This window comes from Somniosus microcephalus, chromosome 2 (assembly GCF_052327205.1).
Source record: "Somniosus microcephalus isolate GS21.2 chromosome 2, FLI_Smic_1.0, whole genome shotgun sequence".
Classification (NCBI taxonomy): domain Eukaryota; kingdom Metazoa; phylum Chordata; class Chondrichthyes; order Squaliformes; family Somniosidae; genus Somniosus; species Somniosus microcephalus.
The window spans coordinates 210,324,078-210,580,165 of NC_140988.1; the positions used below are offsets into that span (position 1 = coordinate 210,324,078).

The 256,088-nt window shown below is 45.5% G+C and overlaps 3 protein-coding genes across 5 annotated transcripts; 1 reads left to right on the top strand and 2 right to left on the bottom strand.

The window, feature by feature from the left end:
- Positions 1-5,454: 5,454 nt before the first annotated feature.
- LOC147123192 (Krueppel-like factor 3) lies at positions 5,455-124,829 on the top strand. Of its 2 annotated transcripts, none has more exons than XM_085968599.1 (8): positions 5,455-5,561; positions 13,798-13,849; positions 62,864-62,961; positions 76,365-76,830; positions 78,278-78,361; positions 79,874-80,012; positions 111,169-111,332; positions 118,877-124,829. In XM_085968599.1, exons 3-8 carry the CDS (start codon positions 62,905-62,907, stop codon positions 119,056-119,058), a joined length of 1,092 nt encoding a protein of 363 aa, XP_085824725.1. In that variant the 5' UTR covers positions 5,455-5,561; positions 13,798-13,849; positions 62,864-62,904; the 3' UTR covers positions 119,059-124,829. The 2 variants fall into 2 exon arrangements, with proteins under 2 accessions (XP_085824725.1, XP_085824736.1); XM_085968610.1 differs by lacking the exon at positions 5,455-5,561 and adding an exon at positions 13,468-13,670.
- Positions 122,502-133,105, bottom strand: LOC147123193 (uncharacterized). The gene is made up of 2 exons (XM_085968587.1): positions 125,521-133,105; positions 122,502-122,591 (listed from the first exon to the last, which is right to left on the bottom strand). The coding sequence occupies exon 1, from the start codon at positions 132,583-132,585 to the stop codon at positions 131,116-131,118; it is 1,470 nt and encodes a 489-aa protein (XP_085824713.1). The 5' UTR covers positions 132,586-133,105; the 3' UTR covers positions 122,502-122,591; positions 125,521-131,115.
- A 14,160-nt stretch (positions 133,106-147,265) lies between these two features.
- tlr1 (toll-like receptor 1) lies at positions 147,266-215,714 on the bottom strand. 2 transcript variants are annotated; one of them, XM_085968635.1, is made up of 3 exons: positions 167,316-167,736; positions 154,733-154,911; positions 147,266-151,757 (listed from the first exon to the last, which is right to left on the bottom strand). In XM_085968635.1, the coding sequence occupies exon 3, from the start codon at positions 151,666-151,668 to the stop codon at positions 149,284-149,286; it is 2,385 nt and encodes a 794-aa protein (XP_085824761.1). In that variant the 5' UTR covers positions 151,669-151,757; positions 154,733-154,911; positions 167,316-167,736; the 3' UTR covers positions 147,266-149,283. The 2 variants fall into 2 exon arrangements, with proteins under 2 accessions (XP_085824761.1, XP_085824751.1); XM_085968625.1 differs by lacking the exon at positions 167,316-167,736 and adding an exon at positions 215,620-215,714 and having other exon boundaries at positions 147,266-154,911.
- Positions 215,715-256,088: the final 40,374 nt, after the last annotated feature.

Consider the following 256,088-nt stretch of genomic DNA (forward strand, 5'->3'; position numbering starts at 1 on the left):
AGAATTCAGGTCATGAACGAGGCTCCTGCAAAAGGTAGGCAGGGGCCTAATTAACACACAAAAGTCGTGGTCTGTTGACCTCGTTGGTGCCACAACTTAAATTTAACAAAAAGTGAGGGGAGTCCCAAGCTGTGGGATTACTGACAGCCGAACTGAGGTGGGAGCTGCCGGCTCCCCAAGGTAAGTGGCTCTTTTAGCACTCCTTGTGGGCCAGGAGGAGCAGGAGTGCTCCCCCTAGGCCTCTCAATGAAACCTTCAACCGTCCCTGCCCTGATCTCCAGCCTCCCACTAAGCTGCGCAGGTGTGCAGCGGTCTGGAGGTTCCGTGTGGGCCGCTCACCGGCTTTCCAATGGAAATAACCTCGCATGCGCGAAGATTTGAATGGGCTGCGCAGCCAGTTAAAGGGGCTGCGACGAAAAAAAAATTAGGGGAACCATTACCTCCCACCCCCAGCCCTCCCGATCTCCCCCCTCTCTTCCCCCAGCCCTCCCCCTCCCACCCTCCTGTCTCCCCCCCACTCCCCCTCCCACCCTCCCGTCTCCCCCACCCTCCTGTCTCCCCCCAACGTCGGTATTGTTAAATTTAATGGGTGCAAAGACGTATGGTATATTACGAAATCTAGTAACCCCAACGAAGCCAATGGAAAAGAGTTTTAAAGACATAGTAACGATAGTAAAGGAACATTTAAACCCCACACTGCTGCTGATAGCAGAAAGATTCAAATTTCACAAACGGAATCAGCATAAGGATGAAAGCAATGCTGATTATTTAAAAGAACTGCGCAAACTATCGAAACACTGCCAGTTTGGAGCGGGACTGGCAGATACCTTAAGGGACAAGTTTGTGTGTGGGCTTCAAAGTGAAGGAACCCAGAAACGGCTTTTATCTGAAAAGGACCTTACGCTGGAAAAGGCTTTCAGCATTGCGGTATCATATGAAGCAGCAGCACGGGGCGCTGCAGAGATACAACAGAGACCGCAAGAATATGGCACAAACGAAATGTCATATGGAACAGAGAAGTGCTATCGCTGCGGCAGAACAACACACGACCAGAATGATTGCTGGTTCAAAGACAAAGTGTGCAGACAGTGTGGAAAAGTAGGACACATAGCACGAGTCTGCAGGTCAGGAAAGAAAACCAGCAATAAGAAACCAACCAAAGGAAAGTACAAGAAGGTACATAAGATAACGGAGAATAGTTCAGACGAACAAAAGAGTGATAACGACTCTGAAAGCAGGGAACTGAGTTGTCTGAAAATACATAATGTGATCACAACGGAGGATCACCGAACCATTTGGGTCACTCTCAAGATAGCAGGAGTTCAGGTAAAGATGGAATTGGACACAGGATCAGCCCTAACAGTCATAAACCGATGGGACTACGAGCGGCTATTCTCACACATGCCCTTGAGAGACACAAAAATTATTTTGAAGACGTACACGGGGCAAAAAGTCTACACCAAAGGAAAAATAAGGGTGACCGTTATATATAACGGTAAGGAAACACCAAAACTAGACCTGTATGTATTGCAAGATGGAGGACCACCATTACTGGGACGTGAATGGATCCGGAAAATACAACTGGATTGGCATTCCATACAGGCACTGACTGTGGCTGACAAAAAGGATGACGACGTCACACCTGGGCGACTGTCAAAGATCCTAACTGACGCGAAAGAACTGTTCCAGCAAGGACTCGGAACACTAAAAGGCATGACAGCGGCGATTAAAATTGAAGAAAACGCAAGCCCAAAATTTTTTACGGCCAGACCGTTACCTTATGCGATCCACCCAGCCGTTGAAGCAGAGCTGGAGAGTCTGGAACGTTCAGGTGTACTGTCCAAGGTAGACTGCAGCGAGTGGGCTACACCCATCATCCCTGTGATGAAAAAGTCGTTGAGCAGCATGCCTGGGGAACCAAGGAAGGTTCGCATCTGTGGCGACTTTAAGGTTATAGTGAACCCGGTCCTTCACACCGTACAATATTCACTTCCGCGGATTGAAGATATTTTTGCCTCACTATCTGGAGGGAAACGCTTCACTAAGATTGATCTGGCCCAGGCATATCTGCAAATGGAGGTAGAAGAAGCATCAAAAAATACCTCACAATCAACACCCATAAAGGTCTCTACGAACACAACCGGCTGGTATTCGGGATAGCATCAGCTCCGGCTATTTGGCAGAGGGCAATGGAACAAGTCCTGCAAGGGATCCCAGGGACCCAGTGTTATTTGGACGACATGCTGGTCACGGGCGAAAATGACAATGATCACCTTGCCAACCTGGAGCAGGTGCTCACTAGATTGCAGGAATATGGGCTCCGAGCTAACTGCCCCAAATGCGAGTTTTTTAGAAAACAGATCTCGTATTGTGGCCACGTTATCGATAAAGAGGGGTTACATAAGTCCCCAGAGAAGATTGAGGCAGTAGTCAAGGCTCCAGCACCGGAAAATGTGTCACAACTGAGGTCGTTCCTCAGGTTGGTAAACTACTACCATAAGTTCTTGCCAAATTTGTCTACAATACAACACCCACTGAACACCCTACTGCAAACTGGGGTGCCATGGAAGTGGAGTGACGAATGTAGATGAGCTTTCCAGAAGAGCAAAACACTAATCACATCGAAAGAGGTATTGGCCCATTACAACCCAGCATTACCAATTCGGTTGGCATGTGATGCGTCACCCTACGGCATTGGAGCGGTGCTGTCGCACAAATTCTCGGACGGCTCAGAGAGGCCAATAGCCTTTGCGTCACGATCACTAACCTCTGCCGAGCATAACTACGCCCAGATTGACAGGGAGGCCCTCAGCCTAGTGTGGGGAGTGAAAAAGTTCAATCACTATATGCACGGGCAGAAATTCACCTTGCTGACGAATCAACAGCTTCTTGTCTCCATTTTTAATCCGAAGAAGGGCGTTCCGGTGATGACTGCGCAGCAACTACAAAGATGGTCACTTTTTCTAGGGGCGCACCACTATGAGATTGAATATAAGGGCACGAAACAGCATGGAAATGCTGATGGGCTATCACGCCTGCCACTGCCTACTGCGGAGGAAGCACCAGCAGTGGATCCTGTCGAAATATTCCATTCGACTACAGTTGAATATCTACCGGTAACTAACGCTTGTATCGAAAAGGAAACCCGAAATGACCCGACACTGTCTCGGGTATATGATTTGACGGTGAAGGGAGGCCAGCACATGGCGACTCACTGTTGCCAGCATTCTCGACAAGGAGAGAACAGCTGTCAGTGTGCCGGGGGACCTTAATGTGTGGATCCCGAGTGGTAATTCCACACAAGTTAAGGGATAGAGTGCTCAATGTGCTTCATGAGGGTCACCTGGGAGGGGTAAAAATGAAAAGCCTAGCCAAGGCTTATGTGTGGTGGCCGGGAATCGATAAACAAATCGAGGACCTGACCAAGAGCTGCTCAGGATGCCAGAAAGTCCAAAATGCACCACCACAGGCCCCTCTACACCCATGGGAGTGGCCCTCATCTCCATGGCAACGGGTGCATATTGATTTTGCTGGTCCATTCATGGACTCAATGTTTTTAATAGCCGTGGATGCGCACTCGAAATGGCCTGAGGTCATCAAAATGTCCTCCACCACCACGGAGAAAACTATTGCAGTCCTACGGACCATTTTTGCCAGGAATGCCTTGCCAGAACAGATTTGCTCCGACAACGGACCACAGTTTGTGTCCAAAGAGTTCCGGAGGTTCTTGAAAAAGAATGGGGTAAGGCATTACGCATCCGCCCCGTATCATCCAGCCACAAATGGATTGGCTGAGAGGTTCGTACAAACCTTTAAGAAGGCAATAAAGGCTATGTACAATGACAACATTCCGCTGCAGCACAAGGTGGACAATTTCCTGTTCGCCTACCGGAATGCGACACATGCAGTCACCAACCAGGCCCCAGCCATGATGTTCTTTAACCGAAGGTTAAGATCTCGCCTGGATTTGCTCAGACCAAACGTACGAAGAGATGTTGAGAGTAAGCAATTCCAGCACATCCATGAGAAGCCAACAAGGAGCTTCAATGTAGGGCAACCAGTCTTGGCCCGCGACTACCGAACAGAAAAATGGCAGCCAGGAACGATATGCACACGGCAGGGCCCACTAATGTACACAGTGGACATTGGGGAGAGCATCGTGAGACGCCATGCTGACCAGATCCTAGAGTCACAGGAACAAGTCAACCCCATGCCTCGTCCATACGTACCTGGTGATGAACCCGACGTACAGGTCGCCTCTACCCCAGAAACAGTAGCATCGGAAGCTGATGAACCAACCGACGACAGGGGGCCAGAATCGCCTCCACACCAAGAGCAAGACACTCGGGAAAGGCGCTATCCAGAAAGGATCAGGAAGCCTCCCCAAAGACTGAATATATAAATAGACTATTTTCAGCTAATGTTGCATGTTAAAAGTGTTAATTGTAATTAGTTTGATTTTTAATTGTTAAATGAGTGTTATGGTACTGTTAATCTAAAAGGGGAGGAATTGTAATGTATATACCTTTAAGGAGGGAACTATCTTTTACAGCTCATGTATACTGCAGTACTGGTAGTGACCATACCTGTATATAGCACTGAGTAATAATCTGTACAGATCAGTTCCCGTGTGAGCCACGTTGAGTAAACACCTGTTGTACCGTTCTCCTGCAGGCTGTGTCTTATTATACACAGACACAACACTATCCAGTTAGTCCCATTCCCTTGCCCTTTCCCCATAGCCCTGCATATTTTTTCCCCTTCAAGTATTTATCCAATTTCTTTTGCAAGTTATTATTGAATCTGCTTCCACCACCCTTTCAGGCAGTGCATTCCAGATCATAACAACTCACTGTGTAAAAATAAGTTCTTGCTTACTGCACGTTCTACTTTCTGGCCTCACCCAATATTCAGTCCTCAGTGTTAATTCTTCTCCGTTTGCTTTGTTGGCAATCTTCTAGTCAGGCTTTGCACAAAAATCTTGGCAGATCTCCATCAACAGCTCCAGCCTTTTAACACAGCATTTCTGCAAAACCTCAATAGCCTCTTACTGAACCTGCTGGCTTAATGCTTCTTTGCATTTTCTGGCTCAAACAGGATTTATAAGCACAAAGCACACTGACCACTTTCATAGCTTTCCACTTCCTTTAGACTCATTTTTGTGGAGACAAACAATCTCTAGTTGTACACATACATTTAAGATATTCTTTGCAGCAGAGCATAGATGCTTTCTCGTTTTATTCTCCGGTACAGTAAATTGGCACTATGAGACACCAAGTTACTGTGTCAAGTTCTTTTTATGAATTGCGCTATGGGTATAAGAGTCTCAGGAGATTCTGAGCAATGGTAGGAGTATAGTCCAGAGCTTTTATAACTCCACCCTTCCCCCTTTGGGCCCGCCCTAAATTCGGGTGGTCATGTGATTGTAGAAGGGTATTGGCAGTGTTCAGGGCAGTAGGATTCACATTACATTCACATTCTCAAAGGGTGAGAGAGAGAGAGAGCAGAGTGTGTGAATTAAAATCAAGGACTACAGTGGGGAATTTACTAAGCTGAGACAAGTAAGATTTTTAAAAAAATCATACTGTAGCTAATGTTATTGTTTTCAGTTATAAATTTATATATATAATAGTATGTGCAGTGTGCTTAAAGTGTTTTGATATCCACAAGCTGTAGTTCAATTATTGTTGGAAGTGAATGGAGGGCTAGACTTAAACATTTTGTAGAAGATATTCCTTATTCGTGCTTTCCTCAGCTGTAACCGTGTTTTCTCCTTGTCTGCCTGCACTTCTGTCTCTGACTTTTTTTGTCTCTCTTTCACACTCGTCTCCCTCTCAAACTTTCACCATTTCACATTCTGATCCATTTAACTTTGTCAGATGCCCTACATTTTGTATCTGTATCTTGTGAGACTGCTATTGCATAATGCATGAAGCCCTGGGCTGTTTACTCATCTGTTGCTGCCCTGGTGTCTTAAGTTGTTTCCTTTTCCTCGGTCACCATATATCCAGGAGAAAAAAAGCCAATTTGACAGACTGCCGGAATTGGCTGAAGGAAAAAAAATCTAATTTTAACTCTTGTAACAAAAAGAAACACACAAGACAATCTACCTATTTACTTCAGCTGCTCAAATGATGTTCACTAAGCCTTTTGCTGTAAACAACAATTATTTTGATCTGTGACATTAGAAATGAGCGACATCCAGGAAGAATTGCAGAATTAAAAATATATCGAGTCACAGATTTTATCTGATCACTTGAACCAAAGAGGAATATAGTCACTCTTCGATCATTCGTACATGTTTAGCCAAAAACAAGGTTTAGTGGTAAAAGTGAGCAGGGTAAGGAATAATAATTTGCACTGTGCTGGCGTGTGAAACAGTACCTGGAGGTCTCTTAATCTGTGTAGTCATTGCGAAGAAGTGCCTTGACCTGCACTCAATGGAAGAGCTTTGGGGACCACTTAAAAAGATGTGGTTCTGATTACTAATGTCAAAACTTTGTGGCTGGTCTAAAAGTAATAATGAAATAGTTACAGCCTTTCTCAGAGCATACATTCCTGATATTTATTTTTTGCTGTTCTATCAACTCCTTCCGACATGGCTGGAGGTAAAAATATTTCAGCTTTTGATCAATTCTGATCTTGTAATGGAAATATTCCTAATGTGATGGGGCCTTACTCAGACATGTGATGATAATTCTATTTAATCCAATACTCTAAACTCAGAAAAAAGTAATCCAGGGTCATGCTGAGCCAGCTCTAGGTGTGAACAGTGCTGTTGTGGTTAGTGTGCATGGTTTGGCACTACAACTGCTCAGTATTGTCTTAAAAGTCATGGAACCATGGCCCTTTGCTTGTTTTGTGTCTCATTTTCTTCTAAAACTACATTTCTATGTTATTGCATTAACCCACTGAATTCTGTGTTGTGAACACATGCACATACATCTCCTGCAAAATACTTTAATACAAATAGTAAATATAAAGGAAAAGTAGTAGTTTGGTAACGTTTCTTGAAGGGGCATGATCTTCATGCAAAATGGTTGATAAAGCTTTTCTTGTCTGGAGGTTAACGTCTTTGTAAACAAGAAAGAGGAATTTGGCAAACACTTTCTATGAAGATTTTCCCCTTTAACGCACACTTTTCTTGAATACTCTTAAGAAAGGTATAATTGAGTTTAACAAAAGGATATTGAAATGCCACTTCAGTTTTCAAAGTGTTAATCTGTTTATTGACTAAAAGATGACTTTTATTTCTTGAAGTTATTTAATCTAATTTTGGTATAGTTATCTCCCACTGAATATTCTGCTTCCAAATCCTCCCCAGGACACCGAGATCACTGCTTGGTAGATTTGAAATACATGAATTTGGCAGATGCATAGTTGAAATAAAAGGGCTGAAATAAATGATTTGTCTTGGAATATGTCATGTCTCGATGTCTACTTTTACACATCACAGTTGCGCTGAGGTTTTAAACAGCTGCAATGAAGGAGCTTCTCCATTGGTTCAATGGGTCAATGCATCGCATGATGTGGCACTGAGCTGTATAGACCAGTTAGGTGCCAGAATTAATACCCGGCTGATTTCAGCCAATGTAGCAGTTGAGATATGCCTATTGGCTTCACGGTGCCTGGCCTAGGGAGGAAACAATAATCAGCCAAAGTTCCCTTCCTGATTGCTGTTTGAAAATCCCTGCTGTAAAGTGCATGGGTGTTGGATGAGGACAGCACTGGCGTCTCTGTGATGTCCTCTGCAGTTGGATAGGCTGCTGACACTCAAGGGTGGGTTTTCATTCTCGGGTGGCCAGCCTGCTGCCCGCGCAATCATAGGAACAGGAATAGGCCATTCAGCCCTTCGAGCCTGTTCTGCCAGTCAATGGGATCATGACTGATCTGTATCTTAGCTCCATCCACCTGCCTTGGCTCGATATCCTTTTATACCCTTGCTGGGGATAGGCACAGTCCATCTTGAGGGTGGGGCCTCATTGCCATACCACCAGTGAGCTACCCGCCCCGAACGGCTCCAGGCCGGATCCAGGCTAGAACAATATCGGATGGCTCAGAGGTAGGGAGGGGGGGAAACTAATTGCGAAGGTGGTAGCATAGTGCAGCAGCAGCCGCCTGTATTATTCTTGTGGAGCCCGAAGGAGCACTCCTGCTCCACCATGTACCATAAAAATCATTTCTCACCTGCTTTGTGGGGCCTCGTCCTCTTCACGTGCGCACGGTGCACACTCTGCTCAGTTGTCCCTCGAAATTGCATCGAAGTCCTATGTACAACATAGGATCCCAATTTGCATTTAGTAATGAGGTTTCCACCTAATTCAGGCAGGTGTCTGGGCCACCCAGAGGAATACCCCAGAATATATGGCAATGCGGCAGGAACATGTAGTAAGTTCACAACAGCGATTTTTAACTCCACTGCTGCCTGTTTCTGGCAAGTGGGCCAAGTTAAAATCAGCCCTTCATTGTCCAGGCTCTCTCAGTAAGAATGGTCTGTTGGACAATTTTCAAAAGAACTACTGGTGCCTGTAGAACTGTATCCCAGAAAGATACAGTGTGTTCAGCAGAGGGGAGAAAAGGGAAGGACATTTTGGGAATAAATAGCAGCAATTCAGTTTAAAAAATGCCTTCTTCTGAGGTGGGTTAAAAAAAGTTAACATATATTCCATCAATGTAAATGATGAGGGTGAATTGAGAATGTATTTCCTTATTTGTCAGTTTTATAGAGACAGGTGAGTTCAGTTTAGAACCTGTTTATACAACCTGGATGGGCATGATTAATAGTGAGGTTAAAGCAAAGCATTGCATAGATAAATAAAACTTCAAACATGTTACAAAAGGAGAAAATACACAATGCAAAAACAGATTGTCTGAAAGTTAGAATAAGCAGCTATAACCTAGTCACGGATACCGACATGCTTTATTTCTTCAGTTCAATTAAGTAAGATTTAATCGTTGATTAATCTGCCCCTTCCCCAACTGCCCCACTTTGTTCCATTTTCTTCTCCTGCCTTCTAGTTTAGTTCTGCACAGTATAAGTCCGGCCAGACACAGCCCCATAGAGGTCGTCAACATAATGTAATGGACAACCCAGTCGATGTGAGCTTGAGTGGTGCAGGAGGGGGTCCCCATCAGGACACATTTCTTTCACTCCCACTGTCAATCACACTGAGATCAGCAACATTTGCTGTGTAGGACTGAGTGCTGATGATCATGTCAGTGAATACTCCTGATGTTCTAGAAGTGTTGTGAAAGTGCTGAAAATGTAAAAGATGGTCATTAGCTCCAGCAAATTATAACTTAATAGTTCTATCCATGAGGTGCATTCTGGAACTTGTCTAAATCCTAGGATTTATCCTTGGAATCTATAGTATATCACTCCATTAATGGGATGTTTCTGCCTGTGTTCAATTGTAGGAAAGAGCATCATAGCCTCATTCGTATCTATGGCATTGATATATTATGGGTGATTCTGTCGTGCCCAGTATCACAGTGCAATATTGTGTCTGAAGAGCATTTCGCTTTTCACTGGTATGAACAGGCATGGATGAGTATGGCTTGTCTTGATGGAGGAATCTCATTAATAATACTGAGCAAACACTAAAACATTTCTGTTGACTGTCAGACTATGTTTTTTATGTAAGTTTGTGTAGTTATGAGGAACTAATGCAATTTAAAAAAAATGTTATTCCATCATTGGATATAGCCTAGCATGACATTTCTGTATCTTCCTTTGTAACTAATAATATTGTAAGTTGTCCTACTATTATGATCTTAACTCATGCTTTCTGATAATTAACGGTCTTTAGATCAATGAGTAAAAGAAACTAGTTTCAAGGGGCTTGGCATTTCCAGTGACAAAATTGTGTGTGTAAATCAGGTACAGATACCACATTCTATGTAACAAATAAAAAGAAGCCCCCTTTGCACTCGATTTTAATCGCTCCACCATTAACGGCCTTCAGCTGCCTAGGTCCTAAGCTTGAATTCCCTCCCTAAACCTCTCTTCCTCTCTACTGCTCTCTCCTCTTTTAAGATGTTCCTTAAAACCTACCACTTTCCTGTCCTAATATCTTCTTTGTGGCTCGGTGTCAAATTGTGTTTGATAACGCTCCTGTGAAGCGCCTTGGGACGTTTTACTATGTTAAAGGCGCTTTATAAATGTAAGTTGTTGTTGCACTGTAGACCCCAGTGAGTTCATCATTTTCATTTTATAAAACTCTAAAAGCCTTGTTCATAAATATCTCTCTAATAATAAGTAATACTGTTCTAGTGCCCACTTGTTTAGTAGGAATCGTGCTTCATGCTTGAAAGTTATGAGATTTTTGAGCCATGAGGTTCCACAGGCTCAAGCTGGGCTCTGGCTGGGATTTATAGGGTTAATAAAGCGAGAGCCAGAAGAACTGGATTATTGGCAAACGTTGTGGAGTGTAGCATGGCACCAGGCAAAAGTGCAATCAGCACAAGGACAGATTAACGCATGCCTGATGTCTTTTCGCTGAGTGACACAGTTTAAATTGTGAGCACAAGGCATTTTCAGATGTGTCTCTGTTCAATAAATTAAAATCGCAGTGGAGAAAAGCGCAAGGCCAGAGCTGGGCTGAAAATCACACAGAAAGTGCAGTGGGAACCACAAGACCAAAACAACACCCACAGGAGCTGGAGCCGGAGGTTGCTCGTAATGTAACATTGCTGCGCATCGTATAAATCGTAGGCTGCAGTTATTATCTCAGTTTATTACTCGGTTTTGTTTTCTGTTGGGCTCCCACTTTATTCTCCTATTAATGCAGCAGACAACAGAGAAAAGTTGGTCTTTGGACTGTTGCCCTGTACGTGTGTAGACAGCGTGCACATACCACTGTCGTGATGTAGCTCTGAAGTGACTCCAGCCATATTTCCAGCTTCATGCTGGTTTGGGGGGTGGGGGTGGAGGGGTGAGTTGATCCAACGATTCCCTACTGCTGTACCAAAGATTGAACTGCAAAAGTTCATTCAGTTCCAGAGTCTAATTATACATGTTCAATCTTTTCTGTAAGAAAATACTAGGGATCATATATAATGTGCAAATATAGTGGTGGGGGGAAGGGAGGTAAGTTTGAACGTTAGCGATGCCTTGATCCTTCACCCCTGTCTGGTTACTTTTCTCTTGGTTTTGTGGTGTGCTGGAGCTTCTGCCCACAAATCTAGCAGTCCCTGTTTCTAGCACCAGCAGTTGACCTCAAGTGAAGCCCAGTGGACTTTGTCATTGCTACCGGCTTACAAGGCAAGTGTTTATTGGCCACGAGGTATCAGTTGCATAATGTTGTTGGGTGGACTGGCTGACTCTTAATGCTGTAACTTGTTCTCTTAAGAAATTACTGTGATAACTGTCAGACCCTCAACATCATTTCCTCACTACAATAGTGAGAAAATTATGTTAAGGGTCTGACAGTTATCACAGTAATTTCTTAAGAGAACAAGTTCCTTCCAAACACGCATGACCACACCCAAAAAATAAAAATATCTTAAGTTACCAGTCTCAACATTCTTAACCTACACTCTAGGATCTTACACCTGATAGATAGAAATGTCTAAGTAAAATATTTCAAACACCAATGTTTCAAAGGCATCTAGAAAAAGTAGGCCACAAAAACCTTCTGTGTGCAAAAAAATTCCAGTGAGACTGCAGAAACAAAACAGTTCAAAAATGCAATGAAAGCAATACATTGAAACAAAGGCATATAAAATAGATGGGAAGTGAGTAAACATTATTTATTACATTCGTAGGAAAAGCCTACGAGACCCACTGACAACTTTGATGAGTTTGAGCTAAGAGCGCAGCTTCACTAGTGGAATAAATAGTGTATGACTCCCATTTCTGTCACTCTCTGTTTATAATCTCTGCAGGGGTCATATGTTTTGAAAGTTACTTGAGTTTTAAGTTGATAGAATCATATTCAACACAAACTGGTTCCCTCTACAGGTCAAATCGATGATAGGCGTGGAGGTAACTAGGGATGAATACAGTAGTAATTTCTTGATTCAGATCAGTCCAAAATAAAACAAGTACATATATTTTAGGAATATATTCCATGTATTTTATATATAGGCTTAATTTGAACAGATTCATATTCAAAAAGATCTATCCGTTTAAAGAAAGAAACACACAGGTTCAGTGTGTTGGCTTGTCTGCTCTGTGCTTTCAGAATATCATTTTGGAACTTGTGCCAAATATTAATTTTACTACCAGCCATAAGGGTGTGACTGGGCAGACTGGCAGCAGGCTGAGGGAGGTGGCTAGACACTCATATAGTTGTATCTGGTGGGGGAAGTGCCTGTATACCCTGGCAGTCTAGGTAAGCTCTTTGTTCTGCTTATGCTTCTGACTTGTTAGTGGACCATATTAAATTCAGGTGGTCCAAATCCATATATTAAGCCTAAAGTTATATAAATCCTACATAAACTTTTTGCAGTTTTCACTGATCAGCTTGCTCGTCTGGCGAGTAGTTACTTTGTACCTGACGTGGATTTCCACAGTAAAACCTGCAGTAGATGAGGGAACCAATCTACGATAATATCTGTGTCTGTGTTAGTGATAATGACAAAGAACCTAATATAGAGGGTGATATAAAGGTTTATATTACTCAATAATACTTATTTAATATTATTGTATTTGTGCTTTGGTGATTTAAGAATTTGATTTACTTATGATCAACAGTGTAAGACCAGGGCTATAAAATATTGGCCAACACTAGGAAAAACTTCTGACTTTATATATCTCTAACCCAAAGGCTTTATCTAACATTTTTGGAGAAATGAGGAGCTGAATACAGGGAATCTCATAAGCCTTGTAAATAATGTTAATAAACACCTGATTGTTTTCTACATCCCCAAATTCACACCAACACTGCTTACTGGCACCAGAAGCGATATCATTTTTACCTTGTGAAAAAAGGGATTTATTCAGTTATAAGAATTGTAGACAAGGCTTACCTGAACTGTATCAAATGAAAGAGGATTTGTTTTCTTAAAAAGATCTGTATTCCCATAAGGTGTCACTTGTTCATTTGTGCAAACATTAGCAAATTCAAAAAACAGGTTAAATTTGGATTGGACATTTAAAAGAATCGTTCTCGTAACTAAAGAACACTCATCGATGTCAGTCAGCGTGCAAATGGCAAGCAGCCAATGACCATTTCCTCAAAACCCCCTGACCCGAACTGGCCCAGCTGCCCATGTAAATAAGGCTGTTTAGAATGTGTAAATGCCTCTCCCTGGTTTCACTCCACCTCAGCCAGCCAGAGCGGTTTCCTGCTCTTTGTTTCAAGGCTGAGGTTTGCGTCATGCATTCCAAGTGCTATTTCAATGTTCTTTCCTGTTTAGGTTGTTTTCTACCAGAGGAGCTGCAGCCCTGTCCCAGCCCTGCCCCAGCCCTCTGCTCCTCCCTTCCCCAGCCCCCAGCTCCTCCCTTCCCCCAGAGCTATTATCTGTTGACACATTCTGTACTGATGGTCACTTCTCCCTGGTTGTCTCCAGTCAGGAAAGATGAAGCTTCTCATGAGATAACAGTTTACAAATTGATTTAAATTAGTCGATCAAGTGTCGCTTTGCAGTTATTTTCTTTTTGACATCAAAGTTAATGTTCAGAGTACTCTGGGAGTTGAGGCAAACGAAGGAAGTATCCAGTTGCTGTAAGTTAGATTTGTTGACGTGTAAAGTATTTGTGGAGAGATTTTCATAACTGCATTTTAAACAGACCTTTCTGCAATATTATTATAATTGAAATTATAACATTTTTCTGATTGTTTATTTTTTCAGAAAGAAACTGTTGACTGAAAAAAGGACGACATCAGTTGAGCGAAGGGACAAGGTAAGTGTTCTGTTGTGATTACCTCCTCCTAGGTTAGTTAACTTATTTTATTATGTGGGAGAGATTGTGTTGCATCTATTGTAAACACATGAATATGCATTGGCCGACCAAGCTACTTTTCATGAAGACCTTTAAAATTATCTTTTATAGCTGCTCGTACATGGGTTTTAGTGGGGTGTTGGTGCCGCCAGTTCTCAGTGTGCGGCTCCTGTGCAGCCAGCACCAATCCCAGTGTAAATTCACTGGATTTGTTTAGGCCGACTGGTATAAAAAAACAGTGGCCGGCCTTAGCGAATCTGCCACCTTCACTCTGGGGTTGCCACTGGCTCCATGGGATGCACCACGAGAGCTGGTGGCACCAACACCCCACTAAATCCAGCATAGAAGCAGCATTAGTTCAGTTATGGTATGCACGGTGCCTTGAGGAGACAACAGATCACAGACACAATGTGAGGAAGCTTTGATCAGCTGAAGAAGTTTAGCTGATTGAAATTTTTAACTGATTAACTGAGCACTAATTCCATTTAATTGCCATTTTGACACTTATAAGTACATAGTCTCCTTATTGCATCAACACTTCTCCATCCATTCAGCTTGTGAAGCTCAGAACAGTAATGCAGATATAAAAGCAAACAACAAGCATGGATAGATTTCCACTTCCACCTGATACGCTTTCAACGTATGAGAGTGCAGGATGACATGTCCATACTGCCAACCAAAAAAGAAAACTCTGCTTAACTTTATAAAGTATCGGGGATGTCCAGATGACCACTTCAGGGACTTGATGGCTTACTCCTGTTCTGCTCCATGGAATGTTAAGGCCAAGTGACAGCGATTGGGACCTGACACTGCAATTATTCTGTCGCTTTTGCATCAAGGCAAAGCAGAAGTCACTTCATAACGATACAAAAGTAATAATATAACAGCACCACTGTTCCTTTTAAGCTGCACGGCCCCGCAGCTCTCTGGACCTCCCGTGCAGCCGGCTCTTCAATGCGAAAAACTGCGCATGCGCGGTATTTTGAATGGGCCGCGCACCCCCAAAAAATAATTAATTAACGGGAACATTGAACAGCACCCTTAATTTAACATGGGATCCAGCTTGCCTTGCTTTATAACTATGTTGTTATACCTAATTGTACTCCAAAATCAAGTTGTGACACTTATCGCGTGCCTGCAGCGTAACTAATATGATAATGACATGATAACGTCACCATATGCTGGAATCTAGGATGCTTGATTTTTTTCTTTTCAATCAGTACCAAATCTATGTATTGGGGCAAATGATATTACTGTTATATGCCACATATATTACTAGGGATCAAAGAGAAAAGACTACAAATGCTGGAAGTATGAAATATAGAAAATGCTACAAGAACACTATCACCACCTGAAAATAGGAAAGACAGATTAACTTTTCAGGTTCAAACTCTTTGTCAGAATTTAGTTCTTGAGTTCTGATGAAGGGTCTCTGCCCGAAACATCACCGTGTTTTTTTTCTCTTTTCAGATGACGAGCCTGCAGAGTATTTCCACTGTTTTCTGTTTAACTACCACTTACACTGTAGACAGCCTGTATTATAATCATTTGTCTGTATTTACAATCTGCGTGCTTCTCACACCTTTTTGCAATTAAATAATAACAGGATATAGGGTCTTATTTGTTCCTCTGTCGGTGATGTTGTGCGCCAGACAACAGAGAATAAATAGGCTTTATACATCCATTTCTCTGTCATTCCAATAGGAAGCATTTTCAAATAGTTAATGATTGGTTAATAACAAGTTGGGTGTTAGTGTTAGTACAAAAGGTCAATGTGGGGCTCGATCTCGTTCTTTTATCAAACAATTGTATAATGTTTTGGTTCTCAATTTTGTTTCGATCAGCTTGTATTCCAACAGAGGTCAGTGTGCTCATTCCTAAACGATCTACTCCATCAGGACTGTCAGTAATTTTTTTTAGCAGATGTATATTCACAACATACATGAGTTATGTAAAATATTTATTGACCAAGTTTTATTTTGCTGGTGCGACTTAATGATCTACAGATGAAAATATTACCATCTGTAACCTGAAGTCGCAGTCATAGTCAAACAGAAACATGCATTTTGCAACCCGATTTATACAGTAGAAATGGTTAGCAAGCTCTCTGGTATGGAGTTGTATTCTTGTCCCAAGTGTGGGTTTGAGACAGGAAACCAGACAGCAGTCTGCCCTGATAAGGGAGGGTATTGTCTGAGGGAGTTGGCTCAAGTGCATTCCCCAGAGATTTTTGGGTGGGAAGGGATGGCTGACAGGATACCACATATTATGCTGCCTAATATTCTTCTCCATAGCTGACTGTTTTTACTTAAGTGACTAATGGAAAAAAGCTGCATAAATTTACAATGTATTTTCATCTTAAATTTAGTTGTATATCTTTGTCACATATGTATTCATTTCAGTGTTTGTTTGAGACAAATTATAATGGAATACATTCATCAACAGCCAAGAGAAATATGATCCAAAGTATGAGCACGAGCATTGTGAACAGGACTTGGGATGTTTGTAGGGTGCATGAAAGTATCTGGAAGAATGATAAAATTTAACAAATCTAACTCTTCCCTTGATCAGTCACAGCTGCCATTCTTAGCGAATCAAATAGAGCATGTGTGCATTTCTATGGCAACAGTACAGGCAGTTGACGGCTTTGTGAATTTGTCTCAGGACTGCATGTCTCACGAAAAGAATCACTTGGCTCATTTTTTTCCTCTTGTATTCCTGCCCTTCCCCTGCCCCCTTCTTCACCTGCACACCACAGCAAACCCTGTCTACTCAGAAGGTGGGACAGTCTAGGCCTTCAAAGTGCTTGGTCAGACCCACTATACAGGCAGTCACCTCGAGCTGTGATTCAAGTCAGCTGATGCCGATCAGATCAATTTTTGCTTCAGCTCATCTACATTACCTTGCTCCAACGTGGCAGCCTGTCTTGCAAAGCTGAGGGAAAACTCACTCGACTGAGAATGTAGCTCAAGCAACAACAACTTGTATTTATATAGTGCCCTTGAAATAGAAAAAAAAATCCCAAGATATTTCATAGAGGTGTAAAAAAAACCCTAAGCCAAAGATTAACAAGGATGACCAAAAGTCCCACTGAGCTGAACAATGGATGGGAGGTGTTGGAGGTGGATGGTGTGGTCGAGGAGAGGTGATGTACCATGATCACAGTCACAGAGGATGTCTTTTGTGACTTCAGTTAGGGCCATTTTGGTGCTGTGGCAGGGACAGAAACCTGATTGGAGAGATTCAAACCGAGAGTTGTGGGAAAGATGGGCACAGATTTTGGAAGCGACAACATGTTCAAGAACTTTGGAGAGAAAAGAGACATTGGAGACAGACCAATAGTTTGCAAGGACAGAGGGGCCAAGGGTGGTTTTTTTTAAAAGAGGGGGGTGATGGCAGTTGCTTTGAGTGGGAGAGAGACAGTACCTGAGGACTGGAAACTGTTTACAGAGTCAGAGGGGGATAGGAGGTAAGTCGGGTAGTCATCTGTTTAGTGGAAGTGGAGTCAATGTAGCAGGAGGTGGGTCTCATGGACGAGATGAGCTTATGAGGGGACATGGGAGAGAAACTAGAGATAGACACAGATTCAGGGCTAGGGCAGGGGAAAGCTTGGGAGGAGGTTTGGCATGGTGGGAAAGGGAAAAGGGGGCAGCAGCAAAGGTAGTTGAACTGATGATCTCAATTTTAGTGACAAAGAAGTCCATGCGCTCCTTGCATTTGAAGGTGAGGGGGGAGGGAGTAGGGGAGAGAGGTTTAAGGCAATGGTTGATAAAAGTGGATAAAAGATGATGGGGGCTATCTTTGCTTTCCAGGATGATCCTGGAGTAGTGAGTGATTTTGGCGAGACTTAGAATTGACTTTTTTTGTGATAGGTTAATTCACCTTAGCATAGACTTCTTTTCAAAATAACTTGTTGAATGGGCTGTTTCTTGTTCGCAAAATATTTTTTTGAATTGTTTTGTCTTCCTGAAAATAACATCCACAGTTATCGAATTTGTTGAAATAACATTGTTAGTTTGCATAAGAGCTTCTAGTACTATAATAGACTTTTATAAATCCATGCGAATCATATGCCAGTTATCTATCTATCTATATATATAAAAAGCTCTTCTGTCCGTCTGTCCTTCTGTCTGTCTGTCTGTCCTCTATACACTCAAAAGTTATAGCGCGTACCTACACATGTGTTGCATCAAAAGAAAGCTTACGATTCCGGAATGGTCATAAGCATATTTACTTTTTGGTCAGACAAAAATTGTGCCGATGGTATACAAAAAACGTTCAAAATTCCGCTCATTATCCACTCATTAGCATTGAGTGACATCAAGGTTGACCAATCGTACAGTCGAGCGATGTGACGGTCGACCAATCGCTGTGTCACGGGGGCGGTTCATTGCGCGTGCGGCAGGCCATCCTAGAGTCGAGTGACGTGACGATTAACCAATCCTACAGTTCAGTGACCTGACGGTAGACCAATCGTGCGTATGTGGGCGGGCCTAATCCTTCTGAGCTGAGGTGAGTGGCTGCCATCTTGATTGCTAACTCTTCATTCTTTTTCCCACTTTTCTGCGTGTTTAATTTCAATTGTTTTAAAAAAAGTAAATTCATTTGTAAATATTTTTTCTAAGCTGATTAATTTTCTACCTTTCACCCTCTTTTTTTCTGTTGACTCGCTACCTCCGCCGGGCGCCGCAACCTTCCAGGGTTAACCAACTGCAGGCCTCGAAGCCTCGGCGTCTCCTGCCCAGCCACGCCGAGCTAGGCACCTCCCGTCCCACTCAACAAGCGGCCCGCGATCGCCGCCATCTTTGTAAAGGCTAGCTGGGACGGTAATGAGCCGAGCGTAGCCACCGCAGCCATCTTTGTAAAGGCTGGTGGGGCGGTACGGAGCTCCGCAGAGCCATCGCCGGCGCTGGGCTCGGGTGGTTTGTGGCCTGCGGCCGAACGGCGGCTGCGGAGCTTGGGCTGCACGGGGTGCTGGGCTCGGCTGGGCCATGCCAGTGCGGGTGCTCGGGGCCCCGGGGCCTAGCCTTTTCCAACCGTCGGCAGCGCAACTCTCAACACTGGCAGAGGGGAGAGGGTCTGCTAGCTCCCGCCACTCCCTTCCCCCCCTTCCCCTCCTTCCCCCACACCCTCCCCCCTTCCTCCCCCTCCCTCCCCCTTCCCCCTCCCCCCTTTCCCCCCCACTCCCCTCCCTCACACCCCCTTTCCCCTCCTCCCTCCCCCCTCCCTCAAACCCCCTTCCCCCCCTCCTCCCCTCCCCTCCTCCTCCCCCCTCACACCCCCTTTCCCCCCACCTCCTCCTCCCTCCTCCCCCTTTCACCCCCTCCCTCTCCCCCTCCCCCCTCCCTTCCCCCCTTCCCTCCCCCCACCCCCTTCTTCCCCCTCCTCCCCCCACTCCCTTCTTCCCAGTCCTCCCCCCATCCCCCTACTCCCCCCCTCCCCCCTTCCCCCCTCCCTTTCCCCCCTCCCTTTCCCCCCTCCCTTTCCCCCTCCCTTTCCCCCCTCCCTTCCCCCTCCCTTCCCCCCCTCCCTTCCCCCTCCCTTTCCCCCCTCCCTTTCCCCCCTCCCTTTCCCCCCTCCCTTTGCCCCCCTCCCTTTGCCTCCCTCCCTTTCCCCCCTCCCTTTCCCCTCCCCTTCCCCACCCCCCTTCCCCTACCCCCTCCTTCCCCTACCCCCTCCTTCCCCTACGCCCTCCTTCCCCTACGCCCTCCTTCCCTACGCCCTCCTTCCCCTACGCCCTCCTTCCCCTAGCCCCTAGCCCCCCTTCCCCTAGCCCCCCTTCCCCTTTCTCTCCTTCCCTCTCTCGCATTCTCTCTCTCTCTCTCTCTCTCTCTCTCTCTCTCTCATTCCCTCTTTCTCTCTCCTTCCCTCTCTCTCTCTCTCCTTCGCTCTCTCTCTCTCTCTCCTTCCCTCTCTCTCTCTCCTTCCCTCTCTCTCTCCTTCCCTCTCTCTCTCTCTCTCTCTCCTTCCCTCTCTCTCTCTCTCCTTCCCTCTCTCTCTCTCTCCTTCCCTCTCTCTCTCTCTCCTTCCCTCTCTCTCTCTCTCCTTCCCTCTCTCTCTCTCTCCTTCCCTCTCTCTCTCTCTCCTTCCCTCTCTCTCTCTCTCTCCTTCCCTCTCTCTCTCTCTCTCTTCCCCCCCGCCTCTCTCTCTTCCCCCAGTCGCTCTCTCTCTTCCCCCCCCAGTCGCTCTCTCTCTTCCTCCTCAGTCGCGCTCTCTCTTCCCCCCAGTCGCGCGCTCTCTTCCCCCCAGTCGCTCGCTCTCTTCCCCCCAGTCGCGCGCTCTCTTCCCCCCAGTCGCGCGCTCTCTTCCCCCCCCCAGTCGCGCGCTCTCTTCCCCCCGGTCGCTCTCTCTCTTCCCCCCCGGTCGCTCTCTCTCTTCCCCCCGGTCGCTCTCTCTCTTCCCCCCCGGTCGCTCTCTCTCTTCCCCCCGGTCGCTCTCTCTCTTCCCCCCGGTCGCTCTCTCTCTTCCCCCGGTCGCTCTCTCTCTTCCCCCCGGTCACTCTCCCTCTACCCCCCGGTCGCTCTCTCTCTTCCCCCAAGTCGCTCTCTCTCTTCCAACAACAACATGCCCTCAAAAATCCCTCGGCACCGCCGGGCACTCCAGCTAGTCTATCTATATAAATAAAAGGATAGTGGTGTCTGTCTGTCCATCTGTCTGTCTGTCTGTCCGCTATACACTCAAAAGTTATAGAGCGTACCTACACATATGTTATACCAAAAGAAAGCAGATGATCAGGGGAGTGTCATAGGCATATTTACTTTTTGGTCAGACAAAAATTGTTCGGACAGTATACAAAAAACTTTCAAAAATCCTCAAAAATCTGCTCGTTAGCGGTTGACCAAGCCTACCGCTCATTAGCATTGAGTGACGTGATGGTTGACCAATCCTACAGTTCAGTGACCTGATGGTTGACCAATCGGTGCATCATGGGCGGGACCTAATCCTGCAGCCTCCCGAAACTTCGCCGCCATTTTTTCCCCTCAAACTGCCGTTAGTCAGGCGAGTGGCGGCCATTACAGATCGGCCGGGCCTGAAGCTCAAAAAATTTCCCTCTTTCTCTCCTCTTCCCTCTCTTCTTCCCTCTCTCTCTCTCTCTCTCCTTCACTCTCTCTCTCTCTCTCCTTCCCCCTCTCTCTCTTGCCGTGAGTGTGGGACCGGCAAAACCGGGGCTTTCCAACCAGCCATCTCTGACCTCAATCAGACACGGGAGTCCGCAGGGAAAGGCGTTCGTCTGCCGCCCGGCTAACCAGGTCCAAAGGCCCGCCGCGTTAACCATCAGGAACCCCGGGCTCGCTTCGGAGCGCTGGGCACCTGGCCTCCCGTTGTCGGACTGACTCCGTTCTGCTACCGAGGTGAGTCCGGCCGGGCCTTAGGCGCTAGCGAGAGAGAGGGGAGGCAGGGAGAGAAATGAAAGGAGGCAGAGACAGGCAGAGGGACAGAGAGAGGGGGAGTGAGGGAGAGAGAGGGGGAGTGAGGGAGAGGGGGAAGGAGGGAGAGGAGAGGGGGAGGGAGGGAGAGGAGAGGGGAGGGGGGAGAGGGAGAGGGAGAGCAGAGGGGGAGGGAGGGAGAGGGAGAGCAGATAGAGAGGGGGAGGGAGAGAGAGAGGGGGGAGGGAGAGAGAGAGAAGGGGAGGAAGGGAGAGGAGAGGGGGAAGTAGAGGAGAGGGGCAGGGAGGGAGAGGAGAGGAGAGGGGGGACTGAGAGGGTAGGGGAGGGAGAGGAGAGGGAGAGGGAGGGGAGAGGAGAGTGACCAGCCCACCAGTCACAGAGCGGGCGAGCGGCAGCGGCCGGCCGTAAACCGCGCGGCCCAAAAAAGCCCTGGCAACGCTGGGCCCCCCCAGCTAGTATGTAATAATTGGACAAACTTTATCTAAAGTTTTCATGTTGCTGTGGGCCAGCTGGGATGAGATATTGTGCCAATTTGGTTCAGTGTGCCCTTTGGGTAAACATTTTGCTGAGTGAAACTTGATCTTGGAGCATTGGAGGTGAAGCATAGTTTGAGCTGAGAACATACTCCTCAGCAAATGTTCTTATTTCTCCTAAGCTTTTCATGAAACAGATAAAGAAATACTAAAAATGAATGTTTGCTTTCATTTTGTGGGTTACTGATTTTGATGTCCCACAGTATTTAGTTTCAGAAGTGTAATGTGTGGACAATTTCACAATTGACCATTCAATTAGAATACACCAAAACCTCTTGCAATCACTCCAAATAAGAGACTTTCTTCAGGAATATGTTTTCCCTTGTGCTAATTGTTGGTAAGCTGACTGCATTATAAAGTTCTTTAATTTTTTATATTTCTGTTAAATTTGATTGAGGCATTTTTATTTGTTGGCGCATAAACTGGATTTTAGAGGTGAGAAGAATGATTATTAGACCAAGCTTTTTTCTCTCTTTGTGTAAGCTGTAGTTATTTACATGACCCAATTGGTTAATGTCCTTGGACAATTCTTACATTTTATTGGCTTTGCCTCCTCATCCACCTTATTTGCATACTGAAGTGGTTGCTTGGTTTCAGTGAGGGAATGGGTGGATTATGTTTCCAAATTTCTGTCTTGTTTGGGCAAGCTAAACAGCCCTGACAAAGAGCCATGGGGCTGGGTGTGGAAAGGCAGGAACGTAAAGTGCCACAGAAACGTTTATTAACAGAAGAAAAGGTAGATTGTTTGCTTACATTAATAGCACTCTGAATAATACTTTTGGATGGTTTTGTTGAGGAAGGAAGAGCAATGGAAAAGTAAGATGATGAGCTTGTGCTGTTTTCTTCAGCATGTTCTGAAATCCATTAGTACAGTTGTTTCCTATGGCAGTCAGCTTGGGTCTTCCTGAGCAGTCTACAGTGATTAACTGTTTATAACACCATTCCTTAGTATGGTAAGATAAAGTTCATAATAAAATCTGGATAGATTTCAAATATTTAAATCCAGGAAATTCTATTGCACAAACCAGGAGTTGAAAGGAGGTGGTGGGGGTGGGAGGGGGACTTTTAAAAGGAATGTTATCATCATTAAAAAATGTTCTTGCTGACACTTTTCTTACATGAGGCAATGTTGTAAATCTTATTAAAATGCACCATCCCACCATTTGCATGTGGCATCATTGTGATGAAAATGCTTTTGTCCTCTGTCTCCTCTCCTTATTTAAACAATAGATCTGCCAAACAATTCTTCATAAAGACGGAGGCCCCATAACGAGCACCAAAGAGCTATCAGACATTCTAAGAAATAGGGTGATGGGGTTGGTGGGGTGGTGGGGGGGGGTCAATTGACTTTTTTCAGAAAAATATTTTTGGTAAAATTAAAAAGATGAAATGGCATCCAGACAATAAGCTGGCTGAAGAAAAATATAACCAGGATGGTATCAACAAAAGTGGAACTATCCTGTGTTAAACTGGAACATCTGGTTAGCTTATTCTAAGCCACTCCGATATACTGTGACTTCTGATATAGCAGACATGGTTTATGTCTCCCTCAGTAAGCGAGAAAATAGAATCCTTATAAGGAAACCACCTTTAAAACACAGCAAGTTGCTAAAGATAGCCTTATAAAAGTGTAATTTAAAGGGTGCATTAATGGAGGCAGAAATGTAAGTCCTCTTCTATACTTTACAATAAAAATCTTTTTGGAATGTTTCAAAAGTGCAAACTTTGTATAAAAAGCTAACTTTTTAATTTGACTGAATCCAGTCCTTTGAAGTTGTCACAGTTCAATGAAGTCCTGTCTCCTCACTGTACCTATGGGATTAAACTGCTTATTGACAAGGCTGTGAATTATCAGACTCTGCTACTTTAATGTCATGTCCGGTATCCGACTTGCACAAGGGCACAGAAAGTGAGTTACTAGTTGTACATTGTTTAATAATGCTCAATTTAAATGTGATTTGGTGGACTGTAGTGAGATTCATCACTTTAGATGGGTATTTCTGTTCTGGTATTTTAGCTGGCAGGCAAAAAAGAGGAAGAGCAAAATAAATCTTAAATTATGTCAGCTTTGGATTTTGCCACCAGGGAAATTTTATTCACTCTTTAAAGTAGGGGGTGACCCTTCATTAAAATCTGCTGCCGATGGTGAAGCAAACGGGAATGTAAATACACTACCTCCAAAGTCAGTAAGGTATAGTCACAAGCACTTGTACAGTAATGATTACAGATCAGAGATTAGATCAAAAGGGGAACAATTACTTTGGAAAGATAACCCTGTCTTATTGCTCTATCTCCACCCTCTACCCTCAAAACCAAGACAGTAATCATAAGATGAAATCAGTCAAATCAGGTTTGCAATGTTAAAAATACTATGGAACATGCCCAAAGGTTATTCACCGATTTCCAGCCACTGCCACTACAGGTATGTGAAGCAATTTGCACTTCTCGCTATCATAAAGTTGCAATATTTTTTATATTCGTTCATGGGATGTGGGTGTCGCTGGCAATGCCAACATTTATTGCTCATCCCTAATTGCCCCTGAGAAGGTGGCAGTGAGCCACTTTCTTGAACCGCTGCAGTCCGCGTGGTGAAGGTACTCCCACGGTGCTGTTAGGGAGGGAGTTCCAGGATTTTGACCCAGTGACGATGAAGGATCGGCGATATATTTCTAAGTCTGGTTGGTGTGTGACTTGGAGGGGAACTTGCAGGTGGTGGTGTTCCTATGTGCCTGCTGCCCTTGTCCTTCTAGGTGGAAGAGGTCGCAGGTTTGGGAGGTGCTGCTGAAGAAGCCTTGGCGAGTTGCTGCTGTGCATCTTGTAGATGGTACACACTGCAGCCACGGTATGCCGGTGGTGGAGGGAGTGAATGTTTAAGGTGGTGGATGGGGTGCCAATCAAGCGGGCTGCTTTGTCCTGGATGGAGTCGAGCTTCTTGAGTGTTGTTGGAGCTGCACTCATCCAGGCAAGTGGAGAGTATTCCATCACACTCCTGACTTGTGCCTTGTAGATGGTGGAAAGGCTTTGGTGAGTCAGGAGGTGAGACACTCGCCGCAGAATACCTAGCCTCTGACCTGCTCTTGTTGCCACAGTATTTATGTGGCTGGTCCATTTAAGTTTCAGGTCAATGGTGACCCCAGGATGTTGATGGTGGGGGATTCGGCGATGGTAATACCGTTGAATGTCAAGGGGAGATGGTTAGACTCTCGCTTGTTGGAGATAGCCATTGCCTGGCATTTCTGTGGCGCGAATGTTATCTGCCACTTATCAGCCCAAGCCTGAACGTCGTCCAGGTCTTGTTGCAGGCGGGCATGGACTGCTTCATTATCTGAGGAGTTGTGAATGGCGCTGAACACTGCAGTCATCAGCGAACATCCCCATTTCTGACCTTTTGTTGGAGGGAAGGTCATTGATGAAGCATTGATAATCCCAGAGACAGGGCCTAACCTGACTCCACAAATGAGTTTGCTTGATTTGTATTCCCAATCCTTCCTCGCATCAGTCCTCAACCAACAGATGGCTCTCTAAATATTTAAATTTTAATTGCTGAGAAAGAAGCTCTGAGCATGTGCGCAGGCCTCAATCCAGGGCTGGAGAATTGCAGTTAAGACCAGGCAGTATAAATGAGACATGTAGCTGCAGTGCTGTTGCACAATAAGAGGATGGAATGTGGAAGTGGGTCAATGTTTGCTGCGTGACGTTTCATACAGCATTATAGATGCAGAGATGGAATAAAGTGCAGAATGGCTCTGTTTTCACCGAAGGGGTACGGTCCACCTGAAACAAAATCGGCCCGATTCAGATTTCAAATCAGTTTGGTCCCCCTCATCCCTTGGATTTTTAAAATAATTTCGGGGCAGCTTCAGTAACCGTTTAGTGAAAGGCCTTGTCCCACTTCCTGTACTTTTTAATCTCACTCATAGTAAACAGTAAACTTTTGTTCCCAAAGCAGACTTTGCCCATAGCTGGGCTCTGCATTAGCACATCGTGTTGCCAGTGTTGGTTAACCGTGGGGACAATTCAGCTCCCGACACTGGTGTGTTCAGCATCTAGTAGCACAAGTGAGCATTGTTTTGTCAGTGTGGGAATCCTGCTTTCAGTACAGTATCCTCACTTGAGTGGTTTGTATTCTAGTGTGAAGTATGTTTGGACACTTTTTTTCTTCAAATTTAAAAAACATTCTACACAGAAGAAGGGACACTGGTGTGTATCTGGTTCCAAAATGTATCTTGCTACTGAATAAATGGTTGGTGTAGGAATAATTTGCACCTGAATGAATCATAATCAAAACCAGGTAAACAAGTGACCTAAATCATTTGGGAGTTAGTGACTCAGCAATGTAGGAAGGTTTCAAACCAATTATATTCGTAATTGAATATTCTGCTAATCTCTAAACAATGAAAATGAATCATTGGCACACAAACAAATCATCATAAAAATGCTATAACTTTCTGGTTGAATGTACTTTAGCCTCTTCCATGGAATGCTGTCCTGGCCGGCCTCCCAACTTCCATCTTCTGTAAACTTGAGCTCATCCAAAACTCTGCTGCCCAGACCCTAACTCGCACCCAGTCCCGTTCACCCATCACCCCCTGTGCTCACTGCCCCGTGTCCTAACTCGCACCCAGTCCCGTTCACCCATCACCCCCTGTGCTCACTGCCCCGTGTCCTAACTCGCACCAAGTCCCATTCACCCATCACCCCCTGTGCTCGCTGCCCCGTGTCCTAACTCGCACCCAGTTCCGTTCACCCATCACCCCCTGTGCTCACTGCCCCGTGTCCTAACTCGCACCCAGTCCCGTTCACCCATCACCCCCTGTGCTCACTGCCCCGTGTCCTAACTCGCACCAAGTCCCGTTCACCCATCACCCCTGTGCTCGCTGCCCAGATCCTAACTCGCACCAAGTCCCATTCACCCATCACCCCTGTGCTCGCTGACTTACACTGGCTGCTGGTCTGGCAACACCTTGATTTAAAAATTCTCATCCTTGTTTTCAAATCCCTCCATGTTCTCGCCCCTCCCTATCTCTGTAACCTCCTCCAGCCCTACAACCCTCCGAGTTTTCTGCACTCCTCCAATTCTAACCTCTTGCACATTCCCGATTTTCATCGATCCACCATTGGCAGCCGTGCCTTTTGCTGACTGGGCCCTAAACTCTGGAATTCCCTCCTTGAACCTCTCCACCTCGCTACCTCTCTCTCCATGTTAAAACCTCCCTCTTTGACCAAGCTTTTGGTAACTTGTGCAAATATCTCTGTGTCTCATTGTCAATTTTATTTGATAACGCTCCTGTGAAGCTCTTTGGAATATTTTTACGATGTTATAGGCGATATATAAATGCAAAATTGTTGTCATGTTGAATAACTCATTAGATTATGCATTTCAGCCACATATAGATATCAACAGGAAACATTTTTCTTTATTTAATTTCTTGTGCTCACAAAGTTGAGGAATGTTATTGTTGGGGAAATGGAGGAATTTTCCATTTCAGGTCCTAATTATCAGCATCAAGCACTCCGACATCTGACATAATAAACCAAATGTGAAATTGGTCAACCACCCTAATCTTCCTTTGGTTCAGCATCCATTTTTCCTCATGCTCATGTGAAGCATCTTGTTATATGAAGTTATTCTATGTCAAAGGCACTATGTAAATACAAAGTTGTTGTTGTTGAATAAAGGCACTAATACCCTTTTCACAGTGTATTAACCAATTGCCCCCCCACCACCTACCCCCAAGACGATCTATTACTCCACCGGTGAATTTCATCATTGGCCGCAAGAACCATCCTTATAGCCTCTCTGGGTGAGGTTGCCAATTCATAACAAACTCCGAGCAGTTTTGTGTAGCAGGTCTACAATGCCCGCTCAGAACTCTGTTGATACCATGTAATCTCATGTGGTAAATGTTATAAATTATTGTTCCTGGTTGAGAACTTCCAAGAAGGATCACTGCCCCCCCACCCCCACCAACCCCACCCCACATCATGCGAAACTCTGCATCAGAAGTGCTAACACGTAAAAACCTACCCCTATGCTATTATAAGACTACTATAGGTGGCACAACAACAGGGGGCAGGTAGAGACAGCTGTAATGAAAACAGATGTCTCTTAAAGTTGACCCTGCTGTCTGCTGAGAGCACGAATTCCAGAAGTGCCTGTGCTGGGGTGCCAAGCTGTCATGCGCTCAAATGCAAGCCCCAACAGCTCTACTTCAGTAAGTGGTGCTCAACACTATGTTTAAACTTCTGCATTCAAGGGATGCAGTTCCAAGCAATGGTGCTGACTGGGAAAGTTCCACAAAGTGCGAAGCCTCACTGCTGATAAGTAATACAGTCTCCGCACTTAGAAAGAAATAAGTTTAAAACTTTTTAAAAATAGCAATTGTTTTGTTACTTGAATAATGACAGCAATCTTCTAAAGACCAGGATCTGACAAATTAAGCAAGTATGTGTTGAGTACCGTACCACACCCAAACTGACTGTGCAATGGTGACTTCAGAAAGTAAATATATTAATTTGCTGTTGAGTAAGTTTTGCAATGAGTAACTTTAATCACAACAACCTGGCATGTGGGTGTACCAATGCACCGTGGTGCACAGTGGTACGACATGTTTTATGTCACAATTCCTGTTATGTCAAGTTATTGATCTCAGCCAGGGACGTAGGAAGAGATGCATAGCAGAAGGTCACAAGTTAAAGGGTGTGAACCAACCACTGGCATGCACTTCTTGGTAGCCAATTATAGAGTAGAAATAGCAGAGACCCCAGAACAGGTCTCCCATCTGCCCTATTGGCTGAGGAATGGCTTGTGGCAATGGAGCAATGTTAAAGACAAAAATACCAAACCCAGGAAGGGGAGGAGCAAAGACAACACTGTAGAAAATTCACCTCCCAGTTATCTGTGCTGTACATTTATACGTATGAATGAATTTGAAATACAACTGGAGAAAACTAATTTGGATTTATCTAATATAGAATTACTTCTGCACCATAAGTAAGTATTAGTATTTTGTCAGTCATCATTAGAGATTAATGTTGGACCACTGACTCATTAAAAGTGTCTGAACAAGTTGCTCGTCCAGATCTAGAAGATTTTACTCTGAATTTACTGAGGTTTATGTGGGCCTCGAATTACCTCAATCTGACTTGCGCCGAAAGTTCCACCGGTCTTGCCAGTAGCAACTAAAGTCAACATTTCCTTCGGATCTCATTTGCATACATCGGAACATATAATCTGGTGTAAAGCAAGCAGCAACTTAAGATAACCATTGGGGACCTGGATCCATGCCTCAGCTGCCTGGGGGCAATGGCCACATGGAGGAATTTGGCTGCTCAAAGAAAGAGTTTGTCCGTCACTTGGATGATACACGCCCCAACAGCTCCTTGGCTAATGCGGCACAGATGCCCTGTGGCTCACTGGAAGGATGCGGAGCTGTAAAATGTGAGGGTTGTTGTCATTTTAATTGTCATGGACAGAGCAAATGTGACAGTGGAGCGAGTCTGCAAATCTTCATAATGAAGTTGGCAGAGATGCCCAATGGCATCCTTGGAGAAGGGCAGCTATCGGATGTCTGGCTCCTCGGAGAGATCATTGTAGTACCGGAGAGATCGTTGTAGTACCGGAGAGATCGTTGTAGTACCGGAGAGATCGTTGTAGTACCGGAGAGATCGTTGTAGTACCGGAGAGATCATTGTAGTACCGGAGAGATCGTTGTAGTACCGGAGAGATCGTTGTAGTACCGGAGAGATCGTTGTAGTACCGGAGAGATCGTTGTAGTACCGGAGAGATCGTTGTAGTACCGGAGAGATCATTGTAGTACCAGCGTGATCTACAAACACATTGAGGTTGGTAGCACCTGGTGGGCTGCTGTCCTCAGCCTTGCAGCCTGAGTCTCCTGACCAAGACAAGCTGCTGGTGAAACTCCTGCTCCATTATGATGATGTAGAGTGGTATGTCCAAGGGGAAAGCTATCCCTTGTCTGAAGTTGATCTGAGGGTGGGATCTGGGATGGGGAAAGTCAGAGGTGACAAATATTTTTTTCTGGGAAGAGAGGAAAGCACTACGGTAAAATGAAGTGCAGATGTCAGTGATTAAGAAATGTGAAGGAAAGGATTAAAAAGTTCCTTGGAAGCCTGTAAGCTGTAAGTGAAGTTAATGCCCACTTCAGCTCACCAACTCCTCACTTTAGTCTGAAGTGCGAGGTGAAGCTGTTAGACCAGTGTTTTTGGGTACAAACTTACACTGATTGCAGGAGTGGTGAAACCCAAGAAACGCCCATGTACTTGAACAGTCCAGCTAGACGCTGAGGTGCTTTCGTGATCATAAGATGTGCACTGTTAAAATGAGTAGGAAATTTGCATCTAATGCAATAACTATGCATAAGAGCTGCAATGTTCTAAACGTGATTTTCCCTACTCTTTGTAACAATGGTGTAAATGCCAAAGATTGGGAGGAATTTCTCCCCCCCAGTGTCTTTTCTTCTCTGGGAGATGATAGTTCCCTGATGCTGCTGGCTGGAAGTGTTTGATGTGAAATGAGTTTGAGTAGAGTCCTAATCCAGGCACAATTCCACAGAACTAGTCATTGATTGGGTCAAATTGGCAATATCACAGAAAGAGTAGATAAGATTGAGAAATGGTAATTTCACCCAGGGCAGTGCGGTGTGCTCTTGAGGCTGGGGTTGAGGCACATTATTGGGGTATAGTAGAAGGAACTTTAGCCCAGATCTGGCCGTCCTATGCTGATTTGGGAGTACTCGATGCTGACACTATGCTGAGAACCGGACGGGTTCAGCCAGCCAGCAGCACAAATGACTAAAATTGCCCCTTGCATTACAAGTCCTCAGGACTGACGACCAATGTTCCCCGTAATTTTTTTTTGTGCTGAGTGGCCCCTTTAATGGTCTGTGCGGCCCATTCAAAAGTCCACATATGCGCTTTTTTCCAATTGAATAGCCGGCTCACCGGCTGCATGGGACCACTGGAGCGCTGCGTGGTCGCACAGCTTAAAGGCGGCATTGCTGATGGCCATCATTTTAATGAGATAAAAATGTAACCAGTACATAAAATTTACAGCACAGAAACAGGCCATTCAGCCCAACAATTCTATGCTGATGTTTATGCTCCACACGAGTCTCCTCCCACCTTGCTTCATCTCACCCTAGCAACTTATTGATACAATGTCTATATAAATATAGATGTACTATGAGCCCAAGTCTAAAATGCACAGATTAAAAACCTACCTTTGGAAATAGCAACATAAAACTGAGAAAAGAACAGATAAAATTGCAGAACTAGCTCCAGGCTGCAAGTAAAGTATCTTTTACACTCCTGGCTCTCCCATCAGGTTGTTGCCCAGACACACAAAGAGAAAAACCAGCAGTGAACAACTAGCAACTACATATCACCTGATGGCTATACGTTCAAAAAGACTGAAGCAAATGCAGTAAAGTGCATTATAGACGAGAAGGCCACAGCAGATTTCATAATGGTAGCCCACTGCTAGATTGTCAAAGATTGCTCATAACTACGATGATGCCTCAATTAACCGCCATTATGGAGGGGTCCCTGCTGTTGAAAATGAAAATCGGCGGATTATCGCACCAAAAGTTGGGTTTACGCGTACGGTATAGCAATTTTGTAAGCATGGGAATAAAGGTCCGCACAATACAGATAACAAAAGAAACACGAGCAAACTGTGCAGCGAAGTAACCTCTCAATCATGGCTTTGTCTTTCTGGCAGAAACCACGATGGTGAATAATGGAGGTTTCACTATGATAAAATGAATCCTCCTCTATCCCTTTGTTAAACTGAGTATATACAGTACATCATTCATCTATTCGGGTAAAAAGAAGCAGCCAATACCCAAAATCTGAAGTGAAAACAGAGAATGCTAAAAATGCACAATTCTATCAGTGTCAGCAAAGGACAGATAAATGATTCAGGTGGGACCCTTCATCAGAGTTACCCAGTTCTGGAGGAGGATTATACCTGAACCATTAACCTTTCTTTTATCTTCTTCAGATGTGGATTGGTCTACTGTGTATTTCCAGCATCTTCTGTTTTCGTGCCAATTGTACGTGCTTTAAATATTGTGGGTCTGCATAGACCTTAGAATCATACAACTTCAGTTTTGTTCTTAGTTACTTCGCTGGTTCATATGTGTTTGAGAAGAGTTTTAATGCAGGCACACCTTTTTGCCTTTTAACGTACTGAAAGTTTTCATTTTGAGTATATTGTCCTAGTTTTTGTCTTGATATTATCTGTCTTCACCTCTCACCATGCAGGTCATATTACAACTGCAAAAACCCTCCACCCTAGGCATTTATCTTAGCAGTCATTTTTTAATCTCCTTATTTTTAACACAGTGAAACTTGTGCGTCATTTCTACGTACACATATCAGGCAGTGTTTATCAAGGATTACTGTCATGAACTAATGCAGGCAGGCAAACGTATCGCCAAATGTGTTTCTAACTGTAAAGGGAAAATAAAAGAGAGTAATCAGATAAGAGAAATCCCATGTACAATAAAGGGCTAAACTGTTGTGTATACTGCTATTAAAAACCTGCAGTCTCACACCATTGAGCGTGTTTTGTTGGGCTATTCAGAAGGTTGTTTGAGGAGTGCATGTCATCCACTATGAGGCTGTCATCGCCATTCCGACTCCACCTAAACATCCCGCACTCTTGCAGATGTCTTTGTGCAGCCACTTGGGGGGGAAATATTGTGATGTACACAAACCAGTTTTGGCACTTCTACCTGGCTCAAATGATGCTTGTGTATTGTGGAACACACAGAACTTGTTACAATCATTCTGACACTTGTACTTTAATTGTTAAATATTTATTATTAATTTAAACATAAAGGGGCAGAATTTCTTCTTCTTTGAGCCTGGGAGGCACTTAACTACTAGTGCAAAGCAGAACAAAAGAGTTGAAGACCTGTAACACCATGTTTCCTCCCCGTTTGCTTTTGCCCGAAATGGGGAGGGGGTAGGTGAGGATGAGGGGTAGGAGTTGGGGGTGGGGGAGTGCTTGTCTAGAATAGGCACAGACATTATAAGCCTGGAGTGATGTCACCATGGCTCCTACCTCAGTTTCCAGGGTCTCTGCTTGGAAGAGGCCCAGATGAACATCACCCAAAGATAGTTGACCTTCATGCTCGTGTCCAGCTCCCTCAGATCAGAGGATATGAGAAGAGGGTTAGAGCAAAATCCTGGAAATGGGGAAAAAACTGAGTGGCCAAACCTGAATATATTTTCCATACTGATTCAGTGAATGTTGTGGTGAATAACTAATATATTATTGTCTATTAATGCTGCGCAGAAAAGGCCACCAATCACACACCAGTCAAAATTTTAGAAAGATTATGATCTAGGTGTCCGCTATTAGCAACTGTCAGCCTTGGCTTAGTACCAGCACTCTTGCCTCTGAGTCAGAAGGTTGTGGGTGCAAGCCCACTCCAGAAACTTGAACACAAAATCTAGGCTGGCTCTTGAGTGCAGTCCTGCAGGAAAGCTGCACTGTCATAGCTGCTGTTTTTTGGATGAGATGGTAAACCAAAGCCCTGTCTGCCCTCTCAGGTGGATGAAAACGATACAACGGCACAATTGAAAGAAGAGCGGGGGAATTGTCCTGGGCCAATATTTATCCCTCAACCAATATCTAAAACACATTATCATTTCATTTGTTGTTTGTGGGAGCTTGCTGTGCACAAATTGGCTACTGCGTGTTCAACATTACAACAGTGACTACACTTCTTTGGCCGTAACTCGCCTTGGGGTGTCCTGAAGTCGTGAAAGGCAATGCAAGTTGTTGATTTCTTTTACCAAGGGAACTGGGGATCCTAAAGCGATTGTAATAAAAAAAAGTACTGTTTTCCACAAGGAGGTGAGTATAATAGTAGCTAATTAAACATCCACTGCTTTTTTTCTTCATCCCTCTCTGGCACTTAGAAATGCGAAAGCAGAGACAGAAAATGCAGCAGAAATATTTTGAAATTCATTCGGTGGTGCTAAAATCTACTGCCAACAATGGAATGGAAACCTACATAGAGCCAGCTTCCTAGATGGTCACGGTGTCTTTCCCTTATCCCTTCCCTTTCTGAATACCTGCACGTACGCCGTCTCGGTAAATGGATAGAAGCAACCATTGTTGAGCTAGGACACACCCTGCACAAAGTATGCATTGAGATGACTACACCCATTCCTAATAAGTAAATGGATTAAAGGAACAGTGCCATCAATATATAGTATCCACAAGATGTTTAACTGGGATTGTAAGTAGATGCAGCCTGATGACATCGTTCATCAAATTTGCATTTATTAATTTATTTTTGTATTGTACTTTCAATAACATTTTTTAAACTGCCTTAAAATAGTTTGCACTTCAACAGATTACAGCAGTTGCTTATCTAGCCTGTCTAAAAGCTCTCTACCTTCTTATCATTGTATTTAGATTGTGACATCAATTGCACTGGATATCGTTACACAATAGCCAGAATTTTGAAGTTTAGACCCGTTGGGAGCGGGGGAGCACGGTAGAGCGGGGTTTCCCCGCACGCTGTGGAGATTTAACTCCACAGTGTGCGTGTGATGTCACGGGCAGATTCCCTGTCTGGAACTTTATCCCTTTCAAGTATTTGAGCATGCTCGGTTGTCCCAGGGTCTTTGCACAATCATGCACATTCACAGTTGCTCACAAGTAATGTTTCAAGCTTTTAACATTCTGACTACGGCCCTTCTCTAATGTCGGGATAAGGTCCATACAGGAAAGCAATGCCAGAAATTCATTGCTGGCCTGTATCAGTGAGCTGAGAGCTCAGCCTGTTTGTGGCCAGAACAAAATGTGTCCCACAGCATACAGCACCAGCACCAGTGGGGATTTATGTTTGCTGCCTGCGGAGTGGTAGAAACCACTTATTTGAGATTGGGCTCTGTGCTGCCAGAGACACTAACAGTCCCCCATTTATTTAATGCACTACTGCCAGAGTCGGTGCTGTGAATAAATGTAGCCAGTGCTTGTGGTCGTAAAGCACACGTGGACCATATCCTTTCGATTAACAAAGAGTTTACTAAAGAAACTACATTTTTTTAAACTTGCAGTAATCATGGTACAGAAGATCCAAAACCCCTGAATACACTTGTTAGACCAGGTCTGAAAACTGAAGGGAGAAAATAGAAAGCTAGGCTAATTTGATGAATAACTCTGATGGGTAGATCAGAAGATCGGCACCTCTTGTCACGTACATATCATTGTGCTCCATGCACCTTTTAAAGGCAGTGTGATATCTCAATCAAAACTGCTGTAAATATATATAAAATAGGTAACTGGTTTGTCAAAGTATATGGTCTGAAAGGTGTGACTCTTGATGCTAAGTAATTGCTGTTTAGTTTCCCTGCCCAAAACTTTTAAAGAAAAATGCACAGCCTTGGATCAAGAACTTAAAATTCCTGAATGCATGATTTATCACACACCTCCCTATCTACACAAAGGACACACACCAGTGACCCACAACGTATCTGTCTTGTATGGTTGTATATTAAAATTACCTCAAACCCAACTCCAATAAGCAAGGTACTTTATTCAGTGATACTTTGTAAAGTACTTCATGCTTCTTTATTTCAAGGAAATTATATTTAATCGGATTAGCCAGTAAGGTGACAAAAGCAATATTAGATTTAAGAATGAAACTTCCATTAGATTTCTGGGAGATATGTTATGATATGTTATGATATGTTAATTGAAATGCCATCACAAAATAAATTCAATAGGTAAATTTATCCTTTATATAAACAGAATCTTAAATAGTTTTTTATAATTTGTGACTGACAGTGACTTTGTAACTCACAATACCTGTGTGTACTAACAGCACATTTCTAACACACACTGGAGGTGAAATTGCTCTTTGATGAAAGCATGGAACAGGTGATGTGAATAGGCAGGCCGTTTTACACCACACCTGATTTACTTTTCCATTAACTTCACTGGGCACGGTGTAAAACGGGCTACTGATTCCCCATCGCTCATTTTACACTTTCACCGTAGACCAATTTCAACTCCACTGACATTCATTTTGGTTTCAGTTTTATCCCTTTTTCTGCTCTGCCGGTTCCACAGTTATTGGTCGCCCATTATTACTTTGCCAAACTGGCCATACTTCATAGGACTAGTTTCGTGAACGTGTGCTCCTGACGTGGACCCTCACCTGCCAGAAGCGCACTTCAGGATGTTTTCCGTCAAATTTATTTTAGTGAATGGAAAATCATGGAAGTGCACCAAGCACAATTATTGCGTGTGACAAGACATGACTGTCTCTCAAATTTAGGGGTGAGAAGGGATGCAAGATCTTCGAGGGGAAAAAAAAGATTGTTCAGTTGGGTTATATTCTTGTTCTTTTTACACTTCTAATTTTAATTTGCTGTGAAATCTAAGTATAACTATATTATTACATGTGTGTCCCTGGTTGGGAATAAGTTTAGGGACAAAGGATTATGACAATGCAAACTAATAATCAAGGAAGTAGAAACACTCTGTAGTTTTTTAATTAGTTGACAGTGTGATATGAGTTCCTGGAATTGGTGGGTGGGAAGCAAAGGGAATGCCAGCTGATTTTTTTCCAAGAGGCCTGCAAATGCCCTTCAAAAACAAGCCTCACTCTGTTAAAGTAAAAGTAACCCTTTCTGTTGGTGTCCAGCCGTCCGCATCCTCTATTTTAAAAATATATCTTTTGGGAAAGGATATTGCGGTTGGTGAATTCTCACATGCCTTCTGGTCCTGGACTTTAATCTAGGGGTACTGGGTCATTATCTGTTAGAGGTATTTTAAATACTGTATTGTGGAAATGCGCATTGCTATTTCCTTGGATCCATGTGTGGGAAAGTTACCCGATTATAAAAACAGAAAATGCTGGAGACACTCAGCAGGCCAGGCAGCATCTGTGAAGAGAGAAACAGAGTTAACGTTTCAGGTCGATGACCTTTCGTCAGAACTGGAACAAAGTTACCCTATTGTTTGGAATAAGAAGATCTATCTATCCAAGCAGTCTGACATCAGAAGTTTCTGCTGTAACTGGACAGTTTGGAGTTTGAAATTGTGTTGTGTGAAATCTGTAACGAACATGAATGTAATGTATGTACCTTTAAGGGAGAGAACTACTTTTTACAGCTCCTGTATACTGTAGTACCGGCAGTGACCACACCTGTATATAAACCCTGAGTAGTGATCTGTACAGTTAGTTCTAGAGTAACCCTCATTCAGTAAACACCTGTTGTACCGTTTCCCCTGCAGTCTGTGTCTTATTATACACAGACACAACATTGGCGACGAGCAGATTCGAACCTACCTGCAACTCTGCATCACCTCCCAGGGATTCGCTCCTGGAGAACAGTGGAAGGAGGCCGAGTCCAGAAGCACGGGCGTCAACCACGGGCAACCGCCCAGTCATCCAGCGGAGATTTGAGCATCGCAGGGGAGGCTGTCGAGAGCCAGGCTTGGCTTTCCAGTCATGGTGGTCCAGCGAAATGGGCTGGCAACAGGTACTGCGCAGACCCTTCCCGGACAGCGGTGGCTAGAGCTGACTGAGCGGCACAGAAAAAGGCCGAGCAGCGTTGACGGGGGAGAGAGAGAGAGAGCAGAGCGCAGCCGGTGTTCAAGGGCCGAGCAGCGTCAACGGGGGAGAGAGGCGCGCAGGAAAACACGAGGCGCTGCCATTGCCACGAGGACCGCAGAGAGTGGCATTAGCAGCAGCGCAGGAGCAGCGCACGAAACTCAAAGGGTGTCGCCATTTGCCACGAGGACTGCCGAGAGCGGCGTCGGCAGCAGCGCGGGAGACGCCATTTTAAGTCGCAGCAGGGAAGAAAGGAATGCGCGGGAGACACCATTTTAAGCTGCAGCGGGGAAGAAAGGAAAGCGCGAGAGACGCCATTTTAAGCCAGTCTAACCACACCCAAAAATGCCGAAGAGTGGCAGTATCACAGCGTTCGACAATGAAGTCAAAGATTGGACAACATATGTCGAACACATAGAAGTATACTGCAAGGCGAATGAAGTGCCAGATGACAAGAAAGCGCTGGTATTGTTGAATTCCATGGGTGCAAAAATGTATGGCTTACTACGAAACCTAGTAACCCCAGAGAAGCCAGTAGAAAAGAATTTTGAAAACATAGTGTCAATCCTACAGGACCACTTAAACCCCACACCGCTGCTGATAGCAGAAAGATTTAAGTTTCACAAAAGGAACCAGCATAAAGATGAAAGTAATGCTGAGTATTTAACGGAACTGCGCAAGCTATCGAAGCACTGCCAGTTTGGAACGGGACAAGCAGATACTTTAAGGGACAAGTTTATGTGTGGGCTTCAAAGTGAAGGAACCCAGAAACGGCTTCTATCAGAAAAGGATCTTACACCGAACAAGGCTTTCAGCATTGCAGTATCACATGAAGCAGCAGCATGGGGCGCTGCAGAGATACAACGGAGACCGCAAGAATATGGCACAAATGAAATGTCATACGGAACAGTGAAGTGCTATCGCTGCGGCAGAACAACACACGACCATAATGATTGCTGGTTCAAGGACAAAGTGTGCAGACAGTGTGGAAAAGTAGGACACATAGCAAGAGTCTGCAGGTCAGGAAAGAAAACCAGCAGCAAGAAATCTCCACAGGAGAAGTACAAGAAGGTACATAAGGTGACGGAGAGTAGTTCAGACGAACAGAAAAGTGATACAGACTCCGGAAGCAAGGAGCTGGGTTGTCTGAAACTACATAATGTGATCAAAATGGAGGATCACCAAACTATCTGGGTCACGCTCAAGATAGCAGGAGTCCAAGTGAAAATGGAATTGGACACAGGATCAGCCCTAACAGTCATAAACCGAAGGGACTACAAGCGGCTATTCTCACATATACCCTTGAGAGATACAAAGATTGTCTTGAAGACATACACGGGGCAAAAAGTCTACCCCAAAGGAAAAATAAGGGTGAACGTTATATATAACGGCAAGGAAACACCAAAAATGGACCTATATGTATTGCCAGATGGAGGACCACCAGTACAAAGACGTGAATGGATCCGGAAGATACAGCTAGGTTGGCATTCCATACAAGCACTGACTGTAGATCCCAAAAAGGATGACGAAGTCACACCTGGACGACTGTCAAAAATGCTAACTGACGCACAAGAAGTGTTCCAGCAGGGACTCGGAACACTAAAAGGCATAACAGCGATGATCAAAATAGAGGAAAATGCAAGCCCAAAGTTTTTTAAGGCCAGACCGGTACCTTATGCGATCCACCCAGCCGTCGAAGCAGAGCTGGAAGGTTTGGAACGTTCAGGAGTACTGTCCAAAGTGGACTGGAGCGAGTGGGCTACACCCATCGTTCCTGTAATGAAGAGGTCGTTGAGTAATACGCCTGGGGAACCAAAGAAGGTTCGCATCTGTGGGGACTTTAAGGTGACAGTGAACCCAGTCCTTCACACTGTACAATATCCGCTTCCACGGATTGAAGATATTTTCGCCTCGCTATCTGGAGGGAAACGCTTCACTAAGATTGATCTGGCCCAGGCGTACCTGCAAATGGAGGTAGAAGAAGCCTCGAAACAGTACCTCACGATCAACACTCATAAAGGTCTCTACCAATACAACCGGCTGGTGTTCGGGGTAGCATTAGCTCCGGCTATTTGGCAAAGGGCAATGGAACAAGTCCTGCAAGGGATTCCAGGGACCCAGTGTTATTTGGACGACATCCTGGTCAGGGGGAAAATGACAGTGATCAACTCGCCAACCTGGAGCAGGTGCTCACTAGATTGAAGGAATATGGGCTCCGAGCTAATCGCCACAAATGCGAGTTTTTCCAGAAGCAGATCTCATATTGTGGCCACGTTATTGATAAAGAGGGGTTACATAAGTCCCCTGAAAAGATTGAGGCAGTAGTCAAGGCTCCAGCACCGGAAAATGTGTCACAACTGAGGTCGTTCCTCGGGCTGGTGAACTACTACCATAAGTTCTTGCCGAATTTGTCTACAGTACACCCACTGAACACCCCACTGCAAACGGGGGAACCATGGAAGTGGAGTGACGAATGTAAACGAGCTTTCCAGAAGAGCAAAGCATTGATCACATCAAAAGAGGTGTTGGCTCATTTCAACCCAGCACTACCAATTCGGTTGGCGTGTGATGCATCACCCTATGGCATTGGAGCGGTGCTGTCGCACAAATTCCCGGACGGCTCGGAGAGGCCAGTAGCCTTTGCGTCTCGGTCACTAACCTCAGCCAAGCGTAACTATGCCCAGATTGACAGGGAGGCCCTCAGCCTAGTGTGGGGAGTGAAAAAGTTCAATCACTATCTGCACGGGCAGAAGTTCACCTTGCTGACTGACCACCAACCACTTGTCTCCATCTTTAATCAAAATAAGGGCATTCCGGTGATGACTGCGCAATGGCTACAAAGATGGTCCCTTTTTCTAGGGGCGCACCAATATGAAATCGAGTATAAGGGCACGAAACAGCATGGAAACGCTGATGGGCTATCATGCCTGCCACTGCCTACTGCGGAGGAAGCACCAACAGTGGATCCTGTCGAAATATTTCATTCGACTATAATTGAATGCTTGCCAGTAACTAGCGCTGGTATAGAGAAGGAGACCCGAAATGACCCGACACTGTCTCGGGTATATGATTTGACGGTGAAGGGATGGCCAGCACATGGCGACTCACTGTTGCCAGCATTCTCATCCAGAAGAGAACAGCTGTCAGTATGCCAGGGGACTTTGATGTGTGGATCCCGAGTGGTAATTCCACCCAAGTTAAGGGAGAGAGTGCTCAATGAGCTTCACGAAGGTCATCTGGGAGGGGTGAAAATGAAAAGCCTTGCTAGGGCTTATGTGTGGTGGCCGGGGATCGATCAGCAAATCGAGGACCTGACAAAGAGCTGCTCAGGATGCCAGAAGGTCCAAAATGCACCACCACATACCCCTCTACACCCATGGGAGTGGCCCTCATCTCCATGGCAACGGGTGCATATTGATTTTGCTGGTCCATTCATGGACTCAATGTTTTTAATAGCCGTGGATGCGCACTCGAAATGGCCTGAGGTGATCATAATGTCCTCCACCAGCATGGAGAAAACTATTGCAGTCCTACGGACCATTTTTGCCAGGAACGGCTTGCCAGAGCAGATTTGCTCCGGCAATGGACCACAGTTTGTGCCCGAAGAGCTTCGAAGATTTATGAAAAGGAATGGGGTAAGGCATTACACATCCGCCCCATATCATCCAGCCACAAATGGATTGGCTGAGAGGTTCGTACAAACCTTTAAAAAAGCAGTCAGGGCCATGTGCGATGACGACATTCCACTGCAGCATAAGGTGGACAATTTCCTGTTAGCCTACAGAAATGCGACACATGCAGCCACCAACCAGGCCCCGGCCATGATGTTCTTTAACCGAAGGTTGAGATCTCATCTGGATTTGCTCAGACCAAATGTACGAAGAGATGTTGAGAGTAAGCAATTCCAGCACATCAATGAGAAGCCGACAAGGAGCTTCAATGTAGGGCAACCAGTCTTGGCCCGCGACTACCGAACAGAGAAATGGCAACCAGGAACGATATGCACACGGCAGGGGCCACTAATGTACACAGTGGATGTTGGGGAACAACATTGTGAGACGCCATGCTGACCAGATCCTAGAGTCACAGGAACGAGTCAACCCCATGTCTCGGCCATACGTACCTGGTGAGGAACCCGACGTACAGGTCGCATCTACCTCAGAAACAATAGCATTGGAAGCTGATGAATCAACTGACGACAGGGTGCTAGAATCGCCTCCGCACCAAGAGCGAGACACTCGGGAAAGGCGTTATCCAGAAAGAATCAGGAAGCCTCCCCAAAGACTGAATTTATAAATAGACTATTTTCAGCTAATGTTGCATGTTAAAAGTGTTAATTGTAATTAGTTTGATATTTAATTGTTAAATGAGTGTTATGGTACTGTTAATCTAAAAGGGCAGGAATTGTAATGTATGTACCTTTAAGGGAGAGAACTACTTTTTACAGCTCCTATATACTATAGTACCGGCAGTGACCACACCTGTATATAAACCCTGAGTAGTGATCTGTACAGTTAGTTCTAGAGTAACCTATTAAATCCGTGTGTTAATGGAGACACAGAATGCAGGAGTTGGTTTAACAAGTCTTTACTGAATGGAGACACTCTGGAAACTGAAACTACAGAAGGCTGCTAGTGCCTTTTATGCAGGGGTGGTCACTGCCGGTACTGCAGTCTGAGACCAGTTATTCCCTTAAAGGGACATACACAACAATTCCTCCCCTTTTAGATAAACAGTACATAACATTCATTTAACAACTAAATGATAACTAATTACAATTACAATTACGGTTGCTAGATACATTGGTTGAGGTTAAGCAATTTTAAGTTCAGTCTTTGAGGAGGCTTCCTGATTCAGTCTGGATAACGCCTCTTTGGGGTATCAGCTTCTTCTGGTAAAGTTGAGTCGGGATCAATGTCATTGTTTGGTTCATCTGCTTCCAATATCACCGATTCTGCAGTAGATGCAATTGGTACGTCGGCTTCATCGCCAGGTGTATCAGATCGTGGTGTGGAGTTGACGTTTTCCAGTGACTCTAGAATCTGGTCAGCATGGCATCTTACAATGCTCTCCCCAACGTCCACGGTATACATGAGAGGTCCTTGCCGTGTACAGATCGTTCCTGGCTGCCATTTCTCTGTGCGGTAGTCCCGGGCCAAAACTGGTTGACCTATCTTAAAACTCCTGGTCGGCCTTTCATTCATATTCTGAAACTGCCTGTTCTCCACATCTCTTCTGATGTTCGGCTTAACCAAATCCAAGCGGCATCGTAGTCTTCGATTGAAGAACATCATGGCAGGAGTTTGGTTGGTAACCGCATGTGTCGCATTCCAGTAGGCAAACAAGAAGTTGTCCACCTTGTGTTGTAGGGGTATATCTTCATTACACATTGCCTTGATAGCCTTCTTGAATGTTTGAACGAACCTCTCGGCCAATCCATTAGTGGCTGGATGATATGGGGCGGATGTGTAATGCTTAACACCATTGTTCTTTAAGAACCTCCGGAACTCTTCAGACACAAACTGTGGTCCATTGTCAGAGCAAATCTGTTCAGGCAGCCCATTCCTGGCGAATATGGTTCGTAAGACTGTGATAGTTTTTTCTGTGGTGGTTGAGGACATTTTTATTACCTCTGGCCACTTTGAATGTGCATCCACCGCAATTAAAAACATTGAGTCCATGAAGGGACCAGCAAAATCAACGTGCACCCTTTGCCATGGAGATGAGGGCCACTCCCATGGATGTAGAGAGGCTTGTGGTGGGGCGTTTTGGACCTTCTGGCATCCTGTACAGCTCTTGGTCATCTCTTCGATTTCTCTATCGATTCCCGGACACCACACAAACGCTCTAGCTAAGTTCTTCATTTTTACCCCTCCCAGATGACCCTCATGAAGCTCATTGAGCACTCTATCCTTCAATTTGGGTGGAATCACTACTCTGGATCCACACATCAAGGTTCCTCTGCACACTGACAGCTGTTCTCTTCTCGGCGAGAATGCTGGCAGCAGTGGTTCGCCATGTGCTGGCCATCCCTTCACCGTTAAATCATAGACCTGGGATAGTGTCGGGTCATTTCGTGTTTCCTTTGTATTTGATGTCATATTGGTGTGCCCCTAGGAAAAGAGACCACCGCTGTAGCCGTTGTGCTGTCATTATCGGTACGCCCTTCTGAGGGTTGAAAATGGAGACAAGAGGTTGATGATCAGTTATTAGAGTAAATTTTTGACCGTGCAGGTAGTGATTGAACTTCTTCACCCCCCACACTAGGCTGAGGGCCTCTCTGTCAATCTGGGCGTAGTTACGCTCGGCTGAAGTTAACGAGCGTGACACAAAAGCTATCAGCCTCTCGAAACCATCAAGGAATTTATGTGACAGTACCGCCCCAATGCCGTAGGGAGACGCATCACACGCTAGTCTTATCGGTAGTGATGGGTTGTAGTGAGCCAATACTTCTCTTGAAGTGATTAAGTCCTTACTCTTCTGAAAGGCTCGCTTACAGTCATTGCTCCATTTCCATGCTACTCCCGTTCGTAGTAGGGCGTTCAGTGGGTGCAGAATTGTGGACAGATTCGGTAAAAACTTATGGTAGTAATTCACTAATCCGAGGAATGACCTCAGTTGCGACACATTTTCAGGCGCTGGGGCCTTAACAACCGCTTCAATTTTGTCAGGGGACTTATGTAACCCCTCTTCATCAATCACGTGGCCACAATACGATATCTGTTTCTTAAAAAACTCGCAGTTGGGGCGGTTGACTCGTAGCCCATGTTCACGTAGTCCAGTGAGCACCTGTTCTAGGTTGTTAAGGTGTTCACTGTTGTGTATGTAACCATTCCACCTTTAAGAGAACTATTTTAGGTGTTGCACTACTTTATCTTGGCTGCTGTATACTGTAATACCGGTGGTGACCACACCGGTATATAAGTGCTGTGTAATGAGTTATTGGGCAGATCCGCCCTGACCTTCGAATAGTAAAGTCCTGTTAAAGTTTACTCTTGTGGTCTGTGTAGTCATTCGCTATATAACACACAGACTTTACAGTGGCGATGAGTTCGATCTTACCCTGCGGCAGCGATACATCCGAAGCAGTTAACGGGCGTCGAGAAGAGGCATCCGCCCTCGTCATTCTGCTGAGAGAAGACTCGAGTCTGCAGAGCAAGGAAGAAGGAAGAATTATGACACGAAGCCTTCCATCAGCAACAGGCAGTGATCGTCCCTTCTATCACGGTGGTGAGTGAGCCGATCAGCCACGAGAAGCAAGTCGGCCACGTTGACTGTGAGTAGGGGAGAAAATAATAAAAAAAACGGAGGATATAAGGGCGGAGAACTCGACCACGACCGGGGAAAGGAGCCGGACAGAAGTCGGGGCCAGAGGCGCTGAGACTGGGGCAGCGTAGGGCACGGCAGCCGCGGTACAGGCGGGAACGCAGCCGGTGTGAGAGACCGGGCTACAAGCGGGAACGCAGCCGGTGTGAGAGACCAGGCTACAAGCGGGAACGCAGCCGGTGTGAGAGACCGGGCACAAGTGGGCTGGGAGACGCAACAGCGTTGAGAGACAGCTCGACCGTGACAGGGGAAAAAGGCTGGGCACCTACCGAGGCCGCGAGGCGCTGCGACCGGGATCGTAAGGCGCGGGAGGTAATAATAAAAAAATTTAAAAAAAACCCGCGGAGAACTCAGCCGCAGCCGGGGGAGGAAAGGACCGGACTGCGAGAAGGGCTGGGAGGCGCGATTGAAAACCGCTGAGGGAGAGACAGAGTCGAGCGAGCGGGAGAGACAGAGCCCGAGAGAGCGAGCGAGACCGTGCGAGCGAGGGGGACCGAGCAAGCGAGGGAGAACGGGACCGAGCGAGATTCCGCCCAGCGGCTTACAGCAGCTTTCCGTAAAGGACCAAGAGCTGGAACTGTCCGCCGTCAACTGGTTGTCCCCAGCGCCCGGTTGCCCCTGTCGAGAAAGGGAACAAGGAACGCAATCAGCTGTTCTCGCGCTTTCAGAATAAACTGAAGCCAGCGCGCAGGCTGCGAACCCCGAAAGCCAGCGGTCGTCGCCCGAGGGCAAAGCTTTACTCCTCCCGCCAGAGGAAGAAACGCGGGGAGCCGCCATTTAGGCGGGGAAGAAGACAAGCGCGGGAAACCGCCATTCTCGGAGGCGGGAAACCGCCATTTTTGGAAAAAAAAAAGTTAAAGAAAAATTTCGTTGTTGTTTCTCAGAAAGATTGTGAAGATGCCTAAGCGTGGTAACATCAACGATTTCGATTCCGATGTGGAAGATTGGGCCACGTATGTAGAACGCATCGAGATATATTGTAAGGCCAATAAAATAGCAAATGATGATAAAGCTCTAACCTTACTAAACTCAATGGGTGCGAAGACATACGGGCTATTGAAGCATCTTCTATCACCAGCTAAACCGACGGATCAGACTTTCGCTAATATTGTTGCTGTCCTGAAGGATCATTTGAACCCCACACCGCTGATGTTAGCGGAACGATTCAAATTTTATGCGAGAACGCAACTGAAAGAGGAAAGCAACGCGGAGTACTTGGTTGAACTGCGTAGACTAGCGAAATACTGTCAGTTTGGGGAAAATCTGACAGAGGCATTGAGAGACAAGTTCGTGTGCGGGTTGTCGAAGGAAGGAACACAAAAGCGACTGCTCGAAGAGAACGATCTTAAACTTGATAAGGCTGTCCTTATTGCAGCATCGCACGAAGCCGCAGCGAGAGGCACTGCAGAAATGCAGCTGAAGGCAGCGGTACTCAGCGTGGATCAAATGACTTCGGGTACAACGAAATGTTATCGTTGTGGGAAGACAACACATGACCAGAACCAATGCTGGTATAAAAACCAGGAATGTAGAAAATGTGGCAAGCTTGGTCACATAGCTAAAGTATGCCGGTCAGGAAAGAAGACCAGCAACAAAAAAAAGTCACCGCAGGAAAAGTGCAGCAAGGTACACAAGGTGGCTGAGAAGAGTTCGGATGAACAGAATTCGGATTCAGACTCCAACAGCCAGGAACTGGGTAGTCTGAGAATTTACAATGTGAGTAAGGAAGCTGATCTACAAACTATCTGGGTCATGCTCAAAATAGCCGGAGCCCAAGTGAAAATGGAATTGGACACAGGATCAGCCCTAACAGTCATAAGCCGAAGGGACTACAAGCGGCTATTCTCACATATTCCCTTGAGAGATACCAAGATTGTATTGCAGACATACACGGGGCGAAGAGTATACCCCATCGGAAAGATAAAAGTCAAGGTGAGACACAAGGGCAAAGAACACCAAGGAATGGACTTATATGTATTACCTGAGGGAGGTCCACCACTTCTGGGATGGGAGTGGATCAGGAAAATAAATATGGACTGGCACTTCCTAAAAGCCATAAAGAGTGAGAACTCGGTGAAGACAATCAGCTCAGACTCTGGAACTGATGATGGTAAGACCAGCCCATGTGCAAAAGACAAGTCTAAAATGGACTTGCAGACTAATGTTGGAAAAACGAAGGAGTGCATAAATGCTTATGCTTCAGAGGAGAACAAAGTTTCAGAACAGAATTCCACTGAGCAACAACAACATAGTTTGACAGAGAATTCTGAGTCTGTCCAGTCTACAGACATGCACATTTCTGAGGAACACCGGGCTCGAACTCAACTCCATTTCAAACTACAACAGCAATTAGAACAAATGATTCGCCGTCTTGAGCAAGAGATGAATGCAACGAAAAAGTTCTTTGACAGAGAGTGGGAGAATCTGGAAAGACAACAGAAGCAGCTGATGGAGAAAATGGAGCAGGAGCACACAAACCGTCTGCGCGAGGAGGCCAAACGAATCAAAGCTGATTCGGTTTCTGAAGGTGCGTGCTCTAATCTGGTGGAGCAAGATGTTCAGCAACTGAAGGCGCTTGTTAGCAGGTTACAGGCAGAAAAGGCTGATTTGGTTGCCATGAATTCCGAGCTCCTACTGAAGTTGGGTGCAGCATCACCGGACGATTCATTTGTTGAAATTCGAATGGTGGAGGCTGCGGATGATGGCGAATTAAAAGCAGCAAAGGAGCCCCAGTGCAAGGTTACAAACAGCCCTGCAGCTTATACGTCAAAAACACATGACGACGATACTGGGAAACGTCTGATATCAGAAGAGTTAACGGTCAGCCAACTCCTTCATATGCTGAGGGACAAGACTCTGAAATGGGAATAACTTGAACACGAGCTTCAATCTTCAAAGGAAAGGGGTTCGGAGCTCTCAAAAGTTATTGAAATAGCTGAGGTTGCAATACAGACTGAGAAGATTGCAGCAGAGCAGCCCTTGGATGCCAAAAGTACGCTGACTCACGTCAATGTAGAACAACAGAATGCTGAAACAGCTGCTCCAGTAGAGGGATTGAATAGTACGATCAATCAATCTCCGAATGAAGTTGAAGTATTGAAATCACGAATGAGGTCATTAGTAAAAGACTTGCAGGAAGCCCAGAAAAAGCTGGATGAAGCTGAACACATGAAGAAGTCTCTTCAGGAGAGATGTCTGGATTTGGAACAAAAGCTGGCTAACGTCCAGCTGGGCATGGAGGAAATAGAAGACCCTCTCGCTGGCCTAGCTCAGGACGACACCGATTATTACCATGACCTGTTGGACGACACCGAATATAACGATGACCTGTTCTGCCCAGCTTGTGGGGAAATCTTCCAAAGTGCAAAAACCATGAAGAATCACGAAAAGTCTAAGAAACACCGGGAGATGGTGGCGCTACTACGGCAACAGGAGGAAGAGGAGGAGGAACTGTGCATGCGGCTGGCAGTGGAGCCCAGAGAGTCTCCAAGAAGCAGGAAAGGAAAAGACGAAGCAGAAGAAGATGACCCATCTGAACCATTATCACCTCTACCAGGTCACGCACGTGGTCCCTCCGAACTGAGTCAAATCAGTTTGGAAGTAGAAAAACTTCCCAAGGTACTCAAGCTTTTAGAAGTCAGCAATGCTGGTTCAGAAGTTATGAAAGTTCAAGCTGTTAAGTCCAGTGAAGGACTATTGGATGAGTCACCCCAGCAACGTGAACCGACTACACCACCGGGAACTGCTACACCACCGAGGTGTTGTCCGGACCGAGTCAGGAAGCGCAGGAGGCGCCTCCGCAGAGACTGAATCTGTGAACTGTTTCCCGCAGAGACTACATCTGTGAACTGTTTGTACATGAAGTTGGATATATGTTATGATATGTTTAATGGGGAATAGGTATATTGTAAGCTAAAAAGGGAGGATTGTAGTGTATGTAACCGTTCCACCTTTAAGAGAACTATTTTAGGTGTTGCACTACTTTATCTTGGCTGCTGTATACTGTAATACCGGTGGTGACCACACCGGTATATAAGTGCTGTGTAATGAGTTATTGGGCAGATCCGCCCTGACCTTCGAATAGTAAAGTCCTGTTAAAGTTTACTCTTGTGGTCTGTGTAGTCATTCGCTATATAACACACAGACTTTACAACTGTCATCTTCACCTGTCACTAGGATGTCGTCCAAGTAACACTGAGTCCCCGGAATCCCTTGCAGGACTTGTTCCATCGCTCTTTGCCATATCGCCGGAGCCGATGCTACTCCGAATACCAATCGATGATACTGGTAAAGACCTTTGTGAGTGTTTATCGTGAGATACTTCCTAGAGGATTCTTGAACCTTCATCTGTAAATATGCTTGTGCTAGGTCAATTTTTGTAAAACGCTTCCCTCCAGATAGTGAGGCGAAGATGTCTTCTATCCTTGGAAGAGGATATTGTACTGTGTGAAGGACTGGGTTCACCGTCACCTTGAAGACCCCACAGATGCGAACCTTCCTTGGCTCCTCAGACTTATTGTTTAACGTTTTCTTCATGACAGGAACGATGGGTGTCGCCCACTCGCTCCTGTCTACCTTAGACAATATGCCTGCATTCTCCAGATTCTCCAGCTCTGCCTCGACGGCTGGGCGAATTGCATATGGTACCGGTCTTGCTTTGAAAAACTTGGGAATTGCATTCTCTTCTATTTTTATCGAGGCGGTTACGCCTTTAAGAGTGCCCAGTTCTTGTTGAAATACCTCTTTGGCATCAGCTAAGATTGTTGACAATCGTCCAGGAGTGACGTCGTCATCCTTTTTACCAGCCACCGTCAGTGCCTGAATGGAGTGCCAGTCTAAACTTAGCTTTCTGATCCATTCACGTCCCAATAACGGTGGTCCACCATCTTGCAGAATGTAGAGATACAATTTCCGTATTTTCTTGCCGTTGTATTCGACAGGCACCCTTATTTTTCCTCTGGGGTATACTTTTTGCCCCGTATACGTCCTCAAGACAATGGATGTCTCTCTCAAGGGTATGTGTGAGAATAGCCGCTCGTAGTCTCGTCGATTCATGACAGTTAGAGCTGATCCTGTATCCAATTCCATTTTGACTTGGGACCCTGCTATCATGAGGGTGACCCAAATGGTTCGGTGATCCTCTTGTGATTACGTTGTGAAGTTTGAGATGGCTTAGTCTCTTGTTCCCGGATTCACTATCGCTCATCTGGTCTTCGGAACTACTGTCCGTCATCTTTTGTACTTTCCTGTACGGTTCCTTAGTAGCCTTTTTGTTGTCGTTGGTCTTCTTCTCAGACCTGCAAACTCGTGCAATGTGTCCCATCTTTCCGCATTGCCTGCATATTTTGTCCTTGGACCAGCAGTCCTTCTGGTCATGGTTTGTTCTGCCGCAGTGATAACATTTTGCAAATCCCCGTGTCATTTCGTGGGTGCTGTATTCCTGTGGCTTTTGTTGTATTTCCGTAGCTCCCCTTGCTGCTGCTTCGTACGATACTGCCACGCTGAAAGCCTTATCTAGTGTCAGCTCTTTCTCTGAGAGTAACCTCTTCTGGGTTCCTTCACTCAGGAGTCCACAGACAAATTTGTCCCATAAGGTATCTGCCAGTCCTGCTCTGAACTGGCAGTGCTTTGATAGCTTGCGTAGTTCCGTAAGGTAATCAGCATTGCTCTCATTTTTATGCTGATTTCTCCTGTGGAATTTAAATCTTTCTGTTATCAGCAGCGGTGTAGGATTTAAGTGTTCCTGTAGGACAGCAACAATTTTGTTAAAACTCTTCGCCTTCGGTTTGGCTGGAGTAATCAGGTCCCGCAATAGGCCGTACGTTCTTGCGCCCATTAAATTTAGCAATACCAATGCCTTTTTCTCCTCGGCTATTTTGTTTGCCTCGCAATATACCTCGACTCTTTCCACATACGTGGTCCAGTCTTCTATTGCATTATCGAAGGCAGTGATATCGCCAGTCTTTGGCATCTTGAAAATCTAAGATGGCGTCTCCCGCGCTTTTCCTTCGTCCCCGATGGATCAAAATGGCGCCTCCCGCGCTTTTCCTTCTTCCCCGCCGAGTTAAGATGGCGCCTCCCGCGCTTTCCCGCCGCTGCCGCTGCTGTCAACGCCGCTCTCCGCGGTATTTTTATTCTTAACCGTTCCCGTCGTGGAGCGGACCCTCTGGGACACTTCCCTCCCTCTTCTTAGGTCCAAACGCTGCCCCGCTGCGAAACACCAGCCGCGCCCTGTGTGCTCCACCCTCTCTCTCTGCTTCCCGACTTGCTGCCCGGCCCCGTTGCAGAGCCACCCGATCGAGCTCTAGCCCGCCGCAGCCCAGGAAGGATCAGTGCACTACCTGCCACCAGCCCGATTAGCTGGGAAACCACAGACTGGGGAACCAAGCCTGGCTCTTGACAGTCTCCCCTGCAAGTTTTCAATCCGATGATTTGGAGGGCGGTTGCCCATGGTCGACGCCCGTTTCTCGAGTTTCTTTGGATTATATATTTTTTTCTTTCTTCTGGCTTCGACCTTCAATAACGTCGTCTGAGGTGCTGCCAAGTTGCAGGTAAGTTCGTTTCTTACTCGTCGCCAGTATTAAATCCGTGTGTTAATGGAGACACGGAATGCAGGAGTTGGTTTAACAAGTCTTTACTGAATGGAGACGCTCTGGAAACTGAAACTACAGAAGGCTGCTAGCGCCTTTTATACAGGGGTGGTCACTGCCGGTACTGCAGTCTGAGACCAGTTATTCCCTTAAAGGGACATACACAACATAACCCTCATTCAGTAAACACCTGTTGTACCGTTTCTCCTGCAGTCTGTGTCTTATTATACACAGACACAACAATGAACTCATTCATTTGTCTGCTAATTTAACAAAGATGTTAACCATTTATTTTAAATTGATTAACTTCTTTGTTAAAATAGTGGACAGAGAAACGTCATACAAACATGTTATCTGTCATGCCTTTTACTAAAATCACGCACTACAATTTCAATCCCTTGTTTCAGATTTATTGGTATATAGTCTCATCTCCTTCGGATATTGTGCAGAAAGTACTAGATGCTGCCTTACAGCCACATTTATGTGTATGGCATTCCCATTTTATAGTTGTTTATTTAAATGTGTGTCTGTGTGTGTGGTGGATCCAATCCTTATCTTTTATTATCATCCTTCTTGCTATTCCCAAACTAATCTTCTTAATAGTGCCTTGGGGTTGGGCAGGATCCCTCTGGTGTCTGCCTTATGCTCCTATATTTTACAGAACTGCTTTAAGCAGAAGTGGTTCTGCAATACTCTCGACCTTCCGGTGCTGTGGAATTTATCCCGTTTACATCATCTGACACAAGTTACTGTAGTCGCAACTTTCACTTCTGCTCATGGGCCTACAGGCTAGCAAGTGGAAAGCATTACCGCAGGACTGCACAAGCAGGCTAAGCAGTCAGCTGTCTGCTACTGGAAAAAAGTTGGCCGGCTGATATTCGGTATCAATGGAGCTGCTGGGAGAAGAAAAACCCATGAAAAGCGGCCCGCTAAGGTCAATCTCTGCTTCTCCAGCTATCACCTGCCGTTCCCGCACAGGTTTTTCTAATCACTCGCCGTAACTTAGGCTGGAAGATTGTCAGAAACTCCAGAGAAACGCTGGAAATGGCCATCTACAAAACCATGCAAAAATTCTACCTAGAGATGTATGATGATTGCACGTAGAGGTGATCATTTACTGAGCACCCCAAACTTTAAAAACATAGAAGATAGGAGCAGGAGTAGCCCCTCGAGCCTGCTCCGCCATTCAATGCGATCATGGCTGATCATCCAAATTCAGTACCCTGTCCCTACTTTCTCCCCATATCCCTTGATCTCCCTAGCCTTAAGAAATATATCTAACTCCTTCTTGAATATATTGAATGAATTGGCCTCAACTGTCTTCAGTGGTAGAGAATTCCACAGGTTCACCACTCTCTGGGTGAAGAAATTCCTCCTCATCTCAGTCCTAAATGGCTTACTCCTTATCCTTAGACTGTGACCCCTGGTTCTGGACTCCCCCGCCATCGGGAACAGCCTTCCTGCATCTAGTCTGTCTAGTCCTGTTAGAATTTTATAAGTTTCAATGAGATCCCCTCTCATTCTTCTAAACTCTAGCGAGTATAAGCCTAATCGACCCAATCTCTCTCCATATGTCATTCCTGCTATCCCAAGTATCAGCCTGGTGAATCTTCGCAGCACTACCTCCATGGCAAGAACATCCTTCCTCAGATAAGGCGACCAAAACTGCACACAATACTCAAGGTGTGGTCTCACCAAGGCCCTGTACAACTGCAGCAAGACATCCTTGCTCCTGCACTCGAATCCTCTCGCTATGAAGGCCAGCATACCATTTGACTTCTTAACCGCCTGCTGCACTTGCATGCTTACCTTCAGCGACTGGTGCACAAGGACACCCAGGTCTCATTGCACTTCCCCTTCTCCCAATCAATTGCCGTTCAGATAATAATCTGCCTTCCTGTTTTTGACACCAAAGTAGATAACCTTGCATTTATCCACATTATACTGCATCTGCCATGCATCTGCCCAATCGCCCAATCTGTCCAAATCGTACTGGAGTTTCTCTGCATCCTCCTCACAGCACACATGCCCACCCAGCTTTGTGTCATCTGCAAACTTGGAGATATTACATCTAGTTCCCTCGTCTAGATCATTAATATATATTGTGAATAACTGGGGTCCTAGGACCGATCCCTGTGGTACCCCACTTGTCACTGCCTTCCACTCAGAAAAAGACCCGTTTATTCCAACTCTTTGCTTCCTGTCTGCCAACCAGTTTTCTATCCAAGTCAGTAACTCGCCCCCAATCCCATGTGCTTTAACTTTGCACGCTTGTCTCTTATGCGGGACCTTATCGAAAGCCTTCTGAAAGTCCAAATACACCACATCCACTGGTTCTCCCTTTTCTATTCTACCAGTTACATCCTCAAAAAATTCCAGTAGATTAGTCAAGCATGATTTACCTTTTGTAAATCCATGTTGACTTTGTCCGATGCTGTCACTGTTTTCCAAGCTCTGCTATTACATCTTTTATAATGGACTCTAGCATTTTCCCCACTACCGATGTCTATAATTCCCCGTTTTCTCTCGACCACCTTTGTTAAATAGTGGGGTTACATTAGCTACCCTCCAATCCATGGGTACTGTTCCAGAGTCTATAGTATTTTGGAAGATGACCAGCAATGCATCTACTATTTCTAGGGCCACTTCCTTAAGTGCCCTAGGATGTAGATTATCAGGCCCTGGGGATTTACTGGCCTTCAATCCCGTCAATTTCCCTAACACCATTTCCCTGATTTTATTCAGTTCCTCCCTCTCATTAGACCCTATGTTCCCCGACATCTCTGGGAGTTTATTTGTGTCCTCCTTTGTGAAGCCAGAACCAAAGTATATATTTAATTGGTCTGCCATTTCTTTGTTCCCCATTATAAATTCCCCTGATTCTGACTGCAAGGGACCTACGCTTGACTTTACCAATCTTTTTCTCTTCACATATCTATAGAAGCTTTTATAGTCAGTTTTTATGTTCCTTGAAAGCTGACTCTCATACTCTATTTTCCCCCTCTTAATTAATCCTTTTGTCCTCCTTTGCTGAATCCTAAACTGCTCCCAATCCTCAGGTTTGCTGCTTTTTCTGGCCAAATTATATGTCCTCTCCTTCGATCTTATGCTATCCCTAATTTCCCTTGTTAGCCATGGTTGAGTCACCTTTTTTGTTTTATTTTTATGCCAAACAGGGATGAACAAATTCTGTAGTTCATCCATGCGATCTTTAAATGTTTGCCATTGCCTATTCACCATCAACCCTTTAAGTAACATTCCCCAATCCATCCTAGCCAACTTGCGCCTTGTTGCGTCCGTGTATAATAAGACACAGACTGCGGAGAACGGTACAACAGGTGTTTACTCAACGTGGCTCACACTGCAACTGAACTGTACAGTTTACTACTCAGTGTTATATACAGGTGTGGTCACTGCCGGTACTGCAGTATACATGAGCTGTAAAACATAGTTCTCCCCCTTAAAGGTATATACATTACAATTCCTCCCCTTTTAGGTTAACAGTACCATAACACTCATTTAACAATTAAATATCAAACTAATTACAATTAACACTTTTAACATGCAGCATAAGCTGAAAATAGTCTATATATTCAGTCTTTGGGGAGGCTTCCTGATCCTTTCTGGATAGCGCCTTTCCCGAGTGTCTTGCTCTTGGTGCGGAGGCGATTCTGGCCCCCTGTCGTCGGTTGGTTCATCAGCTTCCGATGCTACTGTTTCTGGGGTAGATGCGACCTGTACGTCGGGTTCATCACCAGGTACGTATGGGCGAGGCATGGGGTTGACTTGTTCCTGTGACTCTAGGATCTGGTCAGCATGGCGTCTCACGATGCTCTCCCCAACGTCCACTGTGTACATTAGTGGCCCCTGCCGTGTGCATATCGTTCCTGGCTGCCATTTTTCTGTTCGGTAGTCGCGGGCCAAGACTGGTTGCCCTACATTGAAGCTCCTTGTTGGCTTCTCATGGATGTGCTGGAATTGCTTACTCTCAACATCTCTTCGTATGTTTGGTCTGAGCAAATCCAGGCGAGATCTTAACCTTCGGTTAAAGAACATCATGGCTGGGGCCTGGTTGGTGACTGCATGTGTCGCATTCCGGTAGACGAACAGGAAATTGTCCACCTTGCGCTGCAGCGGAATGTTGTCATTGTACATAGCCTTTGTTGCCTTCTTAAAGGTATGTACGAACCTCTCAGCCAATCCATTTGTGGCTGGATGATACGGGGCGGATGTGTAATGCCTTACCCCATTCTTTTTCAAGAACCTCCGGAACTCTTCGGACACAAACTGTGGTCCGTTGCCGGAGCAAATCTGTTCTGGCAAGCCATTCCTGGCAAAAATGGTCCGTAGGACTGCAATAGTTTTCTCCGTGGTGGTGGAGGACATTTTGATGACCTCAGGCCATTTCGAGTGCGCATCCACAGCTATTAAAAACATTGAGTCCATGAATGGACCAGCAAAATCAATATGCACCCGTTGCCATGGAGATGAGGGCCACTCCCATGGGTGTAGAGGGGCTTGTGGTGGTGCATTTTGGACTTTCTGGCATCCTGAGCAGCTCTTGGTCAGGTCCTCAATTTGTTTATCGATTCCCGGCCACCACACATAAGCCCTGGCTAGGCTTTTCATTTTTACCCCTCCCAGATGACCCTCATGAAGCTCATTGAGCACTCTATCCCTTAACTTTGGTGGAATTACCACTCGGGATCCACACATCAAGGTCCCCCGGCACACCGACAGCTGTTCTCTCCTTGTCGAGAATGCTGGCAACAGTGAGTCGCCATGTGCTGGCCATCCCTTCACCGTCAAATCATATACCCGAGACAGTGTCGGGTCATTTCGGGTTTCCTTTTCGATACAAGCGTTAGTTACCGGAAGGTTTTCAACTATAGTCGAATGGAATATTTCGACAGGATCCACTGCTGGTGCTTCCTCCGCAGTAGGCAGTGGCAGGCGTGATAGCCCATCAGCATTTCCATGCTGTTTCGTGCCCTTATATTCAATCTCATAGTGGTGTGCCCCTAGAAAAAGTAACCATCTTTGTAGTCGTTGCGCAGTCATCACCGGAACGCCCTTCTTCGGATTAAAAATGGAGACAAGAGGCTGGTGATCAGTCAGTAAGGTGAATTTCTGCCCGTGCAGATAGTGATTGAACTTTTTTACTCCCCACACTAGGCTGAGGGCCTCCCTGTCAATCTGAGCGTAGTTACGCTCGGCTGAGGTTAGTGATCGTGACGCGAAGGCTATTGGCCTCTCTGAGCCGTCCGAGAATTTGTGCGACAGCACCGCTCCAATGCCGTAGGGTGACGCATCACATGCCAACCGAATTGGTAATGCTGGGTTGTAATGGGCCAATACCTCTTTCGATGTGATTAGCGTTTTGCTCTTCTGGGAAGCTCGTCTACATTCGTCACTCCACTTCCATGGCACCCCAGTTTGCAGTAGGGTATTCAGTGGGTGTAGTATTGTAGGCAAGTTTGGCAAGAACTTATGGTAGTAGTTTACCAGCCCGAGGAACGACCTCAGTTGTGACACATTTTCCGGTGCTGGAGCCTTGACTACTGTCTCAATCTTCTCTGGGGACTTATGTAACCCCTCTTTATCGATAACGTGGCCACAATACGAGATCTGTTTTCTAAAAAACTCGCATTTGGGGCGGTTAGCTCGGAGCCCATATTCCTGCAATCTAGTGAGCACCTGCTCCAGGTTGGCAAGGTGATCATTGTCATTTTCGCCCGTGACCAACATGTCGTCCAAATAACACTGGGTCCCTGGGATCCCTTGCAGGACTTGTTCCATTGCCCTCTGCCAAATAGCCGGACCTGATGCTACCCCGAATACCAGCCGGTTGTGTTGGTAGAGACCTTTATGGGTGTTGATTGTGAGGTATTTTTTTGATGCTTCTTCTACCTCCATTTGCAGATATGCCTGGGCCAGATCAATCTTAGTGAAGCGTTTCCCTCCAGATAGCGAGGCAAAAATATCTTCAATCCGCAGAAGTGAATATTGTACGGTGTGAAGGACCGGGTTCACTATAACCTTAAAGTCGCCACAGATGCGAACCTTCCTTGGTTCCCCAGGCATGCTGCTCAACGACTTTTTCATCACAGGGACGATGGGTGTAGCCCACTCGCTGCAGTCTACCTTGGACAGTACACCTGAACATTCCAGACTCTGCAGCTCTGCTTCGACGGCTGGGCGGATCGCATAAGGTACCGGTCTGGCCGTAAAAAATTTTGGGCTTGCGTTTTCTTCAATTTTAATCGTCGCTGTCATGCCTTTTAGTGTTCCGAGCCCTTGCTGGAACACTTCTTTCGCGTCAGTTAGGATCTTTGACAGTCGCCCAGGTGTGACGTCGTCATCCTTTTTGTCAGCCACAGTCAGTGCCTGTATGGAATGCCAATCCAGTTGTATTTTCCGGATCCATTCACGTCCCAGTAATGGTGGTCCTCCATCTTGCAATACATACAGGTCTAGTTTTGGTGTTTCCTTACCGTTATATATAACGGTCACCCTTATTTTTCCTTTGGTGTAGACTTTTTGCCCCGTGTACGTCTTCAAAATAATTTTTGTGTCTCTCAAGGGTATGTGTGAGAATAGCCGCTCGTAGTCCCATCGGTTTATGACTGTTAGGGCTGATCCTGTGTCCAATTCCATCTTTACCTGGACTCCTGCTATCTTGAGAGTGACCCAAATGGTTCGGTGATCCTCCGTTGTGATCACATTATGTAGTTTCAGACAACTCAGTTCCCTGCTTTCGGAGCCGTTATCACTCTTTTGTTCGTCGGAACTATTCTCCGTTATCTTGTACTTTCCTCTGGTTGGTTTCTTATTGCTGGTTTTCTTTCCTGACCTGCAGACTCGTGCTATGTGTCCTACTTTTCCACACTGTCTGCACACTTTGTCTTTGAACCAGCAATCATTCTGGTCGTGTGTTGTTCTGCCGCAGCGATAGCACTTCTCTGTTCCATATGACATTTCGTTTGTGCCATATTCTTGCGGTCTCTGTTGTATCTCTGCAGCGCCCCGTGCTGCTGCTTCATATGATACCGCAATGCTGAAAGCCTTTTCCAGCGTAACGTCCTTTTCAGATAAAAGCCGTTTCTGGGTTCCTTCACTTTGAAGCCCACACACAAACTTATCCCTTAATGTATCTGCCAGTCCTGCTCCAAATAATCAGCATTGCTTTCATCCTTATGCTGGTTCCGTTTGTGAAACTTGAATCTTTCTGCTATCAGCAGCGGTGTGGGGTTTAAATGTTCCTTTAGTATCGTTACTATGTCTTCAAAACTCTTTTCCATTGACTTCGTTGGGGTTACTAGATTTCGTAATAAACCATACGTCTTTGCACCCATTAAATTTAACAATACCGACGCTTTCTTGTCATCTGACACCCCATTTACCTTGCAGTACACCTCTATTCGTTCGACATATGTAGTGCAATCTTCGACTTCATTGTCAAATGCGGTGATACTGCCACTCTTCGGCATTTTGGGTGTGGTTTTAAATGGCGCCTCCCAATGGCTTAAAATGGCGTCTCCCGCGCTTTCCTTCCTCCCCCGCTGCTGCCGACGCCGCTCCCGGCGGTTCTCGTGGCAATGGCTGCACCCTGTAGGTTTCGCGCGCTTCTCCTGCGCTGCTGCCAACGCCGCTCTCGGCGGTCCTCGTGGCAATGGCGGCGCCTTGCTGGTTTCTGCGCATCTCTCTCTCCCTCTCTCCGACGCTGCTCAGCCCCTGAACACCGGCTGCGCCCTGTGCGCTCTGCCTTCTCTCTCTCTCCCCCGTCGACGCTGCTCGGCCCTTTGCTGTGCCGCTCGGTCGGGCTCTAGCCCGCCGCTGTCCGGGAAGGGTCTGCGCACTACCTGTTGCCAGCCCGTTTCGCTGGACCACCTCGACTGAAAAGCCAAGCCTGGCTCTCGACAGCCTCCCCCGCAATTCTCGAGTCTCTGCTGGATGACTGGGCGGTTGCCCGTGGTCGACGCCCGAGTCTCTGGCCTTGACCTCCAATCCACTGATCTCCAGGAACGAATCCCCGGGAGGTGATGCAGAGTTGCAGGTAGGTTCGAACCTGCCTTGTCGCCAATGTTGCGTCCGTGTATAATAAGACACAGACTGCGGAGAACGGTACAACAGGTGTTTACTCAACGTGGCTCACACTGCAACTGAACTGTACAGATTACTACTCAGTGTTGTATACAGGTGTGGTCACGGCCGGTACTGCAGTATACATGAGCTGTAAAACATAGTTCTCCCCCTTAAAGGTATATACATTACACGCCTCATACCATCGTAGTTTCCTTTATTTAAATTCAGGACCCTAGTCTCTGAGTCAACTACTTCATTCTCCATCTTAATGAAGAATTCAATCATATTATGATTGCCCCTCCCCAAGGGCCTCACACAACAAGATTGCTAATTAATCCTTTCTCATTACATAATACCCAGTCTAAGATGGCCTGATCTCTAGTTGGTTCCTCGACATATTGGTCCAGGAAACCATCCCGTATACACTCTAGGAATTCCTCCTCTTTGCCGGCCAGCAGCTCATAACAGAAATTCATGGGCACAACACCAACAGTTTTCTGTGCAAGAATCCCCCCCACACTCGTATGCACACAAGATTATCCCCTTGGCACCTTCTCCTTAGAAACCATATATAATCATTTTGTTGTTCATATGCTGTACGCAGAGTTGTTCTCCCGGTGTCCTGGGCCAATACCTATCCCTCAACCAACATCACTAAAACAGATTATCTGGTCATTATCACATTGCTGTTTGTGGGAGCTTGCTGTGCACAAATTGGCTGCTGCATTTCCCTACATTACAACAGCGACTACACTTCAAAAGTACATCATTAGCTGTAAAGCACTTTGGGTCATCCTAAGGTCGTGAATGGAGCTATATAAATGCACGTTTTTTCCTTTCCTTTAGATCTGATTTGTTTTTCTTGAAACTCATTAATTTAAAATAAAATGTTACCAACACAATCTGGATGTAACAAGAACTCCTCAGGCAACTGTGTCAGTCGGGTTCTGCCAAATGATCACTTTTGCTGCTTTTACCTTTGGAATGAGTGATAATTAAAGATGCTTTGTTGCTGCCCTTAAAAGATTGTCCTATTCTATTCTGGAGAGCATAATTCCTCCCTCGAGCTTGGGTGGGTGAGGAGACCAGTCACACCATAACTTCTGCCATGACAAATTCAATTTCTAACAAAGGCCAGCACACCCTTCCTATAGTTATTCATGTCCATCTCATTTGATGACGCGTCAACAGCCAGTTTCCTTAAAGGGACCACATCCACTTGGAGATTGACAGTTGTTCTGTCAGTGTTTGACAGCATTGAGGTGCTGCAAACACTGACAATCACTGCACAAAGGTGAACATTTGCACCCAGGCTCTCCAATGACTCCCTCCATATGCTTATGGAAGGAGTCACAGCACGCAGGGAGGTTCTCTTTCCTTCCAAGGGTGGAAGAGACCTCCCCAGGGCACCAACTTATCTTGCACCTCCACCTAACCCCCTCTATCTACTCTAACACTTCCCCATCTCACTAGCCACCCCTCGCACTCACCCTCATCTTACTGCAAGCATACCAACTAACAACACACAAGGGTAGGCACTTGAGAAGTTTAGCCAATGTTCATGTGAAGTTTCTGGTAATGCGTTGTTATACAGTGAAATCTCTTTGTCAAAAAGTGCCCCCTATTGGACAGATCTGAGCGCACATTGAGACGAGTCTTACTGAGTTTCAGTGATTGTTCAGTCATAACTCCGCCCCCCCCCCCCCACCCGCTATAGTGATGAGTGTGCATGGAACGGCTTGGGCAGTAAAAGGATGCTTCACGGCGCTGGTGTGGGATGGTGTCAACCTGGCGCATCATGTGGCAGCCAGGGTTTACAGTGTCAAGTGAAGTAAATCTGGCCATGGTGATGCCATCGCTGGCCTCCCAGCCAGCAATGTTCTTAGGGGCTGATGCCCTGTGTCCAGTGCAGCATCAGGTGATGGCAGAGATGGTTGGTGATGTTGGTGTTGGGGCTGATTGTGGAAGGATTCGGAGGACCAAGGTCTGATTGCTTCATTGGCTCTGATGTTGCTGCAATAGATGGCTGCTGCAGGTGAGCTGACAGAAGCGATCTGTCACTGGTGAGAGAGGTTTTCCCAGTGAGGTGGCACTGGACATACAGTTGGATCTAAAAACTTGTAAGCTAAAGAAATCTCTATATGTATTAAAAATGCAGTAACCAACATTTTCCGTGCTCTGAAACTCACCATCTGCAACATGGCATCCTTCTGCAGCTGTCAGCTTATCACAAGCATCAGAGCAGACTCAAAATACGCCAGGTTGAGCTGGCATGTTCCCCAAACAGCGGGTAACCAGTGGGGGAGAAGGTAAAATTAGATTAAGCCTCAAAATACTCTTAAATTGGCTCTTTTACAAGCCATTTAAATAGCTAAATTGTATCCCCTGCCACTTGGTGTCGGGTCAGTTCTGTGCTGACAGACCCGACACCTGGGAGACTTGTGTGGAGGCGGGATGACAGCGGGTTTCCTATCCGCTGTCAATCTTTGCGATTTTGACAGCGGACCCGCCTTCAAACCTGCCCCCTCAGCGCGATTAAATTCACGGCCAAAGTGTCTGGGATACTTTTATGCATGAAGATAGTTTTCCTTTGAATTGTCTTGTATTGCAGTTCAGATAAATCCCACTTTGTTGCTTTATCCAAATCTCCCAAAAGATCTATACTTCCCATTGGGTGGTGTATTTTGGGTGCAAGTGTGTGTAATTAGTAATTAGTGGATGATGTACGATATAATGGTGTTAGTAAATAAAGTGCAGCTTTTAAATTGCACTGTGCTACGTACTTGCGTTGAGTCCTTTCTGTTATATTGGGTCGCATTGTCTCAAAAAACAGAAAAAGTAACCATTTAATATATTAGAATAATTACACATGCAATTTTTATATAAATATTTTATTTCAAGAAGCCAAACATTGCAAACGGAGAATAAGCTGAAAAAGAAAAATTGGCAAACATTTAAACAATTTATGGTCCAGGTATAAATCATTTTTAAGTTTAACATTTTTCATTACAAAAGAGACAAATCATACACTAGCTTTCACACTGATATATTCTCAACACACTTGAGAGTCGTTCCGATCACAGGGCGGGGGCAGGCACAGGGTGGGGGCAGGCACAGCACATGAGCTATCCCATCTTTTCTTGGGTGTGGGTTGCTCTTTCTATACAACTGAAGACCAATAGCAGTGTGCCCTCATTGGCATCAACCCGTCGCTCCCTCTGCAGGGATGTGTTGTGCGGTTTGTGAGCGGGGACATATTGTAAAGCCCTCCATGAAGGGGGTCCAAACTGCTTGATACTTCCCCAGTTCTAGGTGCAGGCCACATGTCACACGCTTTGTCTGGCATGCTTCTCACAGGTGCTTAATCCACTTGGGTTGTGCTTTATGTGTAGGCACGGAATGAGTTCACAATTGATGTTTAAGATCTTTCCTTTTCTTTTGACAGACGGAAAACTCAACTCTTGCTGGGGCTGCAACTTGCTCAAAATGCTTATGTTTGACCATTTGCCTGGCAAACAAGACCCAATGGAGCCAGTTTCAATGGTGAGTACGAATTGTTATCATTAAACAGTTGGCTAAGAAGCAACATCTCCTAAAATTAAATCCATTACTTTAGTTTAGGATTTTTACCTATTTTCTGATTCAGTGCTTACCACATACTTCATCAATACAGCTGGAATGGTAATATTAATTTACAGGAGAATGCCCTCCTTCAAACTAAAGCAGACATTTAAACAGGATTCTTCCTTTTTGACAATGGGTTTTAAAAGGTATATATTTTGATTATGTTTCAGCTTACAGTGAGTTTATCCAGTGACTAGCTGAGCCATGCAGACCAAAAAGCTCTCATTTTGATCCACAGTCTGTGCCATTAGCTAATCTCAGCTGGAGTAAGAGGGCAAACATAGGGCAGCGTTTCCACTCCTGATCATTATCCAACGAGCCTCTGTTGAAAGTACAGATGCATGGACTTTGGGTGAGGATAGGATGGAGCGGGGCTGGTATTCTGCTCCTCCCTCCCCTGTGGTGTGAAATAGCCAGCTGACAATGCAACAACAAATCAACCCTCTCAAAGAGAAGGGGAAAAGCTCGTTGGGGAAAATTGATGAGACAAAAAACTGTTTAGCATTTAGAGGAATGAGAACTTATTTACAATGTATTCTTGTATAATATTTTCTATAGTGATGCCAATGGTAATTTTACCGATGTCGGTTATGGGGATGACCCAATTTGAATATGCAAAACAGGTGCAATTACAGTAATTCAATCCACTGGTGTCTCTACTTGTATAAAAACATGTGCTTTACCCATCAAACTTTGTAAAGGTGGGAGCTATAATTCTTCAACAAAATGTGACTAGGTTTACTATTGCCAGCACTGTCGGTGGTATTTCCTCTCTCTATTACCCAAGTCAAGTAACACATACTAAACTAGGATAGTTCATAGCCACTGCAGATCTTTGCTTCTCCCCAGAATTGCGATGATTAATGAACAGTGCACATTTAGCATTCTATAAATGGAACTGGCTTTTTATTTAACCATATATTTGCTTTCTCAATGACCTGCTGGTAAAATATCTGTCCATGCAGTTTATCAGCAAAGCATCATTTGTATATTCCTTGTTCTTGTGAAATGGCCCATTAACATTTGTTTGTTAGTCCACAACACTGAAACATTTCTTTTAGTTTATCATTACTGGCACAAATGAAATAAATTATGGTAGCTGTTTTATTTCTTAAACATTATCAAAACAATAGCCTAGATTATGCATTTTAATTGCTTCACAGCACTGATAGGAAGTAGAGCAAGTCTATTGTGCAGATGTTAGTATTGCCTTTTGATGTGTACTGCTCTGTTACTACCACTAGATGTCTCTTTAGTGATTAGTACTTTGTAGTAAAATATTGGTGCGACAGGAAAAGGAAAAAAAGAAAGACTTGCATTTCTATAGCGCCTTTCGTGACCACCGGATGTTCCAAAAGGCTTTACAGCCAATGAAGTACTTTTTGAAGTGTAGTCACTGTTGTAATGTAGGAAATTAAGTAAAAACAAAATTCTGTTAAGCAGCTTTGTAGAAATAATAATTAAATCAGGTAAGACTAGAAGCTGCAACTGTGGATTGTGTTTTGCCATAGTTAAAGAGCAATTAATACTGAGATGCAAAATATTCAATTGCTCCTATTATCATTTAACTACTTGTTTTATTCTCTGCCAATTTCTGCCCCTGCCCCACCCTCCTCTTCTCAAAGCATTGACTCCTTGCTGGGGTACAGTCCACAGATACAAGCCATCCTCCAACACCATTCATCCAGTGTCCTTATTTATATATGAGCCTTGACTAGGGCTTAACAAAACTATTTGATTGCAAGGCGATTCACAGCCAAGCTTGATTGTATTCTGCCCTTTACAATCAGAATTTTCTGACCAATTTTCTCCTCCCTAACCCAGGGGGCTAATTTTAATACCTTTACTGTTGCCTGGTTGAGATTATACTAGTCAACACAGTCCCAACCTTCCTGGTCTGTGTGGCTCAGCTACTCACTAGGTAAACTCATTAGGATAGCAAATTGTTAAAAGACAAAATATAAATCAGGACAAAGAGACTGGCAGTCACATGACTACAGTCCCTATCACAGGTGTCACTGTAATTTTAGAAAGAGCAGTTGGAGTATTGTTGCTCTAATCCAGTGCTGGGACGCAGGCAAGCAATGTGTCCATAGAAAATGACGTGGACAGTTCGACAATGACTGTGTGGCCCTAATACAGCACCCTCTAGTGACAGTCCTCACAATTTTACAATATGTACAACATTTTATCTATCTTACCTGTAAAGTTGGTGCTTAAAATTCAGTTGCTGAATGGGATTAACTGGCAGCACAGAACTTTTCAATAACAGGGAGAACAGTAAAGCGTCACTTTATCAATACGTGTTGGGACCAGACATTATAATCATCATAACAAAAGCAAAAAACTGTGGATGCTGGAAATCTGAACTAATATTAACATTTCAGGTTGATGACCTTTTCATTAGAACCGAAAGATGTTCGAGATTTAACATTAAATCTCTAGCATCTTCCAGTTCTAATGAAAGCTTATCGACCTGAAACGTTAACTCTGTTTCTCTCTCCACAGATGCTGCCTGACCTGCTGAGTGTTCCCAGCATTTTATGTTTCTATTTTATATTATAATCACCATGATTTAAGCGATGAGAATGATCTGTTATCAAACTGCAGGCTGTGCAGGTTTAAAGAAGTAAGAACTATTTGGCATCATGGAAAGCAGACCTTATGCACCTGGGATGGGCGTTTCTGGGCGAATCCTAAAACACAATCTGGGCAAAGTCATGGATTCACAAAAGGTCCTATGGTTCAAATGGCTACTGAAGCATCAGTCAAGCTCCTACCATTTAAAAAAAAGCAGGAGCCCATTTGCCTGCCTGTTTTACCATGTGGTCCTCTGGACTATTATTGAATGTCCTCCCCTTGGTAAAAATGCTGATTTTTCGTGTGTACTTCATTGTCGGGCAGGCACTAATATCATAGCTGTTTTGAAGCAACTTGGGCAGGGATGGCAGGTTCTATTGCACAGGTCTTCAATGACCTGAGATGCTGTTCCTATATTCAGGGTACTCAGCTGCTTCTTATGTCATGTGGAGTAAACCAAATTGTTGAACATTGGCATCTGTCAAATGGAGGCCCCACTAGTATTACCCACATGGCACTTTAGGCAGAAGACACTTGCAAACACTTCATTCTGCTACCGTTAGTTCCTTGACTGTACATTCTTGACTGGATGCGGTAGGACTACGGATCCATTGGCTTTTGAACTATTTTGTTATGTCTAGAACTTGCTGCTTTTGGTGTTTTGTATGCAGGTGGTGTGTAACAGCTTCACTAGGTTGGTGTCTCACCTTAAGGTGTGCCTGGGGCTGCCACATTGAACACAAGTCAATATCTCGGCATGATGCCGATCAGGAGTGAGGGATGTGCCAAACCATGAGATCCCAGATTGTGTTGGTATATAATTCTGCTGCTGATGGCTCACAGCATCTCATGGATGCCCAGTTTTGAGCTGCACGTCTGTGTGACTGCTTTCATGGTCATTTTTTGAAATTCCGAATCGCCGTGGTGGGATTTGAACTCATAACGTCTGGGTTGCTAGTCCAGTATCATAACCAGTAGGCTACTGTGTCTTTAAAAAAAAAGCCAACTGAATTTTTAAAAACTGTGCAACACTGGAAAGAGCATTCTTAGCTATGAGACATTTGCCACACTTTGGATTTCATTGCTACTCGCTGAAGTACTGAATGCCAACAGCGAGGCAGGCATCATCAGCAAAGCAGCAATTACCAACACTATCTCAAAGGCTCAAACATTGAAGCAGTCATCAAAGATCAAAATTCTCCCGCGGTACAGGTCTCGTGATGTTCATCGAGGAAGATTATCCTCCCTCACATAAGAACATGAGAATTAGGAGCAGGGGTAGGCCATACAACCCTTCAAGCCTGCTCCGCCATTCAATAAGATCATAGCTGACCTTAGACCTCAACTCCACTTTCTCACCCGATCCCCATATCCCTTGATTCCTCTAGAGTCCAAAAATCTATCTATCTCAGCCTTGAACATACTCAACGACTCAGCATCCACAGCCCTTTGGGGTAGAGAATTCCAAAGATTCATAACCCTGAGTGAAAAAATTCCTCCTCATCTCAGTCTTAAAAGGCCACCCCCTTATCTTGAGACTATATCCTCTAGTTCTCGACTCCACCCAGGGGAAACAACCTCTCAGCATCTACCCTGTCAATCGCCCTCAGAATCTTATATGTTTCAATGAGATCACCTCTCATTCTTCTAAACTCCAGAGAGTATAGGCCCAATTTACTCAATCTCTCCTCATAGGACAAACCTCTTACCCCAGGGATCAATCTAGAGAACCTTTGTTGCACCGCCTCTAAGGCATGTATGTCCTTTCTTAGATAATGAGACCAACTGTGCACAGTAATCCAGATGTGGTCTCACCAGGGCCCTGTACAATTGCAGTAAGACTTCCTTACTCTTGTACTCCAACCCCTTGCAATAAAGGCCAACCTGCCATTTGCCTTCCTAATTGCTTGCTGTACCTGCCTGCTAACTCTCTGTGTTTCCTGTACGAGGACACCTGAATCTCTCTGAACACCAACATTTAATAGTTTCTCACCACTTAAAAAATATTCTGTTTTTCGATTCTTCCTACCTCACCTTATTGCCCACTCACTTAACCTGTCTATATCACTTTGCAGGCTCTTTGCATCATCCTCACAGCTTACTTTCCTACCTAGCTTTGTATCATCAGCAAAGTTGAATACATTGCACTCAGTTCCTTCATTTAAGTCATTAATATAGATTGTAACTAGCTGGGGCCCAAGCACTGATCATTGTGGCACCCCACTAGTTACAGCCTGCCAACCGGAAAATAACCCGTTTATCCCTACACTCTACCAATCCTCTGTCTGTGCTAATACCTTACCTTAGCTGTCAGCTGTGGCTCAGTTGGTAGCACACTTGCCTTTGAGTCAGAAGGTTGTGGGTTCAAGTCACAGTCCAGGGACTTGAGCACATAAAGCTAGGCTGACACTCCAGTGCAGTGCTGAGGGAGTGCTGCACTGTCGGAGGTGCTGTCTTTCGGATGAGACATTAAACTGAGGCTGCTCTCTCAGGTGGACGTAAAAGAGCCTACAGCACTATTTCGAAGAAGAGCAGGGTAGTTATCCCCGGTGTCCTGGCCAATATTTATCCCTCAACTAACATAACAAAATAACAGATTATCTGGTCATTATCACATTGCTGTTTGTGGGACCTTGCTGTGCGCAAATTGGCTGCTGTGTTTCCCACATTACAACAGTGACTACACTTCAAAAATACTTCATTGGCTGTAAAGCACTTTGAGACGTCCGGTGGTCGTGAAAGGCGCTATATAAATGCAAGTCTTTCTTTCTAACCCCATGAGCCCTTATCTTGTGTAAAAATGTGGCACCTTATCGAATGCCCTTTGGAAGTCTAAATATACTACATCCACTGGTTCCCCTTTATCTACCCTGCTAGTTATATCCTCAAAAAACTCTAATAAATTTGTTAAACACAATTTCCTTTTCATAAAACCATGTTGACTCTGCCTAATCATAATATGATATTCTAAGTGCCCTGTTACCATTTCCTTAATAATGGATTCCAGCATTTTCCTGATGATTGATGTCAGGCTAACTGGACTGTAGTTCCCTGTATTCTCTTTCCCTCCTACCTTGAATAGCAGGGTTATATTTGCTACCTTCCAATCCGCTAGGACCGTTCTAGAATTTAGGGAATTTTGGAAGATCATAACCAATGCATCCACTATCTCTGCAGCCACCTCTTTTAGAACCCTAGGATTTAGGCCATCAGGTCCAGGGGATTTGTCAGCTTTTAGTCCCATTAGTTTCTCAACACTTTTTCTCTACTTTATATTAATTACTTTAAGTTCCTCACCTTCATTAGCCCCTTGGTTCCCCACTATTTTTTGTATACTTTTTGTGTCTTCTACTGTGAAGACAGATTCAAAATATTTGTTTAAAGCCTCTGCCATTTCTTTATTCCCCAATTTAATTTTACCTGTCTCAGCCTCTAAGGGAACAATGCTTACTTTTGCTACTCCCCTCCTTTTTACATACTTGTAGAAGCTCTTACAATCTGTTTTTATATTTCTTGCTAGTTTATTCTCATTCTATTTTCTCCATTTTTATCAATTTTTTGGTCATCCTTTGCTGGCTTCTAAATTCTCCCAATCCTCAGGCTTACTACTATTATTCACAACATTATGAGCCTCTTGTTATCTAATACTATCCTTAACTTCCTTAGTTAGCCACAGATGGATCACTTTTCCCATGGAGTTTTAACTTCTCAATGGAATGTATATTTGTTGAGAATTTTAGAATATTTCTTTAAATGTTTGCCACAGCTTATCTACCATCATACCTTTTAATCTAATTTCCCAATCTACCTTAGCTAACTTGCCCCTCATACCCATGTAATTGTCTTTATTTAAGTTTAAGACTCTCATTTCCGACTGAAGTATTTCACACTCAAACTCAATGTAAAATTTTATCATATTATGATCACTCTTCCCCAGAGGATCCTTCACTATGAGATTACTAATTAACTCTGACTCATTATACAATACAAGATCTAAAATAGCCTTTTCCCTAGTTGGTTCCATGATGTATTGTTCAAGGAAACTGTCTCACTTAGAAAATTATTCATTTCTGAATTGCTATCATGGACATTACTTGTTTGGGACGTGCCAGTTATTTTGTACAGTGAGACACATGTTAAAAACAAGGATAAGACTCATTGATGGGTCCTTCTATCCAAAGCATAGGTGTTTCTTTATTTAGATAATTGGTTGTAACAATTTTAACAGAACGAGTCTGGTAGCCTCCGGTATGTTTTGGAAAGGAAGCATCAATCAAACTCTATCCTTGCTGAGTGATCAAAGCAACAGAATTAGATCCTGTTTATACGTGCATTTACAAATGTGTATTTTTTGTCAATTTTCAGCTCAGTTGTTGATGTTGGTAAAGATAAAGAATGAGGAGTTATTTACTCTAATTAAATTCCAAAGGAAAATCTCTTTCCTCTTGACCTCAGTTTTGTCTGGAGCTGTGGAGAATAAGATTTGCATTAGACTAATATTAATATTTGTAGCAAATGTGCTTTAAATGAAAGCAGGCAAGCAATTTAATTAAATCTAATTCTATACTTCTCAGCGCATGAACTGATTTAAGACTACCCTCACCATAGACTCGGGGGAACTGTGCTTAGATCCGGTCATCTTGATATGAAGCAAATGCAACCTCAAGAGGTTTGAGAGTACAAATAAAGTTTCATATTCAACAGAGCTCAACATGGCCGTTCAGCAGAGGCAAGGTTGCCGTTAACTTTCAGCATAAAGCACTCCGTGATGCATTAAATTGGGGAGGCAGTGGGATAAAATTCAAATCTCTCAACTACCTCTTAATGAGCAGGAGGAATTTAGATATTGGTTGAGTTAATTGGTACAGCTTTGCACATTGAACAAGTAGATTTGCAGGAAGGCTGATTTTTACATCGAAGCAGTATTTTTCATTGAAGTTTCCACTGTTCATGTAGATATTACATTCTTCTATATGTTGAAGAAAAAACACAATTGGCAGTAATTGTGGATGGGATGCAGAATAACTTACTAATTCTTCAGTATATTTTAAATAGGAATGGACAGGATACAAAAAATCCATTCAATCGAAAAAATGAAAGAAAATACTACTGCTAGAATCTTTTATACCCCTCGCTTGCTTCTTTCACCAAAAAACTATCGGCTGAAAATTCAGTCGCCTTAGCGCCTCATTTGAGGCGCTAGAGGGCCTTGCGCCGGAGTTATGGCCAGTAGTGAAATTCCCTGGGGCCCTAAATCGGCGTTGCTCCGGTAGCGCTGTGCCGGCACCGATGACGTCATCGGTGTGCGCAGCGTCCCGGTTGCCGTGGTAACCCGCCCGAACTCCGAAATTGAGTTGCGGCCGCCTCGCCCGTGGCAGCCGCAACCAGCGTTTTGTCAGAGGTGCCTTACTGCAGTTAGCGCCGGCGCATTAAAGGCCCCGCGGCGGCCGGCCGCTTTCCCGCCGGCCGCCTGCCCGCAGCTCCCTCCCCGGACTTCTCTCCCCCACCCCCCCCCCCCGGAACAGATGCAAGCCCGGCACTTGTCCGAGGTGCCGGGCTCATTTTTAAGCAGATTTGCGCGGGCCACGGCCGGGTGCAGGCAGCTCCTCCTTAACGGAAGGAGGAGGCCTGCACTTCCCCAGCCTGCCGCACCGCATCGGGTGCCGCAGCGCCGGAATTCCGGCGCGAAACGGCAGTTAGCGCCCTTTTCCAGGCGCTAAGACCCTTCAGTAGCGCCGGCAGCCGTTTGGGCGCGGCGCCACTGAATTTTTGGCGCGCGCAGGGGACTTAGCGCCGGCACTAATTTCCGGCGCTAAAGCCCTGGCTAAGCCAAAACCCAATTTCTAGGCCTATAAACCTTTGGCACTATTATATAATCTATGAATATCTTGACGGAAGGAAAATTGTTAGTTGGGTTTACGTGATGGTGATGTCTGGTGAAGTACACTGAGTAATGTTTTAGCGTTGCCACTCAGCACAATGTGCTTTGGCAGATGTAGCCAACACCATAGTTTTGGTGGTGTGTCTCTTTTTTGATTAGGAAAAAAAAGGATATTTTTCCCCTTCTCTTTTCATTGTTCTCCCAGCATCACTCATCAATCTCAGGTGAGCAGCAGATGTCCAGCTCCCAGGCCTTCGCCAATTAATCCAATCCGTAGGCGGTTTATAAAGATAGGCCATGATGACCATACTGAGGATTTCCTCTCCCTATGAGATTGGGAAACAACTTGGCTCCGTGTTTCCCCACAATGCCATGGTTAAGCTCAATAACACACTGCACGCACGCAATGCTTTTAACATCAGAATAAGCACCTACTCAGAGAATTCAAAAACAGTCATTATATGTCAACAGGAGAAAAATGTAAATCGGATTAAAATATTGAATACTAATTGATATTGACGGCTAACAATATCTGACGAATAGTCTGATTGTGTATCTAGTCACGTTAACTTGGAGTCACACAGGTTCTTGGAATTCTTCTGGGAAGAAAGGAAGGAAAGAAAGAAAAGACTTGCATTTATATAACGTCTTTCATGACCTCAGGACGTCCTAAAGCGCTTTACAGCCAATGAAGTACTTTGTCACTAGTTCCATGTAAAATAATCTACTGTACATTCATGTTGTTATCGGCTCATCAGTCACATCGATTAATCACAGCAAACATTCCAAAAGCAAATGAGCCAATAAATCTGGCAATCTACCAATCAGTATTTTAGCGTAACAACATTCAGTTCTTAAAGGTACAACACTGAAGAGAGAACAGCTGGCACAGCTATGTCATTTTCAACATGATGACCTAAATATCAACAACTCGTGATATTGTTGTTGGGCAATAACACATTTCTGAAAAATTTATATCAGCACATCATAGTGTCTGGCAAACTTAAAACAAGAGCAAAATACTGCAGATGCTGGAAATCTGAAATAAAAACAGAAAATGCTGGAAACATTCAGCAGCTCAGGCAGCATCTGTGGAGAGAGAAACAGAGTTAACGTTTCAGGTCGCTGACCTTTCATCAGAACTGGAAAAAGTTAGAGATGTAACAGTTTTTAAGCAAGTACTGAGGCAGGAAAATGGGGGATGTGAGGAAAGACGAAAGGGAAGGTCTGTGACAGGGTGGAAGGCAGGAGTAATTAAGTGACAAAAAGGATGATGGTGCAAAGCGAAAGGGGGTGCTGTTGGGGCAAGTGAAGAAACAAAAGATGGGTCTAGAGGAGGTGTAAATGACAACAATAGAATCAATACCAGCAACTGCTGTCCAAAAAAATGGGAGCAGTGGTTATGATCTGAAATTGTTGAACACAGTTTTGAGTCCGGAAGGCTGTAAAGAGCCTAATCGAAAGATGAACTGCTGTTCCTCGAGCTTCCATTGAGCTTCATTAGAATACTGTAGTAGGCCAAGGGCTTAAAACGAAGGCTTGCTGAGCACTTCACACAAAGACAGCTCCTCTTCACAGAAGGACCACTGCATTTTGATTGTGCTATTTGCTTCACTCAAACAGCACGTTTTTTGCATGTAGTTAACCTTAACTGCAATTTATTCCATCTTATTAAATCTACAGTGAGTGAAGGGATGCTTTAGATATTCAGCTGCTAAAAGTGCTAAACCACTGTGCTACCCACTCTGAGTAAAGTTCTGTTGTAGTCACATTGTACCTATTTCCTATTGGTTTAGTGTGACGCTTCTAATTCTCACATGTGCAGGATTACTCATAATTTTGTTTTAGCTTCCTATTTGAATCTAGTACATATCCTCAAACACTGAATTCAAACAGTTTTCTCTATACAATGAACAGTACAGTGTGAAATGGGCTAATGACATAATGTGAGGAAACATGGTAGTTTAAAAGACCACTATTCATATCATTATTAGCAACAAGTATTGAAATAATTGTATTTTTTCATACCCTAAGCTACTGTTGGGACACAATTCAAGGGTTATCTCATGAAGCCTTGGCTTAAACCCAAGGATCAAAGAAATATGGAACTTCTCAACTTCTGATTTCACCTTTCAGTGCCTAGGCCAAGATCTCAAATAAGTTACTTTTTTAAGTTTGATGTTGCCAATTAAGAAACATTCAACAGTTCTGTACATTACTTTCCTTCAATTTTAGAACATTCAAATTTATTGGACAACATTGGCCCTGATTTTAATTCAGGGACAGCTTTCGGCCGCTGAGCAGTGGTGTGAGTTGAAATCCAGCTGCTGCTGCAGAAATGAGGCCAGGGTATTTTAACTGCCAGGCTTTATTTAAATCCTGTCAGACAACTTTTCACCTGAACCAGCCGGGAAGTTGGCAGGAAGAGACAGAAAATCGTGTGTTTCTGAGGTCACCCGCTAACAGCGGCTAAGTGGCAAGATCAGCAGTCAGGCATTCCCATGAGAGTTCCGTGATCGGGAGGGGGGCGCTGAGTTTGCATAAGAGAGGTCTAAGCTTTCCTTATGGTCCCTGGAGGAGCACTCCCACTCCTCCTCGCCTCAACAGGTCTCTTCTGACCCTGATCCTCTTCCCCGCTGGGTTGGTCTGGCAGGAAACACACTGCCACTTCCCCCTCAGGCTGCCAAGTTAAAATTGCAGTTGGTCATCGGGGCCCGACATGCATATGTTAAAAAGGACCCCACCAGCTTTTGGCAGGTGTCCTTGCTGCCTGCTCAGGAGAGCAGGTGAAAATCGGAATCTGTCGGGTCCTGGCGTTTCAGGGTGGGTAAGTAATGGGTGATTTTAACTGCCCACCCATCTGGTTTCCACCAGATGGATAGGGTTAGAATCATCCCCATTGTCCCTGAAATTATGTTGGGTATGAAGTTCCCCTTAAAACTTCAAACGTGACAAACCTCATTGGCTGTGGATGGCAGACTTAGAAGACAGTTCTACTATTCTATAGGGTAGCGTAACATGATTTTGTTACTGACGTGTGAAATAATACTGGTGAATGCTTAATGTCTTCATCTGAAATCCCTCTCTCCCCTATTTTAATGACGATATTAATGTGTTTAAAAGAAATGAGTAACACCTCCACTAATGTAATGGAGAGAGAGGTTTCAGATGAATGCATTAAGCATTCTTACTTTAGTATTCCAACAGTGTCATTTCAAGGTGGATGCTCTACATGATGTGTATTTTAAGAAGTGGAAATTACTTTCAGTTCTTAAAAGCTTAAAAAAGAAGTAACTTTATGAATAAATGCTTGACAAATCATTTTCTGTTTGGAGAGGTGCTGAGGCTAATTGTTGTGACCCTATTGTTGTCAAAATTGAGATCAACTAACTCACACAGACCGGGAAATGACTATGTATGGTTCAGCTACACAGTGTTAATGGTGCCATCAAAGGAGTTAAACAGTCTGATTCCTGATTACATTCCACAATCGCACATACCTATAACTCAGGCATTGTGAAATGAAAGACTTTCATTTCTATAGCGCCTTTCACGACCACCAGACGTCCCAAAGCGCTTTACAACCAATGAAGCACTTTTTGAAATGTAGACACTGTTGTAACATAGGAAAAGCAGCAGCCAATTTATGCACAAACAGCAATGTGATAATGACCAGATAATCTGTTTTAGTGATATTGATTGAGAGATAAATATTGGCCAGGACACCAAGGAGAGCTCCCCTGCTCTTTTTCAAAATAGTGCCATAGGATCTTTTACATTCACCTGAGAGAGCAGACAGGGTCTCAGTTAAACATTTCATCCGAAAGACAGTACCTTCGACAGTGCAGCACTCCCTCAGTACTGACTGGAGTGTCTCTAGATTGGGACTTGAACCCACAACCTTCTGACTTAGAGGCAAGGGTGCTACCAACTGAGCCATGGCTGACACTGAGATGCAGTGATAGTGATATGCAGACATATCACTACTCCACCTCTTCATAAATTATTAGAGTAGCTAAAGACTGGACTAGAGGGGACACATCAGCCAAAGTTTCTAGTCCTGGTTGCTAGTTAGTGATTTGGTTTTGTGGATGTTGGGTGAAAACTAGACTGGGCTCATCTCTGACATTTTCTTGGATTGACTAGTCTGCTACTATTCACTGTTTAGGTTCACACACAAAAAGTGTCTACTGGGATGAGATGTGAGGAGACAGCCAACATCTGTTGAAGAGGAGGGCAGAAACACCTAAAATAGAAGACCACTTCACACTTTTATCTTAATTAACAATATATAACTATGCAATTTTGTTGATGTCAATCTTAGCTATTGTGGAAACTGAAGGAGTATATAATAATCCTACAATTATAAGGAGCTTTATGTCCAAGGGCACCATCACATGATAGCCTGAGAATCATGTTGTTACTGCTAAAACTTTAGGTTATGTAAAGTACGGTACAGTGTTGTGAATAAGAGGTTGGATTGGAATCAGTTTCTAGGATGCTCAGTTGATATAGTCTATTTGTTTGAAACAGCTTTAAGGGTTTTGAAATTATACAAAAATGTCCACTCAAATATAATGGGGCCCTCAGCCCTTCCAATGCACTTCCACCTTAACTCGGGAGGAAGTGTAGTGGAAGAGCTGGAAAATATGCCAGGTCCCGGCCTGCTTAGGAAGTTCCCACAGGGCCTTTAAGGAGCGCAGCCTCCACCTACACTTACAAGACCAGAGAGGTGGAGTGGATGAGGCCAGAGATGGGAACTCCCTACTTAGTGTGTGTATGCAAGTTTACGATTGAGTCATTTCATAGCTGTAGTTTTGAATTTCTACATGGCTAATCATTTTCCATCCTTTTCTTGCAGCCATTCCAACAAGGGTACATGGTCCGATTAAAGAACGATAGTAAACCTGAGAATAAACACAGCATCATTTACTCCCCGCACCATGGCTGCCACAGTGGACTCTTTCAATCGCTTGAGGCCAATGGAGGCCAAATTGAGCCAGTAGATCTTTCACTGAACAAGAGACATTCTCCGCATATTTCAAGCTCCCCCTCCTCCCCCTATTCATTGACTATGCTAACTTCCCCATCTCCGACAATGAATATATCACGCTCTAGCTCACCTAATAAGAGGTCACCTCAGCCTCCTATCAGCATGCCGCTAACCATCCCTTCAGTGCTTACAGCTCCACTTTTATCCCGTTCGGCCATCCCAGGCTCAAGCTTGTACTCAGTTATTCACCCAGTGGTAGTACAGCCGGTTGTGTACACGCAGCCTATAATGGTCCCTGCTATGATAAAGGACGAGATGAGAAATAATCAACAAGGTGAGTGCACTTACTGGGATCTGAACATGCCATAGCAATCTGTAGGGTGAATGACCTTTGTCCTTTTGTTGTGTTGGTGTGCTCACTAATGATTACATTGCAGCTTGTATGAGATTATTGTCAAAACGGTAAAGAGATGAAAGAAAGAACTTGAATGCACCTTTCGTATCCTCAGGACATCCCAAAGCACTTCACAGCCAGTGTGATCACTGTTGTTATGTAGGCAAACATGGCAGAACATTTGCATACAGCAAGGTCCCTCAAATGGCAAAGAGATGGATGACCAGTGAATCTGTTTTAGTGGTGATGGTTGATGGATAAATGTTGGCCAAGATGCCAGGAAAACTCCCCTGCTCCTCTTCAAATAGTGCCATGGGATATTTTACATCCACCTGAGGTGGCAAAGGGGCGCCTTGGTTCAACATCTCATTCGAAAGATGGCACCTCTGACAATGTAGCACTCTCTCAGTACTGCACTGAAGTGTTGGACCAGATTGTTTGCTTAAGTCCTGGAGTGAGACTTAAAGCCATAAACTCTCTGGCTCAGAGGTGAGAGTGCTACCACTAAGCCAAGCTGACATTTAAAGAGATAACTTATTTCAAAATTATTTAATACTATTTAGTTTCCCACAAAAATCAAAAACGTGGTTAAATATATTTACATTATTATGGGTTGGATTTTCCTTCCAGTGGTGGAGTAGAGGTAGAGCAGGACTTCTGCACTCCTCCCCGATCCCCTCATAATCCTGACCTATTTTTCTGGGCCTGAGTTTATTGACCATTTACAGTGCACTCCCAGTGAGATTTTCATCACCAAGAGGGAGCCTGCCAGGGTTAATGAGGAAATTAAGGCAGTTCTGCTATGAGTAGGTTGCAGTAAGGGATCTTAAGAGGGAAGAAGGTCTCTGAAGAGGGCAGGCGCTGCATATTTGTAGTTCTTAGAGGCAGAGGGACTGAGGCCTACAAAGGTATCTGCATGGGCGCAAGATTGGAAGAGAGGAGACCTCAACTAGGCTTTTTCCCACAATGTCTGCATGTCAAGGCCATGACCGTCCCCACCTCGGGTCTACCAGCACCTTCCACCAGACAGTCCCGAGAAGCAGCAGTAACAGAAATGGATGGGAGAGAAATTAAATGGATGAGGCGGTCCTTCACACCCCTCCCCCCACCGCCACCCCCCAGCCAGTATTTACATATAGCGGGCGGCGAAGGAGTGGCAGTAATGGCGGGGCAGGGGGAGGAAAATCAAGGCTGGGAGACAGCGGTAGGCCTCTCCACTGCATTTTTCCACCAGTCCGCCACTATCTCACCTGATTTTGGGTGGGATAATGGAGGGAAAACCAGCCCAAATTGTGCATATAAAGTAATTGACATTGAAATACAAACGTAACACAGGCTTTGCTTTCTTGTGTATTTTCCCATTTTAAAATTTCTTTTCCTTCCTTAGGTCCTCATATGCAATGCACAATTTCTGGTGCCCGACATCTCTCCAGGCAACCGCACATGCAGTTTTGTAACCATTCAAGAGGAAGTAAGTAAGAATGACTTGCGGTGACTTGTTTGGGCAGAAATTGCTGGTGTGATGCCTCAGTAGCTGGAATGCAGGGTTGGAGATAAAGCTACAGCATTGTAGCCCAGATTCTGGAGCCTGCACTCCTATCTAATGAGGCTCCTCTCTGGCAGTGGAGCCCTGTAATATCAGCCCCATCCATTTTCTCTCCCTAGTTGCCCTGAGGAGATGGTGGCGGGCTGCCTACTTGAACCATTATTTGTAGCGGATTAATACTGATTGGTTTGCTAGATCACTTCAGAGGACAGTTAGGAGACAACAATGTTGGTGTGTGACTGGAGTCATGTGTAAGCCAGACTGGGTAAAGAGGGCAGGTTTCTTTCCCTAAAGGACATTAAGTGAACCAGTTGGGTCTTTAACGACAATCCGACCATTTCATGGTCACTTTTACCAATACCAGCTATTTATTTCCAGATTTTTTTTCAACTGAATTCAAATTCTCACGAACCTCGGGTGCGAAACCACATCCTGCTGTCTATTAACATAGTGTGTTGGACTGCCAACGTGCTGCAACATCAGGTTGCCTTCAGCTCTTGTGCTTCTATGTTACGGCAGTTGTTTTTGAAGATGAATATCAAGGGGGCTGATGATAAATTCTCATTAGTTATTTTGCACTGTCCTGTCTAAGGCAACTCATTCCATCTACTTCATTTCAAAGTGTTATGAGATCTAGTTTAGTTGACATTCACCCATTTTAATTATATGGATTTTTTCCCCTTTGACCTTTTCTTGCCCCCCTCCCCTTCTCTCCTGACGGTATTGATTCCTTGCTGAGGTTCACTTCCGTGCGCTCTCTGTGGTACCCCACTCAATTGGCCATTTTTCGTCTATCAGGTTTGACAGTGAGTGTTGGGAGGCTATTCCAGACCCAATCCTATCCTCTTGTCCTCATCCAATGTATAGAATTGTGCACACGCACACGTACGCACGTACAGCGTGGGTTCCTGGTTAGCATGGAGCGAGTGACCTCCCCCCCCCCCCCCCCCCCAAGGACTCTGAGATCAACTGTAGCTTCTCTACTGTCACTCTCAGATCAGTTAACTCAGCAAGGGAGAGGGTTCAACCAGGGAACTTCCAGATTCGTGTGGCTCCATCTCACACACAGGAAAAACTCATTCAGCCACTGGGGAGTTATATTTGGATATTTCTAGACCAAGTATTCAAATTTTCACTAGGCAAACATGTGCAGAAATATAAGCTACTTTTGCCCATATTAAGCCAATGGGATTGAAACTTATTATTTTACTATTCATATTTCATTTTTTCTAATGACTTATTACAAAGCAACATATTTTTAGGATATTACAAAAACGTTTTAAAAATACAGTAACTAAAATAAAAGTAATGTGAGATTGGGTGAGATGCCGCTCACCGTTGAATTGTAAAGGAGCCTGCTCTTCATGGGCAATATGGTATCATGTGCCCTGAAGACTCCGTTTTTGATTAACAATTCATTTTTTTTCTGTTGAATAGTTCAGCTGCTTAATTCTGATGAGCAAAATCACATGATAAAAGTGATTAAGTGCGAGCAAGAGTACGATCTGTTAGAGAACTGCATCAACGAGGTGTCTTCTTCAGTCCTCAGTCCTATGCAGCCAGTTACATCACATGAGTAAGTACTTTGTACACCTTTTCTAAACCATTTTTATTTCAAGCATTAATATAGAGGTACAAAATATGAAAGTAAATGATCTGTGTAAGCAATCGTAGAGAGGGAAAGGAGGGGGAAGTCTGTGGGTGAGGGGACATCCTCCCGTTCCCTCTGGATTCTATCATCCCCCGGCACAGTGTTTTACTGATCGAAAGTACTGCTTCACTGAGCCACCGATCTGTCTTTCATTCCATTTATACATATGATGATGTAGGCCTTTAAAGACTGTAGGCCTGCAGGTTATAGGAAGGTTTCTATTTTTGAGGAAGGGCAACAAAACATCACCATCAGTCAATGTTAGGATGGTTGTCGGAAGTCTTTTGTATAGGCGCAGAGTAGCCGTGGCATGTTGGATCGAGGATTGCTATGAAAACAGTCCCAGGATTTTGATTTATTGCAATTTTATTTGTTGTGACAGAACATTATATTGAATGCCAAGTTAACAATGGACAGGTGGAATTATCAGTTATTCATTCCCAAGCCATGCCCAGCTCTTCAGATGTTCAAAGAATTAGAGAAATGGTTCCAAGTCTTTAAAAAATTGATTATTTCATCAGTGCCAATAACTAATTCTTGACTCAGGTTATACAGCATCTGAAATGATCCTGAATTACGGATTTAGCATTCTGTCAGCTTACTTTTTCCTTACTGTACAAGTATATAAATGACAGTCACATTTGCAGTAAATGCATTTTTATATTCTATTAAAGCAAAAAATGTTAGCTTGTCATAAGAACATAAAAATTAGAAGCAGGAGTAGACCATACGGCCCCTTGAGTCTGCTCCGCCATTCAATAAGATCATGGCTGATCTTCGACCTGAACTCCCCTTTCCTGCCTGATCCCCATATCCCTTGATTCCCCTAGAGTCCAAAAATCTATTTATCTCAGCCTTGAATATACTCAACGATTCAGCATCCTTGGCCCTTTGGGGTAGTGAATGCCAAAGCTTCACAACCCTCTGAGTGAAGAAATTCCTCCTCATCTCGGTCTTAAATGGCCTACCCCTTATCCTGAGACTATGCCCTAGTCTTGCGATTCCTTGTTCTGGTACCAGCAGTATGCTGTGGTAAGTAGGAGGAGGCACAGCATTCTGCATGGGTCCATACTGCCTACTTCAAATGACTCACTGTTTAGTTTTATCTTCTCATTTACAAATATAACCATGGCAGAGATTAGTCCATTAACAGTTGTTCATTTTGCACTGAATGAGTTTTCATTTTAGTAAATTGTAGCTAGAAAAACCAAAACTTCTTAAATTTGACCATTTTTCACAAGGACGGAGAACACTATGGGGGAGGAATTCAGTAGGTTGCGCCACCCATTAGCGCCTTACGAGGGCGCTAAGTGGGTCGCAAGCCAACTGGTGCCCGGGCGCGGCACTGCCCATGCCTCCCGCTAAATTCCGCGGGACGTTAGTGGTGGCGCTAACCGTTAGCGCTGCGCCGCTGCTGATGACGTCATCGGTGTGCGCAGCGCCCCGCTGACACCCCGGCCGCGATATTTGGCAGCGCCCCCTGATTTACCGCCGGACGCTATGTCCAACGGGTTCAGGGGGGTCTGCCTGCGGCCGGGGAGGCGCAAATTAAAGGCGAGGTGCGGGGCGGCCATTTTTGTTTTGGCCATCTGCCAGAACCTGCCTGCGCTCCCGTCCCTGGCTTCCTGAACCCCCCCCCACCGGCGGAGTGCCAGCTGCACTCCAAGAGCCCGGCACTTCTCCTCGGTGCTGGGCTCTTTTGCCTGCACTCCCGATCCTCAGGGGCCCAACTGGGCCCCAGATCGCGCTGCACAAGGCCCCTCCCCTTTAAGAAGGGGAGGAAGGCCTGCAATACCGCAGCGCGACATGCCGCAGCGTGTGGCACTGCGGCACGTAGCACCACGATATTCACTCGCAGTGCCCCAAGAGGGATGCGGGGCGCCTCCAGTAGCGCCGCGCTTCCCTTTGGGGTGCATCAACTCAATTTCCGGGGGCACGAATGTTTCCGGGGCGCTACTTTTAGCGCCCTGGCGAGGCTGGCGCCCCAAACGGGGCTATACTCAATTTCTCCCCCTATGCACTTTAATTGCTTTTTGCAAAGGGCAAAAATTGAATAAAAATTTAATTCATTATTCATCCTAAAAACAAATGGAAATATATGTATGCAAGCCCAGAGTATGCAGCACAGCATTAACCTTCTAATTACTGTTAATGTTTTCCCTTTCCCTGTGTTATTACTATTCCAATGCTGTTTCTCCATACAAGTGAAGGATACTTTTCAGTGAGGGATTGAATATAATATTCAATGACCTATTTACTTCCAAGAGTTTGCTGGTAATAGATGTTGTGCAACATCAAATAATGTACAACAAGTCGTTGACAGCTCCAGATTCATGAATGATAGCATTCCTTTCAGATTCAGTGAATTATAGCTACCGGTTAGAGGACTGATTATGATATCATTATTTAATGTATTGTCATGAGTCAGGCTATAAATCACGGAAGATGGGAATGTTCTGTTTATGTTGGGCAATGATTTCCTGCATTGGAAAATTGACTGTGACAACAATTTTACCATCAAGCCCACACCCTCAATACGGTGTTGTGATTGAGTCATTATTACTTGATGCGGTGTCATTTTAGTTTAAGTGTACAGTTTCACAGTCTATGCATACAGTGTATACATCAACTTACTGATTGCTGTCTTCACCTTTGCATACGTGTATGCTAGTTGTTCATCTAATGATTCAGTATCCGATCTCATCACTCACCTGCACATTGCTATCCATCTTTACCAGAGTTATACAAAATACAGCCCTGGACACTATTGTCATTTAGGTGTTTTTATTGAACTAAATTGCCCTTTAAATTTTTTCAATATAAAACAGTTCTGTTGGGCTATATGTAGTGTTGATAAATATTGAACCTATTCCACCATTAAGAGGAGTGCACTGTATTCTGTAGAACACATCCACCAACATATTAAGAAATTATGTAGTTATTGAAATATGCTTTTCTTCAATTTGCTGACATTTTCTCTCTTCCTTTCCTGAAGGCATTAACACCTTGCTGGGTTACATTTCAGTGGGTGCCATTTCCACACCTCATGAACCTAGACAATGAGTATGAATAGATTATTTAATATGGCGGGGGGAGGGGGGTCATTGCAATTGAACCCGATCCTACCCTCACTCTATATCCACATGTGCTCACCTCTCAGTAAGATTCACTAGATAGAGAGCACAGGGCGACTAACATCCACCCACTCCCCCCCACCCCCCAAACCCATGATGTTGAAGTCAATTATAGTCCCCAACTGCTACCTTGGCTTAGATCAGGAAACTCAGCAGAGAACAAGAATCCATCCTGCAACCTTCATGGTCTTTATTGAGCAGCTACTTACTGAGTCATCAGGGGAGCTAACAAAATATGCATAGATTAATTTCTTTAGAAACATAGAAACATAGAAGATAGGAGCAGGAGTAGGCCATTCGGCCCCTCGAGCCTGCTCTGCCATTCAGTGAGATCATGGCTGATCATCCAAATTCAGTACCCTGTCCCTGCTTTCTCCCCATATCCATTGATCCCTTTAGACTTAAGAAATATATCTAACTCATTCATGAATATATTTAATGAACTGGCCTCCACCGCCCTCTGTGGCAGAGAATTCCACAGGTTCACCACTCTCTGGGTGAAGAAATTCCTCCTCATTTCAGTCCTAAATGGCCTACCCCTTATCCTTAGACTATGACCCCTGGTTCTGGACTCCCCGACCATCGAGAACATCCTTCCAGCATCTAGTCTGTCCAGGCCTGACAGAATTTTATAGGTTTCGATGAGATCCCCTCTCAATCTTCTAAACTCCAGTGAGTATAAGCCCAATCGACACAATCTCTCCTCATACGTCATTCCTGCCATCCCAGGTATCAGCCTGGTGAATCTTCGCTGCACTCCTTCCATGGCAAGGACGTGCTTCCTCAGATAAGGCGACCAAAATGGCACACAATACTCAAGGTGCGGTCTCACCAAGGCCCTGTACAACTGTAGCAAGACATCCTTGTTCCTGTACTCGAACCCTCTTGCTACGAAGGCCAACATTCCATTTGCCTTCTTAACCGCCTGCTGCACCTGCATGCTTACCTTCAGCGACTGGTGCACAAGAACACCCAGGTCTCTTTGCAATTCCCCTTCTCCCAATCTATTACCATTCAAATAATAATCTGCCTTCCTGTTTTTGCCACCAAAGTGGATAACCTCACATTTATCCACATTATAGTGCATTTGCCATGTTTCTGCCCAATCACCTAACCTGTCCAAATCGTACTGGAGTTTCATGACCTCCTCCTCACAGCATACCCTCCCACCCAGCTTTGTGTCGTCTGCAAATTTGAAGATATTACATCCAATTCCCTTGTCCAGATCATTAATATATATTGTGAACAGCTGGGGTCCTAGGACCGATCCTTGCGGTACCCCACTAGTCACAGCCTGCCACTCGGAAAACGATCCATTTATTCCAACTCTTTGCTTTCTGTCCGCCAACCAGTTCTCTATCCAAGTCAATACATTGCCCCCAATCCCATGTGCCTTAATTTTGCACGCTAATCTCTTATGCGGGACCTTATCGAAAGCCTTCTGAAAGTCCAAATACACCACATCCACTGGTTCTCCCTTATCTATTTTACCAGTTACATCCTCAAAAAATTCCAGTCGATTAGTCAAGCATGATTTACCTTTTGTAAATCCATGTTGACTTTGTCCGATCCTGTCACTGCTTTCCAAGTGCTCTGCTATTACATCTTTTATAATGGACTCTAGCATTTTCCCCACTACCGATGTCAGGCTTACCGGTCTATAATTCCCCGCTTTTTCTCTGCCACCTTTTTTGAATAGTGGGGTTACATTAGCTACCCTCCAATCCATGGGTAAACATAGAAACATAGAAACATAGAAGATAGGAGCAGGAGTAGGCCATTCGGCCCTTCGAGCCTGCTCCACCATTCAATGAGATCATGGCTGATCATCCAAATTCTGTACCCTGTCCCTGCCTTCTCCCCATATCCCTTGATCCCTTTAGCCTTAAGAAATATACCCAACTCTTTTTTGAATATATTTAATGAACTGGCCTCCACCGCCCTCTGTGGCAGAGAATTCCACAGGTTCACCGCTCTTTGGGTGGTGAGTACTGTTCCAGAGTCTATCGAGTTCTGGAAGATGACCAGCAATGCATCCACTATTTCTAGGGCCACTTCCTTAAGTACCCTGGGATGTAGATTATCAGGGCCTGGGGATTTATCGGCCTTCAGTCCCGTCAATTTTCCTAACACCATTTTCCTACAAATACTGATTTCTCTCAGTTCCACCCTTTCATCAGACCCTATGTTCCCCGGCATTTCTGGGAGGTTATTTGTGTCCTCCTTTGTGAAGACAGAACCAAAATATGTATTTAGTTGGTCTGCCATTTCTTTGTTCCCCATTATAAATTCCCCCGATTCTGACTGCAAGGGACCTATGCTTGACTTCACCAATCTTTTTCTCTTCACATATCTATAAAAGCTTTTACAGTCAGTTTTTATGTTCCCTGAAAGCTTACTCTCATATTCTATTTCCCCTTTCTTAATTAATCCCTTTGTCCTCCTTTGTTGAATCCTAAACTGCTCCCAATCCTCAGGATTATTGCTTTTTCTGGCCAATTTGTATGTCATCTCCTTGGATCTTATGATATCCCTAATTTCTCTTGTTAGCCACAGTTGAGCCACCTTTTTTGTTTTATTTTTATGCCAAACTGGGATGAACAACTTCTGTAGTTCATCCATTCGGTCTTTGAATGTTTGCCATTGCCTATCCACCGTCAACCCTTTGAGTGCCATTCCCCAATCAATCCTACCCAACTCGCTCCTCAGACCATCGTAGTTTCCTTTATTTAAATTGAGGACCCTAGTTTCTGAGTCAACTACTTCATTCTCCATCTTAATGAAGAATTCGATCATATTATGATCGCTCCGACCCAAGGGGCCTCGTACAACAAGATTGCTAATTAATCCTTACTTGTTACATAATACCCAGTCTAAGATGGCCTGATCTCTGGTTGGTTCCTCGACGTATTGGTCCAGGAAACCATCCCGTAAACACTCCAGGAATTCCTCCTCCACAGTATTGTTACTAATTTGGTTAGCCCATCTATATATAGATTAAAGTCACCCATGATGACTGCTGTGCCCTTATTGCACGCTTCTTTAATTTCCCTTTTAATGCCATCCCCAACCTCCGCCTTACTGTTTGGAGGTCTATATACCACTCCCACTAATGTTTTTTTCCCCTTAGTATTTCTCAATTCTACCCATACAGATTCCACATCATCAGAGCTAATATCCTTCATTACAATTGTGTAAATCCCTTCTTTAACCAGTAATGCTACCCCACCTCCCTTTACTTTTTGCCTATCTTTCCTGAATATCGAATACCCCTGGATGTTGAGTTCCCAGTCTTGGCCATCCTTGAGCCACGTTTCCGTAATCCCAACCAAATCATATTCGTTTACCTCTATTTGCGCAGCCAATTCATCCACCTTATTACAAATGCTCCTCGCATTAAGACACAAAGCCTTCAGGCTTGTTTTTTTAACGCTCTTATACCTATTAGAATTATTATTTACTGTGGCCACGTTTGATTTAAACCGTTGATTTCTCTGACTGCCACTTTTGTTTTTCTCCTTCCTATCTTTTGCTTTTATCCTTGTTTCCCTTTCCTCTGTCTCCCTGCTCAGGTTCCCAACCCCCTGCCATTTTAGTTTAAACCCTCCCCCATAGCACTAGCAAACACTCCCCCTAGGACATCGGTTCCAGCCCTGCCCAGGTGCAGACCATCCGGTTTGAACTGGTCCCACCTCCCCCAGAACCGGTTCCAATATCCTAGGAACTTGAATCCCTCCCCCTGGCACCATTCCTCTAGCCACGTATTCATCTGAAGTATCCTTCTATTTCTACTCTGACTAGCATGTGGCACTGGTAGCAATCCTGAGATTACTACCTTTGAGGTCCTGTATTTTAATTTACCTCCTAACTCCCTATATTCCGCTTTTAGGACCTCATCCCGCTTTTTACCTATATCGTTGGTGCCTATATGCACCACGACAACTGGCTGTTCACCCTCCCCTTCCAAGATGTTCTGCAGCCGCTCGGAGACATCCTTGACCCTTGCACCAGGGGGGCAACACACCATCCTGGTGTCTCGTTTGCAGCCGCAGAAATGCCTATCTATTCCCCTTACAATAGAATCCCCTATTACTATAGCTCTACCGCTCTTTTTCCTCCCATTCTGTGCAGCAGAGCCACCCCTGGTGCCAGGAAGTTGGCTGCTGCTGCCTTCCTCTGATAAGCCATCCCCCCCCAACAGTACTCAAAGTGTTGTATCTGTTGGAGAGGGGGATGGCCACAGGGGACCCCTGCACTACCTGCCTGCGCCTAGTACTCTGCCTGTTGGTCACCTGTTCCCTTTCTTCCTGTCCAACCTCTACCTGTGGTGTGTCCAACTCCCTAAGCGTGCTATTCGCGATGTCCCGAGCATCGTGAACGCTCCAGTATGCATCCAATCGCAGCTCCAGCGCCGCAATGCGGTCTGTCAGTAGCTGCAGCTGGGTGCACTTCCTGCACACGTAGTTGTCAGGGACACGGGAAGTGTCCCTGAGTTCCCACATATCGCAGGAGGAGCATATCACGGGGCTGGGCTGTCCTGGCATGATTTACCCTTTAATTAATTGAGTTTAAATTAAATCAATCAATCCCACTAATTAAACTACAGTTAAATAGTTTACCAACAGTCCCCGCTACACCAGAGAGACCTTATATAGAAACTATAAACCAGAGTTAAAGTTTAAAAAAAGAGAGAAATACTCACCAACCAATCACTTACCTGCTTTCTGCTGACATCACACTTTGATTACTTTTTACCTCTGTCCCCTGCTGCTGAATTGGTCAGGCCTCGCTCCTCGCTGCTCTCGCCCAGGTCCAGGCTCTGTGGTCGGGCCTCGCTCCTCGCTGCTCTCGCCCAGGTCCAGGCTCTGTGGTCGGGCCTCGCTCCTCGCTGCCGGTTTTAAGCTCTGCCGCGCTTGATGCTGCTCTCACCCAGGTCCAGGCTCTGTGGTCGGGCCTCGCTCCTCGCTGCCGGTTTTAAGCTCTGCCGCGCTCGATGCTGCTATCACCCAGGTCCAGGCTCTGTGGTCGGGCCTCGTTCCTCGCTGCCGGTTTTAAGCTCTGCCGTGCTCAATGCTGCTCTCACCCAGGTCCAGTCTCTGTGGTCGGGCCTCGCTCCTCGCTGCCGGTTTTAAGCTCTGCCGCGCTCGATGTTTGCAGATGACACAAAGCTGGGTGGGCATGTGTGCTGTGAGGAGGATGCCGAGAAACTCCAGTATGATTTGGACAGGTTGGGTGATTGAGCAGAAGCATGGCAGATGCAATATAACGTGGATAAATGTGAGGTTATCCACTTTGGTATCAAAACAAGAAGGCAGATTATTATCTGAATGGCAATAGATTGGGAGAAGGGGAAGTGCAACGAGACCTGGGTGTCCTTGTGCACCAGTCACTGAAGGTAAGCATGCAGGTGCAGCAGGCGGTTAACAAGGGTATGTTGGCCGTCGTAGCAAGAGGGTTCGAGTACAAGAACAAGGATGTCTTGCTGCAGTTTTACAGGGCCTTGGGGAGACCACACCTTGAGTATTGTGTGCAGTTTTGGTCGCCTTATCTGAGGAAGGATGCTCTTGCCATGGAGGGAGTGCAGCGAAGATTCACCAGGCTGATACCTGGGATGGCAGGAATGACATATGAGGAGACATTGGGTCGATTGGGCTTGTACTCGCTGGAGTTTAGAAGAATGAGAGGGGATCTCATTGAAACTTATAAAATTCTAACATGACTAGGCAGACTAGATGCAGGAAGGATGTTCCCGATGGTCGGGGAGTCCAGAACCAGGGGTCACAGTCTAAAGATAAGGGGTAGGCCATTTAGGACAGAGATGAGGAGGAATTTCTTCACCCAGAGAGTGGTGAACCTGTGGAATTCTCTACCACAGAAGGCAGTAGAGGCCAATTCATTAAATATATTCAAGAAGGAGTTGGATATATTTCTTAAGGCTAAAGGGATCAAGGGATATGGGGAGAAAGCAGGGACAGGGTACTGAATTTGGATGATCAGCCATGATCGCATTGAATGGCGGAGCAGGCTCGAGGGGCCGAATGGCCTACTCCTGCTCCTATCTTCTATGTTTCTATGTTATGTTAAACTGCTCCCAATCCTCAGGTTTACTGCTTTTTCTGGCCAATTTATATGTCCTCTCCTTGGATTTTATGCTATCCCTAATTTCCCTTGATAGCCACGGTTGAGCCACCTTTTTTGTTTTATTTTTATGCCAAACTGGGATGAACAAATTCTGTAGTTCATCCATGCGATCTATGAATGTTTGCCATTGCCTATCCACCGTCAACCCTTTGAGTGACAGTCCCCAATCAATCCTACCCAACTCGTGCCTCAGACCATCGTAGTTTCCTTTATTTAAATTCAGGACCCTAGTCTCTGAGTCAACTACTTCACTCTCCATCTGAATGAAGAGTTCTATCATATTATGATCGCTCCGACCCAAGGGGCCTCGCACAACAAGATTGCTAATTAATCCTCTCTCATTACATAATACCCAGTCTATGATGGCCTGATCTCTAGTTGGTTCCTCGACATACTGGTCCAGGAAACCACCCTGTATACACTCCAGGAATTCCTCCTCCACAGTATTGTTACTAATTTGATTAGCCCAATCTATATATAGATTAAAGTCACCCATGATAACTGCTGTGCCCTTATTGCACGCTTCTCTAATTTCCCTTTTAATGCTATCCCCAACCTCCGCATTACTGTTTGGAGGTCTATATACCACTCCCACTAACGTTTTCTGCCCCTTGGTATTCCTCAGTTCTACCCATACAGATTCCACATAATCAGAGCTAATATCCTTCCTTACAATTGTGTTAATCCCCTCTTTAACTAGCAATGCAACCCCACCTCCTTTTCCTTTTTGCCTATCCTTCCTGAATATTGAATACCCCTGGATGTTGAGTTCCCAGCCTTGGCCACCCTGGAGCCATGTTTCCGTAATCCCAATCACATCATATTCGTTTACCTCTATTTGCGCAGCTAATTCATCCACCTTATTACGAATGCTCCTCGCATTAAGACACAATGGCCTAGAAATTCAGTTGTTTGCGCCAGCCGCTAGCGCCTTAGGAGGAGGAGATGTGGGGCGCTAGGCGGCTAGCGGTCGGGCGCTGCGCGATCTGCGCCTCTCCCCAACTTCAGTAAAGATTTAGCGGCGGCGCAAAGCCTTTGCGCGCGCTCAGCTGCGCGCGCAGATCCTGACGTCATTTCATCGTGCAACGCCCTTTGTGCGCCCCAAACCAGAAATTCAGTGGCGCCGGCCTATTGCGCGCCTGGCGCCCCTAGCGACTGGTAGAGGGGAACGGTTCCCAGTCGCTGCGGGGCGCGGGGGACGCTAATTAAAGGGCACTCCTCCTGCAGTAGAAATGACAGCCATTTTGCAACACTCCTTCTTTGTGAGAGACGGATCTTTGCAGAGAGACAAAGGTAGAGAGCTTTCTGGTTTGGCTCAACACTCGCACAGGTACTTGTGGCTTCAGGCCACAGCTTTGCACTTGTCTTTAACTTCAGAGCCATAGCATTGATTGGAAACATATAATGGGGGCTGCAATGGGTGCAAACGTTGGCCTTCTCCATTGCATTCAAAGGGCTCAGAGACGCCGTGAGAGAGTGGCAGTCATGGCCAGAGGGAGAAGGGGCAACAGGCGTCGGCTAAGGAGGCCTTACCCACCCAGGGTATACCGCCAGCAGTTCTCATATCTGAACATGTCTGACGAGCAGTGTAGTGTATGTATCCGTCTACCTTTAAGAAAACCATTGTATGTAACCGTTCACCTTTAAGAGAACTATTTTAGGTGTGGCACTACTTTGTTGGCTTCTGTATACTGTAATACCGACGGTGACCACACCGGTATATAAGTGCTGTGTCAGGATTTATTTGGCAGATTCGCCCTGACCTTCGAATAGTAAAGTCCTGTTTTAAGTTACTCTGGTAGTCTGTGTATTAATTAACTAAACGACTCACAGACTTTACAGTGGCGACGAGTCTGATCGTACCCTGCGGCAACAATACTTCCGAAGCAGTTAACGAGCGTCGAGAAGAGGCAACCGCCCTCGTCGTTCTGCTGGGAGAAAACTCGAGGCTGCAGAACTAGAAAGGAAGAAGAAGTTAGAGACAAAGACTTCCATCAGCAACAGGCACTGACTGTCCCTTCTGCCACGGTGAGGAGTGAGCCGATCAGCACGAGAAGCAAGGCGGCCACGGTGACTGCGAGTAAGGGAAAGTAAAAAGAATAACCGAAGGATAAGGGCGGTGCACTCGACCACGGTCGAGGGGGAAAGGAGCCGGACAGAAGTCGGGTCCAGAGGCGCTGAGACTGGGGCAGCGTGGAGCAAGGAAGCCGCGGTACAGACAGGCTGGGGGACGCAACGGCATCGTGAGACAGCTAGACTGCGACCGGCGAAAAAGGCCGGGCAGCGACCGAAGCCACGAAGCGCTGCGACCGGGAGCGTAGGCGCGGGAAGATATAAAAACTCAGCCGCAGCCGGGGAGGGAAGCACCGGACTGCGAGAGGGCTGGGAGGCGCGATTGGGAGCCGAGTGAGCGGGAGAGGCAGAGCCAACCAAGGGAGACTGAGCGAGAGCCAGTCCAGCGGCTGAAACTGTTCGCCGTCAACGGGGCGTACCCAGCGCCGGTAGAGCCGAGCGAGCGGGAGAGAGACAGAGCCCGAGCAAGGGGAACTGAGCGAGAGCCAGCCCAGCGGCTGAAACTGTTCGCCGTCAACGGGGTGTACCCAGCGCCGGTTGCCCTGCCGAGAAAAGGGAAAGCACTGAAGCCGACGCGCAGGCTGTGAACCTGAAAGCCAGCGGCCGTCGCCCGTGGGGAAAGTGTACCCCTCCCGCCAGGGGAAGAAACGCGGGAAGCCGCCATTAGGCGGAGAAAAAGACAGAAGCGGGGAACCGCCATTGAAGTGGGCGGGGAGAGAAGATAAGCGCGGGAAACCGCCATTTTCGCGGGAACCGCCATCTTGAAGAAGAAAAAAAGAAAATTTAAAGAAATAATCCGTGGTGTTATCAGGAAGAGAGGAAGATGCCTAAGCGTGGTAACATCAACGATTTTAATTCCGAGGTAGAAGACTGGGCCACGTATGTGGAACGCATTGAGATCTATGGTGAGGCCAATAAAATAGAAGAAGATGACAAAGCTATAACCTTGCTAAACTCGATGGGCGCGAAGACATACGGGCTCTTGAAGCATCTACTAGCACCAGCTAAACCGGCGGATCAGACTTTCGATGATATTGTGACTGTTCTGAAGGATCACTTGAACCCCACACCGTTGATGTTGGCGGAACGATTCAAATTCTATGCGAGAACGCAAAGGAAAGACGAAAGCAACGCAGAATACTTGGTCGAACTGCGTAGACTAGCGAAACACTGCCAGTTTGGAGGGAATCTGACAGAGGCATTGCGAGACAAGTTCGTGTGCGGGTTGTCAAAGGAAGGAACGCAAAAGCAACTACTCGAAGAGAACGACCTTACACTTGACAGGGCTGTCCTTATTGCAGCATCGCACGAAGCCGCAGCGAAGGGAACTGCGGAAATGCAGCTAAAGGCAGCGGCACTCAGTGTGGATCAAATTACCTCGAGTACAACAAAATGCTATCGTTGTGGGAAGACAACACACGACCAGAACCAATGCTGGTTTAAGAACCAGGAATGTAGGAAATGTGGCAAACTGGGTCACATAGCTAAGGTATGCTGGTCAGGGAAGAAGACCAACAACCAAAGGAAGCCATCACAGGAAAGGTACACAAGGTGGCTGAGAAGAGTTCAGACGAACAGAATTCGGACTCAGACCCAAACGGCCAGGAGCTGGGCAGTCTGAGAATTCACAATGTGAGTAAGGAAGCTGACCTGCAAACTATCTGGGTCATGCTAAAAATAGCTGGAGTCCAAGTGAAAATGGAGTTGGACACTGGATCAGCTCTATCAGTCATAAATCGAAGGGATTACCACCGGCTATTCTCACATATACCCTTAAGAGATACCAAGTTCGTATTGCAGACATACACGGGGCATAAAGTATACCCCATGGGGAAGATAAGAGTCAAGGTGAGAGATGGGGGTAAAGAACACCCAAGAATGAACTTATACGTACTACCTGAGGGAGGACCACCACTTCTGGGACGGGAGTGGATCAAGAAAATAGACATGGAATGGCACTATCTAAAAGCCATAACGAGTGAGGACTCGGTGCAGACAATCAGCTCAGATTCTGAAACGGATGACGATAAGACCAACCCAAATATGAAAGACAAGGCTAAAATGGACTTGCCGACTAAGGTTGGAAGAACGAAGGCATGCATAAAGGCTTATGCTCCAGAGAAGAACAAAGTTTCAGAACAGAACTCCACCGAACAACGACAACATAATTTGACAGAGAATTCTGAGTCTGTTCAGTTTACGGACATATCCATGACTGACGAACACCGAGCTCGGACTCAACTTTATTTCAAATTACGACAGCAAGTAGAACAAGTGAGTTACCGTCTCGAACAAGAGATGAAAACAATGAAAAAGTTCTATGACACCGAATGGGAGAATCTGGAAAGACAACAGAAGCAGCTAGCTCAAGCAGAGAGCGACCATAGAGCCATTGTGACCAATTACTGATCACATCTCCCTTATGCTGTTCAGGAGTTAGAATATTTGCAGGAAGAAGCAAATGAAGAGGAATCTTCAGGAAGCCAGGATTTTATTCCCGTTCTTCTCTATGACTCCTTACAAGCAGAGTTTGAGAAGTTGAAGGAACAGTATGAACAGGCGCAGGCTACAATCCTGGAGGGGATTAACTCGGCAACCTCCGAAAAGCTAGTTTCAGTAGAAGCATATGAGCAACTAAAGGTTGAACATGAGCAAGAAGTCCAAAGGCTGCAGGAAATTCTTGATGAGCTCAAGGCCAAGACAGACTCATCGGTAGAAGTTCCATCCATAGATGAGAAATTAGAGGTGAAAGACATGGCAGAACATGAAAGACAAGATGTCCAAGAACTCATAAAAATATTGAAGGAAACCCAAGACAAATATGAGGCGGCAATGACCGAGGTTCAACAACTTGAAGAACAGATTCAACTGGGAATCCTTTCAGTGGAAGAAAAGGAAACTGTAAGAAACACAGAGACTGTAAGAATGGCCCCTGAACATGAGCTGGAGAGCATCAAGGCGCAACTTCTCCGAGCGCTGAAAGCCAAAGTACAAGAGGAAAAGAAGGTGAAAGCATTGGAGGAAAAGGTGGATGAAATGGAGAAGACTCTGATCCACAGTGTTCCCGTGGAAGAGTTAACGGTCAGCCAACTCCTTCATATGCTGAGGGACAAGACTCTGCAATGGGAACAATCTGAACACGAGCTTCAATCTTCAAAGGGAAGGAGTTCGGAGCTCGCAAAAGTTATGGAAATAGCTGAGGTTGCAACACAGATTTTACTGGGATGCCAAAAGTACGCTGAATCACGTCTATGTGAACAACAGAATGTTGAAACAGCTGCTCCAGTAGAAGGATTGAATAGCCCGATCAATCAATCCCCGATGGAAGGGGAAGTATTGAAATTACAAATGAGGTCATTAGTGAAGGATTTGCAGGAAACCCAGGAAGAGCGGGATGAATATGAACGCATGAAGAAGTCTCTTCAGGAAAGATGTCTAGGGAGGGAACAACAGTCGGCTAACGTCCAGTTGGGTAAGGAAGAAGTAGCAGGCCCTCTCGCTAGACTAGTTCAGGACGACACCGAATATTACCATGACCTGTTGAGTGACACGGAATATTACGAGGACTTGGTCTGCCCAGCTTGTGATGAAAACTCCCAAAGTGCAGAAATCAGGATGAAGCACTTAAAGTCTAAGGAACATAGGGAGATGGTGGCGCTACAGCTGGCAGCTGATAAGGGAGCCCCGAGAGTCTCCAAGAAGCAGAAAAGAAAAAGACGAAGCAGAAGGTGATAACCATCTAAATCATTATCACTTCTACCAGATCATGTACGTGGGCCCTACGAAGGGAGCCAAATCAGTTGGCAAGTAGGAAAAATTACCAAGGCAGTCCAGCTGTTTGTAAAAGTCAGCACTGCTGGTTCAGCAGGACGGAAGTTCAAGCTGTTAAGTCAAGGGAAAGACTATTGGATGAGTCACGCTAGCAATGTGAACCGGCTACACCACAGAGATGTTGTTCGGACCGAGTCAAGACCAGAGACTGAATCTGTGAACTGTTCCCGCAGAGACTGAATCTGTAAACTGTTTCCCGCATAGATTATACCTGTGAATTGTTTTACATGAAGTTGAATATATGTTATGTTTAATGGGGGACTAAGTATGTTGTAAGCTAAAAAGGGAGGATTGTAGTGTATGTATCCGTCTACCTTTAAGAAAACCATTGTATGTAACCGTTCACCTTTAAGAGAACTATTTTAGGTGTGGCACTACTTTGTTGGCTTCTGTATACTGTAATACCGACGGTGACCACACCGGTATATAAGTGCTGTGTCAGGATTTATTTGGCAGATTCGCCCTGACCTTCGAATAGTAAAGTCCTGTTTTAAGTTACTCTGGTAGTCTGTGTATTAATTAACTAAACAACTCACAGACTTTACAAGCAGTGTGTTCGGAGGCTGCGATTCCGAAGGGCGGTGGTCACTGAGATCTGCCACCTGCTTCGCGGAGATCTGCAGCCACAGCTGAGGAGCAGGACGTCCCTGTCGGTGGCAGTGAAGGTGACGGTGTCTCTCAACTTCTATGCCACCGGCTCCTTCCAATCCACTGTTGGGGACATTTCCAACATCTCCCAGTTTGCCGTACATTGCTGCATCCGCCAGGTGACCAATGCCCTTTTCAGAAGGAGACGTCAGTTCATCTCCTTCTCCATGGCCCTTGTCAAGCAGCAACAGCGTGCAATGGGCTTTGCAGCATTAGCGGGCTTCCCCATGGTGCAGGGCGCCATTGACTGCACGCATGTGGCTTTGCGGGCACCTCTAGAGCATGCCGAGGATTACCGCAACCGGAAGGGCTACCATTCGCTCAACGTGCAGTTGGTGTGTGACCACAGGCAGATCATCCTAGCTGTCAATGCCCGCTTTCCAGGCAGCAGCCACGATGCCTTCATCCTGCGCCAGACTTCTGTGGCAGACATGTTCCAGGCCTAGCCTCACCCACAAGGATGGCTTCTCGGGGACAAAGGCTATCCTTTGTGCACCTGGCTGATGACCCCGCTCCATGCGCCCAGCACCCCTGCTGAAGAGGGATACAATGACAGCCATCAAGCAACCAGGAACCTCATTGAGCAAACAATCGGCATCCTGAAGCAACGGTTCCGCTGTCTGGATCGTTCCGGAGGAGCCCTACAGTACTCGCCTGAGCGAGTCTCCCATTTCGTGGTCGTGTGCTGCATGCTGCACAACCTGGCTATCCGCAGGACTCAACCACTGCCACCAGACATTGGAGGACCACCAGAGGAGGAGGAGGAGGAGGAGGAGGAGGACCAGCACAGGAGGGTGGCAGAAAGTGCAAGGGCCGCCCGTCGGCGGCTTATTGAACGTCGGTTCTAGGCCCCCTCTCAGGGAATGGCTTGTGCCAATGGCACAAGATGAATGTAGCCGCTCCACAAGCCCTCAGCCGAGCAGGGCAACCAGGACTTCCAAAAGAAAGCATGGACAGTGCGATTTAAGAACATTTATTACTTTGATACCTCTGTGCCCTTCCCACAAAACAAACTAATGGAGAGAAGCCCCCCCAAAAACACAAATCGAGCAGTCTCGGCCTTTCAAAAAACACACATACACCAGTCTCGGCCTTTCAAAAAAAAACAAATCCACCCTCCCCCTTTAAGAGCTCACCGGCGCCAGAGTGTCTGCCGTCAATCAGCAGCTCGCCGCACCTGCGCTGCGCCCGCCCTCGGGGGTTTCGCCCCGGGCCGCCGGCTTAGCGCCTAATGATAGTCGTGCATCGCCTGTTTTAGCGCAGCAGCAACCTCTTGGGGCGATGCCACTGAATATCGGCGAAGGTGGCGCGAAGTTGCGCCGGGCGCAAACTTTAGCGGCCGCCCGGCTGTAGCGCCCCAAATGTGGCTATACTGAATTTCTAGGCCAAAGCCTTCAGGCTTGTTTTTTTAACGCTCTTGGACCTTTTAGAATTATTATTTACTGTGGCCATGTTTGATTTAAATCCTTGATTTCTCTGACTGCCACTTTTGTTTTTCTCCTTCCTGCCTTTTGCTTTTATCCTTGTTTCCCTTTCCTCTGTCTCCCTGCTCAGCTTCCCAACCCCCTGCCATTTTAGTTTAAACCCTCCCCCACAGCACTAGCAAACACTCCCCCTAAGACATCGGTCCCGGCCCTGCCCAGGTGCAAACCGTCCAGTTTGTACTGGTCCCACCTCCCCCAGAACCGGTTCCAATGTCCCAGGAATTTGAATCCCTCCCCCTTGCACCATTCCTCTAGCCACGTATTCATCTGAAATATCCTTCTATTTCTACTCTGACTAGCATGTGGCACTTTAATCCTATAATGCACATAAAGTTTCTTAATGGTACTGTTACAATTTAATATCGGCTGTTTTGTGATTTAAAAAAAAGATTACCTCTACTAATACTACCCCATGCTTGCACTTTGCTCTGATATGTTGTCAGCTGTACATGATTAAATAACATTGCAAATTTGTGAGGTAATGCTTGTTGTATGGTAAAAGAATTGTTTCCAATGTGATTAATGCAGGTACAGTAGTCTAGTGGTTTTGATACTGAAGTGGCAACCCAGAGGTCAGTAGTTCAAATCCCACCATAGCAGGTTATTAATTTCAATTTAATACATCTACTAATCTATGGGCTAGCATGAAATCTGCTAGATTGTTGTAAAAGCCTCTGGTTCACTATTGTCCTTCAGGGAAGAGAACCTGCCACCCCTACCTGGTCTGGTCGACATGTGACTCCAGTCCCACACTATGTAGTTGACTCTTAAAATGCCCTCAAAGAAACCAGGGATGGCAAATAAATACTGCTTTGACAATGTTGCCCAGGTCTCTAGAACAGATTTAAAACAAACTTTTTTGTATATGCATTTCCATTGTAGAGCATTTCCATATACAATCACCAGCTGAAAATACTTGGCTTATTTGGCATAATCCAGCTACAACTTTAGCAAGTCTGCATTGGATGGACCAAAAATTAGGCTAGTACTGAGGTCGCAGCCTGAGGCTGGGGAATCTGTGCTCACTTGTAAGGCACTTCTATACTCCACCTACTCTTACAAGACCAACATTATAGGATGGGGAACTGCCAACTTCGGGAGATCCCATGTTCTCAACCCTCAAAGGGACTGAGCATACCAGGCTGCCAAAGGATGGAAGTAGTCCCACCTAGGATTCCAGGTTGGGATTGTGGCCTAATATCGAAAGGTTTAAGGTCGAAATTCTTACAAAAGGGGCTGTGGAGGGGTACATTTTATCTCTCAACAACAACTTTGACAAACAGCCATATAAGAAGCCATTAGGACAAATGACCAAAACCTTGGTCAAAGAAGTAGGTTTTAAGAAGCGTCTTAAAGGAGGAGAGGCGGGGAGGTTTAAGGAGGGAATTCCACAGCTTGAGGCCTAGGCAGCTGAAGACACGGCCGCTAATGGTGGAACGATTAAAATTGGGGATGCCTAAGAGGCCAGAATTGGAGGAGCACAGAGATCTCGGGGGAGCTGTAGGGCTAGAGGAGGGGCAAGGCCATGGGGGAATTTATAAACGAGGATGAGAATTTTAAAAGTGAGATGTTGCTGGACCGAGCGCCACTGTAGGTCAGCGAGCACAGTGGTGATGGGTGAACGGGACTTGGTGCGAGTTAGGATAGGGGCAGTAGAGTTTTGGATGAGCTCCAGTTTATGGCGGGTGAAAGATGGAGAGAAGGTACTGACACCTCCACAGTCTGCTACATATTCCGGCCTCTGGGGTAAGAAAGTATTGTATCTGTGTCACTTTAACACACTTACATTATGTTCAAGTAATCCAATTACATTTTTATAACAGTGACTTGTTTCTGTTGTAAATGAAGCATTGCAATTATATTGTGTGTACACAAACACTGCTCAACACTTTCTCGCTATTTTTCAAGAGGCACAAAGGGGGGAAAATTTGGTTGGTTAGTGCCTCCGGGGGCAGGGGGTGCTAACAAGTTACCGCCCGAGCACGGCGATTTTAGTGCCGCCCGCGAAACTGACCTGGCGGCTTGCGGTGGCGCTAAACACTACCGCCATGATCTCCTGCGCCCAGAGATCGTGACGTCATCCAAGTGTGCATCGCCCCGGTAGCACCCTGGACCGGAAACTGATTCTCGCCCCTGCCTCAGTGCCTGCTGCTAGGAGCGACAGGTAGAGGGGGACGGTTTGCATTCGGCTGGGAGCTGGGGGAGCGCTACTTAAAGGCGTGTGCTTCCTGCTTTTTCCTGTCGGCAATCAATTCTGCATACACAGGTTGAGAGAGGGAGAGAGGCGTCTGGAGACATGTAACGCTATCCTACCTGAAGGAGTTGTGTTCGTCAGCAACACTTTTCAGGTTCCCATTTCTGTCAGCTTTATTACTACCTCATTTAGAAGATTTAATGAGGGCTGTACTAGCACGGGGCCTTGTCCTCCAGCTTCACCAGCGGAGGCGGAGAGAGTGAGTGGAAAATGTGGCCAGAGGGAGGAGGGCCAACAGGGCTCTGCACAGGAGACTTTACCCTCCCAGGTATTCTGGGAGCAATTCTCATATATCCATCTGTCAGAGGAGCAGTGTTTTAGAAGGCTCCGCTTCAGCAAGGAGATGGTCACAGAGTTCTGCCACCTCCTGCAACCAGAGCTCCAGCCTCAGCTCAGGACCAGGACGTCTCTGTCGGTGGCAGTGAAGGTGACAGTGGCTTTCAATTTTTACATCAGCGGCTCCTTCCAGGCTTCAACAGGGGATACTGCGAACATCTCCCAGTTCACTATCTATTGTTGCATCCGGGTGGTCACAAATGCTCTCTACAAAAGGAGAAGGGAGTACATCTCATTCCCCATGACCCGAGACAAACCGCGTGAATGCGTATGTGGCTTCGGTAGGATAGCGGGCTTCCCCATGGTTCAGGGCGCCATTGACTGCACGCATGTGGCATTGCGGGCACCTCATGAAAATGCAGAGGTTTTCCGCAACGCAAGGCTTCCACTCTCTCAATGTCCAGTTGGTGTGTGACCACAGACAGCGCATCCTCACCGTCAATGCCCGGTATCCTGGCAGCAGCCACAATGCATTCATCCTGCGCCAGACTGGTGTCCCAGACCTGTTTCAACCACCACATCAACCTCGTGGCTGGCTCCTCAGGGACAAGGGTTATCCACTCTGCACCTGGCTGATGACACTGCTTCGTAACCCAACACTCCTGCTGAGCTCGCATAAAATGAGAGCCATAGCCACTAGGAACTTCATTGAACAGACGATCAGCGTGCTGAAGCAATGGTTCCAGTGTCTTGACCACTCTGGAGGAGCCCTGCAGTACTCCCCTGATCAAGTATCGGTTTTCATTGTTGTGTGCTGCATGCTTCACAACCTCGCAATTCTGAGGACCCAGCCATTGCCACCAGGGATTGGTGGACCACCTCAGGAGGAGGAAGAGGGGGAGGAGGAGGAGGAAGAAGAGGAGGAGCAGCAACAACGTGGGAGGGAGGCGCTCAATGTTCCTTCTGATGAATGACCGAGAAGATGGCTTTTGGGATCAACAAGCACATCATTACAGCCATCCTGCAGCCCCTGTTACCGGGCAAAGTTCCAATGAGTAACCTGAGGAAATTTGTAATGTTTCAATAAAAAAAAATTATTTTTCTGAACAACTGTATCTTATTAAGCACAACCAATAACAAACAAACACAACAATTCATTAACGAACACAACTGGTTCTTACCGCATCGAGATAAGCGTTAGCAGAGTGAACAATATATTTACATACACATCCAACTTTGGTACAAACACTCCCCCCATATGTTCGGAAAATTTTAGTTATTCAGCCTTCTTCAATGATCTCCCTCTCCTTTGCACTTCCCCCTTCCCCCCCCCCCCCTTCCAAACCTACTGCTCCTCCGTAATGTGGCCCCAGTAGCTGCAGCAAGGCTGGTGGAAGGCTGCTGAATGCTGGATCCAAAGACTGCAGATGGCCTTGCAGGACGCCCTTGACCAGCTCTGGGTCTGGAGGGCCCGGCTGCAGACTGCACCAACTCTGCATGGGCAGCAGCAGTGTGGGCTGGCTGGGTTACAGGCTGTGGCAAGTGCAATGGCGGAGTAGCAATGGTGGGAGCAGGAACGCTGTCATTCTGAGAGAGGACAGAACCATCCTGCTCGACCGACACACTGCCATTCCCCGGGGCAGAACCACAGCATCCGGAGCAATATGCTCGAGCACAGATGTGGTCACCCCAGCTACAATGGCAGCAGTCAGCACTTGCGTGGCATCAATCTGAGACTGCATCAGAGTAATCTGAGATTGGATGGCACCAACCAATGACTCGATTCCAGCACTAAGCTGTTGCATTGCCTCAGTCTGTGCTGCAATAGATGCTGCTACTTCAGCCATCACACGCGGCATGGGGTCTGGGTCCCCACAGTCTCGCTGCAAGTCAACCACCCTCTGCAATGAGGCAAGGATAGGTTCGGGGGTTTGCGCACAGATGACAGCTGTGCTGGTGGCGGACTCCTCCATGCTCCCAGCCAGTCCATCCATGCTCTCGGGCACTCTTACCATTGCACCTGTGAGCTCAGTATGCATGCTCATCGCCTGAGTATTCATCACCGCGATATTGAGGTCCTCATCAGAGTCCTATGCAGCAGAACACGTGCGTGCATTCACCCTCTGGGGAGATGGTCCCTGAGCTTCCCTTTCCCCATGGCGTCGCTGCAGCCCACTGGGTCCCAGAGCTTCACCCACTTCAAAGCCATTTCCTCTGCTCCCCTCCAGTGACCACGTAGCCCCAGTATCGGATGTCTTGCCCTCGGGAGACGCAGGCGGTGAGGCTTCAGCTTGGTGTTCCTCCTCCTCTCCCGCATCGATGCCACTGGGAGGCTGAAGGACAGGCTGGTCAGATGGTGGCTCACTATCTGAAAGCAGGAAGGCACAAGAGTAGCTTTAATGTGAGGGCAGGGGGGCAGGAAGGGAGCAAGGAATGGAGACAGTGTACTTAGATGGAAAGTTGGAAAGGCTGGTGTTGTGAGGTGGAAGTGGTATGAGAGAGGAGAGAGTGATGATGAACATACCATTGCTGTCCCCAAGGGGGTCGACCTCTCCAACTGCCACAGCGCCCACGACATGGATCGCGATTTGTCTGCGCACTCGCTCCTCCAGCTGTGTGAGGGGGTGCAGCTCCACCTATCCTCCTCCTGTGCGTTGTTGCTCCCTCCTGTTATAAGAAAGTTTGGCCTGCAAGAAAAACGACAGCGTGTGAGTGAGTGTGCAGCCATGTGTTTGGCAGATGTGCCTACCATAGTCAAATAGCCGTTAATGTCTGCAAAGTGTGAGGTGTGGATGTGACTTTTAGTAGATGGGCATAGTTGTTGGGTGAGTGTTGGGGATTTGGCACTTTATACCATCTGTGCATAGAGTGAGGTTGAGATGGTGGCATGTAGAGGTATTTCAAGCATCTACTCACACTGACCATCTGAGTGAGATCATTGAACTTCTTGCGGCACTGGGTGGAGTCCCTTGGACCAGGCTCCTGGAGGAGACGTAATGGGCCACCTCCCTCCACACCCTTGTGAGCTCCCGGGGCAATGGCCTCCTGCCAGTGTCTGGCAACAGCACTGCCCGTCGGCGTTCCACAGCCACAACCAGAGCCACCAATGCCTGGGCTAAACCGGTGAGCTCTCTCCCTCGGCCTCTGAGCAGCCATGATAATCTTGGCTGCAGATTTGCACCTCCTTGCAGGCCCAGGTCAAACGCAGCAATGAGCAGGGTGCGGCTGTGCAGCATGATGGACCCTCCCCTTTAAGAACTGGAAGGCGCTAGTCTGTCTGAGTACAAGGTACAGGAGACTTTGTTATATCCGGCACCGACGGGACCGAGCTGTTGCCGATCTAACAAAACTGCCGGACATACCTGCGTTAATGTTGAAGCATACGGAGGTTTTCATCTCCGTATATGACAACAAACACTGTTGCTTAGCAACAGCTTCTAAACAGTCGGCCCGTACCTTAGAAGCGTCTCTGTAGCTTAGCAACAGCTTCACAGAGACTTTGCAGAGCCTGACTGTTGGGAAAAAAAAGCCACGAGAAGAAAAAAAACCTAAGAGAAGTGTGTAGCGTTTGATTTAGCGCTCCAATCACCTCCAGGGGCGCTGGAAACCAATTTTCCGGTCGCAGGCAATAATTTGCGCCGGGCGCTAAATTTTGCGCCCGGCCAATATTAGTGCCCCAAAATGGTCGATACTGAATTTTTTCCCCCTCCCCCATACATATACATGTTAATATCAAGTTTCTATATCAAGAGTAGCTAATAAAAAAGTAGTATATTTTATTTATTTATTTATAATGTGTTAACTGACAGCGAAGTACAGACAATCAATTCTGTGATCATCTGTATTTAGAAGCGGAATTCCCATCCAAGCTAATTTTAGCAACAAGGTCATTCAGAGTATAAAACTGTGCTCCCTGCTTAAAACCTCACACCAACTCTTTAGCAAATACAGAAATTTCACCCCAACTTCTATTTAAACATCTTTATATATTACATACCAGGCTAACAAAAGAGCCTTTTGGAAATCTGTTTGTGAGGTGGTGACTCTGTAGCAGACATCCTGTGGGTGGGATCCACAGCTGAAACTACTTTTAGGTGTCGACATCAGTGTTTGAGAGCAGCCACACCCTATAGGCAGTATCAAAACAACAGGAAACATTTAATAGCACATTGAAGGAGTGGCTCCAACAGTAAAGATCCAGAGTTCTGAACTTTTACAGACAGAAAAGGTAATGGAGGAGAATTTTATAGAATCTAAAAAACAAATTGCCTGACCAATATCTAAACGTAATAGACTCATGCTTATACTCACCAAGGTAAAGGATGTTGATGCTGGAGAATGGAACGCTTGAAAAGACATTGGCCCAGAAATTCGGGTCGGGGGCTTCCCGTGGGTGCAAGCCTCCGACCTACACTTACATATCGCACTGACATTTGAAGACTGGGCCTGCGTGGATTTCCGGTCTGTGGCCCGGTTCAGCTCCCGGCGCGCTGTGCGTGCGTGATCCAGCGGCGTACTTAGTGCGATGAGCCGGCTGGGATCACGTGAGCACTGGGCAACCAATGGGAGTTTACAAAAGTCCATTCATGAGTTAGACATAAGACCTGTCAAACTCATGAAAAGTCCGGGTGCCCAAAACACTACTTAAACTTTAAATAAAAGCTAAAAAAAATTCCAATAATTAAATTAACTATTAACAACTTAAAAAAACTATTTTAAACAATTATTCAAATTTCTGCCAAAATTTTTTTTCAAGAAATCGGGTCCAAAAATACACTTACCTTACTGTAAATTCTTTAAAAATAATAAACCTGTGGAAAAAAATTTCTAACTTTAATTATTAGACCATTTACCTTATAAAACTAAGTCCTTACGTCTGCTTTTTACATTCGTAAAAAGTGGAGGCCTTCACGCACGGACAAACCTGTCAAAAAAAACGAAGTTCAACGTGTACGCGCTGCCTCAAACGTCGCTAGGGGAACCGCCTCTTAACCCCTTGGTTCAGAGGAGAGGAAATGCCGGTTTTCTGCGCATGCGCTGTGCATGCTGAAATCCGGCACTTCCAACGGGCCCACGCTTGAGTACCCCATCCGTACTCACACGTTGGGACCGGAATTACTGGGCCAGTGTACCTTAATTTTGATGTTTTAATCAGAAATATTTTCACATAATATTGAAATTTATCTTTCCTGGAAACTAAATTTTTTTTAGCAAAGTAAAATACATGGAACTGCTGTGCTATTTAATTTTAAAAAATAACATTTTGGATGCTGGTTTGCTTTGCAATTCATCACATTAGAATGATAACAGTAAGAAATCGTTTGGATTCATGGTGACCTCCTAATCTTGCATGTACCATCAGGGAGAGGCACTGAACGCAGTTTAGGCACTCCCTCATTTGTCTATAGTTGTGAAAATAGGTTTTGCGGAACAGGGGATTGGGTGGTGTCATGGGTTTGAACTTTTCACTTTCCTGCCCAGTCAAATAGGGTGAAAGCACCTTCATGACAGCTACGAAAGGTCCTTAATGAAATTAACTTGAGAAATTTGGAACATCCAATGTATATGAAATCACATCATAGGTCTATCCTCCAGTTTACTGCAAGTAGTTGGCAGACTGCAACTGGATAACAGACCTTTGGGAATTGCCATTTAAACACATCAAGCTAAATTTATACTACAGTATAATGTAATTTGTTCTACATTTAAATTTATGTCATTTGAGGCAGAAAGTTTGCATAGTGTTGGGGCAGTGTAGAATAATATCATATTCATCTCACCCATGACATACCTGAGTTTGATACTATCAGTGGAAACAAAGAGAAAAAATCCCCCCTTCGGCATTGAGATTTCTTGCCATTTAAGCATAAAAGGCAGTGTCAAAAGGATACATTAGGAAAAAAAACTACTGCTAACACATTACTCAATGTTTTAAAATCCTTTCAGAAAATCTGGGAAACTTTGTAATATGTCAGTAAATGTTGTAATTGCACATAATTCTATTTAATACCATAATCACCAACTCTGCTTCCAGCTTGTCCTTCAGGTAAATTTCAGTGGACCATGTTTGAAATTTAAGGACTTCTCCCCAGAGTCGTTTGCTCCCACTGGAGTCTAATATCTGGCAATGGAATAAGCCATAGGCTGTCCAGGATTATGCAGTGCTGGTAACCACGGGGCACAGAGGAAGGACTAACCCCTGGTGAATCATACTCCCTTTGCAACTTATTCAACATAAGATTTCCCATCTCAATATAATGATTAACAGTTCATGTTAGAAATGGATCTGAAGAAAACCAAGGAAAGCTTCACATTATAGAATTCTGCATTTCCTTATATTCAAAAGGGTAGGTCAGTGAAAGAGTAGAAGTTAATACCCCTAGATACAAACCTATTCAAGTCATGTGTTATTGATAATTTTTTACTGTAATACTTCATGCTTTATGATGACAGCATGTTTTGCTGCCTGTATAATTCTGGTTCCCTTTTGATCCAAAATTAAACAAAAAGCATTGTAAACAGTTCCCTTTAGATAATTGCTTGTGAGAGTTCTAATTAAATAGTCCACTTTAAAAAAACAGAAATTGCTGGAAATACTCAGCAGGTCAGGCAGCATCTGTGGAGAGAGAAACAGAGTTAATGTTTCAGGTCGATGGCCCTTCGTCAGAACTGGAAAAAGTTGGAGATCGAACAGGTTTTTAAGCAAGTGTAGGGGCAGGGAAAGGGGGGAGGGGAGGAAAGAACAAAAGGGAAGGTCTGCGATAGGGTGAGTGGCAGGAGAGATTGACTGACAAAAGGGATGATGGTGCAAGGCAAAAGGAGAGGTAATAGGACAAGTTAAGAAACAAAAGATGACTCTAGATGAGATGTAAATGGCAATGGCAGAATCATCAACAGCTGCCATGTGAAAGAGAAAAAAAATAGGGGCCGAGGTTATGGTCTGAAATTGTTGAACTCGATGTTGAGTCCAGAGGGCTGTAAAGTGCCTAATTGAGGTGCTGTTTCTCTCTCTACAGATGCTGCCTGATCTGCTGAGTATTTCCAGCGTTTTCTGTTTTTAGTTCAGATTTCCAGCATCTGCAGTATTTTGCTTTTGTATTACTGGCTCTGGCTTTATATGTGCATATATAGGAACTGTGATACTTATTTGTAAGATAGGATGTTGCCTTCAACCCCTCCCTTCCCCTTCAACCCCTACCATCAGAGGAGCAGCTACTGAAAATGAACAAACTTGTTTAAAACCCTTTAAGTGGATTGGAGTAAATGGTGTTTACATTTGTATGAATGTAATCGTTTTGTCCAAATAGCTTGAAGCCTCCAGATGAGGAAGATTCCTTTTGGAAAAATTGAGTCAAAATTTTAATTGCAATAGGTTAGACAAACAATCACATTTCTGGTTGCTAAGCAAATTGGTTATTTGCATATACCTGGTGATGGAATTCAGTCTGTGCTTGAGATGGAACTTTCTGAGCTGTTAGATTGGCAGCAGTAGATGATTTTCTTGTAGCAGAAATACTTCATTTTGTGGATACCTGTAACTCAGCCAGGAGAATGCAAAGTACGCACTTCAGGAGTTGATTGGCTGCACCAGGAGATGTGGCTGGGAAATCGCTGCACTCCTTTGACTGAACCTCTTCCTTCCAGTCCCACCCAGAGCAAAGAGTCCGGCCTCAGAGCACAGCAGCAATGTCAGGTAGAAGCTGCAATCAGGACCAGCATTAGTAGAGTGCCTCTGGGGTGAGTTGAAAGGTGCCACTGTGATATAGGGGCGAGGGTGCTATTGCACTTTTAGAAGCTTATTGACTTCAGTGCTCACCAATTTTGAGGGCGTTTTGAACACTATTTTCTTTGACTTGTGTGGGAAGAATATAATGAGGTTTATTCCCATGTTAAAGTTTGAAGAGAAAATGTGGCCATAAGCAGATTGTGACAGTAGAAGACTTGGTAATAAGAAATGGGAACTACAGTGCCTGTGTTCAGCTCACCTGGGTTTATGGAGATGAAGATGAAATGATGCCAAGATGACTTCTTCAAAGATGCATTCAGAGAGGGTTTTATATCCCATCTTATTTTAAGTTGATTGCCTCCAAGATCTAAATAGAATAACAGAAAATTTTGAAGAAATTGGATAAAAGGCTGACCAGCTTGGGTGCATAGGCCACAGTGCCAGTATTATGTATTAAAAGGGAATTGCAGTTATTTTATTTCTGAAACACAACAGCACATGTACATTTATGAAACTCAAAAGTGATAAAAGAAATAGTTGAGGCATTTCCCTGACTTATTGCTGGTGTGCTGAAAACATTCTTGTTAGTTTAAAGTTGAACTTTCTTTTAGTACTGATTTAATGTAATCCACTTTAATAAGAAAAAACCTCAGCAATAAATAATAAAGCGACTTGTCTTTAGAAGAATGGCTTGATAGCATCAGAAATCCGCTGCGTTTATGACTGTAGCTTTCTCGATTTGATGTAGCTTTCTCAATGATGTATTTAGAAACAGAAGTGTATTTATAGGACAGCAGTCTTAACATAGCATTCCTGCCACCATCATACTCAATGGCCCAGAAATTCGGGTCGGGGGCTTCCTGCGGGTGCAAGTCCCCGACCTGCACTTACCTTGCGCACCGGCCGTTGAGCTGTGGGCCCCCGTGGAATTCCGATCCGGGGCCTGCTCCAGCTGCCGGCGCGCAGTGCTTGCATATCCCAGGGGCGCAGTTAGTTCAATGCATCCCCTGGGATCACATGGGCCATGGAAAGCCAATCAGAGCAGGGAATGCCCATTCATAAGTTTGACCTGTCAAACCTTATAAATGCTACGGGCCCAAAACATCACAAAATCTTCAAATAAATTTTTTTTTAAATCATATTTTTTAAATAAACCATAAATTACATGAAATAACTATTTTAAACAATAATTTAAATTTTTGGAAGAAAATAATTTTATTTTCTAATGGGGCTAAAAATAAACTTACCTTGCTTTAAAGTATTTAAAAATAATAAACCTGTGGAAAACATGTTTTAATTTTAATTAATTCACCACTTACCTTGTAAAAAGTAGGCCTTACGACTGCTTTTTATATGTGTAACTTCTGGAGACTTACCCTCCCGGGAAAATCTGCCAAAAAAATGCAAGTTCGATGCGCACGCGCAGCCACTCCTGCGCACGCGTTCGAACTCTGAACCCCTTCGTTCAGGGGAACAGAAGTGCCGGTTTACCGCGCATGCGCAGTGCATGCAGAAAACCAGCACTTCCATTGGGCTTACGGGTGAGTACCCCGTGCGTACTCACCCGTGGAGACCCGAATTTCTGGGCCATTATGTTAAATACCAATCAGGATGCTCCTGGCCAATCTGGATTGCCCAGTCCATTCCAACCAATGTTATTTTGGCTTTTATAGGTGCTCACCACTGTATTGAGCGAGCTTTTGCTTATCTTCCTCCTGGAACTGCTTAACCAAAGTCTTAACTTCTTTTTGAGAGCCCTTAGAACTAATCATAAAATTGTAGTTCTTTATCCCCATGTTTTTTTGAAAATTAGACACCAATAAACACCATGTGCTTTGTTAAAATATAAAAATGATTCTTCTTTGTATTTTGCTACGTTTGGCACCAGATGCATGTTGTAGCTTCTGTGACATCCGTTCTTCATTACCCATGACACCCTCACTGGAGGAGGCACCTATCCCTTTCACAATGCAAGAGCTCATTTATAAACTGAAACAAAAGAAAAATGTGCCTTGTGTGTTTACATGAAAGAATAAATGGTTATGGATTGAAATACAAATAACTATTAAGTCCCATGTTGGTTTCGAGCTTTAAGTCAGCTGTTTTAGTGTGAGCTGTGTATGGTCCACAAAAACTATATTATGCTTGAACTTGACTCCTAATATAAACTTAAGACTAGGTAAATCCATGGAAATTAACAGGAAAGGAAACGATCTTTATAAAGATTTATTCTATCTATGATATGTACTGAAGACATGTACAAATCAATGAAGTTCATTCTGGAATCTCATTAGACTAAGAAAGACTCAGCCAAAATCCTTAATGTTATGCATTTTGACCCTGTTACTTCTTTGCAAAGTCTTCAATCAAATCAAATCAAATCAACTTTTATTGTCATTGTTAGTGCACAAGTGCAGTACAACGAAATGTAGGCTTGCGGCTCCCGAGAGTGTACAATTTGGATTGGGACACTTAAACATTTCAACATACATTTGTACATATATATTAGCATAAATATGACCATAATAAAGTGCATCGGCAGATGTGCAGGCTTTAGTGTTTATTTGTGGAGTTCAGTAGGATGACAGCCCTGGGAAAGAAGCTGTTCCTAAATCTGGTCGTACGGGTGCGAATGCATCTGTAGCGTCTCCCAGATGGTAGAAGGGCGAACAGACTGTGGCTGGGGTGGGTAGGGTCTTTGATGATGGACCGTGCCCTCCGTAGGCAGCGTTTCTGATATATATGTTCTATGGTCGGTAGCCGGGTGCCGGTAATGCGTTGGGCAGTTTTGACTACCCGCTGCAGGGCTTTCCGGTCATGGGAGCTACAGCTGCCGTACCATACCGTGATACAGTTTGTCAGGATGCTCTCTATAGTGCAGCGGTAGAAGTTAGAGAGGATCGGGGGTGACAGATTACATCCCTTCAGCCTCCTCAAGAAATATAGGCGCTGCTGGGCCTTCTTCACCAGAGAGGAGGTGTTGAGGGACCAGGAGAGGTCTTCCGTGATGTGGACTCTGGTCTGTTGGCTTTGATGGCTTGGCTAATATATTGAGAGTGTTGTTGTATGAGTACCCTTCCCATTATGTTCTGTGAGTAAAAGATGAATTAGCACCAAGTCCCAGGGCACTCCATGAGTGATCCTCTGCAAAGAAATGGTCTGTTCACAACAAAGGGAAGTGAACCCCTGAATTCAAACTTTGCACATCAATCCATCACACTCCTGAGTGTTTAAATGGCTGTCAGTTCTGAACTTTAAATAATCTTTATTGGGAACCATTACAAATAAATATATCTGCATAAAACATCTCTGCTAAGTGCTGAATCAATGTGTAAAAAGCGTGTATGTTTTTCATATGTTATGAGCTCAGGCGCACTGATTTCACTAGCCTATCTGAAGCCCAGCTCCTAAATATACACACAAATGGAATATTAGTATAATATATGGTCAATATATGAGTAATCCATTGTGGGTTGAACAGATGAAATGTGATACTTTATTTCCCTTCTTTCAGGAGCCATACTCCTTCAGTTATCGTGCACACTGTAGCAAGACCACACCCGCCCGAATCCCCAGACACTCAGAAGAAGCGTCGCATACACAGGTGTGACTTTGATGGATGTAACAAAGTGTACACAAAGAGCTCACACCTCAAGGCACACAGACGGACACACACTGGTAAGAGAAAGAGACTATCATGCCAGGATATTGTTATGCCTTGTGAGTCTGGATGTTTCAAAATAAAGCCATGAAGCTACTGTCTATACAAAAATCTTCTGAGACTACCTATGTGTTCTGATCATTTTAATCAAGTTGTCCAAGCTAGTCCCTAACAGTTTGTTGTAACCATTTAAAGAACCCAGTCCTGAATTTCTGCAGGATTCTCCTGATCTCCTGCAAAAGCTTCGGAAAAACATCAGCAAAAACCCTGGAGAAAGAGCATAAAAAGTTGGTTTCAGTTGTTTCTCCTGGGGTTCCGCTGATCCCTCATTGGAGCATCCTGTGGAAATTCCAGGCAGGATCATGTCCCTTTGTTTTCAGCTACATTGGCTCGTGGGTCAAACTGACATTTTTTGGCCAATTTCATTGAGCTTTGTTGTTTTGTCAGCGATCACTGAGCACTTATTCTTTCCATTTGTGTAATGTATGTACCTTTAAGGGGAGAACTACTTTTTACAGCTCCTGTATACTATAGTACCGGCAGTGACCACACCTGTATATAAACCCTGAGTAGTGATCTGTACAGTTAGTTCTAGAGTAACCCTCATTCAGTAAACACCTGTTGATCGTTCCCTGCAGTCTCTTGTCTAATTATTGAAAGGCACAACATCAAGATACACGGATCTAACATTGGCGACGAGCAGATTCAAACCTACCTGCAACTCTGCATCACCTCCCAGGGATTTGCTCCTGGAGAACAGTGGAAGAAGGCCGAGTCCAGAAGCACAGGCGTCGACCACGGGAAACCGCCCAGTCATCCAGCGGAGATTTGAGCATCGCAGGGGAGGCTGCTGAGAGCCAGGCTTGGCTTTCCAGTCACGGTGGTCCAGCGAAACCGGCTGGCAACAGGTACTGCGCAGACCCTTCCCGGACAGCGGCGGCTAGAGCCGACCGACGGCACAGAAAAAGGCCGAGCAGCGTCGACGGGGGAGAGAGAGGGTAGAGCGCAGAGGGCGCAGCCGGTGTTCAGGACCGAGCGGCGTCAACGGGGGAGAGAGGCAAGAGAGAGCAGAGCACAGCTGGTGTTCAAGGGCCAAGCAGCGTCAACGAGGGAGAGAGGCGCGCAGGAAAACGCGCAGAGCGCAGCCGGTGTTCAAGGGCCAAGCAGCATCAGCGGGGAAGAAAGGAAAGCGCGGGAGATGCCATTTTAAGCCAGTCTAACCACACCCAAAAATGCCAAAGAGTGGCAGTATCACAGCGTTCGACAATGAAGTCGAAGATTGGATGACATATGTCGAACGCATAGAAGTATACTGCAAGGCGCATGAAGTGCCAGATGACAAGAAAGCGCTGGTATTGTTGAATTCAGTGGGTGCAAAAACGTATGGCTTACTACGAAACCTAGTAACCCCAGAGAAGCCAGTAGAAAAGGATTTTGAAAACATAGTGTCAATCCTACAGGATCACTTAAACCCCACACCGCTGCTGATAGCAGAAAGATTTAAGTTTCACAAAAGGAACCAGCATAAAGATGAAAGTAATGCTGAGTATTTAACAGAACTGTGCAAGCTATCGAAACACTGCCAGTTTGGAACGGGACCAGCAGATACTTTAAGGGACAAGTTTGTGTGTGGGCTTCAAAGTGAAGGAACCCAGAAACGGCTTCTATCAGAAAAGGATCTTACGCCGGACAAGGCTTTCAGCATTGCAGTATCACATGAAGCAGCAGCACGGGGTGCGGCAGAGATACAACGGAGACCGCAAGAATATGGCACAAATGAAATGTCATACGGAACAGTGAAGTGCTATCGCTGCGGCAGAACAACACACGACCATAAGGATTGCTGGTTCAAGGACAAAGTGTGCAGACAGTGTGGAAAATAGGACACATAGCAAGAGTCTGCAGGTCGGGAAAGAAAACCAGCAGCAAGAAATCTCCACAGGAGAAGTACAAGAAGGTACATAAGGTGACGGAGAGTAGTTCAGACGAACAGAAAAGTGATACAGACTCCGGAAGCAAGGAGCTGCGTTGTCTGAAACAACATAAAGTGATCAAAACGGAGGATCACCAAACTATCTGGGTCACGCTCAAGATAGCAGGAGTCCAAGTGAAAATGGAATTGGACACAGGATCAGCCCTAACAGTCATAAACCGAAGGGACGACAAGCGGCTATTCTCACATATACCCTTGAGAGATACAAAGATTGTCTTGAAGACGTACACGGGGCAAAAAGTCTACCTCAAAGGAAAAATAAGGGTGAACGTTATGTATAACGGCAAGGAAACACCAAAAATGGACTTATATGTATTGCCAGATGGAGGACCACCACTACCAGGACGTGAATGGATCCGGAAGATACAGCTGGATTGGCATTCCATACAAGCACTGACTGTAGATGCCAAAAAGGATGACGACGTCACACCTGGACGACTGTCAAAAATGCTAACTGACGCACAAGAAGTGTTCCAGCAGGGACTCGGAACACTAAAAGGCATAACAGCGATGATCAAAATAGAGGAAAATGCAAGCCCAAAGTTTTTTAAGGCCAGACCGGTACCTTATGCGATCCGCCCAGCCGTCGAAGCAGAGCTGGAAGGTTTGGAACGTTCAGGAGTACTGTCCAAAGTGGACTGGAGCGAGTGGGCTACACCCATCGTTCCTGTAATGAAGAGGTCGTTGAGTAATACGCCTGGGGAACCAAAGAAGGTTCGCATCTGTGGGGACTTTAAGGTGACAGTGAACCCAGTCCTTCACACTGTACAATATCCGCTTCCGCGGATTGAAGATATTTTCGCCTCGCTATTGGGAGGGAAACGCTTCACTAAGATTGATCTGGCCCAGGCGTACCTGCAAATGGAGGTAGAAGAAGCCTCGAAACAGTACCTCATGATCAACACTCATAAAGGTCTCTACCAATACAACTGGCTGGTGTTCGGGGTAGCATCAGCTCCGGCTATTTGGCAAAGGGCAATGGAACAAGTCCTGCAAGAGATTCCAGGGACCCAGTGTTATTTGGATGACATCCTGGTCACAGGTGAAAATGATAGTGATCACCTCGCCAACCTGGAGCAGGTGCTCACTAGATTGAAGGAATATGGGCTCCGAGCTAATCGCCACAAATGCGAGTTTTTCCAGAAGCAGATCTCGTATTGTGGCCACGTTATTGATAAAGAGGGGTTACATAAGTCCCCTGAAAAGATTGAGGCAGTAGTCAAGGCTCCAGCACCGGAAAATGTGTCACAACTGAGGTCGTTCCTCGGGCTGGTGAACTACTACCATAAGTTCTTGCCGAATTTGTCTACAGTACACCCACTGAACACCCTACTGCAAACGGGGGTACCATGGAAGTGGAGTGACGAATGTAAACGAGCTTTCCAGAAGAGCAAAGCATTGATCACATCAAAAGAGGTGTTGGCTCATTTCAACCCAGCACTACCAATTCGGTTGGCGTGTGATGCATCACCCTATGGCATTGGAGCGGTGCTGTCGCACAAATTCCCGGACGGCTCGGAGAGGCCAGTAGCCTTTGCGTCTCGGTCACTAACCTCAGCTGAGCGTAACTACGCCCAGATTGACAGGGAGGCCCTCAGCCTAGTGTGGGGAGTGAAAAAGTTCAATCACTATCTGCACGGGCAGAAGTTCACCTTGCTAACTGACCACCAACCACTTGTCTCCATCTTTAATCAAAAGAAGGGCGTTCCGGTGATGACTGCGCAACAGCTACAAAGATGGTCCCTTTTTCTAGGGGCGCACCAATATGAAATCGAGTATAAGGGCACGAAACAGCATGGAAACGCTGATGGGCTATCACGCCTGCCACTGCCTACTGCGGAGGAAGCACCAGTAGTGGATCCTGTCGAAATATTTCATTCGACTATAATTGAATGCTTGCCAGTAACTAACGCTGGTATAGAGAAGGAGACCCGAAATGACCCGACACTGTCTCGGGTATATGATTTGACGGTGAAGGGATGGCCAGCACATGGCGACTCACTGTTGCCAGCATTCTCATCCAGAAGAGAACAGCTGTCAGTATGCCAGGGGACCTTGATGTGTGGATCCAGAGTGGTAATTCCACCCAAGTTAAGGGAGAGAGTGCTCAATGAGCTTCACGAAGGTCATCTGGGAGGGGTGAAAATGAAAAGCCTTGCTAGGGCTTATGTGTGGTGGCCGGGGATCGATCAGCAAATCGAGGACCTGACAAAGAGCTGCTCAGGATGCCAGAAGGTCCAAAATGCACCACCACATGCCCCTCTACACCCATGGGAGTGGCCCTCATCTCCATGGCAACGGGTGCATATTGATTTTGCTGGTCCATTCATGGACTCAATGTTTTTAATAGCTGTGGATGCGCACTCGAAATGGCCTGAGGTGATCAAAATGTCCTCCACCACCACGGAGAAAACTATTGCAGTCCTACGGACCATTTTTGCCAGGAACGGCTTGCCAGAGCAGATTTGCTCTGATAACGGACCACAGTTTGTGTCCGAAGAGTTTCGAAGATTTATGAAAAGGAATGGCGTAAGGCATTGCACATCCGCCCCATATCATCCAGCCACAAATGGATTGGCTGAGAGGTTCGTACAAACCTTTAAAAAAGCAGTCAGGGCCATGTGCGATGGCGACATTCCACTGCAGCATAAGGTGGACAATTTCCTGTTAGCCTACAGAAATGCGACACATGCAGTCACCAACCAGGCCCCGGCCATGATGTTCTTTAACCGAAGGTTGAGATCTCGTCTGGATTTGCTCAGACCAAATGTACGAAGAGATGTTGAGAGTAAGCAATTCCAGCACATCAATGAGAAGCCGACAAGGAGCTTCAATGTAGGGCAACCAGTCTTGGCCCGCGACTACCGAACAGAGAAATGGCAACCAGGAACAATATGCACACGGCAGGGGCCACTAATGTACACAGTGGATGTTGGGGAGAACATTGTGAGGCGCCATGCTAACCAGATCCTAGAGTCACAGGAACGAGTCAACCCCATGTCTCGCCCATACGTACCTGGTGATGAACCCGACATACAGGTAGCATCTACCCCAGAAACAGTAGCATCGGAAGCGGATGAACCAACCGACGACAGGGGGCCAGAATCGCCTCCGCACCAAGAGCAAGACACTTGGGAAAGGCGCTATGCAGAAAGGATCAGGAAGCCTCCCCAAAGACTGAATTTATAAATAGACTATTTTTAGCTAATGTTGCATGTTCACCGTGTATCTGTCGCCGTGCGGTGTCAGCGGGGAGCGCCGTGTCCCGCGCCTAACGCTGCCGGTTAGATTTGAAACCCCGGGGGCTCGAGACTCACCTGTCCGCACGCGCCGCGTCTCTTCGCTCAGCGCTCGCTCTCCACCCTTCTCGACGCCGCCACGTCGACAGCGAAGACCCATCCTGGAGCCGGAACCTTCTGCTCATCACAGCATGACCCACCAGAAAGGTGTCCCAGCCAATTGGGCGTGGCGGTGGCGTTTCCAGCCGCACCGAGCGCGAGATTTGGAAGGGAGGCTGTGGGCGGTTCCAGTGCTCTATTGTGACGCAGAGCCCGAACGGGATCCAGGGATCAGCCCCCGAGACCGAGAATAGCTTTATTCGGCACTTAATACTGTAGACTGCAACTTTACCGCCATGTTTGCATCACTGCAACTAAGAGTCTAATCCTAGTGTTCAACTCTCTCCATCATCTTGCCCCTCCCTGTCTGTAACCTTCTCCAACCCTCCCAGAATACTGCATTCCTCCAATTTTGGCCTCTTGTGCATCCCGATTTTCTTCACCCCACCATTGGCAGTGATGTTCACCTGTCTCGGCCCCAACCTTTGGAATTTCCTCCCTAAATCTCTCATCCTTTAAGATGCTCCTTAAAACGTTGACCAAACTTTTAGTCACCTTTCCTGAGAGGCATTCTAATTCAGAAGTCAGTTTTTTTTGATGATCTGAGTGCACAAAAGCCAAGCAGTGTGAGACACCTTTTCAATTTGTCATCTTACACAGCAACACACATTTATATAGCACCTTTAATATAGTAAAACATCCCAAGGCGCTTCACATGATCCTAATTGACAAAAAACAACTGATATGGAGCCACGTAAGGAGATATTGGGACCGGTGACGAAAAGCTTGGTCAATGAGGTAGGTTTTAAGGGAGGAAAGAGAGGCGGGGAGATTTAGGGAGGGGCAGAGCTTGAGGCCTAGGCAGCTGAATACATCGCTGCCAATGGTGGGGTGAAGGAAATCGGGATGCACAAGAAGCCAAAATTGGAGGTACACAGCATTCTTGGGAGGGTTGGAGGAGGTTATAGAGATAGGGAAAGGTGAGACCATGGAGGGATTTGAACACTAGGATGAGAATTTTAAAATCGAGGCGTTGACGGACCAGGAGACAATGTAGGTCAGCGAGCACAGGTAGATGGGTGAATGGGATTTGGTACGAGTTAAGATATGGGCAGCACAGTTTTGGATGAACTCAAGTTTATGGAGGGTGGAAGATGGGAGGCCGGCCAAGAGAGCATTGGAATTGTCACCGCTTGGGCGTTGCATTGTTTGGAGTATGTGCCTAGACCATTGTGAAGTCAGATTTAATAGTGTTCACATAAAACAGAAAAAAAACCTGCAAGTGCTGGAAATTTGAAACAAAAATAGAAAATGATGGAAATATGTAATGTATGTACCTTTAAGGGGAGAACTACTTTTTACAGCTCCTGTATACTGTAGTACCAGCAGTGACCACACCTGTATATAAACCCTGAGTAGTGATCTGTAGAGTTAGTTCTAGAGTAACCCTCACTCAGTAAACACCTGTTGATTGTTCCCTGCAGCCTCTTGTCTAATTATTGAAGGACACAACATCAAGATACACGGGTCTAACAATTTGGAATTGTGTTTATTCTATTTTCATGCAGCAGGGGTCGAGTGATCAACACAAGTTATTGATGCAGTTCACTTCACCTTCTTGAAGTTTATTTAATACCAAGTATTTTCTTGGTTTGCCTGGAATGTACTAACACTAGTGGAGAACAAATTAATTTTAATGGATGGGAAATCCTGCACTGAATTCATGCCTGAATTCCCAATATGCATGCCCAGTGAGAGCATGAATTCATAAAATACACCCTTTCAGGTTAATGCTGCTACCAGCTCATTCAGTCAGTACCTGTAGACAGGCTGCAAAATCGATCCCATTTGCGTAAACAGTCATTTTACTGCTTGGTGTTCCTGTGCAAACAAACCTGAATTTCAAGTGATATTTCTTATGGTTTTAAGTTTTGATTGGCTTCACAAGTTATTTTGATGAGTCAGTAATTAAAATTATGGATAGCCTTATTCTGAACTAATCCAAGGCCAAATTTCTTATTCAATCAAATCATTATATCTAGACTCACATTTACATCTCTCTACGGATGTTGCCTGGCCTGCTGAGTTTTTCCAGCGTTTTCTGTTGTTATTTCAAATTTACTTAGATTGGATTTTCCTTCATCATATGCATGGGTTAAAGATAAGAACCATTGCAATGAATCCAAACCATTTGTTATGACTGAGCTTATGTTTTCCCTTTTTCCTGAAGGTGAGAAGCCCTACAAATGTACTTGGGAAGGTTGCACGTGGAAATTTGCCCGCTCGGATGAGTTAACCAGGCACTACCGCAAGCATACTGGCATCAAGCCCTTCCAGTGCCCTGACTGCGACCGCAGCTTCTCTCGTTCAGACCACCTCGCCCTGCACAGAAAGCGTCACATGCTGGTCTGAGCCTGCCACCATTCACAATGTAAGCCAGACAGGATGCAAACTAAACTCATACTTTTTCTTAACCAAGATTCAGCTGGGCCGAATCCTTCAACAAATGAACACTTTCATGTAGTCAGTATCTGATGCACAAACAAAGCTCATTTTTCTTATTATGCGCAGGAGTCAAGTTTAACAACATGAATACCTTTACATTAATGCATAGCATTCCCCACTATGTGCACGGCCTGGGCAATTTTATAAGTATAAAAAATGACATATTTGTGTAATCTGATTTGTTTGTTGAAATTGTCGGCATTTCCATTGATTAATAAGCCTTTATTATCTTGCCATAGAGAGTGCCTCTTCAATGTAGAATGCTGCTGTATGCCATTTCTTTCACCAAAACCACAAACCTCATCTGAAATGGGTTTTTATTGCCACAAGATTTGCTGGCATTATCACTTATTATTCAGAGCCAGATTTGTAGTGCGGATTACAACATTTTTGTTCTGAGGGTGGACAACTCCAGGAAATTCATGTCCAAACAACTGTGAAAGAAGGAAAGGCCACAATGTGCGATTGGAGGAACATGCCCATTTTGACCAACCTTTCTGACACAATTCAGGATTACACTCACCTCCTGTTTCAAATGTTATGTGACAGTTCTTCAATGTTGGCATTCTGAAGGTTCATTTCTTTACAGCCAGCATCAGCTGTGATGTCCATGTTTCAATATCAACTTCAAGCAGTTTACTGAAGTTAAGCACCAAAGGTTCACCAACAGTGACTTCTCTTCATATTGATGCACACTATGAGCCTCATTGTCTTGCAAACTCCTTTATCAGAAATTCTCTCATTCAAAATAAGTTTTCCCTTTTCCCAAGTGGAACTTTCATACTTTCAGTGGTGGAGCTCAGACTCAATAAAAAAGGCAGGACATCAACCTATCCAGTACCCTAGAGTTTGTAAAAGTGAGGTTTGACTACATATTCCATGTCCTACACTATATTACGTTTTATTTCACTAATGATGAAGTTACTTCTTTTAAATTTAGGTCTTGTTAACCAGCTTAAGAAGGTAAACAACCGAAAATAAAAAAATAGGGTTCCCCAGATAAAACAGTTCAAATTACAAAAAAAAAACTAAATGTTTAGGCCTGTTTTCAGAATTGTCTTTGTTGGAAAAATATTACCAACCACAGATAAGATGGTCAAAAAGTTAAGAATATTAATTTTTTTAAATCCTATTATTGATCATGTATTTGTCATAATTTGGCCAAATTCAATTCCTTACAGCCACAAGTAGTAGGAAAAAGGAATGTTGTGTAGTAAATACACAACTTCTAAAAGTGATTATATGCCTTGCAATCACCAATAAAACCTATTACCACATAACACCATTGTCTTTGTTATGGACAATAGTTAAAAATGACTCAATTCATGTTAAAAATAACATAAGTCACTTAATCAGCTGAATGAGAAAGGAGCCTGTTTCAATATCTGTTCCAAAGAATTCTGCTCCACTCTTCTGTCATTGGTTAAACCAACAGCATAGCTGATCTACAATTAGACCAATATCCTTGGCAAATTCCTTTGGCAAGCAGATATAGAAATTCATAGATACAATGCTGGTTTCATGATGCATGGACCAGACACAGCAGTTGCTGTGCTCTGATAAAATAATTCCTGGAAAACCCTAAAAGAAATTGTTGTAATTAATGGGAATGAAAAATTGGGGGAATTTGTGTAAGAAAATGTACTCTGCCAAATAAGGCACTTTATCAAAGCTTAGTTGTTTTCATTTATTGCAACATTTATAACATTTTATTTTAATTGTTTTAAGGTATTTGGGGCCAATTATTTTAAGCTGCTCAAAAAATAACCATCAGTCTTTTAAACCCTTGTGTAAGTATTTTTACTATTGGTTCATTGCTTGCAATTGATGAGGTTTTAACATGTTTCACTGTATCCAGTCAATAAGTTGAAAGCTGAGCATATAAGTGGCAGAAGTACCCTTTTTATATATCTCTGGGGCAGACGTCGACCTTATTCTGTGTAAAGTTACATTTACAGCCATCAGAAAGCATTTTAAAATGCGGTTCATTAGGAACCAATTTTATTAATTTGTGCCATATTTTGAAAAGCAAACTTTAATTGCCATAGGAGTAACTTTTCAAATATATTTACTACCAACTGTTCCAATAAGTTTTCTGTAAAACTTTTAAAACAATACAATCTTTTAATTGAACAGTAAAACAAAATGCACCAGTATGGCTTTTGATAACATAAATTTCAAATACCTACAAAAATGGGTTTGTAAGTCACAGCCTGATATCACATACATACATAAATCACTGCTGTTAAAATATATTGTGGGAGAATCACTCTCCTTGAATCAGTCCTCTATATTTAAAAATGTAAGTAAATAGTCACTAATACACCAGTTTTCAGTCTACATTCATGTTTTGAAAAGACAGCTGTAAGATGGGTAGTGACCACTGCAGCCAATTTGAATACGTATTTAAATCAATAAAGTACTTTAATGCATACCAAATATCATAAATCATATTCCAACTCTTTGAAACATAATACAATTTGAGATACATTTATTTCTGCAGATCCCCTACTGACTCAGTTTCTAAAAGTACTGACTAGTTTGGAATTGAGCCACACAAACCAGGCAGGGCACAAATTCCATCCCCAATTTAACGGAGTTAGTTCATCTCACCCCGGGCAGCAGTGGAGATGCTACAGTTAGCCTCAATGTCTTTTGGCTAAGTTGGCAAAAAAAGAATAGAAGCAGTAGCGATTCCTGTTCCCAATCAGGATCAAGTGATTGATGCTGGAAAGTGTATGGCTGTCAGATGAGGACAGGATTGGGCTTGACTGTGAAATCCCCCATGATTGAATGGCTCACCACCATCCACTGTCACACATGAATAGCTACTTCGTTTTCTAGACCTGTGGAACTGCACCCCAGCAGCAGTCAGTCCTGCAAGGGAGAAAATTGGAGGTGAATTTTTTTTAATTGATTTCTGCAGACAAACAAGTTTTCATTGTATCATCATGGTAAGGTGACAAATAATGGTAATTAAAGTAAGCTTTCCAAAAAGCAAATCAGAATGTCATCACATAGAAAATAAGACCCATGGAGTTTATAGGTTCAAACTATCATTGTGAATGTTGAATAAGAAATGAACGTTCTAGGGGTCATTTTTCAAAGTCACACTCGGGAGTGTGGGGCATTGCTGGTAGGAATACCAGTCAGGAATTCGGTATGCATCGTTGGCAGGTGATGCTCGGTACCAGGAGCACAAGATGCAACATTCTGTGTAATAGGACAAGAATTGCCGAGGACATCAGACTCGCACACGTTTTGGTGAATTATTTCTATGCTAAACATGGGGCTGAGAGATACCTGGAACATGTGAACGCAGCAATTTGTGGCAGCTGGTCTGCCTCGTGGGTTGTAGTCATTCTTCTTCTTTCGTACAAAAGAGTGACTTGGCTTTCTGTAAGCTAGAGGTGTGGGGCACCTGCCATAGAGTAGGAGATCTGTTGAAGAATTTAAGATAAAATGCACTTGAAAATGGGTGCAATCAGGTAATGTTCACAACATAAATAAATGCGGTGAAAGTTTTTTTGTTTTTTTATCTAAAAAAATTAGCCTCATTGCTTCAAAAGGTTAAAAAAAGTAATTAAAAAAATGATAATAAAGCAGTAAGGGTGTGAAGAGACTATGAAACGTCCTGTTGTATGCTGTATCATATACTGAGGTGGGAAGGGGGATTTGGATGGCATACACATTTTGAATCAATTCTTCTCAGCTTAGATACTTAAAATGTGAATTTTTTTGGGGGAGGGAATATATGTTTTGGTTTAGAATGTTGGTTTTGGGATACTGACTAGAGAACATTAATATTAAGAGGCATTTAAGAAAACTCAAGAGATGCTGAACAGATGAAAGAAAATGTCATAGTCTTAGTAAATATGGTTTTCTTGTTTTCAGAATCATATACAGTGGCTGTTACAGATAGAGCTCTAAATTGATTCACAGAAGCATTGCCTGATGTGATTGATTATTAGGAGCCACACTGTGCACTGGGATGATATTTATTATGCATTATATGGCACAGCTGTAAATCCTAAATTAAGTATTTACACTTTTTAAATGTATTCTTTTGAACTTTAATATTATGTGGAGCTTTTGACAGATACAAAAATGTGTCTGTATGTAATACAGCAATCAATGCAGTATTTCAAGGCCAGTTAGTTAGAAAAGCTGGGTCTCAACACTGGCTCTGCTGACCCATGATCCTGACATTTGGGGAGGAAGAAATTCACTTTTGCCAGCAAGAATTCATCAAGGAAAATGCACTATCTATGAGACATGTAACATAGTTACTTTGTGAACTTTAAAAAATAGCATTGTTGCCATTTTTTCCAAAAAGGATGTAGTAATAATGAATTATTACCATAATAGTTCATAAGGTTGAGTGTCAGTTCCAACTACTAGGTTATAGGCCTACCTATCATTCGAATTTTACTTCCTCGGTTGGATGATTTTCACCCTATTCGCTTGATTGGCACCCCATCCATCACCTTAAACATTCACTCCCTCCACCACCAATGCACCATGGCTGCAGTGTGTACCAGCTACACGATGCACTGCAGCAACTTACCAAGGCTTCTTCGGCAGCACCTCTCAACCCCGCGACCTCTTCCACCTAGAAGGACAAGGGCAGCAGGTGCATGGGAACACCATCAGCTGCAAGTTCCCCTCCAAGTCACACACCATCCTGACTTGGGAATATATCGATGTTACTTCATCGTCGCTGGGTCAAAATCGTGGAACTCCCTAACAGCACTGTGGGAGTACCTTCATCACCAGGACTGCAGCAGTTCAAGAAGATGGCTCACCACCACCTTCTCAGGGACAATTAGGGATGGGCAATAAATGCTGGCCTTGCCAGTGATGCCCACATCCTGGAACGAATAAAAAAAAATTCGCCTCAGGCAGGCCACTAGATTGGGGGGTGGGGGGGATCAATTCGTGTTGCAGCATTGATAACAGTCATGAGGCCCAGGCTGCCCCTTCTCCCCCTCCCCCCACCTACTCCAAACCCTCTGACTAGTGACGGATGTGTGGAGAGAAGACACCTGCAACAGGGAGGAATGCAAGAGAAAAAATTTAAAACAGCTAACTCTGTTAGAAAAAGACATTTGATTTCCAAAGGTGTATTTTAAGTTCTTCTATGGATCCATTAAAAAAAATCACCTTAAAATATTATGTTCTATTAGCCCCATTTGTGAAGATAATTCGCTCCACCATTCACTGTTATGCACTTTCACTTCTCAGTTTATAATATTCTACCTTTACGTGGCCAGGATTATTTCATCTGCTCAGCATCTCTGCAGACCTGCTTCTGAGTACTCCAGCAGTTTATTGCTACTAGTTTAAGCAATAAATTGTGCTGAAAATGTAGAACAACATAGGATTATATTTCAAGAGTTAATAAGACTGAATAAATAATTCTGGGTTTGTATTAAGTCTTGTTAACTTTATTTAAATCGTACAATAGTGGCTGCAGTCTGTATAATTAAAGATGTGAAATTTTAAAGTTTTTTTTTACTATTTCTTCAACATTTCTAGATTGTCCCATGGGAGTTTAGTAATGACATTTTGTCATATCAAACTGTGAACACAAATTTGTACTGTACAGTCTTCTAATTCTGTATTCAATATGTATATGTATTGTACATCTGTCAATAAAACTGTATATATACAAAAAAGTGTCTTTTTTTTCATCATTGAATATAACACATATTGTAATGTGAAGCCTAATCAATCAGTAAGTCAGGGAATCCTGCACTCTCATCACACCAATGTAACAAACTGCAACTCAGAACACAGTCCATATAAAGAAATAAGGTCCATAACAGGCCGATTGATATTCCAGAACAGTCAACTTACACAACACCGATGAGGACTGATTCCACTCTCCGGTGTTCCCGACACAGAACGCACTGGCTGGGAAATCGTGGCAGGGCCGGAATTTCCTGTAAATTTGCGCCCAAAGGGGCACAAAGCCAATTCCTGGCGTAAAAATTCAAGGAAATCTGGCTGTAAGCGTGTTATGCACGTACTTCGGCTATGCCTGAATTTCCTTGATGTTTTACACCCGTTTATTGAGCCAGACACATTGTGGCTCATTGTAATGGCTCTGCCCCCATGCTGGTTCAGAATAGGTGTAAAAGTTTGTGCAGAATTTCAGGCGCGCAGGCACCCGTAGTCCCCTAGAGGTGGGAGTGGAAAATTGTAAGTGAAATTTAAAGGGATGGGGACAATTAAAGGGGAGTGTCACAATGGGACGGGATTCATTAAAACCTTTAGAAAAATTCAAAATGCACATCAACCATTCTGCCCAGGCTGAAGAGGCAAGGAATAAGAAGTGACAGATAAAAATGAGGAGAAAGGAATCACCATGTACAAGCTTGAGGCTGCAGCCCAGTAGTTCTGCCATTGTCAGCTGAACGGTGCATATCAGCAGCAGATGTCCATACAGCTCTGCATCTGGTTCTCTGACACAGACCTTGTGAAGACAAAAGCAAAATATTGCAGGTGCTGGAAATCTGAAATAAAAATAGAAAATGCTGGAAACGTTCAGCAGGTCAGGCAGCATCTGTGGAGAGAGAAACAGAGTTAATGTTTCACGTCGATGACCTTTCATCGAAACACCTTGTGAAGACACAAGCTGTATCACAGCTGTATCATGCACATGTGGGGTGGAGGCACAGCGTTGTGAGACTCTGCTCCTAACGCCTTGGAGCACTCGGCACAGGAAACTGTGCCCGACACACCACAAAGAGAAAAATGTGTGTGAGAAGGTGAGAGTACGAGAGAAAATTGAAAACAACCAGAAAAACTAAAAAATACAACACATCAAAAGAATTAAGGGGTAATTTTTCAACTTGGCATATCTGTCAGGAGAGGATATCCTAAATTTCAGTGTATAGTGTACACAAATGCCTGACTACTAATTAGGAATATCATACACAAGAAAAATTCTTGGCAAACAAAATCAAGGAAAACCCAAAGATGTTTTATAAATATATTAAGAGTAAGAGGATAACTAAAGAAAGGGTAGGGCCTACTAGAGATCATGAGGGTAATCTGTGTGTGGAGGCGGGAGACGTTGGTAGGCTTGAATAATGAATAATTTGCGTCTGTTTTCACAAAGGAGGGGGCAAAGCAGACATTGCTATCGGGGGGGGGTGAGTGTGAAATATTAGATGAAATAAACATAGCGAGAGAGGAAGTATTAAGGAGTTTAGCAGCTTTAAAAGTGGATAAATCCCCAGGCCCAGATGAAATGTATCCCAGGCTGTTAAGCGAAGCAAAAGAGGAAATAGCAGAGGCCCTGACCATCATTTTTCAATCCTCTCTGGCTTCAGGTGTGGTGCCGGAGGACTGGAGGACTGCTAATGTGGTACCCTTGTTTAAAAAGGGAGAAAAGGATAGACCGTGTAATTATAGACCCGTCAGCCTAACCTCGGTGGTGGGAAAATTATTGGAAAGAATTCTGAAGGACAGGATAAATCTTCATTTAGAAAGACACAGATTAATCAAGGATAGTCAGCACGGATTTGTTAAGGGAAGGTTGTGTCTGACAAACTTGATTGAATTTTTTGAGGAGGTTAACGAGGGTAGATGAGGGTAGTGCGATTGATGTAATGTATATGGACTTTAGCAAGGCTTTTGATAAGGTTCCACATGGCAGACTGGTCACAAAGTTAAAAGCCCATGGGGTCCAGGGCAAAATGTCAAGTTGGATTCAAAACTGGCTCGGAGACAGGAAGCAGAGGGTAATGGTTGATGGGTGTTTTTGTGACTGTAAGGCTGTTTCCAGTGGGGTTCCGCAGGGCTCAGTACTAGGTCCCTTGCTTTTTGTGGTATATATCAACAATCTTGACTTGAATATAGGGGGTATGATTAAGAAATTTGCAGATGATACTAAAATTGGCTGTGTGGTTGATACTGAAGAAGGAAGCTGTAGACTGCAGGAAGATATCAACAAATTGATCAGGTGGGCAGAACAGTGGCAAATGGAATTCAATCCGGAGAAGTGTGAGGTAATGCATTTGGGGAGGGCTAACAAGGAAAGGGAATACACATTAAATGGTAGGACACTGAGTAGTGTAGAGAAACAAAGGGACCTTGGAGTGCATGTCCACAGATCCCTGAAGGTAGCAGGCCAGGTAGATAAGGTGGTTAAGAAGGCATACGGAATGCTTGCCTTTATTAGCCGTGGCATAGAATACAAGAGAAGGGAGGTTATGCTTCAACTGTATAAAACACTAGTTAGGCCTCAGCTAGAGTACTGCCTGCAGTTCTGGTCACCACATTACAGGAAAGATGTGATTGCACTAGAGAGGGTACAGAGGAGATTTACAAGGATGTTGCCGGGAGTAGAGAATCTTAGCTATGAGGAAAGACTGGATAGGCTGGGTCTGTTTTCCTTGGAACAGAGGAGGCTGAGGGGAGACCTTATTGAGGTATATAAAATTATGAGGGGCATAGATAAAGTGGATAGAAAGGACTTATTTCCCTTAGCAGAGGGGTCAAAAACCAGGGGGCACAGATTTAAAATAATTGGTGGAAGGTTTAGAGGGGATTTGAGGGGAAATTTCTTCACCCAGAGGGTTGTGGGGTTCTGGAACTCACTGCCTGAAAGGGTGGTAGAGGCAGGAACCCTGACCACATTTAAAAAGTACTTGGAAGTGCACTTGGGATGCTGTAACCTGCAGGGCTACGGACCAAGAGCTGGGAAGTGGGATTAGGCTGGATAGCTCTTTGTTGGCCGGCGCAGACACGATGGGCCGAAATGGCCTCCTTCCGTGCTGTAACTTTCTATGATTCTATGATTCTATTCTACACAGCCCGCCTGCATTTCCAATATGCACTCCCAGTGGCTAGACTTGCTGCTGGTTGTGTAAAGTGAAAACGTTACCCCTTTAATGAATGGGATAGAGGCAGTAATGCAATCCATGAGTAACACCATGCGAGATCGACTATCAAATAACACCCTATTCTCCAACTTGTCATGAGCAATGCCACAGGAGATCGTCCAGCCTGCTATTAATTTCATTATGATTCATGTCCTGTATAAAACAATAGTAAAGAAACACAGCTAATTCCTTGTTCACTGACGCTGTGACAGTGCGTCATTCTGCTCATGGCGAGTTTCAAACCACAGTCAAGTCATCCAGTGGAGTAAAGGCCAGGAGAAAATTCAGTGGGTAAATCACCACTGACCATTCGCGTGCAATTTCCAGGAATTAATTATTGTAGGCCACCTTTATTTTGGAGAAGGAACTGTAACTGGGGGTGCAAGGAACCCTAAAGTAGAGAGAAATACAACTAAAATAATTTATTTTTGAGAAGAATATAGAGTGAGGGAAATGTAAAAGACATAAATATTACACATATGAATTTCCAAGCAAATGATGTGATGGGCCTTCAATAACCACAAAACTAGAAGTTATAGACTTAAACAAGTTGGCTTTTAATCACTAAGATCAGAGCTAACATCTCAACACGCCGACTGGTTCACAGGAATGAGTCATACAGATCCTGGGATCTTTATGTAAGAGAAGTCAGGGGCGGAGCCAAGAGCCAAGACCTGGAACCACCCAGGTTAGTCGGGAAAGAGGAAGTGAAACTATACACAGTGGGGGAGGGTAATATACATGAGTGCAAAACGAATACAGGATCAAGACAAACAGATTTCATTACATTCACCCCTTCTACAGATTTAGTCCATCGGGGTGATGTTTCTTAAAAGTTGGTATAAGTGAGTCTGTCAGGAGGTTTTGCAGTTCTCAGTGATCGGCGCAAAGCCGGTTGGGGTGCCTCTAGGGGAGTGGATTCTGGTTCCTCCGCTGTCCGGACCTCCGCAGTGTCTTCCAGGTTATCTGCAGTTTCCTCCAGGTTAAAGTTGGGTATTGATACCTCTGGGCGTCCTGTCTCTTTGTAGTGTAGGTCTTCATCGGGTAGTCTCCCATCGTTCTCTCCGCTCCCCGAGGGAGCGAGGTCTTTTATGGAAACAGTGTCCTCTCGCCCATCAGAGTATTCGATATAGGCATACTGAGGGTTTGCATGGAGGAGCTGTACCTTTTCCACAAGGGGGTCCATTTTATGGCCTCTCACGTGCTTCCGCAATAGTACTGTCCCCAGAGACGTCAGCCACGCGGGTAGAGATATGCCCGAGGTGGGTTTCCGGGGGAAAACGAACATCTTTTCGTGAGGGGTAGCGTTAGTGGCAGTACATAACAGAGACCTTATGGAGTGGAGCACGTCTGGGAGGACTTCCTGCCAGCGGGAGGTCGGAAGGCCTTTTGACTTTAAGGCTAACGTGACAGCCTTCCAAACAGTAGCATTCTCCCTTTCCACTTGCCCATTACCCCGGGGGTTGTAGCTAGTGGTTCTGCTAGTGGCTATCCCCTTTGAGAGCAAGAACTGGTGCAGCTCGTCACTCATGAATGACGTCCCCCTATCGCTGTGTATGTAGTTCGGCATGCCAAACCTGCAGAATAGATTACAGAGACACTTGATGACCGTGGCACTGGTCATGTCTGGGCAGGGAATGGCGAAGGGGAAGCGGGAATATTCATCAATGATATTGAGGAAGTATACGTTACGGTCGGCAGAGGGAAGGGGTCCCTTGAAGTCCAGACTTAGGCGCTCGAATGGCCGTGTGGCTTTGATAAGGTGTGCACGGTCAGGCCTGTAGAAATGAGGCTTGCATTCCGCACAGATGCGGCAGGCTCTGGTCATTGCCCTGACCTCCTCGATGGAGTGGGGCAGATTGCGGGACTTTATAAAATGGTATAGTCAGGTGACCCCTGGGTGACAGAGGTCGTTGTGGAGACCCTGTAATTTGTCCGTATGAATGCTGGCACACATTCCCCGTGATAGGGCGTCTGGGGGTCCATTTAGGGCTCCCGGCCTGTACATAATATCATAGTTGAACGTGGATAGTTCGATCCTCCGCCTGAGTATTTTGTCATTCTTGATTTTCCCCCTTTGTTTGTTATTAAACATGAAAGCCACCGACCGCTGGTCGGTGAGCAGGGTGAAACGTTTGCCGGCTAGGTAGTGTGTCCAGTGCCGCACTGCCTCCACTATAGCCTGTGCCTCCTTCTCGACAGAAGAGTGCCTGATTTCAGGTCCCTGAAGGGTTCGGGAGAAGAAGGCCACATGTCTCCCAGCCTGATTGAGGGTCGCAGCTGAGGCAAAGTCTGACGCATCGCTTTCGACTTGAAAGGGAATGCATTCGTCCACTGCACACACTGCAGCCCTTTCAATGTCCTGTTTAATACTGGTGAAAGCCTCCCGAGCTTCAGCTGATAGTGGGAAGGACGTCGATTTAATGAGGGGTCGGGCCTTATCAGAGTAATTGGGCACCCATTGGGTATAATACGAAAAAAATCCCAGGCACCTTTTTAAAGCTTTGGGATTGTGTGGCAGGGGCAGTTCCTTTAGGGGGCGTAATCGGTCAGGGTCCGGTCCAATTACCCCATCTTTCACCACACAGCCGAGGATACAGAGACGGGTTGTGTTGAAGACACATTTGTCTTCGTTGTAGGTTAGATTCAGCTTTAGGGCAGTTTTTAAAAATCTCGCAAGATTTAGATCGTGGTCTTGCTGGTTGTGCCCGCAGATAATGACATTGTCCAGATAGGGGTAGGTAGCTTGTAGTTTATTCTCGTCAACCATGCGGTCCATCTCACGTTGGAAGACCGAGACCCCATTTGTTACCCCGAAGGGCACTCTGAGAAAATGGTAGAGGCGCCCGTTCGCCTCGAAGGCGGTGTATGGGCTGTCCTCCGTTCTAATGGGGAGCTGGTGATACGCGGATTTGAGGTCGATAGTCGAGAAGACTCGGTATTGCGCAATCTGGTTGACCATTTCTGATATGCGGGGTAAAGGGTAGGCGTCCAGCTGGGTATAAATATTAACAGTCTGGCTGTAGTCAATTACCATCCGTTTCTTTTCGCTATTTTTAACTATGACTACTTAGGCACGCCACGGGCTGGTACTGCATTCAATAATGCCTTCCCGCAGGAGTCTGTCCACTTCCGCCTTGATAAAGTGTCTGTCTTCCAGACTGTACCGTCTACTTTTGGTCGCTATGGGCCTACAGTTCGGAGTGAGATTAGCGAATAAAGAGGGCGGGCTGATTTTTAAGGTTGATAGGCCACAGATTGTGAGTGGCGGCTGGGACCCGCCATATGCTAGCGTGACACTTTCGTGGTGGCACTGGAAGTCCAGGCCCAAGATTACATTAACACAGAGTTCTGGCATCACGAGGAGTTTAAAATCCTTGTAGTCCGTGCCTTTTACAGTCAGTGTTACCACACAGTAGCCCAAAATGTCCGAAGTGTGGGGCTTAGCAGCCATAGCAATTCTGCTCCGTGTAGGGGTTACCGTTAATGAGTGCCGCCGTACCAGGCTAGGGTGGATAAAACTCTCGGTACTCCCACAGTCAATTAAACATTTCGTTAAATTCCCGTTTACCTGTATGTCCATCGTGGATTTTGTCAACGGGTGTGGCCTGGATTGATCCACCGTGATTGAAGCCACTGTTGGGCCCTGGGCGGCTGTTGAGTTGGGAAAAGATGGCGGATCCCAAGATGGCGGCCCGCACAGCACGCACGAGGCAGTGACGGAGTTGGAAATCGGATTCCCCCTGCAGACTTTGCTAAAATGCCCCTTTTTCTTACATTTGAAGCATGTAGCGTCCTTCGCTGGGCATCGTTGTCTGGGGTGCTTGGCCTGGCCGCAGAAGTAGCATTTCGGGCCTCGAGACATTGCCGCTGTAGTAGGGCTCCTGGGTGAACTTCTGTGTGGGGACTCCGGCGGCGTAGAGCTGGTCTGAGACCTGGATGGGGAAGATGGCTGATTCCAAGATGGCAGCCCCCTCGGCGCGCACGAGGCGGTGAGGGCCGCATGGCCGGAAGAATAAGAGTCAGAGTTTCTCTGGGCCACGTCCAGCGATCGCGCAGTGGCCACTGCCTTTTTTAAGTCCAGGACCTCCTTCTCCAGCAGTTTCTGCCGGATATAATTCAATTTGAGGCCCGTGATGAAGGAATCACGGACCAATTCGTCAGAGTACGCGTTGGCCATCACGGCCTTGCAGTTACAGTCCCGGACCAGGTCCTTTAGGCCTTGTAAGAAATCGTCCATTGATTCCTCTGGTCGCTGCCTGCGTGTAGCCAGCAGATGTCTGGCGTACACTTCGTTTACCGGCCTCTGGTATTGGGCCTTCAGGATAGTGATGGCCTCCGTGTAAGAGGTGGCGTCCCGGATGAACGAATAAATCCGATGACTTACGCGAGTAGTCAGTAGACTCAGTTTATCTACCTCGCTAGCGGATGAGGCCCCCGCGAAGAGTTCGAAGCATTTGAGCCAGTGTCCAAATTGATTTGATGCTTCAGCAGAATGTGGATCCAAGTCCAGACGCTCTGGTTGTAGGAGTCGATCCATCCTAGTATTCTTTAGTGATTAAAATTGATGGGCCTTCAATAACCACAAAACTAGAAGTTATAGACTTAAACAAGTTGGCTTTTAATCACTAAGATCAGAGCTAACATCTCAACACGCCGACTGGTTCACAGGAATGAGTCATACAGATCCTGGGATCTTTATGTAAGAGAAGTCAGGGGCGGAGCCAAGAGCCAAGACCTGGAACCTCCCAGGTTAGTCGGGAAAGAGGAAGTGAAACTATACACAGTGGGGGAGGGTAATATACATGAGTGCAAAATGAATACAGGATCAAGACAAACAGATTTCATTACATGATGATTTAAGTTATCCTGTACAGGTCTGATTCTGTTTTCCTATGCTCCCAGTGGGAAGCTGCACTAACAGGGAGCCATTTTATAAAGAAAAAGAAAGACTTGCATTTATATAGCACCTTTCATGACCTCAGGATGTCCCAAAGCACTTTACAACCAATGAAATACTTTTGAAGTGTAGTCACTGTTGTAAGGTAGGAAACACAGCAGACAATTTGCGCACAGCAAGCTCCCACAAACGGGAACATGCTAATCACCAGATAATCTGTTTTAGTGATGCTGGTTGAGGGATAAATATTGGCCAGGACTCCGCTGCTCTTCTTCAAAATAGTGCCACGAGATCCTTTACATCCACTGGAAAGGACAAACAGGGCCTCGGTTTAATGGCTCATCTGAAAGAAAGCACCTCTGACAGTGCAGCACTCCCTCAGAACTGCACTGGAGTGTCAGCGTAGCTTTTTGTGCTCAATTCTCCAGAGTGGGATTTAAACTCACAACCTTCTGACTCAGAGGCAAGCGTGCTACCCACTAAGCCACAGCTGACATGTATACACAGAAAGTTAGGACAAGCAGACAACAGACAAGTGATGATAAAGCAAAGAGGGTATAAAGTGTTTCAGAACGATGGGCCTATTAAGATAGACAAATAAGTGGCATTATTGATAAGGGATTAATAGCAGAAAAGTGTATAAAACTGCAGAAATAAAAATGGAAGGAGTTTAGGTAAAAATGTTAAACATTAAAACTAAAGTAACATTTGTCTGCTGCTATCAACTGCTAGCTCAAACTGGACACTTAGATAAAAAAAAAAGCTGTTTAGGCAAGTGGGAGAAGCTGCAGTTAATCTTAATTTGAGTCTCCAGGGCCATTTTGAACATCCTCGGAGATGAGAATGCTACCACCCAGCCACGGTGTCAGCTTTGGTTCCGGGGCGGTATTCTCACCTCTTGAGACCTAAAGATCTGTGCTAGGGATGCGACTGTAGTTCAAGCCACACTCCAGAGACTTGAGTACATAATCTAGGCTGATACGTCAGTGCAGTGCTGAGGGAGTGCTGTCCTTTGGATTAGATTTTAAACCGAGGTCCGATCTGCCCTCTCAGGTGGACATAAAAGATTCCACAGCAGTATTCGAAGAGAAGGGTAGTTCCCCCAGTGTCCTGGCCAATGTTTATCCCTCAACTAACATCACTAAAACAGATTATTTGATCATTTATCTCATTACTGCTTGTGGCATCTTGCTGTGCGCAAATTATCTGCTGCGTTCCCTGCATTATAACAGTCACTGTATTTCAAAATAGATTATTTGTTATGAAGCACTTTGGGATGTCATAAAAAGTGCTATATAAATGCAAGTTGTTTCCTTCTTTCATGCTAGAGGTACAGATGAACAGGAGGGATAAAACCACAGCAATGTCATAAAGATGAACACGTAAGCTAGGCCAGCATTCCAGTGCAGTACTAAGGGAGTGCTGCATTGTCCACCTGCACCACCGGGACAGGCAGGCAAGAGCTCAGATGAGACATTAAACTGAGGCCCTACTCGCTTGTTCCAGTACTCGGGGCAGGTCTGCACTAGGGATGCGATTATGGTTGACAATCCTCCAGGATTGTCCTGGAGTCTACTGGAAGTAAGAATTAATCTCCTGGACACTGCTGTGAATAACCTAGGAACTACAACACTGGAATCTACCCAACAATGTGGAAAATTGCCCAGGTATGTCCTGTTCACAAAAAGCAAGACAAATCTAATCTGGCCAATTACCGCCCCATCAGTCTACTCTCAATCATCAGCAAAGTGATGGAAAGTGCCGTCGACAGTGCTATCAAATGGCACTTACTCACCAATAACCTGCTCACCGATGCTCAGTTTGGGTTCCTCCAGGCCAGTCGGCTCCAGACTGCATGACAGTCTCGGTCCAAACATGGACAAAAGAACTGAATTCCAGAGGTGAGGCGAGAGTGACTGCCCTTGACATCAAGGCAGCATTTGACTGAGTGTGGCACCAAGGAGCCCTAGTAAAACTGATGTCAATGGGAATCGGGGGGAAACTCTCCACTGGCTGGAGTCATACCCAGCACAAAGGAAGATGGTTGTGGTGGTTGAAGGTCAATCATCTCAGCCCCAGGACATTGCTGCAGGAATTCCTCAGGGCAGTGTCCTAGGCCCAACCATCTTCAGCTACTTCATCAATGACCTTCCCTCCAACATAAGGTCAGAAGTGGGGATGTTCGCTGATGATTGCACAGTGTTCAGTGCCATTTGCAACTCCTCAGATAATGAAGCAGTTTGTGCCCACATGCAGCAAGACCTGGGCAACATCCAGGCTTGGGCTGATAAGTGGCAAGGAACATTCGCACCATACAAGTGCCAGGTAATGATCATCTCCAACAAGAGGGAATCTAACCACCTCCCCTTGACATTCAAAGGCATTACCATCGCTGAATTCCCTGCCATCAACATCCTGGGGGGTCACCATTGACCAAAAACTTAACTGGACCAGCCATATAAATACTATGGCTACTAGAGCAGGTCAGAGGTTAGGTATTCTGCGGTGAGTGTCTCACCTCCTGACTCCCCAAAACCTTTCCACCGTCTACAAGGGACAAGTCAGAAGTGTGATGGAATACTCTCCATGTGCCTGGATGAGTGCAGCTCCAACAACACTCAAGAAACTCGACACTATCCAGAACAGAGCAGCCCGCTTGATCAGCACTCCATCCACCACTTTAAACATTCACTCCCTCCACCACCGGCGTACCGTGGCTGCAGTGTTTACCACCTATAAGATGCACTGAAGCAACTCGCCAAGGCTGCTTCGACAACACCTCCCAAACCTGTGACCTCTACCATCTAGAAGGACAAGGGCAGCAGGCGCATGGGAACACCACCATCTCCAAATTCCCCTCCCAGTCACACACCATCCTGACTTGGAAATATATCGCCGTTCCTTCATCGTCACTGGGTCAAAATCCTCGAACTCCCTCCCTAACAGCAATGTTGTAGAACCATCACCACATGGACTGCAGTGGTTCAAGAAGGTGGCTCACCACCACCTTCTCAAGGGCAATTGGGGATGGGCAATAAATGCTGGCATTACCAGCGACAACCACATCCCGTGAATACAGAAACTGTGTGCTTTATTTTCTTTGAACACTTTTGTTTATTAATTGTAACAATATTGGACATGGAAAAAAGACTGTCTGAGTGGAGCAGTTGGAGGTGGGAGATTATGGGCTGGATTTTGCCAGCCCCGAGGAGGCAGGTATGGAGGCGTGACTGCTGGTAAATTTGAAGATGTCGGGTCTCCCGATCCAGAGCGGCTGAAGGCTGTAAGCAGAAACAAAGGTAAGTGAACATTTTCTAACACTTTACACTCACCTCACATACTTACCACTCCACACTTGCACCCATCACTCACCTCTACATCACACTTTCAGACCCCTCCGACCCCCACAGACCTCCTACTCGACTCCTCCACCCCGGCGGGGTTCTCTGAGGTCGGGAAGTCTGCACTTGAAAAGGTAAAATGGGACTAATCCGTTTTTCTGCCTGTTAAAACTACCTGAAAACCAACACGAAGAAAAAATATTCACTGACTGAAGTTTTATTTTCAGGAAGAAGCTCTTGTGTTTTCGTTCTCTTTAATATCTCAATATTTAATAAACTATTTTCCAGTAGTGAGTAAAAATTGCCACACCCAAATGCATCTAACCTTATTTTATTCTCCACTCCTCCTTCCTTCAGTAATTACAGCTCTTGGCCTTGCCCGTTGTCATAAACATACAGATATATTTGTGTGCGCTCGTACAAATGGGTGTGACTCACTACAGACTCAGGTTATTAATAAAGAGCAGCCACTGCACCCTCAGACAAACAGCAGACAACACACAGGTAGGGGATAGAAAGAGGGGGAGGGGGGAACTAGAGCAGAAAGAGAGAGAGGCACACACACAGAGCAGCAGCAGTTTTGCCAGGCTGGAGTAACAGAATTGCTTGAGTCCAGGAGGTAGGTGGGGCCGACTAGAGACTTGTCTTTTGTGGATCATTTGGTCTGAACTCTGACATTTATTCCTGAACCAGTTGGACTTAAAATTATTCCTCGACTCTGTTATTAGCTACCCTCGCTTCTTAACTCCTAACTTCCTCATTTTTAACTTGTGTTCCCTGGCATTCGAAGTTTTAACAATAGATTGCCAATCTTCTTCATAATTTTGAAAACATAATTAAGTCACTGCAAAGCCTCCATTTTTCCAAAGCCCAACTTCCTCAAGCTTTTCACATAAGTAAACTTCCTGATATTCAGATCATCTTTATGGCTCACCTCTGTACTCTCCCAAGAGTATTAATAACCTTTCAATTTGATGACCAGAACTATAGACAGATCTCCAGATAGGGTCTGATGAACTCCTTACACAGCAATGCAACAACCTCTTCTGATTTTGTATTCTGTCCATCTGCTAATGCAACCCAGTGTCTTATTTGCCTTAAAACTAAATGAAAATACTGCGGATGCTGGAAACTTGAAATAAAATAGAAAATGCTGGAAACACTCAGCAAGTCAGGCATCTGTGGATAGAGAAACAGAGTGACTGTTTCAGATTGATGACCTTTCACCAGTGGCGGCCTAATTTCTGGTCCTTCCGGCACGTTCACGCTGGAGTTACGATGGGAGTATCTCAGAAAGGCCTGAGATTAACGACCATTAAAAATCTATCCATTGTGGTATAATAGTGCTTAAAATTAACCAGAATGCATGATTTCTAATGTAAAATCCAAAATGTTCTGGGGCGCATGCCTCTGACCTCCCCCCACCCCTGAAATACACCACCAATTTTGTGCCTTCAAAATTTGGATTTCTGTAACTACCTGCTTTCACATGTCATGGACTTAAAACCAGGGCCATTGTTGAGCTGTAACAGCCTTTTGGAAGCTGGTCAGCTTTTGTACTTTGGTGACATGAGCCTAATCTCGCCGACTCCTTCAGAATCCTGAGATGAAAGTTGTCAGAACTCGGACGCTTATTTACCTTGAGCTTCTGCAACTCCACTTGTGATTTTAAAGACTTCTAATCTATAGTCTAGTCTAAACTACTTCTCTATTTTCGGCATCTGCCCCATTCCATTTATGAATACTGTTACAGAGTGCAGCAATTTAATATTTCAGCAACTTCCTTGTCTTCAGTCACCACTTTCCTGCTGGCTATTGTCCGTGGTCAAACATCTCGCCATGCCCTCTGCTTCTGGCATAATCGAACAGGGTTTCTTGTTCTCCTTTCTGTTTGTGTGTGTGCACTATCATCATTATCTTCACATTTCACATCCTGTCTTTATAAATTTCTATGTTCTTTTCCTTTCCTGAATATTTTAAGATTTTGTACCCTTTCTCCTTCTTCCTAAAGCTTTACGAGGCAGAGGCCAATCCTGCAACCTCCCTGGTGCCGGTGGGTGGCCTCCAGGCTGCTCGGTTTTCCACCGCTTCCCGCCTGTTATGGGTGGGAAGTCATCCGGCAGGATTTAAATGAGGCCCCCAAGTTAAACTAACCGGGTCCACTAAACCTGGGCAGATTGAAGCCAGGACAGGCACAGTGCATTTCAGGCACACTCCACCTGTCCAGCATACAGGGGAGAAGGGATTCAGAAAAAGTGGCTCCTCTATCTTTGCAGTACTAATTAAGCATTACTGGCTCCTTGTATAGTAGAAAATAATAAATGCTTCTAAAATTATACCAGATGTAGCCAATCTGAAAATCTACACTAATGTATTTTGTTGCGCTTGCTAAATTTTTGAGTTAAAAAAGAGTGCCTTTCCTGATGTGTAAAAAGTAAAACACAAAAGAAAAAATATTCACCGACTGAAGTTGTATTTTCAGGAAGAAGCTCTTGTGTTTTCGTTCTCTTTAATATCCCACTATTTAATAACCTATTTTAAACTAGCCCGGGCCTTATTTCTGGCGCATTAGGTGAGTTTCCAACACTACCCACCCACCCAAAACCCGCCTGGAGTTAATATCAGGGCCTTGGTTCAATTACCTTGGTGGGTCAAGGAGGCATTTCATTGAATTTTATCTGTCATTATTCTGGCTCTGGAGATTAACTGGTCTAGAAATTACTGTTGGCGGTACCTGTTCATGCCCTTTGTAATTTACTTTAATGTATGCAGTAACCAATTTCTTTTAACCTCATTAATGCCTGTGTTGAAACAGTAGATAAAGAAATGCCAAATAAACAGGTAAAATTAATATCAGCAAGAGTAATTCCTAGGCAAGTTGTACATAGTGTATTGGAAGGATGAGCTTGATCAGCTGAATGGTTTTCCTTGCTCCATACTTTGTTACCTTCTTATGTATGTTTTAGCATCAGAAAATCCCCAAATTTTCCCCAAATTTCCAATCTGGTGCTGCTAATTATTTTGAACACAGAGCTGGGTTTAAATGTCATTTAAACAAATTGAAAAAAATCTGTGCAGCTTTTTTTTCTGAACTTTTTTCCCCAGGCTCCATGCCTGTCCAGTAAAGATGTCTTATCTTAGATCACATAGGATCCATTTATCTGCTAAGGTATTTGCTAGTAAAGTGAAAATACGACTGAAATAAAGAATGCAGAGAACAGAAAAGTTCCTACAATGATCTGATGTAGTTAGACTACCCTCTAGTGGCTCGTGATGTACATTATGGAAACAGAAAAAGGCTTTGTGAGATGTTTTGATAAGAATATGCAGTATCTGACTCAACTTCTCTGAAATGTGACCATGCCAATCTATCAATCGTTTCAATATTTTGTCCCTTTTTTTCCTGCTCTCTCCTCTCCTGAAAGTGCTGGGATATGGTCGCTGGCAGTCCTCCAGAGTCTCACCCAAGTGACCGATCTTTGCATGTAAGCCTTGGCAATGAATTTCGGCAAGTTATTCAACTGTGGAGAAATTATATCCAACCCACAACCTGTTCTCAACACACACACACACTCACACACTCACACACACAGGCACACTCACACACTCACACACACTAACACACACACACATTCACACACACACACACACACACACTTGCGCACACACACACACACACACACACTCACACTCACACATTCACACACACACACACACACACACACACACTCACACATTCACACACACACACAGACACACACACACTTGCACACACACACACATGCACACACACTCACACTCACACACACACTCACACACACAGACACACTCACACACACACTCACAGACACACACACACACACACACACTCACACAGACACACACACTCACACACACACTCACACACACAGACACACTCACACACTAACACACACACACACACACTCACACTCACACAGACACATTCACACACACACACACACACAGACACAGACACACACACAGACACACACACACATGCACACTAACACACACACTCACACTCACACACTTGCACACACTCACACACACAGACACACTCACACACACTAACACACACACACACACTCACACTCACACACTCACACTCACACACACACACACACACACTCACACACTCACACACTCACACACACACACTCACACTCACACTCACACATGCACACACACACACTCAACACACACACATACTTCCCAGCAAGGATCATTGGCCCCGAAATTGCGGTCTGTATGGCGGCGTACTCTCAGAGTACGCCATCATACCGCCTTTGAAATTGACCGCAAGTTCGGAATTTCCCAGCATGTGCTAAATCCCAAACTTGCAATCTGTCAAGTTGCGAATAGAAAGATGATCCGCTCCGACTTTCAAATCCTTATTGCTGGCAAAAAGTTGGGCTAATCGGCCACCAACTACGCATCAATTACGCTGGAACATTTTACGGTTGCTGCAAACATGCACAGGAGCCTGTTTGCACAGCATAAGGGGAGAGGGGGATGAGAAAATTGCAATTTCAGGGGCCAAAATAATTAAAAACAAACACGTAAAAGAATTCACCAGGCAGCTGTAAAGGCTCGGTTTGAGGGATGAGATCGTTTTAATCTTTTTTTTAATCTTGCTGAATCAATCTTTTCATTTGTAAATTGAATATCAACCAAAAAACTGTATTGTCAATTTTAAAAACTCTATTGATCTACTTTCATTGACAAAAGGGTTTTGTCATCACAATTCTGAGGAGGCAGGGTTTTGTGTTCTAAGAGCGAAGGCCAGTCAGTCTTTATAGTGAGGCTGTCAAGTTACTATGCTTAACTCTGCTGCAGGCTGGATTCCAATTGACCTGTATCTTCCTTCAAAGCATATTAGTCAAACGGGGCTTTCTATGTTTCCTCATTGGCTAGTGAAAGGAGCACTGCCCCACGTGATCCCAGGTACTCTTACACACAGCGGTGCGTCCCTGGGATCCGTGGGCCACTACGCTGTGCACAGCTACGCAGCATTTCACAGCAAGTTTTCGCTTGGGGCTTCGTATGAGTAAGTATGGATTTTGTTCAGAGGTCAGCGGTGTACTCCTTAGCTATGCCGCCGACTGCAATTTCAGGGCCAATGGTGTGATTGACCTGGATGAGTGCAGCTCCAACAACACTCAAGAAGCTCAACACCATCCCGGACAAAGCAGCCCACTTGATTGGCACCTCATCCACCACCTTAAACATTCACTCCCTCCACCACTGGCGCACCGTGGCTGTAGTGTGTACCACCTACAAGATTCACTGCAGCAACTCGCCAAGGCTTCTTCGACAACACCTCCCAAACACCACCATCTCCAAGTTCCCCTCCAAGTCACACCATAGAATCATAGAATGATTACAGCACAGAAGGAGACTATTCATGCCGGCTCTCTGCAAGAGCACTTCAGCTAGTCTCACTCCCACACCCTTTCACCGTAGCCCTGCAAATTTTTTCCTTCAGGTACTTATCCAATTCCCTTTTGAAAGCCACGATTGAATCTACTTCTACCACCCTTTCAGGCAGTGCATTCCAGATCATAACCACTCGCTGCGTAAAAAAGTTTTTCCTCGTGTCGCCTTTGGTTCTTTTGCCAATCACTTTAAATCTGTGTCCTCTGGTTCTCGACCCTTCTGCCAATGGGAACAGTTTCTCTCTATCTACTCTGTCTAGACCCCTCATGATTTTGAACACCTCTATCAAATCTCCTCTCAACCTTCTCTGCTCTAAGGAGAACAACCCCAGCTTCTCCAGTCTATCCATGTAACTGAAATCCCTCATCCTTGGAAATATCCTGAATTTTTTAAAAATTCGTTCCGGGATGTGGGCCTCGCAAGGCCAGCATTTATTGCCCATTCCTACTTGCCCTTGAGAAGGTGGTGGTGAGCCACCTTCTTGAACCGCTGCAGTCCATGTGGTGAAGGTACTCCCACAGTGCTGTTAGGGAGAGAGTTCCAGGATTTTGACCCAGCGACAATGAAGGAACGGCAATATATTTCCAAGTCAGGAAGGTGTGTAACTTGGAGGGGAACTTGCCTGCCATAGTTGAATAGCTATCAGCGTGTGCAAGGTGTGATATTTGGGTGTGAGCGTTACAGCAGTAGTAAGGTTGTGAGGGTGAAGTGAAGCTCTGATTGTGAGGTGTGAGTGGTGATAGGTAGAGATTGTTGCTAGGTGACTGCTGGGGGTGTGGTGCATTGAGCAGTGTGTGAGGCTTGTGGTACAGATGGTATTTGCTGAAGCCTTCACTCACCTTGACCTGCCGTGTGAGGTCATTAAACTTATTTCGACACTTGATGGACAACATTGGCATCACAGTGCTGGCCGTGACATAGGAGGCTATCTCATGCCAGAGCCTTCATGAGGTGTGTGGAGAGGGCTTTCTGCTGACATTCCGCCATGGCTTTGCAGTACCGTCTTCTTGCAGTTGCATTTCTGAGTGGATTGACAATGAGGTGCTGTAGCATCAATGCACCTCCCCTTTAAGTACTGAATAAAGCCTGTGCCAAACATGACTTGGAATTAGACTGGACCCGATATTGACCCACCTGTTGATCATTAAGCCAATGAGCAGCAGTTTTAGCGCTGAGATCATGACTATAATCATGCTAATGAGGACTGAGCATGAATTTTGCGTGCTACCTAGACCATCTTGAAGTGGCACAGCTTAACATTATTGGGCTTTAACACTGCCTGTTTTGTGGTCATATCCATTTTCTAGCCATTAAAATTTAATAAAGCCCAATATATATATATATGTATATATTAAGCAATATAAAAAGTTGTTGCTTGGTGAATTAAAAACAGCTGTTAGTGGAAAGGGTTAATTTCTTTCCATGTTTATCAGAAGCTATTGTCAGACGCACTTGCGTTACTACATGTAAAAACATTTTTTAATTTTGCCGAAGGAAAAAGAACCAAACTTCATTTTACTTTTCTTTTCAACGTCTTTGGGCTAAAAGTTGGAGAGCGTTAAAAACATGCCGGTGCCACAGCGGGCCAGAATTAACGGCCGCCGAAATTAATGATGCTGGTTGCTAATTGACATTAGCCCAGCACTAAACTCACTGAGCAAGGCCGGTTTTCATAGCAGTCTCAGCAGGAGGCCCAATGTAGCGTGACCGTAGCATCATTGGAGCAAGAACAGCCTTCTCTTAAAGCAAGGCTGTCATTTTAGTAAGCAGTCCCTTAAAGGGGAACAGCCTTCTAAAATGAAAAAAATAAAAAGCTTTTAAAAATAGGCTGTTTTTAACCCTTAGAGCTCAACTGCCTTCTGAAAAAAAATAAACATTAAAAATAATTACTAAATGGCAGTCTTCAGCTCTTAAAGCTGAATTGCTTTCCGCAACTATAAAAATGGGAAAAGTGCTTCAGCACCAACACAAATGGCTCAGCTAGCCAGGGAAGGGGCACCCATGGTCTCACACGCAGCACTCCAGCTTTGTGCAGGGGGTCAACACTGCAAGAGAGGTCCTCTACCCACAGGGGCCAGGAGGCCCTCCAGAAAGAATGATGTGGGCGTACAATACCAGGGCCATCACTGCCAGCAGTGTCACCCTCCACAACATGGCACCAGTGCCCAAAGAAGCTTCATGACCTCAGACCAGTGGTCAAGGTCAGTGAATGCATCTTCAAAAGCCGTCTCCTACCAACTGCACCACTAGCTCAATGCACATCCCCTGCCCCCAATCACACACCTACCAAAAATCTGTACCAAACATGAGGCGCATCTCCCATTCCGAGCTTCACCTCACCTCCTTGGAGGAGACGGTTCTGGTCATTCTTGGCAGGGGCAAGGCTGAGCCCTTGGCCAGCAGCAGGGCTGAAAGAATACAAGATGCTGGTATCCTCATACGTTATCCTCCTTCTCACATGCACCTCTTGCTTTCCTGCCCTCTCCTCACCACCACTCCACTCTTGTGTCTTCCTCATTTCACACACCCAAGAAATGCAGCCTGCCCAGCCAGTGGTTGGCCAAGAAGAGGGAGAGGAGAGTGAAGAAGAAGAAGAAACGACACTCCCAGCCACCAGCTCCTCAAGGTCGACCTACAAGGCCAATTGCAGTGTCCCCACTGAAAGTCAGCAGCTTTCCACCAGCAATGCTGGGGTAGCACTGCGTGACATCAGATAGGCAAAGGCAGACACAAGACAGTCACTAAGGAAATGCATAAGGGTGATGAGTTGATTTATTGATGTCCTATTGGATGGATTGATGTATAAAGTTGGATTGGGAAGTTTGCTTTGTGGTGGCTTTTATTTCAGCATTGTGGCCAAGAGGATGCTGTGATGGTCAGTAACAGAGGTGTGGGACAAATGTTGAAAAGGGAATTGGGGTTGTGGTCACTGGTACCGCAGGCGGATGATTCCATCCTGGATATCCCGGCCAGAAAGGGGCTGTCTGGGTTGCCTCCTTCCTTCTGCTTACTCCTCTTCTGCTTTTTCCTCTTCTGCGTCTTCCTCTTCTGCGTCTTCCTCTTCTGCGTCTTCCTCTTCCCTCTGCGAGTGGAAACTGGAAATGTGAAATAAAAGCATAAAATGCTGGAACTACTCAGCAGATCAGGCAGCATCTCGACTTAAGACGTGAACTCTGTTTCTCTCTCCACAGATGCTGCCTGACCTACTGAGTATTTCCAGCATTTTCTGTCTTACCATCCGAGGCCTTGCAAGCATCCAGCACACTTTAAAAACTTTTAACATGTATTGCACCAAGCCACTACTTCAATAAAATATTAAAAATCCAGCTCAAAAGCTTAAATGCAAACTTACCTGAAAGATGTGTGTGTTCCTTCAAGAAGTGCTGACAGCATCTCTGTCAGTCTGCTGCACACTCGCTTTTCTGAGCAAACTTAGGACCCAGCACTAAACTCAACGCAAAGGTCCAAGTTCGCAGAGCGTGCGTCAAGTCGGCATTGCACGGCTAACGGCAGCGCTGTGGCCCTCGCCAAAATGGCGGCCACCGAGTGCAGCATCAAAGGTGGGTGTTAGAGCGGCAGCCGCCATTTTATTTCAGGATTTCGGTGGTAACCCGTGGTGGTAAGTAGTCCAATTTCTGGGCCTTTGTACCTTTAAAACTTGCACAAAGATCCTACCAAACCTTTTTTTTTCATCCTTAGAAATTGAAAATCCGTTAAAACAGCAGAAATCATTAGTAACTTGAAAAAAAAAAATTCTCCTCGGGGAAGACAGCAATTTTTTCCAAATTAAACTCCAATTATTTTTAAAGCGTGTAACATTTTTTTAAGGGGTGTCCAAACCCAAGATTTCCTAGATTGTTGGCGTAGAGATAACAGGAAATCCTTTAATCATTTTTATCAGTCACTTTTTTTCTGAACACAGTCAATCACAAGATCTAAGAATGCTGTCAGTTACTAACAGATATTACATTCCAGTACAACCAAAATAATTAAACAAGCAGAAGCATTCTCTAATATCCAACCTTTAGAGGCACCAAACCACATCAATTACATTCAACATTAACTCCTGATGCACCTCAAATCATTAAGCATTTAAGAAATTCAAAACTGCCAATTTCATATATATGTAAGTTTCATGTCTGGAATTAGAGACCTGCACATAATTATAATAATTAGATTTTCACTGTGGCCACAATGAAAGTCTAGTTTTCACAATTTAATAGGTTAGTTAGCCCCAATAGTTAAATTTAGTTCAGACCAATATCTTATTAACTAAATACAATATAGAACAGATAAAATTATCAAACAGCACGTGCTTACAAAAACCCAGTAAATAAAGTCATCTTTTTGGTCTTTCTTCAGGTGCCTTTCCAAATGACTGTAAAAACATTGGGCCGTATTTTCCGATCGGAGGCTTCCCACGTGCAGAGGCCTCCAATCTGGAAAAAATCGACGTCCTTACCTGAGGGCTCCAGAGGTCCAGCCATTTCCGCTCCTGGGCCTCTCCACGACGAAATGCGCAAGGCCCAGGTATCCCAGGGGCGCATGCGGTTCGCAAGCATCCCTGGGATCACATGGGCCATGGGGAACCAATGGGAGAAGGGAATCTCCCTTCATACTTTTGACAGCTTAGACCTGTCAAAAGTATGAATGAAAAAACACTGAAAAAACACATCAAAACGTTAAAAAAAAAATTTTAATCACGTTTTTAAAATTAGTTAAAATTACATTAAATTAAATAATTTAACCAAAAATTTAATTTTTGTTTAAAAAGTTAACGTTTTTCACGGTGCTAAAAATAAACTTACCTTTTTTTAAACTATTTTAAAATTAAAAATGAGTGAAATTTTTTTTTTTTAAACTTTTTTATACTGTTATGCTGGTAAAAGCAGGCCTTACACCTGCTTTTACCAGGCATAAGGTTTTTAAGGAATTTCAGCGGGCGGAGGTTCTGCAGAAAGCAGAACTCTCCACCCGCAGAGGACCTTCTCCAGGGCAGGCGTGCGATCTGTCAAGAGGATTCTTGACAGATCGGAAGTGCCGGTTTTCAGCGCATGCGCTTCACATGCCTGAAACCGGCACTTGCGAGGTCCCTAAGGGTGTGTACACAGCTCGTACACACCCGTAGGGATCGGAAAATACGGGCCATTAAATACAACTGAAGAAAAATTAAGTCTTCACACCTAAACAAAATCTTTGTAGCATTCCTACACAAAAGGGTTACGGTGGAACTTCCCGCAGCTTATGAGCTCCGAAACATTCACACAGGCTTTAAAAAAGACAGTCGCTGAAAACAAACAAACTCCTGCAGCTTGTAACTAGAAAAGAGGCAGAATCTTCCACTTTCTCCTTCTTTATTCCATCATAGACTAATTTATCCTTTTTCTCTCAAACCAATTCACAATTTCTGATTACTTCTTACTTGTCAAAACATTAGAGGATGGAGGAGGAGTCAATCACAATAGCAGGTCTCAGACTTGCAGTAACTAAATTAAGACAACATTGCTGTGTAAACATTCAAATTGATTTAAAGCAAAGTCTTTATTTTAAACTGCATAAGGCAATAGCAATTTTGACTGTAATCCAATTAAAACAAGGTGCTTTGAAGAATTTCAAATTGAATTGGTACCAGCAACTGTAACTTGTTGTTCTTCAAGGCTGCGTCTTATCTTTTATTTTTAAACAAACTTCCTCTGCTTTTCAAAGTTGCACAAGTAAACTTCAGTCAAAATAAATCCACAACAGCGTGTTTAACTTAAAATGTAAATCACAAAGTTTTCCCCAATTCTGGGTACACAACCTTAAATTGAAATCAACATACTCAACAGCAATATTCACACTTTCAAAAAATATTGATCCCTGTAATGGGGTTATGAACCCAAAATGCCAAATTTTACACAATATTCCCAGGTCACGAGCCCAAGGAATATTCACACAGATAATAAGTTCAAAACCAAAAACATGACTCAAAAAAGTATCTCAAAAATAATACTCATGTGTATACATACATAGAGAAAACAATTAACCAACTTAAAATAGCATATGATTGTAGAAAAGACATCAATTAAAATAATTTCAACATCAAAAACAAGACAACAGAGGGTTAAACTACTTGTAGCTCTGTAAACATTTGTAGGTCAGCAAACCTCTACACATCCACATCCACTTTCACACAGGGACGCCCAGGGAATGTTAGAGAACCCCTCGTCAATGCCTGCTGCATCCTTTTTTACTACTCATACGGGTCTCATCACCGCTTGGGGAGGTTGGTGTACTGTATCACTGAAAGTTAACATGCAGGTACAGCAAGCAATTAGGAAAGCAAATGGTATATTGGCCTTTATTACAAGAGGATTTGAGTATAAGAGTAAAGACGTCTTCCTGCAATTATATAGGGCCCTGGTGAGACCACACCTGGAGTATTGTGTACAGTTTTGGTCTCCTTACCTAAGGAAGGATATATTTGCCATAGAGGGAGTGAAACTAAGGTTCACCAGACTGATTCCTGGGATGGGGGGGATTGTCCGATGAGGAGAGATTGAGTAGACTAGGCCTATATTCTCTAGAGTTTAGAAGAATGAGAGGTGATCTTATTGAAACAGACAAAATTCTTACAGGGCTTGACAGGGTAGATGCAGGGAGGATGTTTCCCCTGGCTGGGGAGTCTAGAACTAGGGGCACAGTCTCAGAATAAGGGGTTGGCCATTTAGGACTGAGATGAGGAGAAATTTCTTCACTCAGAGGATGGTGAATCTTTGGAATTCTCTGCCCCAGAGGGCAGTGGAGGCTCAATCGTTGAGTATATTCAAGACAGAGATCGATAGATTTTTGGATATTAAGGGAATCAAGGGATCTGGGGATAGTGCAGGAAAGTGGAGATAAGGTAGAAGATCAGCCATGATCTTACTGAATGGCGGAGCAGGCTCTAAGGGCCAAATGGCCTACTCCTGCTCCTATTTCTTATGTTTTTATGTATGCCAGGATGTTCTGGTTCCAGACCCTGGTTCTCCCACTCCCTGTCTCGGTCGTGCTCATACTGGCTAACAGCCTCTGCTAGTTCTCTAGAGTTTACCTCTTCCCATCTCGCTATCTTGTGAGTAAATGAGGTTGGTTTTTAGGGCTTGCATCATGCCTTAAAATGTTCCTCCAGCTCTTGTGTTTTCTTCTGACAGTGTGTATGGTCTGTCGTGTCTTGAGCGCTATGTTGGTTCCCTTGTTGTTGTTTAAGGACCCCACTTAAGGCACTTAACTCCTCTACCTTTTTCTCCCACATTTTATTTAAACCCTCTTGCTCTTCTTCCTCAGCTTTACATGTTACTAATGTCCTAACTTTATTTGCACTTTCAGTCTGAAGGTAATCTATGGATGCAGCCAACGTCCTGTTGAAAGAGGTTTTCTGGTGTAATTGGTTTTTTAACCTCTAAATTTTGTTCCATCCATATAATTCTACACAATATTATAACCGCATGAAGTGAACACACTAATAAAATACATGTGCACTATGAAAATTAAGATGATACAGAATACAATAAGTCACTATTTACACAAACATTTCCTCTTTTGGAGCGGTCAGGTTTATTCTTATTGCTGCCTGCAGATTGGCCCAGAATAGTCTCTGTTTGTTTTTGTCCTTAGGCCATTCTATGTATGTCTTCTTTGCCATAAGTGATTTCAGTTTATAGTATTTAGATGAGATTAGGTACTGAGGGATTGACTCCAAAACAATCAGTATCAAGTTATCAGACTGTTCACTTAACACCTGGTGCTGTGCAAAGTAAAGCTCATAATGACACCACTCACTCTGAATGAAGTTGGGTGATAAAACAAATATTGATTTGTAACTCTTCTCTATACAGCTGATTATGTTTTCAATAATGCCTTTGCCTGGAATAAAGTTTCTTTCATGAAAGCAGATTCGTAATGGGCTGCCCCTTTCTTCTAGATTTGGTAGCAGCTGCTCCTTCACCCAGCAAGAATCATGTTGGCTGTAGGACACAAAAGCATGATAGAGCAACTTTTCAGTTAACTGGTGGGAGTCAGTCTTCATCGCTCTTCGTTTTGTCTGGGTCCATTGCCAAGTCATCCTCAAATACCAAGGCATGTCCAAAAAATGACACATCAGTCCAATTACAATTGTTAATGCAATCGTACTACCCAGTACAATTACCAGTAAGAGAGTTGTGCTGCATGTCACTTCTGATAAATGGAAGTCCTTCAATAGAGTTCCTTTAAGGTTATCTGGGTAGGCACAGTGATAAGACTCTGGCCACCCAATCATCTCTATGTGGGTGTTTTCCTTCATCCTGCTAAAGTCTCTCAGATGGCAGGTACATGTAAATGGATTAGAGGCGGCATTCAGCACACTCAGCCTTTGGCAACTTTGAAGGAAACTGCTAGAAGGTTCATGAAATGAGTTTGCCTCGACAAACAAAATCTCAAGATTTCTAAAGTTGCTGCAGTCAGGCAGATTAGCCAGTTTATTAGCGCCAAGATATAATTCCTTCAACATGTCCAGGTTGTTCAGTTCTTTGGGAATGCTATAAATATCATTTTTCTGCACGTCAAGGACCTCTAGGCTGCTGGGTAAGCATGTGAAAACCAGCTCAGTCAGTCTGTTTGAGGACAGGTTCAGCTTTATCAAACTGTTGGTCCAAAGGCAATCTCTATTCTCATCAAGAGTAAGTTGGTTTTGACTCACATCCAAGTGCTTCAGGGATTTCATATATCTGGTCATGGTACTCGCTTTAAATAACTGACCCAGCTTATTCTGTTTTAAAATAAGAGTCTCCAACAAATTTAGGGAGTGGCAATCTTGAAAAAAAAAATCACTGGTAATTGAATTATCAGAAAAGTCCATGAATTTATAATGATTTCTTTCCTTTGGACAAGTCAGGAAGATCCATCCTGAATTAGAAATTGTCAGATTTTCAACCTTTATCTGATCAAAGAAATCGTATATAATTGATGAATCGAAATAGAATGATGCGATTGTTATTTGTCTGATAGTTAATGCTTTCAACGTTGATTTCGAATACTGAAATGAGGAATATGTAACTTTATATAATGTCACATTAAAAAAACTGAGACTTTTAACCGTAGATGCCCAAATAGGCTTTGATATGCTTATCAAATCTTTCCATTCCAGTATTAAATTTTGTAACAACAAGTTACTGACTCTTGAGAATTTTCCCAGTATTTTAAAACTGTTAATATAATGGCTGCATTCTTGGTAGCATTCAATGTTTGATAACTTTAAAGTATCAGATGAGTTGAAGGCATCATGCATGACCCTTTCAAGTAAACCATCCTTGTTAGTAGATGGCAAAACAACGTGGAGTTTTGTTGTTCTCAAAACCTGTAAGGTACCAGGGTCATACCCTGATAACGTTTTTAGTCCGATTGAAACTTCCTGCAACTGTTGCCCTGAAATTTCTTTAAGATCATTTTTCTGTAACTTTATTGCTTTTCTACTTCCTAATCCTAAATATTCCAGGTCTTTCAGGAAGCTAAATGCTTTCCCAAGTGTCAGGCTAAGAAAATTATTATAAGAAATATCTAAATATTTGAGAGATGTAACATTCTGTAAAAAGTGACATTCGATACTCCAGAGTTCATTCTTGGAAAGATCTAAACACTTCAGCTCTTGATTAGACCTGAAAAATGCACTTGTTAAATTGCTGATCTTATTGGAGGACAAATTCAAACTTTTCAACCAGCGAAGAGAAGCAAAATCCTGGATATGAATCTCATTGATGTTGTTTTGTGATAAATCCAGTATTTGTGTGTGACCCGGTAGGTACTTTGGGACAGTAGACAGTGAGCGGGATGAATTGTTTACGACAATGTCATTCTCTGTAGGAAAACACCAACTGTAGCACGTTTTAAGTATTAAAATCCAAACAAAGAAGGAGAGGATGTTGGCCATGGTGGGTTACTTTCCTGTATTTTCTTTCTCTTCTGCAGCTGAACACTTACATATTTTTTAAGTGGAATCTATTTACAGAAGTGAAAAAACTGAAATGAAACAAAATATAATTAATATTGTGTCTTGAGCAAAGTTGACCTGAAAACAAAACTTGCCATCGAGTGACACGTTCCAAAATGGCAATTGTAAGAAATGTTAATTGAGAAATGGTAACAAAAATGTAGCAGCCAAACAGAACACATCTGCAATAATAATAGTTTCACATTTTTGAATCAACCCCCTATACATTTCAAAAAAGTTAAGAGAATTTAGTTGCAGAGTATAGAATAGTGGTGGAAAATTGGGGTAATGACAGTGCTGCAAAGGTAGCCTCAATGAGAAGACTCTGAAAGCTCTAGTGAACACATTCTAATAAAGGGGCTGCACCTGATACCCTGGGCTGGATTTTCATTCAGGGGTCGGGTAGGAGGCGGGACTACAACTTTCGGGGTTGTAGTCCCGCCTCCATCGAGATGTGGCCAATCCACGTGATTTTAACTTGATTGACCTTGTGAAGCCCGCCCAGCAGGCTCAGCAGGCCAATTAAGGGGCACCCGGCAACAGGTGACGTCACAGACTGAAATTTCATGTCAAGAGGTTTTGACAGATGAAATATCAGCGTTTCACAGCTGTTTGAAGCTGTCAAAGACTGACAGTCTTACTTCTAACCTGAGTCCTTCTCCACAGACTCAGTTAGAAATCTCTCCTGCACAGAAAGCTGAAGGCTGTCACTTTTGACAGTTCGCAGCCATTCTGCTTTCTGTGCCGGTGAGATGAGGGACTCCCGAGACCTAAAGGAAGGAAGGCTGAAAAGGTAAGGAAAGGTAATTTAAACTTCTTTAAACACTTTAGATGCACCAAACACACTTACCTTTGCACTCATGCACACATCACTCACCTGAACACCGACATCTCGACCCCTCCAAGTCCTTCAACCCGACGGCCCGCCTCGCAAACTTGGCGTGGTTTGGAGCCGTCGGGAATCCCACACTTCAGCATTAAAAATAGGGATTAGGCTAAAAACTGCCTGTTAACTACCTGTTAACAGGCAGTTAATTGGCACTAATCCATTCCCGCCTCGGGTAGGCGGTCCCAGTGCGGGGCGGGTACCCGCCTCCTTTGAAACTGGCATGGAGGCGGGTTGGGTGCGGGATGGGGTCAGGACCCCTGATTTCGGAATTTTAACCCCCCACACGCCTCCAATCCCGACTCCACGGCCCAATGAAAATCCTGCCCAGTGTCTTTTTTCTTTCTCAGGTGCTGAAGGGTATGCTGTGCATTCCCAGCATTTCCTGTTTATATTTAAAATTTTCAGTTTTCCTTTATAGGGATCTGATGCTCCCGACAGAAAGCAGCACTTGCAAGGAGCTGATCTCAGGAAGTTGCAGCCGTGCAGTACGTGATTTATCATCCATTGCAATTAATGGACAGAATATCACAGGCTGCGGGCCTGCAATTTCCCATAATGTGCGAACGCATGAGAGCTTTTCCCGGGTTGCAATCCCTGAGAGCGCTGTTCCTGCTGGGAACGGCGGATTGATCGAACCGCCCGTCATATTGCTACAGTTATGGCCTCATGTTGGTAGCAGTTCTGTAACCCTGCCAAAGTGACTGTAGATGCCACCTTGGGAGGCACTGAATCCACAGCGGCTGCAGCACCAAAGACCCCTGCCACTGAAGCAGATTCTTTAGGGTTAGTAGTCGACCTTCTGGTTCCCTTGCAGCCCACTCGTCAGCTATGCAATGATCCACCAATACTACACCTTTAACAATACGAGAACTACATCCTCAACCAGCATAGACAGGTTCATGGCACACAAGGGGCAAATGCAGCAGCAAACCATATTAAATACATACGCAGTTAATGTGCACACACCTAAATTCACTGCTGCTGTGTTTTGCAGCCTGTTTTTCTTAAAAGTTAAAGGGTCTGGAAATCCATTGCCCTTCTGGTACACCTCCACTGTAAGTCCAGCAAGAGTGCATAGGAAGGGGCAGAAACTATGTGGAGATGTGGATACACCATGACTTGGCCTTCGCAACAGTTTCCATAAGCCTTTTAAGTGGTGGAACCTCCATCGACATCGCCCAAGGTCACCCGCATCAGAGGAGGATTGGTTGGGAGAAAGGGACTTGCAGCCTGGGGGTTCCTCAGTCCCAACATGGGAATGTGCTAGCAGCCAGTACCCCAAAAGAGAAGAGGCATACTGGCCTGTCAGTCAGAAGCAGTGAGACCTACCTGGGGTCCAGGCCTGGGTTGTGGCCTGCACACCCAAAGATTTTTAAGAGTTGTTGAGGGGGTGGGGTGAAGTCAATGGAAAGGACGGACAGTTCCACTACCTCCTGTTTTGTTCTCCTGCCAAAGTTGAATTTAACCCCGTCATAATTTTACTGCAGGAGACGTTTGGGGCAATATTTGCATGTTTCTGGGAGGGTGGGTAGCCACTATTGCATTGTGTGGCCTCCTCCCACTGGAGTGCACCTGAGATGCCCCCCTCCCCCCAGTGGCACAGACATCTGCACAGATTATTACAATTAGTAGACCTCCCGATCCTGGAAAGTCTGCCCTGGGCAAGCAGTGGAGGTTTCCAGTGGCCACATATGCTGGGAATCTGCCTCACCCCACACGTACTTTTGGAGTCAAAGCGTCAGTTATCCAAAAGCCAAAAAGCAAAACACATGAGGAACGTAGCGAAAACTAAGCAAGGATGGGAAGTAGCAACTTTATGATTATAGATATGTTATAAAGAAATAAAAGTGTTTGATCGTATAGCTTACTGGGGTGATGGGAAAATGTGACCCTCTCACACCGGTCTCCCTGCCTGCAGCAATTAGGTGTATGTTGTGGGTGCATGGCAATACCGTAGCAGTACATCGTAAATGGGCGTCAGTTAATTCTTTAAAACCATAAAGCAGCTGCCTCCTGAAAGGTCTCCTATAGGTGCCTAGAAAATGGTGGACTATCCCTGCAGCTCTTCATGGACATGGTGGCACAGCTCAATTACAATGTCCTGGTAAGCCTAACCTTCCAAGTGTTCGTCTCCTCAACCATGTTCCAGCTCCATTAGAACGATTGCCTGGAGTAGTCTTGCTGAGATTCAGAAACAGGCTATGTCCTTTGTGCTCCCAGGCTTCCCGCTCCCCCTCTCCAAGATAGGCTTTGCAACAATGGTCACTGTGCCTATGCTCACAGTCAGAAAATCCCTGTAATAATGGAAGTATTGTGGGTTCTTTAATTTATGTGGAGTAACAGTAACATAAGTTTTAACAAAGCAGGGTCATTTCATTCCCCATGCCTGTCTGATCTTAACTCCCTGTTGTCTGGAGAAGGCATCCCCACTCCATTCTGTGCCATCTGAACTACCATAACAACATATCCATAATGCTACATCGTGCTTTCTTTATCTGAATGAATATGTAAACCAGTGTTGTCCAGTAGGAATTGCTGACTAGCCACAGTTGTGGCTACGGTGACAGCATTAAAGCCACATGCACTAATTTTAGTAGAAAAGGCCTTACATACACTCACACAACACAGGTAAATATACTTCACATGATTAGATTTCCTTAACAAACATCTACCACCATTCAGTAAACAGAAAGGCACACAAGGATCAAAAAACACTCACACACTCTGCTTTTCCTCTTACCATTTTGCACATTCGATAATTCGTGAGCTGCGATCCCAGCAGTTACACCGGTATTGTGGCCACCTGTGCCTCTCCAGCACTGCCCTGGCCAGAGTATGCAGGGTCAATAGGAGGGCACCTCATTTGCAATGAGGCCAGCATGCGCCCTTGTCAGATGTGCCCACCTGCTTCATGCTGTCGCCTGCCAGGGGAGGATTGGGAACTTAATGGGCTGGAATTTGCAACAGGTAATAGCGGCGAATGAACTGCGTTTGTTGTTATTACCGCTTTGAAACGTACCACAACTTCAGGATGTAGCGCACGCGCATCTAAACATGGAAGTCCTGAAGTTGCGGTCAGTCATTCACTGCTCCGACATTGGCTGCGCTGTGGCCACCCTCCCCCACCCACAACCCCATAGCCGGTAAGCAGTGAAATCAGGCAAACTGACAAAAATGTGGGCTTTTCTGCGGTAATATCGCTGTTAAATACCCTATTAAATGTTAGGCCTTGTTGGATTGGTGTAACTGGGGTTTTAACAGCGTATTGACTGCAAAACAAAGGTTATGGCCCTGAAAAACTAATTTTAATTTGGTGGAATGTCAAATTTCTCCATTATGATAAAAATGACCATTTTTTAAGAAACTTTTTTTAAAACTTAAAAAAAAAAGTTTGTTCATGATATTTCAGGTTGTACCGTATCCCCATGTGAGAGTCCCAATCTTTGTTTCGCTTTCTGTAATGTTTTTAAAAAGTCGGGATAAAAGCAGGTTCTCATTTCCTGATTTCCTGTCTGTGAGAATTCTGCAATGTGATTGGCTTCTTAGACAGCTTGTTGATGTCACAGCAGATCATACTAGGGAATCCCCATTATACTGCACTGAAATCACTTAACACGTCAAAAAAGCCAAACGTCCCGCCACAGACATCGCGGGCAGCTTTCTTCGGGGCCAACGGCAAACACCGCCGCTGACCATAAATTCCAGGCCATTATTCCTGGCTACAAGGTATTCAGGAAAGGCAGGGAAGGAAAAAAAGGAGATGGGGTGGCAGTATTGATCAAAGAAACTATTATAGCATTGCAGAGGGATGATGTAGTTGAGGGGTCAAAGACAGAATCTATTTGGTTAGAATTCAGGAACAATAGAGGAGCTATTATGCTACTGGGTGTGTACTATAGGTCACCAAATAGTGGGAAGGAGACACAGGAGCAAATTTTCAGGTAAATTACAGAAAGATGCAATAAGTACAGAGTAATGGTAATGGGGGACTTCAATTATCCTAATATAGACTGGGATAGTAACAATGTAAAGGGCAAAGAGGGGGAGGAATTCCTGAAATGTGCACAAGAGAACTTTCTTGATCAGTGTGTTTCCAGCCCAACGAGGAAGGAAGCAGTGTTGGCCCTAGTTCTGGGGAATGAAGTGGGGCAAGTACAGCATTTTTCAGTGGGAAAGCATTTGAGGAACAGTGATCATGATATCATCAGGCTTAGAATAGTTATGGAAAAGGACAAGGAACAAAAAAAGGGACCTGGCCCAGGTGGATTGGAATCCAAAATTGGTAGGCAAAACAGTAATTGAACAATGGGAGGCCTTCAAAGAGGAGATGGTTTGGGTACAGAGTAGACACATTCCCATGAGGGGGAAAAGAAGGGCATCCAAAGCTCGAGCTCCCTAGATGATTAAAGATATTAGAGGTTAAACTAAGACAGTAAAAGGAGGCTTATGACAAATGTAAGGTTCACAATACTGTAGAGAACCAAGCTGAATATAGAAAGTACAGAGGAGATCTAAAAATAGGAATAAGAGGGGCAAAGAGAGACCATGAGAATAGATTAGCAGCTAACATCAAAGAGAACCCAAAAGGTTTTTATAAACACATAAATAGTAAAAGCATAGTCAAAGGAAGGTGAGCTGATTAGGGACCAAAAAGAAGATAATCTTGTGGAGAAGGAGGGCATGGCTGAGGTACTAAATCAGGGGTGGGCAATTATTTGGGCTGGAGGGCCACTTAACAAGTTTTGGTGAGCTGTTGAGGGCCGCACACATAAAATGAATTGTGTTAACAACAGCTACCTGTAAAATGTGTTACGGCAGTTATTGTATGAAGAACCCTTCATGTCATTTCCACACTTAATAAAAATAACAACACTTATTAATATGCTAACGAACATAAATATAGACAGAGAACACAAACACAAATGTGCACCCTATTCACAACAAATCTAATCTAATTCTTTTCAGATTATTGTTAAAAACATCCTTTTAATTAGTCTGTCCATGCTTATTTTTAACCTGACGCTTAAAAAAAAACAATTTTAAAGCTTTACTTTTAGTGTTATTTTAAAACCATTAACTTGTACTCAAGAGCTCAAAATCAGACAGTGCCATATCTTGAAGTGACTAAAAGCATACTGTTATTTCCAAAGTGAAGAGAATACACTTTGCTGTCCCTACGATTTTAATCACCGACCAGATGATCTTAATTTAAAAATAGCTATTTTAGACATGTTGGCTGGTGAACTCTATACACAGTAGTTCTGGAAATTAAAAAATGAATTATGTTCCTTCTGACTGCTTACCCTTCCATAATAAATCAAACAAAAGGAGAAGCAGCAGTGGTCAGTCAATGGGCAAACAGCTTCAAACAACTGATGAGCAGGAATACAGAAACTCAAACTACAACATTGACAATAAAGGTACCTCTTAAACTGGGAATCATATTCAGGCACTCGTTCGGCTTTTGTCACGTTTCTGCACTAAAGCTATTGGAAGAAGCTGCCTGCACCCTGCTGGTACTGATCGTAAAATACTCAACAATCTATCACCAGTTGCGAACAGTGGACTTTTAATACAAATTAGTTTTGTGGAATGATTTGAAGGAGAAATTTTTGTTCTCTCCCCTCTGACATGGTCCTGCAGACAAGGACAAGCACCGAAGGCTGGAGTCAGACAAAAGGCCCCCGAGTGCCCGATCACTCCGCACAAACACACCGAGCTCCCTTCAACACTTACCCAAAACACTATATTGAAGCTGAACAAAACACATTTAATGCTAAATAACGGCTAACTTCAGGTCCTTTGAAATGTTTCCTGGTCTTGGTGAGCGGGGAGAAGGAGATCCGGTCGTAAACAGTAAAACCAAGAGCCGGGCGGCTGTCTTAAGCAAGGGACCTAGGCCCGCCCACAGCATCAGGACACCGAATGGACAAACAGCTGGCTTTGGTCAGGTGCCAGCAAACCAAGGAGGCGAGTCCGATCCAGCTCACAGCTCCATCCCATTAGCTCCTACGCACAGATGCATCGCCCTCGACCAGTGCCGTCACCAGAGTCCAGTTTGAGAACAACTGTGCGGGCCGGATAGAATCAATTGGCGTGCTGGATATGACCCCCGGCCGTATTTTGCCCACCACTGTACTAAATGAATACTTTGCATCTGTCTTCACTAGAGCAGAGGATGCTGCCAATGTAGCAGTAGAGGGGGAGGCAGTCGTGATATTGGATAGAATAAAAATAGATAAAGAGGAGGTACTTAAAAGGTTGGCAGCCCTCAAAGTAGAAAAGTCACCTGGTCCAGATGGGATGCATCCTAGGTTACTGAGGGAAGTAAGGGTGGAAATTGCAAAGTATCTGGCCACAATCTTCCAATCCTCCTTGGAAATGAGGGTGGTGACAGAGGATTGAAGGATTGCAAATGTTACACGCCTGTTTAAAAAAGGGAGAGGGATAAATACGGTAACTACAGGCCAGTCAGTCTAACGTTGGTGGTGGGGAAACTTTTAGAGACAATGGGCTGGATTTTACGAATGTTGGCGGGTCTGTCGCGGGCGACGTCGATGGCGGGTCACGACCCGCTGCTGTCTCCATCCCAGCCTCTGAAATGAATTTCCCCTGATTGGGCTTGTTAAGCCCGCCCAGCGCGTTTCCTGGCCAATTAGAGGAAGCAGGTCTGGTGATATCATTTAATGACGCATCATCAACCGGTTTCCTTAAAGGAACCATGGCCAACTTTATTTTGACATTTGTGCTGTCAGTCTTTGATGCGCTATCAATTACTCATAAAAGACTGAGAGTTAAGAGAGTAACTAAAGGCTTTTATTAACAAAAGAATGAAGGTCTGCCTCGAGTGGTCGACCGGTCCAGAATACAAAGGGGCTGGGGAGCAGTCACCTTTATACTAGGACTTGTGGGAGGAGTCAGCCGAGGCATGTCCAGGCATGTACACAGTGGAATACAAACAGTGGTTTACCACATTCACCCCTTGTTTAAAATTGAGTCCGGCGGGGTGAAGTGTATTAAAAGTTAGTGTATTGGAGTCTCTCCGGAGGTCTTGTCTGCCGCTGTGATCGGCGTGGCGACGGCAGGGGTAGTGGAGCTTCCGGCATCGAGTCCCGCGTAGGCTGTGGCACAGGCGTGTCGTCCTCGTAGATGTCGAGCGGGTCGCTGGGCCCAGGCCTGCCGTCTGCTGGGGCTGGGTATCGGATCATGGGGGGGGGTGGTAGTGAGTAGTGGGTTACTGCGGCCCCCGAGGGTGCAAGGTCTCTTATGGAGACTGTGCCCTCCCGCCCGTCCGGGTATGCAATGTAAGCATACTGGGTGTTGGCGTGGAGGAGGTCGACCCTCTCGACCAGGGGGTCCGTTTTATGGGTCCTCACGTGCCTTCTCAGTAGGACCGGCCCTGGGGACGTCAGCCATGGCGGTAGCGATGTCCCCGATGTGGACTTCCTTGGGAAGACAAACATTTTCTCATGAGGGGTGGCATTAGTGGCAGTGCAGAGCAGTGACCGAATAGAGTGGAGCGCATCGGGGAGCACGTCCTGCCAGCGGGAGGTTGGAAGACCCCTAGACTTTAAGGCTAGCAGGGCGGCCTTCCAAACTGTTGCATTTTCTCTTTCCACCTGTCCGTTCCCCCGGGGGTTGTAACTGGTGGTCCTGCTTGTGGCAATACCCCTAGTTAGCAGGTACTGACGGAGTTCGTCGCTCATAAACGATGAGCCCCGGTCGCTATGGATATAGCTGGGGAAACCGAACAGGGTGAAGAGGTCGTTCAGACATTTAATGACCGTGGCACTGGTCATGTCCGGGCAGGGGATGGCGAACGGGAAACGGGAGTACTCATCAATAATATTGAGGAAGTACACATTGCAGTCGGAGGAGGGGAGAGGCCCTTTAAAATCAACGCTCAGGCGCTCGAAGGGGCGAGTGGCTTTTATCAGGTGGGCCCTGTCTGGTCTATAAAAGTGCGGTTTGCACTCAGCGCAGACTTGGCAGTTCCTGGTCATGGTCCTGACCTCCTCAATAGAGTAAGGCAGGTTGCGGGCCTTGATGAAGTGGAAGAACCTGGTGACCCCCGGGTGGCAGAGGTCATTGTGGAGGGCCCGCAGTCTATCGATCTGCGCGCTGGCGCAGGTGCCACGCGATAGCGCATCCGGGGGTTCATTGAGCTTCCCGGGCCGGTACAAGATCTCGTAATTGTAGGTGGAAAGTTCGATTCTCCACCTCAAGATCTTGTCATTTTTGATTTTGCCCCTCTGCTTGTTGTTAAACATGAAAGCAACTGAACGTTGGTCAGTGAGCAGGGTAAATCGTTTTCCGGCCAGGTAGTGCCTCCAATGACGCACAGCCTCCACAATCGCCTGGGCCTCCTTCTCAACAGCGGAGTGTCTGGTCTCCGGGCCTTGGAGGGTTCGTGAAAAGAAGGCCACGGGTCTCCCCGCCTGATTGAGGGTAGCGGCCAGGGCAAAGTCGGACGCGTCGCTTTCCACCTGGAAGGGGATGGATTCGTCCACTGCGTGCATGGTGGCTTTGGCAATGTCTTCCTTGATACGGTGGAAGGCTAAGCGGGCCTCTGCCGTCAAGGGAAAAGAGGTGGACTTGATCAGCGGATGGGCCTTGTCCGCATAGTAGGGGACCCACTGGGCATAATAGGAGAAAAACCCTAGGCACCTCTTCAGGGCCTTGAGGCAGTGGGGCAGTGGGAGTTCCATAAGGGGACGCATCCGGTCGGGGTCGGGGCCGATGACTCCGTGTTCCACAACACAGCCAAGGATGGCGAGGCGGTTTGTGCGGAATATGCACTTCTCCTTGTTATATGTCAGGTTCAGGAGTTGGGCGGTGCGGAGGAATTTTTCGAGGTTTGCGTCATGGTCCTGCAAGTCACGGCCGCAGATGGTCACATTGTCCAGATATGGGAAAGTGGCCTGCAACGCATTTTGATCTACCATCCGGTCCATCTCCCTTTGGAAGACGGAGACCCCGTTGGTGACGCCAAAGGGAACCCTAAGGAAGTGATAGAGGCGGCTGTTTGCCTCAAAGGCAGTATACTGGCGGTCCTCAGGGCGGATAGAGAGCTGGTGGTACGCTGATTTCAGGTCAATGGTCGAGAAGACGCGGTACTGCGCGATCTGGTTGACCATATCAGCTATGCGGGGGAGTGGGTAGGCGTCCAGCAGGGTGTAGCGATTTATTGTCTGGCTGTAGTCGATGACCAGGCGCTGCTTCTCGCCGGTCTTAACGACCACAACCTGGGCTCGCCAAGGGCTGGTGCTGCCCTCAATAATCCCTTCCTTCAGGAGCCGCTCCACTTCGGTTTTAATGAAAACCCTGTCCCCGGCACTGTATCGCCTGCTCTTTGTGGCGATGGGCTTACAGTCGGGGGTGAGGTTAGCAAACAGTGGGGGGGGGGGGTGACTCTGAGTGTGGAGAGGTTGCACCTGGTGCGCGGCGGGCAATTTGGGAGCTGCTGGCTGCGGACTGTGAGTGGGGGTAGGGGTCCACCGTACGCCATCGTAACACTTTTAAGGTGGCACTGAAAATCTAACCCCAGCAGGATGGCAGCGCAGAGGTCAGGCAGGACCAGAAGTTTAAAATGATCGTACACGGTCCCGTCTACTACGAGTGTCACTACGCAGTAGCCGCCGATGTCTGCCGACTGGGACTCGGAGGCCATAGAAATCCGCTGGTGCGCAGGCAGGACTGGGAGAGAGCAACGCCGCACCGTGTCGGGGTGGATGAAGCTCTCCGTGCTCCCAGAGTCAAAAAGGCAGATTGTATCGTGGCCATTTACCTTAATGTCCATTGTGGAGCTGGCCAGCTGGTGCGGTCTCGCTTGGTCCAGTGTAACGGATGCCAGCGTAGGGGTCGGTGTGTCGCTGCGGGTATCAGGTGAGGCGGTGTTGGGGGCCTGTTGCGTTCCGGCTGTCGTCCAAGATGGCGGCGTCCATGATCCCCATGTGGCTGGAGGCGTCCAAAATGGCTGCTGTACCAGTGGTTCGCACATGGCCGGGGAGGCCCAAGATGGCGGCCCGCATGGCCCACACGCGGCGCTGCTGGGGATCGGGGTGGCTTTGGCCCTGCAGACGTTAGCGTAGTGTCCCTTCTTCCCGCAGCCCGAGCAGATCGCGTTTTTCGCCGGGCAGCGCGCTCTGGGGTGTTTTGCCTGGCCACAGAAGTAGCATTTCTGGCCTTGGGGCACTGCTGTCTGGCCTTGGGACACTGCTGCGGTAGTTGGGCCGTTGCTGGGGTGTGGCTGGGGTGGCACGGCGCTATGAGGCGGTCCTACCGTGTCCCAGGCTGTCATTCCCCGCGGCGTCCACGGTGCAGAGGAGTAGGCATCCATGCCCCGGTAGGCTGCATCCATTGATAGTGCGAGTTCAGAGGCCTTGTTGAGGTCGAGGTCACTTTGCTCCAACAGTCGCTGTCGGGTGTAATTGGATCTGTGGCCCGCTACAAAAGCGTCCCGGATAAGTTCCTCTGTGTACACGGCGGCCTTTACATCCTTACAACCACAGGCCCGGCCAAGCACAGACAGTGCCTGAAGGTATTCCACGGTCAATTCCCCAGGTTGTTGTTTACGACTCCCCAGAAGGTGCCTGGCGTACACTTCGTTCACTGGGCGCGTGTACTGGTCCTTGAGGAGCTTGATAGCGTCCGCGTACGTGGTCGCGTCTTGGATGACCGAGTACACTCGGTGGTTCACTTTGGAGGTCAGGACATCCAGTTTGTCCTCGTCCGATTTGATTGCTGCGGAGGCGGTCAGGAATTTTTCGAAACACTTAAGCCAGTGAGTAAACTTGGTGGATGAGTCCGCCTCCCGATGATCTAAGTCCAGGCATGCTGGTGTGAGGATCTTCTCCATTATAAAAATTTAGTTAATAAAATTGATGCGCTATCAATTATTCATAAAAGACTGAGAGTTAAGAGAGTAACTAAAGGCTTTTATTAACAAAAGAATGAAGGTCTGCCTCGAGTGGTCGACCGGTCCAGAATACAAAGGGGCTGGGGAGCAGTCACCTTTATACTAGGACTTGTGGGAGGAGTCAGCCGAGGCATGTCCAGGCATGTACAGAGTGGAATACAAACAGTGGTTTACCACAGTCTTCCACAGCACTAAGGTGCTGCAAACACTGACAAGCACTGCACAGAGGTGCACGGCTGCACCCAGGCTCTCCCATGACTCCCTCCATGTGCTTATGGAGGGAGTCACAGTACACAGGGAGGCCCTCTTCCCTTCCCGTGGGCGGAAGAGACCTCCCCAGGAGATCAACAAAGCCTGGTTGCACATTGCAGAGGAGGACACAAGCAGGGATGTGGTCAGGAGGACCAGGCTGCAGTGCCGCAAACGTTTCAAAGATCTCAGTAGTTCACGAAACGTTAGTACAAATTCACACTCAAACTCATCCTGCTGTGCCTCTCATCACATCCCCATCACTCTGCCTTCCCAACCCTACTTCTGCACATCCTTACTCACACCAACTTACCTTGCACCCCACCCATCCCTCTCTATCTACATTATCACTTCCCCATCTCACTAGCCAGCCCTCACACGCACCCTCATCCTCGTGTAATCATACCAACTAACAACACACAAGGGTAGGTACTTGGGTGTTTTATGCAATGTTCATGTAAAGTTTCTGTTAATGTGGTGTCAAATATTGAAACCTTTATTTTCAACACTTTGCGTTCTTGGACAGATTTGTGTGCACCTTTGGAAGTGGCTTTGTGAGTTGCAGTGAATAGTGAGACATAATGGTACCCTCCACAATGGTGATGAGTGTGAAAGGAATGACTTGGGCAGTGTAGGGATGCTTTATGGTGTAGGTGTGGGGTGGTGCCAACCTGGCACATCATGTGGCAGCCAGGGTGTACAGCATCAAGTGAAGTAAATCTGGCCATGGTGAGGCCATCCCTGGCCTCCCGGGCAGCAATGTGGTTGGGTGCTGATGCCTTCTGTCCTGTGCTGCATGAGTTGATTGCGGAGAAGGTTGGTCTTACTGTTGGTGCTGCTGGTGTGCCTTGTGATGCTGGTGTTGGGGCTGATTGTGGTGTGATTCTGAGGACCAAGGTGAGAGAGTTTCAAGGGCACCCATGCTGATGGAATAGATAGCAGGTGAAGTAGAGATGACAGAAGCGATCTGTCAATGGTGAGAGAGGTAATGAGGTCAGACTGGATGGAGACTTGTGTAAAGACTTGCAGCATCCTGAATCTGTAGTGGAAATGCCGTTTAGAGAAGCTAGTGGTTAAGGGAACATTTCTCAATCAGCTGGGAGTGTTGACTTGACATTTGAAGCTGTCAACTCATCAGCTGATTCAGTGGCCACTAACCTCTCACCTCAGCTTCATGGACGAGGTCTAGGCACAGCAGGAAACCGGTGGGTAACCTGTCAAATTCAAAAAGCTGGGAAAAAAACATTGATAAGTGACTGTAAACAAGCCACTAATGATTTTAATTGTCTCCCCCGCCACTGTGTGTCGGGTCTGCTCAGCACTCGCAGACCCGACATTTGGTAAGAGGGGATCTCATTGAAACTTATAAAATTCTAACAGGACTAGACAGACTAGATGCAGGAAGGATGTTCCCGATGGCGGGGGAGTCCAGAACCAGGGGTCACAGTCTGAAGATAAGGGGTAAGCCATTTAGGACAGAGATGAGGAGGAATTTCTTCACCCAGAGAGTGGTGAACCTGTGGAATTCTCTACCACACAAGGCAGTTGAGGCCAATTCATTAAATATATTCAAGAAGGAGTTAGATATATTTCTTAAGGCTAAAGGGATCAAGGGATATGGGGAGAAGGCAGGGACAGGGTACTGAGTTTGGATGATCAGCCATGATCTCATTGAAAGATGGAGCAGGCTCAAGGGGCCGAATGGCCTACTCCTGGTCCTATCTTCTATGTTTCTATGTAAAGGTGCATGGCGGTGGGTTGACAGCGGGGTCCTGAACCGCTGGGGAAAAAACACACTTTCCCACCTGACCTGCCACCGATTGCGCCCGCTGACCAACCACCACCCCCCCACCCCTCCCCACCCCCCCCGCAAAATCCAGCCCAATAATCCAGGACAAAACTAATTGGCATTTGGAAAAGTATGGGTTAATGAATGAAAGTCAGCATGGATTTGTTAAAGGCAAATTGTGTTTGTCTAATTTGATCGTGTTCTTTGATGAAGTAACAGAGCGGGTTGATGAGGGTAGTGCAGTTGATGTCATGTATACAGATTTTAAAAGGCATTTGACAAAGTACCACATAATAGAATTGTTAGCAAAATTAAAGCCCATGGGATCAAAGGGACAGTGGCAGCATGGATATAAAATTGGCGAAGGGACAGAAAGCAGCGAATAGTGGTGAATTTATTTTTTAGATGGGTGGGAGGTATACAGTAGTGTTCCCCAGGGGTCGGTATTAGGACCACTGCTCTTTTTGATATATATTATAACCTAGACAGGGCATCATTTCAAAGTTTGCAGATGACACTAAACTTGGAAATGTAATAAACAATGAGGAGGATCATAACAGACTTCAGGAAGACATAGAGAGACTAGTGAAATGGGCAGACACATAAGGAGCAGCAATGTGAACTAAATGGTACAATTTTAAAGGGTTGCAGGAACAGAGAGACCTGAGGGTGTATGTACACAAATCATTGAGATGGCAGGGCAGGTTTATAAGGCAGTTAAGAAAGCGTATGGGATACTTGGCTTTGTAAATAGGGACATTGAATACAAAAACCAGAAAGGCATGCTAAACCTTTACAAAACTCTGGTTAGGCCTCAGCTGGAGTATTGTGTCCAATTCCAGGCACCACACTTTATGGAGGATGTCAAGGCCTTGGAGAGGTTAGAGAGGAGGTTTACTAGGATGATACCAAGGATGAGGGACTTCAGTTATGTGGCGAGATTGGAGAAGCTGGGATTGTTCTCCTTACAACAGAGAAGATTAAGGGGAGGCCTAATAGAGGTATTCAAAATTTTGAGGGGTTTTGATAGAGCAAGTAGGAAGAAACAGTTTCCTGTGGCAAGTGGGTCAGTAACCAGAGATCACAAATTTAAAATAATTGGCAAAAGAACTAGAGGGGAAATGAAGAGACAATTTTCACACAGCGCATTATTATCTGGAACACACCACCTGAAAGGGTGGTGGAATTAGACTCCATACGAACTTTCAAAAGACAATTGGAGATAATTTGCAGGGTTATCTGAAAAAATTTGGGGTGTGGGACTAAATTGGACAGGTCTTTCAAAGAGCCGGCACAGGCACGATGGGCCGAATGGCCTCCTTCTGTGCTGTAAGATTCTATGATTCTCTAGCACTGTATTGCGCTATGTAGATGCCAATGTTGCACATCTCTGTTGCTCAATACCGCAGTCCCTACATACAAGAATAATTTTACAAGTAATCAGACATTTGATGATTTTGTTGTTACAGTACAAATTCTTCCCCCACCACCCAAACAATTCTGTACCAATGAAGACCATAGTGCTAATACAGCCTTGTATGATATCATACAAGATTGACCTTTTTCATTAAATATTTTCAGGATAAACAACATGCCAAGTTGCTTCGATCTGTAAAGCAGAAATTACAAGCAGCTGATGCCTTTCAATATGACTCTAAATGCTGAGAAATCCTTTTGTAAAGGATGTTGCTTCAGTATCTGAAATAGTTAAATAAATTTAGAAATGATTACGAAACACTTACTTTTCAAATGGATTCTTTTATTTGAAAACTGGTCGTCAAACTGAAAAGAAGGCAGCAAAGCGATGGAGAATATTCCAGAAAAATATCCTCTTATTCAGGATTAAACATCTATCGGACATCCTATGCTTTAGAGAACTGCTTAACTAAATAATATATTTATTTCAATTTTTTTTACAACTTGCCAAAGATATTTAAAAAAGGAAGAATTTTAAATAAACAGGAACTGTCTGTTAAAATGTAAAAGAGCTTCCTCTTTCTCGTTAGATTCATTTGACACAGCAGCTGTTAAGATCCAATCAGAATCCTAAATACCATTTTGCAAGGAGGTATCATTTATGTGTTTGTTATTGCAAGCATTTATTTTATGTATAGCTTATGGAATTTTTATTACTTATCAATAAAATCTCAGTTGAATCTCACATTTACAGGAAGTAACACACACTAAGAAACAGGAGTTTTATGTATGTAAGTATAAAAAGAAAAAAATCTGTAAATGTTAGAAATCTCAACTAAAGACAGGAAATGCTGGATGTTATGTCCGAATAAACACTCAAGTTGGTGTGATAATTCAACGACTGCTTTTATTTCAGAGCCTTTGGAACATTTACTCTTTAGATATAACAATCAATATGAGAGGAGACCCTGGAGTGTAATTTCTACAATATTCTTAACTCCACCTGGGGGGCCCTTTAGTGTTCAGTTACACAATATGCAAGCACTATACATTTCAGTGGAATTAAACAGCAACTCTTTCGGGAACTGGTGAGAGAAAAGACAGGTTAGCATTTCAAGTGTCGAGCCATTCGTCACAACTACAAACTGAAATATAAGAGAACCACTTAGTAGATTGAAAAACAATAAAAGGGGGAAATAAACAAAAGATATTTCAATCACAGCGAGAAACTTAATAGGCTAAATAACCTCCAAAAGGTAATTTTTAAAGTGTAGTTGCTGTTTTAATAAGGAGAAACACATTACAGCAGTCAATTTGCACATAGCTAGATACCACAAGCAGCAATGAAAGAAATGACCAGATAATATGTTGGAGCGGTGCTGGCTGAGAGACAAACGTTGGCCAGGACACCAGGTCAAACTCCTCTGCTCCTCTTCAAATATTACCACAGGATCTTTTACATGCACCTGAGAGGGCAGTCAGGGACTTGGTTTAACATCTCGTCTAAAAGGCGGCACCTTTAACAGTGCAGAACTCCTCTAATAATGCAATGAAGTGGCAACCTGGATTATGTGCTCAAGTCTCTGTAGTGGAGCTTAAATCCACAACCTCCTGACTCGGAGGCATGAGTGCTACATAAGAACATAAGAAATAGAGCAGGAGTAGGCCATTTGGCACTTCGAGCTTGCTCCGCCATTCAATAAGATCATGGCTGATCTTCTACCTCATCTCCACTTTCCTGCACTGTCCCCATATTCCTTGATTCCCTTAATATTCAAAAATCTTTCGATCTCTGTCTTGAATATACTCAATGACTGAGCCTTCATAGCCCTCTGGGGTGGAGAATTCCAAAGATTCACCATTCTCTGAGTGAAAAAGTTTCTCCTCATCTCAGTCCTAAATGGTCGACCCCTTATTCTGAGACTGTCCCCTGGTTCTAGACTCCCCAGCCAGGGGAAACATCCTCCCTGCATGTACCCTGTCAAGCCCTGTAAGAATTCTGTATGTTTCAATGAGATCACCTTTATTTCTTCTAAACTCTAGAGAATATAGGCCTAGTCTACTCAATCTGCCCTCATAGGACAATCCCCCCATCCCAGGAACCAGTCTGGTGAACCTTCGTTGCACTCCCTCCATGGCAAGTATATCCTTCCTTAGGTAAGGAGACCAAAACTGTACACAATACTCCAGGTGTGGTCTCACCAGGACCCTATATAATTGCAGTAAGATGTCTTTACTCTTATACTCAAATCCTCTTGTAATAAAGGCCAAATATACCATTTGCTATCCTAATTGCTTGCTGTACCTGCATGTTAACTTTCAGTGATTCGTGTACAAGGACACCCAGGTCCCTCTGAACACCAACATTTCCCAATACTCTGCTTTTCTATTTTTCCTACCAAAGTAGATAACTTCACATTTCTCCACATTGTATTCCATTTGCCATGTTCTTGCCCACTCACTTAGCCTGTCTAAATCCCCTTGAAGCCTCCTTGCATCCTCCTCACAACTTACATTCCCACCCAGCTTTGTATCAGCAGCAAACTTGGATATATTACATTTGGTCGTCTCATCCGAATCATTGATGTAGATTGTGAATAGCTGAGGCCCAAGCACTGATCCTTGCGGTACCCCACAAGTTACAGCCTGCCAACCCGAAAATGACTCTTTTATTCCTACTCTCTGTTTTCTGTCTGTTAACCAATCCTCAATCCATGCTAGTATATTACCCCCAATCCCATGAGCCCTAATTTTGTTTAATAACTTCTTGTGTGGCACCTTAGCGAATGCCTTCTGAAAATCCAAATACACCACATCCACTGGTTCCCCCTTGTCTATTCTGCTAGTTACAACCTCAAACAACTCTAACAGATTTGTCAAACACGATTTCCCTTTCATAAATCCGTGTTGACTCTGCCCAATCCTATTATTATTTGCTAAGTGCCCCGTTACCACGTCCATAATAATAGATTCTAGCATTTTCCCTACTACTGATGTCAGGATAACTGGTCTGTTGTTCCCCGTTTTCTCTCTCCCTCCTTTCTTAAATAATAGGGTTGCATTTGCTACCTTCCAATCCACGGGAACCATTCTAGAATCTATGGAATTTTGGAAAATGGCAACCAATGCATCCACTATCTCTATAGCCACCTCTTTCAAAACCCTAGTATGTAGGCCATCAGGTCCAGGGGATTTATTGGCTTTCAGTCCCATTCATTTCTCCAGTACTTTTTTTTTACTAATACTAATTTCTTTCCGTTCCTCATTCTTGCTAGAGCCTTGGTTCTCCACTATTTCTGGGATTTTTTTGCGTCTTCATCCGTGAAGACAGACACAAAGTATTTGTTTAATTTCTCTGCCATTTCCTTATTCCCCATTATAATTTCTCCTGTCTCAGCCTGTAAGGGACCCACATTTACTTTCGCTAATCTTTTCCTTTTTACATACCTATAGAAGCTTTTACAGTCTGTTTTTATGTCTCTCGCTAGTTTACTCTCATATTCTATTTTCCCTTTCTTTATCAATTTCTTGGTCCTCCTTTGCTGAATTCTAAAATCCTCCCAATCCTCAGGCTTACTACTCTTTTTGGCAACATTATAAGCCTCTTCCTTTGATCTAATACTATCTTTAACTTCTCTTGTTAGCCACAGTTGAACTACTTTTCATGTGGGTTTTTTGTGCCTTAAGGGAATTTGTTGTACATTATGTATTAATTTTTTTAATGCTAGCCATTGCTTGTCTACCATCATACCTTTTAATGCAGTTTCTCAATCTTCCATAGCCAACTCGCCCCTCATACCTACGTAGTTTGCATTGTTTAGATTTAAGACCCTAGTTTTGGATTTAACGAAATCACTTTCAAACTCAATAAAATATTCTACAATATTATGGTCACTCTTCCCTAAAGGCCCCTTTACTACAAGGTTATTAATTAACCCTTTCTCATTGCACAATACTAGATCTAAAATAACCCTTTCCCTAATTGGTTCTTCAACATACTGATCTAGAAAACTATCTTGCATACAGTCCATGAATTCATCCTCCACACTATAACTGCAATTGGTTTGCCCAGTCTATATGTAGATTAAAGTCCCCCATGATCACTGTATTACCCTTGTTACATGCGCCTCTAGTTTCCTGATTTATACTCTGCCCTACATTACAACTACTGTTTGGGGGCCTATAAAAAAGTCCCACCAATGTTTTCTGCCCCTTGTGGTTTCTTAGCTCCACCCAAACTGATTGTACTTCTTGATTTTCGGAGCTAAGGTCCTTTGTCTCTACTGTCTTTATCCCATAAGAACATAAGAAATAGGAGCAGGAGTAGGCCATATGGCCCCTCAAGCCTGCTCCGCCATTTAATGAGATCATGGCCGATCTGATCTTGGGCTCAGCTCTATTTCCCTGCCCGCTCCCCATAACTCTTCACTCCTTTATTGTTCAAAAATCTGTCTGACATGAATCTTGTCATTCATGTGCAAATGACTTATGAAATAATACTGGGCGGGCTGCTGGTGGCGCTGTCCAGGGAGAGTATAAATACTTGGGCATGGGCCCAGCTTGCTCAGGACATTCTTTAACAGGAACTAGTGAAGGACACAACAAGATCTCCATGTTGAAAAACAGTTGTTTAAAGCCTTGTTTAATACTCAGACCAAGGGCCTAGTAGTTTTCTTATGTCACTGTCTATCTCCACCTTAAATATATTCAATGACCCAGCCTTCACAGCTCTCTGGGGAAGAGAATTCCACAGATTTACAACCCTCTGCAAGAAGAAATTCCTCCTCATCTCAGTTTTAAATGGGCAACCTCTTATTCTGAAACTATGCCCCCTAGTTCTAGATTCCCCCATAAGGGGAAACAGCTTCTCTGCATCTACCTTGTCAAACCCCCTCAGTATCTTATATGTTTCAATAAGATCACCTCTCATTCTTCTAAACTCCAATGAGTATAAGCCCAAACTGCTCAACCTTTCTTCATAAGTCAACCCCTTCATCTCAGAAATCAACCTCATGAACTTTCTTTGAACTGCCTCCAAAGCAAGTATATCCCTCCTTAAATAAGGAGACCAAAACTGTACGCAATACTGCAGGTGTGATCTCACCAATACCCTGTAGAGTTGTAGCAGGACATCCCTGCTTTTATACTCCAACCCCCTTGCAATAAAGGCCAACATTCCATTTGCCTTCCTGATTACTTGCTGTACCTACATGCTAACTTTTTGTGTTTCATGCACAAGGACTCCCAGGTCCCTCTGTACTGCAGCATTTTGTAATCTCTCTCCATTTAAATAATAATTTGCTTTTTTATTTTTCTTACCAAAGTGGATAACCTCACACTTCCCCACATTATACTCCATCTGCCAAATGTTTGCCCACTCATTTAGCCTGTCTATACCCCTTTGCAGATTCTTTGCATCCTCTTCACAACTTGCTTTCCCACCTATCTTTGCATCATCAGCAAATTTGGCTACATTACACTCGGTCCCTTCATCCAAGTCATGAATATAGATTGTAAATAGTTGAGGCCCCAGCACTGTTCCCTGTGGTAGCCCACTAGTTACCATTTGCCAACCGGAAAATTACCCATTTATCCCGACTCTCTGTTTTCTGTCAGTTAGCCAATCCTCTATCCATGCTAATATATTACCCCCAACCCCATGAGCTCTTATCTTGTGCAGTAACCTTTTATGTAGCACCTTATCGAATGCCTTCTGGAAATCCAAATACACGACATCTACTGGTTCCTCTTCATCCACCCTGCTCGTTACTGTAAAGTCTGTGGGTTGTTTAGTTAATTAATACACAGACTACCAGAGTAACTTAAAACAGGACTTTACTATTCGAAGGTCAGGGCGAATCTGCCCAATAAATCCTGACACAGCACTTATATACCGGTGTGGTCACCGTCGGTATTACAGTATACAGAAGCCAACAAAGTAGTGCAACACCTAAAGTAGTTCTCTTAAAGGTGGACGGTTACATACAATAGTTCTCTTAAAGGTAGACGGGTACATGCACTACAATCCTCCCTTTTTAGCTTACAACATACTGATTCCCCATTAAACATACATTATAACATATATACAACTTTATGCAAGACAGTTCACAGATTCAGTCTCTCTGGAGGTTTCCGGACTCTGTCCGGATAACGCCTCGGTGGTGTCGTAACTCCCGGCGGGGTAGTAGGTGCTTCTGGCAAGGTAGATTCGGCTTGAAGGACAGTGTCAGGTTCATCTGATTCCAGTATTACCAGATCGGAGGTAGGTGTTCTGGGTATCTCTGTCTCAACATTAACCGTGTAAGGTGGTGGAGTAGGTTGGCCATTTGTGGCTGACCCTATGATCTGGTCAACATGGCGCCTTATTATACTGTCCCCAATGTCCACCGTATACATCAACGGCCCTAGCCTTTTTCCAATAGTTCCAGGCTGCCATTTCTCGGTACGGTAGTCCCGGGCCAAAACTTGTTGACCTATCTGAAAAGATCTAGTTGGCCTTTCATTCATGCCCTGGAATTGCCGGTTCTCTACGTCCCTTCTGACGTTTGGCTTAAGCAAATCCAGCCGGCATCTTAGTCGTCTATTAAAAAACATCATGGCGGGAGTTTGATTTGTGACCGCATGTGTTGCATTCCTGTACGCCAACAAGAAGCTATCCACCTTATGTTGTAAGTTAATGGCTTCATTACCCATGGCCTTTATGGCCTTCTTGAAGGTCTGGACAAACCTTTCAGCCAATCCATTGGAGGCGGGATGGTATGGGGCTGACGTGTAGTGCTTAACCCCATTGCTCTTTAAGAATTTTTGAATTCTTCGGACACAAATTGCGGTCCAGTATCATAACAGATCTGTTCCGGCAGCCCATTCCTAGCAAACATGGTCCTTAACACTGTGATGGTTTTTTCCGTGGTGGTGGTGGACATCTTTATTACCTCCGGCCGCTTGGAGTGTGCATCCACCGCTATTAGAAACATTGAGTCCATAAATGGACCAGCAAAGTCGATGTGTACCCTTTGCCAAGGAGATGAGGGCCACTCCCATGGATGCAGAGGAGCCTGTGGTGGCGCGTTTTGGACCTTCTGGCATCCTAGACAGCTCTTAGTGATTTCTTCGATGTCCCCATCAATGCCTGGCCACCACACGAACGCTCTTGCTAGGTTCTTCATTTTCACTCCACCCAGATGTCCCTCGTGCAGCTCCTTTAACACCTTCTGTTGAAGTTTGGGTGGAATCACCACTCTAGATCCACACATCAGGGTTCCTCGACACACTGACAGCTGTTCTTTTCTCTGCGAAAATGCTGGCAGCGTTGGTTCGCCCTGTGCTGGCCATCCCTCCACTGTTAAATCATAGACTCGTGAGAGAGTCGGGTCATTTCTTGTTTCGTTTTCGATCATCGAATTTGTTACTGGTAGACATTCCACTATGGATGAGTGGAACATCTCTACCGGGTCCACTGTAGTCGCTTCTTCTACTATCGGCAATGGCAAGCGCGATAACCCATCAGCATTTCCATGCTGTTTGGACCTTTTGTATTCGATGTCATATTGGTGTGCCCCAAGTAACACGGACCACCTCTGTAACCTTTGCGCTGTCATGGTGGAAACGGCCTTGTTAGAGTTGAATATGGACACCAACGGCTGGTGGTCTTGTCAGTAATGTGAACTTCTTGCCCTGCAGGTAATGATTGAATTTCTTTACGCCCCACACAAGGCTGAGGGCCTCCCTATCTATTTGAGCATAATTTCGCTCCGCGGAGGTCAATGATCGGGACGCGAATGCCACTGGCCTTTCCGAGCCATTTGGTAACTTGTGTGAAAGTACTGCTCCAATTCCATAGGGGGAAGCATCACAAGCTAGACGAAGAGGTAACGTTGGGTTGAAATGAGCCAACACTTCTTCAGAGGTAATCAACGCCTTGCTTCTGCGAAAGGCCTTTTTACATTCCTCACTCCACTTCCATGGTACTTCTTTCCGCAACAGAGCATTCAGCGGATGCAGCACCGTGGATAGATTCGGCAGAAACTTGTGATAATAATTAATCAACCCCAAGAATGATCTTAACTGTGATACGTTTTCCGGAGCGGGGGCCTTCACGACAGCTTCTATCTTGTCAGGTGACTTGTGCAGCCCCTCTCGGTCAATGACATGACCGCAGTACGAGATCCGTTTTTGGAAGAACTCACATTTCTTGCGATTAACTCAAAGGCCATATTCCTTCAACCTAGTGAGCACCAGTTTCAAATTTGTGAGGTGTTCTTCCTCGTCTTCTCCCGTAATCAGGATATCGTCTAAGTAACACTGCGTGCTTGGAATTCCTTGTAATACCTGCTCCATGGCCCTCTGCCAAATTGCTGGAGCCGAAGCTACCCCAAAAACCAGTCTATTATAACGATACAAGCCTCTGTGTGTGTTGATGGTGAGGTACTGACGCGACTCTTCCTCGACTTCCATTTGTAAGTATGCCTGTGCCAGGTCTATCTTGGTGAAGTGTTTCCCTCCAGCCAACGAAGCAAAGATATCTTCAATCCGCGGAAGCGGGTATTGTACTGTGTGAAGCACCGGATTCACTGTGATCTTGAAGTCTCCGCAGATGCGGACCTTCCCCGGTCCCCCTGGCTTGTTACTTGGTGAAGACTTCATGACGGGAACAATGGGCGTGGCCCACTCACTCCAGTCCACTTTTGACAGTACCCCTGATCGTTCAAGTTCTTCCAGTTCTGCCTCCACAGCAGGTCGTATCGTGTAAGGTACCGATCTGGCTTTGAAAAATTTTGGGCTTGCATGTTCTGCAATCTTAACCTTTGCTTTAATTCCTCACAGTGTTCCCAGTCCTTGCTGGAATACCTCTTTAGCTTCGTCCAATATTCTGGACAACCGTTCAGGTTTGACATCTTCCTTTCCGGAATCTACCGTCATGGTGTTTAGTGAATGCCAGTCTATCTTTATTTTCCTGATCCACTCCCGTCCCAGAAGTGGTGGACCTCCCTCAGGCAACACATACAGGTCCATCCTTTGGTGATCTTTGTCCTTGTATCTCACCTTGACTTCTATCTTTCCGATGGGGTATACTTTGTGCCCCGTGTATGTCTGCAATACTAGTTCCGTATCCCGTAGGGGAATATGCTTGAATAACTTTTTATAATCATGCTTATTCATGACCGTCAACGCCGATCCGGTGTCCACTTCCATTTTCACTTGGACTTTTGCAATCTGTAGTGTGATCCAGATAGCTTGTCGGTCAGCTTCATTACTCACATTGTGAATTCTCAGACTATCCAGTTCCTTGCAGTTGGAGTGTGAGTCCGAATTCTGTTCTTCCGGACTCTTCCTAGTCACCTCATGTACCTTTCTGTACCTCTTTTGTGGTGACTCATTATTGTTGGTCTTCTTTCCTGACCGGCATACCTTAGCTATGTGACCGAGCTTGCCACATTTCCTACATTCCTGGTTTTTAAACCAGCATTGGTTCTGGTCGTGTGTTGTCTTCCCACAACGATAGCATTTCGTTGTACCCGAAGTAATTTGCTGCACACTGAGTGCCGCTGCCTTTAGCTGCATTTCCGCCGTTCCTTTCGCTGCGGCTTCGTTCGATGCAGCAATAAGGACAGCCTTATCAAGTGTAAGATCGTTCTCTTCGAGCAGTCGTTTTTGTGTTTCTTCCTTCGACATTCCGCACACGAATTTGTCTCCGAGTGCCTCTGCCAGGTTTTCCCTAAACTGACAGTGTTTCGCTAGCCTACGCAGTTCAATCAGGTACTCCGCGTTGCTTTCCTCTTTCCGTTGCGTTCTCGCGTAAAATTTGGATCGTTCCACTAACATCAGTGGTGCGGGGTTAAAATGATCCTTCAGGACAGCAACAATATCATCGAAAGTCTCATCCGCCGGTTTAGCTGGTGCTAGTAGATGCTTCAAGAGCCCGTATGTCTTCGCGCCCATCGAGTTTAGCAAGGTTATAGTTTGTCATCTTCTTCTATTTTATTGGCCTCACCATAGATCTCAATGCGTTCCACATACGTGGCCCAGTCTTCTACCTCGGAATTAAAATCGTTGATGTTACCACGCTTAGGCATCTTCCTCTCTTCCTGATAACACCACGGATTATTTCTTTAAATTTTCTTTTTTTTTTTTCTTCAAGGTGGCAGTTCCCGCGAAAATGGCGGTTTCCCGCGCTTATCTTCTCTCCCCACCCACTTCAATGGCGGTTCCCCGCTTCTGTCTTCTTCTCCGCCTAATGGCGGCTTCCCGCGTTTCTTCCCCTGGCGGGAGGGGTACACTTTCCCCACGGGCGACGGCTGCTGGCTTTCAGGTTCACAGCCTGCGCGTCGGCTTCAGTGCTTTCCCTTTTCTCGGCAGGGCAACCGGCGCTGGGTACACCCCGTTGACGGCGAACAGTTTCAGCCGCTGGGCTGGCTCTCGCTCAGTTCCCCTTGCTCGGGCTCTGTCTCTCTCCCGCTCGCTCGGCTCTACCGGCGCTGGGTACACCCCATTGACGGCGAACAGTTTCAGCCGCTGGACTGGCTCTCGCTCAGTCTCCCTTGGTCGGCTCTGCCTCTCCCGCTCGCTCGGCTCCCAATCGCGCCTCCCAGCCCTCTCGCAGTCCGGTGCTTCCCTCCCCGGCTGCGGCTGAGTTTTTATATCTTCCCGCGCCTACGCTCCCGGTCGCAGCGCTTCGTGGCTTCGGTCGCTGCCCGGCCTTTTTCGCCGGTCGCGGTCTAGCTGTCTCACGAAGCCGTTGCGTCCCCAGCCTGTCTGTACCGCGGCTTCCTTGCTCCACGCTGCCCCAGTCTCAGCGCCTCTGGGCCCGACTTCTGTCCGGCTCCTTTCCCCCTCGACCGTGGTCGAGTGCACCACCCTTATCCTCCGGTTATTCTTTTTACTTTTCCCTTACTCACAGTCACCATGGCCGGCTTGCTTCTCGTGCTGATCGGCTCACTCCTCACCGTGGCAGAAGGGACAGTCAGTGCCTGTTGCTGATGGAAGTCTTTGTCTCTGAATTCTTCCTCCTTTCCAGTTCTGCAGACTCGAGTTTTCTCCCAGCAGAATGATGAGGGCGGTTGCCTCTTCTCGACGCTCGTTAACTGCTTCGGAAGTATTGTTGCCGCAGGGTACGATCGGACTCGTCGCCACTGTAAAGTCTGTGGGTTGTTTAGTTAATTAATACACAGACTACCAGAGTAACTTAAAACAGGACTTTACTATTCGAAGGTCAGGGCGAATCTGCCCAATAAATCCTGACACAGCACTTATATACCGGTGTGGTCACCGTCGGTATTACAGTATACAGAAGCCAACAAAGTAGTGCAACACCTAAAGTAGTTCTCTTAAAGGTGGACGGTTACATACAATAGTTCTCTTAAAGGTAGACGGGTACATACACTACAGTTACATCCTCAAAGAACTCCAGCAAATTTGTCAAACATGATTTCCCTTTCATAAAACCATGCTGACTCTGCTTGACTGTATTAGACTGTATCCCATCCTGTATTATCAACGCTACCCCTCCTCCTTTTCCATTTTTCCTATCTCTTCTAAAAGTTAAGTATCCTGGAATATTTAGTTCCCAACCTTGGCCACTTTGCAACCACATCTCCGTTATGGCTATTAGATCAAACCTGTTCATTTCTATCTGCACTATTAATTCATCTATTTTGTTGTGAATGCTTCGCGCATTCAGATATAGTGCCTTTAGCTTTGACTTATTTCTATTTTTCCCTGGTGTCACTGATGCCTTATTACCTTTGTTACTCTCTCTGTCCCTTCCTGACCCACTCTGCTTATTTTTACCCAAAACTCTATTCTGATCTAGAGCATTGACATTTCTCTCACTACTTTTAAATTTACTCTTTCCTGAATCCTCCCAGCCCCCCTTCATTAGTTTAAAGTCCTGTTTACTGTTAAGTATGTGTATTGTATTGAACAATTAACACAAAGACTTAAACGTATAACTCAAACAGGTCTTTACTGGTTGGAGGTAGGGACTATACATAGGTCTTTACTTCATGCCCACAGGCGGGAACTGAGGGGGATCAGTACCCACAGTACTATTTATACCCCTATGGCCAGGAGTGGTACTGCGTATCACTACGCCCAACAAGTAGTGCAGTCCTGTCCATAGGTTCAAAGTAGCACACATATTACATACACAACATTCCTCCCTTCCTAGCTTTACAGTCATCTCCCCATTTAACATAACGTAATAACATATATACATATATAACTTCAGGTTTACATAACAGAATAACATAGATACATAGATAACTTCATGTCAAAACAGATCACAGATTCAGTCTCTGCGGAAAACAGTTCACAGATTCAATCTCTGTGGTGTAGTCGGTTCACGTTGCTGGAGTGACTCATTCAATAGTCCTTCCATGGATTTAACAGTTTGAACTTCCGAACTGAATTGGCTCCGTTCGGAGGGACCACGTGTGTGATCTGGTAGAGGTGATAATGGTTCAGATGGGTCATCTTCTGTTTTTACTTTTCCTTTTCTGCTTCTTGGAGACTCTCTGGGCTCCATTGTCAGCTGCCACAGCTGCCAGCTGCATGCGCAGTTCCTCCTTCTCTTCCTCCTGTTTCCGTCGTAGAGCCAGCTTCTCCCGATGTTCCGTAGACTTTTGGTGCTCCTCCATGATTTCTGCACTTTGGGAGTCGAAGTTACAAGCTGGGCAGGACAGGACATCGTAATATTCGGTGTCGTCCTGAGCTAGACCAGTGAGAGGGTCGTCTATTTCCTCCATACCCAGCTGGACATTAGCCAGCTCTTGTTCCAAATCCAGACATCTTTCCTGAAGAGACTTCTTCATGTGTACCTCTGCATCCAGCTTTTTCTGGGCTTTCAGCAAGTCGTTTACTAGTGACCTCATTTGTGATTTTAATACTTCAACTTCCTTTGGAGATTGATTGATCGGACTATGCAATCCCTCTACCGGAGCAGCTGTTTCAGCGGTCTGTTGTTCTACGTTGACGTGAGTCAGCGTACTTTTGGCATCCAAGGGCTGCTCTGTTGCAGTCATCTCAGTCTGTGTTGCCACCTCAGCTCTTCCAATAACCTTTGAGAGCTCCGAACCCCTTTCGTTTGAATATTGAAGTTCATGTTCAAGTTTTTCCCATTTCAGAGTCCTGTCCTTCAGCATATGCTGACCGTTAACTCCTCTGACACCAGACGTTTTGTGTGCTCCTGCTCCATTTTCTCCATCAGCTGCTTCTGTTGTCTTTCCAGATTCTCCAACTCTATATCAAAGAACTCTTTCGTTGCATTCAACTCTTGCTCAAAACAGCGAAGCATTTGTTCTAATTGCTGTTGTAGTTTGAAATGGAGTTGAGTTCGAGCCCGGTGTCCCTCAGAAATGGGCACATCAGTAGACTTGCCAGACTCAGAATCCACAGTTAAACTATGTTGTTGTTGCTCAGTGGAATTCTGTGCTGAAACTTTGTCTTTTGCACCTGAGTTGGGCTTACCATCATCCGTTCCAGAATCTGGGCCGACTATCTTCACCGAGTTCTCACTCGTTATTGTTTGTAGGAAATGCCAGTCCATATTCATTTTCCTAATCCACTCCCGTCCTAGTAGTGGAGGACCTCCTTCAGATATCACATATAAGTCCATTATTTGACTGTCTTCGCCCTTGTGGACCACTGCAACCTCTATTTTCCCGATGGGGTACACTCTTTGCCCCGTGTATGTTTTCAATCTAATCCCCGTATCCTGTAGGGGAATATGTTGGAATAACTTTCCGTAATCTTTCTTATTTATGACCGTCAATGCCGATCCAGTGTCCAATTCCAGTTTTACTTGGACTCCTTCTATCTGAAGAGTGACCCAAATTGTCTGGAGGTCTGCACCCTTACCAGCGTTGAGTACTCTTAAGCTAGCCAGTTCATTACAGCTTAAGCTAGCCAGTTCATTACTGCTAGCGTCTGAATTGGACTCCTGTTCGGCCACCTTGTGTACCTTTGCGTATTTTCCTTGCGGTGACTTCTTGTTGCTGGTCTTCTTCGCTGACCTGCATACTCTAGCTATATGTCCAAGCCTACCACAAGTTCTACATTCTTGGTTTTTAAACCAACACTGGTTCTGATCATGCGTTGTCTTTCCACAACGATAACATTTGCCAGAACTCACACCCAATTTGTGTGCACTGAGCTCCGGTGACCGTAGCTGCATTACTGCCGTGCCTCTCGCTGCGGCTTCGTGTGCTGCTGCCATAGTGACCGCCTTCTCAAGCGTCAGCTCATTCTCCTCGAGCAGTCGCTTTTGTGTATCCTGTTTAAATAAACCACACACAAATTTGTCTCGAAGTGCCTCTGTCAGTCTCGTTCCAAACTGGCAATATTTCGCTAATTTACGCAATTCCAGCAAATAATCAGCATTGCTTTCATGCTGTAGCTGCCTTCTGTCGTAAAATTTAAATCGTTCCGCTAGCATCAGCGGCGTGGGGTTTAGATGATCTTTCAGGACAGTAACAATCTCATCGAACGTCTTATCCGCCGGTTCATCTGGTGATAACAGGTGTTTCAATTGCCCGTATGTCTTCGCACCCATTAAATTTAATAATGTTAGTGCTTTATCAGCCTCACGAATTTTATTGGCCTTACAATAATTTTTAACTCGTTCAACATATATGGCCCAATCTTCGATGTCACTATCAAAGTTGCTAATATTCCCGTGTTTAGGCATTGTAGTACTTTATCAGATTTGCAATTTCTCAGATTTTTTTTTTTTTACTGTTATCCAAGATGGCGGCTTCCCGCTCTTGCCGTCGTCCTCCGCCCACAAAATGGCGGTTTTCCCACTTCTGCCTTCTTCCCCAGCGGTTTTCCCGCGAAAAATGGCGGCTTTCCCGCGCTTCTCGCTCTCCCCACCCACTTCAATGGCGGTTTTCCCGCGCTTCTCGTCGCTGACTTTCAGCCCGACTGCGGCTCTTATCTCCTGTGCGATCGCTGGTGCGCCGCCCGCCCGAAACGGTTCTCAGCCCTTATCACCGGTGCGATCGCTGGCCCGCTAAGCGCCTCCCGCTTGAAGCGGCTCCCGGCCTCTGGCTCACCCGCTCGGCGGCTCTTGCTCGCTCCCTCCCGGGCTCTGGTTTACCCGCTCGCGCCCTCAGTGTCTGCCGACGCTGCGCCTTCCAGCCCGAGTGCGGCCCTTATCAGGGATTTCGATCGATTGCCCTTCTACCTCCGACTTCCCCCAGCCCTGTCTTTGCAGCCAACGCTGCTTGGCTTACCCACCACCGAGGTTGAAAAAGCTGCAGGATGTCTTCTGTCCTCCCGTTTTCAGTCGTTGATGGAGGCTTCAGGGTCCTAATGCCTGTCGCTTCCAGTCGCTGGAAGCTGTCAGGATTTCTGCTGCCCTTCAGTTTTCAGTGGGGTGTTGAGGATTGGAACCTCTCTTCAACGTCCTGTCTTTGGACGAAGCCGCTGTGGAATAACTGCCGCAGGGTTCGAACCGACTCGTCGCCAGTGTTAAGTATGTGTATTGTATTGAACAATTAACACAAAGACTTAAACGTATAACTCAAACAGGTCTTTACTGGTTGGAGGTAGGGACTATACATAGGTCTTTACTTCATGCCCACAGGCGGGAACTGAGGGGGATCAGTACCCACAGTACTATTTATACCCCTATGGCCAGGAGTGGTACTGCGTATCACTACGCCCAACAAGTAGTGCAGTCCTGTCCATAGGTTCAAAGTAGCACACATATTACATACACAACATTTACTACCCCAGTTATTCGATTCACCTGGACACTGGTTCCAGCCTGGTTTAAGTGGAGCCCGTCCCAACAGAACAGCTCCCTCTTTCCCCAGTACCTGTGCCAGTGCCCCATGAACTGAAACCCCTTCCTCCCAGACCACTCTTTGAGCCATGCATTTAAACCTCTAATCTGTTTGTCCCTATGCCAATTTGCGAGTGGCTCAGGTAACAATCCAGAAATTATTACCTTTGAGGCTCTGCTTTTTAATTTGAATCCTAGCTCCTCAAACTCCCTCAGCAGAACCTGATTCCTAGTTCTACCTATGTCGTTGGTTCCTACGTGGACCATAACAATATCCTCCTCTTCCAAGTTCTTCTCCAGCTGCGAGGGGATGTCTTTAACCCTGGCAACGGGTATGCAACACAACCTTCAGAACTCTCGGTCGCGGCTGCAGAGAACAGTATCTATCCCCCTGACTATACTATCCCCTAACACAACTACATTCCCTTTCACTCCCCCCACTTGAATGGGCTCCTGCACCACTGTGCCATGGTCAGCTTGCTCATCCATCCTGCAGGCTTTTCCCTCATCCACACAGGCAACAAGAACCTGTACAGGGCATTGGTGAGATCACACCTGGAGTACTGCATACAGTTTTGGTCACCTTATTTAAGGAGGGATATATTTGCATTCGAGGGTGGTCAGCGAAGGTTCACTAGGTTGATTCCTGAAATGAAAAGGTTGTCTTATGAGGAAAGGTTGAGCAGGTTGGGCCTATACTCATTGGAGGGTCGTGAATCTTTGGAATTCTCTACCTCAGAGAGCTGTGGAGGTTGAGTCAGTGATTATATTCAAGGCTGAGATAGACAGATATTTGAGCTGCAGGGGAGTCAAGGGTTATGGGGAACAGGCAGGTAAGTGGAGTTAAGGCCAAGATCAGATCAGCCATGATCTTATTGAATGGCAGAACAGGCTCGAGGGTCCGAATGGCCTACTCCTGCTCCTATTTCTTATATTCTATACCTGTTGGACAAGAGTAAAGGCTGAGGCTCCTCCAGCACTGCACCTGGGGTTCCCTTACCTGCCTGAGTTGCAGTCACCTCCTCCTGTCCCTGACCACTAACCAGACCTGTACCATTACCTAACATAAGGGGTGTGACTGCCTCCTGGATCAAAGTGTCCAGATAACTCTCCCCATCACTGATGCCCCGCAATGTCTGCACCTCAGACTCCAGCTCAAAAACTCTGAGCTAAAGTTCCTCAAGATGCAGGCATTTACTGCAAACGTGGTTGTCTGGGATCACAATGCTCTCCACAAACTCCCACATGCTGCAATTGCGGCACACCACCTGCACTGCCATCCCTATATGACCTTGTTTTATTTAATTAAATTTAAATAACTTTGTATTTGGGGAACTCAGTTATCAGTGTAGTTTGTTGACTACTTACTTGACCTATATTAAGTTAAGGGTACTGAAATTACATATCTACCTGTAACACAAAGCACTACAAGTAGTGTAGGCAAAAAGCAGCAATTCCTTCCCCCTCTTACCAGAAATTCCCACTCTTTCCAAATTCCCAAATAAAACACTCTGTTCAAGTCCACTCCGTTTAATCCCGCTCTGTGCAGATCCTGTGCAGAGTACTACCACAGAGCCAAGGCAGTGGTGCAATGAAGCATAGCACTGATTAGAATCTGGATGCTGATAATTAGAATATCACCTACTGTGCATATATAAACGTCCCAGTGGTAAAAACTGCCAACATAACTTGTAGTTGGAACATTAGTTTTTCTTGCATTTATAGGATGAGCTGGAGTACCTGCCAACATTAACAGGAAGAGGTGGAATACCTGCCAACATTTATAGGATGAGGTGGCATACCTGCCAACATTTATAGGATGAGGTGGAATACCTGCCAACATTTATAGGATGAGATGGAATACCTGCCAACATTTATAGGATGAGATGGAATACCTGCCAACATTTATAGGATGAGATGGAATACCTGCCAACATTTTTAGGATGAGATGGAATACCTCCCAACATTTTTAGGATGAGATGGAATACCTGCCAACATTTATAGGATGAGGTGGAATACCTGCCAACATTTATAGGATGAGGTGGAATACCTGCCAACATTTATAGGATGAGGTGGAATACCTGCCAACATTTATAGGATGAGGTGGAATACCTGCCAACATTTATAGGATGAGGTGGAATACCTGCCAACATTTATAGGATGAGGTGGAATACCTGCCAACATTTATAGGATGAGGTGGAATACCTGCCAACATTAATAGGATGAGGTGGAATACCTGCCAACATTTATAGGATGAGATGGAATACCTGCCAACATTTATAGGATGAGGTGGAATACCTGCCAACATTTATAGGATGAGGTGGAATACCTGCCAACATTTATAGGATGAGGTGGAATACCTGCCAACATTTATAGGATGAGGTGGAATACCTGCCAACATTTATAGGATGAGGTGGAATACCTGCCAACATTTATAGGATGAGGTGGAATACCTGCCAACATTTATAGGATGAGATGGAATACCTGCCAACATTTATAGGATGAGGTGGAATACCTGCCAACATTTATAGGATGAGGTGGAATACCTGCCAACATTTATAGGATGAGGTGGAATACCTGCCAACATTTATAGGATGAGGTGGAATACCTGCCAACATTTATAGGATGAGGTGGAATACCTGCCAACATTAATAGGATGAGGTGGAATACCTGCCAACATTTATAGGATGAGATGGAATACCTGCCAACATTTATAGGATGAGGTGGAATACCTGCCAACATTTATAGGATGAGGTGGAATACCTGCCAACATTAATAGGATGAGATGGAATATCTGCCAACATTTATAGGATGAGGTGGAATACCTGCCAACATTTATAGGATGAGGTGGAATACCTGCCAACATTTATAGGATGAGATGGAATACATGCCAACATTTATAGGATCAGGTGGAATACCTGCCAACATTTATAGGATGAGATGGAATACCTGCCAACATTTATAGGATGAGATGGAATACCTGCCAACATTTATAGGATGAGATGGAATACCTGCCAACATTTATAGGATCAGGTGGAATACCTGCCAACATTTATAGGATGAGATGGAATACCTGCCAACATTAACAGGATGAGATGGAATACCTGCCAACATTTATAGAATGAGGTGGAATACCTGCCAACATTTATAGGATGAGGTGGAATACCTGCCAACATTTATAGGATGAGATGGAATACCTGCCAACATTTATAGGATGAGGTGGAATACCTGCCAACATTTATAGGATGAGGTGGAATACCTGCCAACATTAACAGGATGAGATGGAATACCTGCCAACATTTATAGGATGAGGTGGAATACCTGCCAACATTTATAGGATGAGGTGGAATACCTGCCAACATTTATAGGATGAGATGGAATACCTGCCAACATTTATAGGATCAGGTGGAATACCTGCCAACATTTATAGGATGAGGTGGAATACCTGCCAACATTTATAAGATCAGGTGGAATACCTGCCAACATTTATAGGATGAGATGGAATACCTGCCAACATTTATAGGATGAGGTGGAATACCTGCCAACATTTGTAGGATGAGGTGGAATACCTGCCAACATTTATAGGATGAGGTGGAATACCTGCCAACATTTATAGGATGAGGTGGAATACCTGCCAACATTTATAGGATGAGGTGGAATACCTGCCAACATTTATAGGATGAGGTGGAATACCTGCCAACATTAATAGGATGAGGTGGAATACCTGCCAACATTTATAGGATGAGGTGGAATACCTGCCAACATTTATAGGATGAGGTGGAATACCTGCCAACATTTGTAGGATGAGGTGGAATACCTGCCAACATTTATAGGATGAGGTGGAATACCTGCCAACATTTATAGGATGAGGTGGAATACCTGCCAACATTTGTAGGATGAGGTGGAATACCTGCCAACATTTATAGGATGAGGTGGAATACCTGCCAACATTTATAGGATGAGGTGGAATACCTGCCAACATTTGTAGGATGAGGTGGAATACCTGCCAACATTTATAGGATGAGGTGGAATACCTGCCAACATTTATAGGATGAGGTGGAATACCTGCCAACATTTGTAGGATGAGGTGGAATACCTGCCAACATTTATAGGATGAGGTAGAATACCTGCCAACATTTGTAGGATGAGGTGGAATACCTGCCAACATTTATAGGATGAGGTGGAATACCTGCCAACATTTATAGGATACATAGATACATAGATACATAGAAGATAGGAGCAGGAGTAGGCCATTCGGCCCTTCGTGCCTGCTCCGCCATTCGATGAGATCATGGCTGATCCTTTAATTCAGTATCCCGTCCCCGCCTTCTCTCCGTAACCCTTAACCCCTTTTGCCCGTAGAAATATATCTAATTCCCTCTTAAATATATTTAATGAGCTGGCGTACACTGCCCTCTGTGGCAATGAGTTCCACAGGTTCACCACTCTCTGAGTGAAGAAATTCCCCCTCATCTCTGTCCTAAATGGTTTAGCCCTTATCCTTAAATTATGTCCTCTAGTTCTGTTCTCACCCGCCAAGGGAAACATTCCTTCTGCATCCAGTCTGTCTAGACCTGTCAGAATTTTATACACTTCTATGAGGTCCCCTCTCAATCTTCTAAACTCCAGTGTGTACATCCCTAAACTACATAGTCTCTCCTCATAGGTCATTCCCGCCATTCCTGGTATCAGCCTGGTGAATCGCCGCTGCACCCCCTCCATGGCAAGAACATCCTTCCTCAGATGAGGCGACCAAAACTGTACACAGTACTCGAGGTGTGGTCTCACCAGTGCCCTGTACAGCTGCAGCAAGGTATCCCTGTTCCTGTATTCTAACCCTTTTGCTATGAAGGCCAGCATACCGTTTGCCTTCTTGACCGCCTGTTGCACCTGCATGCTCGCCTTCAGTGACTGGTGTACAAGAACACCCAGGTCTCTCTGTACTTCCCCCTCTCCCAATCTATTGCCATTTAAATAATAATTTGCCCTCCCGTTCCTGCACCCAAGGTGGATAACTTCGCACTTGTCCACATTATAGTGCATCTGCCATTTATCCGCCCAATCGCCCAGTCTGTCCAAATCGCTCTGGAGCTTCCTGGTCTCTTCCTCTGAGCCCACCCCCCCTCCTAGTTTAGTGTCGTCTGCAAATTTGGAAATGCTGCATCCGACTCCCTGATCCAGGTCATTAATGTAAATTGTGAACAGCTGGGGGCCCAGGACAGATCCCTGTGGTACCCCACTTGTTACTGCCTGCCATTCAGAAAATGATGAGGTGGAATACCTGCCAACATTTACAGGATGAGGTGGAATACCTGCCAACATTTATAGGATGAGGTGGAATACCTGCCAACATTTATAGGATGAGGTGGAATACCTGCCAACATTTATAGGATGAGGTAGAATACCTGCCAACATTAATAGGATGAGGTGGAATACCTGCCAACATTTATAGGATGAGGTAGAATACCTGCCAACATTTATAGGATGAGGTGGAATACCTGCCAACATTTATAGGATGAGGTAGAATACCTGCCAACATTTATAGGATGAGGTGGAATACCTGCCAACATTTATAAGATGAGGTGGAATACCTGCCAACATTTATCGGATGAGGTGGAATACCTGCCAACATTTATAGGATGAGATGGAATACCTGCCAACATTAATAGGATGATGTGGAGTACCTGCCAACATTTATAGGATGAGATGGAATACCTGCCAACATTTATAGGATGAGGTGGAATACCTGCCAACATTTATAGGATGAGGTGGAATACCTGCCAACATTTATAGGATGAGGTGGAATACCTGCCAACATTTATAGGATGAGGTGGAATACCTGCCAACATTTATAGGATGAGGTGGAATACCTGCCAACATTTATAGGATGAGGTAGAATACCTGCCAACATTAATAGGATGAGGTAGAATACCTGCCAACATTTATAGGATGAGGTGGAATACCTGCCAACATTTATAGGATGAGGTAGAATACCTGCCAACATTAATAGGATGAGGTAGAATACCTGCCAACATTTGTAGGATGAGGTGGAATACCTGCCAACATTTATAGGATGAGGTGGAATACCTGCCAACATTTATAGGATGAGGTGGAATACCTGCCAACATTTATAGGATGAGGTGGAATACCTGCCAACATTTGTAGGATGAGGTGGAATACCTGCCAACATTTATAGGATGAGGTGGAATACCTGCCAACATTTATAGGATGAGGTGGAATACCTGCCAACATTTATAGGATGAGGTGGAATACCTGCCAACATTAATAGGATGAGATGGAATACCTGCCAACATTTGTAGGATGAGGTGGAATACCTGCCAACATTTATAGGATGAGGTGGAATACCTGCCAACATTTATAGGATGAGGTGGAATACCTGCCAACATTTATAGGATGAGGTGGAATACCTGAGGCGGTGGCGTAGTGGTTATGTCACTAGACTAGTAAGCCAGAGGCTCAGTCAAATGCTCTGAGGATATGGGTTCAAATCTCACCACGGCAGCTGGTGGAATTTAAATTCAATTCAATTTAATTCTGGAATTAAAATGTTAGTCTTAGTAATGGCGGCCATGATACCATTGTCAATTGTTGCAAAAACCCATCTGGTTCACTAATGTCCTTTAGGGAAGGAAATCTGCCGTCCTTACCTGGTCTGACTCCAGACCCACAACAACGTGGGCAGCACGGTGGCATAGTGGTTAGCACTGTTGCCTCACAGCGCCAGGGACCCGGGTTTGAATCCGGCCTCGGGCGACTGTCTGTGTGGAGTTTGCACATTCTCCCCGTGTTTGCGTGGGGGTGCTCCGGTTTCCTCCCACAGTCCAAAGATGTGCAGGTTAGGTTGATTGGCTATGATAAATTGACCCTTAGTGTTAGGGGGATTAAATACGTGGGGTTACGGGGATAGGGTGGGATATGTGTTGGTGTAGGGGTTACGGGGATCGGGTGGGATATGTGTTGGTGCAGGCTCGATGGGCCGAAATGGCCTCTATCTGCACTGTGGGGTTTCTGTGATTCTGTGATTCTGTGAACGTGGTTGACTCTTAATGCCCTCTGAAATGGCCTAGCAAGCCACTCAGTTGTAAACAACCGCTATGAAAAACAATAAGAATAAAACCGGACGGACCACTTGGCACCGGAAATGACAACGGCAAACCCAGCCCTGTCGAGCCTGCAAAGTCCTCCTTACCAACATCTGGGGGCTTGTGCCAAAATTGGGAGAGCTGTCCCACAGACTAGTCAAGCAACAGCCTGACATAGTCATAATTACCGAATCATACCTTACAACCAATGTCCCAGACACCACCATCACCATCCCTGGGTATGTCCTGACCCACCAGAGGTGGTGGCACCGTGGTATAGTCGGGAGGGAGTAGCCCTGGGAGTCCTCAACATTGACTCAGGACCCCATGAGGTCTCATGGCATCAAGTCAAACATGGGCAAGGAAACCTCCTGCTAATTACCACCTACCGCCCTCCCTCAGCTGATGAATCAGTGCTCCTTCATGTTGAACACCAATTGGAAGAAGCACTGAGAGTAGCAAGGGCACAAAATGTCCTCTGGGGGACTTCAATGTCCATCACCAAGAGTGGCTCGGTAGCACCACAACTGGCCGAGTCCTAAAGGATATAGCTGCCAGACTGGGTCTGCGACAGGTGGTGAGGGAACCAACAAGAGGGAAAAACCTACTTGATCTCGTCCTCACCAATCTACCTGTTGTAGATGCATCTGTCCATGACAGTATTTGTGGAAGTGACCACCACACAGTCCTTGTGGAGACGAAGTCCCGTCTTCATGTTGAGGACACCCTCCACCGTGTTGTGTGGCACTACCACCGTGCTAAATGGGACAGATTTCGAACAGATCTGGCAACTCAAAACTGGGCATCCATGAGGCGCTGTGGGCCATCAGCAGCAGCAGAATTGTATTCAACCACAATCTGTAACCTCATGGCCCGGCATATCCCTCACTCTACCATTACCATCAAGCCGGGAGATCAACCCTGGTTTAACGAAGAGCGCAGGAGAGCATGCCGGGAACAGCACCAGGCATACCGAAAAATGAGGTGTCAACCTGGTGAGGCTACAACACAGGACTACTTGCATGCCAAACAACGGAAGCAACATGCGGTAGACAGAGCTAAGTGATCTCACAACCATCGGATCAAATCAAAGCTCTGCAGTCCTGCCACATCCAGTCGTGAGTGGTGGTGGACAATTAAACAGTTAACAGGAGGAGGAGGCTCCAAAAATTTCCCATCCTCAATGATGGTGGAGCCCAGCACGTGAGTGCAAAAGACAAGGCTGAAGCATTTGCAACTATCTTCAGCCAGAAGTGCCGAGTGGATGATCCATCTCGGCCTCCTCCTGAGTTCCCCAGCATCACAGATGCCAGTCTTCAGCCCATTCAATTCACTCCACATGATGTCAAGAAACGGCTGAAGACACTGGATACTGCAAAGGCTATGGGCCCTGACAACATTCCGGCAATAGTACTGAAGACTTGTGCTCCAGAACTAGCTGCGCCCCTAGCCAAGCTGTTCCAGTACAGCTACAACACTGGCATCTACCCGGCAATGTGGAAAATTGCCCAAGTATGTCTTGTCTACAAAGCAGGACAAATCCGACCCGGCCAATTACTGTCCCATCAGTCTACTCTCAATCATCAGCAAAGTGATGGAAGGTGTCGTCGACAGTGCTATCAAGCGGCACTTACTCAGCAATAACCTGCTAACTGACGCCCAGTTTGGGTTCCGCCAGGGCCACTCAGCTCCTGACCTCATTACAGCCTTGGTCCAAACATGGACAAAAGAGCTGAACACAAGAGGTGAGGTGAGAGTGACTGCCCTTGACATCAAGGCAGCATTTGATCGAGTGTGGCATCAAGGAGCCCTAGCAAAACTGAAGTCAATGGGAATCAAGGGGAAAACTCCATTGGTTGGAATCATACCTAGCACAAAGGCTGTGGTTGTTGGAGGTCATTCATCTCAATCACATGACATCACTGCAGGAGTTCCTCAGGGCAGTGTCCTAGGCCCAACCATCTTCAGCTGTTTCATCAATGACCTTCCGTCCATCATAAGGTCAGAAGTGGGGATGTTCGCTGATGATTGCACACTGTTCAGCAGCATTCGAGACTCGTCAGATACTGATGCAGTCCGTGTCCATATGCAGCAAGACCTGGACAACATTCAGACTTGGGCTGACAAGTGGCAAGTAACATTCGCACCACACAAGTGCCAGGCAATGACCATCTCCAACAAGCGAGACTCTAACCATCTCCCCTTGACATTCAATGGCATTACCATCGCTGAATCTCCCACTATCAACATCCTGGGGGTTACCATTGATCAGAAACTGAACTGGACCAGCCATATAAATACTGTGGCTACAAGAGCAGGCCAGAGGCTGGGAATTCTGCGGCGAGTGTCTCACCTCCTGACTCCCCAAAGCCTTTCCACCATCTACAAGGCACAAGTCAGGAGTGTGATGGAATACTCTCCACTTGCCTGGATGAGTGCAGCTCCAACAACACTCAAGGGGCTCGATACCATTCAGGATAAAGCAGCCCGCTTGATTGGCACTCCATCCACCACCTTCAACATTCACTCCCTCCACCACCGGCGCACTGTGGCTGCAGTGTGTACCATCTACAAGATGCACTGCAGCAACTCGCCAAAGCTCCTTCAACAGCACCTTCCAAACCCGCGACCTCTACCACTTAGAAAGACAAGGGCAGCAGACGCATGGGAACATCACCACCTACAAGTTCCCCTCCAAGCCACACACCATCCTGACTTGGACCTGTATCGCCGTTCCTTCACTGTCGCTGGGCCAAAATCCTGGAACTCCCTTCCTAACAGCATTGTGGGTGTACCTACACCATATGGACTGCAGTGGTTCAAGAAGGTGGCTCACCACCATCTTCTCAAGGGCAATTAGGGATGGGCACTAAATGCAGGCCTAGCCAGCGAGCGACGCCCACATCCCATCAATGAATTTTTTAAAAAAATTATAGGATGAGATGGAATACCTGCCAACATTTAAAGGATGTGGTGGAATACCTGCCAACATTTATAGGATGAGGTGGAATACCTGCCAACATTTATAGGATGAGGTGGAATACCTGCCAACATTTATAGGATGAGGTGGGATACCTGCCAACATTTATAGGATGAGATGGAATACCTGCCAACATTTATAGGATGAGGTGGAATACCTGCCAACATTTATAGGATGAGGTGGAATGCCTGCCAACATTTATAGGATGAGGTGGAATACTTGCCAACATTTATAGGATGAGGTGGAATACCTGCCAATATTTATAGGATGAGGTGGAATACCTGCCAACATTTATAGGATGAGATGGAATACCTGCCAACATTAATAGGATGATGTGGAGTACCTGCCAACATTTATAGGATGAGATGGAATACCTGCCAACATTTATAGGATGAGGTGGAATACCTGCCAACATTTATAGGATGAGGTGGAATACCTGCCAACATTTATAGGATGAGGTGGAATACCTGCCAACATTTATAGGATGAGGTGGAATACCTGCCAACATTTATAGGATGAGGTGGAATACCTGCCAACATTTATAGGATGAGGTAGAATACCTGCCAACATTAATAGGATGAGGTAGAATACCTGCCAACATTTATAGGATGAGGTAGAATACCTGCCAACATTAATAGGATGAGGTAGAATACCTGCCAACATTAATAGGATGAGGTGGAATACCTGCCAACATTTATAGGATGAGGTGGAATACCTGCCAACATTTATAGGATGAGGTAGAATACCTGCCAACATTTATAGGATGAGGTGGAATACCTGCCAACATTAATAGGATGATGTGGAGTACCTGCCAACATTTATAGGATGAGATGGAATACCTGCCAACATTTATAGGATGAGGTGGAATACCTGCCAACATTTATAGGATGAGGTGGAATACCTGCCAACATTTATAGGATGAGGTGGAATACCTGCCAACATTTACAGGATGAGGTGGAATACCTGCCAACATTTATAGGATGAGGTGGAATACCTGCCAACATTTATAGGATGAGGTGGAATACCTGCCAACATTTATAGGATGAGGTGGAATACCTGCCAACATTTATAGGATGAGGTAGAATACCTGCCAACATTAATAGGATGAGGTGGAATACCTGCCAACATTTATAGGATGAGGTAGAATACCTGCCAACATTAATAGGATGAGGTAGAATACCTGCCAACATTAATAGGATGAGGTGGAATACCTGCCAACATTTATAGGATGAGGTGGAATACCTGCCAACATTTATAGGATGAGGTGGAATACCTGCCAACATTTATAGGATGAGATGGAATACCTGCCAACATTAATAGGATGATGTGGAGTACCTGCCAACATTTATAGGATGAGATGGAATACCTGCCAACATTTATAGGATGAGGTGGAATACCTGCCAACATTTATAGGATGAGGTGGAATACCTGCCAACATTTACAGGATGAGGTGGAATACCTGCCAACATTTATAGGATGAGGTGGAATACCTGCCAACATTTATAGGATGAGGTGGAATACCTGCCAACATTTATAGGATGAGGTGGAATACCTGCCAACATTTATAGGATGAGGTGGAATACCTGCCAACATTTATAGGATGAGGTAGAATACCTGCCAACATTAATAGGATGAGGTGGAATACCTGCCAACATTTATAGGATGAGGTAGAATACCTGCCAACATTTATAGGATGAGGTGGAATACCTGCCAACATTTATAGGATGAGGTAGAATACCTGCCAACATTTATAGGATGAGGTGGAATACCTGCCAACATTTATAAGATGAGGTGGAATACCTGCCAACATTTATCGGATGAGGTGGAATACCTGCCAACATTTATAGGATGAGATGGAATACCTGCCAACATTAATAGGATGATGTGGAGTACCTGCCAACATTTATAGGATGAGATGGAATACCTGCCAACATTTATAGGATGAGGTGGAATACCTGCCAACATTTATAGGATGAGGTGGAATACCTGCCAACATTTATAGGATGAGGTGGAATACCTGCCAACATTTATAGGATGAGGTGGAATACCTGCCAACATTTATAGGATGAGGTGGAATACCTGCCAACATTTATAGGATGAGGTAGAATACCTGCCAACATTAATAGGATGAGGTAGAATACCTGCCAACATTTATAGGATGAGGTGGAATACCTGCCAACATTTATAGGATGAGGTAGAATACCTGCCAACATTAATAGGATGAGGTAGAATACCTGCCAACATTTATAGGATGAGGTGGAATACCTGCCAACATTTATAGGATGAGGTGGAATACCTGCCAACATTTGTAGGATGAGGTGGAATACCTGCCAACATTTATAGGATGAGGTGGAATACCTGCCAACATTTATAGGATGAGGTGGAATACCTGCCAACATTTATAGGATGAGGTGGAATACCTGCCAACATTTGTAGGATGAGGTGGAATACCTGCCAACATTTATAGGATGAGGTGGAATACCTGCCAACATTTATAGGATGAGGTGGAATACCTGCCAACATTTATAGGATGAGGTGGAATACCTGCCAACATTAATAGGATGAGATGGAATACCTGCCAACATTTGTAGGATGAGGTGGAATACCTGCCAACATTTATAGGATGAGGTGGAATACCTGCCAACATTTATAGGATGAGGTGGAATACCTGCCAACATTTATAGGATGAGGTGGAATACCTGAGGCGGTGGCGTAGTGGTTATGTCACTAGACTAGTAAGCCAGAGGCTCAGTCAAATGCTCTGAGGATATGGGTTCAAATCTCACCACGGCAGCTGGTGGAATTTAAATTCAATTCAATTTAATTCTGGAATTAAAATGTTAGTCTTAGTAATGGCGGCCATGATACCATTGTCAATTGTTGCAAAAACCCATCTGGTTCACTAATGTCCTTTAGGGAAGGAAATCTGCCGTCCTTACCTGGTCTGACTCCAGACCCACAACAACGTGGGCAGCACGGTGGCATAGTGGTTAGCACTGTTGCCTCACAGCGCCAGGGACCCGGGTTTGAATCCGGCCTCGGGCGACTGTCTGTGTGGAGTTTGCACATTCTCCCCGTGTTTGCGTGGGGGTGCTCCGGTTTCCTCCCACAGTCCAAAGATGTGCAGGTTAGGTTGATTGGCTATGATAAATTGACCCTTAGTGTTAGGGGGATTAAATACGTGGGGTTACGGGGATAGGGTGGGATATGTGTTGGTGTAGGGGTTACGGGGATCGGGTGGGATATGTGTTGGTGCAGGCTCGATGGGCCGAAATGGCCTCTATCTGCACTGTGGGGTTTCTGTGATTCTGTGATTCTGTGAACGTGGTTGACTCTTAATGCCCTCTGAAATGGCCTAGCAAGCCACTCAGTTGTAAACAACCGCTATGAAAAACAATAAGAATAAAACCGGACGGACCACTTGGCACCGGAAATGACAACGGCAAACCCAGCCCTGTCGAGCCTGCAAAGTCCTCCTTACCAACATCTGGGGGCTTGTGCCAAAATTGGGAGAGCTGTCCCACAGACTAGTCAAGCAACAGCCTGACATAGTCATAATTATCGAATCATACCTTACAACCAATGTCCCAGACACCACCATCACCATCCCTGGGTATGTCCTGACCCACCAGAGGTGGTGGCACCGTGGTATAGTCGGGAGGGAGTAGCCCTGGGAGTCCTCAACATTGACTCAGGACCCCATGAGGTCTCATGGCATCAAGTCAAACATGGGCAAGGAAACCTCCTGCTAATTACCACCTACCGCCCTCCCTCAGCTGATGAATCAGTGCTCCTTCATGTTGAACACCAATTGGAAGAAGCACTGAGAGTAGCAAGGGCACAAAATGTCCTCTGGGGGACTTCAATGTCCATCACCAAGAGTGGCTCGGTAGCACCACAACTGGCCGAGTCCTAAAGGATATAGCTGCCAGACTGGGTCTGCGACAGGTGGTGAGGGAACCAACAAGAGGGAAAAACCTACTTGATCTCGTCCTCACCAATCTACCTGTTGTAGATGCATCTGTCCATGACAGTATTTGTGGAAGTGACCACCACACAGTCCTTGTGGAGACGAAGTCCCGTCTTCATGTTGAGGACACCCTCTACCGTGTTGTGTGGCACTACCACCGTGCTAAATGGGACAGATTTCGAACAGATCTGGCAACTCAAAACTGGGCATCCATGAGGCGCTGTGGGCCATCAGCAGCAGCAGAATTGTATTCAACCACAATCTGTAACCTCATGGCCCGGCATATCCCTCACTCTACCATTACCATCAAGCCGGGAGATCAACCCTGGTTTAACGAAGAGCGCAGGAGAGCATGCCGGGAACAGCACCAGGCATACCGAAAAATGAGGTGTCAACCTGGTGAGGCTACAACACAGGACTACTTGCATGCCAAACAACGGAAGCAACATGCGGTAGACAGAGCTAAGTGATCTCACAACCATCGGATCAAATCAAAGCTCTGCAGTCCTGCCACATCCAGTCGTGAGTGGTGGTGGACAATTAAACAGTTAACAGGAGGAGGAGGCTCCAAAAATTTCCCATCCTCAATGATGGTGGAGCCCAGCACGTGAGTGCAAAAGACAAGGCTGAAGCATTTGCAACTATCTTCAGCCAGAAGTGCCGAGTGGATGATCCATCTCGGCCTCCTCCTGAGTTCCCCAGCATCACAGATGCCAGTCTTCAGCCCATTCAATTCACTCCACATGATGTCAAGAAACGGCTGAAGACACTGGATACTGCAAAGGCTATGGGCCCTGACAACATTCCGGCAATAGTACTGAAGACTTGTGCTCCAGAACTAGCTGCGCCCCTAGCCAAGCTGTTCCAGTACAGCTACAACACTGGCATCTACCCGGCAATGTGGAAAATTGCCCAAGTATGTCTTGTCTACAAAGCAGGACAAATCCGACCCGGCCAATTACTGTCCCATCAGTCTACTCTCAATCATCAGCAAAGTGATGGAAGGTGTCGTCGACAGTGCTATCAAGCGGCACTTACTCAGCAATAACCTGCTAACTGACGCCCAGTTTGGGTTCCGCCAGGGCCACTCAGCTCCTGACCTCATTACAGCCTTGGTCCAAACATGGACAAAAGAGCTGAACACAAGAGGTGAGGTGAGAGTGACTGCCCTTGACATCAAGGCAGCATTTGATCGAGTGTGGCATCAAGGAGCCCTAGCAAAACTGAAGTCAATGGGAATCAAGGGGAAAACTCCATTGGTTGGAATCATACCTAGCACAAAGGCTGTGGTTGTTGGAGGTCATTCATCTCAATCACATGACATCACTGCAGGAGTTCCTCAGGGCAGTGTCCTAGGCCCAACCATCTTCAGCTGTTTCATCAATGACCTTCCGTCCATCATAAGGTCAGAAGTGGGGATGTTCGCTGATGATTGCACACTGTTCAGCAGCATTCGAGACTCGTCAGATACTGATGCAGTCCGTGTCCATATGCAGCAAGACCTGGACAACATTCAGACTTGGGCTGACAAGTGGCAAGTAACATTCGCACCACACAAGTGCCAGGCAATGACCATCTCCAACAAGCGAGACTCTAACCATCTCCCCTTGACATTCAATGGCATTACCATCGCTGAATCTCCCACTATCAACATCCTGGGGGTTACCATTGATCAGAAACTGAACTGGACCAGCCATATAAATACTGTGGCTACAAGAGCAGGCCAGAGGCTGGGAATTCTGCGGCGAGTGTCTCACCTCCTGACTCCCCAAAGCCTTTCCACCATCTACAAGGCACAAGTCAGGAGTGTGATGGAATACTCTCCACTTGCCTGGATGAGTGCAGCTCCAACAACACTCAAGGGGCTCGATACCATTCAGGATAAAGCAGCCCGCTTGATTGGCACTCCATCCACCACCTTCAACATTCACTCCCTCCACCACCGGCGCACTGTGGCTGCAGTGTGTACCATCTACAAGATGCACTGCAGCAACTCGCCAAAGCTCCTTCAACAGCACCTTCCAAACCCGCGACCTCTACCACTTAGAAAGACAAGGGCAGCAGACGCATGGGAACATCACCACCTACAAGTTCCCCTCCAAGCCACACACCATCCTGACTTGGACCTGTATCGCCGTTCCTTCACTGTCGCTGGGCCAAAATCCTGGAACTCCCTTCCTAACAGCATTGTGGGTGTACCTACACCATATGGACTGCAGTGGTTCAAGAAGGTGGCTCACCACCATCTTCTCAAGGGCAATTAGGGATGGGCACTAAATGCAGGCCTAGCCAGCGAGCGACGCCCACATCCCATCAATGAATTAAAAAAAAAAATTATAGGATGAGATGGAATACCTGCCAACATTTAAAGGATGTGGTGGAATACCTGCCAACATTTATAGGATGAGGTGGAATACCTGCCAACATTTATAGGATGAGGTGGAATACCTGCCAACATTTATAGGATGAGGTGGAATACCTGCCAACATTTATAGGATGAGGTGGGATACCTGCCAACATTTATAGGATGAGGTGGAATACTTGCCAACATTTATAGGATGAGGTGGAATACCTGCCAACATTTATAGGATGAGGTGGAATACCTGCCAACATTTATAGGATGAGATGGAATACCTGCCAACATTAATAGGATGATGTGGAGTACCTGCCAACATTTATAGGATGAGATGGAATACCTGCCAACATTTATAGGATGAGGTGGAATACCTGCCAACATTTATAGGATGAGGTGGAATACCTGCCAACATTTATAGGATGAGGTGGAATACCTGCCAACATTTATAGGATGAGGTGGAATACCTGCCAACATTTATAGGATGAGGTGGAATACCTGCCAACATTTATAGGATGAGGTAGAATACCTGCCAACATTAATAGGATGAGGTAGAATACCTGCCAACATTTATAGGATGAGGTGGAATACCTGCCAACATTTATAGGATGAGGTAGAATACCTGCCAACATTAATAGGATGAGGTAGAATACCTGCCAACATTAATAGGATGAGGTGGAATACCTGCCAACATTTATAGGATGAGGTGGAATACCTGCCAACATTTATAGGATGAGGTAGAATACCTGCCAACATTTATAGGATGAGGTGGAATACCTGCCAACATTAATAGGATGATGTGGAGTACCTGCCAACATTTATAGGATGAGATGGAATACCTGCCAACATTTATAGGATGAGGTGGAATACCTGCCAACATTTATAGGATGAGGTGGAATACCTGCCAACATTTATAGGATGAGGTGGAATACCTGCCAACATTTACAGGATGAGGTGGAATACCTGCCAACATTTATAGGATGAGGTGGAATACCTGCCAACATTTATAGGATGAGGTGGAATACCTGCCAACATTTATAGGATGAGGTGGAATACCTGCCAACATTTATAGGATGAGGTAGAATACCTGCCAACATTAATAGGATGAGGTGGAATACCTGCCAACATTTATAGGATGAGGTAGAATACCTGCCAACATTAATAGGATGAGGTAGCATACCTGCCAACATTAATAGGATGAGGTGGAATACCTGCCAACATTTATAGGATGAGGTGGAATACCTGCCAACATTTATAGGATGAGGTGGAATACCTGCCAACATTTATAGGATGAGATGGAATACCTGCCAACATTAATAGGATGATGTGGAGTACCTGCCAACATTTATAGGATGAGATGGAATACCTGCCAACATTTATAGGATGAGGTGGAATACCTGCCAACATTTATAGGATGAGGTGGAATACCTGCCAACATTTACAGGATGAGGTGGAATACCTGCCAACATTTATAGGATGAGGCGGAATACCTGCCAACATTTATAGGATGAGGTGGAATACCTGCCAACATTTATAGGATGAGGTGGAATACCTGCCAACATTTATAGGATGAGGTGGAATACCTGCCAACATTTATAGGATGAGGTAGAATACCTGCCAACATTAATAGGATGAGGTGGAATACCTGCCAACATTTATAGGATGAGGTAGAATACCTGCCAACATTTATAGGATGAGGTGGAATACCTGCCAACATTTATAGGATGAGGTAGAATACCTGCCAACATTTATAGGATGAGGTGGAATACCTGCCAACATTTATAGGATGAGGTGGAATACCTGCCAACATTTATCGGATGAGGTGGAATACCTGCCAACATTTATAGGATGAGATGGAATACCTGCCAACATTAATAGGATGATGTGGAGTACCTGCCAACATTTATAGGATGAGATGGAATACCTGCCAACATTTATAGGATGGGGTGGAATACCTGCCAACATTTATAGGATGAGGTGGAATACCTGCCAACATTTATAGGATGAGGTGGAATACCTGCCAACATTTATAGGATGAGGTGGAATACCTGCCAACATTTATAGGATGAGGTGGAATACCTGCCAACATTTATAGGATGAGGTAGAATACCTGCCAACATTAATAGGATGAGGTAGAATACCTGCCAACATTTATAGGATGAGGTGGAATACCTGCCAACATTTATAGGATGAGGTGGAATACCTGCCAACATTTATAGGATGAGGTAGAATACCTGCCAACATTAATAGGATGAGGTAGAATACCTGCCAACATTTATAGGATGAGGTGGAATACCTGCCAACATTTATAGGATGAGGTAGAATACCTGCCAACATTAATAGGATGAGGTAGAATACCTGCCAACATTTATAGGATGAGGTGGAATACCTGCCAACATTTATAGGATGAGGTGGAATACCTGCCAACATTTGTAGGATGAGGTGGAATACCTGCCAACATTTATAGGATGAGGTGGAATACCTGCCAACATTTATAGGATGAGGTGGAATACCTGCCAACATTTATAGGATGAGGTGGAATACCTGCCAACATTTGTAGGATGAGGTGGAATACCTGCCAACATTTATAGGATGAGGTGGAATACCTGCCAACATTTATAGGATGAGGTGGAATACCTGCCAACATTTATAGGATGAGGTGGAATACCTGCCAACATTAATAGGATGAGATGGAATACCTGCCAACATTTGTAGGATGAGGTGGAATACCTGCCAACATTTATAGGATGAGGTGGAATACCTGCCAACATTTATAGGATGAGGTGGAATACCTGCCAACATTTATAGGATGAGGTGGAATACCTGAGGCGGTGGCGTAGTGGTTATGTCACTAGACTAGTAAGCCAGAGGCTCAGTCAAATGCTCTGAGGATATGGGTTCAAATCTCACCACGGCAGCTGGTGGAATTTAAATTCAATTCAATTTAATTCTGGAATTAAAATGTTAGTCTTAGTAATGGCGGCCATGATACCATTGTCAATTGTTGCAAAAACCCATCTGGTTCACTAATGTCCTTTAGGGAAGGAAATCTGCCGTCCTTACCTGGTCTGACTCCAGACCCACAACAACGTGGGCAGCACGGTGGCATAGTGGTTAGCACTGTTGCCTCACAGCGCCAGGGACCCGGGTTTGAATCCGGCCTCGGGCGACTGTCTGTGTGGAGTTTGCACATTCTCCCCGTGTTTGCGTGGGGGTGCTCCGGTTTCCTCCCACAGTCCAAAGATGTGCAGGTTAGGTTGATTGGCTATGATAAATTGACCCTTAGTGTTAGGGGGATTAAATACGTGGGGTTACGGGGATAGGGTGGGATATGTGTTGGTGTAGGGGTTACGGGGATCGGGTGGGATATGTGTTGGTGCAGGCTCGATGGGCCGAAATGGCCTCTATCTGCACTGTGGGGTTTCTGTGATTCTGTGATTTCTGTGATTCTGTGAACGTGGTTGACTCTTAATGCCCTCTGAAATGGCCTAGCAAGCCACTCAGTTGTAAACAACCGCTATGAAAAACAATAAGAATAAAACCGGACGGACCACTTGGCACCGGAAATGACAACGGCAAACCCAGCCCTGTCGAGCCTGCAAAGTCCTCCTTACCAACATCTGGGGGCTTGTGCCAAAATTGGGAGAGCTGTCCCACAGACTAGTCAAGCAACAGCCTGACATAGTCATAATTATCGAATCATACCTTACAACCAATGTCCCAGACACCACCATCACCATCCCTGGGTATGTCCTGACCCACCAGAGGTGGTGGCACCGTGGTATAGTCGGGAGGGAGTAGCCCTGGGAGTCCTCAACATTGACTCAGGACCCCATGAGGTCTCATGGCATCAAGTCAAACATGGGCAAGGAAACCTCCTGCTAATTACCACCTACCGCCCTCCCTCAGCTGATGAATCAGTGCTCCTTCATGTTGAACACCAATTGGAAGAAGCACTGAGAGTAGCAAGGGCACAAAATGTCCTCTGGGGGACTTCAATGTCCATCACCAAGAGTGGCTCGGTAGCACCACAACTGGCCGAGTCCTAAAGGATATAGCTGCCAGACTGGGTCTGCGACAGGTGGTGAGGGAACCAACAAGAGGGAAAAACCTACTTGATCTCGTCCTCACCAATCTACCTGTTGTAGATGCATCTGTCCATGACAGCATTTGTGGAAGTGACCACCACACAGTCCTTGTGGAGACGAAGTCCCGTCTTCATGTTGAGGACACCCTCCACCGTGTTGTGTGGCACTACCACCGTGCTAAATGGGACAGATTTCGAACAGATCTGGCAACTCAAAACTGGGCATCCATGAGGCGCTGTGGGCCATCAGCAGCAGCAGAATTGTATTCAACCACAATCTGTAACCTCATGGCCCGGCATATCCCTCACTCTACCATTACCATCAAGCCGGGAGATCAACCCTGGTTTAACGAAGAGCGCAGGAGAGCATGCCGGGAACAGCACCAGGCATACCGAAAAATGAGGTGTCAACCTGGTGAGGCTACAACACAGGACTACTTGCATGCCAAACAACGGAAGCAACATGCGGTAGACAGAGCTAAGTGATCTCACAACCATCGGATCAAATCAAAGCTCTGCAGTCCTGCCACATCCAGTCGTGAGTGGTGGTGGACAATTAAACAGTTAACAGGAGGAGGAGGCTCCAAAAATTTCCCATCCTCAATGATGGTGGAGCCCAGCACGTGAGTGCAAAAGACAAGGCTGAAGCATTTGCAACTATCTTCAGCCAGAAGTGCCGAGTGGATGATCCATCTCGGCCTCCTCCTGAGTTCCCCAGCATCACAGATGCCAGTCTTCAGCCCATTCAATTCACTCCACATGATGTCAAGAAACGGCTGAAGACACTGGATACTGCAAAGGCTATGGGCCCTGACAACATTCCGGCAATAGTACTGAAGACTTGTGCTCCAGAACTAGCTGCGCCCCTAGCCAAGCTGTTCCAGTACAGCTACAACACTGGCATCTACCCGGCAATGTGGAAAATTGCCCAAGTATGTCTTGTCTACAAAGCAGGACAAATCCGACCCGGCCAATTACTGTCCCATCAGTCTACTCTCAATCATCAGCAAAGTGATGGAAGGTGTCGTCGACAGTGCTATCAAGCGGCACTTACTCAGCAATAACCTGCTAACTGACGCCCAGTTTGGGTTCCGCCAGGGCCACTCAGCTCCTGACCTCATTACAGCCTTGGTCCAAACATGGACAAAAGAGCTGAACACAAGAGGTGAGGTGAGAGTGACTGCCCTTGACATCAAGGCAGCATTTGATCGAGTGTGGCATCAAGGAGCCCTAGCAAAACTGAAGTCAATGGGAATCAAGGGGAAAACTCCATTGGTTGGAATCATACCTAGCACAAAGGCTGTGGTTGTTGGAGGTCATTCATCTCAATCACATGACATCACTGCAGGAGTTCCTCAGGGCAGTGTCCTAGGCCCAACCATCTTCAGCTGTTTCATCAATGACCTTCCGTCCATCATAAGGTCAGAAGTGGGGATGTTCGCTGATGATTGCACACTGTTCAGCAGCATTCGAGACTCGTCAGATACTGATGCAGTCCGTGTCCATATGCAGCAAGACCTGGACAACATTCAGACTTGGGCTGACAAGTGGCAAGTAACATTCGCACCACACAAGTGCCAGGCAATGACCATCTCCAACAAGCGAGACTCTAACCATCTCCCCTTGACATTCAATGGCATTACCATCGCTGAATCTCCCACTATCAACATCCTGGGGGTTACCATTGATCAGAAACTGAACTGGACCAGCCATATAAATACTGTGGCTACAAGAGCAGGCCAGAGGCTGGGAATTCTGCGGCGAGTGTCTCACCTCCTGACTCCCCAAAGCCTTTCCACCATCTACAAGGCACAAGTCAGGAGTGTGATGGAATACTCTCCACTTGCCTGGATGAGTGCAGCTCCAACAACACTCAAGGGGCTCGATACCATTCAGGATAAAGCAGCCCGCTTGATTGGCACTCCATCCACCACCTTCAACATTCACTCCCTCCACCACCGGCGCACTGTGGCTGCAGTGTGTACCATCTACAAGATGCACTGCAGCAACTCGCCAAAGCTCCTTCAACAGCACCTTCCAAACCCGCGACCTCTACCACTTAGAAAGACAAGGGCAGCAGACGCATGGGAACATCACCACCTACAAGTTCCCCTCCAAGCCACACACCATCCTGACTTGGACCTGTATCGCCGTTCCTTCACTGTCGCTGGGCCAAAATCCTGGAACTCCCTTCCTAACAGCATTGTGGGTGTACCTACACCATATGGACTGCAGTGGTTCAAGAAGGTGGCTCACCACCATCTTCTCAAGGGCAATTAGGGATGGGCACTAAATGCAGGCCTAGCCAGCGAGCGACGCCCACATCCCATCAATGAATTTTAAAAAAAAATTATAGGATGAGATGGAATACCTGCCAACATTTAAAGGATGTGGTGGAATACCTGCCAACATTTATAGGATGAGGTGGAATACCTGCCAACATTTATAGGATGAGGTGGAATACCTGCCAACATTTATAGGATGAGGTGGAATACCTGCCAACATTTATAGGATGAGGTGGGATACCTGCCAACATTTATAGGATGAGATGGAATACCTGCCAACATTTATAGGATGAGGTGGAATACCTGCCAACATTTATAGGATGAGGTGGAATGCCTGCCAACATTTATAGGATGAGGTGGAATACTTGCCAACATTTATAGGATGAGGTGGAATACCTGCCAACATTTATAGGATGAGGTGGAATACCTGCCAACATTTATAGGATGAGATGGAATACCTGCCAACATTAATAGGATGATGTGGAGTACCTGCCAACATTTATAGAATGAGATGGAATACCTGCCAACATTTATAGGATGAGGTGGAATACCTGCCAACATTTATAGGATGAGGTGGAATACCTGCCAACATTTATAGGATGAGGTGGAATACCTGCCAACATTTATAGGATGAGGTGGAATACCTGCCAACATTTATAGGATGAGGTGGAATACCTGCCAACATTTATAGGATGAGATGGAATACCTGCCAACATTAATAGGATGATGTGGAGTACCTGCCAACATTTATAGGATGAGATGGAATACCTGCCAACATTTATAGGATGAGGTGGAATACCTGCCAACATTTATAGGATGAGGTAGAATACCTGCCAACATTAATAGGATGAGGTAGAATACCTGCCAACATTTATAGGATGAGGTGGAATACCTGCCAACATTTATAGGATGAGGTGGAATACCTGCCAACATTTGTAGGATGAGGTGGAATACCTGCCAACATTTATAGGATGAGGTGGAATACCTGCCAACATTTATAGGATGAGGTGGAATACCTGCCAACATTTATAGGATGAGGTGGAATACCTGCCAACATTTGTAGGATGAGGTGGAATACCTGCCAACATTTATAGGATGAGGTGGAATACCTGCCAACATTTATAGGATGAGGTGGAATACCTGCCAACATTTATAGGATGAGGTGGAATACCTGCCAACATTAATAGGATGAGATGGAATACCTGCCAACATTTGTAGGATGAGGTGGAATACCTGCCAACATTTATAGGATGAGGTGGAATACCTGCCAACATTTATAGGATGAGGTGGAATACCTGCCAACATTTATAGGATGAGGTGGAATACCTGAGGCGGTGGCGTAGTGGTTATGTCACTAGACTAGTAAGCCAGAGGCTCAGTCAAATGCTCTGAGGATATGGGTTCAAATCTCACCACGGCAGCTGGTGGAATTTAAATTCAATTCAATTTAATTCTGGAATTAAAATGTTAGTCTTAGTAATGGCGGCCATGATACCATTGTCAATTGTTGCAAAAACCCATCTGGTTCACTAATGTCCTTTAGGGAAGGAAATCTGCCGTCCTTACCTGGTCTGACTCCAGACCCACAACAACGTGGGCAGCACGGTGGCATAGTGGTTAGCACTGTTGCCTCACAGCGCCAGGGACCCGGGTTTGAATCCGGCCTCGGGCGACTGTCTGTGTGGAGTTTGCACATTCTCCCCGTGTTTGCGTGGGGGTGCTCCGGTTTCCTCCCACAGTCCAAAGATGTGCAGGTTAGGTTGATTGGCTATGATAAATTGACCCTTAGTGTTAGGGGGATTAAATACGTGGGGTTATGGGGATAGGGTGGGATATGTGTTGGTGTAGGGGTTACGGGGATCGGGTGGGATATGTGTTGGTGCAGGCTCGATGGGCCGAAATGGCCTCTATCTGCACTGTGGGGTTTCTGTGATTCTGTGATTTCTGTGATTCTGTGAACGTGGTTGACTCTTAATGCCCTCTGAAATGGCCTAGCAAGCCACTCAGTTGTAAACAACCGCTATGAAAAACAATAAGAATAAAACCGGACGGACCACTTGGCACCGGAAATGACAACGGCAAACCCAGCCCTGTCGAGCCTGCAAAGTCCTCCTTACCAACATCTGGGGGCTTGTGCCAAAATTGGGAGAGCTGTCCCACAGACTAGTCAAGCAACAGCCTGACATAGTCATAATTATCGAATCATACCTTACAACCAATGTCCCAGACACCACCATCACCATCCCTGGGTATGTCCTGACCCACCAGAGGTGGTGGCACCGTGGTATAGTCGGGAGGGAGTAGCCCTGGGAGTCCTCAACATTGACTCAGGACCCCATGAGGTCTCATGGCATCAAGTCAAACATGGGCAAGGAAACCTCCTGCTAATTACCACCTACCGCCCTCCCTCAGCTGATGAATCAGTGCTCCTTCATGTTGAACACCAATTGGAAGAAGCACTGAGAGTAGCAAGGGCACAAAATGTCCTCTGGGGGACTTCAATGTCCATCACCAAGAGTGGCTCGGTAGCACCACAACTGGCCGAGTCCTAAAGGATATAGCTGCCAGACTGGGTCTGCGACAGGTGGTGAGGGAACCAACAAGAGGGAAAAACCTACTTGATCTCGTCCTCACCAATCTACCTGTTGTAGATGCATCTGTCCATGACAGCATTTGTGGAAGTGACCACCACACAGTCCTTGTGGAGACGAAGTCCCGTCTTCATGTTGAGGACACCCTCCACCGTGTTGTGTGGCACTACCACCGTGCTAAATGGGACAGATTTCGAACAGATCTGGCAACTCAAAACTGGGCATCCATGAGGCGCTGTGGGCCATCAGCAGCAGCAGAATTGTATTCAACCACAATCTGTAACCTCATGGCCCGGCATATCCCTCACTCTACCATTACCATCAAGCCGGGAGATCAACCCTGGTTTAACGAAGAGCGCAGGAGAGCATGCCGGGAACAGCACCAGGCATACCGAAAAATGAGGTGTCAACCTGGTGAGGCTACAACACAGGACTACTTGCATGCCAAACAACGGAAGCAACATGCGGTAGACAGAGCTAAGTGATCTCACAACCATCGGATCAAATCAAAGCTCTGCAGTCCTGCCACATCCAGTCGTGAGTGGTGGTGGACAATTAAACAGTTAACAGGAGGAGGAGGCTCCAAAAATTTCCCATCCTCAATGATGGTGGAGCCCAGCACGTGAGTGCAAAAGACAAGGCTGAAGCATTTGCAACTATCTTCAGCCAGAAGTGCCGAGTGGATGATCCATCTCGGCCTCCTCCTGAGTTCCCCAGCATCACAGATGCCAGTCTTCAGCCCATTCAATTCACTCCACATGATGTCAAGAAACGGCTGAAGACACTGGATACTGCAAAGGCTATGGGCCCTGACAACATTCCGGCAATAGTACTGAAGACTTGTGCTCCAGAACTAGCTGCGCCCCTAGCCAAGCTGTTCCAGTACAGCTACAACACTGGCATCTACCCGGCAATGTGGAAAATTGCCCAAGTATGTCTTGTCTACAAAGCAGGACAAATCCGACCCGGCCAATTACTGTCCCATCAGTCTACTCTCAATCATCAGCAAAGTGATGGAAGGTGTCGTCGACAGTGCTATCAAGCGGCACTTACTCAGCAATAACCTGCTAACTGACGCCCAGTTTGGGTTCCGCCAGGGCCACTCAGCTCCTGACCTCATTACAGCCTTGGTCCAAACATGGACAAAAGAGCTGAACACAAGAGGTGAGGTGAGAGTGACTGCCCTTGACATCAAGGCAGCATTTGATCGAGTGTGGCATCAAGGAGCCCTAGCAAAACTGAAGTCAATGGGAATCAAGGGGAAAACTCCATTGGTTGGAATCATACCTAGCACAAAGGCTGTGGTTGTTGGAGGTCATTCATCTCAATCACATGACATCACTGCAGGAGTTCCTCAGGGCAGTGTCCTAGGCCCAACCATCTTCAGCTGTTTCATCAATGACCTTCCGTCCATCATAAGGTCAGAAGTGGGGATGTTCGCTGATGATTGCACACTGTTCAGCAGCATTCGAGACTCGTCAGATACTGATGCAGTCTGTGTCCATATGCAGCAAGACCTGGACAACATTCAGACTTGGGCTGACAAGTGGCAAGTAACATTCGCACCACACAAGTGCCAGGCAATGACCATCTCCAACAAGCGAGACTCTAACCATCTCCCCTTGACATTCAATGGCATTACCATCGCTGAATCTCCCACTATCAACATCCTGGGGGTTACCATTGATCAGAAACTGAACTGGACCAGCCATATAAATACTGTGGCTACAAGAGCAGGCCAGAGGCTGGGAATTCTGCGGCGAGTGTCTCACCTCCTGACTCCCCAAAGCCTTTCCACCATCTACAAGGCACAAGTCAGGAGTGTGATGGAATACTCTCCACTTGCCTGGATGAGTGCAGCTCCAACAACACTCAAGGGGCTCGATACCATTCAGGATAAAGCAGCCCGCTTGATTGGCACTCCATCCACCACCTTCAACATTCACTCCCTCCACCACCGGCGCACTGTGGCTGCAGTGTGTACCATCTACAAGATGCACTGCAGCAACTCGCCAAAGCTCCTTCAACAGCACCTTCCAAACCCGCGACCTCTACCACTTAGAAAGACAAGGGCAGCAGACGCATGGGAACATCACCACCTACAAGTTCCCCTCCAAGCCACACACCATCCTGACTTGGACCTGTATCGCCGTTCCTTCACTGTCGCTGGGCCAAAATCCTGGAACTCCCTTCCTAACAGCATTGTGGGTGTACCTACACCATATGGACTGCAGTGGTTCAAGAAGGTGGCTCACCACCATCTTCTCAAGGGCAATTAGGGATGGGCACTAAATGCAGGCCTAGCCAGCGAGCGACGCCCACATCCCATCAATGAATTTTAAAAAAAAATTATAGGATGAGATGGAATACCTGCCAACATTTAAAGGATGTGGTGGAATACCTGCCAACATTTATAGGATGAGGTGGAATACCTGCCAACATTTATAGGATGAGGTGGAATACCTGCCAACATTTATAGGATGAGGTGGAATACCTGCCAACATTTATAGGATGAGGTGGGATACCTGCCAACATTTATAGGATGAGATGGAATACCTGCCAACATTTATAGGATGAGGTGGAATACCTGCCAACATTTATAGGATGAGGTGGAATGCCTGCCAACATTTATAGGATGAGGTGGAATACTTGCCAACATTTATAGGATGAGGTGGAATACCTGCCAACATTTATAGGATGAGGTGGAATACCTGCCAACATTTATAGGATGAGGTGGAATACCTGCCAACATTTATAGGATGAGGTGGAATACCTGCCAACATTTATAGGATGAGGTGGAATACCTGCCAACATTTATAGGATGAGGTAGAATACCTGCCAACATTAATAGGATGAGGTAGAATACCTGCCAACATTTATAGGATGAGGTGGAATACCTGCCAACATTTATAGGATGAGGTAGAATACCTGCCAACATTAATAGGATGAGGTAGAATACCTGCCAACATTAATAGGATGAGGTGGAATACCTGCCAACATTTATAGGATGAGGTGGAATACTTGCCAACATTTATAGGATGAGGTAGAATACCTGCCAACATTTATAGGATGAGGTGGAATACCTGCCAACATTTATAGGATGAGGTAGAATACCTGCCAACATTTATAGGATGAGGTAGAATACCTGCCAACATTAATAGGATGAGGTAGAATACCTGCCAACATTTATAGGATGAGGTGGAATACCTGCCAACATTTATAGGATGAGGTAGAATACCTGTCAACATTTATAGGATGAGGTGGAATACCTGCCAACATTTATAGGATGAGGTGGAATACCTGCCAACATTAATAGGATGAGATGGAATACCTGCCAACATTTATAGGATGAGGTGGAATACCTGCCAACATTTATAGGATGAGGTGGAATACCTGCCAACATTTATAGGATGAGATGGAATACCTGCCAACATTTATAGGATGAGGTGGAATACCTGCCAACATTTATAGGATGAGGTGGAATACCTGCCAACATTTATAGGATGAGGTGGAATACCTGCCAACATTTATAGGATCAGGTGGAATACCTGCCAACATTTATAGGATGAGATGGAATACCTGCCAACATTTATAGGATGAGATGGAATACCTGCCAACATTTATAGGATGAGATGGAAAACCTGCCAACATTTATAGGATGAGATGGAATACCTGCCAACATTTATAGGATCAGGTGGAATACCTGCCAACATTAATAGGATGAGGTGGAATACCTGCCAACATTTATAGGATGAGGTGGAATACCTGCCAACATTTATAGGATGAGGTGGAATACCTGCCAACATTAATAGGATGAGATGGAATACCTGCCAACATTTATAGGATGAGATGGAATACCTGCCAACATTTATAGGATGAGGTGGAATACCTGCCAACATTTATAGGATCAGGTGGAATACCTGCCAACATTTATAGGATGAGGTGGAATACCTACCAACATTAATAGGATGAGGTGGAATACCTGCCAACATTTATAGGATGAGATGGAATACCTGCCAACATTTATAGGATGAGATGGAATACCTGCCAACATTTATAGGATGAGGTGGAATACCTGCCAACATTTATAGGATCAGGTGGAATACCTGCCAACATTTATAGGATGAGGTGGAATACCTGCCAACATTTATAGGATCAGGTGGAATACCTGCCAACATTTATAGGATGAGGTGGAATACCTGCCAACATTTATAGGATGAGATGGAATACCTGCCAACATTAATAGGATGAGGTGGAATACCTGCCAACATTTATAGGATGAGATGGAATACCTGCCAACATTTATAGGATGAGATGGAATACCTGCCAACATTTATAGGATGAGGTGGAATACCTGCCAACATTTATAGGATCAGGTGGAATACCTGCCAACATTTATAGGATGAGGTGGAATACCTGCCAACATTTATAGGATCAGGTGGAATACCTGCCAACATTTATAGGATGAGGTGGAATACCTGCCAACATTTATAGGATGAGATGGAATACCTGCCAACATTAATAGGATGAGGTGGAATACCTGCCAACATTTATAGGATGAGATGGAATACCTGCCAACATTTATAGGATGAGATGGAATACCTGCCAACATTTATAGGATGAGGTGGAATACCTGCCAACATTTATAGGATCAGGTGGAATACCTGCCAACATTTATAGGATGAGGTGGAATACCTGCCAACATTTATAGGATCAGGTGGAATACCTGCCAACATTTATAGGATGAGGTGGAATACCTGCCAACATTTATAGGATGAGGTGGAATACCTGCCAACATTTATAGGATGAGATGGAATACCTGCCAACATTGGGCCAGTAATTCCTGTCCAAACGCGTGAGTACGGTCGGGGTACTCACGCGTCTGGCCGGAGGAAATGCCGGTTTTCAGCATGCACAGCGCATGCGGGGAAATCCGGCATTTCCTGCCCTCTGAACGAAGGGGTTCAGAGGCAGAACGCGCGCGACTGCACAGGCAGCGCGTGCGCAGTAAAATTCCTTTTTTTTGTCAAAGTTGCGCGCGTATAAAGGCCTCCGGTCTTTACGCGTGGAAAAACAAGACGTAAGTATTTAGTTTTTCCGTTAAGTGGGCTTTTAGTATAATGTAGAATCTTTTTTTCCACAGCGTTGTTATTTTTAAAGAATTTACAGGATGGTAAGTTTAGTTTTAGACCCTATTTTTAAAAAATTTATTTTTTTCAAAAAATTTATTAATTGTTTAAAACATTTTAAAAAACTTATTTATAGTTATTATAATCAGTGGGATGTTTTTTAAAATTTTATTTAAAGTTAAAGTAGTGTTTTGGCAGCCCATACTTTTCATGAGTTTGACAGCTCTTACTGTCAAACTCATGAATGAGTTTCCCCTCCCCTGATTGGCTGCACAGTGCTCACCTGATCCCAGCCGGCACATTGCACTAACTACGCCGCTGGACCAGGTTAGCACAGCGCGCCGGCAGCTGAACCGGGCCAGTGACAGGAAATGCAAGCAGGCCCGGGCTTCAGATGTCGGCGCGCAGGGTGAGTGCAGATCGGGGGCTTGCACCCGCAGGAAGCCCCCGATCTAATTTCAGGGCCATTAATAGGATGAGGTGGAATACCTGCCAACATTAATAGGATGAGGTGGAGAACCTGCCAACATTTATAGGATGAGATGGAATACCTGCCAACATTTATAGGATGAGGTGGAATACCTGCCAACATTTATAGGATGAGGTGGAATACCTGCCAACATTTATAGGATGAGGTGGAATACCTGCCAACATTTATAGGATGAGGTGGAATACCTGCCAACATTTATAGGATGAGGTGGAATACCTGCCAACATTTATAGGATGAGGTGGAATACCTGCCAACATTTATAGGATGAGGTGGAATACCTGCCAACATTTATAGGATGAGGTGGAATACCTGCCAACATTTATAGGATGAGGTGGAATACCTGCCAACATTTATAGGATGAGATGGAATACCTGCCAACATTTACAGGATGAGGTGGAATACCTGCCAACATTTATAGGATGAGATGGAATACCTGCCAACATTTACAGGATGAGGTGGAATACCTGCCAACATTTATAGGATGAGGTGGAATACCTGCCAACATTTACAGGATGAGGCGGAGTACCTGCCAACATTTTGCAGGCAAGAGTGCTACCACTGAGCTAAGTCTGACACCAAGTCTGAAAATCATCCCAAGATTCTTTACTGAGGGATAACAAAAAGCAACAGATGCTGAACCCTGGTGTAAGAGTTAGAAGAGGTGACCTAAAGGTTAGTTGAAAAGATAGGTTTCAGGAAGGCTTTTAAAGCTGGAGAGAGAAGAGGGTGGAGAGGTTTTAGAGAGGGAGTTCCAATGAATGGGACCAAGGTGGCTGTAATGGACTCCCAAAATAGGCGCTCTACTCAGAGCTCCGACACAGCAAGACAGCCCTGAGTGGGAACGCTTCAAGGACACCCTCAAAGCCTCCTTGAAAAAGTGCAACATCCCCACTGACACCTGGGAATCCCTGGCCCAAGACCACACAAAGTGGAGGAGAAGCATCCGGGAAGGCGCCGAATACCTCGAGTTTCTTCGCCGGGAGCAAGTGGAAGCCAGCGCAAGGAGCGCACATCAACCCAAGCTTCCCACCCACCCGCCCCTTCAACCACCGTCTGCCCCACCTGTGACAGAGACTGTAGGTCCCGCATTGGGCTCATCAGTCACCTGAGAACTCATTCTTAATGTGAAAGCAAGTCATCCTCGGCTCTGAGGGACTGCCTAAGAAGAAGAGAAGAATGGATTCCTAGAACTAGCAAAAGAAGTACACTCTAACCAGTGCTATCATTCCCACCCCACAGGCCATCTACCTTCTGCAATCATGAGGACAGGCTGCAGATTCCCTACATGGCATTTTCTAATTCTATTCTAAAACTTCCTTCTAGAACATGTGCAAGGGAGATCAGAGGTGACTTCCTCAATTTCCTTTTATCCCTGTGGAGAAGTGTCTGAGATCTGCCATGTGCCTCCCCACATATTTTCTTACATAGGGCTATTTACTAAAGGTGCAAACATGTTTTTTTTCTCCATCTGTTGTGATTTTTTAATTCATTCTCAGGATGTGGGCAAGGCTGGCATTTATTGCCCATCCCTAGTTGCCCTTGAGAAGGTGGTGGTGGGCCTTCCACTTGAACCACTGCAGCCCAACAACACAATTAGACTTTTGCCAATATATTAATGAAAAAAAATAAGAATGCTCTAGGATTAATATAGAAAAGGCTACAACAGATCGATTCCAAGCTTTCAGCTCATATTAAAAAGCTTTCTATTGATAATCATGCACTGTTTGAAAAACTACTTTTCGTTCTGTAAGTTCTACTTTTCTCTGCAACTAATAAAACATTACATTTGACTGACAGGTTTGAGGAGAACTAAGTGCAAGCTTAAAGTGCAAATGTATTTAAAAATGTAGGTTCTTACCTCTGCGAGTGGACATGTACGAATTCTCTGCAGCAACATCTGCAAAGCAGTGCAAAACAGTCCGTCTATTGCTACATACAGTGCACAGGAAATGACACAACCGGGGAAAGTCTCTATCGTTTTGAACACAGCAAAATGTGGGCTAAAACAAGGCACAGATTAACAAATCTGAAACTGATGCTCTGAAACTAACTATTTGAATCTGTTGCTGCTGTACACGTTGCTTATTCTTGGTGGCATATTGTAAAAAGGCAGCCAAATACACGGGGCACGCCCCAAAAAAAACATGAACATTTGCCTTTGATTCTAAGTTGTACTTTTTGGCTGGAAGGTCAAATGCAGAATTCAAACTATCAGAAACTATGAAACCAGATGTGCGGAAGGGAAAGGGAAATGGCAATAAAATAAACAGAAGAGAATGCCAGCCAGTTTAAGACTGGAAAGTCCCTGAATTTTTGGAAGATGCAAATAGCACATGTCAGTGTAAAATAACTAGGGTTCCCAGTTTCCAGATTTAACTGATAAAATTGCAATGAATGCAAAATTTTGCAGTTAGTGGTTATCTTAAAAGCATTAAAAAAATTACAGAAAATACTAACAAAATATTCTCACTAGGAGCTCCTGATAAGTTCACAACAACAGAAAATGCTGGAAACACTCAGCAGGTCTGGAAGCCTCCATAGAGACATAGAAACATAGAAGATAGGAGCAGGGGCAGGCCATTTGGCCCCTCGCGCCTGCTCCGCCATTCAATGAGATCATGGCTGATCATCCAAATTCAGTACCCTGTCCCTGCCTTCTCCCCATATCCCTTGATTCCTTTAGCCTTAAGAAATATATCTAACTCCTTCTTGAATATATTTAATGAATTGGCCTCCACTGCCTTCTGTGGTAGAGAATTCCACAGGTTCACCACTCTCTGTCCTAAATGGCTTACCCCTTATCCTTAGACTGTGACCCCTGGTTCTGGACTCCCCGGCCATCGGGAACATCCTTCCTGCATCTAGTCTGTCTAGTCCTGTTAGAATTTTATAAGTTTCAATGAGATCCCCTCTCATTCTTCTAAACTCCAGCAAGTATAAGCCCAATCGACCCAATCTCCCCTCATACGTCATTCCTGCCATCCCAGGTATCAGTCTGTTGAATCTTCGCTGCACTCCCTCCATGGCAAGAACATCCTTCCTCAGATAAGGCGACCAAAACTGCACACAATACTCAAGGTGTGGTCTCACCAAGGCCCTGTACAACTGCAGCAAGACATCCTTGTTCCTGTACTCGAACCCTCTCGCTACGAAGGCCAACATACCGTTTGCCTTCTTAACCGCCTGCTGCACCTGCATGCTTACCTTCAGCGACTGGTGCACAAGGACACCCAGGTCTCTTTGCACTTCCCCTTCTCCCAATCCATGGAGAGAACAGACAAGTTAACATTTCAAAACTAAAAAATAAGAGGTGGCAGATGTGTTGTGTCTGTACCTTTCTACCTAGACACAATTTAGGACTCAGAACTCAGAGATTCAAACATGAAGTGCTTTATTCAAAAGAAGGTTCTGGAGAGTACCGAACAAAGAGAACTAAAACTTAACCAAGAGAACAACCCCAACCATTTATCTGCTGTGACAGCGCCACCGCAGGTGGGAGGAGAACACCCAATACATAACATATTCCTCCCCTCTTAAATGAAAGGTCCACATTATTCCTCAACAGGTAAGTTACTTTCAATGCACTCAACTAACCAAGGGTAGAGGTAGACTGCCTCAAACCCTTCTGCCCCAGTCTTGTGGGTAAGTCACTAAGCCTACAGATCCAAACATCTTGGAGGCCGCCGCTCTCTGACAGGATACCGGCGGTCATCGTTGGCTTCCACAGCAGTAGGCATTGACACAGGCCTAGATAGAGAAGGTGCCTGTGTCAGTCGAAAGTCAGGAATTTGCACAGGTGGAACAGTCTCTTTGACTTCCTGTGTTGGAGAAGAGCACTGTGGCAAAGGATGCTGGTTCACGGTATCATCCGGAAACAGTTCAGGCCAACCAGCTGTTGGAGCCTCTGTGGCTGTCTCTGCTCCTAGCAACAGTTGATCTGTGTGTCTTCTCCAGACGACGTCCTCAGCAGTCTCAACCGTGTAAGACACAGGGCCCATCTGCGCGATCACCGTAGCAGGAACCCATTTCAGTCCAGTGTTGCAGGTTCGAGCTAGGACGTGCTCTCCAGGATGAAACCGTCTCTCCTTGGCTCTTTTCTCTCTCTTTTCAACTTGAGCTTGTTGTTGACAATGGACAACCTGCTCTGCCCTTGGAGGTTTGAGCAAGTCAAAACTTGTCCGCAACTGCCTCTTCATCATGAGCGAAGCGGGGGAAGTTTTGGTTGTCGCATGCGGCTCGTTCCTGTAGGACAACAGGAAGCTGTTCAGACGTTGGTGGATTGAGCCCTGACCTTGCGATGCCTTCAAGGCGTGCTTCAAAGTTTGCACAAACCTTTCTGCCAAGCCGTTAGAGGGATGATAGGGCGCAGACCTGATGTGTTGGACACCATTCACATGCAGGAAGGTTGCAAACTCCTGTGATACAAATTGTGGACTGTTGTCACTTACGAGTTGTTCCAGTGAGCCATAACGGCTGAACATCTCACCAAGTTTCTCAATTGTTTTCTCTGCCGTGGTAGACCTCATCACAGTGACCTCCGGCCACTTGCTACGAGCGTCCACAACCACCATAAACATCTTCCCTTCGAAAAGACCGGTGAAGTCCACATGTACTCGCTGCCACACTTCTTCAGGCCAATCCCAGGGGTGTAGGGTTGCCAGCTGTGGAACATTCCGGACCCTTTGACATGGGGAACATGTTTTGGCTTTCTCCTCAATATTTCCATCGAGACCTGGCCACCAGAAGTAGCTTCTTGCCATTTCCTTCATCCAAACCATCCCACTGTGGCCTGTATGAAGTTGTTGCAGTATAGGTTCTCTCAGAGGTGGCGGAATGATGACACGGCGTCCCCAAAGAAGAGAACCTGCCTGGACGGAGAGCTCATTTCTTTTTGAAACGTAAGGTTTCAAACTAGGAGAATCTCTTATAGCTCTCCCTCGAATGACATCGTCCATTACCTCAGACAGGACTGGATCATTGCGGGTGTACCTTCGCACCTGAACTGCAGTGACAGGTGCTCCCTCCATTTGTCTAAAGTAGAAGATGTCTATCTGACGAGGCTCTGGGGGAGTAACAGGCAAGGGCAGCCTCGAGAGACTGTCTGCGTTGCCGTGCAAGTCTGATTTGCGATATTTGATGTCGTATGTGTGTCCTGACAACAGTAAAGCCCACCTTTGCATCCTGCTTGCAGCAAGAGACGGAATTCTGGTGTGGGGCCCGAAGATTGAAGTCAATGGACGGTGGTCCGTCAGGAGTGTGAACCTTCTCCCAAACAGGTACTGATGAAATTTTCGAATTCCAAAAACGATTCCCAAGGCCTCGCGCTCAATCTGTGCGTAGTTACTCTCGGCCTTGTTCAAGGTGCGTGATGCGAAGGCGATAGGTTTCTCTTCCGCAGAAGGCATGATGTGGGATATGACTGCTCCCACACCATATGGTGATGCATCACATGCTAGCTGCACGGGTAGCATTTGGGTTGAAGTGTGTCAGGACCTCCGACTTCAGCAATGCTTTCTTTGCTTGGGCGAAAGCTTCGTTGCACAGTTCAGTCCATTTCCATGTTTTGCCTTGACATAGCAGCTGATGTAACGGCTTCAGCAATGTTGCTAAGTCTGGAATAAACTTCCCATAGTAGTTAAGTAGCCCCAGAAATGAACGTAACTGGCTCACATTCTGGGGTGCTGGGGCCTCCACGATCGCCTTGACCTTTGACGGCGCCTTATGCAGGCCAGTAGCGTCAATCACATGCCCCAGGTACTCGACTGAAGACTGAAAGAATTCACATTTGTCTTTACGAACTCTGAGTCCGTGCTCTTTCAGTCGCTGTAATGTCGCATCCGAGTTCAGAAGATGATCCTCCTCATTTGTCCCAGTGACAAGGATGTCGTCCAGGTAGCACTGGACTCCTGGCAGTCCACTCAAAATCTGATCCATTGCCCTTTGGAATAGAGCAGGGGCCAACGTAATTCCAAACGGAAGGCGGCAGTACCTGTATAGCCCCTTGTGTGTCACAATTGTTAGCAGCTCCTTTGATTTGTCATCGACATGCATTTGTAGATAAGCCTGCAATCAGTCTATTTTGCTGAACTTTTGCCCTCCGGCCAGGCCCGTAAAAAGATCACCAATGAGGGGAAGAGGGTACTGTTCCGCAGACAGAACCGGGTTAATAGTCACTTTAAAATCCCCACAGATTCGAACAGATCCATCCTTTTTCAGGACAGGAACAATGGGTGTGGCCCATTTGCTCACGCTCACAGGCTCCAGGACTCCATTCTCGACTAAGGCCTCCAAGTTAGCCTCAACTTTTGGCCTAATTGCATAGGGTACAGGTCGGGCTTTGTGAAACTTCGGCTTGCTGTCAGGTTTAATGTCCAGTCTCACGCTAATCTTTTTCATGCTCCCAAGTTCACCATTGAAGAGTTCTGCATGTTTGTTTAAAACTGCAGTCAGACCTGACTCCCCTTTTGACATCATGCAGACTGCAGGTCAGTCCAGCGTGATTTTCTCTAGCCACGCACGTCCCAGTAGAGATGGGTAATTTCCCTTTACCACATATAGTGGCAGTTTCGCAGTCTGTCCGTTCAATTTAACTGTCACCTCAATGGCGCCCCTCATGGCCACAGGTTCGCCGGTATACGTCTTTAGCACAATGTTTGTTGGCTGAAGGGTAAGATGCTTTAGCATTTTGTTGTAGACAGCGGCTGTGTCCACCTCCATCCGCACTGATTGTCCCTCCACCAGTGGCGACACCCAGTAGCCATTTGGACCACCTGCAACCGTCAGTATGTGCACCTCTTCCTCCTCAGAGGTGTCGCTCCCCTCTGTTTTGCTTGTTCCATCATACTGCACTGAATGAACACTCTTTTTCTTCTCTTGTCCAAATACAGACATTTTGCTTTCATGCTTCCCAGCTCTGTCTGTTCTTTTTTTTACCTCTACAGGCACGTTCAATGTGACCTTTTTTCCCACAATTTCGGCATTCCAGCTCCGTACACCAGCAGTCATTAGCGTGATGGCCCATTTTCCCACAACGGTAACATGTGCCATTCCGCGCATCTTTAGGCTCAGACGACACCTTGTGAACTCTCCCTGTTGAACTCAACTGGTAAGCCTCCTTTTCCGCCATCTCCACGGAGACACTAACTTCAATGGCCTTTTTAAGAGTAAGGTTGTCCTCAGTAAGAAGGCGCTTCTGTGTGGCTGCACTTAGCAGACCACACACAAGTCTGTCTCTAATGGTGTCATTCAGCACCTCCTTGAACTCGCAGTGTTCTGACAACCTTTTTAAAGCAGCAATAAACATCGTCACTGATTCCCCCTCCTCTTGATTCCGTTTGTGAAATCTAAATCTCTCAGCAATAACCAGAGGTTTTGGTGAAAAATGTGCTCTAAGAATTTCCACTAGTTGTTTATATGTTTTAGTTCCTGGCTTATCTGGCTGTACAAGGCTGCAAAGTAAATTGAATGTCTTTGCCCCCATTATACTCAAAAAGGTAGGCACGACCTTTTCGTTTGCCACCGCATTCGCCAAAACAAAATAGTCAAAACGTTCCGTATAAGCGCTCCATTGCTCCACATTTTCATCAAAATCACCGATGTTTCCTAATAGAGTAGCCATTTCACGTTTCAAATTTTATTTTCTGTTTACTCACTGCACCCGTAACGTTAATATGATGCTGCAATCTCTGTTCCGAGTGTTTTGTAGTCGAAAACAAGAAAGTTCCCACAACGCAGATTCATCCGATCCTCGTCGCCACTTTGTTGTGTCTGTACCTTTCTACCGAGGCACAATTTAGGACTCAGAACTCCGAGATTCAAACATGAAGTGCTTTATTCAAAAGAAGGTTCTGGAGAGTACCGAACAAAGAGAACTAAAACTTAACCAAGAGAACAACCCCAACCATTTATCTGTTGTGACAGCGCCACCGCAGGTGGGAGGAGAACAAGATGCATTCAGATTTCCAGCAGCTTAAGTTTTCTTTTTGATTTTTGTTAAAAATCATTTGCAATATTAGTCAATGTGTTTCCCATACAGATATCAAGCAGGTGACTGATGCTTTGATCAACAATGGCCAGTACTTTCTCTCCTTTTCTGCTGACTATCAACAGCAGCAAGGCACAGTGCCCAATGTCACTGTACTGCTGAATTTCCCAAAGCAGATGGGTCATTGATGGCAATCATGTGGCCATGCTGCTGCCCATCTTGTATATCAGCAACTAACCACGAGGCTGAAAATTGGTGGACATTCTGGCTCAACCACACCATGAGCCAGACAGGAATGCAGCAGAAGGGCTGTGAATTAGCCCAGGACCCAGATATGTCCACCTCAAACATGATCCACCATGTCAGAAGGATTCCTGGCCTCCCCTCCCAAAATGTGCCTCCAGTGGTACAGGTACTCACCATTGGCATTATAATGAGGTAACCTCCCCCTGAACCCCACTTACTCTGAAAGGGTCACGGATGGGCTGATCCCTGCACTTAGGCCAGGTGAGTAGGCCTGCAGATTTTCAGAGCCCACGTATCATGCTGGTGGATGTGTTAAAAATGATTTTACATGCAAAGCCCTTTTAAGATGTCAGTTGTAAGTTCCAGCTTGAATATGTGCTCTACTAGAACATGGGCATGTATGGTAAGCAACCAAAGATCTCTAAGCTCATGTGACTGCTTGATGTGGGCCAGCAATAAATGTGGAACAGGTTGATAAACAACATTATGTGGCATGTCTATGGGGGCCATTTATCTGGTAAATATGTTAGAATCATAGAATGGTTACAGCACAGAAGAAGGCCATTCAGCCCGTCAAGCTCGTGCCGGCTCTCTGCAAGAGCACTTCAGCTAGTCCCACTCCCCTGCCCTTTCCCCATAGCCCTGCAATTTTTTTTTCTTTAGGTACTTATCCAATTCCCTTTGAAAGCCACGATTGAGTCTGCTTCCACCACCCTGTCAGGCAGTGAATTCCAGATCCTAACCACTCGCTGCGTAAAAAGGTTTTGCCTCATGTCGCCTTTGGTTCTTTTGCCAATCAGCTTAAATCAGTGTCCTCTGGTTCTTGACCCTTCCACCAATGGGAACAGTTTCTCTCTATCTACTCTGTCTAGACCCCTCATGATTTTGATCACCTCTATCAAATCTCCTCTCAACCTTCTCTGTTCTAAGGAGAACAACCCCAGCTTCATCAATCTATCCACGTAACTGAAGTCCCTCATCCCTGGAATCATTCTTGTAAATCTTTCCTGCACCCTCCCTAAGGCCTTCACATCCTTCCTAAAGTGCAGTGCCCAGAATTAGACACAATACTCCAGTTGAGGCCGAACCAGTGTTTTATTAAGGTTCATCATAACTTCCTTACTTTTGCACTCTATGGGCTCGATTTTGCCAGGCCCGAGGAGGCGGGAATGGAGGTGTGTGGGATGTTAAAATTGCAAAAAAATGGCGGGCGGGCCTGACCCCGCCTCCATCCCGCCTCCGAGCAAATTTCTCAAATGCGTGGTTTCTGATCCCGTCTCCGTCCCACCTCCAAGAAGTGGGATAGGCCCTCAAGGCCCTTAACAACCACTGAATTGCCTCTATAATCCCATTTTGAGAGGCCTTTCAGATTTTAACACTTTTCTCACATGATGCACACCTCGTCTGAAACACAATGGTGAAACCTGGTGGCAGCACAGTTGAATTGCTGACTATCAGCTGCAGCTCCACCATTAAAAAGGAGATTTGATCAGTCATCATTTGCAGGTGGCAGAACTTTGTTGTCTCAGGTCTGGGGGAACTTTTAGCAGGCATAACTATTGCTGTGGAAGTTTGGAGCCTGACACCAATCTCCAGTGTGACCTCCTGGGAAACCCCTCTCGCAACCTTGACTGAGTGCTTCCTCAACGGAGGCATATACCTGAAGCATGGGAACCATTTATTTCCTTTCCTCCTGGACATCAGATGAGGACGAAGACCAGCCGTGGCAGTAGCAGAACCCTGAACAACAGCAGCACCAACTGCAGGAGCAACAGAAGCAGCTCCAAGGTGCTGCTCACCCACCTGAAGCTGCACAGGCCAGAGGGCGCCAGCGCATGGAAGCACGTCGGCGCAGGAGATACCCCCAAAACAGGGTCTGTTATGTTCATAAATAAATAGACGTTTTCATTATGAACAGCTAGCTTGAGCTAGTCATTTATTCAGCCATGTGAACTAGTGTACAGGCATCCATCTTGACTACTGCCTTGTGGGTAGCCCCTACTAAACATACAGCTCCACCTAGTGTACCATTCTAGAATGACATGTCACTGATCATTACATCCCCCTTCCTTAGAGGTTAAACAAAATCAATATCAATCAATATCAATCAATCATAATGACATAAACATCTTCACAACAGTCAACACATTTTCAAAGCTTTACTTTATGAACTCTAAGCTTTTCATTCTTTTATTATAGTTTTCTTTGTACTCAAAGATTAAGTCTATCAGGCTTTTTTACTTCACGTGTGGATCTTCTCAGCACAGGTAAGTCTGATGTGTTTTCATGAGAGCCTGTATGTGTGTTTGTGTTAGATTGTTCTGGTGGTGAGTGACAAGATTCAGTTGCGGCATTGTCATCGATTTGCTCTTGGATAGTTTCTTGTGTTTTCAGGAGGGAACGGCGGTTCCTCCTGAGAATCTGTCCTTCCTCAGTTCTAACGGTGTATGACCTTGGTCCTACTTCCTCAAGAACTGTAGCTTTCCTGTTCCATGCATTTGGATCCTCAATCCTGACAACATCATCCCTTGTCAACGGTTTCAGAGTTTTTGATGACTTGTCATAGTATGATTTCTGTTTCAGCTTTAACAGTTGAAGTCTCTGTCTCAGTTCCTTACTCTGCTTTTCTTTTGCACAGCAGGGTAGCGTGGTGCGCAACTTGCGACCCATTAGGAGTTCAGCAGGTGAAGAACCACAGTCTGAAGGGGAGGCTCGGTAGCTCAGCAGGGCGAGATAAGGATCAGACTTGCTTTCTGTTGCTTTCTTCAGTAGCTGTTTGAGAACTTGAACACCTTTCTCTGCCTTACCATTCGACTGAGCATACAAAGGACTGGATGTGATGTGTTGAAAGTCATAATGTGCTGCAAACTGTTGCCACTCCTTACAGTTGAAGCACGGACCATTGTCGCTAACGGCAATCCTGGGAATTCCATGTCTGGCGAAGGTGGATTTAACAGGCATTATGACACTGCTTGCTGATGTGCTTGAGAGCAGTGCCATCTCAGGATAGTTAGAATAGTAGTCAATCACTAATAGATAGTCTTTACCATTCAAATGAAAAAGGTCCATACCAACCTTTTGCCATGGTGCTGTTGGTAAGTCAGCTACTATCATTGGTTCCTTTGCTTGTTTGTTTTGGTGTTTCTGACATGTCTCACATATACCTATCATGTTTTCAATGTCCTTATTTATGCCAGGCCAATAAACAGTGTCTCTTGCTCTCCTTTTGCATTTTTCAATTCCGAGGTGTCCCTCATGAATCCTTTTGAGCATGTCTTGACGTAGAGCCTGTGGAATGACTATTCTGTTCTGTTTTAGTAATAGTCCACTTGCGACACTTAACTCTGACCTGATGTGATAGTACTTTGGACAGGAACCTTTTGGCCAACCATGATGAATGTTCTCTATTACTGTTTGTAACACTGTATCTTTTACTGTTTCTTCTGCTATTTGCTTTGATTTTGTGTCTGACACGGGCAGCGCAGCAGTGACCATACTCACATGAACACCCACGTCTTCCTCAGTAGAGCTCACATGACTCATTGTGGGTGCTCGGGATAGTGCATCTGCTAACACTATGTGTTTGCCTGGTGTGTAGATCAGTTCAAAGTCATATCTTTGCAGCTTCATCATGAGTCGTTGAATCCTTGGAGACATCTCATTCAGATTTTTTTTTATGATGGCAACCAGTAGTCTGTCTCAACTGTGAAGGTGGGAAGTCCATATATGTAGCCATGGAACTTTTCTAGTCCAACTACCAAGCCTCGACATTCCTTTTCAATCTGGGCATATCGACACTCAGAATCAGTCATAGACCTGGAGACATAGGCAACAGGCTTCCAATCTTCACCCTCTGCTGTTAGCAAGACCGCGCCTAGGCCATCTTTTGATGCATCCGTTGACACTTTGATTCTCTTTGTTGGGTCAAAGAAGGTGAGTACAGGTGTGGTTGTCAGCACTGTTTTGAGGTTCATCCACTCTTGGTCATGTCTTTCTGTCCATGCGAACTCATTTGTTTTATGTAGCAGGTCTCGCAGACAGGCTGTCTTGGCTGACAAGTTAGGAATGAACTTTCCAATGAAGTTTATCATCCCCATGATGCGTAACACTCCTTTTTTATCAGTGGGCCAGGGCATGTTGAGTATGGCATTTACTTTTTCCATATCTGGCTCTATTCCTTTACCAGATAGATTATCTCCTAGGAAAGTGACTTCCTGGACACCAAACTGACACTTGGCTTTGTTGAGCTTCAGTCCATTCCGGCGTATGCTCTGTAGCACTTTAGTCAGTCTCTCATTGTGTCCTTTCAGCGTGGAGCCCCAGATGATGATGTCATCAACATGGACCCGAACTCCTTCCAGACCTTCAGTTATGTGTTCCATCGCTCTATGAAAGATTTCAGATGCAGATATTATCCCGAAAGGCATTCTGAGGAAACAATACCTGCCAAATGGTGTGTTGAAGGTACAGTATTTGGTGCTCTCTTCATCCAGTTTTAGTTGCCAAAATCCTTGTGAGGCATCGAGCTTTGTGAAGTATCTGGCACCTGACATTTCACTGGTGATTTCTTCTCGCTTGGGAATCTGGTAGTGTTCACGTTTTATGTTTGCATTTAAGTCCTTTCGATCCATGCATACTCTTAGATCATTGTTCTTTTTCTTTACACATACCATGGAGTTAACCCAGTCTGTTGGCTCTTCGACTTTCCTGATGACTCCTAGTGTGGTCATTCTGTCCAGTTCTTTCTTGAGCCGGTCACGCAGGGGTGCTGGAACTCTCCGTGGAGCATGTACCACTGGCTGAGCATCCTCCTTTAGCTGGATCTTGTAAGTGAATGGTAGAACTCCAAATCCTTTGAACACATCCTGGAAATTACTCACTACAGAATCCACTGAGTCATCTGGTCTGCTTATGGCACAGTTTATACAGTAGACTCTCTTGACCAGTTCTAAGTCCTCACAAGCTTTGTCACCTAGTAGTGAATCAAGTCCTTCAGCCACAACAGAAAACATGAGATGATGCACTTTGTCTTTGACTGTCACTTTAAGTCTGCATACACCTAAGCTATCTATTTTCTGTCCATTATAGTTCTTCAGTAGTACTGACTTTTTCTGTATTTTGGGCTTTTCTTTCATATTTTTCATGTCACTCATACTGATTAAGTTTGCTTTTGCCCCAGTGTCTAGTTTCAATGTAACTAATGCTCCATTTACCTGCAGTGGCATCATCCATTTGTCCTCTTTTACTGCATTAACTTTGTGTTCAGCATTGTCCATTCCTGAGGGCTGCACATTTTCTGTATCCTTTTCTATATTGTCACATGACACCATTCCTACAAAAAATGTCTCACTTAAATCAGTGTCCTCAATCACATTGACTTGTTGCCCTTTCTTTGTTTTTACTTTTGAAAAGCATTGTTTGGCAAAGTGATTCTTTCCATTACATTTTGTGCACATTTTTCCAAACGCTGGGCATTGTCTTGGCTGGTGCTGGTAACCACAGCGTTTACAATTAAAAATTCCATCCTCCGATTGCTTTGCATTTCTGTTCTGCCCACTTTTCTTCCCCTTGTAGGACACAGCACCGACAGCAGCACAGTCACTCATTACAGTCGCATCATTATTAATTTCACTGAAAGTCTTTGCGTGCTGCCAAGCTAGCTCACTGACATGGTATATTTTCACAGCATCCTCCAATGTTAGTTCGGTTTCTCTCAACAAACGTTCCCTGACCTTTTTATCATGGATACCAAACACAATCTGGTCACGAATCATGGATGATTTCAGTTCAGAGAAATTACATGTCTGTGCTTTCAGTTTCAGATCAGTCACAAAGCTGTCAAAAGTCACATTTTGCTGCTGTGTCCGTGAACGGAACACGTACCTCTCATGGGTCTCGTTCTTTTTGGGAGTACAATGTGTATCAAACTTCTTTAGCACGTCGTCCATTTTTTCTCTGTCCTCCTCTTGATCAAATACAAACATATTAAATACCTCTATCACCTGCGGGCCTGCAACCGTGAGCAGTAACGCTATTTTCCTTGCGTCTGGCATCGTACCGAACCCGATGGCAGCAATGTAGAGTTCGAATTGTTGTTTGAAAGTCTGCCAATTGCAGTCAACATTCCCCGTGAGTTTCAAACCCTCTGGTGGCATCAAATTCTCCATGTCGTGTTTCACAATATTCAGCAGATATTACCAATCCTGGTACCATGTTATGTTCATAAATAAATAGACGTTTTCATTATGAACAGCTAGCTTGAGCTAGTCATTTATTCAGCCATGTGGACTAGTGTACAGGCATCCATCTTGACTACTGCCTTGTGGGTAGCACCCTACTAAACATACAGCTCCACCTAGTGTACCATTCTAGAATGACATGTTATTGATCATTACAGGGTCTACAGACAGAGGATCAGCTACCTCAACATGACTGAGCAGCAGTGCCAAAGGCAGCTCCGACTTTCGCGAGAGGTAGTGGGTGACATCTGCGCAATGGTGCAGCAAGACCTGGAGCCCAGAGGAGCAGGTGGACACCCCTTACCAGTGGCCATCAAAGTCACCACCGCACTCAACTTTTTTGCCTCAGGCTCATTCCAGGGATCAGCAGCAGACATCAGCGGCATCTCCCAGGCAGCCGCACACACTTGCATCATGCAGGTAACCGATGCCCTCTTTGCCATCGTGCACAATCACATCCTTTTCTCCAAGAATCAAGCAAGTTTCATGGTGCGTGCAGTTGGATTTGCTAATCTGGCAGGATTTCCACGGGTGCAGGGTGTTGTTGACTGCACAGATGTGGCTCTTAAGGCACCCCATCGCAATGCAGGTATTTTTGTCAACCACAAGGGCTTCCACTCCCTCAACGTGCAGCTGGTGTGTGACCACAAGAAGGAAATTTTGCATGTTTGTGCCAAGTACCCTGGCAGTTGCCATGACTCCTTCATACTGCGCCAGTCTAGTGTGCCTCCACTCTTCAGTCTGCCAGACCAACTTTTTGGATGGCTACTTGGAGACAAGAGTTATCCCCTGAAGATGTGGCTAATGACGCCGTTGAGGAGCCCATCCAACGAAGCTGAGGAGCGCTACAACTACAGCCACATTTCCACCAGATCCATCATCGAGCAAACCATCAGCTTGCTGAAGATGCGCTTCAGATGCCTGGATAGATCAGGTGGAGCCCTGCAGTACTCAGCAGCCAGGGTCTCCAGAATTGTCGTAGTTTGCTGTGCACTTCACAACATGGCACAACATGGCTTGCAGATTCCTGAGGACCAAGTGGCTCCTCGCATATCCTCCTCAGATGAGGAGGAGGAGGAGGAGGAGAGCAAAAATGAACATCTTGCAGAGGTACGCGAGAACATTGCTGCCCGGGATGCAAGGAACGCACTCATCATGGTCAGATTTGCTTAGCCTAGCCAATCAAGCACTTTTGCCTCGCAGCTTCTTACCAGAGCATTGACAATGGCCAAGAACCAGTGGATTCCTAGCACGCTGACCACCATACTGACAATTGCAAGTCATCCTAAGCCCTCAATGTAGAAGTCCCATTAGTGAAATGACATACGCCACAACTGCAACAGTTGCCATCAGAATTTTTATTTACAATAACCAACTGATGGCTTTTCAACATTAAACATCACATTTCACCCAAGTGACTACCCTTGTGACTATTTGTGCAGTATCTTTCTCTTACACGGGCTCCTACGTGGTGGTTCCCCCTTGGCATTAGCAGATGTTGAGGCCCCTTGCTCACTTTTTTGCTGCTCGTGTCTTGACAGCTTTGGCGGGCGTCCTCTGGAGTTGCGAACCTGTGAGGGCTGTGAGCTGCTCCTGTGGCTGTGCAGGGGTTGAGACACCGATCTCAGTTCGGTGGCGACTCTGGTGGGGCACTGACCGAGGACTTGGCAGTGGCATGGTCGTGTGAGCACTTGGAGAGGAGTCCCCACTTCCTTGTTCTCTGCCACCAACATCCCTCTCATGGATCAGGTCCACCTCAGTGCTTGCAAGTGGCTTGAGAACACCTTGCTGCACATCAGGGGGGCCATGGGGACCCATATCTGCAATGGCAGTCCTACTCAGAATGACTTCCATGAAGCTCTGGTTTCCCTGTTCAATAGCTGACCATCGCTTCTCCAGAGATGTCAGTCTATTCTGAACACTCACCATGTTTTCCTCACTCTGGCGACTTACTGCCTCCATGGCCGTAGCCAGCCTTTCCACTGAGGTTGCCATCCTTTCCGTGGTGCTGCGTTCATGCGCCAACGCCTCCACAAAGGCTCTGCTCATGTTAGCGAGGGACTTCTCCATTCACTCCACACTCGCAGCTACCCTAGAGACAAAACCTGCCAGAAATTCCTGCACCTGTTCCTGGAGTTCCAGCACCGCTGTTCTTCTGAATGGACCCAGAGGCAGAGGGTCGACATGCAGCTGAGCCGAGCTGGGAGAGTCCTGCGCCCTCTGACTAGGACTCTCCACTGCTGTCCCTGTCTCCACCATCTGCTGATGCTCACTTGTGAGCTGTGATACACCAGGTGACAACACTGCACTATCTCGCGATGGTCCCACCGAGGTGTGAGTGTCTGCGCTGGTGCTGGGTTGGCTGAATTCTGGTAACGCTGCGCCCTCAGAGGTTGCAGCTTCCTCTGAGGAGTCTGGAGGCTCAAGCTGGTCCTCCTGGATAGTGGGGACGGGTGCTTGCGATGGTCCTGTGGGGGAGTGAAGGAAAGAGTCAGAGATGTGAGGCCAAGGTTACATGCACATTGCATATTGCAGATGATCATAAGTCCATCTGTTAGAGCTTCAGAATCATTATCAGTGACTCATGCAATGTCAATGAGAGAGATGAAAAACTATTCTGTCACCAGCTTACTCTGATGCACCCGTCTGTCCGTCCCCCACTTGCGCATCGTCCTTGACTCCCATGATCTCCAGGGCCGCCTCCTCCCAAGGGGTGAGGTGGGCTACTGAGGGTGGCCCTCCTCCTGTCCTCGCTCTTTCTCTCTTATTGTGAGCTCTCTTTTCCTGCAATGAGGGAGACAAGTGGAGTTTGAGTGAGAATGAAGGAGTGAGTGTAGAGAATCCATAGCATAGATGCTTAGAAGGAGACAAAGATGGAGTGAGGTGGCAAGACCAAGGGCTCTCCCTATGTGTTGTAAGTTGTTTTCATAGCATCACAGTGATAGGGAGTGTGAGGGCTGCATAGTCGAATAGTTAGGTGAATGTGACCATAGAGAGAGAGAGGGAATGGGTAAGGGTGCAGGGATGTCAGTGTCAAGTGGGATGTGGTGGAAGAGGTTGCTAAAGCTGAGTGCTGGTGAGGAGAGGCAATGGGGATTAGATTGAGGGTGATGGGAAAGTCATACTCACTTTTCCAGTGCGCAGAAGGTCATGAAACCTCTTCCTGCACTGAAGCCAGGTTCTGCGGATCAGCGAGAACGAGTTGACCTCCTGGGCCACCTGGATCCACACAGCCTTGGTCTGCTGGGGAGGCTTCTTCCTCCCTGAAGAAGTGTAAGAAGTCACACAACACCAGGTTATAGTCCAACAGCTTTATTTGAAATCACAAGCTTTCGGAGCGCTGCTCCTTCTTCAGGTGAAGTGGAGAAATGCATAAAGACACAGCTTATATAGTCAGAGAATCATGTCAGATGTTTACAGGTAACCTTTCCAACTGCCATTTATCACACCTCGGCAGAGAGATAATCACAGCAGTCAAAGGTGTGAATGGTGTCCAAACAGGTCAGTCAGGGAAACATTACATCAAAGAACAATGAGGTGGGGTCACAAGGGGTCAAATATTGCAGATGCTGGGGTCTGTATGAAAAACAAAAAAAGACAAAAAACATTTTTTTTGGCTGGAAATCACAGCAGGTCCGGCCGCATCTGTGTAGAGAGAACAAGCCAATGTCGACTCGAGTCTGGATGACCCTGCGTCAGGTGGGGTTACATGTAGCGTGACATGAACCCAAGATCTCTGTTGAGGCCGTCCTCATGGGTGCGGAACTTGGCTATCAGTTTCTGTTCGACGATTTTGCGTTGTCGTGTGTCTCGAAGGCCGCCTTGGAGAATGCTTACCCGAAGATCGGAGGCTGAATGTCCTTGACTGCTGAAGTGTTCCCCGACTGGGAGGGAACACTCCTGCCTGGTGATTGTTGCGCGGTGTCTCCAAGGCGGCCTTCGAGACACACGACAACGCAAAATCGTCGAACAGAAACTGATAGCCAAGTTCCGCACCCATGAGGACGGCCTCAACAGAGATCTTGGGTTCATGTCACGCTACATGTAACCCCACCTGACGCAGGGTCATCCAGACTCGAGTCGACATTGGCTTGTTCTCTCTACACAGATGCGGCCGGACCTGCTGTGATTTCCAGCCAAAAAAAATGTTTTTTGTCTTTTTTTGTTTTTCATACAGACCCCAGCATCTGCAATATTTGACCCCTTGTGACCCCACCTCATTGTTCTTTGATGTAATGTTTCCCTGACTGACCTGTTTGGACACCATTCACACCTTTGACTGCTGTGATTATCTCTCTGCCGAGGTGTGATAAATGGCAGTTGGAAAGGTTACCTGTAAACATCTGACATGATTCTCTGACTATATAAGCTGTGTCTTTATGCATTTCTCCACTTCACCTGAAGAAGGAGCAGCGCTCCGAAAGCTTGTGATTTCAAATAAAGCTGTTGGACTATAACCTGGTGTTGTGTGACTTCTTACATTTGTCCACCCCAGTCCAACTCCGGCATCTCCACACCATCCCTGAAGAAGGGAAGAGCACCTCCTTATTAACTCTTGCTCCCTCCACCAAAGCTTGCAGGGCGGCGTCATCAAATCTGGGAGCAGATTTATGTCTCCCGCTGCTCATTCTGCCTCCAGGTCCCTCTCACAGCAAAGGCCAAAAGGTTGGCAGTCTGAAGAAGAAGCAAGGCTTCTTGCAGACCTTAAATGCAGCAGCAATGATGACATCATCGGAGGCGAGTTTCAGAACTGAAAAAACTAATTGGGCCATGGGTTCCCACACGCTGGAACTCAATTGCCCAATTAGGTGAAAATCGCATCATTCTCCCACATTGATTTGGATGCGGGTGGATAACACGAAAAGCGGATGACACGACCCCAGCCCGCCCCAGTGACAAAATCCAGCCCTATGTCTCTATTTATGAAGCTCCGGATCCCGTATGCATTTTAAACTGTTTCTCAACCTGTCCTGCCACCTTCAACAATTTGTGTACATACTGTGGTGTATGTAACCGTTCCACCTTTAAGAGAACTATTTTAAGAGTTGCACTACTTTATCTTGGCTGCTGTATACTGTAATACCGGTGGTGACCACACCGGTATATAAGTGCTGTGTAATGATTTATTGGGCAGTGCCGCCCTGACCTTCAACTAGTAAAGACCTGTTAAAATTTACTCTTGTGGTCTGTGTAGTAATTCTCAATATAACACACAGACTTAACAGTGGCGACGAGTACGATCTTACCTTGCGGCAGAGATACATCCAAGGCAATTTAACGGGCGTCGAGAGGAGGCATCCGCCCTCATCATTCTGCTGAGAGAAGACTCGGGTCTGCAGAGCAAAGGAAGAATTCTGACACGAAGCCTTCCATCAGCAACAGGCAGTGATCATCCCTTCTATCACGGTGGTGGGTAAGCCGATCAGCGACGAGCAGCAAGTCGGCCACGTTGGCTGTGAAGTAGGGGAGGGAAAAACGGAGGATATAAGGGCGGAGAACTCGACCACGGCCAGGGAAAAGAGCCGGACAGAAGTCGGGGCCAGAGGCGCTGAGACTGGGGCAGCGTAAGGCACGGGAGCCGCGGTGAATGCAAACGCAGCCGGTGCGAAAGACCGGGCTGCAAGCGGGCTGGGAGACGCAACAGCGTCGAGAGAGAGCTCGACCGCGACCGGTGAAAAAGGCCGGGCAGCTACCGAGGCCGCGAGGCGCAGCGACCGGGTCAGCGTAAGGCGGGGGAAATTTTTTTTAAAAACCGCGGAGAACTCAGCCGCAGCCGGGGGAAAGGACCGGACTGCAAGAGGGGCTGGGAGGCACAATTGAAAACCGCTGGGGAGGGCGAACGCAGCAATACGGCAATCGCCATTACAGCCAGCGGGGGAGAAAGGCAAACGCGGGAAGCCGCCATTTTCGTAGGCGGGGGAAGAAGACAAGCGCGGGAAACCGCCATTTTGTAAAAGAAAAAAAAAATAATTCTTTTTGTTTCTCAAGAAGATTGCGAGGATGCCTAAGTGTGGTAACATCAACGATTTCGATCCCGATGTTGAAGATTGGGCCACGTATGTAGAACGCATAGAGATATATTGTAAGGCAAATAAAATATCAAATGAAGATAAAGCACTAACCTTACTAAACTCAATGGGTGCGAAGACATACGGGCTATTGAAGCATCTTCTATCACCAGCTAAACCGGTGGGTCAGGCTTTCACTAATATTGTTGCTGTCCTGAAGAATCATTTGAACCCCACACCGCTGATGTTAGCGGAACAATTTAAATTTTATGCGAGAACGCAGCTGAAAGAGGAAAGCAACGCGGAGTATTTAATTGAACTGCGTAAGCTAGCGAAATACTGTCAGTTTGGGGAAAGTCTGACAGAGGCACTGAGAGACAAATTCGTGTGTGGATTGTCGAAAGAAGGAACACAAAAGCGGCTGCTTGAAGAGAATGATCTTACACTTGATAAGGCTGTCACTATTGCAGCATCGCACGAAGCCGCAGCGAGAGGCACTGCGGAAATGCAGCTGAAGGCAGCGGTACTCAGCGTAGATCAAATGGCTTTGGGTACAACGAAATGTTATCGTTGTGGAAAGACAACACACGATCAGAACCAATGCTGGTTTAAAAACCAGGAATGTAGAAAATGTGGCAAGCTTGGTCACATAGCTAAAGTATGCCGGTCAGGAAAGAAGACCAGCAACAAAAAGTCACCGCAGGAAAAGTGCAGAAAGGTACATAAGGTGGCTGAGAAGAGTTCGGATGAACAGAATTCGGATTCAGACTCCAACAGCAAGGAACTGGGTAGTCTGAGAATTCACAATGTGAGTAAGGAAGCTGACCGACAAACTATCTGGGTCACACTTCAGATAGCAGGAGTCCAAGTGAAGATGGAATTGGACACCGGATCGGCGTTGACGGTCATGAATAAGCAAGATTACAAAAGGTTATTCACACATATTCCCCTACGGGATACGGAGATAGTATTGCAGACATACACGGGGCAAAAAGTATACCCCATCGGAAAGATAAAAGTCAAGGTGGTACACAAGGGCAAAGAACACCAAGGAATGGACATATATGTACTACCTGAGGGAGGTCCACCACTTCTGGGACGGGAGTGGATCAGGAAAATAAATATGGACTGGCACTCCCTAAAAGCAATGACGGTAGACTCCGGAAAAAAAGATGTCAAACCTGAACGATTGTCCAGAATATTGGATGAGGCTAAAGAGGTGTTCCAACAGGGACTGGGAACACTAAGAGGAATTAAGGCAAAAATCAAGATTGCAGAACATGCAAACCCTAAATTTTTCAAAGCCAGACCGGTACCTTATGCGATACGACCTGCTGTGGAAGCTGAGCTGGAAGGGCTGGAACGTTCAGGAGTACTGTCTAAGGTGGACTGGAGTGAGTGGGCCACGCCCATTGTTCCCTTCATGAAGCGTTCATCGAGTAACAAGCCGGGGGAACCGGGGAAGGTCCGCATCTGTGGAGACTTCAAGATCACAGTTAATCCGGTGCTTCACACGGTGCAATATCCACTTCCGCGGATTGAGGATATCTTTGCTTCATTATCTGGCGGGAAACACTTCACCAAGATAGACCTGGCGCAAGCGTACTTACAGATGGAAGTTGAGGAAGAGTCGCGCCAGTATCTCACAATCAACACGCACAGAGGCTTGTATCGATATAATAGACTGGTTTTTGGAGTGGCTTCGGCTCCAGCAATTTGGCAGAGGGCCATGGAGCAGGTATTACAGGGAATTGCAAGCACTCAATGTTACTTGGACGATATCCTGATTACAGGAGATGACGATGAGGAACACCTTGCAAATTTGAAACTGGTGCTCACCAGGTTGAAGGAATATGGCCTTCGAGTTAATCGCCAGAAATGTGAGTTCTTTCAGAAACGGATCTCGTACTGTGGTCATGTCATTGACCAGGAGGGGCTGCACAAGTCACCTGACAAGATCGAAGCTGTTGTGAAGGCTCCCGCTCCGGAAAATGTATCCCAGTTGAGGTCGTTCCTAGGGTTGATTAACTATTACCATAAGTTTCTGCCAAATCTATCCACGGTGCTGCACCCGCTGAATGCTCTTTTGCAGAAAGAAGTACCATGGAAGTGGGGCGAGGACTGTAAGAAGGCCTTTCGCAAAAGCAAGGCATTGATCACCTCAGAGGAAGTGTTGGCTCACTTCAACCCAACACTACCTATTCGTTTAGCTTGTGATGCTTCTCCTTATGGTATTGGAGCAGTACTCTCACACAAGTTGCCAAATGGCTCGGAAAGGCCAGTCGCATTTGCATCCAGATCATTGACCTCCGCTGACCACAACTATGCTCAGATAGATAGGGAGGCTCTCAGCCTGGTGTGGGGAGTAAAGAAGTTTAATCATTACCTGCAGGGCCAGAAGTTTACACTGCTGACAGACCACCAGCCGTTGGTATCCATATTCAACCCTAAAAAGGGCGTTTCCATTATGACAGCGCAAAGGCTACAGAGGTGGTCCCTTTTCCTAGGGGCACACCAATATGACATAGAATACAAAGGATCAAAACAGCATGGGAATGCTGACGGTTTATCGCGCCTACCGTTGCCAACGGTAGAAGAGGCGCCTACAGTGGACCCAGTGGAGATGTTCCACTCAACCATAGTGGAATGTCTACCAGTAACAAATTCTACCATCGAAAAGGAAACGAGAAATGACCCGACTCTCTCACGAGTCTACGATTTAACGGTGAAGGGATGGCCAGCACATGGCGAACCACTGTTGCCAGCATTCTCGCAAAGAAGAGAGCAGCTGTCAGTGTGCCGAGGAACTTTGATGTGTGGATCCAGAGTGGTGATTCCACCCAAACTCCAGCATAAAGTGCTAAAGGAGCTTCACGAGGGGCATCTGGGTGGAGTAAAAATGAAGAACCTAGCCAGAGCGTTTGTGTGGTGGCCAGGTATCGATGGAGACATCGAAGAAATGACCAAGAGCTGTCTAGGATGCCAGAAGTTCCAAAATGCCCCACCACAAGCCCCTCTACATCCATGGGAGTGGCCCTCATCTCCATGGCAAAGGGTACATATCGACTTTGCTGGTCCATTTATGGACTCAATGTTCTTAATCGCGGTGGATGCACACTCCAAGTGGCCGGAGGTAATAAAGATGTCCTCCACCACCACGGAAAAAAACCATCACAGTATTAAGGACCATATTTGCCAGGAATGGGCTGCCGGAACAGATCTGTTCTGATAATGGACCGCAATTTGTGTCCGAAGAATTCAGGAAGTTCTTAAAAAACAATGGGATTAAGCACTACACGTCCGCCCCATACCATCCCGCCACCAATGGATTAGCTGAAAGGTTTGTCCAGACCTTCAAGAAGGCCATAAAGGCCATGGGTAATGAAGACATAAATCTACAACATAAGGTAGATAACTTCTTGTTGGCGTACAGGAATGCAACACATGCGGTGACAAACCAAACTCCCGCCATGATGTTTTTCAATAGAAGACTAAGATGCCGGCTGGATTTGATCAAGCCAAACATCAGAAGGGACGTAGAGAACCGGCAATTTCAAGGCATGAATGAAAGGCCAACTAGAACCTTCCAGATAGGTCAACAAGTTTTGGCCCGGGACTACCGTACCGAGAAATGGCAGCCTGGAACTATTTGCACACGACTAGGACCGCTGATGTATACCGTGGACATTGGTGAAAGCATAATAAGGCGCCATGTTGACCAGATCATAGAGTCATCCAAAAAGGGACAACCTACTCCACAACTCTATACGCCTAATGATGAAGCAGAGATACCCATAGTATCTACCTCCGATCCGGTGATACTGGAATCAGATGAACCCGACACTGGCATTCAAGCCGAATCGACCTTGCCAAAAGAACCTACTACACCACCGAAAACTACTACACCACCGAGGCGTTATCCGGACCGAGTCAGGAAGCCTCCAGAGAGACTGAATCTGTGAACTGTGGTACATGAAGTTGTGTATATATGTTATTATTTTATGTTAATGGGGAATATATACTGTTAAGCTAAAAAGGGAGGATTGTGGTGTATGTAACCGTTCCACCTTTAAGAGAACTATTTTAAGAGTTGCACTACTTTATCTTGGCTGCTGTATACTGTAATACCGGTGGTGACCACACCGGTATATAAGTGCTGTGTAATGATTTATTGGGCAGTTCTGCCCTGACCTTCAACTAGTAAAGACCTGTTAAAGTTTACTCTTGTGGTCTGTGTAGTAATTCTCAATATAACACACAGACTTAACACATACACCCCCGGTCTCTCTGTTCATGCACTCCATTTAGAATTGTACCCTTTAGTTTATATTGCCTCTTCTCATTCTTCCTACCAAAATGTATCACTTCGCACTTTTCTGCGTTAGATTTCATCTGCCACGCATCTGCCCATTTCGCCAGTCTGTCTATGTCTTCTTGAAGTCTATCACTCTCCTCCTCACTGTTCACTATACTTCCAAGTTTTGTGTCATCTGAAAATTTTGACAAAGTGCCCTGTACACCCAAGTCCAAGTCATTAATATATATCAAGAAAAGCAGTGGTCCTAGAACCGACCCCTGGGGAACACCACTGTGTACCTTCCTCCAGTTGGGGAATCTTATTTGGCAGCTCTCTTAAGGTGTGCCATTTTCTTCTACATCTGTTTCCCTGTAGTGAAGATAGTAAACACAGTGTTGCGTGCAGCCACCCTCTCCTGCCTGGTATGCTGCATTCCTCTCCTGGAATCATAGAATGCTACAACACACAAGGAGGCCAATTGTGCTATGCCAGCTCTCTGAAAGAACTCTCTTTTTTATCCCATTCCTCTGCCATTTCTCCCTACCCTTTTAATTTTCTTTTTCACCCTCTGGAGAGGTTGCTGTGGAATGCCAAATAGAGCAACCCTCCTCACACCCACCTAATGCAGCAATGCATCCCCTTCGCCAGCCATCCACTTCATCACTCCATATTTATTTTGACTTTCCTTTCTGTTTTGCCTGCCATTTCTTTTACATCATGCAGCCTTTACCAAGACAAAAAAAAACATTTAAAATAGTTGTAGCCTTTGTAAAGGCTAAGACAATTTTATACCCCTATGTGGCCACCCAACCTTTGAGGGCTATTTATGGTGCAATTTCCCCACCGCTCTTTGATGAGCTGCTAATGCTGAGGCCCAGGACGAGCCAGGACTGCCCCACGAGTAATTAGGGTGGAATACTGGTGCAGCTGCAACTCATAGCCCTGTAGCTAACATTTAAAAGGAGGTGCCCAAAGGAAAACATTGAATAGCGCTGCTCAAGAAGGCCATCATTCACAAATGTATTTGTGGAGTTGATGCTGCATAAAACAGAAAAAAGGAGAGTTGTCATGTTGCATTGCCTCCTTCCCATAGGAGAGCACTTCAGGCAGGATAGCAGGAAAATGTCAATGTGCAACAAACATTCAATCTGGGAGTTAATGCGGAAGAGCCTCAGTAAACCTGCCAAGGTAGGCTCCTCATCTTGTCAATGTATTCCGTAAATCAGATTCCAGCAGGTGGCGCAACTCAGCCAGTCTCCCTGCTGAAGGCAGTTACTTGAAAATGTTTTCATGGATTTGTAAAAGGTGGGTCATGCCTGACGAAACTGGTTGAATTTTTTGAAGAGGTGACTAAAGTAGTGGACAGTGGGATGTCTATGGATGTTATTTATATGGACTTCCAGAAGGCATTTGATAAAGTCCCTCATCAGAGACTGTTAACTAAGGTTGAAGCTCATGAATTGAGGACAAATTATTCATCTGGTTAGGAAATTGGCTGAGCGGCATGAGACAGATAGTAGGGATAATGGGCAGATGCTCTAATTGACAGGATGTGACTAAGTGGTGTCCCGCAGGAAACTGTTTTGGGGCCTCAGCTATTCACTGTATTTATTAATGCCTTAGATGACGGGATAGAAAGCCACATATCCAAGTTTGCTGCTGTCACATAGAATCATAGAAACATAGAAGATAGGAGCAGGAGTAGGCCATTCAGCCCCTCGAGCCTGCTCCGCCATTCAATGCGATCATAGCTGATCATCCAAATTAAGTACCCTGTCCCTGCCTTCTCCCCATATCCCTTCATCCCTTTAGCCTTAAGAAATATATCTAACTCCTTCTTGAATATATTTAATGAATTGGCCTCTACTGCCTTCTGTGGTAGAGAATTCCACAGGTTCACCACTCTCTGGGTGAAGAAATTCCTCCTCATTTCTGTCCTAAATGGCTTACCTCTTATCCTTAGACTGTGACCCCTGGTTCTGGACTCCCCGACCATCGGGAACATCCTTCCTGCATCTAGTCTGTCCAGTCCTGTCAGAATTTTATGTTTCAATGAGATCCCCTCTCATTCTTCTAAACTCCAATAAGCCCAATCGACCCAATCTCACCTCTTGGTGGCCAAGGCTGGGAACTCAGCAACCAGGGGTATTCAATATTTAGGAAAGATAGGCAAAAAGGAAAGGGATTAACACAATTGTAAGGAAGGGTATTGCTCTGATGATGTGGAATCTCTATGGGTAGAACTGAGAAATACCAAGGGGCAGAAAACGTTAGTGGGAGTGGTATATAGCCCTCCAAACAGTAATGCGGAGTTTGGGGATGGCATTAAAAGGGAAATTAGAGAAGCGTGCAATAAGGGCACAGCAGTCATCATGGGTGACTTTAATCTACATATAGATTGGGCTAACCAAATCAGTAACAATACTGTGGAGGAGGAATTCCTGGAGTGTTTACGGGATGGTTTCCTGGACCAATATGTTGAGGAACCAACCAGAGATCAGGCCATCTTAGACTGGGTATTATGTAACGAGAAAGGATTAATTAGCAATCTTGCTGTACGAGGCCCCTTGGGTCAGAGCGATCATAATATGATAGAATTCTTCATTAAGATGGAGAATGAAGTAGTTGACTCAGAGACGAGGGTCCTGAATTTCAATGAAGGAAACTACGATGGTCTGAGGCGCGAGTTGGGTAGGATTGATTGGGGAATGTCACTCAAAGGGTGGACGGTGGATAGGCAATGGCAAACATTCAAAGACCGCATGGATGAACTACAGAATTTGTTCATCCCAGTTTGCCATAAAAATTAAACAAAAAAGGTGACTCAACCGTGGCTAACAAGGGAAATTAGGGATAGCATAAGATCCAAGGAGAGGACATATAAATTGGCCAGAAAAAGCAGTAAACCTGAGGATTGGGAGCAGTTTAGGATTCAACAAAGGAGGACAAAGGGATTAATTAAGAAGGGGAAAATAGAATATGAGAGTAAGCTTGCAGGGAACATAAAAACTGACTGTAAAAGATTTTATAGATACGTGAAGAGAAAAAGATTGGTGAAGTCAAGCATAGGTCCCTTGTAGTCAGAATCAGGGGAATTTATAATGGGGAACAAAGAAATGGCAGACCAATTAAATACATATTTCGGTTCTGTCTTCACAAAGGAGGAAACAAATAACCTCCCAGAGATGTTGGGGAACATAGGGTCTGATGAAAGGGAGGAACTGAAAGAAATCAGTATTTGTAGGGAAATGGTGTTAGGGAAATTGATGGGATTGAAGGCCGATAAATCCCCAGGGCCTGATAATCTACATCCTAGGGTACTTAAGGAAGTAGCCCTAGAAATAGTAGATGCATTGCTCATCATCTTCCAACATTCGATGGAATCTGGAACAGTACTCATGGATTGGAGGGTAGCTAATGTTACCCCACTATTCAAAAAAGGTGGTAGAGAGAAAACAGGGAATTACAGACCGGTAAGCCTGACAACGGTAGTGGGGAAAATGCTAGAGTCCATTATAAAAGATGTAATAGCAGAGCGCTTGGAAAACAGTGACAGGATCGGACAAAGTCAACATGGATTTACAAAAGGTAAATCATGCTTGACTAATCTACTGGAATTTTTTGAGGATGTAACTGGTAAAATAGATAAGGGAGATCCAGTGGATGTGGTGTATTTGGACTTTCAGAAGGCTTTCGATAAGGTCCCGCATAAGAGATTAGCGTGTAAAGTTAGGGCACATGGGATTGGGGGCAAGGTATTGACTTGGATAGAGAACTGGTTGGCAGACAGAAAGCAAAGAGTTGGAATAAACGGGTCTTTTTCCGAGTGGCAGGCAGTGACTAATGGGGTACCGCAGGGGTCGGTCCTTGGACCCCAGCTATTCACAATATATATTAATGATCTAGACAAGGGAACTAGGTGTAATATCTCCAAATTTGCAGATGACACAAAGCTGGGTGGGCATGTGTGCTGTGAGGAGGATGCCGAGAAACTCCAGTATGATTTGGACAAGTTGGGTGATTGGGCAGAAGCATGGCAGATGCAATATAACATGGATAAATGTGAGGTTATCCACTTTGGTGGCAAAAACAGGAAGGCAGATTAGTATCTGAATGGCAATAGATTGGGAGAAGGGGAAGTGCAACGAGACCTGGGTGTCTTTGTACACCAGTCGCTGAAGGTAAGCATGCAGGTGCAGCAGGCAGTTAAGAAGGCAAATGCTATGTTGGCCTTCGTAGCGAGAGGGTTTGAGTACAGGAACAAGGATGTCTTGCTGCAGTTGTACAGGGCCTTGGTGAGACCACATCTTGAGTATTGTGTGCAGTTTTGGTCGCCTTATCTGAGGAAGGATGTTCTTGCCATGGAAGGAGTTCAGCGAAGATTCACCAGGCTGATACCTGGGATGGCAGGAATGACATATGAGGAGAGATTGGGTCAATTGGGCTTATACTCACTGGAGTTTAGAAGAATGAGAGGGGATCTCATTGAAACTTATAAAATTCTGACAGGACTGGACAGACTAGATGCAGGAAGGATGTTCCCGATGGTCGGGGAGTCCAGAACCAGGGGTCACAGTCTAAGGATAAGGGGTAAGCCATTTAGGACAGAAATGAGGAGGAATTTCTTCACCCAGAGAGTGGTGAACCTGTGGAATTCTCTACCACAGAAGGCAGTAGAGGCCAATTCATTAAATATATTCAAGAAGGAGTTGGATATATTTCTTAAGGCTAAAGGGATCAAGGGATATGGGGAGAAAGCAGGGACCGGGTACTGAATTTGGATGATCAGCTATGATCGCATTGAATGGCGGAGCAGGCTCGAGGGGTCTAATGGCCTACTCCTGCTCCTATCTTCTATGTTTCTATGTTTTCCTCATACGTCATTCCTGCCATCCCAGGTATCAGCCTGGTGAATCTTCGCTGAACTCCCTCCATGGCAAGAACATCCTTCCTCAGATAAGGCAACCAAAACTGCACACAATACTCAAGGTGTGGTCTCACCAAGGCACTGTACAACTGCAGCAAGACATCCTTGTTCCTGTACTCAAACCCTCTTGCTACGAAGGCCAACATACCATTTGCCTTCTTAACCGCCTGTTGCACCTGCATGTTTATCTTCAGCGACTGGTGCACAAGGACACCCAGGTCTCGTTGCACTTCCCCTTCTCCCAATCTATTGCCATTCAGATAATAATCTGCCTTCCTGTTTTTGACACCAAAGTGGATAACCTTGCATTTATCCACGTTATATTGCATCTGCCATGCTTCTGCCCAATCACCCAACCTGTCTAAATCATTCTGGAGTTTCTCGGCATCCTCCTTACAGCACACACGCCCACCCAGCTTTGTGTCGTCTGCAAACTTGGAGATATTACATCTAGTTCCCTCGATGTCACCAAGATTGACGGCATGAAAAGCAGTGTAGATGGAAGCATAAGATTACAAAGATATATTAATAGATTCAGTGACTGGGCAAAACTGGCAAATGGATTTCAATGTAGGCAAATGTGGGGTCATCCACATTGGACCAAAAAAGGATAGATCAGAGTACTTTCTAAATGGTGAAAAGCTAGAAACAATGGATCCAAAGAGATTTGGCGGTCCATGTACATAGATCATTAAAATGTCATGGACAAGTACAGAAAATAATCAAAAAGGCTAATGGAATGCTGGCCTGTATATATAGAGGACTAGAATACAAGGGGGTAGAAGTTACGCTGCAGCTGTACAAAGCCCTGGTTAGACCACACCTGGAGTACTGTGTTCAGTTATGGGCACCACACCTTAGGAAGGTGACTAGAATGATACCTGGACTCCAAAGGTTAAATTACGAGGAGAGATTACAAAAACTAGGGTTATATTCCCTGGAATTTGTAAGATTAAGGGGTGATTTGATCTAAGTTTAAGATGTTAATTGCTCCATTGTTTGTGGCTGTGCCTTCAGCTGCCAAGGCCCTAAGCTCTGGAATTCCCTCCCTAAACCTCTCTGCCTCTCTTCCCTCCTTTAAGACGCTCCTTAAAACCTATCTCTTTGACCAAGCTTTTGGTCATCTGTCCTAATATCTCCTTATGTGGCTCGGTGTCAAATTTTGTTTTATAACGCTCCTGTAAAGCACCTTGGGATGTTTTACTACGTTAAAGGCGCTATATAAATACAAGTTGTTGTTGTATATTAATGGGAACTGATAGCGTAGATGGAGAGAAACTATTTCTGCTGGTTGGGGAATCTAGGACTAGGGGACATAGCCTAAAAGTTAGAGCCAGGTCTTTCAGGAGGAAAAACTTCTACACATAAAGGGTGGTAGAAGTTTGGAACTTTGAACAAATATTTTGTATCGGTCTTCACAGTAGAAGACACTAAAAGCATCCCAATAACGGATAATCAAGGGGCTATTGGGGTGGGGAGGGGGGGAACTTAAAACAATCACTATCACTAGAGAGAAAGTACTAGGCAAACTAATGGGACTAAAGGTGGACAAGTCCCCTGGACTTGATGGCCTGCATCCTAGAGTCTTAAAAGAGGTGGCTGCAGATATAGTGGATGCATTGGTTGTAATCTACCAAAATTCCCTGGATTCTGGAGAGTTCCCAGCGGACTGGAAAACTGCAAATGTAACGCCCCTATTTAAGAAAGGAGGGAGACAGAAAGCAGGCAACTATCGACCAGTTAGCCTAACATCTGTCATTGGGAAAATGCTGGAGTCGAGTCCATCATTAAGGAAGTGGTAGTAGGACATTTAGAAAATCCTAATATAGTCAAGCAGGGTCAGCATGGTTTTATGAAAGGGAAATCATGTTTGACAAATTTGCTGGAATTCTTTGAGGATGTAATGAGCAGGGTGGATAAAGAGGAACCAGTAGATGTCATGTATTTGGATTTCCAGAAGGCATTCGATAAGGTGCCACATAAAAGGTTACTACACAAGATAAGAGCTCACGGGGTTGGGGGTAATATATTAGCATGGATGGAGGATTGGCTAACTGACAGAAAACAGAGAATCGGGATAAATGGGTAATTTTCAGGTTGGCAAACTGTAACTAGTGGGGTGCTGCAGGGATCAGTGCAGGGGCCTCAACTATTTACAATCTATATTAATGACTTGGATGAAGGGTCTGAGTGTAATGTAGCCAAATTTGCTGATGATACAAAGATAGGTGGGAAAGCAAATTGTGTGGAGGACGCAAAGAATCTCCAAAGGGATATAGATAGGCTGAGTGAGTGGGCAAAAATCTGGCTGATGAGGTTTAATGTGGGAAAATGCAAGGTTATGCATTTTGGTAGGAAAAATAAAAAAGAAAATTATTGTTTAAATGGAGATTATAAAATGCTGAGGTACAGAGGGATCTGGGGGTCCTTGTACATGAGTCACAAAACGTTAGCATGCAGGTACATCAAGTAATTAGGAAGGCAAATGTAATGTTGGCCTTTATTGCAAAGGGAAATCCTGTTACAACTGTTGGTGAGACCACACCTGGAGTACTGCGTGCAGTTTTGGTCTCCTTATTGAAGGAAGGATATACTTGCATTGGAGGCAGTGCAGAGAAGGTTCACGAGGTTGATTCCGGAGATGAAGGAGTTGTCTTATGAAGGTTGAGCAGGTTGGGCCTATACTCATTGGAGTTTAGAAGAATGAGAGGGGATCTTATTGAAATATATAAGATTCTGAAGGGACTTGACAGGGTAGATGCAGAGAGGATGTTTCCCCTCATTGGGGAATCTAGAACTAGTAGGCATAATTTCAGAATAAGGGGGCAACCTTTTAAATCGGAAATGAGGAGGAATTTCTTCTCTCAGAGGGTCGTGAATCTCTGGAATTCTCTTCCCCAGAGAGCTGTGGAGGCTGGGTAATTGAATATATTTAAGATGGAGATAGACAGATTTTTGAAAGGTAAGGGAGTCAAGGGTTGTGGGGAGCGGGCAGCGAAGTGGAGTTGAGGCCAAGATCAGATCAGCCATGATCTTATGGAATGGTGGAGCAGGCTCGAGGGGCCAAATGACCTACTCCCACTCCTACGTCTTATGTCTTATGTATGTTCTTGTAATACAGTACTTCATATGAAAGAACATAGCTCACCAAACTGGAACGAAAACTAGAAAGGTGAATCCAGTACAATGTGGTAATATACTTGTTTCTTGATCCGTTCTGGTTGCTAAACCCAGTAACATTTTTAGCCTAGAAATTGTTGCTAATGATATTAATATATACTTCTGCCTGCAATTTAAGCACAGGTGTTACCCCATTTATTTTAGATAATCAACACCTCAGTTAAATTAGCGGGCAAAGCAATGTTGTTGCTTTTATTTATTTGTTCACGAGATGTGGGCGTCGCTGGAAAGGCCAGCATTTATTGTCCATCCCTAATTGCCCTTGAGAAGGTGGTGGTGAGCTGCCTTCTTGAACCGCTGCAGTCCGTGTGGTGAACGTACTCCCACAGTGCTGTTAGGGAGGGAGTTCCAGGATTTTGACCCAGTGACGATGAAGGATCGGCGATATATTTCCAAGTCAGGATAGTGTGTGACTTGGAGAGGAACTTGGAGGTGATGGTGGTCCCATGCGCCGGCTGTCCTTGTCCTTCTAGGTGGTAGAGGTCGCGGGTTTGGGAGGTGCTGTCGAAGAAGCCTTGGCGAGTTGCTGCAGTGCATCTTGTAGATAGTAAACACTGCAGTCATGGTGCGCTGGTGGTGGAGGGAGTGAATGTTTAAGGTGGTGGAGGGGGTGCCAATCAAGCAGGCTGCTTTGTCCTGGATGGTGTTGAGCTTCTTGAGTGTTGTTGGAGCTGCACTCATCCAAGCAAGTGGAGAGTATTCCCTCACACTCCTGACTTGTGCCTTGTAGATGGTGGAAAGACTTTGCGGAGTCAGGAGGTGAGACACCTGTCACAGAATACCCAGCCTCTGACCTGCTCTTGTTGCCACAATATTTATGTGGCTGGTCCAGTTAAGTTTCTGGTGAATAGTGACCCCCAGGACATTGATGGTGGGGCATTTGGCAATGCCGTTGAATGTCAAGGGGTGGTGGTTAGACTGTCTCTTGTTGGAGATTGTCATTGCCTGGCACTTGTGTGGCTTGCCATTTATCAGCCCAAGCCTGACTGTCGTCCAGGTCTTGCTGCATGCGGGCATGGACTCCTTCATTATCTGAGGAGTTGCGAATAGAACTTAACACTGTGCAGTCATCAGCGAACATCCCCACTTCTGACCTTATGATGAAGCAGCTGAAGATGGTTGGGCCGAAGACACTGCCCTGAGGAACTCTTGCAGCGATGTTGTGGGGCTGCGATGATTGGCCTCCAACAACCACAACCATCTTCCTTTGTGCTAGGTATGATTCCAGCCAGTGGAGAGGTTTACCCGATTCCCATTGACTTCAATTTTACTGGGCCTCCTTGATGCCACACTCGGTCAAATGCTGCCTTGATGTCAAGGGCAGTCACTCTCACCTCACCTCTGGAATTCAGCTCTTTTGTCCATGTTTGGACCAAGGCTGTAATAAGGTCTGGAGCCAAGTGGTCCTGGCGGAAACCAAATTGGGCATCAGTGTGCAAGTTCACAGAATCACAGAATCACAGAAACCCCACAATGCAGATAGAGGCCATTTCGGCCCATCGAGCCTGCACCGACACATATCCCACCCGATCCCCGTAACCCCTACACCAACACATATCCCACCCTATCCCCGTAACCCCACGTATTTAATCCCCCTAACACTAAGGGTCAATTTATCATAGCCAATCAACCTAACCAGTAACTGCTGCTTAATAGTACGGTCGACAACACCCTCCATCACTTTGCTGATGATTGAGAGTAGACTGATGGGGCAGTAATTGGCTGGATTTGATTTGTTCAGCCTTTTTTTTGTGGCCAGGACATACCTGGGCAGTTTTCCACATTGTCGGGTAGATGCCAGTGTTGTCGCTGTACTGGAACAGCTTGGCTAGAGGCGCGGCTAGTTCTGGAGCACAACTCTTCAGCACGACAGTCGGGAATTTGTCGGGGCCCATAGCCTTTGCTGTATCCAGTGCGCTCATCCATTTCTTGCTATCATGTGGAGCTAACTGAATTGGCTGAAGACTGTCTTCTGTGATGGTGGGGATTACAGGAGGAGGCCGAGATGGATCATCCACTCGGCACTTCTGGCTGAAGATTGTTGCAAATGCTTTAGCCTTGTCTTTTGCACTCGCGTGCTGGGCTCTGCTATTATTGAGGGTGGGGATATTCATGGAGCCTTCTCCTACCGTTAGTTGCTTAATGGTCCACCATCATTCATGACTGTAAGTGGCAAGACTGCAGAGCTTTGATCTGATTCGTTGGTTGTGTGATCGCTTAGCTCTGTCTATAGCATGCTGCTTCCGCTGTTTAGCATGCATTTGGTCCTGTGTTATAGCTTCACCAGGTTGGCACCTCATTTTTAGGTACGCCTGGTGCTGCTCCAGCAATGCTATTCTTCACACCTCATTGAACCAGGATTGGTTCCCCGGCTTGATGCTAATGGTAGAGTGAGGGATATGCCGGGCCAGGAGGTTACAGATTGTGGTGGAATACAATTTTGCTGCTGCCGATGACCCACAGCGCCTCATGGATGCCCAGTTTTGAGCTGCTAGATCTGTTCTGAATCTATCCCATTTAGCACAGTGGTAGTGCCACACAACACGATGAAGGTTGTCCTCAGTGTGAAGACAGGACTTTGTCTCCACAATGACTGTGCGCTGGTCACTGCTACCATTACGATCATGGGCAGATGCATCTGCGACAGGTCGATTGGTGAGGACGAGGTCAAGTACGTTTTTCCCTCATGTTGGTTCTCTTACCACCTGCCAGAGGCCCAGTCTGGCAACTATGTCCTTCAGGACTTGATCAGGAGTGGTGCTACTGAGCCACTATTGTTGACCCAGAGTACATTCTGTGCCCTTGTTACCCTCAGTGCTTCTTCCAAATGGTGTTCAACATGGAGGAGTACTGATTCATCAACTGTGGGTGGGCGGTAGGTGGTAATCAGCAGGAGGTTTCCTTGCCCATGATTGACCTGAAGCCATGAGACTTCATGGGGTCCAGAGTTAATGTTGAAGAGTCCCAGGGCCACTCTTTCCCGACTGTATACCACTGTGCTGCCACCTCTGGTGGGTCTGTCCTTTTGGTGGGACAGGACATACCCAGGGATGGTGATGGAGAAGTCTGGGATTGGCTGAAAGGTATGATTCTGTGAGTATGACTGTGTCAGGCTGTTGCTTGACTAGTCATAGAGTTATAGCGGCAGAGAAGGAGGCCATTCGGCTCTCTGTAGAGCACTCGAGTCAGTCCCATTCCCCCTCTCTATCCCCGTAGCCCTGCAAGTATATTTCCCTCAAGTGCCTATCCAGTCTCCCCTTGAAACATTTGAGTGTCTCCGCTTCCACCACTTCCATCAGCAGCGAGTCCCAGGTCCTCACCACTCGCTGCGTAAAAAAGTCTTTCCTCACGTCCCCCCTGTATCTCTTGCCCAAAACCTTAAATTTGTGTCCCCTAGTCCTTGTACCAACAACTAGTGGGAACAACCTTTCCCCATCTAGCCTATCCAAACCCGTCATAATCTTGTACACCTCTATCAAATCACCCCTCAACCTCCTTTGCTCTAATGAAAACAAATCCAGCTTCTCCAACCTGTCCTTGTAGCTAAGATCCCCCATCCCTGGAACCATTCTGCTAAATCTCCTCTGCACCCTCTCAAGTGCCTTCACATCCTTCCTAAAGTGTGGTGACCAGAACTGGACACAATACTCCAGTTGTGGCCTAACCAGCGCTTTATAAAGGTTCAGCATAACTTCTCTACTTTTGTGCTCAACACCACTATTTATAAAGCCCAAGGTTCCATATGCTTTGCTAACCACTCTCTGAATATGTCCTGACACCTTCAGGGATCTATGCACATTAACTCCCAGGTCCATAGAAACATAGAAGATAGGAGCAGGAGTAGGCCATTCAGCCCTTCGAGCCTGCTCCGCCATTCAATGAGATCATGGCTGATCATCCAAATTCAGTACCCTGTCCCTGCCTTCTCCCCATACCCCTTGATCCCTTTAGCCTTAAGAAATATATCCAACTCTTTCTTGAATATATTTAATGAACTGGCCTCCACCGCCCTCTGTGGCAGAGAATTCCACAGGTTCACCACTCTCTGGGTGAAGAAATTCCTCCTCATCTCAGTCCTAAATGGCTTACCCCTTATCCTTAGACTATGACCCCTGGTTCTGGACTCCCCGGCCATCAGAAACATCCTTCCTGCATCTAGTCTGTCCAGGCCTGACAGAATTTTATAGGTTTCGATGAGATCACCTCTCAATCTTCTAAACTCCAGTGAGTATAAGCCCAATCGACACAATCTCTCCTCATACGTCATTCCTGCCATCCCAGGTATCAGCCTGGTGAATCTTCGCTGCACTCCTTCCATGGCAAGGACGTCCTTCCTCAGGTAAGGCGACCAAAACTGCACACAGTACTCAAGGTGTGGTCTCACCAAGGCCCTGTACAACTGCAGCAAGACATCCTTGTTCTTGTACTCGAACCCTCTTGCTACGAAGGCCAACATACCATTTGCCCTCTTAACCGCCTGCTGCACCTGCATGCTTACCTTCAGCGACTGGTGTACAAGAACACCCAGGTCTCTTTGCACTTCCCCTTCTCCCAATCTATTACCATTCAAATAATAATCTGCCTTCCTGTTTTTGCCACCAAAGTGGATAACCTCACATTTATCCACATTATAGTGCATTTGCCATGTTTCTGCCCAATCACCCAACCTGTCCAAATCGTGCTGGAGTTTCACGACATCCTCCTCACAGCATATCCTCCCCCCCAGCTTTGTGTCGTCTGCAAATTTGGAGATATTACATCCAATTCCCTCGTCCAGATCATTAATATATATTGTGAACAGCTGGGGTCCTAGGACCGATCTTTGCGGTACCCCAGTAGTCACTGCCTGCCACTCAGAAAATGACCCGTTTATTCCAACTCTTTGCTTTCTGTCCGCCAACCAGTTCTCTATCCAAGTCAATACCTTGCCCCCAATCCCATGTGCCTTAATTTTGCACGCTAATTCTCTTATGCGGGACCTTATCGAAAGCCTTCTGAAAGTCCAAATACACCACATCCACTGGTTCTCCCTTATCTATTTTACCAGTTACATCCTCAAAAAATTCCAGTAGATTAGTCAAGCATGATTTACCTTTTGTAAATCCATGTTGACTTTGTCCGATCCAGTCACTGCTTTCCAAGTGCTCTGCTATTACATCTTTTATAATGGACTCTAGCATTTTCCCCACTACCGATGTCAAGCTTACCGGTCTATAATTCCCCGCCTTTTCTCTACCACCTTTTTTGAATAGTGGGGTAACATTAGCTACCTGCCAATCCATGGGTACCGTTCCAGAGTCTATCGAGTTCTGGAAGATGACCAGCAATGCATCTACTATTTCTAGGGCCACTTCCTTAAGTACTCTGGGATGTAGATTATCAGGCCCTGGGGATTTATCGGCCTTCAGTCCCATCAATTTTCCTAACACCATTTCCCTACAAATACTGATTTCTTTCAGTTCCCTCCGTCCCTGCACTCTTTAAAACTGTGCCATTAAGTGTATATTGTCTCTCCCTGTTCCTTCTGCCAAAATGCATCACCTCACATTTCTCTGTATTAAATTCCATCTGCCACTTGTCTGCCCATTCCGCTAGCCTTTCTATGTCCTGTTGCAGTCGATTGGTATCATCATCACTGTTTGCCACACCCCCAAGTTTGGTGTCATCGGCAAATTTAGAAATTCTACTCTGTATTCCAATATCCAGGTCATTTATATATATCAAAAAAAGCAGTGGCCCTAGCACTGACCCTTGGGGAACACCACTGTCTACCATCCTCCAGTCTGAAAAACAGCCATTTACCACAACTCGCTGTTTTCTGTCCTTAAGCCAATTCCTTATCCAAGCTGCCACTGACCCACCTATTCCATGAGCCTCAATTTTGTTAACCAGCCTTCTATGTGGTACTTTGTCAAACGCCTTCCAAAAATTCATGTAGACAACATCCATTGCATTCCCTTCATCGATCCTCCCCGTTACTTCATCAAAAAATTCAATTAGATCAGTCAAACACGATCTGCCTTTTACAAATCCGTGTTGGCTCTCCTTAATTAGCTTAAACCTTTCCAAATGTCTGTTAATTTTTTCCTTGATTATTGTTTCTAAAAGTTTACCCACCACTGATGTTAAACTGACAGGCACCTCCATCTAGGGAAGATTGGAAAATTGTGGCAAGCCCTTCCGCTATCTCCTCCCCCAATTCCCTTAGCAACCTGGGATGCAAGCCATCTGGACCAGGTGACTTATCCACTCTAAGCATACCCAGCCTTTCTAGTACATCCTGTCTATCAATTTTCACCCCTTCCATTGCTTCTACCTTTTCCACTTTTACCAACATTTTGTCAGCATCCACCTCCTTAGTAAACACCGATACAATGTACTTATTGAGTATTCTGTATTCATATAGTCTGCGGGACAGCTCTCCCAATTTTGGCACAAGTTAATGAGAAGGACTTTGCAGGATCAACTGGGCTGGGTGTGCAGTTGTCGTGTCCGAAGCCAGTGCCTAGGTCGATGCCTGTCTGGTTTTATTCTTATTATTGTTTTTCGCAGTGGTTTGTTACAACTGAGTGGCTTGCTGCACCATTTCAGAGGGCAGTTAAGAGTCAACCACATTGCTGTGGGTCTGGAGTCACATATAGGCCTGACCAGGTAAGGATGGCAGATTTCCTTTCCTAAAGGACATTACGACAATCCGGTAGTTTCATGGTCACCATACTAGCTTTTTAGTGCAGATTTATTTAACTGAATTTAAATTCCCCAGCTGCCATGGTGGGATTTGAACTCACCTCTCTGGATCAATTAGTCCATGCCTCTGGATTACCAGTCCAGCAACATAACCACTATGCTACCATACCCCAATGAATGCATTAAGTTGTATGAATGCATTAAGCATTCGCCCACTAATATCGACAAGTAGCAATTTGTGAGCTTCGCTCTCAAAATGATAATAAAGAATAATGTATCCCTTATCACTCATATCCTCCTAGCCCCTTCCAACCCCTTTCTTCTGTGTCGGTCGCTGGAAAAAACTCTCCTGCAAGTCACGTACTTTCAAACTGCCAACTGTCTAACCTTTGGTCCTCCATTCACCACGATCCAACTGCAGCTGTCCATCTGCTCAACCATTCCCTCAGCTAAACCTTAGAAACTGGTTAAACTCTCCCACCCTGGTTGTTCTCCCTGGTATGGTCCCCATCTTTGCTCCAAAGCATGCAGACTTAAACGTATATGGCGCACAACTGGTTTAGCCAACCATCGCCAGATCTGACAGGACCATATCAAGCACTATTGGGTCCTGCTCTACGCCGCCAAAACCGCTCACTATTCCAGGATCATCCTGGACTGTACAGATAAACTCTGGCTTCTTTTCTCAACTCCATTTACCCACATTTGATCCATATCCCTTGATACTCTTACCTAACAAAAATCTATCTATCTCACTCTCAGGACATAAAAGCCTAGCAGAATGGGCAGATGGAATTTAATCCAGAGAAGTGTGAGGTGATGCATTTTGGCAGAAGGAACAGGGAGAGGCAATATACACTTAATGGCACAGTTTTAAAGAGTGTGCAGGGACAAAGGGACCTGGGAGTTAATGTACACAGGTCTCTGAAGGTGGCGGGACATATTCAGAGAGTGGTTAGCAAAGTATATTGGATCTTGGACTTCATAAATAGAGGTACTGAGTACAAAAGTAGAGAAGTTATGCTGAACCTTTATAAAATGCTGGTTAGGCCACAACTGGAGTATTGCGTCCAGTTCTGGTCACCACACTTTAGGAAAGATGTGAAGGCCCTTGAGAGGGTGCAGAGGAGATTTACCAGAATGGTTCCGGGGATGGGGGGGGTCTTAGCTACAAGGACAGGTTGGAGAAGCTGGATTTGTTTTCATTAGTGCAATGGAGTTTATGGGGTGATTTAATAGAGGTGTACAAGATTATGAATGGTTTGGATAGGCTAGATGGGGAAAGGCTGCTACCACTAGTTGATGGTACAAGGGCTAGGGGTCACAGATTTAAGGTTTTGGGCAAGAGATACAGGGGGGATGTGAGAAAAACATTTTTACGCAGCGAGTGGTTAGGACCTGGAAGTCACTGCTGACGGAGGTGGTGGAATCGGAGACACTCAATGTTTTCAAGGGGAGACTGGTTAGGCACTTGAGGGAAATAACCTTACAGGGCTACGGGGATAGAGCGGGGGAATGGGACTGACTGGATTGCTCTACAGAGAGCCGGCGTGGACTCGATGGGTCGAATGGCCTCCTTCTGTGCCGTTATGACTCTATGGGGTAAAAATTTGGTTGCAAAGCAACTGGATTAAATTTTTTGATGATGTCCCCTTGTTCTCCTTATCTACCCTAGCAAATCCTTTTAATATTTTAAACACCGCAATCAGATAACCTCTCATATACCAAAGTGAATACAAGCCAAGTTTATCCAACCTGTCCTCATAATTTATCCCTCTAAACCCCAGCATCATTCTGGTGAACCTGCGTTGCACCCCTTCCAAGGCCAATATAGCCTTCCCCAAAACTGAACGCAGTATTCCAGGTGGGGTTTGACCAAAGCGCCATACAATCAAAGCAGAACTTCCTCCCTTTTGTATTCCAGCCCCCTCAAGATAAAGGCCAACATTGCATTAGCCTTTTTAATTGCTTTTTGTACCTGTCCACTAGCTTTTAGCGATTTGTGTACTTGGGACATCCAAATCCCTTAGCTCCTCTATAGCTTTATTTAGGCAAAGTTTACCTTGAGTGTTATTTTAAATTGAGACCGTTTGTACTAGTAGGAAAAAGACAGACTGATCGCACACATGGATGACCTTACTGTTAATGTTTTCTTTTGTAAGTCCTTTTATATAGAGAAGCCTAGGTGAAGAGCCGAGATCCAAGTTGCTGCCACTTGTTTTGACTTGTATTCTGCCAAGGAAGCTCTGCACATGTAAAATTTCACACACCTCAGTGTTTTTTTTAAATGTTAGGAGTATGTTTGTGGCTGCATGAACACTTTCTGGGTTCTGACAATGGGTGTACACTTGAAACCTTAACTTGTATTCTCTCCACAGTTGCTGATTGACCTGTGAAGTATTTCCATCATTTTCTATTTTTGTTTCAAATTTCCAGCACTTACAGGTTTTTTTTCTGTTTTATGTGAACACTATTAAATCTGACTTCACAATGGTCTAGGCACATACTCCAAACAATGCAACGCCCAAGCGGTGACAATTCCAATGCTCTCTTGGCCGGCCTCCCATCTTCCACCCTCCATAAACTTGAGTTCATCCAAAACTGTGCTGCCCATATCTTAACTCGCACCAAATCCCATTCACCCATCTACCTGTGCTCGCTGACCTACATTGTCTCCTGGTCCGTCAACGCCTCGATTTTAAAATTCTCATCCTAGTGTTCAAATCCCTCCATGGTCTCACCTTTCCCTATCTCTATAA

Bases quoted from the DNA above. Each gene is read 5' to 3' on its own strand.
- LOC147123192 (XM_085968599.1), top strand. From the start codon at position 62,905: ATGCTTATGTTTGACCATTTGCCTGGCAAACAAGACCCAATGGAGCCA. The intron at 80,013-111,168 runs GTAAGTACTTTG...CCCTTCTTTCAG, and splicing joins CAGCCAGTTACATCACATGA to GAGCCATACTCCTTCAGTTA. The intron at 111,333-118,876 runs GTAAGAGAAAGA...TTTTTCCTGAAG, and splicing joins ACACAGACGGACACACACTG to GTGAGAAGCCCTACAAATGT.
- LOC147123193 (XM_085968587.1), bottom strand. From the start codon at position 132,585: ATGGATCGACTCCTACAACCAGAGCGTCTGGACTTGGATCCACATTCT.
- tlr1 (XM_085968625.1), bottom strand. From the start codon at position 151,668: ATGGCCAACATCCTCTCCTTCTTTGTTTGGATTTTAATACTTAAAACG.